Source organism: Calypte anna, chromosome 1, assembly GCF_003957555.1.
Source record: "Calypte anna isolate BGI_N300 chromosome 1, bCalAnn1_v1.p, whole genome shotgun sequence".
Classification (NCBI taxonomy): Eukaryota; Metazoa; Chordata; class Aves; order Apodiformes; family Trochilidae; genus Calypte; species Calypte anna.
Genome location: NC_044244.1, coordinates 103,521,642 through 103,794,343, shown reverse-complemented (window position 1 = coordinate 103,794,343; position 272,702 = coordinate 103,521,642). Strand labels below are relative to the sequence as shown.

Sequence of the window (272,702 nt, the reverse complement as noted above, 5' to 3'; positions counted from 1 at the left end):
ACAATACCACACCATACATGGATTCTTGGAGGGAATACCGGGATGTGCCTGAGCTCTCACAGAGCCTGAGGATCAGCACAGTGAATACACACTGCTCTCATGTCAAGAGCACGGCCAAAGTGGTAACAAGGGTGAGGCTTCTCTGGGAGCAGAGTTCAGCAGTTTGGTGGGGAGAAGAGAGATGAATGAGGTAACATTCCTATGGAGAGGTAGAGTTATACCCACAGCCAGGCAGCCAGGGTCACTTGGCTATGCAGTTTAACACAACTCCCATGGTCTCCTCGTTTCCAAGATGAACAACCTCAGCAAGAAATCTGAAATCTGTGGAAGGCAGGCAGAACCTTCCTTATGTAACCAACAGAAGTCTTAGAAAATATGAATTAATATTTATACAAAAAAAAATGTTTTCATTGTTATACTTGGCCAAAAACCTTGCTCTGACTGTGTTGTTCTCCTTGTTGAGAAAAATGGGTTGCAGTGAGCTTTTCAGATTACAGTTTCCTACATTTGTGTCATTCTTTGGACTTGTAATTAAATATTGACGAGGCAAAGGAGACTTGGCAGGCAGTCATACTCACAGCAGTCTAATGTCGTATGGTTTCTCTGAAAGAAAAATGTTCTGAAACAGATGAGATAATGGACTTAACTTTGGGGAAAAAATGCAAACAACTAAGCGCTCATTGGACAAATACTCTCATGACATTTTATCATCACTACAAGAAAATCAGCACTTCTAAAGCATCTATCAGTGGCAATGGCAGCTGAAGGTCTATATGAATGTTAGACCAGATTTTGCAGTGCAATTTTGAATTTTCAAGGGCCAGTACTTTTCTGTTCCTCTCCAACCAAATTAGGCTCAAAGCAGTGGGAGGCCAGCTTGCAGACGTCACTTGAACAGTTGTGTGTTCCTTTTATGCAGTGAAAAGTAAGAGTTTTTTCAGGTTCTCCTAGCTTTTGGTGAAAGGCCATCTTTTCTTCTCCTTCCTACTATAATTTTCAAAAGAAACTCCAATAAAACTGTATGAACAGAACTACAGTAATTATACCGTTCTTGGTAAAAACAAAGGATTGTTGTCTGTCTTTCCCAGAAGAAAGGATGAACTCAGTGCTTTCCTAGAAGCTTTTGATTGTTGCACATCCATATATCCCTGACTTCCAATTTGCCTTCATCTGACTGTTGTTGAGACTGAAACAATCAATAAATAAACACAAACTTTTAAAATTTTTGCAACTACTTGAAATGCTCCTGCCACAAGCAGTCCCCAGATGAAACACTGTGACAGTAAAGTTCTCTCTTTAATTTGCCTAATTCTTCACACAGCTTAATCAGGGAATGAATAACTCAAAAAGCTTAATCCTAAGTAAAACATGACTTATATTTGCATAAAACCTTCATCCCTGGGATTCAAACCTACTAATTTTATGGTTTTCTGAGAAATGGTTTCTTTCAAAAGAAATAAAATGTGCTTGCTTGTCCTTGCAGTCAGGAACAAGAGTCCAACCTGAGCAACCATGCACAGCTCAGCTGATGCTCGTTCTGCTAAATGCCTTCCCTGTACAGATCTGCCCCATCCCTTCCATGCTAAGGGCTTCCTTCTAGGTAATACCAGGGAGGAAGCCGACTTCTGCCTCCTCTTTTAGATCTTCACTAACCTGGACTTCATTTAATGGATTATTTGTATGTTTGTGAGATGTTGCACGAAAGTTAAACCAGCAAAAGCTCATCTGAACAGGTGTTCATCTCACACTGAAGCTACTTTTAGAACTTTTTTATGACTCTGAGTTTGATTTCTTGTGTTAGCAGCTTTAATATCACTGCTGCCAATGGAAATGGTTGTCTTTAATAATGTTCCCCCCCCATTTTTTTCTGATTATCAAACCTGAAGGTTTTTTATTTTTCTTTACTTTACAGAAAAATAATTTCTGGACTCTGAAATTGCATCAAGCTGGTCCTTGCACTATAACCTGCCAGTCTTTTCATGAAGAGAAGGTTGCTGCTTTGATGAAACAGAGACAGCTGAGGCTTTTGACCTCTCTACAGAAAGGCAGGCAGGCAAAAAGATCCTAGTTCATGCTAAACCAGAGACAAAAGCCAGATTTCAGGTTTATCTCTTTGGATCCAGAAGGTAGCAAACTCCTTAGAACAACTCAGCAACCATAACTCTGACAGTCTTCATTCTCTGTGTGATGCCTCTGGTAGAGCTGATGTGATGTATGAAATTCTTTTCTCATAGCCCAGATCTAAATTTGAGCTATTTACACCCTATCACTTAAACTGTCATCTGAAGAGAAAGAAGGCAGTGCTTGTGTGACTTCTATTCTGTGTCATGAATTAAACTGAGACAAGACTCAGATGCCTTTAGCTGTAATGACCCGCAGTATTTGTAGTACTCAGCAGTAAGGAATACTTTGTTTCCTCATTTTCTCCCATCTTCTCTGATTCAGTAAATTCCATTTCAGAAGCTAATCATATTAAGCAGCTTAACTTATTATAGACATGATGCCAGGCAAGCATACATAAGTCTAATACCCAAATTATTCTCAGGGAGACAATCCATTGTGTCAGCTAATGATGAAAGTGTCCATTTATATTCACAATGCTCTATACAAAATGATTTAATTTCAACATTTAAATTTTTTTAGTGATAAATGATTATATGGTAAATAAATCATTCAGAACCTAAAAGAATGTAAATATCTCTGTGTCTGAACTTACTTTAAAATGGAATTTAAAAATCTGAGAAGTTATGACCCAAAATGTTTCCCTCAGTTGCTCAAGAAAGAAAGAGGATACAGGATAACTTTGCCACATTTTCAAAGGCACATATAGAAAGAGAACACTATTAGGAGTATCCTGCTGTTCACTGTCCTGCCTGAAGTTGTACTCTAAGCACAGTTATTTTTATATTTTTGCTTTATACTGTAAGCTTTAAATAACCAGCCCAAGGAAACCAAAGTATTTGCTTTGCATTGTCTCACTAAAATAAATAACTGGGGCTCTTTTTTTAATAAGATTTGGTGTTTGTAGCAGAAGAAGTCATCCTCTTCATTAGACCTGAACAACTGATTGATGTTTTGGAAGTAGACAAGACAGTTTCTGTGACTTCTGGGATAAAGTGCTGCCAGATAGTACTGTCTCCTTAGTCATTTTCTAGTGAAATAAACCATCTGTGCTAAACACAGTACTTTGTTAGTCAGCATTTTTCTCCAAATCCCAGTCATAATGAGGAAAAGACCAGTCAGTATAGCTCACTTATGACAATCTTCTACAGGTTTTGGTTAGGATCCTGGTGCTCACATATAATAACAGTTGAACATCCTGGGGATTATTAATGTTAAACAGGAGAAGCAGCAATAGGAAGACTCATGGGAAGGCTTAAAATAACCCAAGGTGTTCTTGAGATACGGCACATCTAGAAAGCACTGAAGAAACACATGTGGCTCTTTCTTCAACCCAGTCACAGATTTAATTCAAACCTTTTTTTACTTCATCTCGTTTAAAATCTCTGAGGACAGGCAGCATCTGTGTTCGTTTTTGTTGGCTCACCTGCAGTTGTAGCCAACACCAAATATCTGAATACTGATGCAGATTTCGGGTAGCACCTGTCTCAGGGTGTGAAAAACCTCCTGTTCCCTGTCCCTCTACCATTTGTACAACCGGAGCCTCATCTTCCAGAGGAAAATTTCTGCTCAATTTCCAGATCCTCCCGCAACAGCTCTCTTGCTCCTGCTGCAGATGCCTGGCTGCCATGGGAAGCAGCCCTGCCAGCAGCAGGGCTCAATGCTAGCTGCTTCAAGTCCTCTTCACCTCTGCACCCTTCCCTTCAATGTAGTGGCCAGAGGGGCCCCAAGGTTCACACCAGCCCCAGCCAACAGTGTGTCTGGTCTCAGGTTTTCTCCCTGAGTCTGCTGTTATACATTATACATTTTTTTTAACAGCTTTGGCCCCAGAGAGCTGGTATATTGCCAGATAACTCCTGGGGATGACTATGCCAGTTAGATTGGACCAGGGAGCCCATGGACAGCCTGCCTGGTGCCAGGCTACATGGGGTAGCCAGGGCTCAGGGTACTCCATGGGCTCAGGATGCTCCAAGGCTCCTGGCCTCAGAGCCAGGGAACATTCATGGGTATATTTGATTTACTATAGTGCATACTGGATATTGGATTTGATTTCAGAAATTGCCATAGATTTGGGGCCTGGTATATTTATTTACATGCTCTTATCAAACAGGGATTTTTGTTTCTTTTCTGTGTTTGAAATTCTTCACAAAATTTGAGGCCTACGTATCCAGGGATATGTGAAAACAAAAGTATAATTTGATACTTGGTAGCAGAATAGTTGATTCCTGTCTTTCTTTTTTCAATCCACTGTCAATTTGCCACCTTGGTTTATTTTAAAGGGCAAATGAAATGTCCTTTATGCAAGCAGCAATTCACCCTGATGCTATTAAAGTAAGCAAGAAAGCAAATAAAAGCTACATATGTTGTGTTCCCTAAACTGTAATTGATAGGAGGGGAAACCAGACAATAAAAGTGATTATGTGTATCAGCTATCTGACAGCCTATGCTGTCATTGTACTATGACTTAAATACCTTGCTAGAAATAGGAAAATACTGCCTACAAAAAAAGATGATTATCTCAAAGGGAAGCATGTCCTCCTTTCTAAGGCTTTGGGCTTTTTTTGTGTAGGTCTTTCTTCTTTTTTTCTTGCTACTATATTTAAGGTAGATAAATGTGAACTTTACTGAAATCCATACCAATAGCAAGAATTGGCACATCTCTTCTAAAATATGCCTTGTTTGGGCCAGCTGAATCTCTTAGCTCCTGAAGAAAGAGCTGCCCATTACAGGATAGCTGTTAGATAGCTGTTCAATTAGACTAATTACTTGCTGACTAATTACTTACTTTGTTTTCTTCATTGCCTGCAGATGGATCCTGAGTAAAATGTGAAGTCTAAACACCTGGGGGGTGATTCACTTGTTTAAGTATCAGTTTTCAGGTTGTTTTAGGTTCTTTGGCAGGACAGTGTGGGGCTGGGAGAAATGGCCTAGGACTGGAGGAGCTATTCATTGAATCATAGAATTGGCTGGGTTGGAAGGGACCTCAGAGATCATCAAGTCCAACCCTTGATCCACTACTGCTGCAGTTACCAGGCCATGGCACTGAGTGCCACATCCAGTCTCTTCTTAAATATCTCCAGGGATGGAGAATCCACTACTTCCCTGGGCAGCCCATTCCAATGCCTGATCACCCTCTCCGTAAAGAAATTCTTTCTAATGTCCAACCTAAACCTCCCCCAGCAAAACTTAAGACTGTGCCCTCTTGTCTTGCTGAGCATTGCCTGGGAAAAGAGACCAACCCCCACTTGGCTCCAACCTCCTTTAATCTTCTGAAGCAGCAGGTAGGTTGGTCTGTGGGTACCCAAATGATACTGGGTGTTTATGGCTTTGTTACTGAACCCTACCTAGAATGCCACAGTTCACAGAGAGGAGTGTTACCTTGGTTTCTCCCTGCATGCAGCTGGGGAATATGCCTTGATAAGAGATCTGCAGCTCTTGAAATTTCAAGTTAAAGACAAGAAAAGCAATGTAAATCTCTTTCGGCTCTTTTAATGCTGAGAAAAGGCTTTCGTTAACTATGTGATAAAAAAATAAACCTTAATCCACAAGGAGTTAGGGGAACTTCAAGAATCATTCTTAGCATGTTCTGTACTCTGGGTAATACCTGTTTAGCTCTGTTGTTGCAATAGCAACGAAATAATCTGAGGGGTTGGGGGAGGCATATCTACAAATTAGGGTGGTTGTCTGACACCACTGTAACTACAAGAACTCCAAACTAATATAATTAGTGAATTCCTAGTTCCTATTTCAAGAAAGCAAGAAACCATTTTTAAATCTGACCCTTTGCTAGAAGTATCCTGTTGAGCAGTGCTTTTGTTTCTGGAGTTCCCCAGCCATATACACTTTGGCTGCAGAATCCATTAATATTTTTTATTTACACACTAAAATAGCAAGACATTCATTTAGCTTATAGATCTATAATTTTTGGCAGATTTTGTCTTCAAATATATAAGAGAAATGAGACCTGCTTTGTGTACAACCATGTATTTACACAAGCACCTGTGTGTGTGATAGCATGTAGTTTTCTTTGTGTGTGAGTGTATAGAAAACCCAAAGCTATATGGAGAAGAAGGGGAATAAACAGTTCACTATTCCAGCAGCACAATAACTCAGACAGACATAAAATTCCCTGTAGCTGGGAAGTGAATCACTGACAAGCACTCTCCTCAGACTTCTAAGATGCAGAAGGTAATATGAAATCTATTCCCACCCCAGCACGCATGGAGAAGAAAAAGTTCAAGAAACATGAAAATTAAAGTTCAATTATGTATAACTTCTTTTTTCATGCTTCTGCATTTCTGATATAAACAATGCTACTGATAAAAAGAGAGCAAGCAAAATAAAAGGGTGGATTAACTGGAACAAACGTGGAAGAGGCAGGAAGATGTATGCTGTGAAACGTCTTCCTCCCCTTCCTTCCTTAATTCTTCAGCTGCTTAGTATTGCCCCCAAATACCCTTAATACATTCACAGTTCACTCTTTGTAAGTAAATACCTCCCATGTGGCAAAACCCTGAGCATCAGTGCTGTGCTCTGTTGCAGACAGCCTCATGGGCTGCAGCAGGGAGCTGTGCACCTGAACAGGGATGAGTCCTCAGCCATTGCTTCTGCCTTATGGAGCTCTCAAGTGCTGGGTAATTCTGCTCCCTGCCTGTTAATCACATTTTGTTTGGTATAACTTCTTAATTATACCATGAATATATGAGGAAACTGCTCATCTGTTTAGAGTGTTGAGATAAAATTAAAACTGTCTCAGTTTTCTCTGTTACTGTGTGGGTGCTGGTTCAACAAACAGAGCAGACAACTATCAACTGAGACGTCAAAAAAGGCAGTCACTGCAGTTGCTGGAAAGGCTGCTATTGACATTATTGCTGAAGGAAATGTTAGTCTGTGTCTGCAGGTAACAATGAACCTATTAAAATAAACTCTGAATTCATTTCCTGGCTCTTCACATTTCTTGAATGCCTTAATCTTTCTGTAGTAAATTGAATTGTTGTTTGGGTATCAAGGATGAAACATGAATAGAGCTCCAAAGATACATATATATATATATATATAAAATTTTAAGTATTTTGTTTATTAACAGTAGCAATAGAACAATCATTTTTGGGTATAGTCCTTCAACCTTATCATTCTGGAGGCAATAGCATGTTAATTCAAGTAAAAAAGATGGGGATAATAATTTTATTCACCTGCTCCACGGAGGAACAAACACTCTTCCACAGTTGAGTTTTACCCATGAACAACAAAGAAAAAGGCAATAAAAGAACTGCTGATGTATTTTTGGGCTTCGCCTGGAATGCAAATAGGACACATCCTTGTGTCAACTGGCAGTGCCTTGTGTCAACTGGAGTGATTTCATTTATGTTTCATTGTGTTCTGTATTTTATGCCATGTAAGAGAGGTCTCATTGTAAGATTGATTAGGAAAAATACCAGATATTTCATTAGAGATGCCACGCGTTCTCAATATAAGTTGTCTTAGAATTAGTTAAACTTCTTACTGGTGAAACACCTCAGAAGTACCAGCCTGTGCTTTCTACAGTGTTTTTTTTTTATGACCATCTCTTTTTCTCTCATTCTTGACAAGGAGCTGTTTGTTCAGAGAGTTCTTCCAAATGGCTCCTGGAATATGTGAGTTTGGGATATAACTTGTATTAATAGAAGGTAAATCTTCCAGAGATGTGAAGTTCATACTTACTGAGCTTTATGTACCAGTCAGAAATGAGTGTTTATTCCAGAGAATTGTGTGAGCAGCCCAGAGTACCTGTCTGATCAGGGGAGGTTTAGAGAAAGCATTAGGAAAGATTTCTTTACTGAGAGAGAAGTTAGGCACTGGACTCCACCAAAGAGGTGGAGTCACCATTCCTAGATGTATTCAAACAACATATAGAAGTGGCACTTCAGGATATGCTCTAGAGGAATGATGATTTTTTAATTTTTTATCCTCTCTTCCCCTCTCTCCCCCTCTCTCTCCCCCTCTCTCTCTCCCTCTCTCTCCCTCTCTCCCCCTCTCTCTCCCCTTCTCTCTCCCCTTCTCTCTCCCCTTCTCTCTCCCCCTCTCTCTCCTCCTCTTTCACCTCTCGCCTCCCCTTCTCTCTCGCCTCCCCTCCTGCCTCCCCTCTCCCCTTTTTTCCCTCTCCCCTCTCTCATACCCTCTCTCTGCTTTCTCCACTCTATCCCCTCTCTCTCTACTCTTCCCCCCTTCTTCCCGCTTCTTTTTTTGTTGCTGTTGATGGTTGGATGCAGTGATGTTTTCCAACTCCGATGATTCTGTGATCACTGTAAAAGTGCTACCAGTGCCCTGAAGTGCAGAGGTGCAAGGTCAAGATCCCACAGGCCATGATGGAAGAGGAGGGAACAGCATCAGCAACCTGTACAGACTCATCCCTGCTGCTTGCTGCAGAAGCAGCAAATAGTGTGACTCAGGTCCTGCAGGGCTTTTCCTTTGCCTGCCCCCTCTGCCTCTCTGTCAGGGCTGCTGCTGCCTCTGGCACCAGCCCCAGCCGTCTGCGGCTCCCCAGCTTGGGGGGACTGCAGGAGGCCAGCAAGGTGAATGATCACTCACCTGCCTGACTTGAACTGCTGAGGGATGTCCTCTGAGGTGTTTCTGCTGCTTTTCCAGTCATCATTTTGAGATGCTTTCTTCTTAAAGGTGACCTTTTACCTCAGTTCCTCCCACATTTACCATTTCTCCATGCTTCAGCATTGATAGTGGCTTGCCTGAGCACCCAAATGGATTTCTTTCTTATAAGATATCATCTTGAAGTGAGGGCTGGTGCACAGGCTGTTAACCAATTTTCATCACGTGAAGCCTGGTGCAGCCCTTTACTTGCTGTGGGATATCTCTTGTAGAGAAGAATGAAATCCGTAAGTCAGAGACTTCACTTTTAAGCGTTACAAGTTGCCAGCTGTACATCTAAATATTGTGTGCCTCAAAGAGGCAAAGAAACTACTGCATTGCAAATAACCGTGGAGGACTTCAATAAATTGGAATGAACTCATTAAATATTGCCTATACACAGTGCTGACAGTTGTGGCTATGTTTAAGGGGCTGTGTATTGTGCATTTCAGGTCTGTATTAAGGACAGATAAAAACTAAGGGTTCTTCTATGTAGATGGAAGAAATATCTGCTCTCTATAAACAGATTTCCAACTTTACACCTTTGTGTGAAATAACAGTATGTCATCAAAGGTTGTTTGGTTTGGTTTGGCTTGGTTTTGGTTTGGTTTTTTGGGGGGTTTATTTCTTTGTTTTGTTTGTGTGGGGGTGGTTCCTTTCCCGGGCCCTAAAGTCTTGTTACCTGGCTTTAGTTCCTTAGTTCTCACAGTGCATGCAAAGGGTGGTTTCAAAAAGCCTTTCTAAATGTAAAGCTGGTGTGGTTTATTGATCAAATGTACTTCCTGACTTGTCTTGGAGGAGGAAGAGAAGCATCCAATATGCTGGTTTGAGAAACTTAATTAGGAAATGCTCTGAGACATTATTCATATATAGAGAAACAGGCCTTAATGAGACTTAAGCACCTACTCAACATATATGCATGGATGTTTGTAGAAGGTTTCCCCAATTTTTTTTACCCTCAAACCATCAAGACTTTGAATCTGAATTTGGAGTTCATGCACCCAGTGCAAATGAGGATTTGGAAAAAGAGGAAATACTGGATTAAGCTTAAAAGATCGTTAAATACGGAGGAAAACTTGGAATTTTAAATGCCTGAGGAAAGACCAGCTCTTTAGTGAGGTAGTCATTAAAGAAATTACACATTGCATCCAAGAGAAAAAAAAATTACTCAGAATAATTGTAGTGGCTAGATTTTCTAGAAGCATATCAAAAGCAGGGGTTTGATTTAGACAATCTGAGTCCATCGTGGAGGACAGAGGCATTTCTGGATATAAAAGTTTGGTTTTGAATGCTCCCAAAATCAATCTCTGGCAACATTGCAGTAATATCCCTTAACCTTGTTATAACTCTTCACTAAGGAAGGAATGCTACTGTTTTACTTGCTGACAAGCTTCCAGTTGTTGGAAAGTAGATAGTGAGGTTTGCTACTATAATATTTGGACTCTAAGTTTAAGCTTTCAGCACACGAGGTAGAAGCTGAGCATGGAATACATACCATTTATTTTGATATAATATTGCACACTTACCCCAGGTTCTGACTGACACCAGATGCTCCCTTCAGGAATGATAAAAGACATCTAATTAATTGCTGCTTTGCCTTCTCTTACGTTATGTGAACCACAGTGCTACATTACTTGTACTTCTATTTCATGTTAATCCACTTGAGTTATTCCTATTGTATGCAAAAATGTGTTTCTGTCTCTCTGCCACCATCATCTTTTGTTATTTTATTTTGACTTTTTTTTTTTTCTTTTTGGTGAGAATTTATAGTAGGAGGAGATTCTGTTAATATAATTTTAACTGGAGGCAGATTAAAATTACACTAATATGATGGTATAGCTGTGCTCCACAAATCCCCCTCAATCTTTCCCCTAAGCAAAATCGTAGGTTGGGGCCTGCTGAGGGAACACAGAGGGTTTTTCTCTCCTTGTCCTTATGAACACACAAGACTCTTCTCAGTGATCTACACTGAGGTCTAACACACAAGATGAACATGGGATGCAGATTGGATGCACAGTCAAACCTAGAGCTCAGCAGATGCTCCTGATGCCTCCAGTGCAGACATAAAATCAGCTGGTAGGGCCTGTAGATTGGTGAGTTCAAGGGAGGTCCAGAAAGTGCATTGAATTGTGTTTTGAGACATCTTGGTCTGAGATAGACAATTATCTCCTCCCCATTGTAGGGTCAGTGTTACATGGGGTTCCACATGGACTGTGTGTGGGATGTTAAAATGCACAAAATACAGATAATGCACCCAGTATTCTGAGAAAGTCAGAAACACTGAAAACCATGTTCTGGCTTCAGTCAGGGTAGAAGATGTTTTGTTTTAGTAATTTTACTTTTCAGTTAAGCATCTTCTAAGTAACCGCACTACAGACTCTGTGACACAGACAAACATGATCTGGAAAAAGACTGAATGATAATTTTAAGCTAGGATACCTTGCTCATAGTTGCCAGTTTGACTTTTTAAATGAATTGCTTTTTACTGTCCGTCCTTGCTTTCTACTGTCAGGGTGGTTTTTTGGCTCCCTACAAGCTCAAAGGAATCATCACATCTGTTTATATTATTCAATTTTAAGTGTACTTCATATCATATAGACAAGAAATATAACTTAATATTAAGACATTGTGTACACTAGAGTGATTTCCTTTGTCAAAGGAAAGCAGGTTTGGAGGTAAATTTAAGAAGCATGTTATTTCATGATAACAGAAATAGAACATAGCGTTGTCCAAGACTTGGAAACAGCAGTGTCTTGTCAGAGAATGAAAAATTCATGATAGGTAAAACTCAAGATAAAAGCAGTTATAACTGTTTTGGGGGTTTATTTTACAGGCAGAGGAAGAGGCAGAGCTGCTGGTTTTAATTCATTTCTAAAAGATAAAAGTGTAGTAAATGTAAAATGGAGGTGTCTAGGCAATTCTAAGGAGAATGAGTAAATGTAGAAATTCAGTAAGAACCAGGGGAAACAGACTGAATCTTAGGAATAAATCCAGGACACCAATTTATTGTTATTATCTTCCAGGGAATACTAAGCCAGTCCAGATCCTAGTGATTTTTGCCTCACATCCAAATGAATTCCTCTGTGTGTGTCCAAGTCCTGCCAAGTGGAAATGCAGGATTGCTGGTAGCAGCCTGTAAAGCTCCCCATCGCCTCCCTTTCATGGGCCACTGGAAATGTTGTGCTACATGTTTGCTGCTGTCCCTTTGGCCAATACCCCGAGGATCAGCTCCAGTGAAATGGGCATAAACAACTACAAATTGACTTTCAAGTGGCTGTCAGACACCTGGAGACCCACAGCTTCTGTTTAATGGAAGCACAAAGCCAACTCTGTGAAACCCTAAAGGCAGCTGGAGTTATAAATGTGGCTGCTGTAGCTCTTCCATTGAGATACAAACCCCACTGTACTCAGAGCCGGGCTTCCCATCAAACTCACAGCAGACCTGAGTGTTTCCAAGTTTCAGTTCAGAGGATTTAATACTTCTGAGGGAATATTTGTATGATCGCAGGGAAGGGAACTTCTTCATTATAATATGTTATGAACAGGTCCCCAGAAAGATGAATCCCTGGTACATCCATGAAATGTAAAAAATGTAGTATTTTAGTCTTTTTGACACAGCACAACTTCAGCCCCTTATTAGATCTGTGTCCTGAATATGCATGTGTAGAACACAGTGACAGAGATAGATAGGTATTCTCAGTTGAAATAATAGCAAGTTTTCTTAGCACAATATTTTTTATTTTAAGCATATGTTGCAATCAGACTTGATTTGGTTGATCTTAATTGTTAAAGAAAACATACAATATGTTTGCCAATATCTTGCCTTATTCCTTTTCCAAAAAAAGTCTCTTGGAAGATTATTCTTCCCACTGACCTTGCCTGCAGCTTTCTTCCTGAGCTCAGCAGGACAATTTGATGCTGTCTGAAGGCCTTGTAGGATCCAAAACTTAATGTTTTGAAAATGTCACTTTTACTGAAGGCTTTCTTTCATGAATTCTCATTGCAAAGAAAATGATCCTGGGGAAAGGCATTAAGGGGCTGGAAAATAATTTTTTAAAAAATCCTAATTCAGCATTTCTAGTAGCACTCATAAATTGAAGAGGAGAAAGCCCATAAAAAACCCACCTAAAAGCAGTATTTAATTACTATGTTAGCTCTTCTTACACATTTTTTAAATTAATCTATGGGATCTTTTTCCCAAACATCATAATGCAAAAAACCCTAGAATGCTAAACAGTGTTGCACAAACTGATGTGATTTTATATGCCACTTTGTACCCAATGTGTTGCACAGAAAACCTACTCTATAAATTCAAAGAAATGTTTTGTATTTGGTATTTCTGATTTGTTGATACCTCCTTGCTAAGGAGCAAACACTTTTCAGGCCTTAATGTTCTTAAAAAAAAAGTCCACTTTATTTCAAAATAAGGACAAGTACCTAGTCTTCTCACTGGCCTAGCTGGGCTTGTTTCAAATTCTGGTTTAACTTGATCCATGATAATCAGCTCTCATGGCCACAGATACCAGCTTATTTCTAGAAGTGATCAGGCAAGAAAGTTTTATTTGGAAAGGCATTGTACTTCATGGTCTGAAAATGATTCCTTCAAATATGGACACTCAGCCTCTTAAAAGAGAGATGTTGAAGGATGTAATACAGCCACAGTAGTGTTATGTTTTTTAGTTACTCCTGGCTTAACTATTAACTCTCCATAAGATGTAGCAAAGAAAAATCTGATCTGCATGGAACTAGGGTTTACAAAAGCTGAGTAATGTTGCTGGGTACTTTTGAGGAAGGAAAAGGTCATGGTACCCATATTCACCTCACATAAACTGTGTCATAACACACACATTCCTTCTGTTCCATGACCAGCATGTACCGGAAAATTCAGTGTAGTTTCTCAGTGTGCTTGTGAGGTGGGTGTTTTTGACAACTTGTGTTGAGGAAGGTTGAAGAACCAGGAGAGTCTGTGACTTACTGTTCCTGGAAAAATGTCAGCTATCAAAATGAGGGTCTCCAGAGTTGTAATCCTGTACATTAAGAGAAAACTGGCTGAACTTTTATGAGTGTTACCTCGTTGACATGGTGGCACTTCAGTAAAATATTTTTCTGGCCAATTCTGCAGATGTTTCTATTTGTGTGAGGCTTTCGTAGGACAGCCTTGTATTAATATGAGTACAGAGTTAGGCTGCCTCTGATGTTGTCCTAGTCTATACTTATGGGAGTACAAAGTGGGATGAAGCCCTGGGTGTCCAAAAAAACCTTCTGTTCCATCCCAAATCTTTCACTGATTTTACTGGAGTCAGATGATATATACAAAAACACTCTAGTTCCCCTACAGGTAGATTAATAGTATATTGTGCAAGGGTTGTAAGGCTTCTGAAATACACTGGTGTTCTAAGAAGCAATAATTATTAAATAATCTTGTTTCACAGTATTGTAAATCAATATGGAATCCACAACATTCTATAGTGTATCTGTGACATTTGAATGTATTTTTTCTGTCACCATCATAGTCAAGGAGACATTGCTCACATCTCTCCCCAGTTCTGTAATTTCTCCCATGCCTAAGAAACAGTAATCATTAAGGAACTTAACTACAAAACATGCTATAATTTTGCAAGAAAACTTGATGAAATAGCAGGCCCCAGTCAAATTTTGAGACAGAGCTGTCTCATGCAACAGTGAGCTCTGTGGAACTGTTGGAAGATCTACCTACCATAGAATCATAGAATTGGCTGGGTTGGAAGGGACCTCAGAGATCATCGAGTCCAACCCTTGAACCACCGTTGCGGTTGCTAGACCATGGCACTGAGTGCCACATCCAGTCTCTATATTACATCTGTATCTATATTACATACAAAGTAAAATGGGTTACGAAAGAATGTTACCTTCTGATGATAAGCAAAGCAGCTGTATGTGGTCTGATAGAAGCAAAGAAAGAAATAAGAGAACCATGAAATATTCAGAATCCCACTTTGGACTTTAGGGTGGGGGCTAGGGAGGAGAGCCCATAGCATATCATAGAATTAACTTAGAAGTTTATTATAGCACCATGCAACTTCTCCTCTATTCATATACTATTTTATTTTACATGTAGATCATATCACTCGTCCTGAAAGATAAGGATATGAACAGTGTCCCTCAAGTTTACTCAGGGACACTCAGAAGAAGCTCCAGCCTTTCACTTGCCCCTGCAGAACCTCAGCTGCTTCTTACACCCAGGTGTCTAGAGAATGAAGGGGGTAACTTTGGTCAGTCTCCAGCTCCAACATCAAAATCCCTCACAGCTCTCACATGCTGCTCAGATGGACCTGTGGCACGGCCCATCAGTGTGATCATAAGAGATTTGGTGGCATTTTATGCACCATTTATTTCCTGACTAGATGCACTGGAGTGCAGCCAAATATAGTATGAGGCCAGAAGAATGCTGATAACCTGTCAAAAATGAGGGAAAGTGGACTCTGAACTGCCAGATCGAGAGATCCTGGCTGCTGAGAGGCACCTTGCTGGGGGAAAGTTTGTCACAAGCTTCATCTCTTCTTCCTGGGAAATGCTCAGTGTGCACTTGCCCTGGGAAATGGCTCTGGGATGTTGGATGCTGTTGATGCCCAGTCTGTCCCTGCCCTACAGCAGCCAGGGTTAATCTGTGGCTTAAAGGTGGGGAGGAAAAGTCACTTGGAGCCCAGAAATACCAAGAACCTGCATGGACAGACCCTTCAGGCTGGCTTTTTTATCTTCAACAGATAAAAATCTTCTTATCTTCTACCATCTCAACGATGGTAGCTGATCTGAAAGGGCCCTACTGGGTAATTGAGAGAGGATGTAGAGATTGGGAAGTGCATTATTTACTTCTCATAATATAATAATGGAAAATACCAGCCTACCCACAGCCTATAGTTTTAAAAGGACTGTAAGAACCAACACATTTTTTCCCACATTTTTCCCTTGTGACCCTTTTTTCCCTTTTTCTTCCTTGTTTCCCTTTTTTTCCTTTTTTTTTCATCTTTTTTTTTTTTTTTTTTTTTTTTTTTTTTTCCTTTTTTTCCTTTTTCCCCCTTTTTTTCTCTTTTTTCCCTTTTTTTCCTTTTTTTCCTCTTTTTCCCCTTTTTCCCCTTTTTTTCCCTTTTAGCAGCTTATACTAATCCCAGAGCACAAAACTCAATGCTTATGCAGAAGGAAGGTAATTTATGCTGAACCTTTGATGTTCAGTAACCAGATAATTGATGCTTTATAATGGAATTATGTACCAAGGGTATTTCCAAGTTAGAGCAAGAAAATTTTTAGTGAATTCCCTTTTATTCTTTCAGCTAAAACTTTTGTCATAGAAATTAAACCAAACATCTGACTGCACAAAGGAACTAGAACTGCTCCAGAACTATTTTAGTCAGTTATTCAAACCACAGAAGAAACTTTTAGTTAGATTTTATGGAAATAAACCAAAAAATTGCAAGATTATTATGTTTGTACGTATTCTTGATTTAACACATATAGCTTTGAGGCATTTTTTATAATTTCCCAATTTTTGTTAAAACAAATAATTTTCAAATTAAAGAAAAAAAAGCACTAGAAAAAAATTTGAAATATTAAAGGGATTGTTAATTAAAGATTAAAGGCCTAGCATGATTTTAACTTCCATAAAATAATGAGGGGCAAAAAAAAATTAAAAACCTCTGCAACTCACCTTTAAAAAACTAGTCTGCTAAGGTTCTCAGTGGGATTAATGTCTGTGGGGCTGAACAGTGACCCTGGAGTAAATGAATATTTGACATGAAAGCCCACCTCTGGATGGTACTCTTGGATTCAAGACATGAAAATCACACTTCCATCATAAGTGAATCTCATTAAACTGCATTTCCCTCTTTTTTTTCATGAAACATAAGGATTACGTCTTTTTTTTCATAGAATCATAGAATCATAGAATTGGCTGGGTTGGAAGGGACCTCAGAGATCATCGAGTCCAACCCTTGAACCACCGTTGCGGTTGCCAGACCATGGCACTGAGTGCCACATCCAGTCTCTGTTTAAATATCTCCAGGGACGGAGAATCCACTACTTCCCTGGGCAGCCCATTCCAATGCCTGATCACCCTCTCTGTAAAGAAATTCTTTCTAATATCTAATAATATCTTTTATAAAGAAACTGTTTGCTTAGATGAATCCAAGGTAACTATTTTCCATTTTTTGATTCTATTCAGTGCTTGCAGACCTCAGGCAATTATTCAGCACTTTAAACTCGAGCTGTGGAAGTCAGCTGCAAGTGATCTCAAAACTTCCCTCTTCTTTCCTGGCTGACCAGACAATGTCATCTTGTTTCTTTTGCCAGCTGTGTGAGCAGTAATTCCTGTCATCACTCCGAGGGTGCTGCCCCTGTGTTTCTGTTAGGAAGAGTATCAGAGGATCAGGAATTCCTTTTTAAAATTGAAAATTGCTTCCTTTGAATTCCCCAAGGTCTTGTGTCTGTGCTGGGTAGGCTGCTTTAAGAAGTCCTGTTTGGGGTGCAAGTTTAAAATGTAAGCAGGGATCTCATCCCATGTAGCTAAAGATCTTGGTGTGTGTGTGTGGGCTCCTGGATGTTTCAGGGAGATGCTGCGGAGTTCTGGAAGGGGGCCTGGGCTGAGTGTCCCTTGCAACCATGGTCCTGCCTTACAGAGAAACCCCTGCTGCTTGGGTTTGGCTTTATTTTTTTTAATTTAGCTTTTTTCTTCAAGCATAACAGGTAACATATTCATAACAAAACTGCCCCTTTCGCACTGTTTAGAGGAGGTAAGCCAGGAGGAGAAAAAACCTCAGGTAAGTTCTTCTCAAACCTCAGGTAAGTTCTTCTCAAACTTACCTGATCTCTCAGGAGTTGAGGTCCGCCAGGAAAAGCTGGCAACCCTTTTCTCACGTGCCTCAGCAAAAATATTTTTCACCAGAGGTTCTGATGGAAAGTGCCCACAACCATTCCTGATACTGGGATTATGTTGACTACATCAATACAACCTCAACCAGCTAATCTTACATGATGCAGTGAGGTGAAAACTCTGTCAGGCACCGGGGTTTGTTCATACAGCACAGTCACAGGTCTGTAACTCCAGAAACTCCCAGACACTACTGTGATCCTTCAGCTCTGGGACAGAGGATACCAAAGGACTTAAGTCACAGTAGTGTGCCAAGGACTATGAAAGTGCAACTTTTGGTGCCAGGTTTATACTGTGAAGCTTAGTAGAACCCGTTTCTTTCTTCTAGGAACAGGCTTTTGTCCTTCAAAAAATTTAATATAAATGGTGGAGAATTGATACTGTGCTTTTCTAACAGGTAAAGAACGAAGAACAATATATTTTATCTGGCAGGGAGCTTTGAGTATTTCTGTTTTACCACAGGGAAGAGTTATCTCAACTTGTGCTGATCTTGTTGATCTTTGGTTGTATTTCTGCAAGTTTATATATGTTTCGGAAACCATTTTGTAAGGCCTGATACAGCTTAACACTACCGAGATTTCTGCAAGTATATTTCATGTTGACATTGTTTTTAAGTCTTTATTGTGAAGTTGTTACTTTTTTACTGGTTTGAGCTGCTTTGATAGCCCTGTGTTCTTTTAGAGCGAGCACTCAACAGCATTGAAGAGCAAAATAAAATAAGTAGCACACATCAAGGTTTCTCATAAAACCACCCCAAACTTGCTCTGCCTGCTAATCACACAAACTAAGGAGTGTCTTAATTGCTTCCTCTTAGTGCAGTAGATTTTCTTGTGGGCTTTGCCTAATTCTACTTTCACACAGACATGGATTATTGAGATTTAATGCAAGTTGCATTGATTTGCAAATCGGAGCAGTGGCCCATCCACATTTGAACAGCTACCCCTTGAAGAACTGCTGTATCTGATAGAATGGCATCAGTCCTAGGCAGTGGTGAGAAACTTAAAGAGGAAGGAGACAGCCATGAGAACAAAGCCTTACAAACTTGTTATATATAGTTACAGCTTCCAGTTTTCATTAATATTGCTGACCTCCTTTAGTCCTCAGCTATTCAGCTGAGGAAGCTGAGCATCACAGCTGAGATCAAATGTTAGCCTTACATTTATGCAATCTTACTGACTTAACTAGATATGACCGAAAGCAGCATGTGGCCAGCTATATGGCTCAGAAGATAGGTCAGGCCCATTTTTTTCTATGACTAATTGCAGACCTCTCCCTTCAGAAGCTGCTTGTAGGTACAAATGGAAGGGGGAGAAATGTCTCTGTAGTCATGATTCAGGGATGCCAAATAAAGACTCAGGCACACAAATGTTTTCAGTTCTGATCTTTAGACCTCCTTTGAAGGCTCTGAATTGCAAACAGGGCAAATTATATCGTGTCAGCAGATGATGCATCTGCTCACGCTTCATGGAGGCTGTGCAGGCCTGAAGCAGTTTGTGTGAGGGTTTTGTGCAAATACATTATATAGGCATCTGCAGTAGAGAATGCTCAGAGGCTTCATGAGGATTTTGTCCATTCTTGTAGGAAGAAAAAGTGGATATCTATAGGAGAAGGGTGTTGTGGGCAGTGGCTTTAACTGTGTCACCCACCCCTGCAACATGAGATAGTCCCTATTTGCAGTGCTGGCTGCCTTCTACCCTTGGTAAATTTGGTGCTTAGCTCTTGATGACAATTCTCTCAAATCTGTGTGTATGGACATGGATACTGAGTGTAATCAATGATAGATTTTTTTTTCTTTAAGGCAATATAGCTCAGAAATCTGTTAGAAATTTCTTCTCCTGTTGCTGGGATAGTGGAATGGCTCGTGAAACAACTATGACCTGAGTATTACAGCACAATGAAACTGGTACTGGGTTAGAGTAAAACCTCCAAAAATGTTGAAAAGCAGATATTTAAATATAGAAGTGTACATTTATAGATTCAAATATACAAAGGCTGTATGTGAGAATTTCTTTAAAGAACTGTCTTGCTCATACACCTGCTTGGGTTCTCAGTTTAAGCTTTCAGAGTTAAGGATGCCACAGTGATTGTAAAAGACATACTGTGTTTTATATCATCATTTATGGTTGTGGATTTCCTTCCATCTCTAAACTGCAATTAAATGTTCCTATCATCCTGTAAATTAGCCTTTCTCTTTTAAACATCACATTTGCAACTCTATGTTCATATAATCCTGTAATTATGTAACTATTTTGATTTCAGCACTGATTCAGCAATGTACTTAAGAATATGAATAATCTCTTTGAACCCAATGGGACTCCTCACATGCTTAAAAAATTAAGTATGGTTTAGTTACTTTACTAAACCTGCATCTATACAGGTACACAGAAATGGGAGTAAAGAAGGTGGGTTACATCTACTGTAAGAAGGAGGAAAAGAGGCTTTAGAACAGATCAGACAAGAGGGGATTTGATTTGTTTCATGGATTAAGTTTTGAAAAATAGATCAGTCTGTGGAAAAAAAGGACTGATTATGGGTTTCCAGTTGAAGTTCTGTTTCATGCAGGTTTTAATGGTGGTTGCCTGGTAGTGGTAACACTGCTGCAGGCAAAATGACTAATATCTTGGAAGGCACTACTGGAATAATTTGCCATCTTAAAAAGTTCAGTCCATAATTTTCCCACTTTTTTTTTTTTTTTTAATCAAACCCTTAACTTCTGTCTGAACACATCTTCTAAACATTTAATGTTGCTTTTCAGGTTTGCCTGGATAGAGTGAGATGTGCTTTTTTGCCTGAATTTCTCTACCTTCAGCTATCAGACATCATATGAGTCAGTCATATAGGTCTTTTTATATCTCATTCCACCTAAAAGGTCACTGAGGTACTATATTATATAGAAAAACTGCTTTACCACTTTCTGTTCTAACAGCAGTCACCTCTGACTCCAGAGCTAGGCTACTGTAGTGCAGGGAATCCAATTACAGCCTCTGTATAAGAAAACCATAGTGATGTCTAGCACTTCAGAATGTAATTTAGCTATCTAAAAGCTACTCTATGAGGCCTAAAATTAGGTTTCTAAAGCTCCTGTTCCTATCCACTCATGAAGACTAGGAAAAAAAAATGTTGTTTTGCATCAAAACTTGAATTTTTTAAGTGAGAGGAAGGAACACAGGTTTTCTTTATTATTTAATCTTTGTTCTGTTGTCAAGCACTGAGACTGCAGTGTCTCTTCAGCTTGAATACTACCACAGTGAATTTCCAGGCACTTGGCCTCAGTGGAGTAATGATATATTCAGGCTTCTCGTGCTGCAGTAGGAAGAGTTTGGTGCCATGGGAGGGATCCAAAAACTATATATCTCCTCAGGCAGTATTTTGTCTAAATGTAATCTTACAGAAAATAATAAGAAAATCTGTGAATTCTGTCTCTCCTTGTGTCTCTGGCGTTTACTTTTGGTCTCCATGTCTTCCTCTAGTTAGGACCTCAACTCCCATATCTATGACTAGTCATTTTCTTGAAATAATAGATCAAGGGCTGTTTTCTTTTTAAAAACGTGGCTTGAGAACTGGTTTTGTGTGGTTTGCTCCAAGTGTTAACTGGTGAGTGGGAAAAGTCCCTGGTAATAGATATTGAATGAGCACAGGCCCTCCTCATTTTCTGAGATGACCATTTGGGACATATTCTTATTTGCTTTCTCAGATCCTTCACAGTTCCAGTAAAAAGGTAGGGATTATGGTTCCTTCTTCCTATGTTTCCCTTTTCATGGAATCCCTTGGGTGGGAAGGGCTTTCAGAAAGTCTCTTGCTCATCCTCTAGCCCAAAACAGGACTAGGTCTTGGATCAGGCCACGCTGCTCAGGGCTTTCACCATGGAGGTCTTGAAAATCCCCATGGAAGGAGGCTTTGGGTTTTTTTGCTTTCTTCTCCCATGGATGACAGCCTGGTGATCAGAACAAGCTCTTGAAGTAACATGTCCTAACACATTTGGATGTTTGATGTTTTATATAACAAAGGGTTGTAGCAGCATCACCTTTTCTACCAAGCCTGCAGCCACCACTACACTCTTAACACATCCAAATATGCCAGTGGCTTTCAGATGCCTTCTGAGAGTGTCTACTGGAGTAGGAGTTTCAGGAGGAGCAAGTAAGGATTGACTTCATGGTTGATTTAAGGGCAGTAAATAAAATAACTTGTATTGATATCTAACTGAGTGTTTTCGTTTACGTACATAGGGACAGCTTTGTAATGTATTCTTCCCTTCTTGTCAGTGGTCTTGTTCTGTTTCAGCTTCTTGGCATTCTCAAAAATATCCTTCAAAAGTTATACTCAAGTTACACTGTGGGCAAAACTCTTTCTAGAAATTAAAGGACAAAAGGCTCATTAATAATGATGAATAATGAATCATAGGATATTGCCCTTAGATAAATCAGCTACAAACATTAACACAATGAACCATTTAATGTAAACATAAGTATGATGTTCTAATTTATTTTCTGTTTCTTTCTGTTTGCTAATTCATTGATTTATTAAATTGCTTAGACTGGAAAAAAAGACTGCAAATATCAATTTCATTTGCTACACACGTATAAATGTTTAATATTAATAGTTTAGGAATTAAAGAGTGAAGGTCTATTGGAATGATGCTACCACCTGTGCAATATGATTTTCCCAGCTTGCCCTTACCTTCCCATTGCTCAAGATTTGGATCAGCACAGGGCTCATGATAACCTCTGACTTGTGTGTACTCTGTGCAGGAAAGGGATGAAACAACTCAGAAGAGCCTTGTACTTACTGTGTGTCCTACCATTTATGTAAGTGTACTGAAAGAACTAAAAATATTTCAGGCCCCATCATGCACTAACAGATGTGTAGAAACACAAGAGATTTAAGGACTGTACACATCAGAATCTGTTAGTTCTGGTCACTTGTATAGTGCACAGGGTATAGAAATTTTATCCTTGGTGCAGCTGTTGGATTCTGACTGGCATTGCTCTGGTTTCTCACTGCTTGTTAAGAAATTATTCACACTTGTGATGAACATCATACAATGATGAGTCATGCAACAGCTTTTTTTTATGCTAGATCCTTCCAACCTTCACAAAGCTGCTTGGTTTTGCTTTAAGCAAGGAAAGTGACTCCCAGTAGCTTCTCAGCTTCTGCCTCTTCCACTCGATTTTCTCATGACCTAACTCTTCAGATGCTGGGCATAGAATTATCATGATGTAACTTATGATCAGGAACTCATGATTGCATTGCTGGAATGATTCTTAATGGATTGTGACCTTCAACAATAGGATGGCAGCTTCCAGCTGAGTAGCTGAGTAGTCCAGCTGGACTCCAAGGACTGCCTCTGGTTTGCTTTGCTCTTAGAATACACTGGAATGGAGAAGCTGCCTAATCATAGAATCATAGAATTGGCTGGGTTGGAAGGGACCTCAGAGATCATCAAGTCCAACCCTTGAACCACCGTTGCGGTTGCTAGACTGAGAGCTCATCCCATGGATGCAGGATCAGCAGAGTGTAAGCAAGCAGGCTGTACAATGACCAAATCCGAGAAATCTTTTTTCTTATTCATTCAATAAAAAAAAATTAAAAAATAAAAAAAGGAAACCGCTTTTCCCACTCTTAACTTCTTTATTCTGTTGATTCTTAGAATAGTCTGCTGTCATAATTTTTCCTCATAACTTCTGTTCAATTAACTACTTCATTCAGGATATGACTCAGTTGACCTTAATAAAATTATATCAGCAATACATTTGATCCAGTGAGTTTTAAAGCAGCAGACTTATTTTCTTCTACATGCAATTGTTTCTTTATTTTTTCCCTCACAACAGATAGTAACATTCCTATTTTGTATTATAAATACATGGTTTTGTCTTCATGGGCTTGAGGAGGCTTTGTTTACCACATCCTAACGAACAGCCTGATTACCATGAAGCCCTGAATATAACCCCCAGACAGTACATTATCTTCAGTCTTCTGAGTAAGATTTTTCTTAAATTCCATGATACGACTCAGAAAAAAAGTAAATGTTACTTTCTTTTGTCTTGTTAGCAGTACAGTTTGTACAAACAGCCAAGTCTAGTTTGCCTCTAGGGATTTACATGACATAGCTAACTCTGTTTTAACCAGTAGAGCCTTAAATAGTCTTAACATCTTTTGTGTAAATACATTCCAAGGACCCAAATAAGTGTTTGGATTTGATAGTCCCTGTGTTGATATTCTTAGTGAAACCTGAGAAGTGCTTGCAGCAAGAACACCCATGTGATGGGGTTCCCCAAGTATCTGTAATGAATACTAAAAAAATAATCAGTATTTATCTGGGGGTAATGTGATAAAGATCTAATATTCTCAGTTTTGTTTTTATGAAAAATAGAAAACTATTTTAAAAGGGAAAACAGAGATTTCTAGAAGAAGCTTGCAAGCAAAAGCAAAACAGCCCTGAAACTTTTGTCTGTATATTGCTGTGGACACTTGTTCAGCACCATACATACAAGACATTAAAAGTAAAACTGATGTTCCTGGCCAGTTGTCATAACACAAAGGAGCTGAAAAAAAGATGAATAAAAAGAAGCATGGACAGCAGATGGGGAGCTGATTTGCCCTCCTTAGTCTGCTCTTGTGAGACTTTCCCCTTCAGTACTGCAGCTCTGAGGTCTCCAGCACAAGCATCAGAAGTGTTGGAGAAGGTCCAAAGGAGGGCCATAAGGCTGGCCAGAGGGCTGAAGCACCTCTCCTATGAGGACAGACTGAGAGATTTTGGGTTGTTCACCCTCGAGAGGAGATGGCTCTAAGAGAATATTTTTGTAGTCTGTCATAAAGGAGACTCGTAGGAGATGGAAATAGACTTCCTACAAGGGTCTGTAGTGGCAACAGTTTTAAACTTAAGATAGCTTCAGATTAGATATAAGGAAGAAATTCTTTACTTCGGGGATGGTGAGACACAGGAATGCATTGTCTTGTGTTGTGGGTGTCCCCTCCCTGGAAGTGTTCAAGGCCAAGATGGTGGAAAAATCTATCTGCCCTTTATTCCAGTTGGTTTTAATTACCCCATCCCCTGCTGCTTGGAAAGTGGCAGATGGAGAGAGACTGGTGAGGAACAGGAAGCAGAAGACAAGGAAAACACTGATTTTTATTCATTATTACAGTTGTTTCCCTAGCCCTGTGCATGTGTGTGGATGGTTGGTTTGGAAGGCACACTGGAGGGAAGATGAATCAATAAAAGCTTTTCCCACAAGCACTCATAGAATGCAGGCTTTGTCTTTACATTTTTTCACTAATAAAAATTCAGTGGGAATACTAATGAAACTTTTTAAAACATAACAAAAGTGTTTCTGTTTTTTAGTTTCTTTATGGTTCTAGACATAAATTTTTAAATCGATCAATGATTTTTATTGGGGAAAGATTGTGATGTGCTTTCAGCATAACAGTTAAGGAATGATGAATTCTCATATGGTAAAGATCCAATTTTTTTTGTTGCCACAAGGCAGATAACTTGATGACTGGTCTTTAAACAGAAGAGCAAGAAGCATGCAGTCAATATAGCCTTGGAATGCATTTCCTTTAACATCTGTTGAATGCCAATTAAAATGTTTTAATTAGTGCAGTAATATCTGTTAGTATGTAAACAGTATTAAGCCTACTTCTGATTAACTTAAAGATGTTTCTTAACTAGAAATCTGAGGGGCTGCAGATGAGAAAAAGATAATTTGATGAGCTGGTCTTTGAGTCAATCAGCATTATTCCATTGGCAAAAGATTTTGTAAACCAGCAAAAAACAAATGAATGTCTAAAAGCCAAAGGAATGTATGGTGTTATAATTACAATTAATATATCTGGAGAAAAAGGCAGTTCCACAACTGTCTTAGGCTTCAGTCTCTGCATGACACAAAGGGAGAGGCATGACTTGAGGCATCCCTGCCACATGTCAGAATAACTTCCCTAAACCAGAGCAAATTAAGAAGGCAGGGGTGTGAGGGTAACCCTACCTCTCAGGACATGAGCTCCAAGTAGTATAGGAGAGGATTTGTACCATACACATTTGGCCAGCAAAAGCTTATCTGAAGGGAATGAAAACACAGTGCTGAGCTTTCCTCTATGTGCTGGAGCCCCTGGTATTACTCTGGTGATCTGCACTGATGTGTGAGGTGGAGCTGCTTGACCTGGTCCTGAGCAAGAGAGCTGCAGAAGGGGCAGCATTAGTACCCCAAGCCCCAGAGAGGCACCACGTTGTCCAATTTGGCCTTTCTCTCATTTCTTCAAGTCTGGTGTTTCTGCATTTTGCCATCTGAGTTTTGTTTCTGTTGCTCTTAGCACAGGAGTGTGTTAGTGAAGAACTTGTAGCTCTTACCAGACCATCTGAGTGATGAAGGGTTCTGTAAATGAGCTGGGTGTGAGAGAGGAAGCATGATAATGGGAAGGAAGGAGCAAAGGTGTGCTTCAGGGATGCTGCCTACTGAGTACGCTAGGGAAGCCCCCTAAATCAGACAGGAGGATGTACAGCATAAAGTGCTCTTGTCACCTAATGTACTGCTTACTGCCTCAAGGAGTGGAGTTGCTTTTGTTTTGCTCCTGTTTTACAGAAAGCGTGGTGTTCTCTATGCCCAACTGAATTTGAGAGGTTTTGGACTAACTGTATTCCAATATTATTTACTGCAGTTGAAATATAGATCTGACTTCTCAAGAGAAATATGTGAAGCAGGAGCATCTGAAAAAGGAATATTCTAAGGCTGCCTTATCAAACAAAAACAATGCCCTGGGGAAAGGACTGATACGCTTCTTGTTTCCAGGAAGGGTACTTTAAATGTATGGAACATGGGTAACAGTAAGGGGACTTGGTGTAAGGAGAGCTTGGATGGTTCATCAGCTGATTTAATTCAAAACAATTGCGGTGTTTTTATTTTCTTATGTTTTTTCCAGATGATGACCAGGTCTCTTGACCTTGTTAAGTGGTTATGAATAGAAATTTGCTCAGCTGCAATGCTGTAGATTTTGTTTTGACAACAGAAGTTTTAAGTCAGATCAGGATGAAAAGCACCCTACTCCGACTTGTTGATAAAAAATTTCATTGGACGCTATAGTAAGAGATGAATCCTTGAGGGATCTGGTTACACATAAGAAGAAAGGTCCTGTGACTCAATGTCTTTGACTTTCAAGTGTACACCCTGATAAAAAGCATACCCAAATTTACTTTCATCAGCTCTGCTGCTCTTGATGTTCTGACTGAAACACTCTATATGCCTTCTTTTAAATATTGTATCTTCCCATTTAAAATTCAACCTTGGGTTCACTTACATCCATGCTACAGAAAACAGCTGGATAATGAATCCATTGCAATGTCTGAAGATAAAATATATGGGCAAGTTAGGAAAAGCATAGAAGATGAAGGGTTAAGTGATGATGTGAGCAGAAACTGAGCTTGAAATTGGAGCTGTTATAAATTAAAAACCCAACATAGCTCCAAGGTGTTTTATGACTTGAAAAGCCATTCAATCTTTACATAACATTACCATTAGTTAGCTATGTAGGTTGTATTAAAATAAAGCTGAGAGTTAACTGAACCTTACATTTTATAGGTGAACGTTTAATTAAATTGTATGTTTTATCTGTAGTAATAAAACACAAGACTCATCTGAGTTAACACCCAGTTTTACAGTTTTAGGGGCTGAAACATCGCCAGCATCTCTTCATTCAGGGCTGTTTGGTATATGAGCCATAACATCCACTGAGGGAAAGTGCTAATCTATGAACCTTTTCATTTGCAGCTAAAAAGCTATCCTGCTCATCATGCTGATGTTGTATTAAGCAAGTAAATAAACCAGGTTCCTGTTCTTAAATGAAGTGAACCTATAAATTCAGAAGAAAATCCTCCTAATCATAATAGAGCACTCAGCTTTGCATATGATTTAAATCTAAAAGCACCAACACAGGATAATACTATAAAAATGTGTTGAAGCCATGCTGAAGGACAAGCAACTGTTTCCTGTTGATGCTGGGGGACAAAGGAAGACACTTTTACACAAGGTAATGTTATGTGAGAAGCCCTTATTTAACCATCTGCAGTGTTTTTGCAATATTTTGCTTCTAGCCTTTGTGGACAGTTAATAACCTTTCATATTCCCCATTATTACAACAGGCTTATAAGCACTTTATTTCAGGTATAACCTCAGAAAAGGTCTAAATCAGTACGTTTACCTACTTCAGTTCTGCCTACAGAAGAAATTAACTTCTTGACGTGTACTTGTAGGCTATGATTTTCTGAACTGAATTTCCTTAAATCTGTAAGGAAAGGCAATGACCCAATGAAACTATCTCCCCTCCCTTATCATAGTCACTTGTCCCTTACTCTTTCTGAAATTTAAAAAGGCTTCAATACAGCTTGTGCTCAGAGCTGAGCCCCCCTGCAGGGGCTCGCTGATGAAGTTCTGTATGTTTGGCAAAGCTCTGTATTCAGCTCTGCAAGAAGTCCAGAGACATCATGGTGTGTGAAGGGAGGATGCTGTGTGCCATATCACTGCCACCTTCATCCGGCACATAGGAGGAGTCTGAACAGGGCACATGCCTGCTGGGTCCCATTTACCATTCCTCTGTCTGCAGCTCAGACACAACTCCTACTCCCATCTCCAGGACACATTTAAAACTAGAACATCCACTGGCAGGGAGTTTTATTATGTGGAAGTCAGTGCTCTGCCTCATCTGTCCAGGCTGCATGACAGAGAGCTGGGATGCTCCAAGTATACTGAATGTTTCAGTTTTAAGAATGCACTATTTTTCCTCGTGCATAAATGAGTCAGGATTTATGAATAGCCTCGAATTGCTGTCAGTCCATCCTGGCAGATGATTCTGTGTGATGCATCTCAAGCTCTGGAAAATTTCAAGGGCTGAACCAGATATTGGTTGAAAGTTATTTACCTTTGACTTAGCCATAGGTGAAAAAAGAATGCATTAGACCAAACAGTAAAAGTACCATTTCTGATGAAACTGGGCTTGAAATTTCTTTGCAGTACATTAATATCCATGAAAACTCAAAAAAGATTTTCATGCCATCTCTGTTGTTGAGGTCCAAGATGACTCATAGGGACAAGTCATCTGAAACCAATTTATTTCATTTTCTTTACAGGGTTTGCTGTGTTTTGGATATTCTCTGAGTGAGCTGGAATAGAAAAACATTTCTTTTTTGTTGCTATCATACAATTAATTTTTCATCTATGATAGATTTGCAGTGGATTTTCATGACTCGTATCTGCTGAGTTCCCCAGAAGCCAATGGAGTGAACAAAAAAAAAAACAACCTCTGCAGAACAGAAGCTCTACCTGTACCCTGGAGGTGACCCGTACTTACTAATGGCAATTATTTGTGTACATCAGAGAGCAGAACGTATCTATCATACAGATAAATAATCTGTTCTTCTCTAAAACACGCTAGGTATGAAAGACATTGCTGAAGATGCGTTATTTTGGGAAGCTTAGACAAGTATCTCCATTTGAAGTGTCTTAGTCTCTCAAATACAAGTTTCTGTTTCCTTCTGTTTGCTGCTGAGGTATACAAAATTGTGTAACATTAACACTTTGATTGTAATATACAGTGGAAATGTAGCTTCTGATAATTCTTTCTAAGGTTGTTAGCTTTGTGAATTTTTAGCTAAAATCATAGGCTGACTGTTAAGCAACTACCTTTTATTAGCAAGTGATACTTTGCACAGTCATTCCCAAGAGAAGTAGTATTACACTAGCAACAGGAAATCACGAGTCATTTTTACTAAGGTTTGGTCCTTGACTGTGAATTCTCTTTGAACACAGGTAACATTCTTTCATCAATCTGTAATAGCACCCTGGGTTTGATTTTGAGACTTTGGGTGTTACAGTAATATCTGCCCATAAAAATGGATTACATGCACATTTACTGGGCAAAGTTATATCTGGGATTTGCATGTTTTTCTGCTTAGTTTATATCCCAGAAGAAGAGAGGAAGCAAAGATTATTTGAAGAAGAAATATTTTGTTATCATACCTGACCAGCCTGCCTGCTTTCTATGATGAGATCACTGGCTGTGTGATGAAAGGGAGGGCAGTGTGTGTGTTGTATACCTCGACTTGAGGGAGGCCTTTTGCACCATTTCCTGCAGCCTACTTGCTGCCAAATTGGTGAAATCTGGATTGGATAAGTGCACAATTAGGTGGGTGGGAATTTGGCTGGACCACTGGGCTCAAAGAGTGGTGACCAGCAGTACAAAATCCAGCTGGCAGCTGATGACTTGCGGCGTGCCTGGGGGATCAATACGGCAGCCAAGCCTGTTTAATGGCTTTATTTACAGGGCAGACAATTTGACTGGATGTGGGCTCAACATGTCCATTCCTGTGCAAACAGCTCTGTGGTGTTTTTCTTTTGAGGATTCACATAATAGGTAGGGCTGAACCCAAGCAGGTGTGAGGCATGGTGAATGTGCCAGCTTTCCTTGCTTGTAAGAGGGCCTTGTTTCAGAGCACCACTTGAAAGAGTGTAAATGTGGATTCAATAACCTGCTGACTTCATCTATACCATAAAACCAAATGAAATGGCAGAGGACCAGGCTGGAAAATTCTGTCCCACGTTAGCCATTTTCTTGCTGGCTGAGTTACTACTCTTGGGAGTACTTCTTACCTGTAAAAAAAAATCAGTAAATAATGATATTTTCTCTTTCATCTGAAGTGGTAAGGGCAGACAAGGTGGGCAGCCTTAGTGTCACTTGAGATACTATTTTCCTGTGGAGAAGCATGGAACTCAGAGCTCTGCCTATTCTTTTGCTGATACATTTTCTTTTGCAATTGATTCTTTTGCAATACATTTTTCTTGAGGACCTGCCCCAAAACCTAGATCTGCTCTTCTTTTTCTAAACAAAATTGGTATGAATGCCACTGTTATGGGTATTTGTATGAGAAAAAAATATTGCCCTGTGGTACAAAAAACAGTTCTATATTTGCTGTCAATGCACAGGAGAGAGGTGGCAGGTGGTTTATGTTTTTAGTGGTTTGAGGTTTGGAAGGTTTTATTGGTGTTTTCTGTGGGCCTCTGTACCAAAATACCTGTATTTAATCCAGTAAGCAACACCTGAGTAGAGAGGCAGAAATCCTTTGCCATTTTAACCATTGGCTATTTATTTCTAGACATCATTCCCACCTGCTATTTTATAAACTACAAATTTAAAGCACTTCAAATAGATCACATGACACCCATCTTACAATTTCGCTGCTCCTGTCTTCTGTTTTCAGTGTGCCTGATGTTCAGGATATGAATCATCCCTGTCACTTTTACACTTCCTGAATACCAGAAGTTTGGGTGAAACTTTTTTTTTTCCTCTCAGCTGACATTTTCTCTGGGAGTAAGGGGCAGAGAAATATTGTAAAGTAAATTTAGTGTTTAAAAAAAATTGCAAAAATAGCATGGGAACTTCTCTACTCAGTGAAATTTGAAGTCACAAATTTCATCCATTTCCTGCTAGGGTTCATTTATCCTGACCCGAAAGCCTTAAGGAGTAAGAAGGCTTTTCATTTTCCATACCATCTGGGTTTCTCCTTGTCTTCGCTCATCCATGTTTTATTCCTGCTGTTTGTGGGTTTTTTATTTCACACTCACCTCTTTCTCCCACCTATTCTGCCTCCCCCATATACTTTTCCTCATCTGCATTCCATGCTCCATCTCAATTTCTCAGCATCCTTTTGATTCCAGCCTTCTACCTCCTCTTAATTCTTTTCTCTCTTTCTTGGGTTCCAAGTATCTAAATTATGTGCCAAGAGAAAACAAACAACTGATGCAGAACCATATTGTCCTTGATAGCTACTAGCAAAAACCCCAAATATTTGAGTGCTCTTCTTTTTCAGCTGGAATTATCTTTCTATATATATAGTCTATATTTTTGGTTACATTTTTGGATGGAGGTGAGAAAACACGACCAAATGCAATTTAAAATATAAAAAAATTGTATATTATTACTATTGGAATAACGCTACTGCCCCAAATATACACATCCCCTGGGTCAAAACCTTGACTTCTTGTTTAGTTTTTCAGGCTCACTTTTAAGCACAGCTCTCACTGAGATGAGACTGGTACACAAAACCCACAGCGAAGATCAGGCACAATTAATCTTAATACACTGCAAGGCTGCCATACTTGTAAATCCTTACAACAGACAGAAAAATATACATTTTATTATTCCATACTTAGTCAGACATTTTGTTTCATTCCTGGCCTGTATCAGGAACAGTGTGGCCAGCAGGTTCGGGGAAGTGATTCTGCCCCTGTACTCAGCCCTGGTGAAGCCTCACCTGGAGTCCTGTGTCCAGTTCTGGGCCCCTCAGTTCAGGAAGGAGATTGAGGTCCTGGAGCAGGTCCAGAGAAGAGCAAGGAGGCTGTGAAGGGATCCATCACAAGTCCTGTGAGGAAGGGCTGAGGGAGCTGGGGGTGTTCAGTCTGAAGAAGAGGAGGCTCAGGGGAGACCTCATCACTCTCTATAACTCCCTGAAAGGAGGGGGTAACCAGGGGGGTGTCGGTCTCTTTTCCCAGGCAGCCATCAGTAAGACAAGAGGGCATGGACTCAAGTTGTGCCAGGGGAGGTTTAGGTTGGATATTAGAAAGAATTTCTTTACGGAGAGGGTGATCAAGCATTGGAATGGGCTGCCCAGGGAGGTGTTGGATTCTCCGTCCCTGGAGATATTTAAAAAGAGACTGGATGTGGCACTCAGTGACATGGGCTGGTAACCACAGTGGCAGTGGATCAAGGGTTGGACTTGATGATCTCTGAGGTCCCTTCCAACCCAGACTATTCTATGATTCTATGATTTCCAAAGACACAGTCTACAGCAAGGGTGATCAGCATTTGTATGGTGTAAGAGAGAACACACACATTAAGCACAGACACTTTGCACCCACCTAAAGAAAATTACATTTGTTTTGGTTCAAGCTTTGGTTTGCCACATCTGATAATGTCCAAGTCCCATACAACCTAGTTAAGTAACATATAGCATTATTTCAGAGCAACAATTCTTTCTGTAAGAAGCACTTCCATTATTATTTCCCCCCCCCCATTCCAATTTTAACATAAATAATTTTTTTAAAGAGCAAAATTGAGTTTTGTTTTGTTTCTTTCACCCAAGACATATATTCTTAGGGGGGTTTTGTTTGCTTTTTTTGTTTTTTTGCCCAGTCATTTCTTCTTGCAGAGACAGAAAATCAATAATCAGCTTCAAAAACAATACATGTCAGAACCTGACAGAGCAAAATGTATCCCTATCATGAATACATCTCTGATAGACTCCACTGTCCCTCATAACCTTAAATAATATTAAACAATAAAACAAAATTTTAAAAAGAAAAGGGAAAAAGAAGAGGAAGGTTGAAATGCAGAGATTCTCATTTGGAATATTGGATGTACTTCGAAATCAGCTATTCATTAAGTATGCAGTTCTGGTACTGGAACAACCTATAAAACATTTACATTCTCTGGAAGCATTTATCACGTACTGACAGGAACAATGAAATGTGCCCATTTTTAGAATGTCCTAAAAGATCAGGTTCCACTTCAACATTCAACGACAGCAAAATTTTATGGTACAGACAGTGCTGCCTCAAATAAGGACTTGCCAAAAAGACAAAGATCTATGACCAGACTGGATAAAGGCATTCCAGCCACTGCTTTCATTCACCAGAATAGGAACTTCAGGTTTTCAGCTAGACTTGGCAATTGATCCTAAATACTCTGCAGGATCATTTCAGTCATGCTGTTGTTCCAAATAAATCCAATAAGTAGGCAAGCTATGCAACTTGAAACCTTTGTAGCAGGACAGGGTTCCTTACAAAAATTTCAGAAATGTTACGTTTGTTTTATTAACTGCAGGAGCTCAGGGGCACTCTTCCTAAACTAGCTATACTTTTACCAAGCTCAGGGAGGGGGAGGTGAGATTTAACAGCCTCTCCTCCAATATGCAGACAGTCCTACTGAGCCCAGCAAAGCTCAGAGTTTCATTACACAGAGCTAGGAACCTAGTTGTGAGCAGATGCTGTTCTTTTCAGTGGATTCATTCAATCGTTTGGTGTTGTGTGCTTCATTAAATGCTTTCCTGAGTCAAAACTCTGAGATTGCATTCTTTTGGTTGACTTTGTTATTTCTCATTTGGCTGCGCTGCTCCTTCTCCTCCTCCTCCTCATAAAAATGATTGGATTTGCTCTTCAGTGTTTAAGCAAGAAGTCAGAAGTGTCTCCACAAATCCTTGCATGTTAATACAAATGCCAAAGGTGGCAAAACAAAGGTACTCCACAGCTCTTTAGATTGGTATTTTTTCTTTTACTGACACAACCCTTTTCTTTTTGTCAACTGCATTTTTCTGTTTTATTTTTATATGCGCGGCTTTTAGCATCCCATAAAATACAATTTACAAAGTTATATCCAACTACCTGTTAGTGGGAATATCTAGAAAGCAGGAGCACTGTTCAAAGCACTGATTTTAAAAGATTCATTAATTATGAAATGTATTTATTCTTCTTGCCTTGTTTCTCGTCTTTCCATTCACCTTTGTTATTTAGCTGAATGCAAATGCACTGGCTTTAGTGTGAACTCTGTCTGCCACAGAGAAAAAAACCCAGTCACTCTAAGTCATAATATCTCAGTAACAGTAAGGAATAACATGTTCAGGTTTTTATGCCTGCAAAAATGTTGGGACCAACAGGACTGCCAAGGCTCATAAAACTCTTGCATCATTACCTATTTATTGGCATGGGTATCTCGTATCTTACTTTGATGTTTACTGCTCTACTGCTCATGCCAACATTAACTTCCTCCAATTTTAACTCTGTGTGTTCTTGTTTTTTGGTGGGGTTTTCTTTGTTGTTCTTTTGTTCGTTTTGGGTTTCTTATGTTTATGTCGTTTTTGTTTTTTTTTTTAAAGGAAACTGATGTGCAAGATTGTCTTCAGTTCTGGTGTCCTGAGAAAGGGGTCTGCAGGTCTGCTCAGGTTGGTAAGCTCTTTTCTTTCTGAATATTGAGTCTAAAAAGATATGCTCCAATATTTTCTTCCTTAACAAACATTGTTTAAATGTCATTACTTCAGACAGACTTTTTTTTTTTCTTCAAAGACATTGAATCACCTGTGATGACACCCAGCTCTTTCTAGTACAAAATATAACCAGCCATTTCCATTATTAAATTGCATGACAGTATGACTTCATTCCTAACACAATTTACTTAAATTGAATATTTTGGCAGATGTGTGCATCAGACTAGAGAAGCAGAACTTCTACTAACTCACATCTTGAAACATGAAGAGATTGTGTTGTGGATCCAGCTATGTAAAAGTTTCCAGGTCTGCTCTTAACTTACTGCACATTGTAGGAGAAAGTAGGAAAGAACCCTTGGCAAAAGACTGAAAAACACTCCATGATATAACCAGAAATGATACACATAAACAAACAATTTGATTTCTGACTAAGAGGTTTACATAGCACTTCTATCTAGTCAACAAAAGTCAGAAAACACACCTGCTTGTCACAATTCCAGAGGCACTGAGGAGAGGAAACAAAGAATTCTTTAGTTAAAGATACCTTTTCCCTCTCCTATGCTGTGATAATATGCTTTTTTCCTTAGGGTAAGGGACAAACACAAAACGTGATTATTTCTGCAGGCTGCATGCTGTGCAGCTGGTTTTGGGTCTTTTAGGAATTATTTCTCTGCTTGTGTGTGTGTGACTTTGTTACTGTTTGCTACATAGTAATGAAGACAAGTCAAAGAAGTTCTTCTAGCAGTTCCCATAAAATCTTATGGCTGTCTCAGGAATCTCTGTTAACAAATTCAGAGCATCCCCTGAGACTTTTGTCTCCTGCCTAAACACACAGCAGAGCACTGCTGAGGATAAGGCAGGACTGTCAACCACAGATATCAACTCCAACTCGAAGGAACACTGGGGAAACTTTAAAGATACATTGGGCTGAGGGACAAGTTCTAAAACTTGACAAAATATTGTAGAAACTCAGGGTGACTAAAACTTTTATCAGTATTCCTGTTTCACCCTTGTACTTTCTTCTGCATCTTCTCATTGCAGTTGTCTATTTCAGACTTAACAGCTGTGTTCTCAACTTGAATAAAATCAACTTTAGACTTATTACAAATATTGCAAGTGAAGCATTAGATATGAGGCTTGCTGTACTTTGGTAGTAGAGATCAACTATCACTAACCTGAAAGCATTATTGGTTCTCCAAAGTGTCTGAAAAGCAAAGCAAAGAAAAAAAAGACTCAACAAAACTAATTCTATTCTGCAGACCTCGATTTTTCAATAAGCTTTACTGATTTTCTGAGACCACATATACAATGCCATATGCTCAGAATATGGGATCATCCAGTTCTGAGTGCCATGAGAAAATAAGCTTTTCTCATCTTCAGTACTATTTCCTCTTTTCTTGACTTCCTGATTTCATTTCAAAGGCCTTTTGAAAGAAAAGAAGAAAAAAAAACCCAAAACAAAACATAACACTGGAGGTGCCACCTGGGTTGGCAAATCAATAAATTCTATTGACTTACATCTAAATTGGGTAGTATAACAAAGAACACCAAAGATTTAAACCTCTGACCCCCCCCCAAAAAAAAGGCTCTTAAAACATGACAGACTTTAATGACTTTGAATAATATTATGTTTAAATGCATGTTTGAATACTCATGCAGCCAGATTACACAGGCAACAACCAACCCCATTTAAAATCAGAAAATGTCTTAACAAAATAGGAACAGGAATTTGTATTTCAAATGCAGAGAAAAATACGACTTTTCTAAGCAGGTAACTGTTGACCTGCAACAAGTAACAAAACTTGGCAACATGGCAAAAGCCATGGGCAATACTATCCTACTGTACTACTCTCAACAGAACAGAAGCCCAGTTGGACTTCTTATGCATTCAATGTCACTGAGTAGCTTTGACTTTTTTCTTCTACCATTAAAATCCAATGAAAACTTAAGAATAGACTCTTAGTCTCCGGACTTACTTGGCAAACATAAGCTTCTACAGGCACTTCTTGTTGAAAAAAACAAAGCAAAACAAAAAACCCCAAACCACCACCAACAAAAAAACTAACAAAAAACCCCCACACAAACAAAAAACCCCAAAACTTAAAAACCCCCACAAACACCAGAAACCCAAAAAGCAAAACAACAGCAACAAAAAACCCAAACAAGGCAATATTGAAATGTAAAGTTATGGCTGAAAAAGGTAAAGGATAAAGAAAATACATAGATTTTATTTAGGAAGTTATATTGGGAAGCTATTTAGGAAGATGTAATGGTTGCCTGGTATATTTTCAGCTTAAGTGTCAGAAATTAGGAGACTGTGAGTGTACCTGGCTCTTGCTCTTCAGGTGTTACTGAGATTTGCATCTTGCACTGACTTTGGAGGCTTTGGTTTGGGGCGTAGATTTTGCCTGCTCAGGGTTTGACAGCAAAAGAAACCAGTGCTTGTTGCAGAGCTGAAGCAACCCGTCCTGTTTCCTAGATAAGAGGGAGATAATAAATCCTCCCCTTTAGATACAGCTTCTTCTTGCTACTTTGCAAGAGCAGTGCTGCGTAAGTACTCCCTCCTGCACTGCTTCTCATTACTGAGCCTCCAAGACTTCAAGAGAGGAGTTAGCAGCTAGTAAGTCTTCTATGAATATTTATCAGCTGGGCTTCTAGCCCACTAGGTCCCTTGTACACAGTGGTACAGAACAGAGCAAAAATCCAAGGTGACCTTTCAATCAGTCAAGTCCTCTGAAAGTGCCCTGAGGTCAGAAAAACCTCAGGGGACCAAATCTCAGGGGGCCTGAAATGTCAAAAGGTGGTACTACCACATCTTGCCATGAACTTTACTAGCTTCTGCAGTTGGCAGGCATTGAGCCAACAAAGTATTGCTGCTTAACTCCAAGCGTGCAAGCAGTTACACTGCAGTCAGTGGGATTATGTGTATGTTAAACATTGACTGCAGTAAATTTTTCTGTGGCTTAGAGTGGCATTTGTTTTTCAAGAAGGGTTATTCCTTTAAAGAAAACAACCATATTTAGCAGTAAAAGAAAAGTGATGCTTTGGAAAGTAAAAATCTCCATGAATGTAGAAAAGAGTGGATTTGACTACTTTCTCTGATACCATAATTTCTTTTAGGACGGGTTGACAGCTCAGGAATAACTTATAGATGGCTCTGGTAGAGTCCTCATCTGCCCAACTGGAAACATGAAATGCTGATACAAGAGTCAATGGTGTCTAATGACCTCTGAAATTCAGTGGCTGAATCACCTGGGAAAAATTATGTTGTTTTCCATCCATTCCTGCCATAAATGAGAGCAAAAACTGCTGAAGTTTGGGTATTACTTGTGGCTCATCTTTCTAATTTAGTAACCTATCTTTGACTTAAACTTCTAAAATTAAAAGCCTCATCTTTTCAGTTCCTATTGCTACTAACAGTCATTTAAATAAATATACAGATGGAAAACTATTTTCAGAAGAGCTCAGAATTGGCTTGTATTCTGTGAAAGTCAGAAGTGAAACTCCTACTGATTTTTACTTGGAAGTGGAACTGTGTCAACTCTGAACAGTTTTTCAAAGTACAACTTAAGTGTAATTTTGACTTAATGTTGCCCAGGTATAATCCTGAAGAAACTAAGTCAAAGTTTCTTATTTAATTAAATATGTCACTGTGTTTCCAGTACACTATTTCTCTTTAGCATGGGTGTGTTGTCTGCACAGACAGTAGAAAACCACAGAATGTCAAATACTTCCTACCAATATCACTGCTCAATTCAAGATGTTCTTATGACACATTACATAGCTCACAAAGTTTACCTGACATTTTAAAAATATACCAACTGTTTGCATTGGAAAGAATTCAGGTATTTTATCATTCAGAATTATTGATATCCTACTTACATCTGACTGAAAACAGTGGATAATGCAGTTTTGCAAGAACAGAAAAAAGCATCCTTAATCATAACAATTCCTATTGGCACTTTTATATCTATATTCTTAGATATCTATATGGACATATGCATTTTGGTAATTTCAGCAAACTGATTTTTATTGCCTTTTTCCCACTAGATTCAGGACGTGTCCTGAAGAACGTCACTGCAGTTCCATGATAATTTAAAAATCTTACCAAAATGTATGTTTCCGCCTAATCAGTTCTGAGCAGATTAATTTCAGGTGTTGGAGTAAGACAGGAGGTGTAAAAGGCTGTCTGAAGGCAGAGGCACAGGTCACTCACACAGAGGTTGGTTTAAATGGCTGTGGAGTTAAAGCAGAGCATCTTCAGTATTTCTTGACACCAGCTGGAGACTGTAAGATTGTTCCCTTCAGATTCTCTCTGGTATCTCCTAGTTATTAAAAAGGCTTTTGTTGACTGTGGTGAGGCCTGGCTCAGCCCTCAAGCATGTAATAAGAACAATAAATGTCCTGCTTTCTTAACCATTTTTCATAAGATGAAGTGATCACTGGTGGGTTTGAATGTTACCAATGCTGCTGCAATAGTAGTTTGATGCTTCCATGAGCCCACAAGATTAGTGGGGGTCAGGGCTCTTTTTCTCATTTAGGCTTACATTTACATCAATAGCTACCTTTATGTAGCTATAAAATATGGCATAGTGAGTTTTATCACACTGTTATATATTTATGTATGTGTGTACGATACATATATTTAATATAGTTATGTGTAGAAATAATTTTTGGGTATAGATATAACATTTAAGTGTCAGGAGGAGGGCAAAGGAATAGTTGCTTTTACACTGTGATAGTAACAGCTGTACTACAAGTGGTTTAAAAAAGCATTAGAAGGCAAATGGAAAAACTTGGTTATTGGACCCAGAAATGCTGGATTTATCTGCTTAATTTCCTGCAGGGATTTTTTTTCATTTGAGATTTTAGATGCTGAAAATAAGTATTTATATCTGTTTATTATTTTCAATATATTTAGGCCTATAGCCATGGTTTAGTAGATACACTGCATGGCTATTATGGCAGAAATATTTTTACATTATGTTTTGAGATGATGCTAATTCCACTATAACTTTTCATTAATTTTCTCTGCTGTAAGAATTTCTCCCTCTGTCTCCGAAAACTTAATTTGTATGAGGTTTTCTGAATGTATTATGTTAAAAATTCAGAGCAATTGACAGACATATTTGCTACCTCAGCTGTGCTGTACAAATACCTGCCACCTTTTCAGAGATGTGGGTTTGGTTTTTTTAATTTGAAAAAATAATTGGGGCTCCATTTGGGGCCACGAATGGGTAAACAAAATATGTCAGATGATGTATTTGAAATTATCTGTGATTTTAGAATAATTCCTTACATTTTCAGAAGTTACTTTAAAATAAATTGTCATCTTCAAAGACTTGGCAAGATTTAACTGGATATTAACTTTTAGAACTTGATTTGATTCACTCTATGAGTAGCTCACAACAAACTGAAATGGGTGTTCATTCCCAGGGAGGTCTTTCTTTTGTGTACAAGGACAGGATTTCATATGCAGGTGTCAGAATCTGTTTTCTCTGTGGCACTGTGCTGATGTTTTGAAAAACAGACAGTTCTTCAAATGTCTAACATGGTTCTGATCCCCCTTTGTCTCCATATTTCCATGCTTGTGTAACAGCAGCCAACGCCTTGCTAGTAGCTCATTAAAAAAAAAAAAAAAAAAAAAAAAAAAAAGAAAAAATAATAATGTCAGCATCTCTATTATGACAAATATTTTGATGTTCACACCTCTGCCAATAGGTTCCTGAAGGAACATGGTGTGTGGGCTGCACGGGTGCTGGGTGCCTCAGCCTAAAGGCAGGACAAGGGCAGCCCTGCAGCCACACTGAGCGCTGAGGCAGAAGGCACAGTGTGTACCAGGCCACCACACCCAATGCCATCAGTTTATGATTCTGGTCTGGGTGGGAACAGCTTCTGAGAGAGCCTTGCTTCAGACTGCCAGGATGCAAAGTCTGGTTTTACAGCTTTTTTTTCAATGGAACTAACATTGTGCCAGTGGGTGCCTTTCACAAATCCTGTTATGAGGGAAGAAAATTTCACTCACTCTCCTACTCGCAATATGTTTTTTTTTGTCTCTGCTATAAATCAGGAAAAGATATGTCCATTTTTTGTGCACATGTGAAGGAATAAGGCAGAGGTATACCGAATCGACTTGAACAAATATTTTAAAATCCTTCTGCTGAGAGAAAGTGCAGGGTGATTACAAAACACAGAAGATCTAAGGATGGCATTATTTGTCTGTACAGAACAGTCCGCAGTTCTTCATTACTATCCCCCACCTCCACCCCCTTCCTCAACACAAAACCATCCATTACAAAGCTCCTGCAGTCACTGATTTATGTGCTTGTGATCAAACTTTTCGGCTTCTAATACTGTGAGCATTCTATAAAAGATGGTTGCAATTCCTAGATGGACTGAGAATGGCTGTTCCTGTACTGTTAGGCAGCTGCTTTATTATGCTTCTGGCCTCTCATCTGTGATCTCAGTCTTACTATGAGACTCTACAGAAATTAATCTCTTGGAAGAGTTCATTTATATTTTGATGATCACCTCATCTGTGTAGCTGCACTCTGCTCTATGCTTTGTTGATAACAGTCTGTGATACCAAAATCCTGGCAGCTCCCCTACAGCCAATATTTGAGGCTGTGTGAGATGATATCGGGGTTTGCCCCAGACTGATATCAACAGTTTCAGCGAGCAATCCGATCTGTACCTTCTCCTGCATGCATAATAATTAGATTAGACACATTATTTGGAGCACCAGCGAATATATATGAAATAACGCTTCATGTTCACAGCTGCATGCAAATTCCTGAGGAGGACACTGAGACAGCTCGCCTGTCAAACATGAATTATGCTGAGTTCATAGCAGGACTCAGCAAAGGATGTAGTATTTTGAGGTTTCCTCTTCTTCCAACTTCTTGCATTATATTCTATAGATAAATTTTGTTACAGATGATCACTTTAGGAGATATTAGCAATCTTTGCAGAATGTAAAAATATAGGAAGTGAACAAGAAACATTATTTTAAATTTAAAAAGAATGTTTACTTTGTTTTTAGGTTTCCTATATTTCCTATATTTTCTTTATCACCACTTGGCCTGAACTGTAATCTTGAAGAGAAAGCTATCAGATTTTCCTGAAACCAATGGAGATTTCATTCTTCTTTCCACTTTATTTCCACTTTAATAACAACCTCACAGATGTAGGCACTTCACAGGCTACTCCATGACACTTTCACTGTCTCCTAATATAAATTTACAAACGGCAAGCTAAGTTTGTTACAGATGCACACCTTAGCCTTTGCCTCCCATTCCTCCAACCACAGATGCTGCTGCAGCATGGCACAGGGAATGCAAACCCATCGCACTGTGGAGAGTGGTGGCAGCTGCAAGAGTGAAAGCCCTGGTGGCTTCCAGAGGGAGCATCTGCAGCTACAGCAGTGTCACCATTGTTTACAGCTCCCATTTCTGTCCCTCCAGCTGGAGCCACCATCGTTCAGGTTAATGTTTTGAGTCTTTCTGTAGGCTGTATAAGGAGTGAGGAGATAGAAACCTCTGGCACCTATACACTGAGCTGATTGCTGCTGCAATCACTGCAGCCATGGAACAGTTTCTTGGAATGGGGGCTTTTTGTCCATATTTGAAGTGCAGACTTATGGCTCGAGAGACTTCCTTAAATCCTGCTGAGTATAAGTGGAGTTGTGTTCCAGCCAGATTTTTCATTTTATAGCTTTAAGCCCTCAGACTTCATTTCCTTTGAACAGTCTCTGTTGACTGCTTCAGATTCTCACAGCTTTCAGAAGAAGCCACTATTTTTTCTCCAGGGACAGTTGAGGAAAAGCTTAATTATATCTTGAGTTAAGACTCCAAAAGCAAGCTAAAGAATGGTGATGCTTTTGTTGACGTTTCTTGACAAACAGCTGTGCTATATAAAGTGGGGTTGCTACTGCTCTTAAATCTATTAGTTTTAACATCACTATTGCAACCTAGCTGTGACTTTCAAAACCAAGTCTAGCATTGTATTTCCTGCAACAGGTGGTAAGATGGGTCTCTGAGCATCCTAGCATGCTTTTGCTAGCAATTAAGAAGGTATTTTAGGATCTGAGCCACTATCTTGAAATAATAAAAATAACAATGTATTTTCTCATTCTATACAAATGTCTTCAGTCAACTGAACTTAGAATCAAAGATGTACTTTATGTATGTATATATATATGTACACCATCTGCTAAAATTTTCTGTTTCTATTTTTTAATTTCAGTTTCAAGATAGTGTTGAAACAAAAAAATATGTCTAACTTTGTACAGACAGTTCCTTTTGCCCAGCTAGCATCCTCTTTTTTTTTTTAATCTTGGGGTCCATTCATACATATATGGAGGGTTTGCATGGTCTGGTAAAAGTGGAGGCTGATTCAAAGATACCAAGATTTTTGTTTAATAATCTTACCACCTCCAGGTAATGTTGGGTAATTTATCATAAGCACTGTGTTCTCATATACAGAATTTGTACAGGAAATAAGATGTGTATAAGTATGTTCAGTCACTCACTATGGAAGAGGAGGTAACAAGAGCCTGAATGATGAGAGGAGTGGTTGGGGATAACTGGTCTTTGGGGAGGGCTGGACAGATGGCAGGACAGCTCTGGGCAAAGAAGGGGTTGAAAAAGGAAGTAAATCTTTGGCAGCAAAAAAGTTATTATTTTTGAATAGTGATAAAAAAGGTTACTAGCACACTCAGAGACTGAGAGAAATCAAAGACATTGGTGAGTTGCCTCTATTTTTGTTAAATATTAACGAATTGGTATATTCCCACTGCAAACTGCAATGCTGTTTTATCTAGGAAAACAAATCATAGTAGAACAAGCTGCAGAAAAGAGGCCAAGAGGACCATAACCCTCTCATCTGGTGGCCTTCATAGCATTCCAAAAGCACATCATAACTTTCAATTACAGGTGTACAAATAGCTAAATGTCATTTGCATAGTTGCTAAGGAGTGAAGTTAGATGGCCTCAGGGGTTTGATTTAATCATTTGGAAATGATGATTGCTCTCTGAACACCACCAAACAGGACTTGCCTTAAAAGAAACTGGCCTGTTGTATTGTAAGATGACTTTATTTGTTGTGAGAAGCATGTTGATGTTGAGCTGTTTGCATCCAGGATGGTGAGGAAAACACTAGGAAGGCTGCACCTGAAAAACTTTACAACTAGATTCACCACAAAAGGCCAAAAAATATCTTGGAAGATTTAATGCATTCAGTGGAAAAGAAAGGAACAAATGTCAAATTCAGATTCTGCTAGGAATATTTGCATCATTCAGTAACTGAGCATGATCAGGGGTACAGAATCAAATGAAGAAGCAGCCATCCTGAAGATTTCCCCCTTACTGAGACCATCAGCAAGCAACAACAGCTTCTGTCAACAAAGGGAGAAGCTGTATTAATGCTGTATTTGTTTGGCAGAGAGTGATGTCCATGTATGTTCACAGCCTAATCACTGGAGCAATTACTGGTTTTCGCATTGCCTTTTCATTTCCTTGGCTGAGTGCTCCAGGGATTTTGGACTGTGATTTCATTATTACTTGGCTCTGCCATTTGTATTGTGTACCTGCTCCAGTAGATATCATCAACTCTTAATACTCCTGTGCTATGCAGAACAAATCATTTGCATTTGAGTAGGTCGCTATGGCTACTGGCTACCTAACTGTGTACTGCATCTGTAAGAGCCAAAAACTGAAGGTGCTTTGCAGAATTCAGACAAGGATCAACTGTTCACTATTTGAAATCATATCCGCACCCATTGTTGTCATTAACAGCATGTACTTGTGTAGGGTTGATTAGGCACAATCTCTCTCTTCCTATTTTGGATTAATATATGGAGACTCTTTTTCTCAGGGCTGCAGACTGACTTCAAAGGGAAAAAAAATGTCTCTAGAGGACACTTGCATGACAGTGAGCAGATTAATTATACCTGCAGTGGTTCAAGGTGTAGCATGAAACCTAAAAGTTTTCCATTAAAATTAATTCTGTGGTATTCAAAAATACAAATTCCTGGTGGAGCTGCCTGAAATAAGTCTGATTATTTACACTGTAGTAGTTTTCTGAGTACAGAAAAACTCCTTAGCTGGGACTAACATAGAAAGTGCCAACTAAGTAGGATTCAAATCTTTAACTTGCAGAGGTTCATTCAGCAATACTAACCCTACTGCTTTGTTCTGTTCCCCACGGAATCACAAAGACAGAGAAACAGCATTATCCCCAGTAAAGAAAATTATGAACACTGAAATGAAATGAATCCAGAAGGAGACAGTGAGTCAGCATCAAAGTCTGGACCGAAACTCAGGTTTGCCAACTTGGAGTCCTTTTCTGCAGAGTTGACAACAAAGGGAGAAATCATCTCATAGAATCATAGAATCATAGAATTAGCCGGGTTGGAAGGGACCTCAGAGATCATCTAGTCCAACCCTTGACCCACCGGAGCAGTTGCTAGACCATGGCACTGAGTGCCACATCGAGTCTTTTTTTAAATGTCTCCAGGGACGGAGAATCTACCACCTCACCGGGCAGTCCATTCCATAGCCTAATCACCCTCTCCGTGAAGAAATTCTTTCTAATATCTAACCTAAACCTCCCCTGGCACAACTTAAGACTGTGTCCTCTTGTCTTGTTGAAGGTCGTCTGTGAAAAGAGTCCAGTTCCCACCTCACTACAGCCTCCTTTCAGGTAGTTGTAGACAGCAATGAGGTCTCCCCTGAGCCTCCTCTTCTTCAGGCTGAACAGCCCCAGCTCTCTCAGCCTCTCCTCATAGGGCCTGTGCTCGAGTCCCTTCACCAGCCTGGTTGCCCTCCTTTGGACCTGTTCCAGGACCTCTACATCCTTCTTAAACTGAGGGGCCCAGAACTGGACACAGTACTCGAGGTGTGGCCTAACCAGCGTTGAGTACAGGGGCAGAATCACCTCCCTGGACCTGCTGGTGACGCTGTTTCTGATACAGGCCAGGATGCCATTGGCCTTCTTGGCCACCTGGGCACACTGCTGGCTCATGTTCAGTTTCTTGTCAATGCAGACTCCCAGGTCCCTTTCTGCCTGGCTGCTCTCCAGCCACTCTGTCCCCAGCCTGTAGCGTTGCATGGGGTTGTTGTGGCCAAAGTGCAGGACCCAGCACTTGGCCTTGTTGAACCTCATCCCGTTGGAATCGGCCCAGCTCTCTAGTCTGTCCAGGTCCCTCTGCAGAGCCCTCCTGCCTTCGAGTGGGTCCACACTTCCTCCCAGCTTGGTGTCATCTGCGAATTTGCTGATGATGGACTCAATCCCTTCGTCTAAGTCGTCGATAAAGATATTAAACAGAACTGGGCCCAATACTGATCCCTGGGGGACACCACTAGTGACCGGCCGCCAACTGGATGCAGCCCCGTTCACCACCACTCTCTGGGCCCGGCCCTCCAGCCATCTCTGTGAAAGCACTGGCTGTAGCATTGTACTGAAAGAATCTGTCCAAGGAGTCATCCCTATATGAATAAAATATAGCTAAAAATTGGACTAACGACACTATTTTTGTTGATGTGGATGGAATAAGCCTCCACGATCTGAAATTCAGTGAACGTCAGTAAGTAGCATGTATTCTATAAAGCCACTTGCACATATTCGGAAATATCTGGGAATGTAATAACTGTGCCCATGGACCAGGTTGCCCAGGTCCCCCTTCAGAAACCATGTTTGAGTCCCTCTGTTACAGCTCTGCTGAGAGATGCATGCGAGCATCAAGGGGAAGATTAATTGAAGAATGTTCCAAGAGTTGCAGTGCTGCTTTTGTTTCACCCAGCAAACACCTCCAATTAACTATTAATTTGGGAGAGAGGTTAGAGAATAAAAAAAATTCCTTTCTCCTCTTCACCAAAAGAACAGACTCTTTTCCATGACAAAAATGCACATCTGACCTGACAATATGCTGCTTTGCTAAGTGTGGCAACAAAACATAGGTGGAGTGAAATATCTGTTCACTTATTTACCAATGAAATTCATTAGGCTATGAAGCAGGCTGAGGTGTTTTATTGCCTTTTGTAAAGTAATATCAGCATTTGTAGATAAGGTCCACTTGCTTCATGAGTGTTCAGTGGAAACTGTATGGCTGAACAATGTTTCCACATACACACTATATTAAAATGAAGAGGCTGTTAAATAATATTAGACATCATTTGCACACAAAGATACGCAGGCAGAGCACAGAAGTGGCCAAAAACTGAAACTTGACACGCATGCTTGCTCATCACTTTGAAAGTTCACACATTAATATTAAATAACAAAGCTCAGCAATTAAAGGGAAAATTACATCTTCAAGATCACAGTTTGTGATTATTTGCTGAAAGCATTTTACTAGGTTTGAATGTAAGCTCTGCCATTGTGTGATCCAACCTGTGCTGCTTTCTTCTTCGGGAGGACAATTTCTACTGTTTGCCCTGTTGTCAGGTAGCAGTGAGCTTTGTTCTTTGTTGTGCTCCAGCTATGACAGCTTCCAAGGTCTGCTAAGACTTATTTTCTTTACTAAGATGTTAGGTAGAGAAAGCAAGTATTGCCTAAGTGTATTAGGCCTTCTGTACAGATCCTGAAAGAAGACAGAGACTGAAAAATACGGCACAATCTCTGTTTTGTTCCCTATCAGCAGGTCCTTTCCAAACCCTGTAGACCTTATAAACAGCTTTGAAGAGAGTCTTTAGTTATGACCTTTAATCCATGCTAACATATAGAAATCTTTAAAAATATTGTTACTGCTTATCATGTTTTAGGCCCGGCTGGTACAGAACCAGGCCTCCTCTTATTCGCCCCCCATCCGCCTCACTGTGGGACAAAGAGGAGAAAATCCACCTAAAGGCTCCTTAATCCAGACAAGGACAGGGAGGTTTTCACTCCCCAGTTATGGGAATAGGCAAAACCAAACAGACTATACTTGGGAAGAAAACAAAATAAAATGTCTAATTTATCAGGAGAAAGTGACAACATCTTGACACCTTTTCCACCCCCACCCCTTCTTCTGGGCCCCAAATTGCTTCCCCGCTGCTTTCCCCTCAGGGTACATGGGGCTCAGGGTTAGTTCCCCACACGGAGTTTCTGCCGCTCCTTCCTCCTCAGAGGGAGGACTCCTCACGTTCTTCCCCTGCTCCAACGCGGGGTCCCTCTCCCGGGAGAGTCCTTCAGGAACCCCTGGGACACGAGTCCCTCCCTCAGGCACAGACTGCTCCCGCCTGGGCTGCACGCAGAGTCACGGCTGCTGCGGGAGCAGTCACCTCCCCTGGCACGGAGTCCTACACGGCTGCAGATCCACATCTGACTCTCTCTGTGATCCTGCACAGGCTGCAGCACCATGTCTGCCCACCTGTGACCCTCCCTAGAATCTCCATGTCTGCCCACTCTGCTCCTTCAGGGGCTACAAATCCATATCTGTCCCACTGTGCTCCTTCAGGGACTGATCCACTGTGCTCCTCCCTGGGTTGCAGGAGCACAGCTGCCATCTCACCCCAAGCTGCAGGGAAATCTCTGCTAGGACACCTTTCCCCCTCCTTCCTCACTGACCTTGGTGTCTTCACTCTGGCATTGCTCTCACCGCCTTCCTCTCCTCTGCTTTGCAGGTCTTTTTTAATTATTATTTCGGGGTTTTTTCGCTTTCTTGAATATGTTACTCGCAGAGGCACATCCAGCTTCCCATATTTCCTAGGTCTTGGGTAGAGGTGGGGCCAGAATTTGAACTGGGGGAGCTTCCAACAGGCTTCTCAAGAAAGCCACCCCTGAAGCCCCACTACTATTGCACTAACCCAAGATTCTGCTTTTCTCATAATGTCACTACTTTTTATTGGCTGTAAGTGGAAACACCTGTCTCATGCAGGTCCTCTGATACCTTTGATTTTTGTGGACTTTTCCACTTGAGCCTTCTCTGCTCAATGTACAATCAAGGTGTACAATCCCACAGATCTGCCCAACTCCCAGCCATAGGCAAAAGGGGCCCCCTGCCTGCCTGCCTGCCTGCCCTCCATGAGGAAGGAAGCAGGCTTGGCTCATCCAGAGAAGCAGCAGTTGGAACAATATTTTATTTTAGCACTAGGAAGAAGTGATTACGAAGAACTACCAAGCCAACTTATAATAAAAGGGCTACATAAATCTATTTTAGTCTTATCCGTCCCATCTGGAAGCCTGAATTTTTTAAAATTATTTTTATTTTCAGAACTTGCAAAGAGCTTCCTTCTGATTGCCTCCATTGTTTCTCAAAAGAATTGTTTTTGAATGACCTCCATCAGATTTAGCAGGATGTTGCTTATTTGCAACTACGGTGCTGCCTTTCCAGTGGCTGAGTTTAGAAGAAGCCATGTGGTTAGAAACCCTTACCCAACAAATCCTTCCCTAACCCCTCAAAGCCATGAGATTGTTACCCTAACAAGAAGGTAACAGTAATAAATTATTACCGCTATAAGACTGTCATTGTTGCTGTTTAACTCAATGTACAGGTTGTGTTGTATCATGGCTGTGTGTTTCTTAAAAGCACCTACTGATTGCATTTGTTGGATATACTTCATATCTTGATGTTTAAGGGGCTGAAGAGAGTAGCCTCATCTGCTATCTGCTGGTCAGAGATCTCTCAAATTTAGGAAGTGTGACTCAAGTGATTGATTTATGTGTAGCCAATTCCTTCTTTCATACAAGATTCACATTTTCATGAGAACAGCCTTCTTTCTCACTCTAGGGCTGGGCTGTGGGGCTATAACGCTGTGGCACCAAGGTCTGTCATGGCATGTTACAGCCACAGCAGCCCAGGAAGCATCCCTCTTGCATGCCTGGCCAAGCGGCCTTCAGTTCTGACTTCAGGAGAATTTGAGGCAGAGAGTGGCAGCAAGAACCACAGAGCCTGGGCTTCTGTTATAGCAGCTGTAAAATAGGGAGATGTCCACCTCCTGCCACTGGTGTTTCCCAACACAGGTTGTCTCTGGTGACTGCCTGCTGGGAGCCTGGCGGAGAGCAGAGGTGGTGCCATGGAGTCCCCTCTGCAAAAGGCAGAATGGGCCAGGCTGTGTCATGCTGGATTTCTGCTACAATAGCAGCTGTTTCAACACAAAACTCTACTAATGCTTTTAGCTTTCCTTACAGGTTTACGATACCAAATATTACAATGCTGTTGAGGAGATGAAAAAGTCAGTTTGCTTTGGCCTCCTGTTTGACAAAGCTCTACAATTTAATTTGATTTCTTCTTAGTTCAACAGCTATAAGCTCCAAGATGTTTTCACATGCCTTCCCAATCCATAGCACTCCTACAAATGTTGCACTGATCTAGAAATCAGCAGCAGGCCCAGGAATATGGGAGTGACCACAGCTGTCTCCCCATGCTGATCTGGAGGAGCCTGAGGCTTCAAGAGTGTGTGCTAACATGCCTCCACACAGATATGAACTGAAGATCCCAGGCTGGAGTGCAACCTTGCCCGAAATGGCAGAATTTGTAAAACAACCCCCAAATCACACAATTTTTATTTATTTGTTTATTTTGTGAATGGCCTGACATGAAGTCAGTATTCCTACAGGCAACACTTCAGAGGGGCGACGGTGCATCCAGGCCTCAGGGCTTCTGAGGGCGCAGAGGTGGGCAGGGAGGAGCGGTGTCTTTGGAAACGGCTCCCGATGATGCCCGAGAGGCACATGGAGAGGCAGGTGCTGCAGCACCAAACATCCATACGAGGACAACGCCGTCACCGGTCTAAGGCTGTCCTGGGAGTCCGCCCCGAGCCGCCGAGCCCGGGCCCGAAGGGCGGCTTCGCCGCTCCCTCCTAACCCCGCGGTGGCCAGGCCCAGGTACGAGGAGAAAGGCCCGGTCCGGACCCAACCGCTACCAGAGGGCCGGTGGCCGGTACTGCACCTCCCGGGCGTTGCCGCTAGGGGTCCCCGCGGGGCGGGCCGGGCCGGGCCGCACCGCCCGCTCGGGGGCGGGCCGGGCCATCAGCTGACCGGCCCCGCCGCGGCGCTCAGTGGTGCCGCTGCAGCTCAGTCGCTCTCCCCGGCAGCGACGCGGCTCCGCGGATTTACGGACGGACCCTGCCGCGTCTCGCCGGCTTCCCTCCTTCCCCCCCCTTCCCGGCCGCCGCGATGCTGCCCCACTTAGCCCTCCTCCTGCTGGCCTCCGGAGCGGCTTGGGCTGTCGAGGTAAGCGGGACAGGAGGCGGCCAGGCGGGGGCTTCCCCGCTGTCCTCCTCCGCTTCCCCGAGGCTTTGTCTGCCCGCAGCCGCCCCTGCAGCGTGGGCTCGGGTGGGGCTGGCGGGGGTCGCCGGCGCCCGTCACGCAGCCTGGCGGCGGGAGGCTCCTTCCCCGGCTACCGTCTCCCTCCGGCCGCCGAACAATAGGGCCGCTCCCGAGCGGGGCGGTGAGCCGGGGGGTGACGGCGGCGGCAGGGAGAAAGCGGAGTGGGAGTCCTTGGGGCTGGTGCTCACCGCCCCCGCCACGCGTGTTCGCGGCGGTCGGTTGGGGCTGTCGCTGCCGCTGGGGCCGACTTGCTTCGTTGACCTGGCTGCCGCTGTTGGGGCGCTTCCCCAGTAACTTCAGCCGTCGCCCGCGGAGCCGTCTGGCGCGGCGGGCGGGGGTCCGTGGGGAGGGGCGGCGGCGCCGTCGCCAGCCGGCGGGCAGCGCAGGGCAGGGAACGGCCGAGCGCCTCCCGCGGGGGGCTGCTCCGCCGCGGGGGTTAGTCCGCCAGGAGCTGGGAATGGGAAACTTTCCTTGCGTGTAGGAGTTCTGCGGGAGGGGGAGCGAGGGGCCCAGCGGCATCTCCCCGGCTCGGGGTGCGGAGCCGGGCTGCAGGCACCACCGCCCCCGGCGAGGGTGCTGCCGGGGGAGGGGAGGGCAGGGCAGGACTGGGCAGCGCCTCCCCCGTCGCGGAGCCACACGCAGGTGTGCGGGGCGGCGGTGGGGAGCTCCCCGTGGACTGGCGCAGCAGCTCTGCGGGGGCGGGAAAGTGCCGCCCGCGGTGGTGCGTGGGGAGGGGGCGGTGGCCGTGGCCGGGCCGTGCCCCCCGCGGGCGGTCCAGTGCCAAGCGCCGCGGAGGCAGGAGAAGATGGCGCCTCTGCAGTGCAGCAGCGGCGCCGCCGTGCGCGCTGCGGCCGCCGGCAGCCCGCGCCCCTCCGCGGCCGCCCCTGCCTTCCCCGCGGCGGATCCGCCCGTCCTCGGGGCACCCTCCTCTGAGCCCTCCTCTGGGTGGGGCTCGGGGTGGGAGGGGTCCCCGACGCCCTCCCTCCCTTCCCCCCTTTGCTTTGGGGTGGGGGGGATCAGCGTCCTGGGGTAGGGGGAGCCGGGAGGACCCCGGAGGGGCTGCGCAAGCCCGGACCTCAAAGGAGGAGCCGACGTGGCTTGATGTCGATTTCCACCCACCTGCTCCCCAGTGAAAAAAAAAAGAAAAAAAAAAGGACAAAAAAGAAAAGAAAAGGTGTGGGAAGGGAGAGTGAGTTCCGTCTTCGGTCTCTGTTTGCCAGACCTCGGCCTTCAAGGCTACTGTCGTCCTCTAGTATTTATTTACCTCCCCTCCTGCTAAGGGGGGCTCGGGTGGGTGTGAGGTGAATGCTAACATTCAGTCTGGAAGCTGAACCCGAAGGTTGCGCTTCCCTTTGGGCAGGCAGATGCAGGCCTGCTGCTCCGGTGTCCTTCCCAGGAGGGATCCTGGTACCTGGTGGAGGAGAGGAGAGAGCTCTCCATCCTGGCTTTCCACTGCCAAAGCTGGTAGCCACATAACTCTTGCTTTGAGGCACGATCTTGCCAGCTCTGAGTCGGGTATTTCAAGCTGAGCAGTTGTAAAGATATTCAGAGCTTTAATGCTTCCAGTTACGAAACTTGTTTGGGTTTTATCAGCTTGATGCAACCGTTTTTGCCTCAATGCAATAGAATGAAATCTCTGCTCTGGGTGCACAGATGAAGCAAAAAAATGAGGTTTTGTGATTGAGACCTTGCTATAGGATAGACCACAGAGGGATAGGCATTTCTATTGGGTCCCCATAGCCCTGGCCTTATATATAGGTATGGTAGTTATTGGCATTGTAATGGAGCTCAGATTTTGCACCAGAACTGTTCGGGAGTCTGTGTTCAGAAACCTCTGCAATGGTGTCTGCCTCAGTGATATCCACAATTTTCAGAGAGATCCTATGACTTGAAGCATCTGCTTAAAGCAGGCGCTGATGCCTTCAGTCTTGTGCTGTCATTCCATATGAACATTTGAGGTTTTGCATTTATCCTTTTTTTTTTTTTTTTAATGTTTTATAGCGGGGTACGTTTTAACATCAGTACATCTTGTCATCAGGCATTTGTCAATCTTGATACTCTAAGGTTGATGTTTTGAGCAATACTAAAATATGTGATATGAAAATATTTTATAATAGGGATTACATATCTGCATTTATCTCACTTGAACTGTCTTCATATGCTAAAGTGTGGAATTTCATGTTTGAATTAGGTTCTCTTTAGATCTCTCTTCTGAAATGAAGTGTTTTTTCCTGCCATTTTAACAAATGCTTTCTGGAAAGCAGCAAAGAATGGCATAAGGAAGAGGAAACACATAAGGAAGAGGAACAAAACATTCTTGCTATATTACACATAAGGAATTCCTTTCTAAATTAACAGGTAGACTACTGTTTATTTATGGAGCTGAGGTCAGGAAATCCATTGGCTAAGAGCTCTAATAATTTGCAAAACTGCCATATTTTTCTGTTGCTATCCTGGGAAATTTTGATTTATAAACTGGGATCATTCATGCAAATTCATAAGGATAGTTACTGCCTGATGCATTTAACTACTGAAATCAGACAATCACAGTTTATAAATCAAAAATTCTTCTAGTTAGCACACTGAGGATATGAAGATTTCTGCTATACCTTTTCTGCTTTCTGCTCTAGCTCTGTGTTTGTGAAACCCTTCTACCAGCTGACTGAAATCAAGTTGTTAAGACATTGGTATCATACAAGCTGGCCCTGAGAAGGTTAGTTGGCAAAAATTATGCAGCCTGACAGCTTTTTTTTTTTTTTTTTTTTTTTTTTTTTAAGAAAAACAAACAAAACAAGAGAAAAAAGATCGATAATGTAGTGCTTTATGGGTTCTCTTTATAGGATCTTATTTTTATTTAATTTTTTAAATTTAAGGTGGAAGGCCCCAGATACTTGTTTGTTCAGTTTTCAAGCATACCTTTAGAAATGACTTGTCAGTCTGGGAAGGGGAACACTTCAATTACAGACTTCTGGTTCCTCTTCCTGTGGGTCATGTTCCTGAATTCCCCTGGCAAAGGCTTTGCATTTTTGAAGAGTACTTTTTGCACCTCCTGTGTAAGATGCTATATCAGGGTGGGCAGCTGCATGGGTGAGTGGGGCAGGGCAGGCACTCTGATGTGCTGCCGAGGTCTTTGCCAGGCAGATGTACAAATCAGACATAATTTGTCTTTTGAGCAACAGACAATTTTGAGACTTAAATTCTCTTCAGATGCCTTTTCTGAGGGAAAATAAGTGGCTGCTCTGCTTCCTCACAAAATAAGTATGGAATCATAAGGGAGCTGACAATAATTTGATGTTTTAAATTTTTTTCTCATGAGCTGTTTGAATTGTATGGCAAGCTCAGAAGAAGTATAGATCATCTTTGATGATCTTGGCTTTCTATTTGCATGTATTTTATAAAATGTAAAGGATAATAAACAGTTTGGTTTATAAAACGTCTGGAGAAAAGGTATAGCAACTGCTTTTAATTGGCAATTCTTTTCCAATACGAAGCTTAGCAAAATAGCTTGAGAGCATATTAACCTCATGCAGCTGCAGTTCATCTGACCAGAATAATTTTTTTATAATGATTCAGTGAAATAATTTACACAAGCTGTTGGGTGTGGAGGCTTGGTCAAGAAATTAGTGGATAGAATCACAGGATCCCTGAGAAAGTCACTGTTCCATCTTGGGGATCAGATGAGGCTGCTAAAGGCTTTCTGCAGTTGGGTCTTGAAAATGGAGCTCCAAGGGCAGAGCCTCTGCAACATTGCTGGGCAGTGTGCTCTGTCCAGGGTTTGGTTGGTTCATCTCTGCATTGGAACATGTGTCAAAGGTGTTGTTTGTTTATTTTAAGGCAGTGTCTCTAGGCTTAATTTACATCCTTAATTCTCAGTGCTTTGAATGTGTGTCATTTTGACATCTACCAGATCTTCCAAAAAAATGTATGTAATAACTAGGAGTTGAAAAAACTGAGTATTTTTAAATTAAACTCAGTTAACATGTATGTATACATATGTCCATATGCACAGTGCATTAAAATAATGTGTCATTATAGTATATTCAAATAGATTGAAATCACCCACATATTTGCATATTTAATGTATGACAAAAATCACCATATATGTACATCCATGTATAGACATTATATTAGTGTATAGGCTGCATTAAACCAATAATCACTTACTTACTTCCTTAGATCCAGGCAAGGAAGAGACAAAAGTTCTAGACTGCTCCTGATCAAAACATAATTGGGTTCATAGCAGTTGTTAGGTGAGCTGTCTGGTGTGGTTTTAACACTTAAATCTTGTGCTGTGTGTTATTAGATTTAAATTCTGGGGATTTTGGAAAAAATCCCATGGTGTAAGAAGATTAAAAGTAGAGCAAATTGAAAAAATACCGAATGACTTTCCGTAAGCTTGGGTAACTGTTAGAGAATGCTCTTGACATGAGAGTTTACACCAGTTGCTGTCAAGCTAAGGATTGCCAAGAGTAATGCTAATAATGAGCTTGAGCTTGGAATAATTCAGAGGCTCCTCTTAAGAGAAGTAAAACTTTAACTCTTAATGGTTTTGAGGTTGGTTATCTGAGCTTGGTTATCTGTAGTCAGTCTGACTCACACCTCCAACCCCCCCTTTTCATAACTTAGTCTGGAATCTGCCCTTCTTCCTTGACTCTGCTTCAGAAAAACCTGCAGCTGAGGTTTTGAAAACGTATTTTCCATTCCTTTTGGTGATGCCAGACCAGCTGAGAATATCAACCATTAATGTCTGGTATGTGGTTTTGAGTCACTTTTCTGCCCTTGATTTAATGTAACGTTGATTCTGAAACCTGGGTATTTGTTGTCCTTTTAAAAATTATTACTAATTTTACTTAAAAAACCTTCTTGAGGGCTACATAATTATTAAATCTTGTTGTAGATTATACAGTCTACTGTGAATTCCAAAAGCTCTGGAGATGCCTCAAGTTACCAAAAATAGCTACCTTTTCATGTGACAGTTCAGCCAAATAACAAAATAGAAACAAAATAAATGGGGATAATGGCCTCTGTTCAAGGGAATTGGTTTGAATGACAGCCATTGAGTATGTTTGTATATATACAAGTGTTTATGAAAAGGAGCATCACACCTCAAGCTCCTTGCTCTGTGAAGGATTTCAATACTGTACTTTGTAGTAGAAGTACTTGACAGCAATTCAAGTAATTACAAAACAAAATATCATGTGATGGAATTGCAGGTAAGGAGCAATTCACAGTGTGTAATTTTGCAGTGTCTCATGAAACATGCTTTCTGGATGAGAAGCACATACATCTTGGTGTATGAATGTAAAGATTTTAAATAAGTGAAGCTTTTTAGAAGGTTGGAAAACCTTAAACCAGCTACTAATGGTAAGGGCACAGCTAAATCACTATTGTGTGTTGCAGGTTTCTTGCCTCCTGCATTGATTATTAGAAACAGGAGAGTGTGATAGGTACGGGAATTGCTGGTTTCTTTGTCTCACTCTAACAACTACTGAGACCAATACTCTAGGTGTAACAACACTGTGTAGCTGTCAGTCTAACAACTTTGTAAGTCTTCTGACTTCTTCAGCCTAACAGTAGGACTTGAGGCTCACTTTTTTTCTTTGTGTTCCTCCCCAGCAAGTTCAGGAGAACTTGATCTTCTCTTGAGGACTTCAGTATTAAAGGGTAAGGGGTAGACTGCAGTTACTTACAAGGCTTTCCAAAAGAATCAAACCCTCTGGTCAAGTGATGGCATTCCGTGGACTGTGGAATGCCAAGCTTTAAACAGAGGAGTGTGTGAGCCAGTGTGCTTTGTGGTTGTGTAACCCTGCTGCTGTTTTCAGGTGGTGTTTAAACACTTCTGTTTGGCTGGCAACTGACCTAGCTCACATTCTAGTTGCTGAAAGCTGCTCTTCCTGCTTCCACCAGTGGCCACCCTCTGTAAGCTCAGCCTTTTCAGTGCTCTTTCACCCCTCTCTAGGTGGGTTTTATGGTCCTGTGCCATGGTGAAGGAAACCTTTTTTGGTAGGTGTCATCTTCTGGCAGATGCTTCAGAGGCTTGAGTCAGAAAATGACCACAAGCAGCCAAACTGGCCCAGCTAAAAGAGCAGGCAGCTTCTCTGGGCAAAAGTGGCAGTCTCTGAAACCACATTTGCTCAACTTTGGGTAGCAGCATTTACTTAAGGTGTTAGTTCCTTTGCCTCCCTCTGGTGATTTGCAGAAGGGCACAAACAGTTTTTCCACACCTGACCCCTCCTTAGTTTGTTGTTTTTAGGTTTTTAAAAGCCAGTGTCAAGTCACTGCAAACAAAAATCCCCAAGGAACTGTGTTCACGGATGGATAACTCCATCCAGTTCCCCCTGACCCATTTTGAGCTAATCCAGACAGGAATTCCCGGTTCATCCTTTCTATCTTCCCCTGGAGCAGAGCTTATCTATTCAACCACAGCAGATAACTGTATGACAGGAATGGGGCAAAACTGGTTATACCTGTTGGTAAAAGCATTTAAAAATCGCTTCTTTTCAGAGCCAGGCTACCATTGTGATCCTTTATGTCAGTTTGTATGGTTGACATAATTTCTGTTTGGAATTCCAATTAGTAAAATAAAGTGTATGTCTAATAGAATTTCAAGATGAGGACGCTGGGGAGAGTGAGCGATGCTCTGTATTGTTTGGGCACTGTATTAATTTTTGACCTTGAGTTTTGAGACTGTGAAATGGAAGTTCACACGTAAGTAGTTCAAATTTAGGGGACAACAATTATTTGGTGCTAAAAGACTTCAGATACCGCATTACCTTTTTCTTGTTGTGAAGGTAGAAATGACTGCCACAACCACCTCCAAAATTTAGAAGAAATACCCAATAGACACATAGAAAAAAAGAGTTTGGGCAGGATTTTGGAGTTACTTATATCTTCTCTGTGCTTGCAGTAAGCCTTCTCTTCCTTATCAGCACACTTTTAAATTAGAGATTGCTCATTCTGAAGCACTTATCCTACAAAATTAATTTTTCTTTAAATTATGAACTCTGCAAAGTACTGATATTGGCCCACCCCCCTCTTTCCCTGTCAGATACCATATCCTTTGTCAGATACCATGATACAGTTTTGAGACAAACAGCTAATTTGTTTTTTCCATGCTTAGTTATATGAATTTATTTGTAGCTGAAGTTTTGGATCTGGAATATGGAGTGTTGAGCTAATACAGTAGCTTTATTACATTTTGCTTTCTTGTCACTTGAAAAACTGCTGTTGTTCCCTATGTCTCACCTGAAAAGATGGGGAGTGTCGGATTTTTTTTGATATATTATTGTTTTATTCTCTTGCAGTTTTCAAAGCGCCTCATAGGTTAAGTCATGGCTTCTAGGTTGTTTGGGTTTTTTTGCTTGAAAAAAAGCTCATTTTAAAACACATCCCATATAATGCAGCTATGTTTATGTAAACAGTGAAAAAACACAGTATTATATAGGGGATGGTAAGTTGGGTAAGAGAAGAAACCAGTAATGCAACAAAAGGGAAGATTTTTTTTTCTTTATAGGTGTTGCATATTTAAATTTACTAAATGTTACTTGATCACTGTTTAATTGTTGAGTATCTGCAGTATGGAGATGAGGGAATTTTGTGCATGTATAGCATTGGTAAGCATCTAGACCTGTAATGTGCATTAAACTGTAGGGCTGTTTGAAAGCTTATTTGGTGTTTTTCTGCAGCTCTGCTACATGTGCTCCATCTGCCCTCTGCCCAGTTCTCTTTAACTAGGAAGTGGCATAAAATTGTTTGTGATGGACACATTTTTCAGCATCCTAATTTTGTCCCGGTTTCCTTTTCGCAGCTCTGTCTTCTGTTCCAGTGATAGCATTGATCTGAAGCTGCTTAACAACAAGAAAAATAATTTTGGAACCCAGAACTTGTCCTTCATTTAGTGTTGCTGAGTTCCTAGAACCTCATTGCAAGTAATTTGCAGATGAGAATTTGACCAGCATCTCAAAGAATATTGTTTATCAAGAGAATGTCATCTTTACATCATTAAAAAAGAGGCAAAACAGAGAGCTTCCTCAAACTTAGAATTTATTGTTTATATACATTTTATGCTGGCAAGGTGAAAAGCCTAAAAACCCAGACCAATAAAGGGACCCAGAATATATGTGAATGTTTGAGGGAATTTTGAAGATTTCTGAAGGTCCCCAAGGGGATCCAGATACAGTCAGTCTCTCACTTTTGTTTAGATTCATTTCTACTTTGACATTCTTTCATTTCTCACAGTATTAATATAAGTTGTGGGGATTTTATTTCTTTTTCCTGCTAGCCTTAAACCTGAGCAGCCATTTTCTCATTTTACATGTGCAGAGTGGTCTTCATGATGAAAATCACATCTCTGAGCTGTTGAGGTGAAGTGTTCTGCCTTACGCTGCTGAATCCGGGCTGAGGCATCTGTGATAAAAATCAGCACTCGCTGATGATTGGGTCACCAAATGTTTTATTTTGGCAGGAGAGAGGGGTGGATGCCTGTGATGGGCAGGTCCTGCTGTGCAGTGGGGAAGGGAGGATTGTGGTACTGATTTGTGCTGGCACCATGTGCTGAGCTGCTGGCTGGGCCGTGGTTGACAGGCGTTGTTGTTCCTGCTCTTGTTATGGGGGGCTTTGCTTTGAGCAGAGGAGCTAAGGCCTTTCTGAAGCTGTTTGCAAGAAAATCTTGTGAACAGTGGAGCTTGGAGAGAAAATACTGTCTCTGATCAAGAGCAGGGCAAAATGAAATCAAGGCATTTTGATTGAAATCAGTCTAAACTGTTTCTGAAAATGCATTTAAATGAGACAGGATTTGTCAAGCAACTTTAGATTAATTTACAGCTACAGTACAAATTCTAAAATACTAAGTTCCTGTTTAAATAATAAAGCTTCTGTGGGCAATGGGCAAAGATATAGGATCCAGGCTTTGAAAATTGAGGCTGACATATGCTGCCTGGCTCATTTGAATGTTCTCTTTCATTTGAGTGGGGCAGCTCACACTCGAATATAAATGCCTGCATGAATGTTTATAATGTGTTTTAAGGAAATTGTATCTTTTAACTGATAAGAGGAAGAAAGCTTTAATTAATCTGTCACTTAAAAGAAAAATTCTGAGTAACAAAAGGCTGTTATGTACTCCTTTTATAAGCAGAAAGATGAAACGTGACTTAAGCGGTGCTGTTGACTTGTGAGACTCAGCAGCAGCAGGTAGGAGCCTGAGTTTTCTGTTGTTGCTGTAAAACTGGTGTTTGACATTAAAACTGATAATTAAGTGGCCTCTTCATTTTGAAGAGGGATGTTGAAGCCTGAAACCCATATGGAAAATGGACCATGGGAAATACCAGTGTTGGGCAAAACCAGGGACTCCCCGGGCTTGTTCTCTGCTCAGACCTCCTGCACCCTTTCCAAGGCTTTGCTGCTCAGTTAGTTTAGGTAAACTCAGCATGGTTTTGAGGTTTCCTTGTGATGTGCTAGATATGGTTTTTGGGAGCTGAGCCTACCCTCTTTTTTTCTTCAGGGAAAAGAGTACTGGGACAGGAATTAATGGCTCTGTTGGATAGAGGTAATGAAAAAAAAAAAAAAGAAGTTCTAGCTCTGGATATAAAACCAGATGAGAAAAGCAGTCTAAGTTAGCAGAAGGAGGACTGTGCCTCCACAAAGAGGAAACTCCAGGCAAGGAAAGGCATGCCAAGTACCACTGTCTGGAAGGTATTCCAGTACAGGAAACTTGGGAGAGCATGGGCTTGAGTGAAGCTGAGAAGGGAATAAATGTTTTGCCTCCAGATGTGAAGACTGTGCAACTACTTTTCCAAAGAGGTAAATACAAGAGATTGGGCTTTGTCATGGTAAACAGGAGTAATGTAATAGCCTGTGATGTGCAGGAGGTCAGATGAGATGTTCTCTGTTGAAATAATGGGATTTAAATTCTCTACCCATGGGAAACTCCCAGTGCCTTTTAACACATACCCTGAGGAGAATATAGCAGTATCTGGTCGTGCAAGGTTTTGTAGACAGTAACACTGTTTGCAAATACAGCATAAGTTATTTTCTTGTTGATTTTAAGATACAAGTTTTTGTTTTATCATAATTAAGTTACATAATTTATATGTAATATAATTAAATTACGTAATTTATGTGTAACATAATTAGGCCTTAAACTTGATTTCAAACCTGTTGTGTGATAGCATTTTCTGTGACAGACTGCTTAGTGTGTTTTGGAATTTCACGGATAAAAATACATCAATATTTGCAGAACTATTGAAGGCAACACTTTCAAGGTGTCTGCTTTTATTGTTAAATTGTGATTAAAAAATGAGTGATGAAAAGAAAGCCTTTTCAAAGATTTAGAGAACTTACTTTTTTGATCCTGCTGAAGCAAAAGAGCCTCTGGAGCTGCAATTGAACACATGCAGGCTGTGCTGGTTGGCATTTTCATTTCCCATGCAGCTGGGTAGGACTGAACAAGTTTGGATTGTACCTGTTAGCAGTTGCTTTTGCTCTATGCTTTCAGCCCAGCTTTGTGGATCTCCAAGACAGAAATTTTAAAGAAAGAAAGAAACAAATTTTAAGGACTTGGCTTGAGTTGTAAATGGCCTTTAGAGATAAGGAGTACTTTAGCATTTTCAAGTGTTCTCATTTTTTAAAAGAAAAAAAAAAAAAGAAACCTTGAGAGGATGATCACTTAATAATGTATTTTAGGAGTGATAGCTCCCCAGTATTTCTGTAACAGTGGAGACTGGTGTAAAAGGCCACCTGAGCCTTTGGGGAATTCCTGCATTTAAGCTGGAGTGCAGATTTTATGTCTATTACTTACTGCTTTTTAATTATAGGGAATAGTTTGGGTAAGGAAAATATTTGAAATTTGAGGAATCAGGCATGTCAGACATCTCCAAGTTAAATTTCAGAACGGTACCCTTGCCTTGGCTGCCACCAGATCCTGCTAGCTGTCCCATGGGTCTTGCCAGGCACTGTCCTTCCAATGCCTGAGGGGCTTTTGGATGCCTTCCACACAGAGGAAAATTCCTGTTCTTATTTACTGTACAGTCAATAAAATCTCTTACAATCCCTGTTAGGTCTGTGTTCAGGTCAGTGCTGTCTCTGTCAAGTCTCTCTTGGTATTCAGCTGCTTTCATCCTGCTCTAACAATTTCAGTTCTTGTTTCAGGAGAAACACTGAGGTATAAGGTTCATCTTGAAAAAAAACCCAAAAGCATCACAAAGCAGCCCAAAGAAACACCACCTCTCACCCCCAATTCTCACTGTAGTTATCTTACTTTGAGAAGCATCTGTTATCACTGGCTTCCTAATTCAAAGGTTGATTTTAATCATGTCAGCAGCCAAATTTCTAATTAAAATGTCTGTAGATTTTGGCTAATGCATATGTTGAAGATTTAACTTAATGGTTTGTTTGAACTAAAAGTATGTGTCATCAGATACTAGGTCTTCTTGCTAGTTGGTACAGAAATCCAGAACTGATGTTTTTTAGTAAAGATATTTAGAAAAGGAAGAGTATTCTTATTGAACAGTTCCCATTACTTCAATTACTTGCCATAAAGAAAGCACATAAAATTTCTTACAGAAGTGTTTATGGATTTTTGGTCTTTTGTAGTCAAATCACTTAGGGCATCTAAATTGGTACAATGTCAAGACTGTAGAAGGTTTTGAATTTTATGTGCCACATCCCCCTTGCCATACCACTTGTGCTTCACAAGGAGAAAAGCATACCTGGGGTGAGAACAGCCTGGGAGCCTGCCTGTCCTTGGGATGTAGCTCTTTAAGTCTGTAAGAGATGCTTTGCTATGCATGATTTTTTACCTCTCCCTTTAGGAAACTGGGGAGGGTGCAGCTTTCTGAAACACTTCCTTTAAAATAAAGTTTATAGTTTCTAGAAATCTTACTTTGGAGGCTTTGTTTTAATTGGAGGTGGGAAAAGGGTGGGTGTAATTCCGAATTGGATGTTCAGGCTACACCCCAGTGTCTTTCAGAGAGGGCTTATCTCTGTAGTTGGAAAAGCTGAATATCAAGAACAGGGGACACAAAGAGCATAGAAGTGAATTACAGGGGTTGAGCACCTACACAGAGAGATTGAAACTTCATGTGTCCTTTAAAATGTATCTGTACAAATCTTTGCTAGTGGTTTGGGTTTTTTTTTTTTATAAGTCTGCTTAGAAACTTCCCTCTGTCTTTGCCTTTCAGACCTGAAATGATACTTCAAGAATCTTCATTAAAATGAAACCAACCAAACCATGCATTTTTTGTTTAATAGGATTCTTTTTTGGTGGTCTTTTAAAAGATTTGTTTGATCTTTTTGTGTGATGTTGTGGTTAGTGGTTGTTTTGGTTGTTTACTGGTTAGGTTTTTTTGTTTGGCTTTTCTGCAGTTTGTTTTTTTTAACACAACCCCTGGTATTTGTCCTCCTGCCATAGTTTAAAAATTCGATTCTCCTGTCTTTGCCAGAGCCGATGTATTCTATGAAAAAGCATTTCCTCTGCCCAGAATAATAAATGCTGTTAGTCTTCTTGGGTTTTGTTTTAGCCAGGTTTACCTACATTATGTGTTGTTAGTTATGTGCAGTGCCTAGATTTGATGTAAGCATGCAAATCAGATTCCCTTATAAATAAAAATAATGGGCAAGCAGCTTGTAAACCAAGTTGACAAGTTAATTGCATGAGTTTCAGTATACTTAAAAAAACCCCAAACCAAACAACAAACCAAGAAATGGAAAGGATATAATGGCTTTGTTTGCAAAAGCAGCACTCTTGTTATGAATTTATATTTGCAGAACAGAGTAAATAGTGCAGTTCTACAGCTTGTGTTGTTTTGATTAGGTGTTCAGAAATGCTTATCATAATTGTTGAATCTTTGGCATTTGCAACAGGCAGCTGGGATTTTTTTAAAAAAATGCTCACATAGCACCAGGTGTGTTGGAAAAATGAAATACTTTTTTTTAGACATAGCTAAAAATGCAGTGTTACTGAAGGAAAGCTTGTCTTTTGGAGTAAGAATGCTTTATCTCAGTGAGGCCTCCACTGTCTCCTCAGTCTTCACTAAATTTTTAGGGTTTTAGATGGTTTTCATGATAATGTAAAGGATGTTACAACTTGTGTGAAGAAATAGGCTGATATATTTTTGTAGACCTAAGTATACATATTTCATTTTTCCTACACATGTTTATTTCTTTTTATTAACAACATATGCTTTTATGCAACAGCAGTTGTTACTGTTAAGTTTTTGTTTGATTGTTTGTTTTGTTGTGTTTTCCTTGGGGTGAGATGTTAGATCCATGTACTTAAAAATACTTAACACCTCCCCTCCACTGGCATGTTCAGTAGATGGAGTTATCTGCTGAACTAATTCTGAGCTAGAGAATGGGTTTGATTACCTGAAACTGGAATAGGTAACCCAGATGTGCTTGAAGGTGTATACATACAACAAATATTTTGTTAATGCTGGGTTAGCAGACACACCTGTGTCTCAGGGTGGATTTCTCTCTCATCCCAGTTCTTAATGATGGGAGGAGGTGGGAAAGATGCGTTAGAATTACATGTTTTGCTTGCAATAATTATCAGTAGGAAAGGTGATGCTCAGTACATGCCTGCATTAGCTTTGATGCTGGAAAGTCTTACTAACCTATGTTCTGTCTGCTTGGCATGTCCTTTTGGTCTCCTGTCTTCAGACCTCATCCTTGAAGCTGTGACACAAGCCATGGGTTTCTGCTATGTTCCATGACTATCTTCCAGAAGTACCTCTCTTTAACCCTCTGCAGGGATGGCATTTCTGCTGTCCTGCTTTAGTTTTTGGTTTGTAATAGGGTGTGGGTGTACTTGACTTCGATGGTTGTTTTCCCTTCTTTGCCTATGAGCACATACAATTCCCATAGACAATTTTCCTGAGATGTCAGAAGGAAATGCTTTTCTCTCAGTGAAGCTTAAGCTCTTAAGATTGTGTTCTTCTGAAGTGAACATCTAGGTGAGCATCTACAGATTCCTTTCTCCTGGGGAAGTGATGCTGGACCAAAGATTAGGCTCTGGCAAAGGACTAGAGTTCTCCTACTAGTCACACAGCTTTGTCAGCTTTGCCCCTAACTTTAGGAGGGGAGGCACTCCTTATGGTTAGGTCTGTGGACTATTTTTAATAACTTTGAAGAAAATAGAAAAAACAAACAAAAAAAGATAAAAGATCAGCCTCCATAAGCTTTAGTCTTTTGGACTAGGACATGCATTTCCTGCATCTATTTTTAGAGCCCTTTGGAAGGTGGAAGCAGTTGTACTGAGCCTTGTCTGGTGATGTGGCATGTGCTGCTACCAGTTGATAAACCTCATTGATAAGGTGTGTTAAGCCTCAAAAAGGAAAATGTCATCACAGTGAATGTTAGAGGGTGGAGTAGATCTGTGTTGTGGTATGGAGTGTGTTGGTGCAGGACTTTCCAAGACACTCAATGAGTGTGATGGTCTTGGTATTCTCTTTTGACTAGTTGGTAGATTTATGCCGTACCTGTGTCAGCATTTGTTCAAATCACAAGTATGCATGAGGAGGTGTTGATGGGCATGCAGGGCTGGGCTGCAGGTTTGCCTTGGGATGCATGGACTGTCTTCTTCCACGGTGGCACCCAAATGATTTTCTCCAGGAACATACCTGAAACGTGCTGACCTCTCAAGGATGCCCAGGCCGCATAATAGGATCGGATAGATGTGATCGGAAGTGAAATGCACTAGGAGAACTGCAGGTTCTCTCTATCTAATGTAGTGGTAGCTGCAGAGGTCACAGGAGGGACGACGTCTTCAAGCCATGACAGGTTGTTGCAGCACAGGGTTTGTCTAAGGTAGACAAGCTGAACGGTAGTCACTGAACCGTAGTCAGAATTGTAGCAGTGTGGGCTGAAAAGGAAAATGTGAGTATTGACTTTGGAAATGTCCTTGTGTCTGGTCGGTGTAATGGAGGGAGTTGGTGCCTCTCCTGTCTTCCAGTGTTTCCTGTCTAATAAAGGCACCAGGGCTGCTGTGTCCATGTCAGAAGCTGCAGTTACACAGCACTGTCCTTCTCTTAAGGCTTCAAACAGAGGAGTGGGGGTTATGGTTTTAAATAGTTTGCAAAAAGTTCAGCTTGAAAATAATGGTTTTCTGCACCTCTCCTCTTTTCATGGGGGCCAAAAAATGGTATGTGGCCATTTGAGAAATGGATTGCTTTAATCAGCCTATCTTTTACAAAGCACTTAGTGACTCCTCCGTGTAATCTACATGCACATTCTTCCCAGGGCATGGTCACATCCGCTGTTGCAAATGGATCAGCACTGAGGAAATGTGCTGAGCAGGCATGTGGCTGGGACCCAGGCTCCCCAAGCATCTCTTCCTAAGCCCCAAGGGGTTTGTTGTTTTGTTCATCATTTAAAGGAGCAGAGCAAGAAATAGTTTTTTGCCTCTTGAGGTAGCAGCTTCTTTCTCTTTGGCTGTGAAGTGGATGCTGTAATAATTTTTTTATGTGTATTTTATGTTACGTTTGGATGTAGGCAGAAACTGGCTATGCTTGTTGCCTAACCTGCACACCCCAGGGTGTCTGGTTGTTTTTTCAAAATGTTGCCTGTTTGGAATCTTTAATGAAATTCCAAGAAATTATTGCTACTTTACAACATAAAAACTAGCCTAAGTTTTCTTACTATTGTTGGGCTTTTTTTGTTTGGTTGGTTGGTTTTTTTGGGGATTGGTTGGTTTTCTTTTGGGTTTTTATTTTCTTTTTAAACCCCTTGCCAAGACAGCTCCTATGTTTTTACATATTTGGTGAAGATGTTAAAAGCTTCATCGATATGAAAATAAGAAGACCCTTGCTAAAAGGGGTAATGACTGTAGTGTGGAAATATAAAGCCTATTGTAGGTTAAATGCTAACAGTCTGAAATGGCACTGCAGGCTGTTGTTGACATGTATGCATACTAAAGATAACTAATGCTAATTGTGGCTAGCTGTAGAGTGCCTAACTGAAGAGAGTCAGGTGAACAGGACTCATTAGACTCATTAGTATCTCTGAATTTGTATAGGCTTGCTTGAGCGGAAAACATAAGCTTGGGGTTATCTTACCCATCCCTTCCTCTCCACCCTTTAGTAAATAGTACATAAAATTCAACCTGCTAATATTATCCTGAGGTTCACCTCTGGAGTAATAAAATCAAAGGTGGAGTTCAGTAGTTTAATATGACTGAGATGAGACTTCTTTTTCCTCTGATAATTTATGTCTTCACAAGGCAATGTAATGTCAGCTCCATGGCATCAGACAATCATAGGAGTTCACATGTGTAGAATTCAGTGCTCCAAGTCTCAGTGGGAAATCCCCAAAAAAAAGCATCTTTAGAAAATGAAAATATTACTCAGCTGGCCAGTATAAATAGAACTCACCATGCCCTTTTATAATTAGATCTGTAAATGCTTTTTTCTATATTTTCATTGTCTTTTGCTGAAAAGAGTGATGCTGATAAATGACTTAACTGTCTAATACTATGCTGCTGCATCTTCTTCATTGAGCACCTGAATTATTTTTCAGCTTTTGTCTTTTAATTCTTCCTAAGGACAACATGATTAGATTTAGCAGCACAGCTCAGATGTTATATTTTAGCTGAAGTAGTTCTTAATTATCTTTTATTAAAATTGCTCCTTCATGAATAAATTACTTTATGGTCAGATACTCAAGTGGCTTGCTGACAAGTTGATGGCAATGCTCTACTATCATGTATTTTTCAGAATTTTTAGCAAACTAATTAGAATGCTACTTATCTATTACTGTGTTTTTCTTAAGCTAACAAACCGTTAAGAGTTTGCAGCTGTCTTTTTTTTTTTTAAGATTTGCTTAATACATAAAAATAAGAAGGAATATTGCTATCATAGTTTCTGCAATTTCCAAAACTTTTGATGAGTAACTTGCAACTTGCTCATGCCCCTTTATGGAAGTGTTTTGTAGTGTTGCGTAAAGATTTACAATCAAAGGTCTTGAAAGGAGAGGTTTGGACAGAATTGTGTTTTCCCTCAGCAACTGCTGTAGGTATTTTCCAGCATGATGGTTAGAAGTGCAAAAATGATCAAGGTACCCAGTGCAAGAAGAGTAAACCATCATCAGTTATGGTCATCTAGGTGATAGTCCAAATTGATCTTTCAGTGGTAAATAAATTAATTTTCTCCTAATCACCTAGAGAGCTTTCCTTTTTAGTATGCTGGGAATAAGGTACAAATGTGAATTATGTGAGATCTCTCTCTTCATACTGTTTTTCTGCTAATTATGTATCAGGGGTACCAATGGTGGATACTTGAAACAGTGAAATTAAGTGCGTGCAGTCACATATCTAGTCTTGCAGATGGAATAAATGGCTGAGTGTAATTGAAGGATACACTGTGTTGACTGTGCATTTTCCCTATCTTGAAGCTGAATGCTTAAAGAAGCTGTGAATGTGTATAGCATGAACATGCCTCCAGCCACTGTAGCACTGATTTCCATCATGTCTTGCTCAGTCATTGTTATTGCTGGGAGAAATGTTCTGTCTTACCTGTAATTGCAAATAAATCAGTCTGACAGAGATGCTGCTAGGCTGGACTGCTGCATGTCAGGGCCCTAAGAAATGAAAAAAGATTGGAGCTGTGCGAGTATGAAGAGGAACAGCTGGATATGGCAGTTTGCATCTGAGTGGCAGGCATCTTTCTTGCAGAAAGGAAGCAACGTGTTCAGAAGTGTAATAAACCCTAATGGATGCAGTGGTATTCTTACCAAAGCGTTACTTTTACTCATGGTTTTCAGATGTTTGCTTGCCAACTTGCTGTTCCAGTGTGTTAGGTTGGCAGCAGAGGGGAAATGCATGGAGGTGGCTAACAAAAGGTAAACGTTTTCACATTCTTGAATGAGGATGAGATGAAAAGTCAAATGTCCTGCCTGTGTTGGAGATGTGTAACTCTCAACACTAAAAGCTTGACTACTGGTTTGGGGCTAAAGTTGTTTCTCTTGAGGGTGATCTTTGGTCTCTAAATTCATGGGATCAGGAATTTTGCAAACTTGGGTTCATGTAGTCACTGTTGTATGAATAGTGTGAAGTTATTAAAGTTGAATATTGATAGGTGCTAATGCATTATTGCAGGGATGAAGAGATTGTGCAGTGGTCATGATTGGTTTATATGTAAGTTTGTGCTACTGTCCACCTGCTCCAATTAGATCTGAATAGCCTAATGACACCAATACTGAGGTTGTTTTTGATTCGGGATGCAGAAAAAAATCTGAAATTTGATGTCATAGAGGAAATGTTTGACTTGATAGCTGTACTCCTAAATCTAAATACACTGGAATCTTGGCACACAGCCTGACATCAAAAAACTTCTATTTATAGTTCATTTTAGGTTTTAATGTGTCACATGAGAGTCTGTGCTTGCAGTTTCAGAGCTTGTGGTTTATTGAGGGTATTGCTCTGTGTTTTATGATGATGACATCAGTTGAGTCAAATAGCATCAGTCACATGCTCTGATGGAAAGAGGCCTGGTGGCAGAGCAGAGTGGATGGGTCTGGGGTAGTTCCAGCCTGTCTGGTGTGCAGTTGATGTTTCAGAGATCTCTGCCTTTGAAAGAGAGAAAAGCATCAGATGGAAGCACTCCAGCATGGTAGACACCACAGCTGGCTAGTTCTGGGCATGTGGAATAAGCATGTCAGCTTTGAAAGCAAGGGAGGGTCTTGCCAGCCTGGGAGTTTTTTCTGCACTTCTAATGTGTCAGGTTCATCCTGCAATGGGAGAAAACTGCCCTGAAAATAAACATAATGTTGTTGCATATCAGGTTAAATGCTGTGCATAAACTTGAGAGTTTTGGGGTTCTGTGGAGTGCAGTAGATGCACAACAGGAAGAACTCAAGATGATTTAAGTCTTGCAGTTTGAGTAGTCAACATTTGTAGAGTAGGCATTACAAGTAATTTTATTCTTCTGCCATATCAGAAATTAAATGACTGTAAATGAGAAGTGCTAGCAGTGGTTCGAAGCTTTCTGTGTGAAGCACTCAAAATTATTCTGTTCCTAGAGATGGGTGGTGTTTTATATGGCTGCCTGGTGTTTATGGATCATCTGTCTTGGAAGAACATCTGCTATAGTTCCTGTATCCTTACAATTTCTGTACTGTTGGGTTAAAAGAAAAATGCTGGAATTACAGAATCATGTTTATAGAAGTCAGGAGTAGTAATAAAAAAAGCATCCAAAATCAGAATTTCTTTTGTCACTGACTTTGCTTTCAATGTCGTAGTTATAGAAAAAACTGATGTAGCTGTTTCTAGTTAGTCATTTTTAGGGCAGTAGTCAGTGTTGCATTTGGACAAGAGGGGAAAGAGGTTTCTTGTTTCCTGTACTGTGAATTTTCATACATGCCTACTAATAGTTCCCACAGAAATGCCCGAGAACATTAGCATTATTCATCTTCACTCCCCTGCACTTGGATAATAAAGATTGGGAAAATGTTCAGGTGAGATGTTAACCTAAAGTAAATGTGAGGGACTGGGTGGTTTTAAATGTGTTCCCTTGGTGTTAGAGGATCATTTTCTGTGATTGCCTCAGTCGCCAAGGATAGCAGCTCCCAGACAGTAGTGCCAAGTTCATGCTGGGCATAGCAGACAGGGAAGAGCTACCAGATCAATACCTGGCTTTGATCCTGGTGTCACCAGCAGAATTTTGTTGGTTCTTTTTTGGGGGTTTTTTTTGTGTGTTTTTGATCATGGGTTGGTTTTCACAACACCAGGCCTCCTGACAACAGATGGGATACACCTGTGTTAAAAGAGGAAAAGGATCTTAAGGATCTTTGTACAGGAATTAGCAGGGCACATTTAAAGAGCTTTAAACTAGATTTGAAGGGGGAAAGCCCTACTAGAGAGAATCCTGGGGGTGACACTCCGGTATTTGAAGGATGCTGTGCTAGCGAGGTCCTTTTGTCTGGCATTTCAGTGGAGACAGGGAATGGAGAGCCGCTGTGATAGCACAGACACAAGGGTTATTGGTGGGTTAGAAACCCCAAAAACTCCTGAGAATGGTTAGGTGGGAGTTAGAACTTCAGCCCTCAAAAAGCTGGAGCAGGAGGAGCTGGAAGCCATTGTGCAGCTGGAAAGCTACAATATAGTTACCATCATAGCAACATGGTGGGATGACTCACGCAGCTGGAGTGCTATAATCAGTGACTCAGGTGAAAAAAGGAGATTCTATGGCCTTTGAAAGAAAAGGCAGGCAGCTCAAGACTACGGGGATCTTGTGAGGTTATGCAGGGAGAAAATTAGAAGGGCCAAAGGGCAACTAAATTTTAATTTGGCTGTTGTGGTAAAAGAAAATTACGTTTCTACTAATGTATTAACAGCAAAAGGAGAGCTAAAGACATTCTCCATCCATTACTGGATGCAAGGGGAACACTAGTGACAAAGGATGAAGGCTGGGTGCTTGATGCCTTCTTTGCCTCTGTCCTCAGTAGTAAGACTAGTTGGTCTCTGGGTATAAGCCTACTGAGCTTGAAGACGGGCAGGGATCAGAATAAAGACCCCATAATCCAAGGGGCAATGGTTGGTGACCAGCAGGTCACCACTCAGACATACATATGTCAATGGGGCTGGATAGGACCCACACAGGGTTACTGGGGTAGCTGGTGGAAGTTCTCATCCAGCCACTTTCTATCATCTGTCAGCAGTCCTGGCTAACCAGGGAGGTGCCATTGACTGGAGGTTAGCCAATGTGATGCCCTTAAGGGTCAGATGGAGGATCCAGGGACTACAGACCTGTTAGTCTGACCTTGGTGCTGATGAAGGTTATGGAGCAGATCATCTTGAGTGCTATCACATGCAGGGCAACAACGCAATTGGGTCCAGCATGCATGGGTTTATGAAAGCCTGATGGGTTTATGACTAACCTGATCTCCTTCTGTTACAAGGTCATCCACTTAGTGGATGAGGGGAAAAGCTCTGGATTTTGTCTACTTAGTCTTGAGTAAAACCTTTGACACATTTTCCCACATGCATTCTCCTGGAGAAAGTGGCTGCTCGTGGTAGGGATGGGTGTACTCTCTGTGGCGTAAAAAAACCATCTGGGTTTCTGGGTCCAGAAAGCTGTGGTAAATGGAGTTAAATACCAGCTGATGGCATCACAGGTGGTGTTCCCCAGGGCTTAGTGTTAGGGCCAGTTCTTTAATATGTTTGTCAATCGAGTGCACCCTCATTAAGTTTTCAGATGACACCAAATCAGGTGGGAGTGTTGATCTGCTTGAGAGATCTGGACAGGCTGTATCAGTGGGCTGAGGTCAGGTGTATGAGGTTCAATAAGGCTGAGTGCTGGGTCCTGCACTCTGATCACAACAAATTTATGCAAAACCACAGGCCTGGGGAAGAGTGGATGGAAAACTCCCTGGCAGAAAAGGCCCTGAGGATGCTGGTTGACATCTGTCTGAACATGCGCCAACAGTGTACAGGTGGCCAAGAAAGCTGACTAGTATCAGGAATAATGGATCATTACTGAGGCCTCAAATCCTGTGTCCAGTTTTGGGCCCCTCACTAAAAGAAGGACATTGAGTTGATGGAGAATGTTGAGAGAAGGGCGGTGAAGCTCATGAAGGGTCTGGAGCATAAGTTTTACAAGGAGTGGCTGAGGGATTTGCGATTGTTTAGTTTGGAGAAAAGGAGGTTGGGGTAAGAAGTTGCACTCCCTACAACTACCTGAAAGGAGGGTGTAGTGAGGTGGAGGTTGGTTGCTCAAGTAATAATAGGACAAGAGGAAATGGCTTTAAGTTGTGCCAGGTGTTACTGTTGGGTATGAGGGGAAACTTCTCTGGAAGGTTTGTCAGGTAGTGGAAAAGGCTACCCAGGGAAACTGTGAAGTCACCATCCCTGGAGGTATTTAAAAGACATGGAGATGTGGTGCTTAGGGACATGGTTTACTGGTGGACTTGGCAGTGCTATGTTAGTAGTTGGACTTGTCATCTTTTCCAGCCTGCAGAATTCTGTTATTCTGAGACTATGAGTGCTTAAAATTTATACCAGTGTGTTAAGAGGTGATGCTGCAGCCAGTTAGATTTATTATCACTGTCCTGAAGCCTGTCCTTAGACTAATTTGGTTGATGTAATTGATGCCCACACATTCTCTCTTCCATAGCAATAAACCTAGAGTCCACATATTAATCAGCATTGCATAAAACGTTCCAGTTTTCTGAATACCTTGTGTGTTTTCTGAAACACAATTGAACCTCAGGTGGTAACCCACAGCATTGTTGCCAAAAAAAATTCTGGTGCAAATAGAAATTTTTAGATGGGAAACTCCTGGGACATACACCCAAGCTTCATTTGATTTGGTTGCTGCTGGCCAGGTAAGCCTGAATTTGATGCCAGGGTGGCACCTGTGCTTTTTTAGTTAATGCCACCTGGAGCTCACACAGCACCACACTGCATTGCAGCAGCCCTGGGGAGAGCCCCTGGCTGGATCCTGGAATGGGGACAGGCAGAGTGGTGTGGTTGTTGTAAAGGAGCACAGATATTCATCTGCTTTGTTGCTTGGCTTTAGCTTTCAAATTCCTGATGATTTCAAGGTTATGTTTCCAAGGTGTGAAGCACACTTGCTTTTTTCTTCTGCATATATTTTTTGCTGCAAGTTGGTGTTAATTAGGCCACTGCTGTATCTTGTTTTTGCTGACAGAGTGGTTTTGCACATACTCTGGAAGTGCTGCTGTGCAGTGGCTGCTCTCTTCTCTCCTGTACTGCCAGCCTGGGGGCTTGCAGATGCCTCTTAATCGATTTTGCCTCGGTGCCACCAGCTCAAATGTTGCTCTGCATGATCTTGTTACATTTGCATCCTGTAGCTTACACTGAGTGTTTTGATGCCTGCGTGACCGCAGATGAGTTTATTTTCTGCTTTTGGTAATTTGTTTGTGATAAAATGAATGGAGAATTACAGAAACGCTACCCCACTTTCCAAAAAAAAAAAAAAAACAAAACCAAAAAACAAAACCTAACCTTCAGGTAGGTTTGTGTGGTAGCTCAAAATTGGTTGTCAGCCCTTCACCTTGCTGGTTGGAATGAGAGCAGGCTCCTTGGCTGGGTTGGTGTCCCAGTTCTTCACTGTCCTGAATTTAAGAAACAAGATGTTCCCAGGATTGTATAGTCAACGTCATTCTTTAAAACAAGAAGTCAACAGAAAATCTTCTTGGGGGTGGTCTGTCTTGGGAGGAGCATTTTGGCTGTTTCTGTAGCTTCAGTGGCAGCTGCTTTCATGGGGAAACATCATTCCAGTCTAGGCAAGCAAGGGATGCTCGACACCACTGTGGTACAGTTGGGCATGGAAGCTTTCACATTTCACTTGTGGATTTCTTCAGAAATTACTGTTTGTTTTGTTTGTGAGAAAACAATTCCACCTTTTACTTTTTTAACTCCTGTCCTTGGCAAACTGGCTGGAGGACTGCATTCCCCAGGGGATTTAGCTGATGTGTGAGATGGAGTTGTCATTGCTATACCAGTGTGTATGTTACAGCAGTTTTGTCTGTGCAGGAAAAATAAAAGGTGGTCTTTTTTCTTTGTTTTTGTCTACTTTCTTTCTCCCCTCTTCCCTGCCCAGAGCTCATAGATGGGTATTCTAGACAGCCTATATGCTGATATTTATAAGGACTAGCATTGCCTTTGTTTCTTCAAGCTCATTATTGAAAGTAACTTTTTTAGAGATCATTTAAGGGAGATGTGCAGGGAGACTGCAGATCCAGGAAAAGAAATTAATAGTTTGAATAAAATCCTTCCTGCGGGAGTTTTTCTAGAGCTGTTGTGTGATGGGCTTTTTCTTAAAGCTTTAAAGGAAGTGTTTAATTACTGGCAATTTTAAACTAGGTTTGGTTTCATGGCTTCATGAGTTTCAGAAAATTATATGCTTTGGGAAGGAAATGACTTGGGTTAATTGTATTAATGTCAGCTCTGACAGTCAAATTAATGTAGAAACCTGTTAGTATTGATGAAAATGTTGTGTTTCTTTCTGGTATCTTGATTTTGAAGTTTGATTTGAAAAAAAAATAAATTAATGCAACATAAATGAACCATTTTTACTGTGGAGTCCAATTATACCTCTTGAAGCTGGCTTGTGACAGCCCGTTTCACTCTAAGTCTTTCATTTGTTTTTGTATTTCTTGAAGCCTGAAAGACCTTTAAACTGATACTGTCTTTGTGTTTGCTCTACCTCAATATATTTGTCCTTAATAAATGTTTTCAAATACTGAATGCGGTGTTTCCAATTAACGAGTAGCAAATGCTTTCTATGATGCTTTGATCTTAGTTCCCACCTTTCAAGGGTCAACAGAACTGCCTTGGTAAGGAGGAAAAAGGGGAGAAAATCAGGAGTCCTTTCCACTTCCCTTCCCCTTCTCTGTGTTCCCCTCAGTCTTGTCCCCATCTTACTGCATTTGCTCTCTGAGAGGAGCCTGAATCGGTTTGTTCTGGTGGGACCTGTTGTTATAAGGAGTATTCTTGTAACAGCAGGTCCCATTTTACTAATGTCAAGAGAAGTCATTCTGTTCTGTTCTGTCTTCTGTTGTGGCAGAAGGCCGTGCTTTCCATCCATTGTAAATTGTCCTATGAGAAGAGGGAGGAAGACCTTCTTACCTGTCCTTTGAAGAATTACAGAATGGTTTGGGTTGGAAGGGACCTTAAGGATCATATAATTCCAATCCCCCTGCCATGGGCAAAAACACCTCCCACTAGACCAGGTTGCTTCAAGCCCCATCCCACCTGACCTTGAACACTGGCAGGGATACAGAATCCACAGCTTCCCTGAGCAATCTGTTCCTGTGTCTCACAACTCTCATACTAATGGACTTCTTCCTTATATGTAGTCTAAATATGCCCTCTTTCAATTTAAAGCAATTGCCCCTTGTCCTGTTGCTACAGTCCTTGGAAGCCTCCTTGGTCTACCCAGAACCCATATGCATATATATGTTTTTTATATGATAATGCAGAAAACAAATGACACGTGCAGGTTCAGAATGAAAAAACCAGCTGTGTGACACTGATCACTTCCAGAAGTGAATGCTTGGGTTATTTTATATTGTGTTGGAGACTTGGGATTTGTGAAAGACTTAAGTGGCAAAAGGGACCGTGCAGATTTACTAGCAATTTACTGATTTACTGGTTTCTACAGAATAAAGACTGTGGGAAGGAGTTCTTGAATGGTGGTCTGAAGAAGCTATCTGGTAAACAAAGTTGATTTGGAGGGTTTGCTTTTCTAATAATGTGCTCTTAACTCTCAAGTGTGCTTCACATCAAATTTTAGCAATAGTAAATTGCATTATAACTTTTTTTTCTGACAGACTTTATAAACTGTTTAATATACAGATAAGACAGTAAAAATAGTTCCTATCCCCAAATCTAGATTTACAGAAATAGTTTTTTAAAAGATTTTTCAACCACTCCGGTTGAAGTTTCTGCCTTTCTCAGTGGTGTGTTTTAGGTGAAGAGATGTCAACGTGGGCACTGATTATTTTTAACAAACTTGTTGCCTTAATTGTAGAAAGCTGAGTAATATACTTACTGTACTGTGAAATAACATCTGAGAGTTAATATAATCTGTCTGCCCAGCTACTATCTCAAATTTTAAAAAATGCTACTTCGTTTTTCTGGTAAAACACAATGTTGTTGTGGAGTAGGAAAGGTATCCTTTTGGGAAATGTTTCCATAAGAACATTTCTAGGTCTGTCCACCTGTTACAGCTCTGATTCAGATTTTCAGCATACTTTTGCAACATACAGTCACAGAAGGTATAGTCTAAACTCCTGCAGGTTTTTCAGTCTCCTCTTCAATAGCAGTGGTGACTTTTTTAGTGGTTTTGGAAGTTGTTTGCACATCTTATTAAAGCTGCTTCTGTTTCCCTTGGTGGAGAAGCACTTTGCTAGTACTGGATCTGAAAGGGCCTGAACCTAGAAAAGAGACTTAGTGGTGATTTTATCCCTCCCTCATAGCTTCCTCTGAAAACATCTTCATATTTCTGCTCTTACTGTTTTATTTCATGCAAGCCCTAGTGCAGGATATCAAACAGCTTTTTAGCTCTTTAAATGTTGCTGTATGTTTACACATGCATCTGTTGTGGGATTGTGAAAGTGGATTTATAGTGTCTTATTTATTCAGGTTAATTGCTTTTACCAGGTTTTAATAAAAAGTTTTTTATCTGGAATTGAATGATGCATGTTTAAGCAGCTTGTATCTTCGAATATAAGAAAGTTGCCTGAGCTGGAGAGAGAATGTAGTATCTATGTGAATAAGAGAGTCAATCAAGTCCTGTGAAAACAAACCAAAAAGGTTTGATGACATGACCACCCTGAAACCTTGCAAACATCAGAAACCCCCGACTTGTTTGAAAAGGCTGAGAACTGATAGACACTTTAAAAAAACCCCTGCATTTAATTTATTCTGCTATACAGCGTGGGAAGAAGGGCTAATTACTACACTTGTCAGGTGAACACACTCTGAAGACTGAGATGGTGAAAGACAGAATATGGAATCCAATTCAATTTGAATGCATAAGGACACAGCTGGTAAAAACCATGTCTTTTTTTTCCTCTTAAAGGTTGAGGAATTGTTGTAAAGAAACTAAAATTCTCACAGTAGTTCACATTTGGAATCAAGAAGGTGATAAGATGTTTGCCAAGGTCAAGAGATGACGGTGGGAGGAAAAATCCTTATGTGATAATTTACCAATACTTAATTCTCTTAGGAGCCTGTGATTCACCCATTGCTGTACTTCTGAAATGGAGGAAGTATTTTGGAAGTGTGATTTGACACCACTCTTCAAAAACTTATGTGGTTGTGATTTAAAGCACTTGCATGATGTCTCTGTCATGGTGAATTACTTTCTCTGCTTTTAGCTTCTGAAAATAACAGGATTTTAATGTAAAAATGTATATATATTTTTAAGGGTGGTAAATAATGCTTTTCAGATACCCCCATAAGGTACAGAGCCCTCCCCTTAGACAGTGGGTCTCTTCAGAAGTAAGTAGAGAGACCAAGAGGCCATCTACTTGAGGTCTCTGCTAAAGGCTGTGTGATCTGCACATAGAGTAAATGAAGTGCATCGTGTGATTATTCTTACAGTTTGTCTGAAATATTAGTAGTCCATGACTGCTAAGTTTATTTTCTGCCTTTATGTAATAAAAGAAAACAGAAGTAGATCTGGAAGTGTGCATTCTTCCAGATGATACTCTTTGTTGCCCCACATCAACTCCAGCCCTCCTTACGGTTGTAACAATGCTTGTGTTAATGGTTGGTATTCCATGTTACGCTAGCAGAGAAAAAACTTGGGAGGAGAGGTCATGTAGCAGCTTGGGGCAACTGTTTTGTCAGTGTAGGTCATAAGCAATTTTTAATGCCTGCAAATCAATCTGTGAGGAGAATCCAATGAGAAATAGTATGCTATGCATTGCCACTATTTAGCATTTGTATCATGAATAGCTTGTGTAGAGCTTGTGATCTACAGTACTGTGGTCAAATTCCTGATGAGGGGTCAACGTTTTCTGCTCAGAGTCCTTAGCCATTGCATCAAGTGAAATAAAATAAATACTATTTCTGCTTTCACTGCATGTTTTGAATTAAATAGTCTTAAATACGGGTTGACAGCCATCATGCTTGTTTCTTTGTTAGTGAGTTAGAAATAAGGTTTCCTGTCCTTAGAGGACATCATTTGTGTTCAGTGAGACTTCCTGCAGTAGAGTGCCAGACTCAGTAACCAAATACAGATTTTTCTTCTCCTGTGTGCCTGGGGAGTGTGACATGTTTCACAGTGACATGTTTCCTTATTACATCTCAGTAAAACAAAAAATGGGAGGTGGGAAAACTTATTATTGCTTTCTCGTTTGTGGTGATTATCCAGATGTTACAGCTGATGAGTTTTAAAAAGCAATCTGATTATTAATCTTCCAGATTATGAATTTAAAAGACAAATAAGACATCCCCACAAGTGAGACACTGAAGGATTTATGTATTTAAAATACAATACAGCAATAATACAATGGCAGTACTGAAAACAAGCATTTTTATTCTTGAACTATGTGGTTCCAACATTATTAGAGAAACTAGAGATCTATTTTGCTTTAACCCTTAGGGAAGGGCTAATGCTTTGGGTTTTTTTATACTTATCTGTGGTGATTATTAGTCTACTTACTGGTAAGGAAACAGCACTACATCTTCATCTTTGCATCAGTTATCTTTTTTGATGACAATAGTTAACAATAATGTCATTTATATGCATCATTCAAGGATCTGAAAGTGCCTCAAAGTTAATGTTAAGCTCTTTCATAAAAGTCTTAAATTCAATTAGTGTGAATTTGAAATATTCTTTAAGCATGCTCCTTTTGAGTGCTACGAGCCTTCAAATCAAATGCACATGAGCATCTCTCTTCTGTTTTCACCGTTGTCAAGACTGGGAGGAGCTGCAGTTAGAGGACCCAGCAGAAGACGCTTAGAGCCCTTAGTGTACGTCAAAACCCCAGAAACTTATATTCTGAATTTTGGCTTCTAGTTCACTTCTTCAATCAGTTACTTTCTCTTTGAATGTGAGATGTTTTGCATGCTTCCATTAACTGTATAAACATTGTGTCTTTATGGGAGAGCAAGAGCTGTCTGGCACAGATTTTCTCACGTTTCACAGGTTTGTATAACTAGGTTTGCATGAGATACAGAATTGAGTTTCCCACACCAGACCTAAGCAGCAGTCCTGGTACTGCACAGTGCTCAGTAGGATCAGAAATCCAGAAGCCATGGTGGTGATATGCTTAGTGACCAGGAAAGAGTGAGAGCATCAATAGGTACTGTGCTCTCTTTTCTATGTTAACATTGTTAACTTTGAATTCTGTAATGCTTTTTGTAAAGACAGCCTATGGAAGAATTCAGATGAAGTCTTAAATGTGCAGTCTTAATGTACATTAAATGTCTTAAATATACATTTTTAAGACACACAGAACACTTGCTGTAAGATACAAAAGTTAGGGTTTGAAAATTTAAATGCATGAATCCAAAGCATCGTATGTACATCTGTAGCACTGTCCTTCGTGTACTGGTCAGTGTGGCTTGGTTGTTTTGGTTTTATTTCTTCATCTCATACTGCTTCCTGTCTATTAATTGCTTTTTTTGTCTTCCTGAATTACATAATGGATTTTGAGAAGTCATAGGCTTGTTGTAATAATCTTACTCTCTGGTTCTTGTGTCATTGGAAATACTGTTATTATGGAGTTGAGACAGACAGAATACTCTTTAATTTCAGTTTTAATACTCTAATTTCAATTTTGTGTGCTGTGACCCAGGTTGTATTTCTCTTGCCCAGACTGCCTAGCAAGCCCATTGGGTTGTTTTCTCTGAGGGTTTCCCTCTGTCTTCACTTGCCTTTTATTTTTCTTCCTCTTCTTTCTTACTTGCACATTACCACAATGATGTGATGTTCATTGGTATGTTGTGCATGGTACAGTAGTAGTTAGTAATAGAGGAACATGGAAAGTGCAAGTTGTAGAGGGAAACCTGAAACATGCTCAGTTGAGAGAAGGATGCAATATTTTAATTCTTCCCCAAACTGAATAATCCTCTGCTTTTTTTCTGAAGGTCTGTTTCTTTATTACTTAGGTTTTTATGATTACTATTTTATGTATGCAGTAATGACAAATTAGTTTTGGATGAAATTAAGTAAGTTGTCTCTGCTAGAGCCAGAAAGCAGAGAGAAGGAGAAATGGCTTTATCTTGGAGACCATGAGAGCTGGGCACAGGATCAGAGATTAAAAGCCAGACTTTTTCTAAAGTATGACATGATAATTATGAAAAAATCGTAATACTTAACATTTTTACTAGGCCCCCCCCCCCAGCCTAGCACTGCACGTAGAGTAGCTGTTCAAAAAGCACAGCCACAGCATAGACACAGATTGTGTCTGGTAGGACAGTAAGGTTTGAGGGATTTTTTACTTATTTTTAGAAACAGGTTCCTCAAGTGCCTTATAGACAGGATCTGTTTCATTATGGGATGTCTAGTAGTGCTTTATTAATTCCCTTGTCACAGTATTGTTTTGGGGGAGTGGTAAAATTTCATACATTTTTATTGAGGAAGATCTGGACCTTCAACTTAAAACTAATAAAAATATGTCAATCATTACTTTGTCATATGACAGCTAGTATCAGGCTTCTGTATATGCCTTGAAAGTCATCTGGGTAATTCACTATGTTGTTTTATCCAAGTGTTGACAGATTAGTTCCTTCTGGCTTGCTCCTATTGGTGTTTATTTGTGAGATAAAAAAAGGTTTGTTTAATTAGAAACATGTTGGCATCTTAGGTAGAATAGTTAATATCTCAGGAAGGATCTCAGGGACATGCTTTTCCTTGTAGCAGGCAATGAGCCCACACCTTGCCCAGAAGCCAATGGTTAAAGTCAGTGAATGCCAGAAATACCTTGTTAATTCATCTTCACGTTGTTTGTGGAATGAAATCAGGAAATTGATGTTTTTAATAATAATAATAATAATAATTTTAGTGAGCCAGCCAGTTGGGCAAGGTGCAGAGAAGTTTGTGAGTCAGAGGCTTGCTGCCTGGGCAGAGAATAGTTACATTAAATGAGGATGAGGGAGACTTTTCACATGTGTATGGCATGCCCTAACAGTGCAAAATAGCTTCCTGTTAAAACTAGTGAGTTACATCAGGCTGCTCACATGGCTCTCTTCAGATGTTTGAGGTTCAGCCAAATGGCAGCAGAGCATGATACTGTTCTGCATCATTTGAAGAACAGCATAAGCAAGATGGTCCATGGAGCAGTTACTTTAGCAGTGTAGGTTGTGCCTCTCTTGAGGGCAGACAGTGGACTGTATTTAAAATAAATAATAATGGGAATAAATTATCAGCCTTAGAACCTCTTGAAATTCAGTTGAGGCAGAGTGGAAGCTCTGTTTTACAACCAAAATTGCAGCTCTTCTGGCTGTGGCAAATTTCTGATCAGATATGTAAAGGTTTATTCGGTCAGGCTGCAACACAGGTTGCAGCTTCTGTTCCTTCTTGGAGGACCTTGCAAAGGGCACTGCTTATTTCCTCCACTGCCATACTAATTCTGTAGGTTTCAAGAACTTAATGCCGTTGTTCAATGTTGCCTTTCTTTGATAAGAAAGCTATATTATTATTATTATTATTATTATTATTATTATTATTATTATTATTATTATATTATTTTCCAATTTTTTTTTCAGAGAAGTTTGTTTCAGGAAAACTCAGATGCCTTGAATACTTACTTCAGCCTGGAGAAACGGAGGCTCTGAGATTGCCTTCCAGTATCTGAAGAGGGTCTACAAGAAGGCTGGGATAGGGCATTTTGCACAGGCCTGTAGTGACAGGACAAGGGGAAATGGTTTAAAAGGAGGGGGAGATTAAAAAGAGGGGAAATTTAGGTTAGACATTAGGAAGAAATTCTTTAATTTGAGGGTGCTGAGACAAGACACTGGCACAGGTTGCCCAAGGAAGTTTTGGTTGTCCCCTCCCTGGAAGTGTTCAGGGCCAGGCTGGATGGGACCTTGAGCAACCTGATCTAGTGGAAAGTGTCCCTGCCTATGCAGGGGGATTGGAACTGGATGATCTTTAAGGTCCATTCCAACTCTAGCCATTCTATGATTCTGTGATTTGTCCATCTGAACATCCCATGTAGTATCTAAAAAAGAATTAAAATGGTGCTGAATAGGTAATATAAATAAACTGTTGCTTTCCTTGCTTTCCTTGCTTTCCTTGCTTCCCTTGCTTCCCTTGCTTCCCTTGCTTCCCTTGCTTTCCTTGCTTCCCTTGCTTCCCTTGCTTCCCTTGCTTCCCTTGCTTCCCTTGCTTCCCTTGCTTCCCTTGCTTCCCTTGCTTCCCTTGCTTCCCTTGCTTCCCTTGCTTCCCTTGCTTCCCTTGCTTCCCTTGCTTCCCTTGCTTCCCTTGCTTCCCTTGCTTCCCTTGCTTCCCTTGCTTCCCTTCCTCCCTCCCTTGCTTCCCTTCCTCCCTCCCTTGCTTCCCTTCCTCCCTCCCTTGCTTCCCTTCCTCCCTCCCTTCCTTCCTCCCTCCCTATAAATTTTATGGAAAAGAGGCAAAATCTAAGCATCCCTCAAATAGAATAGCATCTCCTCACAAAATATCCTTTTTGTAGACCAGCTTTACCAGGAAAAGTTGAAAAAAATGAGATAAGAAAGGAGCAAAGATACTATACAGAATGCTCTCAGAAGATGCTTAAGTGAATGAGGTGCTAGAAATGCGATGAATGAGATGTGACACTATCTTAAAGTCACCAGCTACTTCAAATGAATTGCTGAAGACTGCTATTCTGTTTAAAAAGAAGTCAATAAATTACAGAGCACTGATGTTTCAGCTATATGGTTCATTTAAGAAACTGACATTGCTCAGATGTTAACTTGTTTGTCAGATTTGTTGAACTAGGATCGTGCCTCAATTCTTGACCTGACAGATATGATTTAAATTCATGGTGTGGAGTCTGGCTCCGCTTGTAGTAATTTTCCTTTTCACATCATTTCCATATATGCATCTATTGAAATAGGTTTAAAATAGAATTTACACCATTATAAAACACCCTTTTCCAAGAAAAAGGTGACTTAATATAAATGAAAAGTAGATCTTATTTTTGTATACTTGCTCTCACCTTGTAATTTCAGTTTTGCAGGAGTCAGCTTCATGGAACAACGAGCACCCAGAAGTTATTACAGTGCCTGTAATAGTTCTGTAGTCCAATGTCTTGCCTTGAAATGTGCCTTTTTTTTTTTTTTTTTTTTTTTTTTTAAAGTTTCATGTATCTATTTAAGATTAAATAAGTGATGGTGGCTCTGATCATCCAAACAGAAAAACGTTGGAAATAGATGGTTTACAATGAATGTGTTTCAGAGCAAAACTGTAATCCAGTTCTGTAAAACAGATAATTGTTTCTTTTGAGGTAATGACAGGCCCTTGGGTAATGAGTTTTAGATGCAGTATCATATTATTTCTACCCAACTAGATATACCAAAAGAAATTGTAACATTTGTTAAATTTAATGGTATCATTAAACACTTCTGTCCTTAGATTTGTCTGTCTGCTGGATTGTGGTGTGGCTGAGTTCTTTCTCCTGCCCACTTCTTTCTTTCCAGATGAGGTAGAGTAAATTTAATTCTGAAAGGAATGGGTAGTTTTTTTGGTTGTTTTTTTCTTGTTTACCCCACTGCTGTTACAGTGTAGCCGTAGAACTGACCAAAGACTATTTCACATTCTAAATGAGCAGCTTGGAAGTGTGATTGCCTTTTTAAAATTTTTTCTTCCAACATACTAATGCGCTTTTTATTCAGCTTCTAAAATCTGGATTTTTTCCCTTTTAAGTTTTTAAATAGTGATGCACTTGATTTTATGCTTCATGAAAGTCTTTCCAGTCCTGGATAATTTAGGTCAGCCCGGTTGTCACTATGTCTTTTCCTGGCAAACCAGAAGTTTTTATAATAAAATGTGACTAAACCAACAGAGGTCCCTTTGGGCTGGGGAGACCTTGTGTGCATGAGGGTTTTCAGTTGCTGTTAAAATACTTGCTAACTGCAAAATCCATAAATTCAGTGGTGTACTCTTAAGAGTCCATAAGAGACCTGGTCAGGTCTGCATCCTCCTGCAGGTCCTCATGTGTATCAAGTCACTTTCAGTGCTGGTGACCAAAAGTTAGTAGAAGTTAAGGTAGTGTGGGGTTTATTTTTTTTTATTGAAAGTATCAGTGTTGCTGGTAAGGGGGTTCATGGTGAGGTGGGTGAGAAATCCTTGACACTGTACTTAACACTGTACGTAGGCAAAAGGTTTCCCTCATCTTCACAGAATGTAACAAATCTTTTTTTCTATACTCCTGTAGCTGGCCAAAAAATCTACTTTATCTTACTTGCTGGGAATTATTTTAATTTCAGAGTAGACAGATGCCTTGGCCTGATTTCAGATAGCACCCTACTGGTACTTGGAATGTGACCGGAGGGAAGTGTTAAAGCTAACACATATGGAATAAATACAATATATGCCTCAGGATTTGTGAAGGGTGTGGGTGAGGAGAGTGGTTGGCTGCCAGAAGATAGCTTTGAGAAAACTATTGCTTCCTCTGCAGCCTTAGAGACAGACTTGGTTTTAATATATTTGTGGAGGAGCAGATCCTTGAAGTGCTGCGGAGAAGTGGGCAGTGCACTGTTGTGATGCTTTTTTGGCATCGCTATTTCTGAAGCAGGCCAGAGGGACTGCAAATAAATATTTACACTTGGATTAAATAGGTTATAGGCAAGGCAAATAAACATAGCTCATTTTCCAGGAGCTTTTTGATGGAATCTGTTTCTCGGCCAAATTTCCGGTGCCTCTTACTTCACCATGTGCTGGAGCTTCTCCAAAGCTGGTGGCTTTTTGTGAAGGAGATGTGGGTCTTCCCAGGGCTTTCTGTAGTTTAGGGAAGTGACTCTTTTTGGTACTGTGTGCCAGAAACCTTTGTCTTTCAGGAGGGAGCAACTTTATTGAGCAGTTGTACTGAGCTATCTCAGTAAAATGTTTTTGACCTATTTCTCTAGGAAGATGATAACAGTAATTGCTGCTACTCTTTTTGCATTGACATTATACAATAAAACAGTGTTTCTAAATTATTCGTGTTAATTTTGACAACCTCTCATGACAGTGTCTTTGTCTATGGAGAAGCTGGGAGAAGTTGTCCTTGGTTTTGACAGTCATCATTTTTTTCTCCTGATTATGTTTATAAGAACAGAAGAGATTTTTTTTGTTACTTACTTACATGAGCAGGTTTTTAAATGCAAAAAGACTTAAAAGAAGTTGTGCTCTGCATAGATACCTAAAAAACTTGGAGGAGAACTGTGGCTTTTTATGGCCTCAGTAGAAGTTCGGCAGTCTGCATTCTGTTACACTGTGCTGTAGCAAGACGAACCTCTTTTAGGGAACGGCGCTTCAAGGTCCAACCAGGTGTTCCAGCAGAGACTCACGAGCAATGCTCGAAGCCTATGGCCCTCAGAGTTGACTAGCCCAGATCAGTGCTGCTACTCCAAGAGCAACTGGCCTCTCTGCTGGCTAGCTTGGGACTGAGCTGAGCCTATGCTTCAGGCCTCACCTTTTATTGGCCCCCTGGTCCTGCTCATGCGCAGTGGGGGCCCGCCCTAATCAGGCACAGGTGGGCTTGACACAAGCTCATGCCCACTCCCTGGCAATTAGGGGCACCTGGTTGCCTTGTTACACTACACTGTGCTGTAAAGTTGATGGTTGACCAACAGACAAGAAGTCACAAATTTGTGTCAGGTTGCAGAAGCCTCCATTAGCATGGCATTTGCCCACTTTAATTTTGTAGACTTTTGGAACTGAGCAGTGATCCTCAGTAGTAGAGTGCAGCAGGCCAGACATAATTCAGTGGTAACTGACAAGAAGGCTTTCTTATGTTTTGCTCACCAAACATGTAATGCCAAGCAAGGAGTCCTTTTACACTAATTATTTTTACTCCTGTTCTTTAAAGAAAAAAAAAAGCTATGAGCAGCCCCACTTCAAAGAGAATTGCTCTTATTAATAGTCGTAGAGGAAGCGAATTGTTTTGCATGCATATTGGTTCCACTTTAGTCAATGAGAAACCTCAGACTTCAGCCTCAGTGGGTATAAAAGTTTGGAGGAAACACAGACATGGGTTGGAAGGGTAGATAGTGTGTTACTTGAGTTCACTTGATTCTTCACAATATTTGGACACCCTTTCAGTTTTCGTAGTCAGCTGAACTTGTTAAACCTTAAAACTGTAGTCATCGACTTCTTGGTTGAAGGGCTGGAAGTGGTGTTAGGATTAAAAACAGAAAGCAGGGAGAAATTATTTGTCTTCTAAAATAAGGAGAACATTTGTTGTTCTTGAGTAAGCTGTAGATATGGAGGTTGTTATTGAATGTCTTCTCCTTGAAAGTAATGGCAAATGAGGCAATTAATACAAATTAAATACACTTTGAAGGATTATGAAAGTGGCTTCAGGTTAGTGTTTGCCAAATAAAACAACCTAAATCGTAGAAGACATTTTAGGGACCTCTAGGGAATGTTTTCTGATGTTTAATGCGACCACATAAAAAGTATGATGCTTATTTTCATATTATGTTGTAGTTCTTAATTATAAGTTAATAGCAGAGCTATCTGGAGTGAAGTTGTGTTACTTGGGTCTCTTGATGGAATACCTCTTGAGGATAAAACCTTGCAGCCTGTTGTCTTAGTACAACCTTAGCTGTGAACAAAGCCAACACTTGTTGTTGAGACAGGTATTGTGAAGAACTGTTAACAAATACACTAGTTACTTTTGTTACTGCAGAAAGAAATGGCAGAGAAAGTGGCAGAGGAAAGGGCTAGTCTTTCTATCTTAAATAATAATGTTTGGTCAACAAAGGCCTTTTGGTGTTAAGGTGATAGGGTAACGAGATAAAAAACTCCAAGCATTTTTTCTCTTTTAATTTTTTTTTTAATTTATTTTTTACACTAAGGTAAAGAGTTCCCTTTTTCATTTTTTTTAAATTAAATAAACTTGTTTCAGTCCTCTGTATTCTGCTACCAAAATCTTTATTGTACAAATGGCATCCAGCATGCCGTGTGGATGAGGAGTGCGCAGAGGTACTGGAGATCCTGTGCACCTCTCCTCAAATAGATGTGTTAAAGTAGCAGGGCTGGAAGAGGGGAAAGCAGAGGCATCTCTGTACTATGTCTCAACATGGGAAGGAAAAAGTGTCCCTTTGTCTTAGTCTTTTAATGCTTATGTGAGGTCTTTTTTTATATTTTTTTGTATTGACATCAAATAAATACATCGAATGACTGTTTTCCTCTCAAAACAAACAAAAATACCATGAAACACCTATTTTCAAAGACAAGCTCCACTCATTACATGTCATTCATGTGGCTTGCTGGGAATCACCTTGTTTTATACTAATTTGATTAGGTTTGTAAATACTTCTTTTACACAATCTGATGAGAAAACAGCTGGATTATGCCCCTCTTCTTTCCTTATCCAAATTAGTAATGATTTTTAAGCAGTTATATACCCAATGGGCTTCCTCTTACAGTGTTGTTTTCTGATCCCAGTCCTCAGTGTTGATGGGATTTTCTTCTTTTTTTTCCCCCTTTTCTTTTTTTCTTTTAAATATCCTTACTCAAAGAAAGGAGTTCTTACTGTACTTTCTCACTGAGACTAGACAATATACTGAAAACCTAATACTTGAAAGTTTAAATTTCTTTACTGTCAAGTAATATTTTAAGCACCTCAGGATTTAGCTGCTCACGAAAAGGAAGCGTAGGAGGGGGGAGCATTCAGGAAGACACATAAAAGTGGAGTTGAAATGAGTCTGGTCACTGGAAGTCAGGCCTCTGAAAAGCTGAAACTCTTTCAGGGATAACCTGTTGTCATTACCTCTGTCATGCGTCCTTTCTTTCAGAACTGCACCCTTACCACGCTTTTGAAAGTTAGTAATTAAAAATGTATAATAGCTTAATGATTTTTGTTTGCTATATCTAAAATATTAGGCTGGTTATTGAATATCTTGTGACACATGAATGTATTTACAAAGAGGTCTGAATAGTGTAATATTTTTCACATTCCTGTATTTGCCATTTTAAAAATTAGGTGATTCCCATTCTAGAAAGTGATCTCTGATCCCGCTGATGTGATGAGTGGTGTTCTATTAGGTCTTTGAAAACTGAATATACTGTGAAAACCTAGGCATAACTTTTCCACTTAGCTTAAGATGGCATGCTAATTGGTCTAACAGTTATTTAATGATTTGCCAAGAGGCAGGGTAAAAAGCACATGCTATTTCTTCGAGGTTATATGCAAAGTAGACAAAATAATACGTGATTACAGTTTCATTAATATGCTTGGAGTTTTTACTCTTCCAGAATACTAATAAAGTAAATAGTTGCTGTTAATGTAATTTGTGTTGCATGAGTTATTCTTTGGGAGACTAATCTTCCCAAGAGCTTTAGGATTAGTGAAGGAGAGATTTGCCACTACAGGCATTACTATAACAAACTGGACTGTGGCTTTGTTATTCAGCATTACTGTACAGAAGCTGCTTATCTGTGCAGATCTGTGCTCTGGATTATTAACTGCATTATAATGCAGATAATTTTTCCTGGCGGAGAATGAATGCAAATTAATTAAACCATTGGCTGGGCGGAAAGCTTGAATTATAGGTAAAATTCTTCACCAACTCACTTACTCTATCTGGATATACCTTTGACGTGACCACTAATTCATGAATTCATGTGTTTAAAATGTTATGACAGCGTGGCACTGGCACAAATTACTGAACACTGCATCTAGTTCTACTGTCATTTCACTCTCCTGCCTTTTTCTTGGAGTAGCTTTTCATCAAGGTATGTTTTAAAAGTGCTACTTTTGCCCCACTTGAAATACTGCAGTTCAGTCCCCTTTGTGGATAGAACTGCTGTTGGATTTCTCTCTTAAAGTCAATAACAGTTCATTATATAGAGACCTCTCTTGAAATTAGTAATTCTCTTGGCTAAATTTAATCTTAACAGTTTTTGCTTTGGTAGTGAATCATCATCATGATGCAGCTCCCTGGAAAGAAACCAAAACTGTATTTTCTCACAAAGTCTGTTGATGTTTGAGGTCTTCAAGACAAACCTAGTGAGAAGGGAGAGATCTGTAGAGAAAGTTGTTTCTTTATCTCGGTGCAATCTGTAATACCTAAGCGAAATTTTTAGTCTCTTAACCTGTGTATCTCAAGATATACTCACCAGCATACAGCAAATAACACTCACCAGCAGTTTCTGGCACACTTTTCATTCCCTGGAAAGCTTTTCTAGCACTGTCCCAGTGAAAATATAGTTGTGGTATTGAGTAAAGCTTAGTCATCAAATGGCAGCATAGCCTAGGGATACTGGAAGTACATCAGCTGAAAATGTTGTCAATATTTACTCTTCTGAACTGTTAGCTTTGGGGGGGGCAAAAGTCTGTGCATGGCACTGGCTGCCAGAAGAGCTGAAGGTGGAAGATTTGTGTAAACCCATGAGACAGGCACATGAGCATATTGAAGGGGAATATTTCTGGATGTTTGCACAAGAAATTAAATGATACGCAGTAATTTTGTGAGAATCCCCCTTGCTTGCTGATTTTTGTACTTTTTCCTTCCAATAGATGCCATGCTGAACACATGTGATATACACACAGAATTACAATGGAAGGTTGGAAATTGGCATGCAGGCCTTACCATCTTAGGTTTATGTGTCATAATGAAGTATTAAACATATGGAGCTGCTAAAGTTTTTATAAAGCTGGGATTTGTGTAGGTGGAAGAGACCCCAGGTTAGAGAGGGGTGGTGCAGACAGTGGGTGTCGGAGACCTTCATCAGTTCAGAAGAAAGGAGCCTGAGAGGCTTCTTGTGTCCGTGTTTTTCTCTTCTCATATCCATCAGCCTTATAAAACTAAATGGCAACAATTCTTTCTTGAAACAATTCCTTGAATTTACTATTTTTAATTTAGGAATGTGCCCTGGGTTAAAATAGATCTCCAGAAAATCAAGGCTTTTAAAGACTGATATCTTCCAGGCACCATTTTCGGTGGGTGCCTTGGGAATGCTCTTGTATTGAGTGGTGGGGCACTGGCAAGACAAGCAGTGTAAAACATCTGGCTACCAAGTTTTTCTCTCCTACTCACGCTGTTTGGCAAAATTAACATAAGACTCCATGTTATGTAGGCTTACCATGGAGGGCTGCACAGGGAAATGGGGAAGAAACCAGAAAATGTGGCATCAGAATTATTCTTATTAATGCTTTGTTGCTTAGCATAATGTGTTATTTTGGATTCAGAGTGGATTTTTAACTTCATGAATTTCAGTTTTTTCCTGTGAATTTTGTAGTAGTCCATATGATTGCAGAGTTTAACAGTATGTAGAAGAGTATAGTGCAATATATAGTTTAATTCAATAGCTGCAGGTTTAAGGCAAATATTCTGAAAAGTTACAGGTATTTCTTTTTTTCATGTTAGAAATTGCTGTCAGTCACTGTGTGACGTTCACTCTTTGGAAAATGGAAGTAACATTCGTGTGAAACATATGCTTGCAAAATGGAGTGAAGGGAAATATTTTAGTCATGCATTTTTTAATAGGAGTATCTTGCTAAGGTGTTGTCAGAAGACCCAGCAGAAGCTTTAAATCTAGGATAGGTAAGGCCAAGGTCAGATTTGACAACAACTCCTTTGCTCTCACATCAAAAAATTCTCCTAGACTTGTGAATCCATCAGCGTTGGCTGTTCCTGCGGACTGTGCAGCAACAGGGATTTCTTGATAAGCACAGTGCTGCCAATTTTCAATGAGGAAAAGTGTTACAGCAGATCAGCTTCTTATTTTCTTCAGAAATGAAATATTGGATGGCAAAAATCTCGGATTAGAGGCACATTGTATAGAAAGAGCAGGGAGACAGCACAAAGGCTGTGTCAACAATGAGTCAGTTCTCCTGTGAAATCTTTACAGCATCACTGCAAGTTTCACAGGTACCATGCTGAAAATGCAATGTATAAAAATTGCTACTTATTACTAAAGGAAAGAAGCTTTCACTTTCTGTTTAAACACCAGGGCTACGCAGTGGCAAGAGGCACTTGCTTTCTGATATTAAAAATTGTGCCCTTCCTCCCTCCCACCACAATCTAAAATGTTTTAGTGGGTGTTATTTCTACTCTTGATTGTTTACAAAAAGTTAATCTGGAAGCTCAGTGTTGCATCTCTACCCAGAAACGTAACAGACAAATCCATTAACCTGCTATCCTTGCTTTAAGGACACTCTTAACAGAGCTCAGCTTGGGAAGCTGGGTGTTTGAATTATTCATGCTCATGTTGCTTTAGTTCTATTTACATTCTATATTCCTATCTCTGGTATTTCTCTATGATGAGAAACATTCACCTATTCTAATCAACTGCTGTGCTGAGCAGTTTGTTGGTATGGTCCTGTCAGATCAAAAGATAGAAAGCTAAATGTGGACATGAATCGCTCTGGTAATTTCAATAAGCTGGGAGATGTCATGTTGTTTATGAAGGGAATGAGATTTTAAGTAGAAAGCCATAGGTGTTATGTTGTTACAGGTTAAATTGGTAGAACTCCAAATAAAGGGACATGTTTCTTTTTCCCCAGCTTTAGCTACCTTCTTAACTAAGAAAAATTATACCAGAAAGCTCCCTATTATCAAGCCACAAGGCACAGTCTTCACAAATTTGCTACTCACAATTTTGAGTGAAAAAAAAAACCCAAAGTGCCACAATGTGACTGCTGTGTGCTTTATTAATTTAATAGAGATCCCAGCTGGAGAAGTTGACTGCGAATAGAGTTCACGTGTCACCTGTGGAATGGCTCGCTTCTATTTTTATCGGAATTTTGATAAGGTTATGTTGCATCTATGAAGAAAAGAGAAATCATGAATTTGGAAGATTTTTTGCTAATATTTTTTTATAAATGTGTCACATTTGAGATGCTCTTTGGAGCTTCCAAAGATGCTAGAAGGAGTAAGCTTGTGATTGTTTCACTGATCAAGGTGTAAGCCAGACAAGGTGTCATCCCAGTTATTGGAAATTTCTCTAATTACTCAGTCAAAGGACAGTGATGGTTGCCTGTTAAGTCATACAGAGCTTACTCATTCCACAGGAGAAGATAAAATGAAATAGTGAAAGGAATCTAAAGGAATCTGATGATAGAAGGGTTTGCTTTTTTTTGTTGTTTGTTTGGTCGGTTTTTGTTAGGTTTTTTTTAGCTATATTGTTGTAATGTGTTTTCATCTTAAAGAAGGCAGGAAAATAAGTTTTCTGTCCTTTACTTCAAAAAATATAAATAAATTAACTACTTGTATTTGTGGCTTTTTAACTTACAATGCTAAATCTCATGTGTTAAGGTAGTTAGACATTGACTCCTGCAGCATTTCTTGGTGTGAATATATGTATAAAATCCATCAAATCCAATGGTTAACCCAGCACTGCCAAGTCCATGACTGCCCTGGGCAATCTGTTCCAGTGCCCAGCAACCCTTTTAGAGAACAAATTGGTCCTAAAATCTAATCTAAGGATGGTCTCATCAAGTCTAAAGATACTTCTACCCCAGCATGTGCTAACAGCAGCTCTGCATGCAGAGGTGGCAGCCTGGTGAATGTTGCCATGAAACAGGGCAATGAAACCCTTTCAGGTATTTGAGAAGGCTGTCCTGAATAATTGAGAAGTAGATGATGTATCACTAGGCTTGCCATTTCCCAACTCCTTAGCTATTTTAGCATTTAAATGGCTAAAGAGCCACCTGAACCATCAATTCAGCACCTCTGGAATTAATGAAGGTTTTTTGCATTTGTTCAAACAAAGTGTTGCAGAAGTAAGGTGCATACCTCCTGTAAGACAGTAATTCAGCTTCAGTTTTTTGTGAATTTTTAAAATGTTTTTAATTTCCTTCCTGAGAAGCCTTCTAACTAAAATATTGTACATTTAAAATAGATACTAAATTTGTTTATGTAGTCTGCTGTACCTTGACTGTGACAGCGTGCCTTTGGAGCCCAGGAGGCAGTGGTTAGAGCCTTTGGCATCTCTATTGAGGAACCCAACCCAAAGAGGAACCCAACCCAAAAGATCTTTCGTTACATCATTTCTCAGATAACAAAACTGAAGCCAGTACTTGCAGCTTATACCTTCTGAGATTGGCTACACCAGAGGGCTGAAAGAAAGAGCTCTTGATTTCCTTAATGCCATGGTCCCACAGGAGGGATTTAAACCAGTGTTGAGGCTTGTGAGGGGGAGGAGGATGAAGTTAGTTTCTAAATGCAGGTAGAAAACTCCCAGGTGTTCCAGAATTGCAATTAATTGGAAAACTGTTGAGGGCAGCTCTGGTGCTTGGCTCTATATCCAAGCAGCTCCTGGGAGGAAGAGGTTTTGAGGGGGGAGGTTGGGGCATTGTGGGCAGCTTGGCTGCAGGAGGTGGGGGCGAGTGCTTTGGGGGGGTCTGTCTCAGGCTGGGTATTCTGGTGCTTGTTTGGGTAGGTGGTATTTGGTTATACTTTGGTGTTAGAACTTTAGCAGTCCTGTTTGGACACCATGCCAGCCTACTGCATTTTAAGGTTCAGTTGAAACAAAGTTTAGGTGGAAGTCACCGCTTTTATAACCCACTGTCTTTAAAAGGCATGTTAAGGTATAGCCTGTATGCTCAACTTCTAAATTAGCTACTCCTGGAAAAAGATATATTGTGGGATTTTTTTTTTGTAGGAAACTCTTGGGCAAAACTTGGTGGGTTTTTTTGTTAATTGTTATGTTAGTAAACTCCCTCCCCATACACAAAGTATGTTTGGAAAATTAAATTTCTGTATTGGTTCTTCAAGTATCCTCATTTATTCTGTGTTTAGCTCAAGTTGCTAAGAAGGGCCACAAAACAGTTTGGTTACAGCTTTAACTCTGTGTTACACCATTGTGTTCTGGATTTCCATGAAGGTTGTGTTTACATTTTTCAAGTCTGCCTGAATGAAATTATTTTAGCCTCTGCTGCCGTGGGTGGGAAAGCCTTAGATGACTTTCTTGACTTTCTTGACTTTCTTGACTTTCTTGACTTTCTAGACTTTCTAGAGTCTAGAAAGTCTTTCTAGACTTTCTTGAGCTGTTTTTGCTTGGGATGCACTGAAATGTCAGATGTGAAATTAAAACCTTTTTTTTAATTTATTTTTTTTAATTTATTTTTTAGGTGCCTGCTGATGGAAATGCTGGGTTGCTGGCAGAGCCTCAAATTGCCATGTTCTGTGGGAAACTCAACATGCACATGAACGTGCAGAATGGGAAGTGGGAATCAGACCCCTCTGGCTCCAAGACTTGCATCGGGACAAAGGAAGGGATTCTCCAGTACTGCCAGGAAGTAAGTCTTGTACTTGGGGAACCACTGTGGTGGGTGGTTGTCTGAAGAACTGAGGTGCAGGCACATGCTGGACAGTTGTGTCAGTAGGGACCTTCCTTTTCTGTTTTCCCTCTTTTGCCCCATTGCCCTTTTTTTCATTCTTAAAGAGGTTCTCTCCAGAGCCTGTTAAAAAAGTTAAAACAACTTCAAAAATTGGTTGCTGGGAAGGTCAAAGGGGCTGCTGTTGGACCATTTTGTCCATCTGTCATGAGGGATAATTTTTGTGTAATACATGCACAAAGAGTTTCTCACTTATAAAGTATTTTTAATAAAGCTGAGATGACATTATTAAAAATGTCCTTGTTCTTTCTGGACTGATATAGAAAGCATCAGCTGTCACATGTCTTTTGTCCTCCTGCAATGATACTGAAATACAGTGGGGCAGTCCAGCATTGTTCATCTCTGCTGCACACTGATCCATTCAGATTTTTTAAAAAGAAAAAGCTTGTCCTGCAGATGAAATCACAATGTCTGGTTTCATATTTGAATGTAAAAACTTATTACCCCCTCACTTATATCTTAAGAACATATTGTGGATCTAATTTTGTTTTGTCTCCATGCTGTGCTAGTGTGATAACCTTGTACCAGTGTGTGACAATTCAAAAAGAAAATGCTGATTTCATGCCATGAAACAAAAGGGCATGGCTTGAGTTGCTTTAGTCCTTCTGCCTTTCTGTACTATCTCTGGGTTTTTTTGTTTGTTTGTTTGCTTTTTTTAAAGCAAGGACTATTGCTTATTGCCATAGCAGTAGCTGTCTTGCTTCCTAAATGTCAAACCAGTTGCTGTGAAAATGCCTCTTTAGAAAACTAAATAATTCAGTCGTCAGATCTCTGCTCTTTTAGCGTATTCATTCCTGTCCTTTCATCCACTGATTGTTCCTTCTGTTTCTTGGAGTGTTTGTTTTTTTTCTCTGAATTTTGACTTTATGGCATACAATATTTGTTTTAAGGCTTTAAGACTTTATTTGTTTCAATTTTCCTGTAGTGGCTACTCAATTTGATTCTTCACCAGCAGCTTTGTCTTTTTACTAAGAGCATTACTTTGTGAAATTCATATTTTTTGGGTTTTTTTTTTCACTAACCAATATACCAAGCCTAACTTACCAGCAAGGTTTTAGAGGTTTCTTCTGGTTTTCTTTTGTCTCTGCTGATTTATCTAAATATAGCTGATTTATATATAGTGAAATCATTGAGAGTGAGGGAAGGAATAAGAAGATGGAAGAGAGAATCAGTCAGTAAAAGTCCACAACGTAGTAAGTCTTTATCTAAAGTTGTAGAAAGAGTTACATGAATTTACATAAGTATGAGTAAAATGTTTGGGGGAGTTAAAACGTGACTAGCTCAGGAGGTTGAAAATCCAGTTACAAGTAATGCAGGTAAGGATGGACTCCAGAACAGGGACTCAGCTGTATTGGTATTTAGGAAAAAAATCAACAACCAACAAAGAAGAGGTAAGCGAAAGCAGTTAAAAGCCAGTAGACATACACTATTAAATGACAAAGAGAAAATAAAGAGAATTGGGCAGAAAATCAGTAAGCAACTACAAGTGAAGATCTTGCTCTGTGGCTCCTTGGATCTAAAATAATATATGTTAGCAGCTTCTATCAGGAAGCTCCTGTTAGTCCAAAATGATACTTTGTGTAGTTTCTAGCTTTCTTTTCTGTGGAAGGTATCTTTCAGAAAATAAAAAATCTTCTTTTTCAGCAAAACTTACAAATAGATGCATTCCTTTGCCTCCATATAAGCTGTTTTCAAAGAGCTCAGTGGGCTTGGAAGATGCATGAAGTACAAAGGGACTTGTATTTCTCTTGTAGAGAAGATGTACTGGGAGCCTAGTATAATTTCTTTGGGGTTGTCCCTCATTGCCTCTCCTCATCCACTGCCATTGTGGGTGGATTTTGAAGCCTTGATGCAGGAAGCAGCAGCAGAGGAGCATTGCAGGGGCAGAAAGAGAGGCGAGTAAGCAGAACTGCCTACATGTTTTAAAGATGTATGTCACTTGTTGTTGCTTTGCTTCTTTTGAGTGGGAGCTCAGTGCAGCACAGCAACTGTCTGGATTTATATTTGGACAACTCATCACCCAGTTTACAGATGACAAAGCTCAGAGTGTGCATTATGTATTTGAAAGGAAATGGAAGATAACTTAAGTGGGATCTTCTGACTTTTTTGATTTCAGTTAAATGCTGCTACTGAAGTCACAAAAACTGGTTCTGGAAGCAGAGTGCATCCATCTTCTCTACCTTCAAATCTGCATGTTGTTCCATATTCAGCCTAAGCTGGTGTATTTTCTTTTTTTTAATATAGGAAAATCAGGCTTTCTTGGGTGGAATCAGATGCTGTTTAGAGAAGTACAGCTTACTGATGGTTTCTTTTAATCAAGCTAGCTAGCATACTGCTTTCTGAATCTGCAAGCAGCTGTCAAATGCAAGTGCTGCAGGTGCTAGAGCAACGTTGCATTAATGCAAATGGAGTGGTTACACCTATGTGTGTGCCAAAATCAATAATGTGTTGTGAGTGTACAAGCTGACTTTTCAAATCAAGCTATCAGTCAGTCTAGTCCTCCTGCTGATACTGCAGTACCAGCTGTTCTGGAGGGCTGCTGGAAAAACTCTACCATATGCAATTACTGGATAACTAGTCCCTTAGGGAAAGTTTCTTCCTAACAACCCCTGACAGGAGGTTTGCTGATTTGCTAAAACAGGTGGCAGCCACTGCTCTTGGATTTTGCTTTTGGTTGTTTCGTGGAAGAAACCAGGAACCCCCACCCACGTGAATTGAAGCACTGGTGTGGCATCTTCCTGTTGAAGGAAGGTTTATTTCAGAGCAGGTTGTGATTGTGCTGGAGGCCAGTCACCTCCTTGTCTTGCTAAACAAGTTTTAATAGAACTGATCTGAAGCCTGCCCTTTGGCACAGTAGGTGGTTTTGGACCCATGAGTATGTGGAGTAGGAAGTTAATATAGGTGTGCTGGATTTCTTCTTTATAAAGAATGAATGCTCAGATGGAGGTATTGGCATATGTTTTATTATATTAGAAATTTTGAGAAGCTAATGTGTGCTGAATTTTATGTCTAGAAATTAGGATACATCATGTGAGTTCCTTGAAGGACTGAAATCATTTTGCCATCTGCACTGAAGTCAGTATCCAAAAAGAATTGTAAAATCAACACTCACAGCTGGCAAAAAGTGACTTTTGTCTAACACATGCTTTTTCCCCCACTTAGTTTACTTTGGAGGTGCTGATTTCCATTTTAAGAATACATGGAGTTCAGTAGAATGGAAAGAAATTATTCTAAAGATTGGGGCTTTTTTTCCAAGACGAAACCAAAACTATAGTTTATGTCTGGATATTGTGTGCATGGTTGAGGAGATGGGGTGTATGCCTGGTTGCCTGTGTATCTAACTGCACCTTGTAATCATCAGCTGGCTTGCTACAAGATCTTTGGCTAGCTGCTTAGAATAACTTTTAGATTTAGAGTGTATGTTTGCTTTGGCAAGTGTTACACCTGGCAACTCTGAAACCACATTATGACTGCTTGATTTCTTATGTAAAGTCATGACATATGTCCACTTTCTTTCTAGACATTGAGATCCATAAGTGTCTTCCACTGAATGAGTAGTTCTTAAAGAAGTCCATCTCAGAAAAAAAAAAGATTAAAAAAAATCAGGCTACTATGCTTTTAACCGTATCTTTGTGTTATATGTAGCAGAAAATAGTGGGGTAAATTCAGATAACACATAATTCATTATGTTTGCTGACAGAAGAGTGTTGACATTTCTAATCTCTAATCATGCTTCCAGAAGTTATCATCTTATCATTTACTCAAATTTTCTGTGTTTGTCCTATGTTCAGGTAAGTTGCTGGTGAAACCCAAAGCCACTTCTGAGCCAAATACAATACAGGCTGGGATGTGACCATAATGAGGCTTTGACACTAATTTACTGCACAACATCTGGCTTCAAAATAGTCCTCGAGTTCCCTCCAAAACAAGGGATGTAATGGCCATCAAGTGACTACTCCATCTTAATTTTTATTTACTTGCTTGACTCCTTACTGCCACCATCCCAGATATTAATAGGTGCTTGTTGTCCTGGGGACAACCAGGCAGAATCAGGCAAGCAGAACTGATGGCAATGAGTCCCTCCCTCTCGATAGTTTGTCTTTGTTGAGAGTTTCTAAAGATTTGTTAAAGGATTTGTTGAACTGAAGATGATTTTGAAAAGAAAAAAAAACCAAAGCAGTTTGGCCTTTTGTTCTCAAGAGATGCCATGAAAATGGCCTTCCTGCTTTGATAGTGGTTTCTTTCCAAGTTACCTCTTCATTTTCATCCTAATAAAAATCGTTATTTTGATGTAGACTGCGTAATTTGCTTTTGCTGGTTTCTCAAACCAAGTAGTCACAATATGGAAGAAGAAAATTTTAAACCTGTACTACTCTAAATTCAGCACCCTAAAAAGGCATATATTTTACTCTGATGAAAATTATCCATTTAATGAAACACCATGGAAATCATACAGATTTTTGGCAGCACAGACTGTCCTTAAAAACAAATGACATTTTCAAAAGAAATATCTGTTGGTACATTCTGAGACATGCTGAGTCATGCTGAAAAGTTTGGGTGAACAGTATCTTAGTGTGCTTTGCACTGGCTATTGCACTCTTTTTGTGTTTACTTAACTTTTGGTCCACATCAAATGGTTCAATGAAGGCTTAGATTTTGGAAATGCATCATCTACTACTGATGGCATTATTAAACTGTAACATGCTCACCATACAACCTTGAGAAAGAAGACTGGGCTCTTTAGCCCAGACTGTATTCTGCCCATTTAAATATATTTCAAATCCAGTGAACAATGAAATTTGGAGCTTATGTTGCATGGTAAAGCCTTCCTTTCTTTTGTTGATAATACAAAGGTCCCTTTTCATGAGGGGCCTTCTGCTTTGAGGCTGTGGGAGGAAAATGGATTAAAATGGAATTAGATTTATCTGCATGAATATATATTTAGGTACATGTGTACTGCCATGTTTATGAAGCTATGATGCTGTATTCCCCCCTAGATTAATGCTGAATTTCACAGACATGATGAACTAGATGACTGGCTCAACTAAATTGGTGGGTTCCACCTATGTGGAGTTTGTGTTGCAGATAGGATTGTTTCATCTCTCCTCTACAATATGTGAATGCAGTGGCTGTATGCAGGGTAGTCCTGTTGCCTTTTTTAGTTTGTAGTTGCCATAGCAGACAACCATCTACCATGTGATTAAGATGTCAAAAGACAGCTGCAAAAGTGGACATATAAAAAAACAAAAAGAAAATGCTTTACACTGTCATCAGTACTCTGTACTGTCTCTGCTCATGGCTTGATTCTTGAGGTTTACGGCAGAACTGGCTGACCAGTCTTGCAGGAGTCTCTCTGTGGGCCTAAGGAAAGGAGTGAAGCTTGGCTGGCCCAGCTGCTGGACTTACTGAAGTTCTGTGTAGCATTGGATGTAATCTGTGGAGTTGTTAAATCTCCTGCATCTGTGATACTGCACAGAAGCTGTCCTGACACAAGGAGGTATCCGTTGCAGCAGACCTTTAATGCTGTGTTTTACCATTCTTTTTTCCTTCTTAGTTATCATGGATGTTATCTGCAGTTATTGCAGTATGTTGTCTGCAGTTTTATTTAAAGATACATCTCACCAGGCATCTTGCCCTACATAGTTCTGAGATGGATTGTTAACAGCTGTTCCTTTAATAACTAATCTTTTAAGCCTAGGAGATAAAAGGTGTTAAGTGCAATAATTATCTAAAGTAAAAAAAAAAATCTATTATAAACGTAGAGCTGTTACACTTAAACCTTTTTGAGGAGGAGATGTCCATGGTAAATTGACTTTCTTTTCCTTCACTTTTCAGACCATACTTGAACGAACACTTGTGTCTGGCACAGATCTATCTCACTTTTGCAAAAGGTCATCCTGGGTCCTTGTTAACTGCTGGCACTTTCTACTCTGATGCAGTTTTTATTCTTGGGGAGAGATGTTTTCACAAGTAGGTCAGTTTCTTGATCTAACTTCTGTGCTAGCTCTCTCTTGTGAAGATATGTTAGCAGTAAATGGACAAGAGATAAAATAAGGCCCTGGCAACATCAGACCTGTATCCAATTAAAGGCACTGAAACCCCAGCCCCAGCATCTGTGAGTGCACCTCAGCAGATCGATAGGTCCAAGTGTGATTCCTTTTTGGAAATTATACTCCTGAGAGCTGAGAGGCTACCTGCAGGGTGTTGGTATTCGGGTAGTTTAGGGGCTTCAGATCTTTCTGGTCTTCAGTATATCTTGGTATATGAGTAAGGAAGTAGTAAACCTGGTAGTATCCTGCATTATTTTGGGTTATCTGCATCCATTATAGTTGGTTGTGTGATGCAGCTTTTTCTTGTGGTAGTATAATATTTTGTGGGGTGTTTTGGTTTTAGTTTGGGTTTGGTGGTGGTGGTGACTTTTAATTTTTTTTGTGTTGTTGTGGGGTGTTGCGTTTTTTGTTTTTTTTTTTTTTCTTTTCTGTTTCTCTTTATTTATTTATTTTGGTTTTGAGTGCAGTTTTCTTTTTTCCCCTTCGTTTTCCCCCTTCCCTGCTTCACCCATGTCCATCTACTTCGAAATATATAGAAAGCAGAAATACTGACCCACAGATGAAGCTTGTAAGTAGCTGACAGCGAGCTGATCTGTCTAGATTGGTAGCACAGATTAGGTCCATGTTCAGATGAAAGTAAAAGGGCATTATGCATATATTTTCAGTTGTCAGTTCTGCAGGCAAAAATGAAAAAGGGAAAGACATTTTCTCTCACTTCATAGCTTTGAAGCTGTCAGGAAGGTGATGGTTGCTTGAATTTACAGCAGGGCAGTGAATGAAGGAAATAATTATTGATTTCTGGGACATGCCATTTTTTACCAAGTTGCTTAATGCCATTGCATTCTAATTCATATGTCAGCATTATCATCTAGTTATCTTTCATCAAATTAAAATCACTGTGTCATAATGAGTGCCTGCTTTAATCTTCCAAATACAGTATACCTCTGGCTAAATTTAAAAAATCCCACTGATCATCTTTTTTTTTATAGATGTGTGCTCTTTACAAAAAGATTTTTCAGAGTGGTTGTGGATAAAATATAATCATGGAAAAGTTTCTGAATATCTGGCCAATTATTGATAGCTTTATCCACCTTTTTCCTTGTATACATACAGAATGTATTAACAGTTCAAACAGAATTTTAGCTGTTAATTTTCTTTTTAAGGGAATGTTTTTCTCTTCAGCTAAGACAGGAGCTTGTACTGAAAGATACTGTGTAGTGTTTAGAAGATTCATCACAGTATCTGTTAAAAAACCAGCTATGTATTTTATGAGTGCTTGCAGCTGCTGCATATCTTAACAGAGAAAAGGAGAATCACTTGTACAGTAATGACAATACCATGTTTAATTTTTTTCTTCTGCCTGGATATGAATATTGAAACATGAATACTGTTAATCTGGGTAAAAGGAAATGTGATCTGATAATTTATTTTTTTCTTGACAGCATAGTTTCTCTTTGTGTTATTATCATTGTAGGTCAGAAGAGTACTGACCCCATGGAAATTCAATTATATGCAAGGTATCCAGTTGCAGGTGTTTGAAGAAACCACACAATGTTTCCAATAGAATGTAAACAAATTTAATTTGCTTGGTTCTTCTCCAAAGTCCAGTGTCTTCTTGAAGAGCATTGATAATTAAACATTTATAAAACACCTTATTTCCTTAATTCTTTACTCACTTCTTCCCCTTGACCTGGGAAGACAGCTCTGCCAAATAGTTCTGGTCAATAAATTGCTCCTTTTGCAAATTCAGCTTCCTGAGTTGCACATTGAAACCATGGGTTTTTTTTGAGGCAGTATCAAGATCCTTTAGTATCTTTTGCTTTTCCTTTTTCCAGCCAATTATGGACCTTAAAAAAAAAAAAAAAGGTAAATTTGATTTTGCTGAGTATCCCTTTAAACATCTGTGAAATGCTGCAGCTAACATTGCTTATCCAAGTTCCCACACAGCTTGGCAAGTCTGTTCACTCCATCTAAGAGGAAAAACATAAAGATCATCCAAGTAGCAGGAATTACACGCATGCCTCTAAACAAGGAAGCGAAGGGGTTTTATTTAAGAGAAATTTGTAATGCCTTATAATTTTATGTGTGTCTACTATTTAGCATTTTAGAGGAGAGTGTCATAGAAGCTCTTCTTTCAAGCCATTGTTGAGAGCACGTGAGTGAGTGTGCTAATCACAGTTACTTGCTGAAGACTGGATGATGGCTTTTAAGATTTTGGTGACTCCATGGATCAGAGCTGTTCTGTTGAGCAGCAATGTGATGTGTTCCTCTTCCCATTTCATTCCTCTACCCCATATGTTCATGCTAGAGCACTGCTCTCTCTGGTTTGGAATTCGAAGTTACGTGAAGTAATGTGAATACCTCCTGTATTCAGCCAGATTTGAAGTACCTGAATGTCCTCAATTTTATATACTTTCAGTTTCAGCATCTTGAGCTGTTGTTGCTTAAGATCTCTAGCAAGAAAACCAGTTCTTCCTCCAGTCAGATTGTGTGAGCTAGTTTTAGAATTTCTCAGCAAAGTAGCAGGAGTGCATTTACAGAGTGGTTTAGCAGAAGTGTTGAGCTTAAGTTTTACATTCTGTTGCAGAAAGAGTCAGTTTTCTTCCCCTCCTCCTCACTTCTGCTCTGCCAGATTTTAGCATATGTCTGAACTTGTGAAGATGAAATTTAGGGAGCTGAGATAGTACAATGCCAACCCCTGCAAACAAATAGAGAAAAGGATGAGTTTCTGTGCTTGACCCAGCTCACCAAGAGTCAGATGAGCTAGAGTGCTAATGCAGGAGAGGTGGAAGGGAAGGGCAGGACTTTCCCTTCTTATGGCAGCTGACTAGTTGTGTGGCTTTGCTATGGTGTTTAAGCAGTCTGCAAAGGGGAAGCTATTTAGATATTTCTGAAGACACTACATCTTTCTGCCTCTTGGCCCTGTGTGTGTTCAGAAGAATGCATTCAGTAACACCTGAATTTCCCCAGCAAGTCACTGGTGGTAAAGAACTTGAACATTTAAATGGAAAAAGAATGATGCTATTAGGTCTAGAAGACAGATTTCAAATCAAGCCTGTAATGAAGATCAGGCCACATGTTAGTCAGAGATGCAAATGTGGCTCCATTACTTAATCTTGGTCAGTGATAGCAACATTAGTGGAAAGCAGATAGATTCAAAACACCAGTATACAGAAAAGGGGAGAGAAGAAGGAAGGTGAAAATAAAGAAGTATGAACAAGGCTGGTATTTTTAGGCAGGATGATGACAGAAGGAAAGAGAGAGGAGAACTGAGAGATGAATTGAAAGACTGAAATTTTGCAGACTGCAATATCCTTTTAGTGGTTATCCAATTTGAAGTTAAATTTTCTTGGGTAATTTGCTTAAGTCTTCCACCACAGGCCTACTGTTAAGTATTTTGTGAAAAAGGATATGGAACTCCATCTCAAATGTAAGGTTCCTAAACTGCTGTGTTTGCTGTTGTTTGGCTTCTGCTAGGGTGTTGCAGCTGGAGGTGAAGGAGGAGCAGCTGTGCTCTAGAGCATCAGTCTCACAGTCTCACAAGAAGAGGGTTCTTTGTTGCTGTTGCTTACCAGAATAAAGTCCTATCTTGAGAATAGTGCAGACATAGATTTGATATTTGCAGATTAATGGGATGTAATGAGCTACCATATTATGTAGCCATATAATAAAATTTTCTTGCAGGAAAAGTGCTGGGCTGTCTGACAGGGTGTGAGAGGGTCAGCCTGGCGGTTGTCACAGGGCTGCAGTAGAAGATCAATGCAAAACTGCTCACATTAGGAGTTTGATAGAGTTCTTTGAAGTCTCTGCAAATCCTTACGTTGATTTTGCTGTTTAGGTTAGTCTTTGGAAAAGGAATTTCAGTCTAGTTTAATGTCTCACTTTCATGAGCACTAAAGAAATTGAAGCTTATCTCTCAAACAGTTGCCCTGCTAAAACAACAGAAACTTCTAAGCTGCAGAGTGCAGTAATAAAGTAGATTGCATGATAACATAATCCTGAAGATAAGAGCATTTAAAGCTTTGATCTGCTTTTTTCATTTCTAAAAGTTTCAACAGAAGCGTAGGTGTGGCTCTGAGGAAAAAAGTAATCTCTTTCCCAGGCCAGTCCAAAGCAGTGTTAAGGGTTTTTTGTTTGTTCTTTCTTCATCACTTTGAATATCTTTTCCATCAAAAAGTACTTGATTGAAATGGTCAGGCTTGATTTATTTTTACTTCAGTCCTATTCAGTGAATTTAATTTCTGCAGGAGAGATGGTGCCAAAGATCATTTTAAGTTACATATACTGTTTGTCAGTGTCACTGTGAAGCAAAAACAAAAGAAGACATATGGTAAGTTACCATACTTTATTTCAAAATTGAAGTTCTTTCTGGAGATTAAGGAATTGGCAGATTGGAAAAAGCATGCAAGAACAAAAATTATTTGATTGTATTGCTGCTACTGAGTTGCAGTCACCGTAATGACTCCAAGTATACCTGCTTGTACAGCAATTAATTTGGAAAATGTTTTTGTACTATTCATTATGCCAATCTGTTTAATGCTGTTGTAGAGAACCTTTCGATGATGAAGAGCAAGTCAGTTGTATGCCAAAGGTTGAATTTGATAGTACTTGAAGCCCCTTTCTTGTTATTCTTTCCTTTTATCCCTTTGCTAGGGTTTCCCATGCAGTGTGTCCTGTTCTTGAGATGCTCTGAGCTTGTTTAGTTGGATGCAACCATAACAATGACATTTTAATAAGTGGCCTCAAGCAACTGATTAATTGAGGAATTGTTACACAGTGATCAAGGAGAAGTAGTCTCTTGTAAACTCAGTAAACTCCATCAACACCTTTTGTCAGTGGTGTACTCAGCATGTGTTGTCCTCTTCTGCTTTCTTAGCTTCAGAATTGGAAATGTTGATCTGTTTCATGCTGAAACTTTTTTTGTACCTTCAAGCAGTAAAAGTAGCTGGGGGTTTTCATGTGCTGTTGCTCTCTTCTTGCTCATCATTTGTGCAAAGCTCTCTGGTGTCCATCATCAGGCAGATCTGACATACGATAACTGAATCCTCAGGCAGAGGACTGATGCTACACATTAAACCTGCTCTCTCAATTGGCTTTTTAAAGGAATATTCAACCACTGACACACTTTCTTTCCTGATTTTAAACTTTAGCCCAGTGTATCTTTGCTATAGTAATGTCTTTGTATGTCTTTGGACATCGTGCTTCAGTGAGAACAGGGTGCAAGCTTCAGCTGAAATTAAATCCTATTGCAAATGTCCTTGTTATGCTCTTCAAGAGCAAAGGATTCAACAACTGTAGAAGAAGATCACAAATGTCTGTGGAGTGCAGGTGATGCTAAGGTCTTAAGATGACAGAGGTATTTATCTGTTCCTCCCATGTATTTTGGAAATGGTGGAAATACGTTTTGTATCACGTTTGATGACCATCTTGCCAAGCTTGCATGTTTCAGATTTCAAGTAACACAGGAAGCTCACCCAGGATAAGAGTGGCAAGTAGCTTGGCAAGTAGCTGTCACTCCGTCAGCAAACTGTTAACACTGGTACTCATGTTAAGTTGACATAATTTTTTTTGTTTCATGGTGAAAGCCTGATTCATACAGTACTTGGACTGAAAATACACAATGATATTTTGTCCTTTCGACTCTGTGAAAAAGTATCTGGCTTAGATGGGTGCTCTATGCTCTTGGCCAGAGTCTTCGTCCATTTTGTGAGCACTTTGAGAGATCTGCTGGCATGATGCTTGGTGTAGAGGGGCATGTTTCAGCTGCTCAGTATTTTGAATTGGAAAACAAATGCAGGATTACTTGTCCTTCTCTGTGCTTTAAAATTCAGGATTGATACATCTCAGAAGATTCATAATTGACTTGGAATTGCTAAGTTTATTCTAATGTTCCCTTTGCTCAACATGTCTTGGAGCATGTTGAAGTGCACATCCTGTTTCTGCTTGAGTCTTGCATATATTGGTGTGGAAGTTTTATTGGATATGATTTGACTTAATGTTACGGCCACAACTGTTGTTCTTTAAGGATGAACATCACTGTGGTCAGTTGAGTCATTGGGAGAAATTTGAAGTTCTGGATTCTCCATTAGGCAGCCATCCAAATCCATTTGAGATTGTTCTTTTGTAGGAGAAAGGTGGGGGAAAAAAAAAAGGACTTTTCCTTTTTCTGGCTTTCTTTGGGTTGATGGATTCAGTCTTTCTGTTAAGAGAAGCTGGTGTCGGGGTTCCCATTGACTTCAGTGGAGCATGCAGTACAAGGCCTCAAAAATGTTTAGCCATCTGTGTGGGAACAGATTGCATGAGGCAGAAGGCTGGCAAGAAAATGTTTAGCTTCTTTTTTCAGTGGGGGATGGAGCAGTGAGGAAGTCTCTTCTTCAGGTCTCAACCCTCTTAGCAGCTTCTGTTAAATGTACAGATGCCTGTAGTAACTCTAATATCTGGGAACTTCAGGCACATCTAGATCTGTTGCTTCTATAACAATTTACGAGAAACTTCTGTCAGAACGTTTCCCCTCCTTATATCTACAAGTTTCCATATCCAGGCTCTGCAGCAATGTTTATTAGCTGTCAGTGATAAAACTGCTCAAGAGCTTTGGTCCCTAAGCTCTCCTGTGCTGCATGAACAACTCATGAGTAGCCGGGGGTTGAGGTGAATGTGCAGTGGTGGAGCGTGGGTATGGGTCTGAGGGGATGAGAGTTTAACCTTATTTTCTCACTGCCAGAAAAGAAACCAAGCCAGGTGGGTCTGCTTTGGTAACACTGCAAAAGAGGGGAATTTTCTATGTGGGTTAAAATACAGTAATGAGATAATACTATAATACTAAAAAAGAGTGCAAACCGAGTGTTACGCAGCTGAATTTCCCTGGGAGACAGTGTCTCTGACCCACAGCTAACTCAGTCTTGCCACTTCAGGTATTGTGTGTGTGTGTGTGTGTGTGTGTGTGTGCAGTCTGGCAGACTTGGAAGCCTATTGTAGAAAAAAGATGGCAGGACTTCACGTAATGGTAAACCACAGGTAATGATGGCCACTTCATTTCTTGCTTTACTTTCAGACTTGCCGTTGCCTATGGACTGTGGGGCACAGGTTCATCTAAAAGGTTGTTGTCTGAAAGCCTTTATTTTCAAAAGGGGAGATGGCTGGGGAGATGTTAAATACCTTCATGGACATCATTCATAGGCTCTGGGTGATGGCTTCTTTCTTTATCTACTATAGTATTTAGCAGAAAATTTGGATAAGCTGTTTTCAGTCCAATTTAGCAACTGAAAATGAAAGCACCAACCAGTTTACCGAAATAAGCCAAAGTTTTTACATCTTTCTTGGAAAAATTTCCACGCTCTGTTTCAAAGACATTTGTAGGTGGCAAATTGAGTATGTGAAGCAAGTAAAAGTGTTGTGGAAGCTTTTCAGGTCTCCTAAAGTCCAAATTTCTGAAATACTTCAAATAGTTGGTTTCTCGGTGATTTTTTTTTTTTTTTTTAAGGGGATGCATGGGGCATATCTTTATACAAACATTTGTATCCTAAGGAATTTTCTGCATTTGAAAATTATTTCAGATTAAAAGATGGTGCAAGTTTAAAATGAAGTCCCAAATAAGTCCACGTAGGTTTAATCATGCTGAAGTGCATTTGTTCAGTTTATTCATCTTTCACATTTCACTACTGAAATGTATTGTCTCTGCTTTGGAGGACTGTTATTTCATAAAGTCTCCTATTTCCAACTTAAGCACATGTGAACAGTTAAAGGACTAAGTCAAAATCTCTCTTGGTAGCAGCTCCAAACTGCAGTTCCCTTGAGTAGATTTCACTCTGTAAATGCTTAGTGACAGTTTCTACAGGTGAGCCTTGATAGTGAACTTGGTTTGATCTGAGGTATAGATAATACTAGTGATGGAAGTAAGCAATGCCCGATTTATTTTCTGTTGTGTGTTCTTCAGTTTACAGTCCTACAAGAGCATTTTGGATACAAAGTAACTATTTGTGTGAGACAGTGATAAGGCAGTTCTGATTAATCTGGACCAAATGTTAGGAGAAAGACTTAACTTCGAGAAAAATACAAATTTATAAATATTTGTGAAGGAAGATCTGAATTCTTTAGGTAGGAAACTTTTTAACATTTTCTACTGGTACTAAATGGTTTGTGTTTGTATTTTAAAGCTATAGTCTCTGTAATGTATATTTCATGCACAAGAACAAGAATTATATATAAAAGAAACGCTGCTTGATTTAAATGAAAAAAGTAATGACATATTAAAGCCATTTAGGTAATTACTGTGTGTATCCTGTGTCAGAGGATCTGTCCAACACATGGAATGTACATTGCTGTGCTGTTCACAAACAAGAAATGTTACTGATCTGGATGTTTTCTGCAGATGTGCTTCCTGCAGTTTTGTTCCTCACGTTCAACTTTTAACTTCTCTAAAGCTTGGGTTGCATTTTAGAACACTGTGTAGTCTGTTTCCAACTTACATGTTTCCTGAACTTTTTCTGTAATTCATTTCACTACAGAAGTAAACCACGTATGGGTTTTTTTGTATTTTGGATGATGGAGTACAAGCACTGTTTCAGAATATGACCTTACGTTACCACTTCACATTCTTGGTACTAGAGCCTGAAGCTCATTTTATGAAAAGGGAAATCACAGCCTCATTTGTCTTTTGGGGCATGCATACAGCTGAATTTAGGCTCTTAGATTATTAAATTACCCTTTGGCTAGTTCCTCAGTAAACTCAAGAATGCATAAATTAATTAGATTATTAAAAATTAGTTCCCAGGCCTGTTACTTTGTGACAGTTTTTGCACGGCCCTGAGGACAACTTTGACATAAAGTAGGTCATTTCATAAGCAGTGGAACTTGGAAATAGTTGAATAGAGAACGCTTACATTTTTTCAAGCATATTTTTTAGATTATATGCTGCTGCTTAGGTATGTTTTGTACTGTGATTTAACATACCTAAACTCAGTTACAGTCACATATGTTCCCATTTGATGGATGGTACATGTTTCTTGAGGTGAAACTTGCAAAACTAGTTCAGGTAATTTTTGTGATTTGAAATGTCTACTGTAGCCCACTTACATTTAGGACTTCTTTCAAAACGTGGAGAAAAAAAATTTCTAAAATTCCACTTGTAGTAATTCTCACAAATATAATAAATTGCTTAACTGAATGCTTTCAAAACAGTCCTCTGTCTTGGGGCAGAAATTGTTGACGTTAGAACTGCTGCTTTTCCTGATGGCCCTTTGTGAAGCATTTCAGGCTTTAGATGAAACACAGTCTTTCATCTGCATCATGAAAATACAGGAAAAAGACAGGTCTCTTTTTTTTTTTTTTTTTTTTTCCCCTTTTAATGCTAGCTTTTCTAAAAAAATAGTCCTGCAAAGGACCATTCCTGAAGGTCCAGGTCAGATATCTGAGCCTTTATGGCAGTCTCTTGGATGCTGGTGTTGTAGCCAATACAATTTAGTTTGAAAACCCTCTCTATATGTAAGGTATCTTGAGCAGATCACTAGCAATTCATGTATTGGGCCTTTCTCCCACTGACGTGTTACGGAGGGATGGCAGCCTGCAGGAGAATCTGGGAAACCAGACCCAAACTCTCTACCTATTCCACCTTCCTTGATACACTAAGCGTCTCTTAAAGAGGGAATGGGATAGGTGCAGTCTTGCATCATGCCTAGAGGAGGAGGTTTAGTTTGTTTTTAAATTACTATTTTTAACTACTTCTGTGTATGTGGCTTTTTCCCTCTTGGGAGGACATCCTTTATGCATGGTCACACACTTTACTTTTATGAAAAAATATCCTGTTAACCTGAGCTAGGTATTAGTCTGTCTCATGTTCTAATACTTACCCTTATTCCTGTAGCAACTTATTTTTAAAAAAATTTTTAAAAAGCACAATCAAAGAAAGCCAAAAAAACCCCAAAACTAAACCCCAATCAACTAAACTCCCAAAATTCCCAAATCTGTTACTCTTACAGCATCACTAGAGACTACATCTGCCTGTTAATGGTTTCATCTTGTGTCTGTATTTGAGCAGAGTGAAACCTTGATTAGGCTTATGACAAAGTGGACTTTGCTGTCTCTCTGAATAAAAATTCGTGTCTACAGAGAAACAGAAGTTCTTGCTGCATTTAAGCCAAGGAGTGTTTAAGGCAGACAAAAAAGCAGCTTAGAAGAGACCAAAAGTCCAGCCCTGTTTACTCTGAGATTTTACAGTACGAGCAGCTGTATATCCTCTGTAATTATACCAGAGAGACTCTAGAGACCTAATGTGGTAGACAGCATTGGCCTGGCAGGGCTGATTTTTGGTTTGGTTTTCCTATTGCATGCAAACATATTTGCGCTATTAAATCAAAGACTTGAAAGGCAGTGAGGAGGATGTGGTTGACCATGCAGGCTTATTTTTGCATCCATGGACTTCTGCCTCCCTTTTTTGTGCAGAGGAAAGCACTCAGAGAGGAGCCGGTGTGGGACTGTTCAAGTAAATCTGTGTTAATGCATGGAGCCCTGTGCACGAATTAGGGTACAGCAGGCTACCTCCCATCTGGCAGTTTTTCTGAATGCTTTAATTGCAAGGTAGGTGGCAGCCGTCCGTGAAATTCCAGATAAAGGTATGTTAGGAATTTTTCAGAGAAGAAATTGTGTACAGATGGGTGAACCAACCAAATAGCTACAGTACTAAAACCACCTCGTGTTTCTACCACTCTCAATACAAAAAGCACTCGGGATACTGTATGAGGATTTTGTATATGCCCTGCTCACAGAGTTCAGTCCATGTCCTCATGTCCAGGAGTGAAACCACAGCAGCCTCTTGATCTCTCCTCCTTCTCTGCCCCCATCTCCTCTCCCTATCCATGGATAATGCTTAGAAGGTTCATCAGCTCGTCTCACACACACTTGTGAGGTTTTTTCTTGTTTTTTTCTTTTCCATAGGATAGGATCAGTAATGAAGAAAACCAGTTCTAGTGCTGAAATGTATGCTGGCTTTGCACACTTGGAGGAAAAAGATGAGGAGGCTTAAAAGATGCTTAGGATAAGAGGATAGAGCATCTGTCTTTTAGCATGGGACTTGAGAATCACAGGGTGACCAGGCAGATTGGAAACAGGAACTAACATGATGTCAGAATGGGTGGATTAAGAGGCAAGAATGGGTGTGGAAGGAGTTAAAATAGTGGGTGAAGCCCTTGACTAGCAGCTCTGTCTGTAATTGTGAAGCAGCTGAGATGTTGGAAGGGAGGAGGATGATTTGTCAGATGAACTCTTAAGAATAGTTTCAAGAGTAATACATGAAACTCCTCGTGAATACATGAAATCCTGTGAGGATTGACACAGCTAGTGAGGCTGCAGCCATTAAAAACTGAAGGATATAATGGGTGGATAATGGGTGATGTGGCTGAAGATATGAAGTAGTATGGCTTTGGAAACTTGTCCCAGAGTTGAATTAAAAGAAATAATTGTCTAGTTTGGAAGACAGTCAGCTTGGTTTTATTTATTTACTCTAAGTAATCGGGTGTGGTGTTGCTTTTAAGAATTGATTACTTCTATTTTCTTTTAAACTTAAAGTTAAAAGGGTTCTCACTTCCCAAGTGGGAGCTAGAAATTGGTGCAAAAGCCTGCAGTGTTGTGCTGATGAAATTGCAGGAGCAAATATCTGGGGCTTTTCACTCCCTGCTTCTCATTGCCAGTTCTGAGTTTAGATCTTAATCAATGAAGATTCAAAACCCTTCAAAGTAATACAGAAAAGTAGTCCTAAAAGCCAATAATAACTAGAGTATTTTTACACTTGGCATGCATTGTAACTTCAACCTGTGTATAGCTGTCTATCTTCCAGTTACCGACTCGGAGACTGGGAACAGGGCATTTTATTCAGGGTTGGCAGTGTCATTGCTTCTCATGTGATGCCACTACTGCTGCAGCTGATCAGGGACAGCATCACAGCATCAGGGGCTCTGCAGCATCACTGCTTCTGAGGTGCAAGATGGGAAAGCTCACAGAGACAGTGTACATGGACACACAGGAACATCTAGCATATTCTTCCTCTATGTGGACATGCCAGATGCTTGAAAATGATTGCAGTGTGTCTGCTTGTTTCTGGTCTTCAGTAACATACCTATGCAAAATACTGAGAAGCAGCTTTTTGTTTCTTTCTGTGGTTTTAACAGGGAAGTTGCTTTATACTCTCTGACAGGAAAATCCTCAAAAGGATTTTTTTCTGTATTATTTATTTATTTAAAGACATATTCTAGAATGGAATAGAAATAGTTTTGATCCATATATAATTTGTTAATCTGGAACTGAAGGGTTTTTTTCATAGTTGAAGCATTGTTTAGCTGTCCTTCAGACTTGCTGTCAAAGGACATTTCCCCGAGCATTTTAAGACCAGTCTTTCTAAACACTGGTTATTAAATGCAGGTATTCTTTTGTGTTTGCAGTAACTGCTAGCAGACTGCTTCACTGAAATGATGAAAATTTCTTTGTACATTTAAAGCACAGAGCTAAATGGTTACACATACTTATTTCTATTGTTACTTTAATAAGTACTTCAGAAAATGCAGAAATTGAAATAACTCCATCAACCTCCTAATCATTAGCTAACCTTGTAAACCTTTCAAAATTATTTGAAAATACAATAAAAGAAGCAATATTATGAACGATCTAGAAGATGAGGGGCATAATGAATAGTATCAAGAGGTGAAGTACTGTGTTTTTTAATTTGAATGTCTTCCACTATCAGATATGACTTATGTCTTAAATTATTATGCTTAAGTATCACTTTAAGATTGCACCAAGGTGTGCAGAGTTTTTCTTTTGATGAGTGTGTATGACTAGGTTAAGGAACTTATTTTTATAGTCATATATCAAGGATTGATTACTATTTAAAAAAAAAAAGAAAAAAAGAAGTATCTACTGGGGATTTCTTTTGTATTTACTGATGGTATTTGAACCCTGGTGGAGGTTCCCCAGAGAGAGGCTGTGGATTCCTTGAGATACTAAAAAGCTATCTGGGCATAGTCCTGGCAAATAGCTCTGGGTGGCCCTGCTTGGGCAGGAGGGTGAGGTCTCAGGTGAGCTCCAGAGGTCCCTTCCAGTGTCAACCAGTTGGTGGTTCTGTATGAATTGGGACTATCATGGAAGATGGCAGGCATTGTTCATTGGACCTGTTTCCAAGTGTCATAGCAGTGGCAATGGATACAGGTATCCATGTTAGTCAGGCATTTTCCATGTCAACAGAGCAACCTCTAGTAGTGGGTAGGATACTTGCAGGAGCACTCTTGGGGGTGCAGTTGGTCAGTATCACTGAATCCTGTTCAGTGTTATTCAGCAACTTGATCTTGTTAGCTATTTGTGTGATAAATTAAGATGTTACCAAATTTTAAATATCTGAAAGTGGTTGTAAACTGCAGCTAGGCTTGTCCAGATTAAATGGACTATTTCTGGAATCATGCACTTCCTCTGTGCAGGATACATGATCTCACTATTGCTCTTTGATTCTTCTTTGAACTCTTTCCAAGTTATCCATGAGGCCCTGCCCCTGCTGCCGGGCCTGGTGTTCCAGGAGCCATGCCTCCCATGCCTCTTGCCCTCAGTGTATCTCAGGGAGATAATGTTGGCCACTGGTTGTCATCCACTGCCCCAGCTGCCCTTCCTGTCCCACATGAGTGATTGGTGCTCCCAGTGCACCAGGGGCCTGGGGATGCACATGCCTGTGCCAGCCATGCCGAAAGCCCTCTTGGCTGCTCTTTCTTCCACAGGCAGGAGGGGCAGCTGCAGTGGCCTCTGTGCTTCTTTGCTTGAATGTTTTCCTCTGTCTTCTTGTTTTTCCCAGATTTGTTTCAAAGTAATCCCTAATCAACTGTTGTGTAACATATTCAACCAGTTTGTTGTAATGTTTTCACTATTGGATCATCAGCACTTTTGTATATAGACAGATCAGAATGCATTTTCTTTTATTAAGCACATCTGAATTTTTGTCCTAAATCCATGTGTCATCAGACATAGTAATGATAAACACTAGTGTAAACCAGATTACATTATATCCTTAGTAGCCTGAGTCAAGAGGCTTTAAAGATTTTTTGTTTCTGAAGTTAGGGAAATGGTAGTAATGAAAATGGAATCTAGCTGTAACTTTTGATGGCTAGTTAAAATTTTTTTGTTACAGTGGCTTTGTTTCTTCTACCACTTCTTAAATACATTAAAGGAGTTACTCTACATCACGTTATGAAAATACTGGAAGTTTGGATGTCCTGTAGCTTTCTGTAGCTGCTTGCTCTTAGAAGCAGTGGTGTCTCATTAGGGACACTATAAATAAATGTGACACTCATTTTTCTGTGCCACTAAGTAGGTCCCACTTCAATGCAGAGCAAATACCTTATGTTAGTCTAGTGAGGAGAACTTTCTTCAGCACATATGCATTGCTGGCATTAACCTATTGATAATGAAATTCAAAGCTTGTTTTCTCTTGTGAAGGGTGGACAGAGCTTTGTGTGAACTGTCAAATGAAATTAGGAGTTTAGTAAGTGATGCAGAAACAGAAGAGCCTTCTTTGTATTTTTTCATCCTTGTGCCCTTTTGATAAATACTGTTAACTACTTAGAATTTGGTTCACTGTACTAACTGTAAGTTAAATTTATTATTTTGGGAAGTAGTAAAAAAAAAAATTATATATCTCCCTTCAGTCCCCCCAGTCTTACTGTTTTGATAAGGAACTACTGTAATAGCTTACTCTTGCTTGTAAGAAATTCTCTTCAGGAAAGCAACTGTACCGTGTCTTTGTTCTCATGGATCAGAATCCTGTTTTCTATCACTTTAAAGCTGTCTTGATGTTCCTCTGGTTGCATGAAAATAAGCTTTGAGGTTTTTTCTAAATTGCTGTTATACCATTCCAATCGGACCATTGTGACATTTTTTTAAGTTGTCTTTGTTTAAGACATTAATTTCCTCTGTATCTGACAAGGGACAGTTAACCCTGAGGAATGTTAAGGTCCTGATGAGAAAGTGTCCGTGACTCTGATTTATCAAGCGTGTGTCTTGTGACAGCATCTGGTGTTACATAACTGTGGGCTCTAATTATTCAGATGTGATGTCTGCAGATGTAGGAACTTGGAGGAGCACAGCATGACCATGCTAAATGTAATGTCCAAAGAAAATCAAACCTTTCTGTAGCATCTTGCCTGTTAGCTCTGTAGGCAGCTACAGTGCCTGGCAGTGTAGTATTTACACAGCAGCTGAGGTGTGAAATTGCCCATCGCAGTGACATCCTAATCCATTTTGGCAGTGCTGTGATGAGCCAGGAGCACGAACATGTGCAGACCTGTTTGGTGGAACTAGAGGCAGATCTAAGGTGAAAGATAAAGAGATTGAAGAAGAAAGGGAGCTTTCCTTGAATTTGCAACCTTGCTGTTTCAGTTCAGAGTTCAATATTTGAAGCACTGATGGAGCCAGGGGAGAGCAGCAAGTGCCTCTGTATCTGCTTTCTGTGAGTAGTGAAAAAATGGTGGTATATTTGTAATGTGGATGATAACCATGAGTCCTGGTCACCTGCTGACAAAAGGAGCAAAGCACAGCTACAATCTTCTGTGTACAGGAAACTCTTTTTAAGTTTTCAGTTCTACTCTGTGGGCTTTTTTGAAGTCAACGGCATTTCATTTGCTGTGTCAACACAGAAGGCTGCATCTGAAGCCTCTGCACGCACTGCAACCATTATTTTGTAGTGAGCTGAGGGTGCTGATGAAGATGGCAAAAATGTATCAGATGGCTTCTGTGATGTGCTTACATAAATCAAGATGCATCTGATTAAAAAATGCTGCTTGGTAATAGAAAGCAAGGTTGCTGTTCAGTCTCTTTAGCATAAAGTGCATTGCTTAAGTAATGTTTCTGTCTAGTCCTTTTCTTGGCATTGTTACTGTATTTGGTCTTGTTCTGTGCATTAGGCTGTTACAATAGTTAAATTTTACATTTATACAAACTCCTTCCTGTCTGTTAATGAAAGTAAGAGGTTCTTCCCAGGTATTTCCAGTCATGCTTTGTTTACTTTGTGTTATGACAATGGCTGTGGACCAGTGTCATGTCCTGGATCAGGAAACACAGGAATTTGAACTGTGTCCTTGCCTTCCAGTCTCCTTCTCGGAGAGGAGCCTGAGTGCAGCTAGGTCCAAATCCTCATCTCAGTAACACGACCCAGATGACAGTCCAGGGAGATTCGGACTGGACCCCTTTGCTTTCTAGTCTCCTTCTTAGAGAAGAGCCTAGGTTCAGCGGGATCCAATCCTCCTCCCAGGCCTGGGTTTCCCAGAGAGGGTAACCAGACTATAGGGTAAACATGACCATCTAATACCCCTTGATCGAATTAAGGTGAAGTGACATTCAAGGCCTGTATTTGAATATAAGATTTAAGTTAGAAGTATGGAAGGAATAAAAGCTGATGCCTCAAATTATTATATATGTTCAGGCTGTGCAAGCATAAAGGCTGATTATTTAGGTGACAGAAGTCACAATATGTGTGTGTTCAAGCTGGGAAAAAATTGTGGTTACTTAATGATCTTAGGAAAGAGAAAGCAAAAGCAAGAGAGAGCAGAAAATCACTGGTCCTGGATCCAGCACTGGGACAGCCAATGGGGGAGTGTTTGTGTCCATGGAGCTCCCCCAGTGCACCGATGCAACTCCTTGTTTTATAGCCCTGTTGTGCTTAGTAAGCATGGTTGAAACCTAAAAGATTGAACAACTGGAGCAGCTCCCCAGTCCTTCTTTCTGTATGGCCCTAGGCCATATATAGTCCCTTATCACTGTCTGCATCCTCTCCTGCAGTCCTTCTGGAATGCTGTCAGAGGATCTGGGGGCTTGCAGTGGCCTCACTCCCTGCTGAGTGCTAATGAGGCCTGAGGACTCCTCCATCACAACCAGGCCACATTCATTCAGAGACTATTGATCTCAAATCTGGCCAAGGCCATAGTGTTGTTCATTAGTGTCTTTTAAAGTTTGAATCTTGTACTGGAGCTGCAGTTAAGCGTCCTGCTTGCTTCATTTTACCACAGTTACATTTTGAACTTTCAGCCTGGGGAGTGCCAGGAGGCACTGGCTTGCTGGGGTCCTGTATGCTTGAGGGGAATACGTGACTGAGATCAATCCTCTTCCTCAAGGGAGAGATGTGGAGGTTCTTACTGTCATTTTCCAAGCATCTCTTTCAGACACACAGAAATCACTCAATCTCAACTCATCTCTCTCTGGTTGGGATTATATTCCTTTTCTGAACCATTGCCAATTACTTGTTTTTCCTTAGACTTGTTCCTATTTCTGTTTTTCCTTAGGTATCAGTAGACTGTAGTTTTCAGTCCACCAAAATCCTCACATCTGATGTGGAAGTTGGTAAGGATTTGCTTGAGGACAGGCAAAGAAAAACTGGTGCTTTCTGAGTTTGATGTTAGGGCTGATAGATTGCCAATTTGAAAAATCAGAAGTGGGACCCATAGGCTGTGGTAGCAACTGCTGTGACGGTGGTGAAAATTGGGAGTGCAGCAGCAGGGCTGAGCACCCATGCTGAGCGTGCATTGCAGGCTTTGCTTTGGTTAGCTCAAGCCTGGTGGCATAGACCAACCACCTGTTAGGTGAGCTCCAGGAGCACATATTCCCTTCAAGTTTTACCCATAAAGAATGCGGTTTGCCTGCTCTGAAATCCCTCCACAGCTTAAAGTGCAGCATCGTGCAAGGCAGTGTGCTCCCAAGGAACTGAAACACACATGTAGGAGGTGACTGAGAGGGCGGTCTGCAAAAAAGATCAGCAGCTAAGAACCATCCTTGGTGAAAGAGGCCATTGCTGAGTGTAAAATTTAAAATTGGGTGGGATAGTCTGAGGGAGATAAAAAGCCACGTATGCAGCTTGGTTGAAGTTGTAGTTTGCCAGTGAATTAGTCATACAGTTTGCTGGTGGCATGATTGTGGCATGCTGGCTGGGTTGTGGGTATCTAAATCTATTGCAGTATTAAGAACCAGTAGGATTTTCACAGAATTATCACAGTTGAAAAAGACCTCTAAGACCACCGTTTCCATCGTCAACATCCATCAACATCCTCCTCTCCCCAGATAAAATATTTATTTATGAATATCTGTATCACTCACTATAGCATGGCCTTTTAAAGTATTTCCAGGAGTGGTGATTTCACCACTACCCTCTTGGTAAAGAAATTCTTGTTCCAATCTAGTCTAAACTTTCCCTCAATGCAACTTGAGGCCATTCCCTCTTGTCCTATCATTGTTCATTTGCGAGAAGAGGCCAGCACCCACTTCCCTCCTTCCAGGTAACTGTAGAGAGCAATAAGGTCTCCTCTCAGCCCTCTCTTCAAAGCTAAACATTCCCAGTTCCCTCAGCCTCTCCTCACAGGTCTTGTTCTTCAGACCCTTCAGCAGTTTTGTTGCCCTTCTCTGAACTCACTCCAGCACCCCAATGTCTTCCTTGTAGTGAGGGGCCAAGAACTGAATACATTTTTGATCTCAGCAATTTTGGAAAGTTGGAAATAGGTTTATATTGATGATATAACCCTAAATATGAATAACTGATTCAACAGACTGTTAATACTTTGTAGACTTCAGTGGGAAAGAATTGTGATATTAAAATTATTGAGATAAACATGAGGACATGCTATAAATTTTAGATATATGGAAATTAGGCTGAATATATGAAGTTTTGTGAGGATAGATATGGTAGTCAACTATGAAACACCTGTTTAGCTGATCTTTAGCTTAAGCAAGTAGCCAAGTTATATTTTCACAGCCTGCTGTTACCACCATCATATTCTGATCTGGCAGCCACATATTTTTACTGATGAACAAACACACCAGCTTTCCAGGTAAGTGCATAGCCTTATACAATGTATTACACAGCAGAAGAGAGAGAAGATAGGAAAATGAGTGATATCTGTGTTACAAACATGTGTAACCATATTGCATGACCCAGAGTGCATACTTGTGATAACATTTCTCATCTTTTTGTACTTCTAATGCCAGGTCTACCCTGAGTTACAAATCACCAATGTTGTTGAAGCCAACCAGCCAGTTACCATCCAGAACTGGTGCAAGAGGGGGTGGAAGCAGTGCAATGGTCACCCGCATATTGTGGTTCCCTACAGGTGTTTGGGTGAGTGAATTTCAGCCTGTTTTTTTTTCTTGCTCTTCAGTTTTTGAGTCTCTTCATGAAAAAGATACAGAATCTGCATAAATTACTTTTATGTCTCTGTATTGTCCTATTCTCTGAGGTGGGTTTTGTCCAATTGTCCAGTCCTTTGGAACTACATTAATTAGAGAGAGAATACTTCTGCTCTTCCCTGTACTGTTTTCATGAGTGATTGCAAACCAAGCTTCTGTTTACTCCCCTAATTTTTGTCATTCTCTGTCCTTTCTCCTCCTTTCCTCCCGAAAAGACATGCATGTGTGCACCCAGTTTACACCCAGTGCACCCGGGTTTGGTTTTGTGGTTTGTTTTTTTTTTCTTTTGCTTTTGAGTTGTTCATCTTTTCCCAAAATAAATGCATTAATCCCCCCCCTTTTTTTAATATATCTAATGATTGATCTCTTAATGGGAAACACAATAAGAATCTGTTTTTATTGAAAGCAAGCAAAAGCTTATACGTTCTCCTGTTTCTTTCTGCAACTTTTTTTTCTAGCAGTTGCTTTCTATTCTCTCTTTTGTCCTAGGTGCTTTGAAATGATTCACCAATTTAAAAGGGGCTCCTTAATTTTTTTATAACCTTTTTTTCTGTCAGCATTGAGAAAACAGAATCATATCAAATTTGTTGTTTTCATTAATATTATAGGCTAAACATTTTCTTGAGATTATTCCGTGGGCTATTTAAATACATTGTTTTAACATTGCCATTTGAATTGTGATAAATTGGCTGCTGAGTTTAAATGCTGGATTTCAGAGTTGGAACCTGTTGGTTTTTTTTTTTTTCCAGTGAAAATGTATGGAAATCAACTCAAGCCAGTTATTCTGGGAAATAAATAATTAGAGATCCAGAAAAATGTATGGCCTTTCTAGAATTTTTGTTCATTTGTGTAGAATAGGTAAAACTCATGGCACTGTCTGCCACTGTCTGTGTCAACTTAAAAATGGGACTGCAGAGTAACTAACAAGCATGCTACCTCTGTGGGCAAGGGTGCCAAAACAGCAGATGTGCAAAATCTGTACCAAGTAGTATCAGGGAAATTTTATTGTTCAGTAAAGCTTTTATGGCTTGCTTTTATGGATATGAAATAGGCATTTCTAAACCTGCAGTATATTGTTGCTGGTGCTACTGCATGTAAGAATGACAATTTTTTTCTAAGCAAAAGCCTGCAAGGGGAAGAACCTACTTCTAGTAATACAAATCATGAGTGTGGGAAGGAACCTGGTGCTTTGTGTGGTTTTTCAGATTTATATGTATGAATTGAATTGGTCACTAGCACCAAAAGAAAAAAATGCTATTCTACCCATTTGTTGCCATGTTTTCTTAGATTTTCCACAGTCAAGATAAAAGCATCATCTTGTAGTGCTGATATACTTGTAGAGCCAGATAAGTAACTTGTTAGAGGTGGGGCAGAGCCTACCTCTCAGTTTCATCATGATATACTTGATCAAATTCCATGTGAGTGCACTTGCACTAATTAGAGAGGTGATGAAAGAAGAACAGACTATTGGAATTATAAAAACTAATTTTTAATATTTATTATGTTGTCATCACAAACAAAGCTCTGAATTATGATCAGGGAACTATTAAGCTCAGGACTGTCTATACTTATGTAGATTTGGTCAGTGCCCTGAAGAACTTACAGCCTAATTTAAGATAAAAGGCAATGTCATCACAAGAGCAAATGAATATAAATTGGCTATGAATAAATTTGAACTGGAAATTATGAGGAAATTTCTTCAAGAGTGAAGAGCTCTAACAGTTTTCTGGTAAAGGGAATAAGAAGTCTAGTAATTTAAAAGGAAGTTAATAAATTTATTAATAGAATTATATGCAGTTCCCTGCAGGTGTCAGGAACTAGACTTGGACTTGTAAGGTGTCTTTCATGACTTGCCATTTTGAATGAAGAATGATCAGGAGTTGAATGTCTGCTGTCTTAGGTAGCCAGATAGGCTTTGCTTGCTGGAGGCAAAAATTTTACAAGACATTTAAGCACCTTGTGCCCATTAATACTTTGCCCTTAGCTCCTATTTTATATTTTAAAATCCCCCATATGTTGTTTTTCATCTGATTTCCTTGTAAATGAGGCTTATGCAGTTGGGTCTGCCCTCACTTCTGTTTGTCATCCTTCTCCTACGCTGCCATTCATTTTTTGACCCTGACAAAGAATAAAAGTGGCAGAAACTAAAGCCTTAGATACTAGTTTTGCTAGTAGCTTGCTGTGAGTAGAGTAGCCACATAATTACTTTTACTGGAGGAAAAAATTTGAATGTGAAGATCCTCTGTGATTTCCCCATCAACCAGCCTTCTACTTGATGTGTGTGGTTCAAGCTGAAATTCCTTGTATGTTGTATTGAAAGTGCACTAGAGAAGGAGGCTGGAGCAGGGGGTCGTTTTCCCACTTGTGAGGCTGGAAGTCCAGCCCATCATGTGAAGTTGGGCTTTCTTAGTACCCAGCAGCTCTTCTTCCTCTGTTAGTGGTAGCCTGCATTCTCCTCTCCAGGCTCAGTACTGGAGATAAGGAGCCAACAGGTCATAGGACAAACAGACCCTCTGAAATGATACGAAGTCTTAAAGGAACAAAGTGTGGTTTGGGGTCTTTTATCAAAGATTGTTCATTTCCCGTTGGCCAGTTACCAGTTTAATTACTTAATTTGATTTTTGTCTGTAGTCTAAAAGTTGTGTTCAAATATCTTGAGTACTCTTGGTTCCTTGTAAGTCAGAGGGGTAGACTGGAGGCAGATTGAATTCCTTCCAGCAGAGTTTCATAGCTGTGATGACAGATTATTTTATTTAATAATGTTATACAATATAATGTTTGGGTTTGGATTTTTTTTTTTTTTTTAACTAATCCTGTAGCTTGCATAAGCAGCTCAATATGGGGGTAATGATTTGGAATACTTTTTCCTAAATCTTAATTGTTACAGAACTTTTTAATCTCCTACTAGTACTGCTTCGGTGCTAAAAAATAATTTGATTCAAAGGTTATATCTTGCCTGTAAGCTCTGTATGCCTCATCTGTCCCTGTGGTCTCTGCTAGTGGGCAATTTCTAAAATCAGGAACTGGCAGTAATTTTAGTTCAAGTAGAGTCTTGATGTTGACCACTATTAAATCCATTGACTCTGGTAAGAATTGGTTTGCCAAAAGGAAGTTTGGCAGTGAACAGCTGATCCAGCAGGGCTGAGTCTTAGAAATTTTACTTTGCTGTGAGAATCACTTTCAGTACATGGAGTCAGCTTACAGTTTCTTCCATCTTATTTATTTTTCACAGAGGTGAGAAATGGCAAGTGACAGAAATGTTCCTACTTTTAGGCCAGAGCATCTTCACAGTCCATTTGCATCCTGATCTTCAGTCAAGGCTTTTTGAGACCATTAGAGAGCGTATTGCTACAGGACTTGGACGCTCCATTGAGTTTTTTCTCTGAGACACATGCATGATGGTAGTTACTGCAGCTATTTGTAGCAATATACTTGAGTAATATTGAGCGGACTTACTGGATTACACAGCTTTGTATTGTCTTTTCTTAAGTGGCAGCAACTAAAGCATGAAAGTAATACTTGTAAATGTGGCAAAATGAAAGCCCCTTATTTGAGTCAGCCATGTGTGTCTGCAGTGACCACATAAATACGTCCCGTGAAGAAGTTCTAATTGAATCCAAACAGAAAAAAAAAATTTAATTTAATTAAAAAATTTAATTTAATTTTTAGGTATTATTTTGAGCCTTTGTTCAGGGATTCATAGTGTTTTTTAAACCAAGCTTTAAAAAAATCTTCTCATGAAATACGTCTGATTTTAAAATGTATTTGTTGCACACTTCCACTTCCAGGGACATGGGGGGTTACTGCACAGTGTCAGTTCACTGAGGTAGGGAAGCTTCTTGTGGAAAAAAAATTGTTGAGTAAATTTTAGTTACCTTTCTGAACACACTGAAGGCATTTGCCTTAAGAGTACTTTTAGCTTTCTCGTTTTAGTCAATGACAAGGCCCAGAGTGTGCCTATTATGGCTTGAAACTCTGTTATCCACCTTATAACAGAAACAGAAATCTAGGTGAATATTTACGTCTTTTGAATCCTGATGTTTGACTGCTATCATCAAGGGGAAGACAAATCTGGACTTGAGGGCTTTTTTTTATTAATACAAAGATGAAAGGGCTAAATTGCACTATTTGGTGAGGAGTGTGCTCCTTGACATAGAGCCACAGATGTGTTTTGGTGCTTAGGCAAAGATGAGCCATGTGTTGTGCTGGTGAAAGAGCGAAGGTCTGCAGTGCTTGCTTGGCATGGTGCTGGGTGTGTGTGCTCGCATACCTGCAGCACAGAAAAAGCAGATTTCTGTAAGACTGAGCCCTTCAAAATGGTGACAGCAAGCTTGCTGTGAGGCACAGCTCCAGGGTTTCATCAGGCAGTGTTGAGAAGGCCACGATTTTGAGTTTGTTTTATGGGAAACATTCTTGAAAAATATCCTGGCCACAAACCTGGCCTTATTAAGGTTGGAGGGAGATCTGCCAGCGGCTGCAGCAGGAGGGGATGGATTTCTGCCCTTGCTGGGGCAGTGTGGGCAGTAATTGGTTCTCGTTTCCTCTTTGCTCTCTCCACTTCTTGCCTGAGGAAAAAGCAGCTGGTGGATTTGTGAAGTGTGGGCTGTAAAATAAGGTAATTTACTCTGTGTTCTCAACTGGCAGCGGGAGCAGGCATCCTTGTTCCAGCTCTGTGATTCTTTGAATACCTTGGGTAAATGTATGGCTATAGTTTGTTAAGTAGATAACATTTAATTACTGTTGGTGAAATACACTCCAGCCTAGCTGCTCGTTGTGCATCATAGCCCCGGAGAGAGAAGAGAAACTAAATTATGCAGATGTTCATGGATCGACCTGTGGGCAAGGCAGATAAACAACTGCAAGGTGGGGTAATTACCAGGGCATTGATTAATTGTGCTGTGTGAAGTGCTTGCTTGCATACTCACATGTGATTCTGTTTCATTATCCTGTTAATGTATGCTGCTAAAGACTGTATTCAGACAGCATTTGAAGGATCCAAATGTATTGGAATATCATTATGTATGGAGCCTCTGTCAATCAAAACATGATTACTTGCAATTGTTTGTTCATAAATAAGTGGATTAGGTTATATGACAAGTACATTTTGCTGTTTGGTTATGCAGTGAAAAATCTGGCTTCTCTTTCTAGCTGTAACATAAGCGTCTTTGAAAGTATTTATTAACTTGTCATGCTTTATTATTCTAACAGCTTGTAAAGTTACCCACTTGCTGGTATCAGAAGAAGAGGCATACTCAAGTTTTGATACGCATGCCTAGGCAGTTATACCACAGAATTCACCAAGGTTATACTTGGAATGAATCATTTACATAGATATATATATAATTCACGGCTCTTGTGTTTCATTTGCTAGTTAACTTGCAGTTTTTTAGTGTGGGATTTTTCCCACACAAGCATGTGAAGTGCCTATTTACTTTTGCTACATGGCAGCATTTTTTTTTTTTAATTTTTTTCCTCTCCTCTCAGCTCACTTTCCAGTGTATCTGTATCTGACTGACAAAGCTTCTCTTCCAGATACTTTGGAAGCACTTTCCACAGGCTTTTCCATGCAGTACAGAATCAACAGAATGACTTTAAATAATTGTCTTGGAGCTTTCCTGTCCCTACTACTTTAGCAATCCGCCTCCAGTTCACCTCAGTCTCAGCTCAGCCATGTGAGTGTTGCAGACAAGCCTCACACCACACTCTTTTCTTAAAATAAAAAAAATGTACTTAGTTTCAGCCCACATGAGTACATCACATCTAGGTTTTTTAGTGACAGTGCTATCTGACAGGAAGGAGAGGATCTCCAAAAATAGTGACAAGCTGAATTGCTTAGTGAGGAGGCCACTGGTAGAGAAATCCTAGGTGCAATAAAAGGCACAACTGCTCATTGGGAGAGATATTTCCTCTCTTTTCTTTGCCCCCTCACAGACAGTATTCCTGCCTACTAGTGGTATTTTTGGATTAGTGCTGGCAGGAGGACAAGGAAGCCCTGCCTGCACAGGCTAGGCACATTTTTTTTGTGGAACTGCAAGCACTGCAGGGATAACGAGGTGTCCTAACACACTGGCTTTCTTCCACTGCAGCAAAGCCTTGGCAGGTGCTCTCAGCTAGATCCCTGCCCAGGTCCAAAACCTCACTTGGCTGCACACCGGCAGCTCTGTCGTGTTGTGCCGGCGGTCAGTTTTCTCCTCTCCCTGTGCCCTTGTGGCTGAGGTAACTGCAGCGAGGCTCCATGGCCTCAGTTTATCACCCGTGCTCTTAAATGTGCTTCTGTACAGCAGAGAGATCAAGAGCAATCCTTAACATGCTTCAGTGAAGCAAAATGGTTTTGTGTTACACCTGAACTCTGTTGGGTCAAATTTTATGGTCGGCTTCCATAATAGAGGAAAAAAAAAGTGGCTGTTAAGCATCGGTTGGATTACTGATCATTCATCCAAACAATAATGAGCTTATCTTTCTTTCATAATTCTGAGCAGCTGTATTGCCTTGTGGTTTATAACTGTGTTTTTCCAAGTATTTTCTTTGCAGATTAGGATCACATAAATCATTGAATTGACCTTCGACATATTTCAGGAGACAAAATATCATCAGCTGGAGGAAGAGGTGGCAAGTGGGCAGAGTAATACTGAATGAGGTAGCCCACCAGTAGCATGAAAACTCCCTTAGGCAGTCACAGATCTCGTTCTGGAGAATTCCACCTCCTCACTTCAGCCAAACATCAGTTCAGCTGTTTGTTTAGCCAAATCCTAGCTGAAGGTCTGGAAACTTTGAAGAGATAAAGCAAAATTAGCAGTTGGGTGGTGAGCAGAATGTGCCTTTATCTGTGACTGAGAATAAATATAAACCATCTTACTTTCGTATTTTAAGAAGAAATAAATATGAATTGTTATATTTCTGTGCATTTTTAGAGTGTACATACATTTTACTTGCTTGGTGACTGGGCTAATGTTTAAGTAAGAGAAGGATTTGTGTAAGAGGTCACAACACAAAAATTCTTTGAGATCTGGAACATAACAGCTCTGCAGATCTACTCCTAAATCAGTAAAGGAATTCCTTATGTCTAAATGTTGAAAATGTGGGTTTTTTCTTTACAATGGACAAAATAGAAATATTAAAAAAAAAAAAAAAAAAAAGTGCTGTGTATACCCTTCAGGAGCAGCTCACAGGAAGCAGTCACTGATTAGTCTTCTTCTTAGCTATCTGCTAAAGAGAGCATTACAAATTGTAGTAAATACTGTTTCTGATTTTTCTTTTTAATTTTTTTTTTTAATGCTTAGGGACTTGAAAAGATGAATCAGTTTTCTGCTTGAATGACCAGTGCTAGCTGGACTAAATTTTCTTCTCTTGTAATTCTCTCCAGGCTCTCTGAATGTGTCAGGGATTAAAACCAGCACGTTCCTGCTTTTTCTGCAGTGCTTTATATGAAACGAGTTAAACACAAAAAGCGTTGCTGATCAAGTATTAGTAAGGCTAAAAAGTACTCATAAATTAGGAAAGGAGTATGCAAAGGTGGCTTCCTGACCATAGACCTACTTTCCCTGTGGAGGGGAGGCTTCCCTCATAGAGGCTGCTATTGTGGAATGGCTTCCTCTGCCCTCCCTGTGCCCTCTCTGCACCTAATCGAGCTGTTCTGTGAGCTCTTCAGACTTCCTACCTCAGTGTCTTCCACAGCCTTAGTTACTGCGTGTCATTCTAATCCTTCCTACATAAAAATATGTTTCATGGTTTGTCCATTATACACATCCAGCTTTTGAACAGACAAACCTGGAACTTTCCATCTCAGCATCTTCCTAGTGCCACAGATCTGATTCATCCTTTGTTTTGGTGTTTCCTTCAACATATAGTACTTAATTTTGCAATGGGAGAATTCTGCTAATTAAAGTATGTTGTTTGCATAGCCTTTCAGGAAGGAAAAATGGGGAGAGGGGGAGAAAGGAAGTGTACATCTTACCACATGTCATTAAATCCGTTTGCATATGGAATGTCTTCCCACAGATTTCTATCACCTAACTGAAAGCAGTGGTAAGATCTCATGCTTAATGCATTCTGGTCATAGGGGAGGTTTGCCAACAGATTTGATGCAGTTGTTAACTGCAAAGAAAGAGTCATTGATGGGTATTACTGGATATGTCTAAAAGATGCTACAGAAAATCCTTGAAACTTTTCTGTAAATTTGTTTTGGGGGGTGGTGGTGCTTTTTTGAAGCTCTGGACATCTAGAAATATTGGACTTGTCATTGAGCATGATACTGAAGAAGAGGTTCTGCTTTTTTTTAAAGGAGTAGCTTAACAAATGGATAGTATGTCTCCTTTGGTTTGTCAAAAGAAATTTAACAAGGTCCATTACCAGAAGCTATTAAAGAAATTAATTTACCGTGGAATAGAAAAGAAAACTCTTATGTGGCTGAATAAGAAAAGGATAAAAAAGACAGGAATTAATGGTTGATTCTCAAGGTGAAGAAAGGTTACCAATAAAATTTCAAGGGATCAGTTGTTGTGTCTATGACATTGAAAATATTTATGATTTGTAGAAGTGGGTGAATTGTGAGGTGACCCATTTCATGATTACATTGAATTATTCAAGGTAGAATTAATAAAGGCAAACTGTGAAGAATTTGGTATTGATTGACTGGAGTTTAAATGGCAGGAGAAAATTGATGTAGGAAAGGCAGTGTACATGGGGGAAGCACAAAATAAATTAATCTTACCTCAGTGTATACGGTGATATTGTGAGTAGACTCTAACCTACCAGGACTTAGACCTTGGGTATTAATAGCTCTCTGAAAACATTGATTAATTAGTGGCAAAAAGCAGTCTTAAGTGTTACTAGGAAGGAGATGGGGAACAAGATGTAGAACATAATTCTACCACTGTGTCAGTTATGGACTTTGCTGTATTTTATGAACCCTGTGTGCAGTTCTAGCCTTGGTCATAAGAAATATATAGTAGCATAGGAAGGAGATGTTTGAACAGAATGACAATGCTCTGCAAAGTCATGAGTAGCTTGGAGAAGATGGGTGAGGAATGGTCATTCACCCTGTCTTATAGCGTGAGACCTCTGGTTATCAAATGGGACTTGCAGGCTTCAGGCTCCAAGTAAACAAGAAGTCATTGCACAGTTGTATGTTTTGTTGCACAGTGTGTATATGAGCTCATCTTTCTGCCACAGAGCTTGGTATATTCTCAGAGCCTACAAAGCTTCAAAGCCCACTGGACAGTTTACTACAAGATATAATTCATCAGATGTCAGGGACCTTAGTCTTGTATCTGTGGAGGTGGTGTTGGAACACCGTCTTGGAAGTATTGCCTCATGCTTTTCTACACCATGCACCCTTTTTTGATGTGGTGGTGTATGTACCTGCTATTGACCATTTGAGCTAAAAGTTTTTTCTGGGCTGAGATAGGCATTCTCATGATTAGGTGGGTTCCTTTCCTGTATCAAAGTGTGCTTGCTATTAGTCATCCCCATCTCTTCTAACCTGCTGCTTTCCTGTTTTTCTGTATCTCTGAGGAATGATGTCCCCTGTCCTGTTCTTACCTAGTCACTCTCATTCCAGGTTTTCCACCCTTGCTTCTTTCTTTGGCTCACTAGGCACTATTGTCCATCAGCATTCAACTAAAGCCTCCTTGCCCCCAGGCACTGGGTTTTTTCACCTCTCCTTTTCTTCTGAGTAATCCTCTTTCTAGCTTGACATCTGTCTCCTCACCTCAGCAACTCCTCTTCTGCTTCTTCTCAGCATGGGCTAACCAAGCCAATCTTAGTGGTGTCTGCTTCCTTATAAGCTCTGCCATGTGTCTCCTGTCATCTCATTCCACATCTAATTTTTTCTAGTTAGCCAAACAGATAGAGACCCTATAATCCTTCCTGGGAGCAGTGTGATTACTCTGTTGTAGCACAAAGGCAAGGTAGGATTTGAAAGGCAAAAAATAAATACCTTCCTGTCAAAGGAAAACTGCTCTGGGTTCTGGGTGGTAAGGTGTTTGTGCACACCCATCAATACTTCATCAAGGTAAAGAAATGTATAATTAGCTGAACTCAGCTTGTACTTTTGTATTTTATTTTTCAACAAATTGCATTAAGATTTGGTTTATTAAAGCATTTTTTATTATGACTGCTACTGGCAGAGTATGGGGGTTGTTCCTGTTATTGCTTCATTTGTGTTGACTATGCTATCACTGTCAGATGATCTAACTGCTGTGACAACTTCTGCTTAAAGCTCAGCTAAACTGAAGATGACTTAGTGTTGTAGAACAGAGTGGTCATTCATTTCCTCTTTTGGTCGAATTTGCCAAATGTTTTGAATGGTCTTTAATTTCCTCTTTGCAGGGAAAAGTGCAGAACTGTGATGGTATGTTTCATTACAGCTGCATTTAATTCTTGTTTTAAAACAAGCAAAACCCATAGCCTTAAGGATTTAAGATATTTTTTTCCCATCCAGTTCTTCTGTCCTGTGTGTTGCTTGTAACACTGGATGATCTGAAGGTTTCATTAGTCAGTATTTGAAATCCTTTATCTTGTAGGCAGGACTGAAGAGCATTTGTGTCTCATTTTTTAAGTGCTGGCATTGTTCTTCCTATGCATCAAGCCCAACATTGCAACTGAATGAAACAGGGAAACTCAGAATAAACCCACTTCAAGTTCTAAAATCCAAAGGAGAAAAAGCCACACTAGTGGGCAGAACGTTGGGATGCTGTTGAAACTGCATTTCCAAAGTCTTCCGAAAGAGCAGGTTGGGCTTGTGACATGTTTTTTGAATACCTGCTTCTTGAGAGAGGCTGCACAGTCCTTTGTTTCGTGAGTGCAGGAATTGTTAAGCAAGGTAGAGATTCCACTTGACTGTTAACTTTGTGCAGAAACGAATGGGTGAAATCTTTGTAAACATGGGTTGGTGCTGCCTTGGTGTTTGTCCTTGAGTGTGCCTTGTTTGGCTTCTAGAGTCTCCTTGGGTTTGCAAATAGCTGAAGCACCTCTCATTGCATAAAACATAAATTAGCAATGCTTCCAGGGTATAAGCAGCCTCTGTACAAAAGCTGTTATTGTGTACAATGAGTTGTATGTCATGCCCGTGTTGTTTTTTCATTACTTTCAACAGTATTCTTATGCTTATGCAGTTTAGAGGTAGCTTTGTATTTAAGCTGTATTTGAATTTAAGTTTTACATTGATTTCTACATTTGTTTGTATTTAATGGCACAGTACTTCCACTAAGACATCAGAATTCTTCTTAATGAAAAATGTGTTTGTTTTTTAAATAGCACAGTAAAATGGTTCTTAATTTGTTAAACATAGCAACAAGTTGAAAAATGTGTACTGTGACCAACGGTATATGCACTTGTTTTTGTTGTCAGAGTGCTGGGATGAATTAATCTCCATATTTGCCTTTTGTTTCAGACAGGCAAAAATAAAAACCTGTATTTAATGACTTAAACCTTTTCTTTGAAAAGCATTTTGTCCTTCATTAAGAGGGTTGAGACATTTGTTCCTAAATCACTGAATACCAGAATGTTTTAGGTTGGAAGAGACCATCAGGGCCATCCAGTTCAGCCTTTGACCGGCACTGTAAGCTCATCACCAAACCATGTCCCAAAGGACTAGGTCTACACGCTATTTAAATACCTCCAGGGATTGAGACTCCACCACTGCCCTGGGCAGACTATTCCAATGTTTGACAACCCTTTCAGTGAAAACATGTTTCCCAGTATCCAACCTATACCTCCCCTGGTGTAGGTTGCATCCATTTCCTTTGGCCCTGTCACACAGCACCATGGAGAAGAGGCTGTCTCCCTCCTTGCTCCAACCTACTTTGAGGTTGTTGAAGAAGAGCGATAAGGTCTCCTCTCAGGTCTCCTCCTAAATATGCCCTGACATTGTCAGCCTTAGTGAATAGCCTGGCTTTTGGGAAAAGTTTGTGTCAGAGAGCTCATCTGTAACCTTGGAAAAGTGTTTGCAAAATGACCTTCCATAAGAGTAGGGAAGAACTTGGTTAATTTTTAGTGAAGTATTTCTCATTTAGGTCACACTGCCCTACAGGCAGAGGACTGATACTGCAGGTACTTCTGATGTGACAGTACACCCCCTTTATCTGCCCTCAAAGGATAAATTGTCCATAACTGGCAGTGGGAGGCATGGCAGCATTACAGGGCTGTGCTCAAAGTTCTGGAAGTAGCTCAAGTCCAGCACACTTTCATTCATTAGACCTCATTGCTGACAGCCTCAGGGCGAAGCATCAATGTCACCTCATGTCAGCCAGGCTCCTACCCACCAGTGTTCCCATGAAGTGCATACTGGGATTCAGGGGCTGCAGGACTGCATCTGTGGAGCTGTGCTGGTATGACACCAGCCATCCTCCCACTGGATGGATTGCTGTGCTCGGAGTGTGTCCTTAGGGAAAGAGTTACACCGCTTCATGGCTGTGTAAACATCCAAAATCTATGCAAGATGAGCATGCTGACATTTGAAGGTCGAGTATGTTTCAACACTTGCAGTCCCTTACCCAGAAGCACAGGCATCTTTATCATGCAAACAGAAAGTCCCTTTGGGTTCCTTCCTCTTTTACGTGAAAGCATATACTTGTGATTGATGCTAAAATCTACTGTGTAACAGAAGACGTTTTGTGTTCAAATGTGGGGTTTTTGTTTGTTTTTGTTTTGAATTTGCTTCTCCTAAAGCTCTTCAAACTTTGACACATGACAACAACCCTGAAAAATGAGAGCTGGGTAGTTTACAACTAGCGGCCCTCCATCTGACTCCTCTTCCAAAAGAAGTGGAACAGTAGTATATTTTTTTCAAGAATCCCTTTGACTGTCTGTGAGATGTTTGTACTTGCAAAGCTGCATGGAGGCCAGGTGAGGTGAGTGAGTTGTCAGGACGGGACAGGATAGCCTTGAGGACCTTCCTGCTTAGCCCCAAGAAGCTGGGGGGCTGCTGATGGGGAGGTGCTCTGTCCCCTCCAGGGCAAGCTGCTGCTTCCCTCTTACTATATCATCTGTCTGCCTGCCAGTCTTGTCTGGGATATTAGAGTAGGGAATATCACAGGTGTCTGTAGTTTATTCATCCTTGGTATAGCAAGCTTAAGGAAGAACAACTACAGTACCCAGGGGTAGGAATACACTGGCATTCACTTCCCAAAGCAAGCATTTGATGGGATTACCTGGGTGTTTTGGTTGTTGGTTTTTTTTTTTTAATTTATTCTTCATGAGAAGACTTGAATTGTTTTTATTTGAAAGGGGCTGTGCCCTACTCTTCTCCACTTAGGACTTCATTGGGTTAAAAAGGAAGAAAAATGGCAGAGTTAGGGGAGTTATAAACTGATGGAAGTGGAGAATATCTTTCTGCAGAGTGGTTGTGCATCTCCACTTTGGTTTGAAGCTTCCTAGATTTATTCTATTCATGCGTATCATACCAGCAGAATACTTAATATTAGCCACAGCCTGCTTGTTAGCAGAAATAAAGCTAATAGCTTTGATACTTCATTAGCTTGAAGAATTGCTGGTGATTTACTGATTACAGTATATTCTTTCCTCATGAGTGGTCTCATCTGTATTAATGAATGTATGAGCAGTTGTGCATTTTGCTTTTGCTGTGGGTTTAAGCTTTTTTCAGACATTTTGAACTTTCTCAGTGGCTTCCAAGTTGAAAAATAATAGTTGGGTTTTTTAGTATACTCAGGATCACATGGAAACTTTTCCTAATGACCACAAAGGAAACTTAAAGAGTTTTTTTTTTCAAGTTTGTACTTCAGTTTAAGTTGAACATATGAGTATGCTTTAAGAAAAATAATAAAATCTATTGTAATAACCTTTCTTCTTAACCTGCTGAATTTTTGTTGTTGTTTTCCACCAAGGAGTTTTTTGTATGTACCTAAACAATGCAATATTGATAAGCAAGAGTTGTAGCTTAGTTCTTTATTCCAGCTGAAATACTTAACCTGGCCATTAAAAATGTTTCCTAGTTTTTCAGTTTGAAATACTTGAAAGATAACAAAAACCTGTGGTACTTATAAGTGAGGATCATGATTATTGGAAATTATTTACTTTCTGCGTTAATAGATTTGATCTTTAACTCTCAGTTGCTTTGTCAGAAAATTCTTGATGTGTAAAATATTTAAATGACCTTTTTTTCTATTAGATCATTGCAACTAGGTCAACAGAATACTGAATCATAACAACTTGATATCAAAGTTAATTTTGGTAACACAAATTAATTTTAGCTCTGTAGTAATACCAGCTTCTAGTTCTTTTTGGAGTGTCTGCTTCTAAGGAAGTCTGATCCATGCTTTGAAGGAGACTGTTTTATTTTAGTTCTTTCTTTAGCTGTTTTCCATTGAATTGGCCTTGCATATGGTGTATTTTCTTACCTTTTAATACAATTTAACCTAGGACATAATTTCTGAGTATCTGTTACTTCATTAAATAATCATCTTCACCTAGTGACTGTTTCTCATTTGTTAGAATATTATTGATTATTTACTATCTGCTCCCTATGACTACATCTGTTTGGAACCAGGCTACCCAACAGAGATTACAAACACTTCAGGCAAAGGACCATCTTACCTTTTTTATCATGCTTTACACAAGAGCATCCCGCTTTATGACTGAAAACCCATCTGTTTTACCTTACAGTACAAATGAGAAATGATCAGCAGCAAGCACATGAGTCTAGGTCTGAAGCTGTTTCCTTTTGCCTGTTTTCTGAGATTTTCATTCAATCTGTACTAAATATATGGTAGGCAAGCTCCTTCCCTTTGTGCACTGTGCACTTTTTTTTGTGTGTAATTTTCTTTTTGGAAAACAACTTTCAGGAATATTTCCTTCTTACAGTGAAAATCGTGATAAACTCTGTAACTGACCTTGAATGCAGCTACTTGTGTACCAGGCAATTTTTCCTACATATGTTTTACAACTTGGCTAAGCTTGAATTGAGTTACATAATTTTTCTTTAGTCTGGGAAAAAACATAAGTCTTTGGGGCAGGGTTTCCATCTGATGGTTCCTGCAGTGCCACGCAGAGGCCAGTAGCTACTTCTGGAAACTTTGCTGGAGTGAGTTGAGGGATTTGGTTTTGTCTTTCTGCTGCCTGTCCTCCAACCTTCCTCTTGCAGCTTGTCTCAGTTTAGTAGAGATCAGCTGTCAAACTGTTTTGATGAAATGTGAGTCAAGCAAAATAAACAAATAATCCCCAAATTGCCTTTAGGCAAGGGGTGTCTCAAAACCCAGGTCTCTAATTTTCCTGATGTCAAGGTGACAGATGTGGTAATGCTGGCAGGTGGCCAGACTTGGGGAATGCAGCTGAGGAAGAGGAGAACATGAAGCCATCCTTTTTCTGAAAGAAACATTGACCTGGGTTGACCTAGGTCAGTCTAACTCATCTTTTTCAAAAAATTGTGACTACAGTAAACACAAGCTCCTATGCTTATCAATTCTTCATAAAACATTTGCTACCTAGAGTAGTTTCTTGTAAGTTGTCTCCAATTTCATACTCATAAACACTGTGTTGGTCTGGAAAATAGAAAACATTGCATTTGTAAATCACAGTCATCATTGTATTGTTGTTGTAGAGCACTGAAGTTATAAATCCTTCATGGTTCCTTCCCTGTTTCAGATTTGGAGAAAAAAACAAAGTCTAGTTACACTGTGAGCTTCCTCTCCATGTGCCCTTTTACCCTGTTCTTGAAATCAGAAATATCTTATGTCACTTGGTTCTCAGTTAGTAAAGGAAACAAGGTTTTAGATTAAAACGTGATTGAATCTTAATCTATTTTTTTTTCTGTAGCCTACCCAGAATCCATTTAGTACTTCATTTGTTCTCCCTCATTAACTAACAATGATCCTCCAGGTTAATTTGGTGTATCATAAAGGAGTAATACTGAAGTCTCATATACCTCCTTTTTTTTTTTTTATTTTTTTGCTAAACTCTCTAAAATGGAAGGCAGCTGTAAAGTTTTATTTCAGTTTTCAGTTATGTAACTGCCCTTATCATTTATGCAATATCTCCGATGTCAAGGTGCTTCAAGAGTAACTTTTAAATTCTAAAAAAAGTGGAGGGTGTAATTTCAAGTTAAACTCTACTGCTATTTTTATTACATATGGGCAATTGGCTATGTACAATTACTGGTATCTGTTCTGTTACAACAGAATCAATTTACAGCAGGTTTTCCTATATTATCAGAGGGTAAAGCTCTTAAGAAAAATGTGCTCTAAAATAGCATGTGTGCTTCTGAGGCCAGCTCATTTAGTTAAGGGTGTTGGAGAAATGGGAATATGCCTTTCTGAGCCTTCCAAGTGCTTTGAAGTGCCACCTCTTCGTGTTTTTTCCTCCTCCCTCTTTCAGAAATAGAGCTTGCAGTGTGTTTCTGAGGTCACTCACTGCCTAAGAATCCTGTTGTGAACTTCATGTCCACAGGAGACAGTAAGAATTGTTTCTTCACTGTGTTTCAGCCTGTGTGCCACACCAGGAGATGTGAGCTACTTCATGCCAGACACTCCTCTTTGAACTTGGTTATTGGTCTCCCCTCTCCCTCAGAATTTCCCATTGTTCTCTCAAGATGTCTGTGTATCACGTAACAATTTTAGCTGAGGATGAAAGGAGGTAAAGTAGCATCTCGGGGGAAAACCTACTGAAGAACTCATTGATGTTGCCTCTCATTTGGAAAAACTTTTTTTTTTAAGTACTGCTTAAAGCATTTGTTTTGCTGAATTGGGACCTCAGTTTACTTGACCCTTTTCTTTGACATGTTAGGTTCAGATTTCCCAGTGAGAATGGCTGTGCTGCAAGAAGTGTTTGAGCACCTGAGCACCATCCCAGCTCCAGCAGACCCCCCCTTAGAGGGACCCACCTTACACCTCTTTTAGCAGCACCTGAAGCTCAGATTAGCCAACTAGAGAAGTGATTACATGACATAAGTAAAGAACAGAATGACTGCACAGTTTTACAGCCCAGTGAATACATCTGAGCCGTGCAGCAGAGGGAAAACAACTCCAAGTCAGGTGCTTGTATATCTGTGCCTGCAATGTACCCATGACAATGTCCAGACCTCTAAGTTCAAACCAGTTCCAAATCTACAAGTTGATTTTCACATGAGTATGGCACTACACATAACAAGACCAGTGTCTTAAAGCTTGGTACTCATCATCACTCAATTGAGTCCAAGCAGCCTGAGAAAAAGTGATTTTAACCATGCCAAAATTGCTACCTGAATAATTAAATCCTGTTTAGATAAAATCTTCCATATTAGCAATTTGACTTCAAAAGCAAGCAAGCATAGACACTCTTGCTGTTTGGTCAGTCCTGGTCTGAATATGTTGATAGCTGACTGACAAGGTGTCTCCTCTGCTGGGGTTTATGAGGAGCATTGAGAGGTGGGATTTGCTTCCTAGGGAGTTAAGAGCAGAGGCACTTGTGTGGGAGGGGACCAGCAGACATTGTGTTGGTGCACTCTTTTATGTATATTCTCCATTTTCAGTTACCAACACAGCTAATGAGCTGTCTGGAATGCTGCCCTTACTGCCCATGTTGGAGGCACTGCACAGAATAACAAGTTTTCATCTGCTGCTTTGAAAGTTTTCATTGCTGACCAATTACTTACCTGCTTTTTAAAGTTGTTTCTTTCTTAGTGTCATGTGTCTTAGTGGAATTCAGGTTCTGAGTACAGCCCATGAAACAATTTGGCCAGCTTACTTTTCTCTCAGTGTGGGAACTTGTAACATGTATTTCAGCTCATTTATTTATCTATAAAATTTATAAATATATAATGTACTGACTCCCATTTCTTTATTATCACCGTTGTGTTGTCATATGTGCTTGGGACGGATACCTTGCTCCTAATTTTTTTCTCCGGTAATGGTTCAGATAGACCCTTTTGACTAAGGGCAAAGTTCTGCAAAGGTTTTAATTTCTTAAAAATTAAGTTTTTATAGACCTTTTAGATGAATTTCAAGATATTGCCTTACAGTTGTTAGTCTTGATTTATTCAATCTAATTTGGTCATCCTTGCTGTAGGCCTACAATATGAAGTATTACTATTCTTGTTGAGTTTATTGCCTTTCTTACTGTTTCTCATCTTACTTTAAAATACATTTACTCTGGAGTTTTTGATCTGTTGAAGTCATACAAGTTATTTGAAGTTAAAAATCTTAATTTTATATTTTGATTATTTATTTGAAGTTTGAATATTTAGGCATTACTTTTGAGAATAAAGCCTGTGCAAATAGCAAATACTGTTTTCTAATATTATCCTCAGTATTTGTATGTAACATACCAGTTATAGTAATCCTTAAGGGCAGGATTCAGTTCTCTGTAGATCATGATCTTGCATATTAATCCTGACTTGTTTGTTGTCATAAGTTTGTTGTCCACAGCTCATGAAGAAGAAGAGAAAATTATTAATACAGACTTAAGTTTATCACTTGATAAAATATTTCTGTCTTCCACAATGAGGAGTGGAGAGGAGCAGTTTTGTCATGAAGTAGAGGTTTTTGGTAGTTAAAACCTTGTTTCCTGGATATTATGTGCCCTTATGGGGGGGTTAGTGACAAGGCAGAGTTTTTTCCATTATTTAATCTGAGCAACACAGCTCCATCATTAAGTAGCAGTCATTACTTTCACACCCTGTCCTTCAAGTGGAGCTCTTGGAGCGAGTCCAGAGGAGGGCCACAAGGATGATCAGAGGGCTGGAGCACCTCTCCTATGAAGGCAGGCTGAGAGATCTGGGGCTTTTTGGGGAGACCTTATAGTGGCCTTCCAGTAACTGAAGGGGGCTTCCAAGTTACTTTTTACAGCAAGAGGACAAGGGGTAATGGTTTAAAACTGGAAGATGGTAGATTTGGATTAGTCATGAGGAGAAATTTCTTCACTGTGAGGGTGGTAAGATGCTGGAACAGGGCTCCCAGAGAAGCTGTGGACACCCCATCCCTGAAAGTGTTGAAGGCCAGGCTGGATGGGCTTTTAAACAACCTGTTGTAGTGGGAGGTGTCCCTGCCCATGATAGTGGGCTTAGAACTGGGTGGTCTTTGAGATCCCCTCCAACCTTAGCCATTCTATGATTCTGTGAAGTGCCATGTGGAGACTTGGGCTTTGGTGAGCAGGATCCTGTACCCTTTTCCCTGTCAGTCTGCTTCATGTTAGAACTCAGAAGTTGCATTTACATTGGTTTTGTTTGGTTTTTTAATATAAAAATATATAAAAATAAACATATTTTCTAATGTCACATGCTGGTCCCAAAAAATTGTATATCTAGTAGGGCAGGTGGTGCATTTAATCTAATGTACTGTCTTCTTCACTATTTAGCAGAAGAAAACCATGTGCAAGAAACATATTCTGTGAACAGGAGACTTTAATCTGTTTTTGTTTGCTGGTGTATGGGGAGCTGGGGAAAACCTAAGGGTTGGACTGAACTGCAGAGTAATCATTCATGTCTGAAGAGACCTCTGGAATTCTCTAGTCGAATCTGCTGCTTGAAGAAGAGCTGATACTGAATTTTTACCAGCTATTCATTTTCTGGTCTGATCTTGAAAACCTTTTCTCATGCTGTGTTCCCTATGCTTAATTATCCTTGTGACTTAGGTCTTTTTATCAAGCAGGAACCTCTCTGTTTGCAGACCATGGCCTCTGCCTTGCTGCAGTGCAGCAGTGTGGAGCAGCTTGCTCTGCTTGTCTCCATAGCTCTGTGCGGGCAGGTATTGGCTCCCCTGAAGACCACCAAGCCCTCCTCCCTTTGTCTTTCTTCATAGGCCCAGTTCTCCAGCCCCCTCCATCATCACAGTGGCCCTCTGCTGAATTCTTTCTGGCCAAAACCAGACACAGGATTCTAGATGCCATCTAATGAGTGTCAAGTGAAGGGGTCGATCGCTTCCCTCCATCTACTGTGTGTGCTTCTGTTTGCACAGCCCAGGACACTGTTGGCCACCAGGACACACCAAGGGCTTGTTCTCAGCTTACTGTTGGCCTCAGCTGAGCTGCACCCGAGTTTGCTTGTCCGCAGCCCATTATTCCCATTGCCCATCATTCCCAAGGACAGGACTTTGGCATTTCTTGCTGTTGAATTTTGAGGTTCCTGTCAGCTCAGTCCTCTGGCCTATCCAGGGCCCTCTGGATGGCAGCTCTGCCTCCATGCTCATCACCTGCCCTGCCTTGCTTAAGGTTGCCTGCAGACTTTTGGAGGGTACATTCTATGTTCTCCTCCATGTCACTGATAGATACTTAAAACGAGTGCCAAAATGAAGCCCTGAGGTACCCTACTCCTTACTTCGAAGAGGAGCACACATGTGAGCCGCCGCTACGCAGTGTTCTCGACAGCGCAGTCAGTTTCTTGCCCAATAGTGCATCCCTCATCACTGCAACATGCCAGCCTGGGTAAAGAGATGTTGTGAGAGGGAGGTGGTAGTGAATTCCTTGCTAAAATTACGATAGGTGGTATCTGTTGCTTTGTTCTTACTGATCTTGCTTTTTCATTCTAGATAAAAGGCATGATTTGCCTTTATTAAACGTGTTTCAACTATTGCAAATCATCATCATTTCCATGTGTCCAGAAATGGCTTCCACTAGGTTTTGATCCATAATTTTCTCAGAGACTTGAAGGCAAACATTTCTTGCAATGTGATTGCTGCTTGCTTTTTTTAAACACCAGAATCTTCTTCCGGACTCCTGAGATCTGTCAAAGATCTGTAAATCAGTCAGGTTTTGCTTTGAACCTTGTGTCAGAGTGTCAGATTTGTAAATCAAAAGACTCAAAGCTTCTGACTGGGGAGACTCTCTTTGGAGAACCACTATAAAATGTGTGTAAGCAAGTTTCAGGGAGTCCTCTATTGCCCTTTATACTTCAAGACATTTGTTATAGCCATTCAGAACTGTCTTATATGAAGAAATTACAGTGTTTATCAGTTTCTGTTGCATATAATTTAGTGCTTTATTTCTAGAAAGTGATGCTCGCCGAATGCAGAATGTAACATTGCTTTTGGTCTGCTTGACTGCTTTCTTTTTAGCTTCCTTCAATTGCCAAGCCTGACTTGGGTCTTTTCTTTCTCCTAAGTTGTCTCATCCCATTTGCCTTGTAGCTCAGCCACCAGACCACACTGCCATCCTTCCTGCAAGATAAAGGCTTGTCTCTCCATAGAGCAAAACCATATTTTGTTAGGAAGATGTTAATCTAGTTACCAGTAAACTCTGCAAAGCCTGAAAGTGTTTTCTTGTTTTCTCACAGTGCTGGTAATACAGCAAAGTCTTTCACCCACAGGTGGTAACAATTTGAGTGGAGGTTTGTTCTTGGCAAATAGAATAGTCAGGGCTCAACAATGGGAAGTGGTTGCTTAGGTTGTTAGTATCAGCAAGGTGTTTCTGCTAAGCTGATACTCAGCTGCTGCTTAAAAAGTCATTTATTCATTCATAGGAACATTTGCACAAGGTGGCATTGCAGAAGCAATTACTCCCTGAACTTGATTTCATAGGGATTTCTGTTCTTTGCCAGAAAAGATAGGAAACATAACAACAGAATTACTGCTAAAGTTTAAAAAAAAAATTTTTTTTAAATAATATACACACACACACACATATATATATAAACATGCAGTATGAAGGTGTTTAGGAAGGAAAAAAAAACCCACAAAAAATAACTTGAAACAAACATTTCCTTGTTTAAGATACAATATATTCCTTCTTGGAATATATTTGTAGTGGCTCTTGATGGCCAAACCTTAAAGGTATTTGTAGCATTTTCATATCTTCCACCTATATATACACATTACTCCCTCCAGACATCAGTGACTTAGTAAGGCCTTCTCTAGCTTTATTCCTAATTCCAGATGCTTTACCCCCGTTACCAAGAGTTGTCCATGAGAAACTTCTCATTGTACAGCAACATAAAGCACAGTGGGATTACTGGGCTGAGTTGTGCTGAATTTTTCCCAAGCATCCTATCTTTGTGTCATCTTACTGTTTTATTGGTGCCTTCAGCAAGTCACTAGCACAAATACATAGGGTATTAATGAATTAATAATACAACTACTTCTTACTGTATGCTATTTCCATTTCAGAACCCATTTTCCTAGTACATCTTATGTAATGAAGTGCATCAAGTGTCACCTCAGCCAGCAGGGAGGCACAAAATTTTAAAACAGCTTGGAGATTTGCACTTGCAGATCTTGCTGCAAAACATACCTGCTGCCTGCTGTGAGAGAGGAAGCAGAAAAAGTAACGATCCATGTGCAGCTTGTCATGCATCTGGGCAGCAGGACGTGTTGTAAATAGCTGGAGTGTTTAAATTCCTGTATTTGCTAGCATATATGAAATGCATAGAGTCATCAAGGTTGGAAAAGACCTTTAATATAATCAAGTCCAGCTGTCAGCCTTACAAACCTACACCACCATAACCACTAGACCATCTCCCAGAGTGCCACATCTACCCGTTTTTCAAACACCTCCAGGGACGGCGAGTCCACCACCTCCCTGGGCAGCCTGTTCCAATGCTTCACCACTCTTTCAGTGAAGAAATTTTTCCTCATATCCAATCTGAACCTCCCCTGGTGCATCTTGAACCCGTTTCCTCCTGTTCTGTCCCTAGTCACTGGGGAGAAGAGGCCAACACCTGCCTCATTACAACCTCCTTTCGGGTAGCTGTAGAGACCAGTAATAAGGTCTCCCCTCAACCTCCTCTTCTCCAGGCTGAACAGCCCCAGCTCCATCAGCCTCTCTTCATAAGACCTGATCTCCAGACACCCCTAATCATCTTAGTTTCCCTTCTTATCACCCTCTCTTGCACCTCGATGTTCTTCCTATACTGTGGTGCCCAAAACTGCACACACTACTTCAGGCGTGGCCTCACCAAGGTCGAATGCAGGAGTAAGATCACCTCCCTGGTCCTGCTGGTCACATTATTCCTGACACAGGCCAGGATAACTAAACTGTTTTGAAATTCACCTGTGTTATAACTTGTAAAAATCTGAAGGTAGCAAGAGGAAAAATAAGATTCACAAAGATTTAGAATGTATCTGCTTTTAAGAAATATCATTAAGTTGTATTTGGTATTTATATTTACTTAAAATGAAAAATATTAAAATATATCCTGTACTGTCAGTCATCTTTATTTATCAATTCATGTATGCAATTATTTCTGAAATAGAAATGGTTTTATTTTTATAAGCTGCTAGCTTTTGTTCTCTTTTAGCATTTTTTGAAAACCAACTTCATTAAAATCTTAACTGAGTACAGAGAGGAGTGAATGTTCCCTTGAAAAAGCCTGGAAATGATAATGACTTTCCTACTTTAGATAAAGTATTTAACATGCTGAAAAAAACAAGTTAAAACTTAAAAAGGGGAATTTATTTTCATTTGTTGAGTAACAAGAGCTGGCTGGTGTTTGTGGATGGGGAAGCTCCATTAGGGTGTGAGAGAGAGCCCTGAAGAGGTCCAGCACTCGCTCCTGAAGCTAAAAAGCTCCAGTAAACCAAGAAGTACTTTGTCTGGGGAAGGGTATGTGTTGATCCTGTATCATAAAATGAGGAGATCACACTTCTTCAACTGTTCCTTATTGTTCTTCTTTCCATAATGAGACCACAGAATGTGTACCCTGGCGTACATGTCTCCAGCTCTCTTCATTAATTCAGAGCTTGGGAGAGGCAGGCAGTCCTGGCAGAGGCAGGAGATGGAGAACTCATAGATGGGAAATGTCAGCCAGTGGTATCCAGTGCAGCTATGCTGGGTTTTGTCACCTGCCATGGGAATGAAGGACACTTGATGTCAGAGAGACCCGTGCTGGCTTTCCACAAGGAGCTTCTTTTGGTATTTGTTTGGTGCTTGACTCATGCTATGCTGTACTAGAGAGTGATGTGAGGAGAGCTGTAAAGCAGCACCAGTCATGGAAGAGATACATGTTTCACAGAATCACAGAATCACAGAATCCTAGGGGTTGGAAGGGACCTCGAAAGATCATCTAGTCCAACCCCCCCTGCCAGAGCAGGGCCACCTAGAGCACTTCGCATAGGAACGTGTCCAGGCGGGTTTTGAATGTCTCCAGTGAAGGAGACTCCACGACCCCCCTGGGCAGCCTGTTCCAGGGCTCTGTCACCCTTACAGTAAAAAAATTTTTTCGAATATTCAACTTGAACTCCTATGCTCCAATTTACACCCATTACCCCTTGTCCTATCACTGGTCACTACTGAGAAGAGCCTAACTCCATCTCCCTGACACTCACTCCTTACATATTTGAAAACATTGATGAGGTCACCCCTCAGTCTCCTTTTCTCCAAACTGAAGAGACCCAGCTCCCTCAGCCTTTCCTCATAAGGGAGATGTTCCACTCCCTTAATCATCTTAGTAGCTCTGCGCTGGACTCTTTCAAGCACTTCCCTGTCCTTCTTGAACTGAGGGGCCCAGAACTGGACACAATACTCCAGGTGCGGCATCACCAATGCAGAATAGAGGGGGAGGAGAACCTCTCTTGACCTACTAACCACACCCTTTCTAATGCACCCCAGGATGCCATTGGCCTTCTTGGCCACAAGGGCACATTGCTGGCTCATGGTCATCTTCTTGTCAACCAGGACCCCCAGGTCTCTTTCACCTACACTGCTCCCCAGCAGGTCAGCCCCCAACCTATACTGGGACATCTTGTTGTTCTTCCCCAAATGCAAGACTCTACACTTCCCCTTGTTGAATTTCATCATGTTTCTCCCTGCCCAACTCTCCAGCCTGTCTAAGTCTCTCTGAATGGCAGATTCAGAATGTTTGGGAGAGGACTTGCATACATGAGTACAAGGAATAAAGGGAATCTCAGAAAAATCAAGGCAGGAGGCAATTAATATTTTGAGATGCACACACAAAAGAAATCAAAATGTAGTTTATAAAAAAAAAAAAAAAGAACCTGAGAATGATGAAAAGAATGTATTTCAGCAAAATAATGTTCTCCATTGGAGGCTTTTTCCAAATATTCCTGGGTTGTTTTTTTTTTTTTTTTGCATTGACAGCATTGCCACACTGAACCAATGATGCTGGTATAAAGACTGTTTCAGCTGTGTAGCAATTACATTTTTCTGTTCTGAATGAAACAAATCCTTTATTGAGGTCATAGGTAGTCCTTTATCAAGAACATGTGCAGCACTTTATGTATGAAGAAGCCAGGGTCGTGATTCTGTTTTCTTCTGTTAAGCCTTCATGGGTTTATGAGTCCAGATAGCGTTGTTTCTTTCACCTCTGTTGAAAGGGTTCATGGAAAATGTGCCTGCTTGAGAAGAAAATCTTTGCTTCAGGTTGTTTCCCAAATATTCTTTGATGTCTGTGGTGGTGTACTTTATTTTACCTGGTTGACTTGGCAGCTAATGATTTTGAGGTCTTACAACATGCTTGATAATGGTGTTTATTAGCTAAGCACCATGTAAAGAAGTGGATGTAGCTACCAAAAGACTTTTGGTGATTTTAAACATTGGATGATGGAGAATTTCTCTGTGCTACACCACTGTTGGAAAAAAAGGGATGGGACCAGGGCAGTCTTACCTTGTTAAAAAAGCATTCCCAAATACCTGGAGCTTTTTCTGCTGCACCGTTTCAGTAATAGGAAGTCCTCAATATATGAGGTAAGGTTCAGAAATATTTTTATTTTCTTTCCCTTGTGTTTCCTATTCCTTGCATCCCTACACCCCATACATCATTTTAAGTACTCATCAGGGAGGTGTGTGCTTGAGTGTGGTGAAAAATAATTCAGCTGTTCTGAAGAAGAAATATTTATGAAGAAAACATTTCAGATTTTGATTTCCACAACAACTTGTGGGGGCACGGATGGTCAAGATACTATAATCTTTTGTCCCTTGCACATAATTTCCAGACTGAGTTTGTCAGTACTTTGAGGAGCAGAATTTCTGTGTTTCTGTTGCTTCAGCTTGCTGTAAAAAACTACATAGGGGCAGAGGGCTTTTCAAACACAATGACAGCTGATATGTGATGGCAGGCATGTGTAACTGCATCTTCCAGACAGCACTGGATAAACATCATCAGTGCACATACCTCTTTATATAGTAACAGTGCCATTATCTTTGAAGTTACCACCATCCTGTTTACCTCCTGATAGTTTTTTTCCTTACATGATTGTGGTTTGGGATTTTCACTGTCCCAGGATTCTGCTTAGAGCATCTTGACTGAATTTTAATGTCTTCACAAAATGGTCTCATTAAGCCTTTCACATTCCAAATCTGTTCCTTAGAGTATTCAAGTACTGTTTTTTACTTCAGGGTTATTCTTTTCTGCAGATCAAGCAATTTCCAATAAATTCTTGGGTTATACTGTCCTCCCATTTGAGGAACCCCATTGTTCCCTCTGTTAATCTGTATGCAGAATCAAGCAGTCTTTTCTTGCCTTGGCTTCCAGTACCTTCCAGCTTTTCATTCTCTGCTCTTTTTTACCTCTGTGAAAGATCGTTTTAGCTAGCCAGACTACTGCCAGTTTAGGATGGGACCTGGAATCCCCCCTAATAGCCTCTCTGTTCCAAAAACCATAAAAAAATCCATAATCCACCAAATTACCCTGCAGCAAGCACCCACAGGTGGCAGCCTTCACATTAAAATCTTTTCCCACTGGAAGCAGCAAGGCTTCAGTCTCCAATGCACTCACCAGCCCTCCAGAGCTGCTGACCATGTCCTGTTACAAATTTATTGAACAGGACTCCTGCAGTGATGGAGTGAAAAGTAAAAGTGGATCTGAAAAGTCTGGGGCTGCAGGGAAGAAAGGGGAAGGAAGCATAATGTAGGAGCTCTGTGACTGAAGACAGGGTGGAGTCAAGCTATCCAGAGTGACATTTCTAAACTTTATTATTCCTGCTGTTTCCTAACTCACCGTTTCCAAGAAATTATCAGGATGGAGAGGCTGTGCCTGCAACAAATGTTCTCTCATTTGTGGCAGAAGCTTTGCAGATGAAATGAGTGCACTGAGGGATTGAACAAGTGCTACTATCTTGAAATTTCCCAGCTTCCCAAGTGGAATTCACAGCCTTTGGGCCTGGTTCTCAGGATTTATTTTTGACGCTGTGGGCCTTTTACGAAGATGAGGCAGGAGGAGAAATCCTAACATGTGGCATTACCCATAGAGTTTGGTTACTAGGCTTTGTTATCTCAGATCTGCTTATTATTGATTAAGAAGAGGAGCAGGTGAGGCATTTTACTGTACTCCCAGCAAGATTTTTCCTCAAATATGAGGGAAACAAGTAGACAAAAGGAGAAAAGTAGTTTAATGTAATGCCTCAGTGAAACATTGAGGTACTGCAGACATTTAAGGAATATTTGTATGCTTTGTCTATTAAGATGTCAGAGTGTGCAATTATGAGTATTTCAATTTTTTAATATATAAACAAATGCATCCTTTATTACCATAATGCATCAAATGCATCATATCTGAGTGATGCTTGCATTCTGCCTGGAAAGTAAGACAATTTTATCAGAAAATGCAGTCAGGCTGAAAGGTATTGAAGTGAGCAGAAATTCCATTTATGTCTATGATCAAAGAGCTGCAGAAGAAAGAGAAAGAAGGTTTGAGAGTAATACTTTTTTTTATATAGCATCTCATGAAAATGAAGACTTTATAAGCGTTGTGAATTACTTATAGACATAGTTCTTGTTATGTACAGTACATTATTTTATCTGAACAAATGTGCTTTCCTGGATTGTACCTAAAGAATTTTAGCCCATTGACTCCATAGTTTTGTGTGAGGTATTTGGACTTTGCAAAAATAGCAGTAGAATATATCAAGACTGGGATCCTTTGTTGTGGTACATAAACGGATGTTTAGATGTCAGTGACCTCATTATGAACTCATTACAGTGGGTTTTCTTTTACCTTGATCTTCTATCCATGGTATGGTCATGTACTATGTACCGTCACACTGTTTGTGAGAAGTGCATTAATTGGCATGATTTTCCAAAATTGATGTGAGAGCATCAGGATGCTACAGTGTAGAGCAGCTCAAATTACCAGTCAGTTTTAATCTAATAGAAGAAGAGCTTTGCTCATCTGAAATTGTTGCATTTTCTAACCTAATGCATAAATATTGCAAATAGTGATGGCAGTTTACTTGAGAGTTTTTGCATCAGGGGTATTTGTTGCTACGTATGCTGAACAACAGAATGATAAAACACTTTTACTGGGTGTATTCTCTATTGTTTCAAGTTTGGTTGAAAGCCACATTACAAAAGCATTCAAGGACTTCTTTGAAGCGGAATAAATGCTGAAGCAGTAGGCACTTGCTTTGATACCATGAAAATGAAAGTTGGAGAATCAGTGGCTTTATTTTTAGATGCTTGAAAAGTAGTGGATGGTTTTTCTCAAAACCCAATAATAATAGAAAAAAGATACAGTTATGGGAATATATAGTTATGGGAAATAACTTCTTGGAGCTTTATGAAGACAAATGGGCCGATACAGAGATGGGTTACTGGAGTCACTGCGAGTTTTGGCCAAGTCCCTGGAAGGCTGAAGAGTTACAGCTGTTGGCATCTCTCACCCCAGAATTGATATGCAGGTTGTGCTGTCACGCTGCTTCTGCCCTTCAAATTTGGGTCTGCACTGATGTCCATCTGCTGTGCCATCAGGCTTTTTCTGAAATTCATGTTGTAGATTACAGATAAAATGGTGGAATGGGAACTGTTTCCTTACAGAGCTGTTGTTGAGGATGGTTTTATGGGCAGGAGTTAAGCCTGTTACTCATCAAAAAACATAGATGGTCCAAGGTACTGGAAAACAGATAATGTGTATCAGCCCCACCTTGCCTTTCTCTTGGATCATGGATGGTTTTTAGGGAGAGGCCTCTTACTTTTGTGTTTGTGATGGGATCGAGGGAGGTGGTTTCAAGCTTTTAAGGCTATGAGGGTTTTGGTGCAGGGCTTTCCAACAGGTGTCCCTGTATGCAAACTCCTTTGCAGCCTGGCCTTCTATAGTGACTGCCCAGGGTGGTTTCAGCATTGTTCAGTGCTGTTCTCAATGCTTGCAAGTTACTGGGAAATGAGATACTGTAGGGTGTTATTTGATACCAAACTGGGTACTGGTATGAATATTGGTAGTCTTTCGTAGGTAATGGTGTAGGTAGAAATTATCTTTTACATGGGCTTTTATGTCCTAAACACTGCTTCTCTTTAACTTCCATTTTGAATTGAATTTTAAATTGGAGAAATCTACAAATCCCCTGTTTACTAAAGGCTGTTAAAATCCTTTAAACTAGACTGAAGATCTTTAGGAGTACAGCTTAATGCATCTTGTGCTCAAGGCCAGAGGAAAGCCCTGCAGTGGCCCAGGGCAGGTATCCATCCCTAGGGACTGGGCATGGCAGCAAACCTTCCTTCAAGTCAGGTTTGGACAGGCACAGCCTCTCCCTCACATTCTGTAGATACCAGGTCTAAAATAGTGAAGTACAATACAGCATATGCAGTGTGTTGCTAGATAATTGTGCTTACTGAATATTTTTACTGGAAATGAAATGCATTTTTGAAGTAGCTAGATGCTCTGCATCTTCTCTGTTCTTCTGGACTTTTGAAGAAAAGAAGACTGAAACAAAGAAAAAGGTGATGTTTCTTTGCACTCAAGGCCAGTGTATTTGGCTTGCACTACTACTTAGTAGCCAATTTCATAAATAAGAGAAAGCATCACACATACAGACTTAAATAAACATAATCCTTAATAAAAACACCTAAAGAGGTATGACAGCTTAAATGCATGTAATAATGTATGTGTAAAGCAACAGGTAATAAATAAATAAATAAATAAATGTGCCTAGGAATAGGAGCTAGCAGAGATGTTAAAGGGAAAAGAGGTATTGCACCAGGGAGCAGGGCAGAGCAAAGCCACTCAAAAACAGGATGGGGAAAGGCACAGGTCTGATCTGCTCCTTGCTGTGCTGTGCTGTGCTGAGTGTGTGATGGTACAGAAATAATGTATGCGAAGTCACAGGGAAAGGGAAATGTTTCTCTGGATGTTCTGATATACGTGCAGTGCAAGCACTTGAGCTTGTAAACTCATTTTAGCAAGGCCCTTGTTCTCATCAGTGACACAGAAAAGGAAGACTTGAGTTCTAGAGGCTCAGCATGTGTTCTACCTCATGCAAAATTTAGCACAGGGTTTGTTTGAAAGTCTTCCTCTGAACAAAATTTGAACATGCTTATTTTTTGGTTGGACTCTTAACCATCTGCAACTATCTGCTAGCAAATGTTTGGTTTTGTCATGGATTTTGTTTTATTACCTTTATCATATTTTTGTTTTCTTTCTGTGCAATGTTGGATGGCTCCTCACATCCCACCTGGCTTATTCAGTGGATAGAAAATCTGCTGATCAGGACCGTGTCACACACAGGGTATAGAATTTTTATTTTTAATTAGTTTGCCCAGATACTTTATTTGTCATTAAATGGATAGGGCAGTCATCTTCTTCCAAGCGTGCCCACTTGCTGAGCCTTTTTCTTCCTTGAGAAGTTTTAAAGGAGTGTGTGATCAGTTGCCTTCACTATAATCCTAGTTCTTTTCTTACAGGTTAATTTTTAATGCTCCTCTTAGTCTTCGCTGTGTTGAAAAATGAAATTCTGAACCACAACTTCTGATCTTAGAGCACAAGTTCTTCTGCTCCAAGATTATTTTTCAGACAACAGGACATGCTTTACTAAAGTAAAAGTATTTCTTAGTGAAATGTGGGATCATAACCTTAGGCTGAACTGTCCTTGAAAAAATGCGAACTGCTACCTCATTGTAGTACACAAAGAAGGGGCAATATAAACAAGTCTGCTACAAACATAGTGGAGTGTCAAGAAATGGATTACTGACTTTCAGAAAAAACAGAGACATTTGTAAAATGAAGTTAAGCTGTTACTATGTTGATACAATCTTTGTTCCAGTGATGAGCAGTAAAAAGAGGTTTGAATTAGAAACAGGCAATTTATTTTTCAAAAGAGTGAACAGAACATTATCAGTCTATACCTTAATGGATCTAAGCACAGAGTGGTAATTTTTTTTTTTTTTTATGTGGTAATAGGAGGTCTGCCTCATATTTTCTTTCAGGGCTCTTTTCTCCAGAGGGGTCAGAAATTCAACTAAACCAGAGGGATCTGGTTTTATGCAATCCTGAGCACCTACTGGAAAACAAGTTACTGTTGTACATGCATGTTGGATCACTTGAGGGAGTGTAATGATTTATGAGCCCACACAAAGACAAATTGTGCCATTGTGGTTAGAGTACCTCAGCAGAGCACAAATGTACAGCTGTAATCAAAACACAAGAGATGCTGAAGAAGGCAGAAGAGTACAGAAAAAAGTGATAAATATAATCCCCACAGAGGTAGTGCTGGTGGTGGTATTAATACCAACCAGTTGTGGTGTGGATTCGGTACAAATTGGGCAACTCCTTATAGCATGGTCATGGTTTAGCTGTGGCTTAGTGGAAGCAAGGTAGGTGGTGGGAGAGTCTGGGATTAAGGTGCTGGCAAAGACAAGGGGACAGCACAGTACTAGAGAGCATTTTAAGGCAAAGCTGCTACCTGGGGTAACACACATCCAACTTCAGCCTCACAGCTGGGTGTTGAGAACAGCCCAATGTGGGGCAAGTCTGTACATTGCTGTATTGGAAAAAAAATAATGTAAAAAAAATAATGTTTGGAGTTGAATTATGGGTTGTGATCCCAGCACCTGACAGTGAAAATTACAACCAGTGCTGGATGCTCCATCAGTCAAAAAAGTGTACTAATGCACAGTTACCTCAGTCATGGCTTGTTTTGGCAAACAGGAGAAGTATTACAAGGTTTCCTTATTTTTAGAGCTGATCCATGTTGGCACTCTTTTAGGAAGCACAGGTTTGCTCTCCCTTCACACATGCTTGTTTCCCCTGTGTGGTCTTTGGCTTCTTTATTAAAAAATACAAAGAATCTCCAAAGCCTTATGATTCAGCAGCACTGAAAGTTAAATGTGTACTAGGGTGATTACAGATGGAAGCTTGTCTGCAAGTCCGAAGTGTTTGAAGTTCTTTATGCTGGATAGACTAGCCTAGACAAAATAAATGTCAAGTGAACTCAATGTAGTTGGTCAGACTGACATTTGAGCATAAATTTATTTCAAACAACAAAAATAGAACAGAAGTTTAAAGCTTTGCGTTTAAGCTTCAGTAATAATTCATGAAATAAAAAAAAAAAAAACCAAAAACCAAAAAACCAGGGCATGAACTCTGTGTATGTGTAAATAATGGGCAGAATTATATCTTACTTATTTAAAAAAAAAAAAAAAAAAAAAAAAAAAAGGAATGAAGGCAATAGGAATCATGTGCAAAGCTGCAAGTGATTGCTATTGCCTAGATTTTCACAACCCTAATTTATTTTAACTCTATATAATGAAGGAGTGTTACATTAAACAACCACCCTTCTCTCCAACTCTTTTCCTTTTGAAAGCCATAGGGGAACTTGTTCTGATGGATTGTTTCTTTCTGTGAAACTGAGAAACTGGTTACAAAATGGAGCCTCACTTGAAATGTGAATTTGGGTTAATGTGAGGATGCTGCTACCTTTTTTTTTTAAGGAGTCTGATTTTACAAAACCGATGCACATTTTGTGTATGAAAGTCAAATCTGATACTGTACTTTCAGTTATATCAAAATATACTTTCAGTCTATATCAAATGTATTTTTTAACCTACTGATACGAATTAGTTGATACAACCAGACGCTGAAAAAATAACTGTTTTTAAAAAATTAGTTACATACTCGTACTAAGAACACAAAAGCCCAGACTGCGTTGCCCAGAGCTTTGGATATACTGCCTTTTGCCCTGTATTTGGTGAGTGTAACTCAGTTTTGCAGCCAGAATCATTACTTTTGCTCAAATGATGTAGGCTTATTTTATTGAGTAATGAAGTATGCTATTAATTGCTTTCAAACTTTGCACACACAGTATTCTGCTGATACTGCTGGCTCTTAATCTGAATGAAATAGCTTCATGTAGAGGTAATCAGGTGTGGTTTTATTTGGATTCATGGGCTTGTGCACGTCAGAAATCAGGTAGCACAAGCTCACAAACATGCTTGCGTGCATTGCTTCTGAAATATGATCCAGTTTCCCAGGGTACAACGCACTCAAGGATTTCTATTTTTTTTTTCTTAGTTCTGTAAAACTCTGCAATAAAGACTGCTCTGTTTTGCATGCTTGAACAGGCAACAAGGTATAACTGCTGTATGAAGTCAGATGTGCTAGGAGAGCAAAGTCAACATACTCTGCCAGTCTTCAGCAGAACACCTGTGTGCTTGCTTAGTGCTCAGGTATTGGCAAATACCTGAATAAGAATTAGCAAATACTTGTGAGTGACTGAGCATGTGACAAGATGGCCCCCTACAAAGAAAAGTACAGCTTAAAACAGGGTGCGGATTAATCAAATTTTGGTGTGAGATTTGGCTGTGATAACAATGGGAACACAGACTTCATCAGAAGCTGCCCATTTTGTAGTTTGGGTTACCAGTTTTAACTGGTACTTTTGCATTTCTGGATTGGACATTTCTAGAGGGCACTTCTGTTAATAATTGGCAGGCATTAAAGTATGTCGCTGAAGGATGAAGATAACAAAGTTCCGGTTTTCCTAATAAACTATTTGACCAGCTTTTAAAGGCTTTAAATCAAAAGTACTGAAATACAGCACCGAAACTCATGAGAAACACTCATCTTGGTGATTAGAAAAGGTGTATATACACCTGTTTGCTGAATTCTGCTTTCCCCCAATGCACTGAGTGTTGGTTACTTTTAAAACTGACTATAACTATGAAAACAGCAAGCAACTTCATTACCTCCCTGAGACAACCCTCTACTGACAAGTAACTTTTAGTTGTCTCATTTTGATTAATGAAACTGTTACTACATTCACACAGTCGTTGGGGGACCTTGGCTGCTTAAGACACAGACTGTAGTTTTTTGGAAGTTACAGACAAATGTGCCTCAGGGAGCTGACAATTTATGCCAGCTGAGTAATGGGCTTTCTTCCAGGGTCTGTTCAGTACTTCTTGATATTGCTCTGTCATTTCTCCTTTAAAAAAATCTTAGGGATGTTTTGGGGTTATTTAATTGCAGTATTAGAATTGTACAGAATTGCAGGGATATTAGTCTAATAAATCATGTTACTTATCAGCTGAGTTTCTACCTATACATTAATACTAAGGCTGTGAGCATTGCTTTATTTCTTTCCCATGTAAGTTTATGTCTTATTGCTTGAAGACAGCACATTCTCTTTCTCTTTGGTCAGTTATGTTCTGGGTAAAGAGCCTTTTTTCCCCTCTTCAATCTGACCAGGTATTCAGGTGATTCATGAATCATCTTGTTCCCTGGCTGAAGAGCTCTACTTGCTCATCAACCTTCTGAGCCAACCTCAATTTGTCTGGCTGATGAAAGGAGGTTTCAATAAAGAGGCTGCATCAACAAAAGGAACTAATTGCACTGTGTTGGTGTTAGTGCTGCATTTCAGTAGAAATACTTGTGAATTATTGGAAACAATGTGTTTGTGTCAGATTTGTGTGGCAAAACTAAGTATCTCAAAACACTTCAAACCTTTCCCTATTGCTACTTAGTAGTTCTCTGCACTCCCCCTTCCAGGAGCTGGATCAACCAAGGCCTAATCTAGTGTTAGGCCACACATATCTTTGATGCATCCTGCAAGTTTCACACTTGCAGGGATATGGATATAAACATATTACACTAAAATTTTCATAATGTAATATTTCTCCGACGTCAAAGACAGGAGCTACTTTGAAATGGAAAGTTTGAGGATGAAAATGGAAGCTCTGTGTAGAAACTGTTAACTCACTGCAAACAAACCCCGCCACTCATTTAACAATAGATGCCCTATGCCTACCTAAGGGTATAAAATGAGGTGCTGGAAGCAAAATTGACATTTTAATGTTTTGTTGTTTTTCTTTTTTTTCCTTTCAGTGGGCGAGTTTGTGAGTGATGCCCTTCTGGTACCAGACAAGTGCAAGTTTCTTCACCAGGAAAGGATGGATGTGTGTGAAACTCACCTACACTGGCATACTGTTGCTAAAGAGGTATATTCATATGCCTTAAAATTTCTTGCCTTCCTTCTTGAGAGCTGTAAGAGTCTTCTGAGGTTTAAATATAGCAGTGATAGGGAAAACAAAAAGCAGTACATAAGAATGGTCCAGTGAATGGCTTTTTGTTCCTCTTTATAAAGTAGGAAGTGTAAGTCACGCTACTGAGCACATCAGAGTCCACTGTTGGATACTTAATGTTAACCCTGTCTTACAGCACTGCTTTCTAGCTCACGTTTTCTGCCCTCTCTGGCTTCCTGTATTAGTGATGCTCTGGAATTAAAAGGTTGATCACTAATGCCTAAACTTTGACTTTGTCATTGTGCTCAGTATGTATACTAATATGCAAGGTGCTTTACAGAAATGAAACCTGATCTAAAAGAATGCAGCATGTGAAATTCAGCATAAAAGGTTAGGAGAACTGATGAAACACAGGACTAGTGAAAGCCCTTTGCAGTTAAGCAGAGAATTTTTGCAGTTTACCAGTACTTTGCTAAAAACAGAAATAAATGTAATCTTATAATTGCTAATGTGTATATTTGTCCTTACATAGAGAGGCTGTAGAAATAAAAAATGAAACGAGCTTCAGGAAGATTTCTGGCTGCTCTCCTGTATGAAATCTCTTAATTTGTATGTTATCCCACCTTCTGGAGATGAAAATTGCGGTGTCCTTAGCAGCTTTTCAGATATTCAGTTCTTGCTTGAATCCTACTGTTGCTCTTCAGATGAAGTGTTTCAAGTGCCAGCCTTCATGGATGCAAATTGTAGTCCATTCTAAGTACTCACAAATTTGGAATGGCATGGCCTAGGAGAACACTATCTGTGTGCAGTACTGAACTATATTTCTTTTTTCACCTGACCTACATCACTGTATCTTTAAGGTATACTTCTGCACAACTGACTGTTTTTCCAGACAAGGCTAGAGGGTTCTGTACTGGTAGAGGTATCAGACCAGATACAGTGTGTTTCCAGTATACCAGATTTTTTAAATGTTAATCTACCTTGCAATTACTTCTTTAATGGCATTAGTACATCAGGATCAGGATTTTAGGCAAGAGGGTATGGACTTGTCAGGTAAATGGAAGGAGACTACTCTTTCTGTACTGGCAAATACTAAAGGGAAAGGGTAGGGAAGGGAAGGGAGAGTTTATTACTTGAAATGGTCATGCAGACACAGATAGGGAGCTACCTACAGTGCAGGTAGTGAATGCACATGTAACCATTCTGTATCATGTTTCAAAACTCAGAGTTCACCACCTCCGACCACCAAGGCAGTACACAGCCCCTTATATTTTCTCAATGTCTGTGACATTTTTTCCAGCTTCCTCCATGACAATATTGTATCCATTTTCTTTTTACTTTCTGTAGTCCTGTAGTGAGAAGAGTATGAATCTGCATGACTATGGCATGCTGCTGCCCTGTGGAATTGACAAGTTTCGTGGTGTGGAGTTTGTTTGCTGCCCATTAGCAGAGGAAAGTGACAATCTTGATTCAGCTGATGCTGAAGATGATGATTCAGATGTCTGGTGGGGAGGTGCTGATGCAGACTATGCAGATGGAAGGTAAGAGTGACTGTCTGCTCTTCAAATTATTACCAACTTCCTAAAGATACCAAAAGACCTCCATATGAAAGAATCATATGAATGATTTATAAGTGAATTTGCAGCCGCAGTGGTTAAACACCAGTGTTCTACTAGTGTAGTGTAATTTTCTTATTGTTAACATAGTTATTGTGCTTTTTGATGCCTTTATCTTTTCTTCAGTCAGAAGCATTAGCATATTTATGACAAAAATGCTTAAATACGTACTTTTTGACAACTAAATGATAAATTCTATACCCTTAAGGTGCTTCGTGTGCACTCTGGTGTACTGCAGCAGATACTCAGCTAACATAACCATTGCAGATTTTGATATGTCTTAATTCACTGTAGACATGAGCTGCGTGCCATTTTTAGTGTAAGAATATTTTTCTGCTGACAATTATTTTCTAAATGTGAGCAAAAGAAATTCTGTTTCACTATCTGACTTTTGACAGGTTCATTAGTGAGCTACTGTTAAGTTAGGCTACAGAGGTTTCCTTTGCAAGACAGCAGTGGGTGGGAAGGTGTCGTGGTTTGTCTTTATCCTTTATCGTCCCCTCTGCATGTCAGCTAATTTTAAGCCAAATATGGGTTATGACTGTGTTGTAACTCACTGGTCAGGTGCTGTCAAAGTCTTTTCACATCATTCTCTTGACCATATTAGACAGCAACTGTAAGAACAGGGTACAGTATGTCCTTGCAGCTGATTTCAGACAGCTCTCTATGGTGGTTTTCTTCATAAAAATGAAGTCTCTGTTCAAATTCTTCCCAGACTTCCCTCACTTCATGCTATGATAATGAAGTGTGTTTCCTTTTTAGGTGTAATACTGTATCATTTTACAAATAATTTACAAAATCCAAAATTTGGGGCAAATTGCAAGAGGTTTCAAGGAGAACCCTGAAAATAAATGGGGACTGAATGGAGTGAATCAAGTGGAAAGTTAGTATGTCCAACTTGGATTAAGTTTGGGATTTTTAATAATTCAGATGGAAACAAGTTCAGAAACTATGTAGAGATGAAGATTTTTGTGAATGACAGCGTAAGTTAACTTAAAATAAATATTTTCCCATTGTAATTTCCAGTTTTCTCTCATAAACGGGAGCAAATGGTCAGAGCTATTTCCTGCAAGAAACCTATATCAAGCCACATTGCCTCTTCTACCTTGACACCCTCAGGCTTGTTTTCTGGCTTGTACTTCCAACAGTTGTTGAAAGTGTCAAAATTTATAACCTTTCAGTGGGTTTTTTTTTTGTTTTTTTTTTCTCATATATGTGTACATAGGTAGATAAGATAGATAGATAAGATAAATTTGTGTTACATACTTACTACCTGTGTTATCTATACATATAATATTTATTATATATACCTATATATAAAATACATACATATTAAAAACTTTCATGTATTAGATGAAGGATTTGCAAAAAACTTCAAATAAAAGAGCTCATAGGGCTGTATATAAAGTATTTTTGTTTGTAAGACAGATATCCCATTTATTTTTCTTTTTCTTGTCTATCACTGAACATTTAATTTACTATTCTAGTCTGGTTTATTCATCATACAGCAGTTGAGTATGTGAAGAGATGAGTTCAAGAATAAATTCATAAATTTTGTATGCTCTAGGAATAGGAGCTGTAATTGCGTTTGAACCCATTTCTAAAGTTCCAAGCAAATACTGCAATTTTTTTCCTCCCCCCACATACAAGTGCATGCAAAAGGAGAATAAAAAGATCGTCTTAGAGGGCACTTGTGCTTCAACTGCAGATGAGGAGCCAGGCACTTACGAGTTATTTTACACTGACTCACTCGTATTTCTTGCTCCCTCTTCAGCTTCCCAACGGCATTTAAGCTGTATGTACTGAGCCAGAAATACTCTTGAAATTTAGTCATATTAAAAAGCCCACATTACTCATTTCTGTTGCAGTAGTAGGTGGTAGTTCAAATTTTGTATGTCTAGGTATATTCATACATATATGAGCATATGTTTTCTTGCATATAAATATGCAAGTTTATGCTAAACTCTCAATATTCTCTGCTATTAATGCACCTCTGTTTGAAGTGTTTCCTAAGCATTTTTTCTACACCTTAGGTGGGTGATCTCACACTGACAGTGTTTGCTTTGTCTTGAAGCTTTCCAAAGAGTTTTAAATCCCTTTGTGTTTATGTACACCCACAGCGTGACAGACACTGCATGAGGTGAGGGGAGCAGAAGGGACGGGTAACTTGTGCCCTGACTATTGTTGTCCCCATTGCTCAGCAACTCCAAAGCAAAGCCCTCCATCAGAGGAGGTTTGGGTTCTTCATGTAGCCCCTCTCTGGGCAGGGAGGGGCATGCTATTAGGAAATCATTTGGGCAAAGTACCCATAGAAGTATTTTTCTCATTTAGGACTTACTATAGCTTTTACTTGGGTCAGATCTACTCAATACAAGTTGTTGGTGTCTTCCAATCAGTGGCTTTTTATGCACACTGTGCACTCCAAATCATAAAACACGCTCTGCTATTCAGGGGAGGGCACTCAATCTTTCTGGGAAGTTCTTGTGTTTGCTTTGATGCATCCTGAAAATTTCACACTGGGCAGAAGGACAGTAGCAGATTACATGGAAGTTTTCATAGTGATTACAGGTGCTCCAGGAACCCAAGCACCTGTGATATTTCCTAGATGATATAAAAAGTATTAGCAAAGAGACAGTTTGGTATCTCTGTCTCATGCCTCAGAAGTTAAACAATAATGTGAAAGATGGATATGTTTATCTTCTTGGACTAATAATGCTGCCACCCATGGGCCAGTTGCTTCCTTTCAGTTTTGAAAAATATGAATAAAACATTTCTCCTTGTATCTCATCTGCCATTTTTATCAGCTGATGGCTGTCAGGAAGCATGTAGCTAGGGCCAGTGGTCTTAAGTCAAAAGTGGTGTTCCCAGGGTTCAGTGTTAAGGGGCAGTTCTCCTTAGTATCTTTAGCAATGATCTGGTTTGAGGGGATTGAGTGCTTCTTCATTAAGCTTGCAGATGACACCAAATTGGGTAGGAATGTTGATCTTCTTGAGCATAGGAAGGCTCTGCAGAGGGATCTGGGCAGCCTGGATTGCTTGGCCAAGGCCAATAGTGCAAGATTCAACAAGGCCAATTGCTGGGTCCTGCACTTGGGTCACAAAAACCCCAGGTAGTGCTGCAGGCTTGGGGAAGAGTGGCTGGAGAGCTGCCCAGCAGAGACAGACCTGGGGGTGTTGGTCAGCACTCAGATGAACATGAGCCAGCGGTGTGCCCAGGTGGCCAAGAAGGCCAACAGCATCCTGGCTCCTATCACAAATAGTGTGACCAGCAGGAGAGGGGAAGTGATTGTCCCCTTGTGCTTGGCACTGGTGAGGCTGCACCTTCAATATTTTCAGTTTTGTGCTTCTCACTACAAGAAGGATATTGAGGTGCTGGAGCATATCCAGAGAAGGGTAACAGAGCTGGTGAATGTCTAGAGAACAAGTCTGATTACGAGTGGCTGAGGAACTTGGGATTGTTTAGTGTGGAGAAAAGGAGGCTGAGGGGGGATCCTGTGGCTCCCTACAGCTACCTCAAAGGAGATTGTGGTGAGGTGGGTGTTGATGTCTCTCTCTGCTCCCAAGTAACCAGCAATAGGGCAAAAGAAAATGGCCTCATGTTGTGTCAGGAGAGGTTCAGTTTTGATATTAGAAAAATTTTCTTTACTGAAACAGTGGTCAAGCATTGGAACAGGCTTCCCAGGGAAGTGGTCGAGTCAGTATCCTTGGAAGTATTTGAGTACCACGTTTAGACATGGCACTTACGGTCATGGTTTAGTTGGCATGGGGGTGTTGTGTTGATGGTTGGACTTGGTGATCTTAAAGGTCTTTTCCAATGTTCATGATTCTATGATCTTTAAGTCATTTCAGATCTTTTACTATTCAGATCTAAATTTGAATATATTTGTATTTATGAGTCTGAACATTTAGAAGAAACCACATTTCTGTCATTAATTTTGTTAATGCCCTTTTTCAGACTCTCTTGCGTTTTTACCCTGAACAGTTGTCTCTGGAGGACTGCATTTCCTGTTTTGTAGTGGGTATTTCTTTCTGCATAGGAGGAGGCAAAGCTCAGCAGCACATTTTATCCACACCACTGGAGATCATGTGGAGGTGGCATGGGCTGCAGTGCTATCAGAGATGTTCTTCCTACCTGTTTTTTACCACCACCTAGATCTGGGTGTAAAAGTATGTGGCTTTTTACCAGTACTTGGAGAAAGGAGGAAGGAGGGTATATTCTGGTGATGGGTGTGATAGACTCTTTTTTGTTTATGTGGCAAAGACACAGGATCTGACCATGCTTTTGAAATTGCATCATGTCGTGTTCATCCTGAAATAGTGTGTAATTCTGACTTAGAGGTCACAAGCATTTTTCCTTGCTATTATACACACCTTTAATTAACATTTACCTTGAAGACTGCCTGAGGGGACAGCCAGATGCAAGTGCTGGCTTTCAACACAGATGCAGAGTTCTCCCCACATAGCTACAATGCAGTCAAGTGACCTGCAGTCTCTGTCTGCCCTTGAGACTTGACTCAGCCTTGTGGTCCTCCTGCCTGTACCTAGGCATTTGCTGGAAGCTTTGGTGTCCTTGATGTCCAAGGTTGAACATCTCTAGGAGTGGAAACTTTCCAATGAAGCTCTCAGCTTCCAGGTGTTCTCTGTCTAGATCCATCTCATACATGCTTCTTCCCATCACTGTGTGGGACTTCCCAAGCTTTCCTTCCCACCAGGGTATCAGGCTGCTGCTGTCATTTTCCTTCTTTCACCCCAGGAAAACTGATGTTCAATAAGTCTTCCCATTGAGGGTTATAGAAAGTTTTTAAGTCCCGTGGCTTGGGAGCAGGAGATGATGGTGCCTTAACATCACCCAAGACACGTTTTTCTTGACTGAATATATTTTCAAGATCTAAAATAGGAGATTTCATTTCTCATTACTTTTCTCACAGATGGTTAGGCCACATTCATTTTATGTGTTTGTTGTTCAGGCTGATGTAATAGCTGGGTGGCATTGTCAATGTCCCATTGTAAGGAGTAGTGTATTTTATAAGGATTTAATTTGCAGCTCCTCTTAAAGTTCTACCAAGTGGTGTCTTACAGTTTGTAACTGTAAGTTACAACTGGTAAGTTACTTGCCATTAGGATAGTTAATATGGTAGGATTTTTTCTACAATAAGTAATTCAAAAAGGAGCAGTCCATTTTGTGCTGATAATAAGGCATCTGTGAAGTAAACTAAGTTTTTTCTATATAGCATGGTAAACATGTTGTCCTCTGGTTTTGCAGTTCTGTTCCAGACTGATCTTAAGAGTCCTAGACATACATCTGACATCTGCTCATCCTCCAGATGCTGGGGGGAAAAAAAAAAAAAAAGTAGTTTAAGTGCTATATCTGTTTTGGCTCCACAAAGCTTTTTTTTCGGTCAGTAGTATCTGGAAAAAATTACTTTTGTCTGAATTGTCTCCTCCATCTCCAATTCAAGAAATCCTGAAAGGCTTTTAAAACTCATCAGTTTTTTCTAATGGTGAAAACAGCATTGTTTATGTGCTTCTTATGCTGAAAGGGTCTCCAGGTGGAGACCCTTTGCTTTTTAATTAGAAGTGTTCTAGCATTTGGAGAAGAGGAGTCGAAGCCACAGGACAGAATTGGTTTGCTGAATAATTTGTTAGAGACCATCACTTGATGTGGAGGGAAGGTGCATTTCATTCCTTTTGCTTTTTAGCTCTTTTTATATCCTGATGACTTAAGAGGTATGAAGATGTCAAAACATGTTTTACCTAGTGGAAATGTCTGTGAGTTAACCTCAATGTCAAATTAGTTACAATCAAAATTCCCCAGAGTATTGTCATGAAATCAGGCTGTCAGGAGCTGTGTTTAAATTGGTTACAGTCTTGTAGTGCCCTGACCTGATACAGCAGCGCACCAATTCCTCGTGATGTGTTACGCCACTGCCTTGACACGAAGCAGACAGGCAGCTGGGATGTCTGCCTCTGACTCGTCTTTATTGTGGAGCCTAAACAGTGACATGTCAGCAAGTGTCTTCGGTAGTATGCAAGAGTCATTACAACAATTTTAAAAGTCAAACTTGATGGCTTTTAGTAATTTCTGTGCTTGGAAAATTCCTTTTGCGAGTGTAGCTTTGACCAGCTACTGTGCAGTTCCCTTTGTTTGTGTCTCTGTGTGCCAGAACAGCGGGAGATTTAATGCAGGCAAGAGCAGGGAAGCTGTTGACATTTTCACTATAAATGCAGATAGAAGCAGACAGCACCAGCGAGGGTGTTCCCTATGTTCAGTTCGACACGGACGGTGCAAAGCATGAAATCCCCTTGCCCCATTTCTCCCCATTACATCTCCCTGTGTTACTCTCACCCTGCTTTTTCCCTTGCTTCTCTCTTTATCTGCTCCCAGAAAATGTAGTTTGAAATACAGCATGAAAGAAGAGCCCATGGAGGAATGTTTGACACAGGCATATTTCAGTCCATGGTATATTAGGTGGTCAGGGGGATTAATAAAAAGTAATCAGAATACTCTTGTCTGGCTCTGATAGGTATTTTAGTCTCTCTGGCATTTGAACTAGAGCTGGAAAAAACAAATGCAGCTTGGACATGGAGAAAAAAATGCCTAGACAAGGGGGATGCTGGTGGTGATGTTGATGTGTGATGTGTGTTTCTTCCTCCAATCTCAAAGAGAGGGTTCTGTGTTGTTCCCAGCAAGCCTCAATGGACAGGCTTTAAGCCATAGGTGTTGTGTTGGCTGTCAGCAGTGGGGTACCCTTTGTTTCTGTATGTCTGTCAGAAGGGTGGCTTCTGACATCTGGAGCAAACACCTCCTGGCAGTTCTGTGAACTCTGGGGTGTCTGCATAACTGAGGAAGACTCAGAGCCTGAATGGTGTCTGGATATAGAGCATTGTTGATGAAATCATGTTGGGAGGCAGATGTTTCCAAGATTCTTACAACTTCCTAAATCTTTCAGTTTCTGCCTGTGACCTCATACTTGTATCTAGTGTGTAATGACATTCTTTTTCTTCATCATCATTCCCTCCTCCTTGTTCTCTCTTGTTGTTTTTGCAGCTAAATTGTCCTGCAGCATTAAGTAAAAAATCAGGCTTAATTGAAAGTCCATCTCTGAGCACAGAAGATTGAAGAATATAGACATAGGCTATCTGGAGTCCTTTTGAAGTTTTTGCTACTCTAATGCTAAAGAAGTGTTCTTGATCAAGAAACAGGGAGGTGCTAAGGCTAGATTCTTCATTGGAAACATGCTCACTGGAGGAAAAAGAAAACTAACATTTTGTCTCTGACTGTTCATCTGGTTTCAAGCCATCTTGTCAGTCATGTAAAACAAATGTATTCTCATTAATGTAAGCTTTTTCGTCAAGCTGGAAAGTCAGTTTTTAAAATTTTATTGAGAAATGCTGCAGTGAGAATCGCTTAAATGATTCTTTAAAAAAAAAACACAATTTTTTTTTTTTTAAAAAAGCCACCCCCTATTTCCCAGACACTTGAAACTAGTAAAGCTGAGCCAAACCTGTATCTGGATGATGGATCTTTACTACAGGTTCTGACTGAGAAGCAGGAAATTATATACATTTGTATGGATAAAAATATTTCCATTTTTCCACTTGAAAATGAAACTTATTTCTCCTTTTTGCAGACTGAGCTGTAAGCTGGTCATACCCATGAAAACTGAAGGAAAACTGAACCTTGTGCCCACAGTGGTAGGAGTATGGCAGTGGTTGAGGGCTCACTTGGTAGGAGCTCTATCATCCATGACACAGGATCAGGGAAGGGCACAGCCAGAGGCACTGTTCTCATCAGCTGTCATAATACAAATTGTTCTTAATTGGGAGTCAGTAGACTAAAATGAATACTAGGAATTACAAGCTTCCTTAATTTGTCTTGCTTTTTTTCCCTCCTCTGAAGTTCGCAAATTGTTAAAATAGGTGAATTTTGCACTACAGGTTGTCCATCACTAAAGTGGTGTTTTAGAGAAATGGAATTCATTTGGGGAGATAGTGTGGAAGGTGTGCTGGTTTTTACAATATCACGGTTCAGCTACTTGGTCTAAAGTCTATTTTGGTCTAAATCTTCTTGGTTTTTGTAGTAGAACTGTTAAAACCTGAAATAAGTGCTTCATACCTGTTCTAAAGCATTATTAATGACACAGCTTATCGGAGAACTTTTGTGTTGTTTTAAGTATTTTAATGGTACAACCTAATAGCTTTTCTTTAGAAAATTGTAGTCATAATGGTACTGCTTACATTGAATAACTTGAGATGTTTTGTCCCATTTATGTATTTTATATGCTATTAGCATATTCTGTCTTGCATTCTTACATTAATTTGGTTTGTCTCTCATATTGGCTGTTACTGAATATTTGGGTAATTCATGAAATATTTTTAATAACAGGGGTTTTTTTTCTTTTTTAATGTGGATGTTGCTAAGATAAAATTCAGAAAGCATAGAAATACCAGGCCATTAATGATGCCAGAAAGTCTGGTAAGTGTTGGACTTTTTTCCTAAGACAAATAAAGTCAGAATGGAATTGATGAAACAGCACATTGCCCTGAGAGGTAATTACAGCAATGCTGAGCTGGCAAATCCAATCACCATTTGAGTAGAAAGCATTAACTGAAGTGATGGATGAGGCTCTGGGTGAAGAGAATTAATCTAACAGAGAAAGTGATGAGTAGAAGACAGCCAGGCTTTCATGATCCTTGATGAAAACAGTTTGGTAGCTGTGCATGCTACTTACATGACTTCAGTGAATTCTAAGCTTGTTTCAGGAGGTTAATGTCAACAAACTTGTACATTTAGTAGAAGGTTGACTTGTAGAGAAGGGTTATGGTTTTTTGACCTCACATAACAGAGCTATCTGCTGCCATGTTTTCCTAAGTAACAGGCAAAAAAATTGTCACTTTTGATAGTTGAAATGTGGGAGAGAAGTGTTCCCTGTATATATCTGTATAGTAATCAACTCAAGAAACCCTTTCGATATGTCTGTGAGATGTTCTGAGAAGTTCTTGTGATGTTGTGATATATACCACCCCATTTCAAGCACTCTACTATTAATGGATGAAATAAAATGGGAAGTGAGAAATTCACATCTTGAGTTTTGCTACATGTACTGTCACACCAGCATGACTGTGTGATGGTGGATGCATAGCTGTATATTCCTCCATAAAGTTATCCAGCAGTTCCTGCTCTGTTATACCATCCAGTGATACTTGTGGTCTGTGCTAGAAATAAGAGCTCAGCATTGTGAGGCTTAGTGAAAATTCAAGAATTCCACCTCTGGAGAGGCTATGCTGTTAACAGCACAGTGTAGTAAAGCATTTTCTGTAGGAAATACTTCTTTTCCTTTGCCTTCTTGCAAAGGAAAATCAAATACATGGATGAAAAAGCAAAAACATACAGGTTTTTGTTTTGTTTGTGTTTTTTTTTTTTTTTGAGCAAAAAAAGTTTTTAAATTTTGAATGCAAATGTTTTGTCTTTGGTTATGTGATGGGAAGCCATTTTTTCATGTGGGATCTCAATTTTGATGACTGCTGAAGAAAAAAATAGCACCCAAATTGTGAACTTTGTGAAGAAGAACAGGGTAAAACAGTAAAATACTGACCTGGAGAACTGGATCTATGTTTGCATCTGCTGTGAAAGTCTCTGCTAGGCTTGGCATGTTGTTGTGGCTGCTATAAAAAGCTGGGTACAAAAAGGAGCCTCTTTTCTTCTGGCTATATGAGTGGACATGATCTGTTCTGCAGAAGTCCTGGCCTCTTGCAGCTGCTGCTGGAAAGATTTAAGATGGCACATTCTCTGAAAAGTGTTATTCAGTATCTTAAGGTGAACATCCAGAGTTATGATGTGCTTCTGGTTGTAAAACAAAGTTATTCTCCCAGTTTTAGCCTTTTGTTGTGTGGAGGTACTAAGACAACGATTTCCATAAGCAGGGCAAATGCTTGCTTTGGTACAGAGTTCAGGTGGTCTGCCTCAGATAAGCCGTAGGATAGCAGGTTGGACAAAGAGGTGTTGAATAGTCAATACTGATTACAGAAGAATTTTGTGGAAACAAACATGTTGTAGCAGATCCATATTTTTCTGCTGATTCTCAGGCTGGATGAAATAGGGCTGTACAGGTGACCTATACTCTGCCCTCTTCCATCACATTCAATCTTAATGAATTTTTCATGCCAGGATTTCTAATTTAATATTTATTTAATGTCATCAGGCTCACAGAGCCTGATTTTGTCTGTTTGCATGTATGTTTACTTAGGTAATTTTTTAAGTTTCCCTTTAGCGAAAATAATCAAAGTGAGAAAGAATATGGGTTAAATATATTACTACTCAGTCCTTGTCTAAAAATGACAATTCCTTCCTGAATTCTCCACTTTCCAAAGAAAACTGTCAGAACAGTAACACCATCAAAGGCTTTTTTTTAAAGTGAAAACTAGTTCAGTTTTGAAAAAGTATTCTTCTATATGAGCCAACAAGTACCTTCTGCAAATGCATAAGATCTAATGTTATTGTGCTACATCACACACCTGTTGTTTTAAAGCAGGTCAGCTTTGGGAAGAAATTCCTAAAGTTATAAAGTATACTTTCTTGTTAAATTATAACAATAAATGTATCTGTAAGAGGCAGTAGGGCAAGAAACATGTTTGTTTTTTACAAATACTTTATTTAAAAATTAAAGATTTTTAGTGTAACTTTTCTTGTTCTCCATCAAAGTTAATGAAACTAAGCATATTTTTTGGCATTGTTTTTCTATAAAATTTTTTTTAAAGGTACAGTAAAAGGAGACAGTCTTGAATCACATAATTATTTGATAATGCAGTTGTTTGGTAAGCTCTAAGAACTCTAAAGCAGCCTATGTGACACTTCTGTAATAGCTTATTTCCATTTTTTTAATTAGAAAATGTGAAAACAAACATAACTGCAACCTCTTCACCAAAGGATAACAAAAAGGAAAATAATTACAAGTGACAAAATGAATGTCTGAAAAAGTGCTTGATGGTATGAATTGCATGTCCTAACCTCCTATGCAATGCCAAGTGCCCACCTGAGTTCTAAAAATTTTAACTCTTAGTAGCTGTTTACATATGTCTGAATATCAGATTTTTTCTTGTTAATGTGAGATACCTAATTTACTTACCTAGTAGAATCCAACCCTAATGAAAATAACCTAAGTAGTTTTTAGGCAGTTTGTGCTTTTCTGGTCACATAACAGACAGACAAGAAAAGTTATTGCTGAGATACCTTGTGGGTCAGACTTCCAATTCTGTAAATCACTACTTTTCTGGACTTCGATGCCAATAAGCCATTTAAAAGATTAGTTACATAGGCTGGAGGTCAAGCATAACCTTTTCTTTCCTGGTTCTGTGTCTAATCTCATCACTGTAGTGCAGTTTAATTCTTGCTCTGTTTTCCATTCATACCAGCCGAAATTCTTCAGGAAAATAGAACTTTTTGGTGTAACTCTCTGCTCCTAGGCTTTCAAGTTGAACACTAAAATCTTCATTTCAAACTTGGTGTTTACTTCCTTTCCTCTCTTCTACCCCAAGTGAAATTATTTTTGTAGTTCTTGTTTAAATTGATGACACCTGGATACTCATTTTCACATAGTCACTATTCTCAGCTTGGCTGAATTTGGGTCGTGTACCAAAGCCAAAGTTAAAAAACAAGAAAGTACAGTGAGGTGGGTGCTCATGTGCCAAAGGCACTGTTGGCTTAGTTTTTAGCTTTAAGTAGCTCCTGCTGCGACTCATGTTTAATAAGCAACCTCATTCAGAGAGGAGTGTGGTGGTGGGATTACACTTGGTTCCTGAGAAATCTCATCCTTGTCATCGTGCAAGATTTGGAAAAACATGATGTGCAAAATACTGAGGCCTCTCATGTGAAGGTTTGTTGAGAGAGAATTGGTTCCTTGGCTGTTTTAACCAAAAGGCAGATAATTAGACCATCTCAAGTGCAATCATCATCTTGTCTGGATCCCAAGGATGTGTCATAGAGTCATAGAATTCTGTAATGGTTTGGGTTGGAAGGGACCTTAAAAATCACCTGCATGGGCAGGGACACCTCCCACTAGGCCAGGTTGCTCGAAGCCCCATCCATCCTGGCCTTGAACACTGCCAGGAAGGGGGCAGCCACAACCTCCCTGGGCAGTCTTTTTGACTGCCTACCCTTGCAGTAAAGAATTTATTCTTAATGCCTAACCTAAATCTACCCTCTTCCAGATTGAAACTATTACCCCTTGTCCTACCACCGCATGTCCATGTAAAAGTCCCTTCCGGTGTTTCTTGTAGGCTCCCTTCAGGTACTGAGAGGCTGCTAGAACATCTCTTCAGAGCCTTCCCTTCACCAAGCTCACAACTCTCTCAGCCTCTCTTCACAGGAGAGGTGCTCCAGCCCTCTGATCATCTTTGTGGCCCACCTCTGGACTTGCTCCAAGATCTCCATGTCCTTCCTGTGCTGAGAACTGGACACAGTACTCCAGGTTGGGTCTCACAAGAGGAGAGTAGAGCTTATACTGCAGCCCCATGAGATCTGAAATACTATTAGAAGAAAACTCCTCGTTCTTGTCATTGGTGTTCTGAATACAGAAAGGACACTTTCATTTACTAATATTTTCTTACTTCTTGAACAGCAAGAAGTTTCACCACACACAGGAGTGTAGATGAGTAGCATTAATTAGTGTGCTACCTGAATGCTCAAGGGAAGCATAATTTCTATGATGGGGGGGAATGGATTTTATGATGTGAGGAGGTTGATGTGGAAGGTTCAAAGCCATGATGACCTCTGTGTCCAGCATGAAAGAGAAGAGCCTCCAATGAAAGGAGATGGAGATGGGCTAATGTTGAAGTGGGGGTTGCAAATATTTTCATGGCTGCGTTCAAGCCTAACAATTTAGCTCTGTTGTTTACTGTTGAAAAGTTAAATTCAGATTATGATAATACGGCTTTACAAGTCTCTGAACTTTTCAGTGTATCAAGTAATTTTAATTTTAGAAGCCTTTGAAAAATCCTGTCTCCAGCACCACTAAGCTAAGGTGAAATAGCAACAATTTCTTGTAAATGAGACACTGCACTGGTAATAATAAAACCCTGACTGGGACAGTATCAAGGGAATATACAGAAAAAGCTGTCAAGATAATCTGTTCCCAGGAGAAACAAGACTGTGTAATGCTTGTTTACCAAAGAAGGTAAAATGTGATAATAATACCAGGAAGTGAGCACACCTGGTATTTTTATTAAATAAAACTCCAAGACTTCTGAGAAATATGTCAAAATCTGCATTGATTTGTTTTAAAATCTTTGTTTGAAAATATTGCATTTAAGCTGATTGTTGAGGTGAAAGGTGTGCAAAAGTTAGATAATGCTTTCTGGGAAGCAGCACCGTGGCCAGGATGATAACAGTGATTAAATCCAAAGAAAAAAAAAAAAGCATAATGTTTCGTGTTTCTTGCAAAAAGGTAGTACCTTTTGCAATACTAAAAATAAATGGAGTTCAGCCACTGTATTTTTTTTTTTCTGAAAGAGAAGCACACCGAGCACACGATGCTGCATACAGCCTGAAATGATTCTATGAAGATATAGGTAGTGATGTTTATATTAAACCCATGTCTTCAAGCATGAGGTTCTAGGTTCTCTGAGTACTGACAAATACTGGGGATCTCCTTCTTCCTCCTGGCTTCTGAGGACTGTTGGTAAGGGGCTATGTGATATTGTTGCTTTTCTCACATCTTTCATAACTGTGGCCTCTGAGAAGGTGTGGTCATCTTCTGTTCACACTGCTGAGTGCTGATTGACTCTTTGGAGTGCATGGCTCAGTGGTTAGCCTTGGTATCCAACGTGGAGCTGCTGTTGTTACGGCTTGCTAGAGAATTATCCCTTCCTGACGTGTATCCGTGCCATTTAATCTGTGATACTCTGTGGTATAACTGAGCATGGTTAAAGCACCAGAATAGTGCCAGTCTAGTTAGTTTCTGGTATTTGGCTTCATTCAAGATAAATCTTGTTAAGAGAGCAGATAGCATTTCATCTCCCTATCCTCTTCTTTTTGGAAGACAGCACTAAAAGGAGAAAACACAAATTCGTCTTTGTATAAAATAAAGCAGGTAGCTTGGAAAATAGCTGCTTTTAGAGAAAGTCTGTAGTGCTTCTTATGGAACTGAGTGTCGTTTCACACTTCTGTAAAGTGAGAGGTTTTAAAACCTGTTAGAGAAATTGCCTTCTAAAGCCCAATTTCAGGCGTCATGAATTGCAGGGCTTATAGAATAGTAAGAATCATAACAGAATTCTAAGAAATAGAATCATAGAATGGTTTAGGTTGGAAGATCATCTAGTTTCACCCCCCCTGCCAGGTAGGTAACACCTACCACTGGAGCAGGTTGCTTGGAGCCCCATCCAATTTGCCAATAAATACTAGCAGGAATGGGGCCTCCACTACTTCACTGGGCAGCCTGTTCCCACATTGGTCTCACCACCCTCATAGTAAAGAATTTCCTCCTAATATCTAGTCTGAATCTCCCTTCGAGTTTTAAATCATTGCCCCTTGTCCTCTCCTTAGACACCCGTGCAAAAAGTCTTACCCCAGCTTTCTTGTAGGCCCTCTTCACTTACTGGAAAGCCCCTATAAGGTCACCTCTGAGACTCCTCTTCAGCCTGAACAACCCCAACTTTCCCAGCCTGTCTTCACAGGGGTTGTCAATTTGTGGCTCTCATCTGGACACACTCAAGAAGCTCTGTGTCCTTCTTATGTTAGGGGCTCCAGAACTCGACACAGTACTCCAGGTAAAGTCTCACGAGAGCAGTATATATGGGGGGGGAATCAATTCCCTACCATCTGACCACATTTTTTTTGATGCAGCCCAGGACATGGTTGGCTTTCTGGGCTGCAAGCACATGTTAACAGCTCATGTTAAGCTTCTGGTCCACCATCACCTCCAAGTCATTCTCCTTAGGTCTACCCTCAGTTCTTTCTCCTCCCAACCTGTATTCATGTATGGGGTTGCCTCAACCCAGGTGCAGAACTGTGCACTTGGCCTTGTTGAAGTTGATGCAGTTTGCATGAGCCCCCTTCTCAAGCCTGTCAGGCTCCCTCTGGATGCCATCCCTTCCCTCCAGTGTGTTGACTTCACCACAGTTTGGTGTCTAAATTCTGTAAGTGTATAACAAGATTCTCACTTCTATTTAAATAGCTGAATCTAAGTCAAAACCATTTCTGTTTTCTTTGTTCCTGTTTCTTGAAACTTGCAATAAAATATAATCGTGTTAAATACTACCCTTCTAATAGAGTCTCAGAGAATATGTTGCTAGCAGATGCATGATTTTTTCTAGGAGTGATCAAAATAATAGATTGAATATTTAGGTACTTCTTTGTGCAAGCTTATTAAAATGTCTTCAGGAGTCTGATCCCATAAACTGCTGTAATCTTCATCACTTCTGGCTTTTTTTTCTCAGATGTCTTGTTATTCAGCAAGCAGCAAGTGGTAAAGGGGGTGCAGCTGTGGGCTACCCTTAAGCATTTACTTTGGTAATTTATTATAGAGGTAACCAGGGCCTGATATACTGGTGGATGTAGCCAACCAGTACACATAGAAAATTGTCTTCTTTCATCCAGTATCCTTTACTGTCACACCTCCTAGACAAACCAAAATAAAGCAGAGCAAAGCAAAACAAAACAAAAAGTGGGCCCTACTGCTGAGAATTTCCCAGCAAAATGTTGTGTGGACTGACATATCTGAGTTGATTGCTTTTGTGCAGCTACAAATAGATGGGTACTGGATGCGTGCATACAAATTATTTTTGAAGTGGCTTTCCATGTGACTAATTGATTTTCCTTTGTTTATTTCATGAGTTTATTTTTGTTGCCCTTTTTTAACTTTATAAGCTTGCCAATACCTGAGAGTGGTTATTCATGTGAAAGGAAGATAAAAAATAATTGGGTTTTTTTAAGCATTATGTGTTTTTATCTTAGGTGAGAGGGAGACAGAGAGCAACTTTTGTTAATGTTGAAAGGCACATGGTGTCTCATGCTCCTGATCAAAATTTACATGTCTTATACTCAACAGGCCTAGTTTATATGTCTGTAGCTAACCAGTGCTAGAAGCACCTTAACCTTAAGATTAGAAACAGATACTGGACTAACAAATTGATCTCAGTCTTGCAGCTGAAAGGTGATAGTGTACATGTAGCTTTTTCCATGCTCATAAAAAGGTGAAATATTCAGTAAGAAAAATAAAAGGAAGAAACCTACTGTTTAAAAAGGACTTACTTAAAACATAGCAGAAAATTTTGGACAAACTGGAATCAGAATGGTAGGGAAAAGTCACACTGTGGAGGCTGTGACTTTTCTAAGCCAGTCCTTTTAATTCAAGAAAATAAAAGAAGAACCCAGTGGTTTTCTGCCCCTGAATGCCCATTCATTCATTCATTCATTCATTCTCACATGTAAATGGAAACAGGTCATCCCTTATTCACACTGCTCTGCAAGTTAGCTATTCACATCCATTGTATAACCTACCTGGGCTTGAAAGCATCATTATTACTTTAAGTCTCTCTTGTGTTTCAAGACACCAAATATTTTGGGGAGAAGGGAACAGGGCATTCATTCTTGTTTGGACAGAGACTTACTACTTACCCCTGCTAGAGTCAGGCTTGTGGCATACCAGATTTTTTTTTTTTTTTTTTTTTTTTTTTAATACTTGATTAAGAAGGATCAAAATTGTACTAGACAACCTTTTATAAAATGAAATATTATAGGCTCAGTCTCCGGAAAAAAGTGAAGGAGAGAAGTTGCTAACTTGACATAAAAGGCTGTTCAGGTGAATGCGATGCCATGAAAAAGATGCAAAACCACTTGCGTATGAAAGTGACAAAGTCAATGGATGTTTCAATGTTTAAATATTATTTATTCATTGCTAGTGAATTTCAAGTAGAAGAGCAGATTAATAAACCTGAGACCTTATCTCAGCTGGGCACTGAGTCAGGAAGCATTTAAAAAATTACAGTCGCAGCAGCTGATTGTACTTTTTTTGCTTGTATATCATTCAAAATTAAGGGTGATCCCAGAAAGCTCTTGACATGTTAAGCAACCAAATGCATCTGATAGTCAGCTACAGTATTCCATTCAAGGCTGATTAAAGTCCTGAGGATTTTCAGTAGCTGTATGAATTTAAAGCACTATGATTGATGACAATATTTAGTCCAATAACTTGAGGTTTCTTGAAACACATTGTTGCCATGTTTGGGGTATTTTTTAATGGAAGCCTGACACATCAACTGTACAGCAGTGTTTGGGATGCAGAGCATCTGAGCTGAGCTTGCCATGCTGAATAGCTGCATGTGTTGGCTGAGATGGCAGCCTCATAAGGAAAACTATGTGGCCTTCTCCTTTCCATCAGTGCTGCTGTCACACAGAACACCAGAACTAGGTCCTCTCCTTCTCTGGATGTTAGATCCTGGAAGATGATGATGTGGCCACCATCTGTTTTGAGATACCAGAAGATGAAAGCTCAAAGATGCTTCAGCTCAAAGCAGCTGAGGCATAAGATACAGCATCATATGTGCTGACTGTCTCTGTCCTGCCCTTTTTCAAAACAGCTCTGTGTGCTGTTTGTCTTAGAAGTGGGTTTTTTTGTTCACACAACACTGCATTTAACAACAGAATAAGAAAACTCAGCAGTCAGTGTTGACAGTTGTAGGTTAGTTCAGTAGTCCTCTGTGAATGGCATGCAAAGCAGTACACGGTGAGACTCTGGGTAAGGCATCTTCTGGATGAGAAAGTCCCAAGGAACTCTCTTGTCTCCATGTCCATATGAACTGCATACAGTTTGAGCTAATTTGAACTGCTTTCAAAGTAAAAATCGTTTCATTGACCACCTTATGGAGCAACCATGTTTGGACTGTTATTCAGCTGTCAAAATGGAAGTATTTCTGATGGATTTTTTTTCCATCCCTGTGCAAATGGAGGAGCTCCAGTCTGGCATCTTGCTAGTTTTCTCACTGCATTGCACCTGTGGACTTTTGGGTTTTTTAGCATTTCTGATTTCTTACTTGTTGGGACATCCCAGAGTCCCTGCTTCTTTGCTTTTATTGAAAGGGAAGGTGATGGTGAAAGAGGTAAAATCTTGTCCTTAAAGAGTTTCTGAATAAAAAGTTCTCTCTGGTTATCTAGAAATACTTTTTTTTACTGACAGATCATAATTTTCTTCCTTTAGTGATGATAAGGTAGAAGAACAAGCAGAGGAAGACGAGGAGCTAACTGTTGTGGAAGATGAAGATGCTGATGACGATGATGATGATGGTGATGAAATTGAAGAAGAAACAGAGGAAGAATATGAGGAGGCAACTGAAAGAACTACCAGCATTGCAACCACTACCACCACAACTACAGAATCTGTGGAAGAGGTTGTCAGAGGTAAATTCATAGACATGTAGCTTAGCATAGCTGGAAAAATGATCCTGTTACTTTGCATGTGTTTGCCCTTTACAACAAAAAATGTTCCAAACAGCAAAATATCCTAAGTAGCAGCATTGTTATGCTTTGGCTTCTGTGATTTGCATGTTGAATCCCCTCCCCTTTTCCATTTTACTGTTCTTTGGAAGTGTCTGTGAAATAATGTCATTGCATTTGACACGGATGGAAGCAGATGGTTTGGTTTTACATTAAGTAAAATTTGACTGTCATATGTAGCAAATAACAGGGAAAAAGTATGTGTGTAGATTATCACCTGCATGTGTTGCAGAAGGATACGGAGTGACAACTCAAAGCAGGAGGTAGCACTTACTTGGTTGGATGTCTTGTATTAACAGCAGTGATCAGCCATTTTGAGTGATTTCTGTTAGATACCTGTTTCAAATAGTTCTCCATGAACTGGTAGTTAAGTAAAATTAGAAGAATTTGGAAATAACTATGCAGAAAAGGCAGTCTAACTAATGAGTTGTTTTGGAGGCATAAGAGGTAATAGGAATGCCAAACCAAGAAAGGAAACACAGATTGAGAAACAACTCTTCATTTTCAAAGCTTGTTTTTCATTATATTTTGTAGTTATTAACAGAAGTGCATTTTAAACTTGGAATTTTACCTTAGTGAATTTTGAATTTTACCTTAGTCCATGGAAAACAATATTTTTAAATTTCACATTTCACCTATGATACATATTTAAATGAATAATCCTTATATTTCTATTTAAATAAGTACAATTCCATTTGGTGTAAATTTCAGTAAGATAGATGCCATTTTTTCTGCATTGCTTACTCCCATCTTTACAAAAAAGTGCTGGAGGCAATGGCAGAAAATGAGATTAAAGGCTACAGTTGGAAAGAAAGGGGTTGGGAGATGCAGGAGGCAGAGGAAAAGTGTGGCAGCAATTGAGACAGTTGTGAATCAAGCACAAAACATCTGGCCTGGCTTTTTCCCTCTCCCTTTGCTTTCCCAGCCCCTACCTCTGGGGACACATGGGACTGAAATGCTGTCAGAGTGCCCCATTTTGCATGAAGTAGTTTCCTTTTCTCTTGAAACATGGTGCCAATGTCTGGCAGAGCAGGTATGGAGCAGGGGACTTCTGACCATGATACATCACACACACTGAGGACAGAAGGGTGTCCAGAGGATGCTTTGGGAATAGCAGAGTTACTTCATTTATGTTTTTTGCATGCAGATAAGCTCACTAGTGAAAAGTTCCATAGCGTTGCTAAAATATCTTGCAAATGTTTCTTTGTAAGGCTGGTAATGCAGTCTTGTGCATTTCTGTCTTACATAACTGTGTTGAGTGTTTTGCTCAGTTATTGGAGAGTCATTCGAGTGAGGAGTGGGTGGGAGGAGATTGTGTTTAAATCTTAAAAACCAATTAAATACATTTCCATATGTGAGCTTTCACCACCTGGGGATAAACCACCCTGTTCTCCCTGGTAAATTGAGGGGGGGATGGGGGAAAAGTACACTTGACTTTAATGGGATTTTGGATGAGTGGAAATGAGGACAAATTAGGTACAACATGTTTCTTTACTGAGACTGACATTTCAAAGAGGTTAAGATGTTTAGCCTTCAGGAAAGTAGTGTGTAATAATATGAATGTAAAATACAAAAGACATGAGGCGAACTATTGAAGTCACCTTTTAAAAATCCTTTGTAAGTGTACACATTTGCTCCCTGATAATGAAATGCTATTGTCCTGTTTTTCCCAACTCTAAAATTTCACACCTTGGGTGACTGTGAAGGCAATATATTGTGCTGCAAACGAGGTGAGGGCAACCTGTTACCAATCCAAGTTTTCAGCCCAATTCTGCCACAGCCCTTGCTGCTTTCTATTCTCCAACCACCCTGGGCCAATGGAGGCTGCTGAGACAGACCCTGAGTGTGAGTAGCTGGTGTCTAAGCTGCACTATGCAAAATGCTTACTTATTTGTGAAAGTAGACATGTCCAAATAACTTGAGAGAAAGCTGTGCTCCTGGTGTGGCCAGCAGACCCAGCACTGGAGTGTCTGCGGTGAGCATCTGCTGTTGTCTTGCTGTTGCAAAGGGGAAAGTTTGTTGCTGTCAGTGCAAATGAAAGAAGCAGAGGTACCATGTATACAATGTACGTACTAAGAAGTCCATCGTGTGGAGGAAGCTTACAAGCCTTTTCAGATGGAATTAAATGTCAGAGCTTTGTTCTCATGATTGTGACCTCTGTTCAGGCTACTTCTTCAAAGTATTCAGGAGTGCAGTTCATAAAATATATCCTGAGATGCTCTTCACAGACACTTTGCAGCGAGTTTTATATATGCTTTATGAAGCTGTAACTAATATTATGTCATTAGCACTAAAGAGCACAGTGAGTGGGTTTGTTCTATGTGAGAGGAGTTGATTTTCATACATGAATCAACAAAGAGCAACTATTCTAAAGCCATAAATTAGGATCTAATTGTGAGCTGGTAGCAAGCCCTTTCTCCCCCAAATCAATAGAATGATTGCTTTCAACCATAAATAATTGAAGAGCATAAATGTAATGTTATACTTCGAAGACAGTTGAGCTATTGTAGAATCAATTTGTTAGGCAAGCTTATTTCTGTGCACATTTTAATGAATTGTGATCAAAATAGCAGTAGCAGGACTACTTGGAAACTCATTTTCAGTGAAAAGGAAGTTAGCCTTGCCTAAGGGGTGGGTGAGGTCATTGGCAGGAGGACAGGCTTTTCATTCGTTTTCCACAGCAACCATATTTCTATAAGCAATAGTGTTTATTAGAAAATGTGAATAAGTTTTTCCTAGCACAGTGCTTGCCAGTATTAATTTTCCTGCCTTTTGTGAAGGACCATCTCTACTCTTAGTTCATACAGAGTAGGGCAGCAAACCCAGTTTAAACTTTTGGGTATACTTTTGCTGGTTTTCAGGTGTAAAATCCAGATGATTGTGGATCTGAGGTTACAGGGATCCAAAGTGTGAAATGAATGTCAGGTCGATGTTTTTCACTTTTGGTCACTGGGAGATGTTATCACTGAATTTGTGCTGAAGAAAATATGGCTTGTTTATGAATCCCTGCAGCAAAACTGTGACTCTGGAAACACTCTGCTGGCCAGGGTTAAGATGGTTGATAGTTTTCTGCTGTCCTCATTGCTGCATCTCAGGTGTTGCAGAGCTGCTCCTGAGGCTTCCAGGCTCCAGGTGACCGAAGCAAGGTGGAGCCCTGTCCCCCCCCATCATGTGCAACTGTTTGTGGTTTTTGTTTCTACTCTCCTTCAGCACAGTGGGTGACAAGAAAACGCAGTCTCTCTTGGCTTGCAACAAAGAATAAGCAATTTCAGCTTAGCACATGGACACGGCAGTCATTCTGGCCTCATTTAAAAGAGTGCAGCAGGGTCAGTGCAGTAGCTGGCAGGAAGCTCTTGGCAGCTTCTGTGGATACCTAGCAGCTGATGGAGGAGACTGAGCAGCAGAAACTTCATCTGCTTTGTCTAGTCTATAATGTTGCCCTGTAGCTATTGGTTTTGCTTTAGCTAATTCTGCTGGATTTGTCTAAACAGTAGGGAAAGAACTTAAATAGAGCTGTTTGATGTGACATTTTAACTATGTTTACAATCTTGAGTTGCAAGCAAGAGGCTGGTTTCCTAATGTGAGAGAAGTAGCCTCATGCTCATATGGTAGCTCTTCGCTATATTGGTCTAGTATGGGGGGGGGGGGGGGGGGTTGCTGAAGATTTTTATGTGTGGAAGACTTTAAATCTATTCAGTGATAGCTATCGTCTGTCTACGGCAATGAAGGTTGACCCTGATTGCTAGTGGTAAATTTTAGGTAATATTAGTAGCATTAGCTCGATTAATTGAGCTTTTTTGTTGTTGTTGTTAAAAAAGAAGAACAGTTTTGCTCCACTTTTTTCTTTGAAAGATTATCTTTCTTTTAAAGCAGTAGTTCCTGGGTCTTCATTTGCTTCAAAACTATGCAATATGCTTTAGTTAGAAACTAATAGTATGTGATTTCATATTAAGAAAACATTGATACATTGCTGTTGAATAGCACACATTATGAAAACTTACCTCTTTTTTTAGAGATCTTAAATAAGAATGGTAATCTACTCTTAATATATGAATAAGAGCTAATAAAATTAACCTAATAGATTTGCATTAGAATAACTGATAGCTTCTAAGTAGACATTATAATTTAAAGAACTTCTGTTCCACCATAATATAATACTTCAAGATACGTTGCAATTGGAAGAAATCTTTTTTATAACATAGAAATTAATCTTGTTGTCTGAAAACCAATATATTTTGGGTCAAGAGCAAAAGTAGTTTAATACTAAGTTCAATAACTGGTTGGTTTTTTACGTAAGGCTAGAAGGTGTAGAGTGGTTTCATTTGAAATTTCCAGATTTTTCCAGTGCTTTCCAGAAGAAATCACTCAAAAATCTGTTTCCATAGAGAAAATACTATTTTAAATACTATTATTTTAAAGCAATAATTAATTGTATATTTTGTTTTGCTGTGTAAAAAGACTGGAATGTACTGTTGAGCTAATCCTCATATTCACTGTCTTGTCACGTTAGCATAATCATGGTGTTATGTGAAAGTTTTGCTTTTTCTAAAATACATAGAAATTCATTTTATTTTCCTGATCTACATTTAAAATCGTGCTGAACTTTTTGTGTTGGTTCTGTCCATTGGAAGTACTATATGGCACTTAGATTCAAACTGTAGGGTTGTGCACAAGTAAAAAGAAAATGTATTTTCACATATTTGTTCCACTTCAGAATTATAAGTGTTTGTGTTCTAGCTAAGTATACAATTAAGGTTTTTTTTCATAATTTAAATATTCCCCTCTAGTAGCTTAAAAAGAAACATTAGAGAGAGAAATTAAATCTTAATTGCACAGGATGAAAATTAAAATTCTAGTATATTTAAGTTTTAGAAGTGCTTTTATTCCCTGTTGTATTTGGAAGTCATAATTTTGCTTTTTTTCTTTTAAGCAATTGTATAGCTTTTGCACCAAGTTTATTCCTGGAGGATGTGCCAGCTTCACAGCTGTCTTCTCCTAATTCCAAAAATCTCTTTTGAAATTAGCTTTTGTTTTTGGATACTCAATGTCAAAATTGGCTGGCTCTTCTAACTATAAATTCAGAATAAGAAAGTTTTTTTCTGTGAAATAATTTCTAAGTATTCCCTTTTGATTAATTCATTGTGCAAAACAATACTGTGACTTTTGGAACATGAACAGTCAAACTAAATGAAAACTCAACAAAAAAGAGAGTGCACTTACTCTTGTCTAATTATTGTCATCTAGTTAAGAAATGGAGACTAATATAGATAAAAGTGTATTAATATCCTGAAACTATAGGTTTCAGTTCCTGAAGACACACAAGCCAAAATTATTCAATCTATTCAATATCCTAGCTTATGATAAAGGGAATCATATGCCTGCCATGATACATATTTGAGAGCTTTGTTCCTTTGGCCTCTCCTGCATTAATCATCTACTCTATTAGTGAAATATAAATCATAAAATATAAGATTGTGGTCCCATATACTTCAGCAGCTAAGTGGTTTAGGTCCCTGTTTAAGACTTGTTTGGGCCCCACATTATACTCTGCTTGAAGTAACAGCCACCTACCAGTCCTAGTGAGTTGGTTCACACCATCAGTATTGTTTATTTGTATGTACTTGACAATATCAACTTCACACTTGAAGGGCTGGTAGTATAGAAAGAGTCATCAATGCAGTATATCTTTCATTACTGTGGCTAAATTAAAGAACTTGCAATATTTATAGCCAGTATGATGTTATCTATCTGCTGAAGCATTAAAGTGGGCAGGTTTTTCAGAGGTGTAAACTAAGTGTAGGACCCAACTTGCAAGACAGTTAGGTAGTCTTAACTCCTCCTGTTTGTCCTTTTTTTTCTTAAATTTCTTCACATCTAATTTCTTGTTTAAAACTGCCTGTGCCAGCACTTTAATGAGCTTAGCTCTCATGATCATGTAAATATATCCAAATCCTGAAGTTACTTTCATGTTTACAGCAATAGAAGTATGTAAATGTACTTTTAAACACACACCCCACCCCATCCCCCATTACAAGTTTAAATTTTATTTCAGATCCCTCAATTGAAAATATTGGTGTTCACAGAGTAAGCATTAGTTCCATATGGGAAAAAAGAGCATGGAGTTGAGATTTTGAAATAAAGCAATTATAATTTCACTTTGATTTAAAATCAGTTTTCTTCAAGAAACAGAAAGAAACACTTTATATGGTAATGATATAACTAACTGATCATCAAAAATATCCGAAATGTTTGCACATGAATTGTAATTAGCTCTGCTTATAGCACTTTGGTAGATGAGTGTTTATGGAGATACTTTGTGTAAAGCCACTATCAATCAGTGTCCACATACTTGAAGACTACATGTTTCCTAGATTGCTGAAGTCTGTGCTTTGCAAAGAATAAGTAACACAGTCAGCCCTGATGTTTAATGTAACTGGTTAGCTTTCAGTAGATCACTTACTAATTTTGAAGCAAGTTAAAAAAGGTTTGCTACAGCACTGTTCTTCAGGGGATGATCAACCAGCTTGGTTAAGACCTTGGCTCTTTGTGCACCAAGATGGTTTGGAAGCTGTAGGCATCTGAAACCAGAATTTAGACCACTTATGAGCTTGGGTTGAGATAGAGGCTTGTCCTCTTTAATTTTATCCAGTTTCATGTACCAAAATATAAAAATGCATCATCAGAGGAGGGAGGGTGAGAAAGTTCCTTAGAAGAAAGTCACCATTAATGCTATACTGGATACAACTTAATGTGTGTATGTATTTGCCCAGTAAAATCGAATTGCACAGTGGTGAAAAGTAATTAATCTTTTAATCAGTTTTCAGCAACAAGATTAATATATGAAGGAAAGATAGCTTTTAATTTTTTGATTAATCACATAGGAGTGTATGCTGCCTGCTTGCTGCTAATATCTTTAAAAGACCTGCAGCTTATCCATCATGGGCATTAATTGCTGCTCTAGGTAGCAGCAGAAGGGGAAAAGTTATTTCGATTAACAGCCCAAGAAAACTTGCTGAATTTTCTGTCTGTGCACTTCATTTTCCCATCTTCTCAGATGAGGTGATAAAGCTGAGGTTCAAATGTGGTGGCTTTCTTTTGGTAAGGACAAGTGATGGGGATATGGAGAGCCATGGAAAGAGCTACTGGTTCATCATCAGGAGCAGTGTCACCATTTCCCAGGCATTGAAGCTGATTTGAAAAGGTACCTTTGTCTCAAAACAGGGGTGAAGAAACCTTACTCTTGAGTCCTCCACAGAGAATGGGCAGTAGTGGATGGTGGTGGTGGCACTGGGGAAGGGATGGCAGCAGCAAGAAGTTTCCTAGACTGAACCAGCAACAACCTTCCTCAAACAACAGTTGCAAAACGTTAACCCAGAGCATTTTTCCCCTCTCTTGTTTAATCTTCATTTAGGTCATAAAGTTTTTGCACAATGGACCCTTTCACTCTGCAATTAAGTAATTACTGTTAAGGTCTCATGAACAGCAGTATGGTTGGCTATGCAGGCCAGAGGGAAAGATGTCCTTGCATTGCCCTGAACTGTCACCAGCAGCCTGGTGGGAGATGTCACTTTGGGCAGGAGGCAGGTCCCTGGCAACACTGGGTTACAGTGTTTCAGTCTTACTGGGTTTGATATGCTACCCTTTAGTTTCCTGAGCTCCTTTTCAATTGCATCTCCATGTGTATAAATAACTTTGGTTTCCAAACAGCCAATTCCCTGTTAACACTGCCTTCAACTATTTGATGGGCAGCTATCATTGCTTTTGCACATGGGAAAAAAAAAGGAATCTCTGCTGCACTTTCTGTTAGAGCTACCTACAGGAAATATCAGGTAAAACTGTTCCCATCCTGGTAACACCAACAGCATGTAAAGGAATCAATCCAGCTTTATAGCAAAACTAGTATTTTGAGGGAATCCTAGAAGTCACTAACTGTGCAAGCAGAGGTCAGCCCATAGTCAGCATCAGCTAAGAAAGACTGAGTTGTTGAGGCTTCTGTGGTTTTTGAAATGACATTTCCCATCAGCAAAAGAATTCTTTTGATTATATCTGTCTCTTTACTGTCAGGAGTCACTATTCATTTTTAATTCACATATGACAGCTCTTCCAAGGCTGTGCAAAGTTAGCTTTGTGTGAAGATTTGACTGTATAATTGTATAGAGGGGCTGGATTTCATTTTTAAATAAATGAGAAGAAATACTTTTGTATTAGATGTGGTCTATAATTAATCATATGGTAGTATACAATTAATTGTAATTAACGTGTTTGACAATTAAATATATTTATTTTTCCAGAAGTAAAAAAGGCACTATTCTTTCACCTGCTACTATTCCTTTCCTCCTAATTGCTCAGTATGGAATTGTGACATCTGTAGCACATACTCCATGACTGCACATACTTTGATCTGTTTCTTTTAGACCTGCTCCCTGAAATTGATTCTTGACATCATTTATATATACCATACATGAATATGTTAAAACATGTAATTATACCTAAAGTATAATTTAGGTATAAATTTAATACTTTAGGTAATAAAATTAATAAATTTAGGTATAGTTTAAGGAAAATTTAGGTATACACTTACTGGTGGTGATAATTGTACACAAAATCTATTCATAAATAGTGGGGTACCTGGGGAGAGTGAAGTGATGGATCAGAACAGACTCTGAAAAGCAGGATTCTTTGTAGCCAACATCAGAGAGGTGGTGGGCATGCAGGGGATTTTCAGTGCTAATGCACTAATATTTCTTCATACCTTTCAACCCTTAGAGATCTGCCTTCCACAGAATTCAAATATATGCAGAGAAAGTAGAAGCTTCTAATTTAATGTGCCAATTTTTCTGCTGATGCAGTGCGTGGGATAAAAGCAAATGAGGGGCGTATTGGTGTTTAACGTTATATGGATCTGAAATGCCTTACACAGTGTATTGAAAGATAAAACTGTTTTTGTCTGTTTGGAACATTATTGGTAAAGGGCTATGCATTTACATGTGTAATTGGCTGAATTCCAAATTGCAATCAGAATTTTGCTTTGTCTTTCTTTGTGTGGTTTGGTTCTTCCCTCAGGTTTTTGTATTTTGCAGAATTTAGGCAGAGACTGTAGCAGTTCACAGTGAACACGGAGTTTAATTTTTTTTTTTAAAGCAATGGCAGTATTTTTATACATGTGAGTCCTTGGACTATGAATTAAAACCTTGCACCAGGCAGCTTTCAAGAGGGAGTTTCTTTGACAATGACTATATGTAAATAGGTGTCTGAAGAGATTATTTTTTCTTCTGGAAGTCATAAGTATGTTTGATTTTGTGTTTGCATTTGTATAAGCCAGGAAGCCTTTTTAATTTGGGCAGGGGAGGAGTTATATAGCTAAGTAACAAGGAAATATGTGACAACTGCTTTCAGATGTTCCCATTCCAGAGAGGTACCAAGTGGGGCTTGGGGGGCAGGAATCTGCCTGGGGCCACTGGCAGACCTATGGACAGCCAGTGGTTTGTACCCTCTGGTCTGGAAGCAAGACAAAACTTAACATGTGTACCCTTGCCACTAGCCTGGGGCTTGTTTCAGGGGCAACACCTCCTTCAGTGTGTGTGTGGGTAAAGTAGCTACAAACACAGAAGTAGAGGCAGAGTAAAGAGGCTTAGTGGCACAAATCTGAGTCAGTTCAAAGTTTACCTTTGTTGTCTCTGGGGTGGTTTTGTGCAGGAGGGTTCCCCACTCCCCAGAACACCTCCTTGGGTGCACCTCCTTCCTCGCACAGGCGTTGTCATTGAAAGACACCTAATTAAAAAAGACCAAGACAATCCCATTTCCATGCTAAATGTGGTTCCTCCGGGTCTCCTGTGACTAGAGGTGTGCTCTGAGCAAGCCGAGACTGGTCCCTGCCGCGCGATGATCTCCCGCTGGTACTTTGACGTGGCCGAAGGAAAGTGCGCGCCCTTCTTTTACGGCGGCTGCGGCGGGAACCGGAACAACTTTGACTCGGAGGAGTACTGCATGGCGGTCTGTGGCAGCCTCAGTAAGTGCCACAGCGGGCCTGGGCTCTCACTAACCCAAAACCTTGGCCTGGGCTCTCACTAACCCAAAACCTTGGCCTGGGCTCTCTCTAACCCCTGGCCGTGGTCTGTCCAACACCTCTAGATCTTCCTTGGCCTCTCGCTAACCCGGCGTTGGTAGTGGGCTGCTTCTTGGTGCTGTAGGTGGGGGTCTTCAAGTAGACCTAACACTTCCTTGGGTGAGGGCCTTTGCACTTTCTTGATTTTCTGTGAAAGCTTATTGACTTTTTGTGTGTCTCTGTGTGTGGGCATACAGTGCGTGTGCAAGAAACGCCACAAACTTTAGGGGAGCTGCAGGTAAGTTGAAAAATAGCACGTAGTTTTTACAGTGTGTTTTTATGTATTATTTCTGGCCTTTTTTGTTCAAAGCAGTATAACAAAATAACAACAGAATGCTTATATCCAGATTCCCTTCTTTGTGTTTAGTTTGATCAAATACTTTGTATCTAAAAGAGGAGAAATTACTTTTTTTTTTAGGTTTCCCTGAGGACTGCCATACACATGGATGTGAATCACCTGTGACTCACTTTTTTTAACACACCATGTATTTTAATTATAATTTTCCCTCAAGAAAAAGTATTTGCACAGTGATTTTCAGTTCGAGAAGATGGCTTTCTTCATCACTGGGTATTGAATCTGGTGAATCAGATGCTGGACTTCATATCTGGGATTTGGTTCTGGAGCCTTTGATATGCTCCCCTTCCATCTTCCTTGACAGCACACGGGAATCTCTCTGCCCTGCCTGCCCACCAGGCATGGAGAAGCACAGCAGAAGCAGTATGTTATAGCAGCTTTTAGTGAAATACTTTCCAAATTGCACCTAGGAAAGTTTGCAGTGTGTAGAAGGCTTTGAAATGCACACAAACATAAGCAGAGCCCTAGCAAGGTGTGCAATGTGTGTCAGTGGAGCAGAGGAACTTATCTGTATTTTAGCAGAGCAGGAGCAAAAGCAGTTGTGGAGGCAAAACTGCTGCTCTGGTGTTGCAGCTGCATTTCATCTCTGCATCCCTGAGCTGCTCAGGGCAAAGCTCCATGAATGGATGTGGAGAAAGTCAACCATAAGTTGAGTAAGGAGGATACCTTGTGGACAGTGATCAGCTTCTGCAGTGCGACAGAACATGTAGTGAAGAGAAAAAACATGCAGCAGATTGGAGTGAGGTCTATAGTATATTTGCTAAACAAAGGAAATGTTGATGCTTTAAGTTACTGTGTTAGACACTCCTAGAGATACAAAATGGGGCTCATCTCAGAGTTACCTATGACAAGCAAGAAAAACTGGAATTTTATGACAAGTTGAATTAGAAAAGTAGTACGAAAAGAAAGATATTACTAAAGAAGAAAAGAATATGTAATGGAAAATGTAGGGTATGTGATATTGATGAGCAATTCATATTGTAGACATGAAAGGAGAAAAGGAAACTGAAGATAAAGGACTCGGGCAGATTAGGAGCATAGCAAAAACACTACAACAAGAGATATGTTGACCAATAAGCATAGAAAAGCCACTCGTACATTTAGTTCCAGGTAGTGTTTATTGTTGTGACAAACAGAGAATTTGTAAAGAATTATCTAAATAGCTAGTCACATGTGGGTGAGTGTCATATATAAGTGGTGATTGAATCCCAGACAAGATGATGGCTATTAAAACTAACAATAGGAAACTGAACCTTCTGCTACTTCATATCTGGAAGTAGTCTCAGTTAGCAAGGGGAGAATGACAGGACAGAATATGATTTCCTGCACAGAGCTTTACTTTTCACATATCTGGTAGGAATTAAGAATTATTACTGTCTTTTGTCAGTGTTATTAAAAAAAATCTGTAATACTTTTGGGAAGGCTGGACAACAGCATAAGTAAGGGCTTGACTCTTGCAAGACTGCAGCTTTGTTGAACATCCAGTTTTACAGCTTGCTTTTGGCTTCTGCCCTTCAAACTGACCCATATGGATGCATTCCTTGCATTCCTTTGTCCAAATTCTGCAGTGGGACTGTATGCAGACTCAAAGATACCTGAAGATTATGCATCTTGCATACAGATCTCTATTTACTCAACTAGCACTTCAAATGTGAGAGTTTCATTTCTGGCTTTCACAGTTCTGCAAAATTAGGGAAGACTGACAAAAAGGGTAGTTGCATCACAAAACAGACTTAATAAGAATTATTTTTACGCTATAAAATTTGGATTCTGGTTTGGATTTGGATTCTGGTCTTTGATAATTCAGTGTCATTGCCTTTCATGTACAGGTTATAGGTGAAATCATGTCACTGACTGCTTGTATTAGCAAGCTAGCAGGGTTTACTGTATTACAGTTCCAAACAACCTAGTGATCTTTTTGCAGGAAATCTGACAAGGGGGGACCTCAGCCATGATCTTAAAAGGAATATTACAGATTGAATTAAGCTTGGAAATTAAATTTTCTTCCATCTTCAAACTTGCCTCTTGGCAGCAGAAGTTGTTAAAGCTTGTACTGTTTGGGAAAATAAATTATCTTCTTTTCAAAAACTGACAATTCCCTCACAGCATGTAGAAGCAGAAAAGAAATGAGAAACAACTACTAGATTTGCTATATATGACATTCATTAGGATATTCAGATAAACCCAGGATAGTCCTTTCTATTGTTGATTTGTTTGGTTTTGGTTTCATGGTTTTTTTGGTTTGTTTTTTTTTTTAGGTTCAGTTCAACAAAGCAATGCTAAGAACACAACTATTTGTGTTCTTTCCACAATTACTTTGGTCTGAGTCTTTTTAAGGAAAATGGAGTTAGGTTGAATACTTGGTTAGGTTGAGCTGCTTGGCTTCATTTGCACAGCTTGTGATGGAGAAAAAAGCTAGTCATTTATCTTATAAAATAGATCTCCTCGAGGGCTTTTTCCTGGTTTTGGGATTTTTTTAATCTTTTTTTCTTCAGTAGTTTTTAAAAATATATCTGAATCTACAGTCTGTACTTCCCAAGCCACTTTAGCTGTACTTTTGTTCCTGTGTTTTCATGTTATTTCATGATGTTCTATACCCTGATCTAAACACCTGTTATTTCTGTGCCTAAAATTACTTTTCCTCTGGTTTCATCTACTGTTGGAATATCACCATGCTATTTCTCCTTATTTTTCATCCTTTTGCTAAACAGAAATGGTAATGAAAATAACTACAAGTTTCAGTGCTTAATCTTTTCTTTGGTACTGATCTAATGTTGTTGGAAGAGATTTGTTCTACCCCCTCCCCAATCCCATAGGAGAGAAGAGGGAAAACACTGGAGAACAGTTTGCATTGAGGCCACCCCTCTTCTGTCTTTCTTTTTTTTTCCCTGTCATCTTTAAGTTAATCTTTCTAGTTGACCTTTATGCCTTCCCCAACCCTCCACTTCCCCATCCCTGCTTATTTATTTGCTCCATTCTTCATTCCTTTTCTCTCTGATGTTCATATTATTGGTGCTCCCTTGTGCCCTGTGAAACACCAGTGGGTCTCTCTTAGGCAGGAGACAAGGTTAATGCTAATAGCACATCTTTCCTTTTTCTAGCTGCAGTTTGCTTTTCAGGATAAATTAGTTAGATTTTACTAAGAATGCTAAGAAATAGTGGTTAGCAGTTGGGTTTCCCTTTATTATAGTGGGCAAAGGATGAAAGGGTGGGATGGGAGTTTATTTTTTTCATTGAAATTGAACTGAACCAAAAACCCGAGGATGTTCTGTTGTCAGAAATACTCATATACTATGAATACTGAAATTTTGAGTAGTGAATACTAATGCTATGAATGCATTATCTACAGGGGAAAAAATGTTTTATTACGAAATCTCTTGCCTTGATCTGAAAAGATGGGCCTGTCCTGTCATGCAAAGCCTGAAGACCCTCTCTACTATCAATAAATTTGCAAATGCTCTGAGATTTTACAAAAATTATTTGTCTTTCAGGTAGGAGATACTACTGTCAAATTTTTTTTCATTCATCACCCAGCTTCATGGGAATTGATGTATAATTTCCTTAGGAGTAGAAGAACTTAAGAATCTTGTTACCAGTTTCTTCAGCCTTCCAGGCCACATGCTTTCTCTCTATTGATTTTTAATAAGGATGTTTGATATTCTCTGCAGTTGCTCAAGCTTCTACTGTGTGGTCTTGAAGTCATTAGGATATATCAGGCAGTTAATTCAGATTTAATGCCCTCAGAATGGGTAGGTATTGGCAGGAATAAGCAAAAGTTGATAAATTCTTGTTATTGAAGGAATGATTTCTGTCTTACTGTCATACTAAGAAGTAATTTATTGCACTTTTTTTTTTTTTTTACTAAAAACTGATCAAATTTTTCACTTGTCTCTTAGTTGCTGCTTGTTAAACATTCTTAAAGCTATAGGAAATATATTTTTTAAATGAGTATTATTTTGAAATTACCTTAATGCTCAAGTCTTAATTTTATGGGCCTGAATAGCTTCAAAGCTGAAAAAAATTTTTCTCACAAATGTGTTTCATTTGTCAGATGTCCATAGGAGACTGCTCTCCTGGCAGCTCTGCAGCTGCAGCATTGCACTTCCAGAGCAAAGTGGAGTTTGTGCTGTTATATCTTCATTTGTTTTTCATCTAGAGTGGGACTGAACTGAACTCTGGTCGCACAGTCAGGTTTTTTTAATTTTGACATATCATTAAAATTACCTTCTTTGTACAGTAGGGATTTTTATCTTTGTACTGAATTCCTATGGCTGTGAAGGGGAAATTCATGACCCTCTTGCATTTTGTAGTGTACAGTTTAATTTTTCTTCAGAGGTACTGTGAATAACACACTGTAACTTTTCACAGCAAAGGCTTGTAAGATGTTACTCCTTTTGTCAGGAGTTTCGTTTATCCGTTTGCTGCTTGTTTGGGATCTTGCCATCTCCCCGGTTAGCAGAAAGTAAAATGTTTTAACAGCTACGCTCACATGCCGACTTCCAGAGCATGTCTAAGGCATTAAGGACCTGCAGTGCATTCCTGTAAGCAGAATGGTAAAGTATGCCAAATTCTTAGTTAGATATCATATTTTAATCCCTTGTTTTATTTACTGAGAGATTGCTTATTTTATCTGTACAGCAGCAGAGGCTGCAAGAGCTTGAGGTCAGAGACACAAAGCAGGCCATGTCTGGAGCATGTTCATCTGGAGTGGGTGATACTGCCCTTGGAGTGCTCACGAGTTTTTGGGGGGAGTTGTCAGCCCTCTGTCTTTAAAAGCAGTAGAGCTGGCAAGTTGCTTCATGTCAGGAATGCTTTTTTGACAATGCACTTAGTGCTGGAAAAAATTCATCACAGCAACTAGCTACAATACTAATTTGTCACAGCACTACAGGAGATAGAATTTAAAGTACCGAAGTCCAATGATAACATTTTGAATCCTAAAAATCTTCTTTTATAAGTAGTGCTATTTCAAAGAAGCATGTCACATAGTAATTACAGTCTTTTATTTGAATGAATAAAAATCCCCAAGTCATTACAAATTCACTAAACCAGTCACAGTAGGACAGCCTGTTGCTTCATCACAAAGGCTCTTTGTATTCAATTGTCTTTCTGCTTCCCGAATTAGCAGTAGAGAGGACATTACCTCTCAAGACTTCACTTAAGTGTGTACCTTTCCCACTGTCTCCAGCACGAATTTCCTGTATCTGCTGGGTGTTATCTCCTCTGCTGTGAAAACTCAGCTGAATCACACATCTTGGTTGAGTGCAATTTCAAATAGTGTAGATGAAATCTTAAGAAAAATTTATTTTTGCAGTTCTCCGTTCATTGTGGATGCTTGACATTTAGCATCAGTGCCTAGGAGCTGTAATAAGATTAATTCTTATATAATCATTTTAGATTGTTAATACTGACTACCACCTTTAGTGGATACATGTGACTAATTTCTGTTTCTATGGTTTCTTCATCTGTATAAATTTCACCCCTGAACCACACATGGAGCCAGTGTTGGAGTCGGCCTTTTTAAAAAACAGTTCAGTAAAGATTAGGATTCAAGAGGAAAATTATCCAAATATTTTCATGTACAAGAGGCAAGAGTTCAAGTGTTAATGATTTCAAGCATTAGGAATTGTATTAATCCCAAGTATTATTATAGACACTTTTTGCTGTAACTTGTTTTGTTTTTGTGTTTACTCCACGGAGTTTTATGACTTGTTTACAACCTTGGCAGAAGATGTGTTCAGGATAGTACTTCTATCTTGTATTTATTCACAGCAATCTCATTTGGTGCAACAGGTGAAGAATTTAATGTTGTTGCTTTTTTCCCCTCATAAATATTTTAATTTTGTGATGGCAAATAAAAAGAGAATGACCTTGAAGCAGAGTGTTGCAAAGATGATGGAGGAAAGTTTGCTTTGGGACCTTCTCCCAAGCATAAAATGAATCAAAGAACTCAGAGGGGGATGACCTGAGCAATTAATGGCCAAGACGAGTGTTGAATGGATATGAGGAAGCCAAAATTGCATTTGTTAGGACTGACAGAAAGGAAGTTGCACTCATGCAGATGCAATAAGAGCATGATTGCCAAGTTCTAACTGTGCAAGCATAGGAAATGTATCCTGAAGTTCTTACACAGAAGGATTCTTAGATTAAAAAAAAAATTATGTTTCAAGTATTGACTTTAGTTAAGGCAAAGATGAGGAATAATATGAATAGGATATAACTTTTCTTTTCCTCTCCAAGAATTATCTGTGAGAGATTTCACTAAACTTCTTCCAAGCTGCCTATTGTTTTGATGCCATGCCAACTATTGAAGCTATAACACCTCAAAGGGAGATAGGATCAGTCTTTGCAAAGTAAAGTTCAAAAGGAAATGTAACTTTTAAACACGTGATTTTTCCATCTCAATACACTTAATTATTTTTTCAGTCTGAGGTTGCTACGTTGACCTGTAATTGATCTTAGAATATTAATGCAAGTTATGAAATACTGCAGAAACTGTATGCAGTTGTTTACAACAAAGTAGCTTAGCTGTGAAGGGTAATAAAAACAATGAGATGAACCAGCTATTAGGAAAGGAAAGAGCATACCTCTGGAACACTGCGTTCTCTTTCATGTGTTAACTTTCTTCATGTTACCTATTCCTGGAATCTCTTTAAAGTAGCAGACATTTTTAAACAATGTGCTTTCTAATGTGCTTTAGCAACATTTATCTAACTTAATGAAATTTTGAAATCTAAGAGGCAGCTTGAAATTGAAGGTGGAAAAGTCAAGTCTCAGACTGGTAATTCTTTTTAGATATGAACCCTGAGCATATAACCATGGCTGCTGCAGGGGAATATTTTTTTTTTTAATCAGTACCAACGTGCACAAATTTTTTCCTGACAGAAGAACATACCTATTTCTATGTAGTCTGTTTGTCCATGTTTTGTGTTTTGTGTGTCCACACCATAATGTCATGATTTCTCAGTTTTTATGAAGCACACTTGCAGAAAAATTTCTTTGTCTTAAACATAATTGTCAAAACATGAGGATGAAGCATATGTGTAAGGTAAATTAAACCCAGCTGAATGATTGTGATCAGGGTAGTGATAAATACGTAATTAAAATGGATGGCCCTTAACAGCAATGCATAATGTAATAAGGGATCACATTATTGAACATCTTTGCTGAAAATTAAAACATGGACAGCTGGAGTTGAGTGGCCTGAAGGACAGGAGTAGCAGTCACATTTCATGGCTCTGCAGTTAGCTCCCAGGCAGGGAGATGAGCTCATGAGCCACAAGGTGAAAGATCACAGAACTCCCTGAGAATCCAGGGGCAGTGCCAAACCTTGGAGCACAGCAGTGCTGTCTGTTTGCCCCTCAAGCCCCTAAAAAGAAAGTAGGAGTGACAACAGCTCTGCTTACAGGTAAAATACTGAATCTGGAGATGTCTGGTTTTCATTCCTACAAGGTCTTCCTTGTGCTGTTGACTCTGAATTCTGCCCTCCCTTTTAGTCTTAGGCAAGATTCAGAAAGTGGTCTTGGTGAATGTATGAAGAGAAGGTAATTAAAAGTGGAAAGGAATGACACTTTGCTTGTCCTCCAGCTTACAGTGCTGTGAATGAATATGGTTCTCTCTATAATGCAGTAGATTATAAATTATATATATTATGTAAATACACTTAGTGTTCTGTGCCCCAGTGTTGATTTCTGCTGGAACATACACCAGTTTAGCACACTTTTTTCTTCACATAATTAAATTATATTAAACTTTACAACTTTTCATGTAAAAACTCACCCTGATACATCCTTTTCCCCATTTTTAAAATAACAGTAATTTACTACCATCTTAGATAAACCTTCTTGCTAGAGATACTCCATGTACACTTGTGATTGTCAGAAGTGCTGTAACTGTGATCTTAGTCTACAACTGAAAGCTTTGTTCTTAATTCTTCATTAATGAGGCAGTTACCATACCTGGAATTCCGAGGCAACGAATGCTTCCACTGAATACTACATTGTAGTTGGGTAATGCTTCCATTTCAGATGTTTTCCCATTTTATATGAAGTAGCCAATATAGTTCAGAAAAGAGGCCATCCACTTGCCTTTTCACTTCATGTGAGGTTGGTGATGACTGTTCTCTCTTTCACTGCAGAGGCTGATACAGATTATTTATTTTTATTTGAAATAGTAACACAGGATTTGGGGGCATATTGTTGCATTTTTCTTTGTGGGGTTTGGGTGTTTCCCCCCCCCTTTTTTTTTTTTTTTTTCCCCTGGTCATCTGGTATGTAAAGGATTTTTGTTAACTAGCAAAATGTGTAGAGCATAATTTGTCTGTATTATTTAATCTGCATCTCCAGGAAGGTTAGGATTTTAAAGCCTAATTTTTATTTTTTTTTTAAATCCAGGTGGTAATTGGCAGGTAAAATGAATGCAAGTGTGAAGAAAATGTTCTCTGGTACAGGCTTTCTTTCACAACTGTCACACACGCTTTTGATCAGTCTTCATGCACTAGTAGAATGAATTGGCTTATAAAACAAGTAATGCACAGAAGAAGAAACCACCTTCTAAGAGCAGGTGTGGACACAAAATGACATCAGGATGCAGACGTTTAGGGAATCCTCAAATGTAACTGATATCTGACCAGATGTTTTAAATTTATTCTGAGAAGACATGCAATACATCTCTAGAAACAAAGTTCTCACATGTACTGGAGTGCAAAGGATAGGAGAGGTTTTGTTTTCAGCAGTGAAAAAGTTTTGAAACGCTTCTGCTTTATGCAGAAGGGAGGCCCAGAACTTTCCTAACTCTTTGAAGAGAGGTTAAGATATCAGTTATCACTGTGTTGGAATCACAGGGGGGTTTAGCATACTGTTGGTCATCATGATTTTTTGAATACTGGATGGAGAAGTCATGTAATTATTTGTAGGCTTTATAAATACAGGGAGTGGAGATTATTTGGTTTTAAGAAGACTTACTGTTTATCAGAGAAACATTTTTTATTTCAAATGACAAGAGTAGCTAACCTGTCATAAAGAGTGTTTCTGAATCGCAGTTACAACAGAAAATAAAACCATATATGACAATTTTGTGTCACTTTTTAGTATTTTTCTAAGTCTATGTGTTGAAATTTTTTAATGAAAATCATCCCTGTTTTTCAAGAGTTGAAACAGTGTTTCTGTTTGCCGGATGAGCTGTGGTCAGTGTTGGTAGGTTGGTTGGTCTCTCTTGAGGCCACTGGTGGCCAAGTTAACATTCCAGGGAGGCAAGCTGGGTTCCGTGATGTGTGCTAGGCATGGACCAGTGCCAGCAGCAAGCAGAGAGGGAGAAAACACCTCTTGTTCCCCTTGTTTTCAGACTTCTTCGTGGGCTGGGTTTTGGAAGGAGTTGCAGAAGCAGGATGTTTTCAAGCATGCTTTTGGATAAATCGGTGTATGCATTGTGCACTTACTGCTGAAAAGTAGGTGGATTATTTCTGGTCTGGATTTATGGCCTTATCTCTGTGTAGCTTTGGTTTCCAGCCATCAGAGCTCAGTTGCTTCTTTCTGATGAGGCTGTTATTCAGAAATCTTTTCTCAGTAGAAGTTTTCTAAATCAAATTAGTAGTCTGCTCCCTCGTGGATGAATGTAACTGATTGAGCTGCTTGCCATGAGACACAGGTCCCTTCAGCCCACTTGTTTCTGAGCCCTCTTTCTTTTTGTGAGCACTGGTGGAGAGCCACGTGTGGTGCTACAGCAGCCTTTTGAACAAGGTCAGGGGTAGTAGCTTTCTCCTCCTACACAGTACTGCTCTTCAGAAGTGTTGCTTTTCATTAGCATTGCCCTCTTTAGCATTAGCTTGAGCGAGCAAATTGCGTTGGGTGTCAGTGTACTGCCCACATCCTTTCCCTTGGTCCTGGGCACAGCCATGTCTGGTGTTTAGTGCCTACTCTTTGTTTGAGTTGGCTTTCCACAGCTTTTGGAGGGGGATTGGGTGCTCTGACAGACTCCACACCAGGCACTCAAGTCAGGTTTTCCAGTTCTCAACACCTGCCACTCTCACCAGTTCAGAAACACCAGTAGGCAGCCCAGTGGGACGTGAGGATATCATACAAAAATCTGGCCTGTAAAGGCCAGGCTTGTGAGACAGGAGTTTTTAAAATCAGACCTTGAATGTACAAGTGTCTTAAGTGATCTCAGTGCAAATGCTGATGACCTTTTTTCCTGCTCAATAAATTAAAGGTTAAATTTGCATAATTCATTGGGCGATTATTTATATCATCACTTCTTTCCACTCACATTTGTACAGACTTTAGTTTAAAAAAAAAATATTAATAAAAATTCTGTAAAAGATGGAGAAGGACCACAAATGTGCTGGAGATCTCCCCATGTTAAACTCTGTTGTGTCCTGCAGAGGCAGCAATAGAGAGTTTAGGCAGGGGGGAATCTTCTTCACACAGTGCCTGACTAAACCATGGTTTAATCAGTTAATCAAAGTTAGTTGAACACTGCAAAAAAATACTTATTGCTCTCGTCTCGTGGTGTTTGCTGGAGATCCAGTCAGGAGACATGGGACGTGTGGCCTTTCCTCCATCTGACATTCTTAAATTTCTTCCTGCTTTGAAAGAAAATTTTTGTTTTCTAAATGGAATTAAAATGTACTATGCTTAATGGCAGCTTCAGGAAGGATAAAAATAAAATTTATTTGGTGCTTGGGAGATTAAAAAGCAAAGATATTAAGAAATACTTCTGAGCATTACAGAAATGTTTTCACTAGGTCTGAGCTTTTGGGTGGTTTGTTTTTGAAATTTGTTTACATTGGCTGTAACCAATGTAAACAGCCATTTTTACATTTTTACAGCTTTCTGGCAGGCAGCACTGCACTCCAGCACAAACCACATTATCATTGAAGATGTGTTATCATTAAGAGTTTGAAATGAAAGAAAAATTTTATGCTTTTTTGACAGTATAAAAGAATTAAAGTTGTCTGAAGTTGTGAGAGTAACCACTGGTAATACTAAGAGTTACTTTTTTTTTTTTTTTTTGGTAATTTAGATGGCCGTTTAGGAAGCTTATTTGTTACTGTTTGTTTCTTACTGTACTCCAGTAACAAAGTTTACAATTTTAAAAAAGCTAAACTTACAATTAAATGTTTATGAAACAAATCTAAAAGTGGTGGGGGGAGTGATAATATGCACTATATATGTGGGGTTTTTTTGGTTGCTTGTAGATTTTTGTTTCTTTTGAGACAAGTGAGGCCTTTCCTTTGATCCAGTGAGTAACTTTAAAAAGAAACAAAAACATCAGTCAATTTATACCACCAGCAGCCAAAACTGTTCATGTCTGTTTGAGAGAACATGTAGAGATCTCTCAAATGCAGCCAAATCCAAATGCTTTCTGTTCTTGCTTGGGGTTTTGTTTGTTTTGCTTTTGGGGTTATACATCTAAAGTTTGAGAAGAAGTTTGGATTAAATTATTTCTTAAAATTTGGAGATGTATTTCATTGTGAATAACATGTTCCACATATAACTGATGATTTTTTTATTTTTTTTTTTATTGTAGATCTGTTTATATTTCAGCAGTGTCCACAATATTGTTTTGGGGAAAGTAGTCATAAATAAATATTGGTTGTTCTATACTTAGTCTGATCTTCAGTTTACAGTTTGCCTTTGTTGAAGGCACTGATAAATGTTTGGGGTATGGGAGGATCTTCGGTTTTTCCTTACCTGTATTAGTCTTTTTACTAAAATGTATTGCCTCTGTAAGGGATGTTAACTACAGGACATGTAGTGAAATGCATTTTAAAAAAAAATAATGCTGCACAAAGTGCAGCAAAGTGCATGTGTATGCATTTTGTCAGAATTTTTAAACTAACTTTGCAATTGTTGACCTAAGTGTGACCAGGGAAATTAAACTAATTACATAATAAAATGTTAAGGGACAAGAATATGAATATGAAACAGTTGATCATTGTTGGGGAGGTTTTTAATTGCTGGTTCAGCCCTAGCACAGAAATGTTACTCCAGTTAATGTAGGAGGTTGTTGGATGTCACTGGGTAGTGAAGGAACTGTTGTTACTTTGCTCACATCACCTCAAATGCAAATCTTCCTGCTTACCACTGTAATAGGTATTGCTTGGTTATCTTCCAGGAGTGGCTAGCAATTAGTGCAGGCTTGCTGATTATTTCCAGCATCCATGAAGGCTTTTTTTAATCAAAGCTGTTACAAATAAAGTAAATATCTGTAATGCCAAACTATTACTAAGGGAAGGATTTGAGGTCTTTTATTAGGGTACTGTGGAGTCCATAGGTGCTTTAAAACATATTTGCATTGGCATTCATGTGTTGCAGTTTACCATTTAAAAATAAACTAATAAACAAAGCATGTACCTTTGCAAAGGGCTCTCTGCTAGCATATATATTTAACCATTGCCAGGCTTTTTTTTTTTTTTTCCCCATGGAATTTTTCCTTTGATGGCCATTTCTAGCCTGTTTAATTAACATTGCTTTGTTCACACTGACGAGTTTCTGCTAGTTTATAAAATGGGATGGTGGGGAAATACATATGTATATATATATATATCTTCTGCATCTAACATATCCTCATAAACTATATTTTTTATCTGCCTCTGCAGTGAGATGAATGTCTTTATTCCCATGAAAATAGAACAGATTTTTCTTGCTTCATCCAACTAAATTTTACCTATACTAAAGTAGAAACTCTACTTTTCTTCCCCCTCCCTTGCCTCTCCCTGCTTTAAAATTTTGCCTCAGTCCCTACCACAGCTGCTAGCACTCCTGATGCTGTTGACAAATACTTGGAGACACCTGGAGATGAGAATGAACATGCCCACTTCCAGAAAGCCAAGGAGAGACTTGAAGCTAAGCATCGTGAAAGGATGTCTCAGGTAAGGGGAGATTTCCTTCTTCCTAAATGTTTTTTAATTCCAAGTCATAAGATGCTTAAATCCCTTAACTTCTTCTTTACCAAGGCTTCAGCCATCTACCCTGGCTATTTGCAATGCTGTAAATAGATCGTTTGCTGCCTTTCTGACTCCATCTAAGAATTTGGGTTTCATGGACATAAATTTGTGGTGGAGTTGTAGCTGCTACCAGAAGTCACTATAGTTACTTGTACCAGTAGGAAAAAAAAAAAAATCTGTAAAAAATTGCTCTCATCTTTGTGGAAAAATGTTTGGTTTGTGAAATTATTCTTCTTTCTAAGTAAAGAACTTGACCACTGAATTAGTCATTCTTCCTCTGCGGCAGCTGAGGGAGATTGCTTGTGATTAGCTTCATTCTCTGTGGGTAGCATATATGGATGGCTATGCCCTGAGGTAACAAAAGATGGCATATGTTCATCAAATGGTCTTGAGGTAACATGAAATGCATCTAAAGCTGAAGAAAAGAGAAAAAAATAGTGCTTTTTAACCAAACCAAAATCCAACCGAATCGACCCTTTTCTTTTGTTTAACTAAAAAGATTTGTGTAGCCTGAAACCGTACAGTTTTTAATCCTATTGAACACTAAGAGATGAGCTATCCACTCTCACAGAAATAGGGTTTATAATAGCAATGCCAATAGAAAATTGTCACGGTTCTGCTCTAATAACAACAAAGGAAAAATATAAGAGGATTAGGGAAAAGCCTATGGTATGTATTTTTTAGGATAGAATAACCACAAAAATTAATGTAGAATAATTCAGATGCACTGCATATATCTGTATAGCTGGTTCACTATACTTTTCTGTTGCATTTTCAGTTTCTGTGTATGACTGACACATTAACCTTTAGCTCTGTGCTATAACAGTTGAGTAATCCTGAAGTTAAGCTCTTAGGATAAACCTCTGTATACTAGCACTTTTCTAACAAACAGGGCAGGGCCTCTTATCTGAAGCAGTAATCTGAGCAAGGAAACCATGTGCCAAGAACCTGACACTAAACAGACAGAAAGATATGTGCTCCTTGTCTGCCACTGTTTAGGAAGCATTGCAGCACAAACAAGCTGTCTCCTCCCTAAATAGAAGAACAGTGCCACTTTAATGCTTTTTAAAGTGTTACCACTGCCTTTCCTCTGGAAGATAACAGGTTCATTAAAGTGACCAGTGGCTGAGGTGAGAGCATTTCCTGAGTGAGTGAATGGAGCATCCAGCTCAGAGCCAGCCTGTGACCATGGGATGAGTTGAGAGGTGATGGTGAGCAGCAGCTAATGAGGCACATGCATGCTGTGATTCCACCAAGGGATGACCCCATCCTCTTCCAAACAAACTTACTTCAGTGTGCCTGTAGTACTCAGTTTGGGAAGGATAGTCTGGGAACTGGGAGAATAAGGCTACGCACACAGCTTTCCTGGTGGAGGAGAGAGATCCTGCTCCCAGCTTGGCCTGCAGAGGGTTGGCAGGTAATGCAGTTGCCACCCTGTTATTACCTCCCCTTGAAAACAACCTTTTTTAAAAATACACTGGTAGGGACAGATGGTCTGAAAGCAGAGGACAGTCAGTGTGTGAAAGTCAGGTTTCCCTGGAACAGTCCTCAGATTCTCACTTCAGTTTCAGGTTTGTCTCCCAAATCCCAGCATGTAAAGGTTAAAATTAGTAATAAAAGGTACTATTTGGGTGAACTGTGTATTTTGTGTTTTCTACAAAGCTTGTGGAAGTACCAAGTTTGTGGAAAAGAGGTAATCCAATGCACAGGCACCCAGAAAGCGTCATACAGAGACACAGTACAACGTCAGTGCTTGACGCCAACAAAATTAGCTGGGAAAAGCACTGAACCGTAGCATCAGAAAACTTCTGGGTAAATCTACTGCACATTTTACCATAGACATTTGGGGCAACTCATAAATGAAGGCTGTGGTTGAAGGATTTGACTGAAAGTCATGCTGGTGCTGTGTGTGCTCTGCCCTCATTAGCACATTCCCAGCCATCCTTTCTGTCAGCACTAATGAGCCTACATCTGCAGGGTGAGGCAGGTCAGCTCCTGCATCTCACTGCTATGTCACTCCTCCAAAAAAAAGTAAAGTAGCCAACTCTGGGCAGCTCAGCAAGCTAAATCAGACCTGGGAAACAGCAGCACAATAGTACATCAAGAAAGACAGATCTTTGATCTTTGAATTGCTTAAAGCTGCTTATGAAATCACGGCTTAGACTATGCTTGTCTTGAAGCACACAGAATCCCTGCAGAGCTTTCAGGAAGACAGTTGATTTAAGTTTTTTTAAATCAGTTTTCCCTTCTATGACTAATGTTTTGTACAACATTGAGAGAGTCTCTCCCAGTTAACGTTTCAAATGTTAAAAGAATGCAAGATCTTACGGAGAAGTAGAAAAGCCAGTGAGTTCACTGTTCTGTGTCTCCTCACATGAACTGTGATTATCTCTGTGTCCTATACTTCTGGTCTACTTTTTTGGCAGTTTATTTTAAAAATAAAGTTGCTTGCTACATTCTCTTTAAAATTGGGAATGTTCTTAATATGTATTAACTAAAAAAAACTAACTCAAAGCTTGTTATTTTAGAAACAATGCTAAATAAATCAACCTAGTATGCTTTTGCATTGTTTTTCTTTAAAAAAAAATAAAAATGTGAGAATCCAGCAGCACCAAACATATCTGTTCATTTTTATGTACCCAAACAGTAGCTCCAAGTACAGTTCTGTCTTTTCCTATGTAATCCCCTGTTTCTCAGCTCTGAATTTTCCATCTATTAAAAAGAGGATATTATCGATGTTTTTGGAACATTATCCAGTCATTCTTTAATTTTGATAAATGTCAATATGAAAAATGTCACCTTGTTCACTAAGTATGGACGGTTCTTTAATAAAGTAGCTAGTTGCAAACTAGTACTTGATTGGATGCATGCCCAGTCATATGGATGCATATTTTGCAGCAGCCAATTAATTAATTAAAAAGTCATGCATTCCATCTGACATGTAAACCATAATCATCTAAGCAATAGAGAAGTTTATAATTAAAAAATCAAATTTTATCATTTTTAATTAAAACATATCATTGGGGCAAATGCAGATATTCTGTATAACATCTTTCTGAAATTTCCCCTTGTTTACAATGAAATACTGACAACTCTTGTTTCTTCTTCTCTTGCATGAAGATATTCATGCTGGCAGATACCCAGTTTCTGTCAGTGGTTGTGTCATTTCATAGCTTACAGCTCCTGAAAGACTTTCTTCCTAGGGGAGTCTGTGCTCTTTTTGTACAATAAACTTATGCACTTCTGGATCAGACTGTTTTAATCTCTTCTGCTCTTAAGTGTCCATCCCTTTAGACTACAGATCATGAAAGTTTTTCTGCCTTCACATTTCCATGGCACTTGAAGTACAAGGCTCATAAATTTTCCAGGGCAATTCTGTGAAGAGTTCTATATTAGCCTGTGATTTTAAGTGTTTCCCAAGAATTATTAATGCAACTCCAAGTAACAGCAAGGCTATATTCCCTTAAAACAGAATAGCCATTCAGCAATGAGTGTATAACCTTCACATTTTCTGACATATAACAGGGAGGGATTATGCTAGTAACAGGATGCTGGGGTTCTTGTTTCCTATTTTGGTAACATTCATCATTTCCTCTTTTTCTTTCCAGTTTGAGATCTCCTGTTAAGTGAGGGCACTTAAATAGTTGCTGCTAAGTACCTTGGTGCAACCAGATACTGAACCTTACTCCAGGGAGCAGCGAATTTATATGTTTCTGTCCTCAAACATCTTGTGACATACTTGTGTCTTAAATTTACTCTTCCACTAACTGTTTACAGTATTTTAGGAATTGTAGTGTGTACTGTATTTATGATAGGAACATAATGATATGTTATCTCCTGAAATAGTCTTACTTTTTGGAGATTCGTTTCCAAAGCAAGCATCTGAAAATATGGCAGTCCTCAACCAACCTGAACAGGGCTGGTGTTACGTTCATGATTTTTGGTTTTTACCTTTGCATGTCACTACTTCCAACATCCTGGAGTGGTCTTCTGCTGATTTTCAGTGCCAGTGGCACCATAATATTGTTTGGGTTGGAAGGGACCTTAAAGTTCCACCTAGTTCCATCCGTTCTGTCATGGGCAGGGACACCTTCCCTTAGACCAGTTTGCTTAAATCCCCAATCCAACCAGCCCTCTGATCATCTGTGTGATGATCAGGAAGTCCTCTGGACTTGCTCCAACAGCTTCTTTTGTCACGAACTCCAGACCTGGGTGCAGTACTCCAGGTGGGGGTCTTCATGAGAGACAGGTAGAGGGTAAGAATCAACTCCATCGACCAGTGTGCTGGCCACACTTCTTTTGATGCAGCCCAGGATACAGTTGGTTTTCTGGGCTTCAAGGTCACATTGCTGGCTCATGTGGAGTTTCTCATCAACCAAGCCCTTTTGCTCAGGGTTGTTCTCGATCCATTATTCTCCCCTTAGATTGTGTTTGTGCTTGGTATTGCTCAGACCCAGGTGCAGGACCTTTCACTAGGCCATGTTGAACTTCATGAGGTTAGCACATGCTAACCACTTCTCAAGCCTTTGGATGGCATCCATTTCCTCTGTAGTCAACCACATCACTCAGCTTGGTGTCATCCATAAGCTTGCTAGGGGTACACTCAATCCTACCATCTGTGTCCCCAACGAAGATGTTAAATATTACTGATCCTTATATTCCCTTGATCCCACCATCTCTGGTATTGTGTGTGAGGGAGATCTTGCCTTCCTTAAAATTGACTATCAGCATAGTATGAGTACTGCCTTCAGTTACAGTCAAAACTCTTTGGAGTGGTTTAATGATGTTATTGCCAGAAAAAGGGTGAAGACTTAAGTGTGGAGCAAAAGCCTTTGACAAAGGTAGGCATCTCGTTGGCATGACTTTGACCTTTTAACTAAGCAAACCTTCAGGCAAGCAGCTCTGCTGGCCTAATTGCTGTAACCCAAATGTCTGTCATAAGTTCTTCTCTGCCCGAGTGTTATAAGGAGTAATTTCTGCTCTTTTCAGTATAATGAGATTTTTGTCTCTTAATAATGAACGACATTTTCTGTGCTTCCTTTTTCCGTCGTACTGTACCCTACAGCCCAATTTCAAAAGGAGTCTGCCAGGCAGGAAGTCCTGAGTTCTGAAAGGTTTGACTTTGAAATGGGTTTCTGCTTAACTCTCAACCAGAAATTGTCATTTTCCCTGCACAAAGCTGCCAACCCTTGAAGAGTCATAAATCTGTGTGGCTTTGATAGGTCTGTGCTTTCAATGAAGAAGAATAGGTTTGTAAGTGCATAGAGGCCAAGTTCAGCCTTTTTCTGCACATGCATATCTGGGGATTATTTTTTTTCCCCGTTCATGCTCTTTGGTCTCTTACAGAGTGCTACAGCATATTTCTTAGTCACTCATAATTCTTGGAAGTGATGACCTTTGCTGAGAGGTTTTCTCTGGATAGCAGCATCACTGCCCAGAGATAGCTGTGGGGCAGCTGTATCTTCAGTTAGTTATCATATGCATTGAGATGCTTTCAGCTATTGAAGTCTTCTCAATTGTGAAAATTGGCACTCAAAGCAGAGCTTCAGCTATCTTTACATTGAATATTCTTTCTGTAAAGATCCGTGTCATTTTGTTTTCTTCAAAACCTCTTCACTCTTTTTGTACCAGAGCTGAACTCTGAAGCCTCTGGTTTACATCCTTTCCAGCTAGCTCTGTAGGCTGTTATTTCATCATCCTGCCTTCCATGCCTTAAAGGGTTTAGGGAAGTAAAACAGGCAGAGAAACCTGATCTAGCCAAAGGTTTCCTTATCATGTCACCCACAATGCTTGTTTTCATCACATGATTTAGCAAGAGGTTATTTTGGGGGGTAAAGGAAAACTGTAAGGAAGCTGTTATGAAAATCCCATCAACTGCACATTCAGAGTGAAAAAGTATTAAGCAGATGTCAGGTGTGATTTGAAGACATAAAAATAAATGAGGAGGGAGGGGAAAATCATAAAATTACTAATACAGGCCAGTGCTCAAGCTTGAGCACATCATTGTAATTTATGACTATAATTAATACCATCATTCCTGAGTCTTCTGTAGCATTCAAATCCTGGCACTAGTGACAGTCTCTGGAAAGGTTCTACCTGTATACATGAGTTAATTTTTCTCAGCCACCATGGTCATATAACATACAGTTGAGTGATCAATAACTAATGTGCACTTAATACACAGTAGCACTCTGAGCATTAGTGAGTTTTTTCCAGAAGACATCATGAGGCTCTAAATTGTTGTGTCAATCATGTCCTCTAGTCCTGCTTTGTCAGAGGAGCTGTAAAATCTCCTGTGCCTCCATTACCAGGAAAGTAACTGGTAATGGGGCAACCTGTAACTACAGTGCACCGTGTACCGTCTTCTCTGTCATCAGCTACTTGCTAGAACCACTTGCAAATGACTTTTCATGACTCCTTGTAAATTTTAGTTTCCTACCTCCCTAGAACTTGGCTGCAATTTGCATATCAGTGCATATTTGATGAGAGGATAATGTAAAATGAAGAGGTACTTTTAGGCTGCCAGCTTATGTAGGTTTTAATACAAATCTTGGGACTTAAGTGTCAGTTTACAGTTCCCAGTGAAAGAATGGAGTGAGGTTAAGACTGTGATTTGTAAGTACTTGACTTCACTTGTAAAAGTCTCCCTTGAGCCCAGGTTTGTTTGTTTTAGTGGCATGGACTCAGATACCTTGAGGAATCACCAAGTGCTTTTCAGTCTGTCCATCAAGGAGTTGCATTAGCAATGTCCATCATGTGGGAAAAATGGGGAGCCTGAGACAAGAGCTGAGTGATGGAAGCTTGACTTGCAGCCATGAGACACAGGGGGTCCAATTTTGTCCTGCCTTTGGTATTGGTCTTGGTAAAATTTCAGTCATGCATGGGGACTAAGCTTTTCTAAATTGCGCTTTAGAAAGGGTGTGTTTAAGTATTTCTGTTAAATGGTATGAAAGTGTGAAGTGTGGTTTTTGGTGAGAAAAAGAGGAAAGAAAATGTACATACTGAATAAGTGCTTCCAGGTTTCTTCTGTCTACTGGCATTGTGCTCATTATGAAAATAAACAGGCCACTTGTCTGCATTCTGTGAGAGCTGTTGTTCCTAAATGAGTTGTGGTATTTGAGGAGATTGATGTCTGAGTGTGAAATGAGTCAAGTCCCTAATTAAGGCCATGATAAGTTTTCAGATGTCATGGGCAGCAAGTTAAGAGTAACTGGTTCTCTGACTATTGAAATACTGCCTGTGTTACAGGCAGAGGTGGCCTCTCATGTTGCTAAAAGGAATCGTACTGAAAGGTCTCCTACAAAATTTTTCTTTCAGTGGTGTGCTTGGGTTATAAATATATTCAGCTCTTAAAATGCTGGACACCTGTTTTTGGAGAGACTAGCACAAATTGCCTGTAATTCTTGATCTGTCCTACTCAAAGGCCAGTGATGTAGTTCAAAGAAATCTGAGATATTTTGTGGTACCAAAAACATGTCAGTTAGAACGAGTTGAAATTCACTGATGTTGACCATGGACGTATAATAGATGGAAGTGGTTTCCTTTCTGTCTGAGATGAAAAGGGGTTGGCGTGTTCATCCATAGAGACCTCCCCTCCCTCACTTGAGGGCTGGTTAACGTCTGCCTTGCTTCACAGCAGAGCTGTGAGAGCTTGGCATGATGTTCAGACACAGAAGGACTGTTTCTGTTTAATTCAATAACAGGATCCTACCTTTGTTAAATGTAACTGCTTGTTTAGTGGAGATAAAAGGAGGAGAGAAATAGAAAAAGATCACGGTCAGAGCTGCAGTGCTTGGCTGTTGCTAAGACCTCAGACAAGAGAGGAAGGCACAAAAGTCACCCTCCTTGTTTTTTTCCATAGGTCATGAGAGAGTGGGAAGAGGCAGAACGCCAAGCAAAGAACTTGCCAAAGGCTGACAAGAAAGCTGTTATCCAGGTAAAGGAAAAAGCAACCACAGCCTTACCCACAGGAGCCACAGTTAAAATACCAGGGGTGCTGGTCTGATACAATTTTAAAATACACTTTAGTGAGGAATTAACACTGTTCTCTGCTCTCGCCATTGCTGTATTTGTTTCCAGCTGTTAGTGGCTGCTGAGTGTGTCAGTACTTCACAGCTGTTCTCTGGAACAGCAGTGCAGGACATGGCTTGTGACTGTGTGGAAGGGTAGAAATCTGCTTGAATTGATTTGTCTTCAGTGAGAGCTAAAAGCTTAGTTCCCAGAGGCCTCTTTCAAAATTTAGGCCATGATAAACTAATGCAAACTGCAGGACCTAAGCTCAAAGCAGAGATGGAAAATGTGATTTCAGGAAGAAACTACCATCAGTTTTATCTGAAAGAAATTCTGAGCCAAAAACTATTTATCCAAAATTATACTGTAATTTAAAAATTCTGACAAGCCAGACACTCCTTGAGCCCCACTGTGGCTATGCCAGGTGTTATGGAGTACTGCTAAGATTATTCCACTATAAAATTATAAAAAGTTAACACTCAGAATGAGATTGCATTATACATTAGATCCCACAGCTTTACTCTCTGTGCATTTTACCCAGTCAATCTTTTCCTTTATTGGAATAAGTCTGGGCTCAATTTTTCTTTGTGGTGGCCATTTTATAAGAAATTATAGTGTCTCTGTTCAGGTTGGAATTTATTAATTTTTTCCATGTGCATTTTTACTTGTGAAGTCACGTTTATGACTCATGATGGCAGGGAATTTATGCTTGTCAAGTCCCACCCTCCTCTAGCACAGTTCTCCAGTGCTGAGTCACTGTCTCAGTGCATGTGAGGTTTTTACATGGTATGCTGGTGGGTGTGCTGAACATGTCAAGAATAGCTGATTAGACTAATAAAATATGACCAGGTGTTCAGGAATACACAACATCAGCAGTTCCCCCTGAAATAAATAAAATTTGTGCTCGGTGCAGATTTTCTGACAGCCAAGCTAGACTGACATGCAGAAGGATTTTGGTGATTTGCCAGTGGAGGTAATCACATCCACTGGTCTCTGCTGATGTCTTTGCTTTTTCTGTTGTAATGAATGTCTTTTTCAGCATTTCCAGGAGAAAGTGGAGTCACTGGAACAAGAAGCAGCAAATGAAAGACAGCAGCTGGTGGAGACTCATATGGCACGAGTTGAAGCTATGCTGAATGACCGTCGCCGCATTGCTCTGGAGAACTACATCACAGCCCTGCAGACTGTCCCACCCAGAGTGAGTACAATACCACAAGCCCTGTCAGCTGTGTTAAAAGTCATTGTAGTCTTCCTGGGAAAAAGGAAGGTGTGCTCAGATACAGCCCAGCTCTAGAGCAGTGAGTGTGTGTCTCATCCAAGAGCTATTACAATTGTCAGGTAGTTGCAAAGTTAAAAATTTGGACTATGTGTACATGAATGTAGGCAGAAGCACACGCACCCTTGTACATAGCTATGAATGGATACATACATACCTACATAAAGATAGTTAAACAAATAGTGTGTAAGTGGTTTGGCTGTCAGAAATTGTAACTCAATTGTAATTGCACAGATCCCGCAGAGGCTGATGGAGACATCCTTCCAAGTCATGCACAGTAGGGTACTTTATCATGTCAAGATGGAGCTTAGGGATAAGTTTGGTTGTGATTTTTCTCTTTTGTTTGTTGAAATGTTGAAACATTTTTCTGAAGGGTCTTGGGAGGATTGTTAGATGATGTGAAAATAGAACACTAGCAATTCAATGTCTGTGTTGGCTGTGATGGATACTGGTGAGTGCAGACACTAAGTTCAGAATGGGGACTGAATGGAAGTTTTAATTACTTCTTGTCTGTGATGTTTGTATTCAATACAAAAATAACCAGTGTGTGGCCTCCAGAAGATTCTCTAATCTTCATGAACACTGGGAAATAGTCAAATGCTTTGTATATCTCTTGCACACTTCCTGGATGGAGAAGACATTATGTTGTTAAAAGACTTCTCTGTCAGCAGAATAAAATGTAGCTGTTAGATCCTGAATTTGGCCGTAAAGGAATGACGTCAGTGCTAGTAACCTGGTAAAATGAAACTCTAAGTTGATTTCCTTCTGCAGAGAAACCTGTGTATTCAGTGAGAACGGAAAAGTGACCATTTTAGTTCTTTGTCATAATCAATTTTTTTCTCCACTCTGTGGTGCAAAAATCTTGTTTTTACTGCGCCAAATAAACCAAAAATTTTACTTTGGTAAAAGTGTCAGGGGGAGGCTTCAGAGTAGTTGTATGAAGAGCTAATCTGTATTGTACAACCATTAATTTCTGGAAAATTAAGCTAGTCTGTGTCAAATTGGTAGAGGATTTTGTTTTGTCTGAATGTGAGATGGATACTGTGACCTGTGACTGTTGTGAGGGTAGGGAAGGATTTGGATTTGAGTGTCTCATTAGTGGACAGATTAGTGAGTGGCAGGCTGGGATTCATCTTCCTTTCACAAACTGGAGTCTGCTGCTTAGGACTGAGAGTGAGGTGAGTGTGTAGACTGGCTGCAGGTCATTTTTGCTCATTTGTGGTGTGCTTTTGGGTAGTTCACCTACCTAAAATACAATTTCACATTTGGCTTTAGCCAGTCAGCTATTGCTGTAAAGTCTAGCCTTGTGCAAATGTAATCCTGTATAAAAAGTATCCTAAGAAAAGTATTTTATTTCAAGTTGTTTGTGGATCAGGCTGACAGCTTGGTTCTATAGGTATGTGGGGCTGTGGAAAGTGAAGATGGGCGTCACATGTAATTGCAGAACAGTCTCTAGAGCTGCCAAAGTGTGCAACTTCATTCCTGGCACAAGGGAACTTGACGTTTCATGTTTGTGGAAGGCAGGTGACATCTCCACTGCAAAAAGAAAAAGTGAATATCTGCTGCAAGACTCTTTAGGGGCAAAAATGTTAACATCAACTTTGAGATCAGAAAAATCAAGTTGTAGTCAGCTCCCAGGATGTTTAAATTAATAATAAGTTTGCTGTGTCAGTGAGAGAGCATCAGGCCTGAAAGACTGCATCAAAAACCACTTTTTAATACATGACTCCAGTAGAAGTTTTGAAGTTACTGTTAAAACATTGAGGTCCATCTTGTTATTTGTCCCACAAAAGCTAATTATATGAAAGGAGTAGGCAGCAAGCATGCTCAATAATATCAGGTAAAGGTGCTTTGAAAAAGGGCCTCATCTCAAAACTAATCAGGGTGAATAGTTTAAAGAATAATGTCTTTAAGCAGTTTCTTTGCCAGTCTTGTTGATGGTACTGTCCTTGCCTCAGCATTTTTTGGTTGTGTAATCCCTAGTTACTGACAGTTCAGGCATGTGCCTTTAAAGTGCTGGTCAGATGTGTGCCAAAGCACATGAAAAACTGACCTCAAATTCAGCAGGAGGAGTTGTGTAGTTTTATTGTGGGTCAGAGGGTGAAACCTAAGGAGTGACTGACGGTAGCGGAATGGCCTAATGAATTAATCCAGTCCTCTTAACTGCTTTGCAGCATATGGAACCAGGAATCTGAAGGCATTGTACATCCAAACTTTAACTTTGTAGCCAGAGAAAACAAGGTTATTCACAGAATCATTAAGGTTGGAAAAGACCTCTAAGATCATCAAGTCCAACCATCAGCCCAACACCACCATGCCCAATAAACCATGTCCTGAAGTGCCACGCCTAGAAGTTTTCTGAGCAACTCCAGGGACAGTGACAGTGACTGTATCACATCCCTGGGCAGTCTGTTCCAGTGCCTGATTCCTCTTTCAGTAAATAAGTATTTCCTAATATCCAATCTGAACCTCCCCTGATGCAACTTGAGGCCATTTCCTTTCTTCCTGTCACTGGTTACTTGGGGAATGGAATGGAATGGAATGGAAAATTCAGCTCTGATACTCTAGCTATATTTTTCTCCAGAGGTTCCCTAGTAAACTTAAAAGTACATTTGGCACAATTGTATTGTCTATGGGAGAGTAAATCATAGCCTTACTGGGGACTTGTTAAGCAACCTTACAAAAGGGAGGTTTTTCTTGAGTTCTCCAAATATAATTCAGACAACCCTCTTCCAAATCCTTCAAATTACTTGGTTCACCTTTGGTATGTTTACTACAAAAGTAGTTCTGAATATTCAAAGTGATGGAGTGTCTTTTTCTAGAGTTACAAGGCCAGAATTTGGGTTTAAATCAAAAAATAAGTTAGGCTTTTTTATGGAGGTGCATGTCTTCTGCACATAAGTAGAAGGGTTATTCTAAGTCTGTTGTGTGTCTCTATGCATACAGATGTGTATGTGGGCACAAAGTTTTTCATGTGCTGTTTAATCTCTGGGACATATTGCCTTGTATTTGAATTTTGAACATTTTCCAACATTTTTTAGGCTTCTGGTAGACCGCTTGAAGCAGCAGGATTTTACTCTTGGATGTCTAGAAATCCATGACCAGTCTTTGCCTGCAGATCAGTTATCATTGGAGTACAGTGAGTCTGGCTGTCCTGGTGTCATCAAACTGATCATGGATGTGATGCACAGTTCTCCATAAATGGCAAAAATCCTGACCCACTGGGAAATCCTGTTTTCTCTATGTATTCAGATTATGTGGTGCTTGTGTTCAAGGGGTAGGCTTTTCAGGGGAGCCAAGGGAAAACTTCCTCTGGCTTGGAAAGTTCTTGAGCTATGGATAAGGGGAAGCTGGAAGGCTGTATGAGAAGTATCATAGATTATAGAGTCCCAGGTTGGAAGGGACCTCAAGGATCATCTACTCTAACCTAAGTAAGAACATGATTTAGATTAGATGGCCTGGTGCCCTATCTAGCTGTGTCTGAAAAGTGTCCAGTATTAGGGAATCCACCCTTTCACTGGGGAGGTTATTTCAATGTCTGCTTGTTTTCATAATGAAAAATTTTCTTCTGATGTCCAATCAGAATCTCCCAGGAGTAAAATGCACACGTTACCCATCATCTTTTCCATGTGAGTCCTTGTAAAAAGGGAGTCTCCCATCTATTTGTTGGCCACCCTTTAAGTACTGGAACATTGCAATAAGATCACCCCCAAGCCCACTTTTCTCCAGGCTCAACAAAACCAGTTCTCTCAACCTTTCCTCATATGACAGACTTCCCAGTACTTTGATCATCTCTGTGGCCCTTCTCTGGACCCTCTTCAGCCTGTCCACATCTTTTTTGTATAACCAGAACTGAACAGAAGTTCCAGGTGTGGCCTGAGAAGTGTTGAGCAGTCATTACCTCTGCTGGTGATGCCTTTGTTGATGCAGCTCAGCATCCTGTTAGTTTTCTGTGTTGCTGCAGCACACTGTTCACTCATTGAGTTTGATGTCCACTCTGACTACTACGTCTCTTTCCACAGAGCCACTCTCCAGACAGGTGGAATCCAGGCTGTGCTGCATTCCTGGGTTTTGTTTTTCCAGGTGCAGGACCTTGCACTTGTCCCCATTGAGCTCCTTTGGAAGAGGCTCTGCTGTTCAGTAGTGTCCTAAAACCACAAAAGTCTGGCAATCCTTTATGAATAGCTTCTGTACCAGACCAAAAGCTTTAACTGCAGGTTATTTTCAGGCATTATGCAGATGACTGCCCAGTGCCAGTGTCAGAGGTGTGCTTCAGGGTGCTACTTTGGGCAGCGAGGGAGGCAAGGAGCATATAGTGAGGAAATTACATAACTTCAAGGTCTGCTAGAAAATAAATTCCAACAAAACCAAATATTTGTACTGTTCTGTTCTCAGAAGCACTGTTATACAGGCTGCCCAGACACTTAAAATTTGACCCTCGGTTCTGGTGCAGCTTAGCTGTGCTGCTATACTTTGTTGACTTTGAAAATGGAATACAGCTGTTCAGTTTCCAGTGTCAAAATACTGTATTGTTTCATCCTGCTTGATGGCCTTGCTACAGAAAAGAAGGATTAGTGGCAGCTGGAAGCAATATGCCTTTACTTTTTAAAACAGTTGGAAATTTTCCCCTTCATTTTGCAAGTTAAATAGAGGCATTCAAATCCATCATTCTCTGTGAGCAGATTGATTCTGTAATTTGCTTATATTCCCTCTTTCACGTGCATGTCAAATTTTGCTGGATTTATGTCTCCCTGTTTAATCCCACATTCTCTGTGGGAAGCCAGCGGTGGTGGACAAAGATAAGCAGAAAAGAACAGCTCCTAGTGGTGAAATAAAAGGTTTCAGTGCATGGAAATACACAGGAAAACTTTGAAAGGTAATTAATTAACCTCTTTACTTTGCACAGAGATTAAAGTGAGCATATAATCATTAAAATCAGTTTAAAGTGCTTCTCTTCTAATTCAGCACTATTTTGCTGAAATGTAAATTATTGTTTAACAGAGCAGGATCATTAAGATCAACCCTAGCATGTAAGTTAATCCATTTGGATTTTTTTCCACGTGGGTTTTTTTGTTTTGTTTTTTGGTTTTTTTTGTTCTTGCCTTCAGAATTCGCTCTGGTACCTTTTGTGCTACAGGAGCAATGTCTGCTCATGTGGGGGAGCACAGCAGGGGCTGAAACCAGTCAACTATTTGGACATGGAAGAGGGATCTGCAAAGGGGCCCTTACTCAGAGCCTCTGCTTTCAGGAAGTTAGAAGCCTTACCCAAGTCCAGCTAGGTTGCTGTGGAAATAAGCATTTGGAGACAGGCCAAGCATTGCTGCTGATCTAATGATAAAAATCCTCCTGTGCAGTAGGACAGAACAGTCTAGTTCTGATACTCCACTCTTTAGCTCTGCCCCTCCAAACCTATAAACTTAGAGCTGTGGACCTTCTCACATACACTTAATATTGCAGGATTATGTGCAGTAGTGTGGATTTCAGCTCTCTTTTTAAGCTAAAAGAATTTGAGAAGTCAAATTTCAAAAAATCTGGTTATACAACTATTTTCCAGCAGCTTCTGCAGCTTTTATGTAGATAAAACCAGACAGATAAAACTGTCTTGTTTTTTCCCTAGTCTGTGGGCATAAGTATATAGTATAGTCATGCACTTAGTTTTGCCAGTAGGTTTTTTTGTACAAGTGAATTAAAGACAGAAGAGGAAATTCAATATGACTATTAAGTTCTGCAAAACCATGGTAGGCTCATTATATCTAAAATGCTAAGTTTTTGAAGAGTAAGCAGAAACAAAATTTGTCTTAATTTGTCAAAGCTGATTAAATTAAAATCCTGAAAAGCGAATATCGAGTCAAGTACTGTTTTAATTTTATTCTGTCCCAGGAAGAGTCCTTCAGACAGTAGGCAAAGGGAAGTTTATGAATACTGTCACAGCCATGTGTTTGTGAGTTCTGGAGTAACATGTTTTCTTACAAATGAGCAGAAATGATGAGAAGACATCCTTAAGGCCACATGAAAGGTTGTGTCTCATACATGAGTGAAATTCTTGCATTCATCCTAGCCAGCCTTTCTTGAATGTTCCTAAAATGAACTGCTACTGTTGTGTCAAATATGACCCACAAGATAATAACATAGCAGGTAAAATATATGTGCCTAATGTGGTATACAAGATATTCCTAATAAGTGAATGAAAAGAAGCAATTGTTGCACATTTCAGGAACAGTAATCAGAAAGGACTGGCAATTGATTTTTCTCTGAAAGCGAGATTAAATAGCACAATCCAGAGTTTTGAAACTTTCTCATTTAGAGAGAATTTTGATCAAAATGACAAAGCGGCTCAGAATTTCCCATGAAAGTTCTGTGGCAGAGAGCTGTAAAGTTGTACTTTCAATACAAAGTAGTGCTTTAATATGATTTTTGTGTTACTTCCCTGTAGTGTGTATTTTGGATTTCCATGAGGAGAGTGTGAGGTGTATTTGTAGCAAGCCAAACTACATTTGGTATTTCCATTTTCCAAGCTCAATGAAATTGCAGTTTCATCACTTCCTTAAAATCTGAAATTGTAGACTAGGATCAATGTAAAATTCATGTGGGGAATCTACATGCATATATATTCCTATTTGTGTATATATATATATATATATATATATGTATGTATTTCTTGCTAGAAACAGACTTTTGGGCATTTTAGATCTTGTACATTATTCTCTTATGGGGGTGACCTTATCTTGGTGCTGCTGCCACCTGGAATAAAGGCAATGGATTATGGAGTCATTGAGGATGGAACTTGTTACCAGATTGCCAAGGAGCCACCAGTGTTTGCTTTGATTGGGCTTGTACCTTGTACCACTTGAAAACAAAAACTATGCCCTTCTGGTGTTAGACATAACACTTACATGGAAATATCTCTTGATGAAATGGAAGTTAATCCCTTCCTCTCTACCCTGCCCTGACTTGCTCTCTTGATGTGTCTTTTGGGCAAGCAAAGCTGAATTTTCAGGAAAGGCAATAACATTTTCTGTCTTCATAATGTTCTTGTTATTATGCTTCCTCATCTTCTAGCCTTTGTTCCTAAGAACCTTTACAGTTGGCTTTTCAGTTTGTTTGGCCATTACCACAACATTGTGAGGATTACTTACTTTCCAGCATTTGTCCACAGGTTACTGCAACTTCATCCCAGGGCACTTGGCTTTGGGTGCTTGGGGTTATTTTCCTCATTAATGAATTTTCAGTCATGAAACCACTAAGTTTAATCCTCTGGCAGGAAACGGCTTCACATCTCTCTCTTTCTGTCCAACAAATCTTCTTCAAATAACCTTTGGTTTTCTTTTCTCGGATGTTTTAAAATCTGTTGCTTCTCAAAAGCTGAAGAGACTCTTAAATCTTTGAGCTCCATGGCTTAGTATTCATCTCTTGTGTAAATGCTAAATCAGTTTAGGCTCTGTATTTGACCATGAATCTAAGTCTTCTTAAAATTTCAGCTTTGCCCATGGTTCCTCCTGGTTCAGAAAGCTGTGCACGGAGCCTTTACCCTTATTTTGTCAATCTCCAACTTCTTTTCTATATCCCTGCCAATGCCCAGACCAGCCTTTCACCATTTCAACTCATTCTTTAATTTACTGCGTAGCCTTCATGAAGGGTGACCTTTCCCTTTCCTCATTTTCATGCTTTTCGTTGCTCAGCAGCTTCAGGCAGGAGGCACAAGCACAACAGCACAAGTAGAGCTGCAGAGGTCTAGGGCAAATTTCGAGAATCCATCATGAACACTGAGTTAAAAATTAATGTCTTAGGTGAATGCTAAAGAACACTTCCCTGTTTGGGCACTGTATTGTTGTACAAAGTAGGAAAGTACATAGAAATACAAATTTCTTAGTCTTTATTGTTTTATTATCAGTCATCATCATCTATCATCTACCATCAGACATCTTTTCATGTTCCCTTGAGCAACAGACTTTTCCTTTGTTTGTATTTGATTATATGCCTTAGGGTATATATATAATCTGTTTCACTAATTGAATTTACTTGAAATACATAGATGGACTAAGATTTTTACAAAATCTGGCACTCAACCTGAATACCTTCAGGCAAACCACGTACATTATCTTTTTTTCTTACAGCTTTTCAGTTGTGTGTTCTGGATATGTACTTTCTGTACCTCAGCTCAGTTTCTTTCTTTTCCCCCTGCTTGCATAGCAGTACTGATAGGACAGGAATGTCTTGAGTTTGGTTTTTTTGTTTGGTTGGTTGGGCTTTTTTTAAGTGTTGCAGTCAAGTCTGATGATTATTCCTTGGCTTAGATGGAGCAGTGCTTTCTCACAGTCTTCTGTGCAGCTGTTGGGCAGGTTGCTTTCTTATTTGAATCTGAATGTGTACATTCAGTTTACTGTTGATAAAAATTACCAGTTGTGATCTTTTTGGTTGCTGAAGTTTAGCTGTAGTTGACAGGTATTGATACTGGTTGAATATTCAGCATAGTAGAAAATAGAAGAGGAATCTTTGAAATGCTTCCATAGGAATCCAAGTTTCAGGGGATCTTCTAGAAGGGATTTGCCTAGTGGTGGTGAAGGTTGCAAAACTGGAAGCTTGGATGATGAAGGCTTCCTGAGCTGGGGGAAAAGTGGAGTCTGATGGAGAGAATGGAAGCAAAGCCCAGAAGAAATTGATGTTCATTGTCCATTAACTGGCATACCAAAATGGTACTTGCTGCCTTGTTGGGCCAACAGTATAGCACTTAGACAAGGAATTGCAACAGCCAAACTTCCCCTTGTGGTTGGGAAGCAAATCTGAACACCCTCTCTAGGGATTTGATCTACCACCGACAAATACTATTTTAAGTGGGTTTTGTGAGTGGATGCTCCTTGTGGTAGTTGGACTTCCCTTCAAAAGATAGCTACAGACACTGGCTGGCAAAGTGCTTTTGGTTTGGGATACATCTGCAGCGTAAGGAATCAAAATTTGGGTTGTTCTAAACTGATTTTTTCCTCTGTTTCTTCCCTGAAGCCTCGTCATGTGTTCAACATGCTGAAGAAGTACGTGCGTGCTGAGCAGAAGGACAGACAGCATACTCTGAAACACTTTGAACATGTCCGCATGGTAGACCCAAAGAAAGCTGCCCAGATCAGATCTCAGGTAATCCTCACTGAAGGTTAATGGGGTCGTGTGTGTTGATAATCATTGTGAAGTTTCAGTCAACTTATTTTTTAAAATATGCCTGACTCCTTTCTGTGGACAGCTTTAGATGCAGTAAAAAATAATCAGCTTTCCTGCACAAGATTAAAGCAAAGCAATGTAGGAGTAGAGTGGGTATAATTTGTCTTCTGAGAATCACTGAATAACAGATTTTCTGTCTATCCAGATGGTGAGTCAGTTCTGGGCATTTCCTGAGGAGCCCTCCAAAGCATTAATACTCAGAGCTTTTATTATTAGTGCTTTGGTAAATAATACCTCTGGGAAAATAACAGTAACAGATTTAGTGACCACACCCCTCAGCTGAAGCGGCAGAACCTGAAGGGATGTAGCCCTCTGACTGCAGCCAGCCTTTCTGTAGTCATTGCAGGGGTACTTGTAGTGTCTATAAATGTGATTACTGCAATGCACTTGAGTTTAACATGTTCTTTTAAAGCAGGCACTTTAGTTCGTGGCATTTTAACTGCTGAATGTTACTGCAGTCCTCAACGTGTATGTTTTAGAACAGCTCTTATGTTGCCTTTGTAAATCATGGAGGGTGAGAAAGCAAAAAAAAACAAAAAAAAAAAAGATTGAAGATATAGCTGGCTTTCCAAACAGCAATTAAAATTTTAGGGAACATAGTTAAGCTGTAAAACAAGTGTGCTGTAATCTTCAGAATCTGATCCTGTTCTCTCTGCTGAATGCTATAGGAAGCAGTGTTCCAGCCAGTTCTTGAACTGACTGGCATTGCTAGAGGCCACATCAAAACCATACACCTCCCTGAATGGCACAATTTGCCTATTTCACTTCTCAGACATCTGTTCCAGCCAGACTTGTCTGTTGAGATCATGCTGTCTTGAAATTGCCTAAGTTAGAAATACACACTCTCTCATCTGCAGAGACAGTTGTCTTTCCCTTGTCTTAAACATTAAAACATGTCCTTTTGCATCTAACATGACTTCTCAGTTTTCAATGTTTTGAAAACTGATTGGATTAATTAATAAGAAAAAACATGTTTTGCAGACTACAGATTGTGTGGCAGCACAGGTGAAGAATGGAAACTGACATTTAAGCTGAGGGAGTGAGGGGTGTTGCTTAGTAAACTGTCATAGTTAATGGTTATTTCCATCCTATCTTAGCTTCTTGAATTGGTCAGAAGGTTAGGGGAATATAGGCTGGAGGATCTGTTTGAAATTTTTTTTCAGTGGAAAATGGAAAACAAAATATTTTGTTCAAAAGTATAAATGCTGTGTTTAGATGTGAAGAAATGTCATTGTTTCATTAAAGTTGTCATCTGCAACCTATTTTCCCTTGTAGGCCTAATTGCCCTGTCACACTAGTAAGTCTAAGATACACCTCAGTTTCCCTTTCTCCTGAAAAAAGGTGATACTTGTGGAGGAGCATACGTCATAGGATGTCGTGACTCAACCCACAGCATTGTGTGGCAGCCTGAGGCAGTGGAGTTGTAATCACATGGGACAATGCAGTAATGCATCTGAGCAGAAATATTGTTGTTTTCAGATGAAAATGCTTTCAAATGATTTTACCAGGAAAATTGAAACTTTTTTTTTTTTCTGTGAGAGCTGTTTCTTTTTACAGTATTAGGTTGAAGGTAAAATAAACTAAACAGCTGAAACATTCTGCTGCGGCAGTCACTGTGCTTCACTTGGTTTGCGTGTTATGGGGAAACTTAAAGGTATGGGCAAGTAAATGTTGTTGAAGGATAAACCAGGCTGTGGATTTCTGCAACATTAGCTGGTTGTGTACATGCTCTGCTTCACAGAAAAAGTAAACCCCTACTTTAAATTACTGCATTCCCATGGGATTTCAGGTGGTTGCTGTGGAAGAGCATCTACAACACTATTTTTGTAGCAACCGTAGGAGAGAGGTGAATTTTGCAATGGATTTGACAGTTTCTGTATATAGAGCATACTGAAATCTTACACCTAGCACAAGTGAAAACTATCCTGCTCTCTAGAGCCTATAAAAGTTGTGATAATGTCGAATTAACAGTATTACTCCTGTCCTTAAAATATTTTTATTTCCATAGGTTATGACACATCTACGTGTGATATATGAACGCATGAACCAGTCTCTCTCCTTCCTCTACAATGTGCCTGCTGTGGCAGAGGAGATCCAGGATGAAGTTGGTATGCAAATTATTAATGTATAGAAGGGAAAATATTTCTGTAATGAGAAATTACCACCAAAAGCTAAAATACAGCATCTTACTTCTCCTATTGATGTGCTGTCTCAGCTGAAAAATAGGAGGAGCAACCTTGCCATAGCTGGTAAATTATAATGTTACAATTAATACTTGGAAAACACATCCCATATAACCCATGCTGTGGCATCATACAAGACATTGTAAATGTCTTTACTGAAATAGGTTAATCTCCATTTGGAGCCTCAGTGCTATAGGGACACAGCTACTGACAATCAGATTTAGCAAGTCTTGCCTGGATTTGGTTATTCAATTTACATAGTAAGTATTTACACTATCTGACATAGACATTTTGGAAATCCCTCAGCTAAAAAATTATTTGCGGGCCCAAGCATCTGCAAAAAGTGTAAGTATCAGCTGGAAATTGCCAAGTGCAACTTGGCAGTATCTGTCATGCATTTAGTTCTGTGTCAGATGGGTATCTCTGCTCTTGCCATTTTTCCAGGGCACAGGCCGGGCTGTGGGCCAGTCAGGTAGCAGCAGTCCCGTGTTTGCATCTTCCCTGAGTGCTGTCACAGCAGATAGCTGTGAGGGAGAATGTTCTTTCCTGCCATTCAGGTGTCTGCTCTTGCCTGTGGCATTTCTGCAACAGAGAGATCTCCGTCACAGCACTTCAACTCTGGTGTGTGCTGCTGTTGCAGCAAGGCAACTTCACTTAGCCTATCTTAATTTCAGATAGCTCTGGACATCATGTTGCTAATGTGCTTCTTTAAGACAAATAATACATGGTGGAATGCAAAGGTCAGAGATGGGACAACCATTGTCTTTGGAACAGCTTTTTTCTCAAGATGTAACACTGCCAAATGGCAGTTAATGGATTCATTTCACAAGTAACCAAGTTCAGCTGACTAATAAATTAATGATGTTTTTTAAAACACAAGGGAGGGGGGGGTGCCATTGGGGTAAAGATTAGGATGCATTTAGGACACAGGGAGTGGTGGTGGATTTGTTTACCAAAAGCACAGGTTACAGAGATGTGCTTCTACTTGTGAGGCAACTTGAGAGGGCTGGAGGTGAGATCAGGAAGTTGGAGAAGGGATTGGGAGGAAACAAAAAGATAGCTAAATCATCCTTCACATGTGTTTTTATGATCCACAATTGGAAGACAATCAACAGTCTCAGCTGTAGAGTGCTGTTGGGAGGGCAGAAAAAACACCTTAGTGATCATTTGAAAGCCCATCATTGCCAAAGCAAAGGAGATGCTGATACTCTTTGGATTTCAAGATGCTCCGTTTGTTTTCATAGAATCATAGAATCATAGAATTGGCTGGGTTGGAAGGGATCTCAGAGATCATCGAGTCCAACCCTTGATCCACCGTTGCGGTTCCCAGCCCATGGCACTGAGTGCCACATCCAGTCTCTTTTTAAATATCTCCAGGGACGGAGAATCCACTACTTCCCTGAGCAGCCCATTCCAATGCCTGATCACTCTCTCCGTAAAGAAATTCTTTCTAATATCATAGAATCATAGAATTGTCTGGGTTGGAAGGGACCTCAGAGATCATTGAGTCCAGCCCTTGAACCACCTAGTCTAGTGGTTGCTAGACTATGGCACTGAGTGCCACATCCAGTCTCTCCATTTCCTTCTGTACCGCTATCATTCCCTTAGGTTTTTTGGTCAAAGTTTAAATTTCTTCTGTTCTTGGTAATGTTAACTCTTGTTGGTGAGGATGTTCCAAATTTTTTTCTCCCTCCTAAATGCTTAAGTGCAATAACTGTATCAGAACCTTTGAAGTGGTATGGGAGGAAAAGCCTATTAACTAAGTTAACACAAAAATTACAAAAATCTGACTTCTCATCTCAAATATAATACTAATTTTTAGGCAAAAAGAGAGCCTAAAATTAGTAGGATATTATTGCCTCATAAGATGAGAGAAACTGAGATATCTCAGAGAAAAGTCCATCACAGTCTTTTGAGTACTTTTTCTCTACCTTGAATATGGGTTCTTTTGTGGATTTGGGTATAGTGGAAACTCTTCAAAACATTGTAAATTAAAAGCAATTAAAAGTAAGCTCTCAAACTGGAAGTTAATAGGCAGGAAATATTAAAGAAAGCACTGTCAAATCTTGACTGTACTAGGTACAATAGTTTCCAGTAGTGAGAAGAAAGTCTATTCTGTTTCAATTTCAGCATTCTTCTTGTTGGTAGCATTGGCTGTAGGTTTTACATATCTGTTTTAATTAAATTTTCTTAAGGTCATTTCCATCTGCTAAAGGAGATGCTATCCATCTAGCTTGGATCACTGACTAGTCTGTTTCAGATTCAGTTCTGAAATTGCTGAGTTTCCTAGTCTCTATGTTTCCTAAACTCACAGAAAAGGAAATATATTGCAGCTGCAGAATCTGTGGAAAAATAAAATACTGATAAAATTGCACTTCATAACATTCCCAAGAAATATTACAACTCATTAAAATAACAAATGTTTTATTCAATACTCTTTTGTTACAGCCATTGACTTAGAAAGTGTTAAGTCGGTGGAAGAGTTGAAAAATAATCTAGGTGAGAGCATCTCACACACACAGTGTCTGAATAATAAATTGCATGTAAGGAAGCATAGTTGAAAATAGCTCTTCTCTTAGGCTAGGGTATAAGTTAGATTGCTAATGTTTTAGTTCAGGGTTGGGTTTTTTTGTTGTACTTCCAGTTTCTAGTTCCACCCTTGACTACGGAGTTCTTAAGGAACAGTTTTCACCTTGAGGAATGAATAATCTTTGCTTTAGAAAACAGAGCTCTGAAAAAAGGTACATTTTTCCCTCAATTGAACAAGTAGTTCTGTGAGCAGCAAACTAATGAGATCTAGTGTCCTGTGAATTTCTACCATGGGTTTAATTCCTCTTATATTTAATAAGGTGCTGGTTTTATACTAGATTTTCACACTGCTAGAAATATTATGCCCTATTTTGAAGAGTTTTTTCCATTTTTAGCTGATGACAGCTGTTGGGATTTTTTTTTATTAAGAAACTAGACTACAAATAGATTAAAATGTCCATTATGTGTCTTTGTTATGCAGTCCACTGCCAGAGGTTCATCCATGAGAAGTGGCTGGTGTTCTGTCACTGAAAGTATATGTGCCTGAAGAAAAGGTGCACACTTGTAATTTCTTTGTTATTTTGAAGTCTTTATACTGAACAATAAAAATAACCTATAGGAAGTAGAATCTAGAGTTATACTTGGGGCATAGCAGCTGCGTAGAGAATGTCTTCTTCACCAATCTGAAGATTTTTTTTTAATTAATGCTTAGTGATGAGATGAATCACAATTCAGCAGTTGGACATTGGGAGTTCCTTTAATATACAGGATGTGTTTGAAGTTCCTACCTCAACAGAAACGTTTACAGTCATAATTTTAAGGTGGGGAATCCAAAATACAAAATGGAGCCTTTATACTAACAGCAGCCAGTTAAAACTTGCAGCTGTTCTTGGAACTCCGGCAGAGATGGCAGCAAGAAGTTAGGGTAAAATTAGAGATGTTGTCCCTATCTGCAGGTGTTCATCATCAGTTGCTGTCTGTTGGCTTAAACAGAAGATGTCTTTGTTTGAGTACATAGGTATGTAGGAGGATCCACAGAACTCCCAAGGGTAGCACTCCTGAGCACTTACATGAAGTGAGGATGTTTTTACCAAGCATTGACCTATGTGTAATGTGCAAGCACCCCATTAGGATGGCAGGCACATACTGTAGCAGCAAGTTCCTGATGTGTAAGGAAGAATTGTGCTGGCTGTCTTTTGTTCATGTTGGGGCAAGGGAAAAAAGATCAGTGTATGAGCTGCAGCAAGATGTCTGTCTGACCACGACTGTTTCATCAAAGCTTGGAAGTCATAAGCAGGTCATTTGTGTTGGAGACCATTTGGCATTCAGGCTGCAAAGGATTTCTCAAGGGGCAGTGACACGAATGTGCTACAAACCAGGTCAGTCTCAGTAGCTGATGTGTTCCTTAGTCTTAAGTTGAGTATTTCACAGGCAGATGTATGCCCCATGAATAAGAGAGCGGCAAAAAAGAAAAAAAAAATCTGGTAAGATTTATTTGCACACTGTAGTTGAGAAGATTATTTGGTTACCTGTGTATTTGTACTCACCTTTTCTCTCTGATAAATCTCATATACTATTTAATATGTATAAAGCTCAGAGAGAGCAATGGCAGGCTTTAAGAGAAATCAGCAGTTCCTTCAAGCATGCCCTGCTTTAAATTCTTATTTGATTAGGCTGCTTATCCATGTATGTAAAAGGCAATTTATTGCTGGGAGTGGCACAGCAGGCACAGCTTCTGAATCAGAAGATATATCAGAGCTTTGTGCATCAGTCAAATAGCCAGGCAGTGAGCTGAATTTTTAGTTCTCTTTTTGCTGCTGTTTCCAAACTGGTGTCCAAGCTCCATATTTTCTAGCCCATCACTGGTTCTGCACTGTGTACTGCAGCAGTATCACTACTATGCTCTGAAAATTCAGTTAGGAGCATTAGGTAAGAGAATTATGATTTCATCTCTCTCGTAACAAATGAAATCAAGCTGTTGTTATTTCATTATTCTGTTCCACTGTGCCTATCCCATTCTTCTGCAACATGTTCACATTATGCATCTGGGAGACAGGATAAAACCAAGCAGATCCCAGATCACTGCTTGTGTTCAGATGCATACTGTGTGCTATGGCTCATGTACTATTTCAAGTATTTGTGTGCTCCAGCTTAGCATCACAAAATTGGAGGAAGAGAGATTTGTTTCTTGATATTTGGTTTACAAGTTCTTGAGAATATCTTTTTTTGAGTTTTTTTAGAAAAATCTGTAAATGTAGGACAAGCTAGAGACTGAAGAATTCTGAAGTCTTACTGCCTTTTAACCCTTCCTCTTTAACCACTAGGTCCCTATACTTGTCAGTGTGTACCCATGGAGGGCAAGTTTATTACTACCTCCCTACACCATTTCTGCTCTTTCAGTATTTTTAAGACTAATTGTTGATTTCTTTTTCTGAGCTGCTAATTTCAACCTGTAGTCAATCCTCAGCCTTGCTGTGTATTTCTTGCCATGAGCTGAAGTAGGATGTTGTTCTCCTTTCATTCTGTGGTATCCCTTTGAGGGCATTAGCTACTTGCCACAGGCTGACAGTCCAAAATTACAACCATTGTGCTTTGAGGATTTATATTGCAAAACCAAAACATACCCTTGTGGGGCTTTTCAAAACTAAATTCTATGTCTGTCATGTTCAGTGCCATTTCTTTTGTGATTGTTTTCTGCATCCTCTTCCTCAAAATGCTGTCTTTTGAATATGTAATAAGTAATGTCTCTCAGGCTGCAATGGGGCTTCTCAAGTGTCTTGTTTGTCTGTAACTCTCCCTTGTACTTTCTGTCTTAAGATTTAGCTGAAGGAAGAAATTTACCTTCAGAAAATACCTAAGATAATGAAGTGATGTTTAAGATTTCTTCACTTTTATTTGAAGTTGGTTTGCCATGTTGAGGTTTCGGAATAACAAAAGGAAGTTAGCATCCATGAAATGTGTCAATAGCTTGTTAAAAGGATGTTGTAACCAAGGTTATTTGAATGGGATCGTACAGAATAGTGTAGTTCATATCAATTAAGAATACTAATTATCTTATGACTCAATTTCAGTACATTCCACTAGAAAATTCTTCAAACTGCTTGTTGGTCATCAAGGTAGCAGTTCTAGTCTGCTTCATGGGAAGCTATTCTAGTCTTCCTGTTAGACTAGAAGCAAAAGTCCTGGTAGCAGGTGCTTGATGCAATAATATCATGTATCAGAGTGGTTGGAATGCCTAAATTTTTTTAATTTTTTCTTTTGGCAAAGGGGAACAGTAATGCTGAAGCATGGATAAATGAACATACATTCAAGGGTTTATCTGTACTGGGACAGACCAAACTCAGTGAGCTGGCATAAAGAAAGATAAGGAATTGCCATCAGTGGTTCTTATCCTCAGAACAGCTGGGTCTTGCACCAGCTGACAAATCTACTTATTCCAGTCAATGCATATCCTCCTGGGTCTGTCTACAGTAGCACTTCAGGTCACATAGAAGGTCATTTTGGTAATAGATGTCTCAGTCATTCTATATACTGTGTTGTTCCACTTCACAACTTTCTAGTATAAGCACTGTCTCTGTTCTTCAGAACAGACACTGGAGAGGTCAACTTGGTTGCTAAATACTGAGACTTTCTAGCTGTAGATGGAGGTGCAGAGAAGCACACTGAGGACTAAGAAACTAGAAATGTTCTTTCTGAAGAAAAACAGTTCTTCTCTGTTTTAGTTATCCGGGGCGCGGATAACCCAACACCACAAACCCATCCCAACAAACAAACAAACAAACAAACAGCCACCCCAGACTGTCCATGTAGCTTAGCCAAAGCATAGCACTGAAGATGCTAAGACGACACTAATAAAATGTCCATGGACAAAAGACTCAGTCCTAACCTTACCGTTGATTGTTACCAAACATATACATGCAAGTATCCGCGCTCTGGTTTTAGTTATCTATACTTTCCAGCTAGTATTTCTTTTTCTCTTTTTAATGGAGTGAAATGGAGTTGAGCTTTTTAAAATTTAAAATTTAAAATTTAAGACACCACAAACCCATCCCAACAAACAAACAAACAAACAAACAGCCACCCCAGACTGTCCATGTAGCTTAGCCAAAGCATAGCACTGAAGATGCTAAGACGACACTAATAAAATGTCCATGGACAAAAGACTCAGTCCTAACCTTACCGTTGATTGTTACCAAACATATACATGCAAGTATCCGCGCCCCGTTTTAGTTATCTATACTTTCCAGCTAGTATTTCTTTTTCTCTTTTTAATGGAGTGAAATGGAGTTGAGCTTTTTAACCTAGGGTAAATAAACATCCACAACTGCAATATGTAGCTGCAGTAGTTACAAAAATCTTTATCCAAGAAAGGTTGGACAATTTCAGTAAAGTTTTATACTTTCTGCTATTCTGGACGTCAGTGGAACTGTTGTTTCTTAATTGCTTCAGGCACTTGCTGGTAATTAGGAGGGAGTGTCTTCATTTTTTGACACAAGGAAGTGTCGTCTTCGCTAAACTGAATGTGTTGAATAGACCAGCTGGCAACAAAGAGCCACATGGCCTTTTGCTCATTCCTCCCCCCATGGTGGGGAGTGGAAAATATAACAAATGCTTATGGGTCAAGACAAAGACAAGGAAGGTTCACTCACCAGTTATGATCACTGGCAAAACAGACTTGACTTGGGGAAAAAAAATCAGTTTAATTTGTCACCAATTAAATCAGAGTAGGATGATGAGAACAAAACCATATCTTAAAAACACATTCCCCTACATTTTTCCTTCTTCCCAGCCCAAATCACTTTGCTCCCGATTTCTTTATTTCTTCCCCACGAGCAACACAGAGGGGTGGGGGTTACAGCCAGTTCATCATACATCATCACTGCTGTTCCTTCCTCCTCAGGAGGACTCCTCACACTCTTCCCCTGTTCTAACGTGGGATCTCTCCCATGAGAGTCCTTCACAAACTGCTCTGACTTGAGTCCCTGCCATGAGGTGCAGTTCTGCTCCAGTTCAGGCTTCCCACAGTGTCACAGCCTGCTTCAGGCACTGCCACCTCCCCTGGCACAGAGTCTCCCAAGGCTGCAGGTCCACATCTGCTCCACTGTGGTCCTTCCCAGGCTGTTGAACCGTATCTGCTCTTCAAGGGCTGCAGGGGACAGCTGCCATCTCACCACAGGCACCTGCTCAGGCACCTCCTCCCCATCCTTTCTTACTGACCTTGGTGTCTCTGCTCAGCTGTTACCCTCATAACCCTCTCATCTCCTCTGCAGGTGTTCTAGCAGGTGTTCTTTTCCCCTTTTTAAATATGTTAATTGCAGAGGTATTCTTGCCATCACTGGTGGGCTTGTTCTCAGCCAGAGGCTGGTCCAGTTTTGGAGCTGGGGGAGGTTTCCAGCAGCCCTTCCCCTGTGGCTCCTGCCCTGCTACAACAGGCCCACCACACCACCACATTTTTCCACAGCACCAATTTTTCCATTCAGATTTGGTAGGTATATCTACACCATACAGACATTTCTTAGTAAACTTTAATCAGCTTTTCTGTAAGTATGTGCAGGTCTTCCCAAAGGTACTATAAAACCTGCTTCCTGTTTTTCAAGAGACTGTATGGTCTGTCTGTATCCTTCTATTCCGCTCTACCCTCTTTGCCCATAAGGACAGTGCTACTGGAACAAGCAGTGGAAAGCAGCCTTCAGAGAATGCAGTCTGGATTGACTTTCAGCCCTATGCCTGTGCTTTTCTTCCTGTAACTGATTTGATGGATTTGTTCAAAACCAGTAAACTTAGCTTTCAAAATAAAAGAATTTAATTTTCTGTGGCTCACAGAACTGTTTGGGTCAGAAAGGACCTTAAAGATAATCGGGTTCCAACCCCCTGCCATGGGCAGGGACACCTCCCACAAGACCAGGTTGCTCAAAGGCCCATCCAGTCTGACCTTGAAATGATTATTTACTTTTAATCTTCTCCCTTGAAGCCCTGTAGCATTCAATTGAATAGTTGATTTGTTAGAACTCTAGCAAAAAATATATTGCTGGGTCAGTGGTTAAAAATAGCAGAGAGCTCTCCTACAAAAGCAATTGGATTCTGTGTTAAGCTTTACACAACAGCACTTAGATGTTTTTTGTATGCTTAAGGACTGACATGATGTGGCCCAGGTCGAGTGCCTGATAAGCAATTAAAACCTCTTTCACCCAAGGACACTGGGTTTTAAAGCATTTAGCTGGTTTTATTTATATAAGTGTGTGTGAATATATATACACACACACTTCAGCTTTTTTTCAGGTGTTTCTTTTTTTAATCATCACAAGCTTATAGTCTTTACTAAGCCACCAGTTTTGCCACTTTATTACCTCCATAAAATATTTATGGCATTTAAATTATAAAGAGTTCATTGAGCAATTTGTTGGAGCAAGGTGGTGTATTCTGTTTATGTGGAGAACCAACTCTTGTCACAGAATGACTGAGATCGGAAGGGACCTCTAGAGGTCATCAAGTCCAAACCTCCTACTCAAGCATGGTCACCCAGAGCATTTTGCCAGCACTCAGTCACCCTCAAAGTAGAACAGTGTTTGAACCAGGGCAGAACCAATTTTCTTTCTAGTAATTATACTTTTTGGTATAGCTACTCTTCTAAGTAGGTACACTTGCACTTGCTGAAATTAACAGCATGTTTTTCAGTCAGTGTCTGCTTCTAGGACTGATAACGCATTTATAGTTACTGCAGGAGAATGGTGTGCAGAACCAAGGCCACTGCTTGATAGTGAAAAACTCTCTTATTCTCCAAATCAAAAATGAAGTAAAGGATTCACACCTGCAATCCTCCTTTAAGGAGGTGCAGAACAGACAGGTGACCAAAATCGCCAAAACAAAGTATTCAATCCCATGCATGTCATATGCAGTATAAGTTTGAGGAATCCCAAGGGTGAAGCTCTCTTTGGCCAGGGCTGAACAGATTCCATCTGTTTATCTGCCTCAGATCCTGATCTGTGTGTTCCTGAATCTGTGTGCTCCTCCATCCAGCTCCCATCATCTGCTGACTTCAGGAGCCCAGCCTGGGACTTTCCAGGCTTCCCTGCAGCCTCGGTGGTGATGCGACTGTCGTTGGGGAGGAATGTGATACTGTTTTTGCATGTATTTGTGTATATTCATTACTTTCCTTTCATCATCACTGTTTTGTTAAAGTGGTGTAGTTTAGTTTCCAACCTGTAAGTCTCCCTTATTCTCTGTCCTCTCCCTAGAGGGGAAGGGAGAGGAGTTAATAGAAAACATGTCATTCATTTAATTGGTGGCCCTGCATTAAACAGTGACATTGATGCTCAGAGTGAAACCTCCTGTGCTTCAGTTTGTGCATATTGTCTCCTGTCCTGTCACTTGGCACTACTAACAAGATCTGGGCTTGAACCTCTTTGCACCTTCCCTTCAGGTATTTATATGCATTAATGAGATCCCCTCAAGCCTTCTCCAGGCTGAATAGTCTCAGCTTTCTCAGCCTTTCCTCAGAGGAGAGATGGCATCAGTTCCTTTGTCATCGATCTGACTCTTTGTTTGTTTCTCTCGTACTGGGCAGCCCAGAACTGGACACAGCACTCCAGGTGTGGCCTCAGCACTGCTGAGGAGAGGGAAGGCTTTGTAAATTCTGCATGCCAGTCAGGAGCTTGAAAGAGCTCAAGAACCTCAGGCTGTTCCCTGGGTTGGAGACAGCTCTGTGCACTTGTAAAAATATGCCTTTGGAGAGAAGGAAAAAATAAACTGGAAATAGATCCACTTCTAGGCATCTCTTACTTTCTGTCCAGATTATTTAACTTTCAAAGAAAATTAGGCAGAGAATAGTAGATGTTTAAAATAGATATAAATGCACTTCACTGACACTGATGTTCTCAGATACTTTCATTAGTAGCATACGATATCTTCCCCATCTTTTGTAGCTAAATGGTCTATTGTGTCTTGTCAATTGGGCACTCATTTTCTTCAGGAAAGATATGAATTCTGATTTTTGTGTGCCCTCTTTTAATCTCAGAAATATTGTGAGTATGACTTAAATTAGTAAAAAAGCCGAATTCCTCCAGATTGTACAGATATTGTGTAATGGCTTCAGGTTACTTTGAACTGGGAGGGCTTTTACATCAGGAAAAGAAATGAGACATCTTGTTTTCCATCTGCTTTTCAGAAGTTTTATCGGAATAAAAAGGATTTATGAAGTTCAGTAACAGAATATATCTCCTCTAGTTTGAAAAAGTTGTTTCACTTGCACCTATTAGGAAATCTGGTCTCACGATCCAAGTGTTATAACTGAAAATAAGGAACTTCTGATTATAATTATACACTCCTAGATTATAAACAAAGGAAATTTTAAAATTTTAGTCCGCTCTTTTAATGAGTAGTTAAATCTTTCATTCTAAATAAATCATCCTTTAGAAGGGGAGGTTTAAATGCGTTGCCTTGATTTTCTTCAGGAGCTGATGGCTGGAACACTTTGTCCCGCACTGGCAGATCCTTATTAAAGTCTCTCTTCTGTATCCTTTCCATTTCTTTAACCTGAAGTATTTTTTTCATAGGCACTTCTCTTTAAATAGCAAGCTACCATTTCCACCACAGTTTCCACAGGAAGTTTATGATCAAAAGACCACTCTGGGCTCACAGTGGCATTCTTTCATTGGATATGGATAGTAAGAGTCTGGAAACATCTTGCAGTTGTAGAGCTTGCAAATATGATGTGAGAGCAGGTTAGCTTCCTTTTCAGATGGGGAGGCACTGGCTTGGTGAAACATTGCCCCCTTACAGAAATGTCATTACATTTAGTTATTGAAACTTTTCTTGATGCACTGAATAGCGGTGTAATTTTATTCATAAATAAATCATCTTCCTGTCATCTTAAATCAAGTTAATGATATCAGTGTCCACAAGTACTGAAGCAGCCCCTAATCATGGGAGCACAGTTGCTATCCAACAACAGCTTACACATCATACTTGCTGTTGAATGATGGATTTTATTTTCCCAGTTACTTGGTGTGGAAACACAGTTGTATCATTCAGTATGATTCACTTTAAGACCAGATTCCTAACTGGGAGTACTAGACTGTAAAAGAAGGAAATTAATCATCTTAATTCTTACAAGCTAGCAAATTGCAAGTGCCCAGTGAGAATCAATTACAACCTGTCTGCACAAGCTTATGTATGATAGCTTCATTTATTATATGTTAGAGAGCTAGTTTGTAAGTCATCATTCCCAGAGCAGTCTCTTGAATTCTTATCCAGGCCAATTCTAACACTGAAGTTGGAAATTCATCACTATGGCAGGTATCCTGAGGGGGGGGTGGCTAACTATGCCTCTTATGCCAATGATGTGCTAAGTTTTGCTTTACTCAAACATAACTTTCTCTTTGGATGTAAAGAGTGGAAATTCACAGGTGCTTATTATGGCCAGGAGTATCTGACGTGTTCTTGCTAGGAAAGCTTTTGCTGTTGGGATAAAAAGGGAAAAGAATTACTTGTGATATGTGATCTTGCAGAACAGCTGGATTGATCGAAATGTAGCATTAATCTCCTACCAGTCTGTTCCCATGCATGTGGGATTACAAACGAAGCAATCTTTCATCAGCACAACTTTCTCCTGCTGTGTGATTCTCATACGATTTTCCTCAATAATGCTGCCAGGTGGGGTTCCAGTCCTTTCACTGTTCTGCTTGCTTCTATTAGAGTATGCACGTGAAAAACAGTCTAAAAATCATCAGAATAGGTCATGCCCCGCTTAATGGATATATCTGTTAAATGCAATAAGTGCATCTCTTTAGCATGTTCAGACAACCCAGGATACATTTGTCCTACCAAGTGCTAAAACTGCAGTTAATAGGCAAAGTGTATTTATCTGGTGCAGATGCTGCACCGTCCAGTTTTGGTGAGTTCCGATTTAAATCGTTTTAAGTGAGTCAAATAGAAATGCTTTCTTTTGACCAAGAGAATCAGGTGCAACAAATTAATGTTCAGATTTATATACATATTTTATGGATTGTTTAGTGATTCCCAGGCTACCTCCAAGTTCGGTACACATCAAAAATCGTTGTGGGATTCATACTCTGACATTTAGAGATGTTTATAGAAAATAATGGGAAAATTACTTTTTTCAAGTGATAAAAGAGTCTTAGGTTCTACTGCAGTTTGGAGTCTTACTCTATGTGTTAAAAGGTTGACAAATAAATGTGATCCCTTTTATCAGTAAATAAGATGGATATATACTTAATAAATAATTTTCAGAAAGTCAAGCAGTAGACTTCTATAGGTATTTTTAATATAAAAGTTTTTTGCAGAGTGCTTTAACTTTTAAACCTTAACTTATTTAGGATGGAAATGTACTTGGCTTTTTCTTCTTCATACAAGATTGAGGGGATATAATGAATGTTGATTCATCTGGCAGAAATACTGGTGATGGCTGGTGGGCTGGGTTCTTTTTTTTGTTTTAATGTAAACTCTTAAGCCTGTTTTGAAGCACTTAATGAAATGTTAATTTGGAATTCAATGTAGAGTTAAATTTAAAGCTGAGGAATTGTTCATAGTGCCTTATGTAGATCAGGATGGTGGCATATGGTGTATGTTCTTGATTATGGTATGGGCTTTCACTTCCATTTTTTCCGAAGCATTTCATTTTTTATTTAAACTTGCATACCTTGGTGTTAGGTTGCAATCATCATACCTGGAGAGGAACTTTCCAGATGCTAGAACTGAGAGATCCCAGTGTTGAAAATGTTGGGTGGTTTTGGTTTTAAAAAAGCTATGTTACGTTCAGAATTTTTACCAAAAAGTGTGCCATTACACTGTAGTAGGAGTTTTCTGCATTTTAATCCAGAGCGTTTTTGGGCTGTGAATGGTGAACTATTTTTCTGAGACAATATTATAAATTTAACCAAACTGAATGAGGAGAGGGGTGAGAGAGAGGAAAGGAGACTACAAAGAACTAATTTTCACTATTTCTGGTAACACTATTTCTGGTTTTCGACTTGCTTTATCCCACAAACTTTCTGTAATACTCCCTGAGTGTTTGAACTGAGGATAAAATCCAGTCATTAATGACATGACTGGCCCTTAAGTATAAAAAAAAATGCACACATCTATAGCCATATATTGATATTTAATTTTAGTTAATAACACACAAATTATTGTACCTGTCAGGTAGCTACAAATCTGTACTTATAGCAGTATTATTTCACTAAAGTTAAAGGCTGTCAATAGCAGTCTTCTTAGAAAATTGGACAGAATTTCAAGACTTTGAGTTTCATAGAAGGCTGTGAAAATGGGGGATGTTGATTTTGGTCCTTCCTTGATAAAGCAGAGAGGGAAATCTGATGAATGTTTGTTCAAAGCTCTCTGCAATTGCACAGCCACTTACAAAAGTAAATTTGTGTTGAAGTCTATCCCTAACGAAAAAGACACCTCGGTCATACTGAAATTAATCACTGTGTGCTAATAAATACTTTCCTGAATTGGATCTTCCAAGCTTTCTCACGCTTTGAATGATTTTCACTACCAGGAAACTTGCTATAATGTGGTCTACCTGCAAAAGGACAATTGCTCTGTACATAAGTTAAAAATCACCAAATTACAGTATCATCACAATTGGAAAAGACTTCTAACATCACCGAGTCCTACAATCAATCCAGAAAAAACCACCCTGTCCATTAGAGTATTCCCTGAAGTGCCACATCTCCAAGGATGGTTAATGGATTTTTTAAAAATTTAAAACAAATAGTCTACCAGGCAAATCTAACTGAAACATTATTACCTGTGCCTCTTTACAGGAGGACACTCACTTGGGTTGTTTTCATTATAAGATTTGGGTAACACTGAAATCTACTTATGCTGAAAGAAGAGAAGCAACAAGAAATGAGAGAAAAAATTGAAGTAATAAGTTGTGATTTAAAAAAAAAATCATTAGAAGCATGTTCTGTTTAGTATGGTTCTAAATATTGCAGTTATTCTTCAGTTCATTTTTCAGGCATATTTCTTCTAAAGTGTGATTCTTAGGCAACCTTCTCTAAGATTGTATTGTCTAAGGCTGTGGGGTGGTTACTCTCTTATTAATTTCTAGGAAAAATTTCTTAGGTCATTTTCTGAGAACCTGAAAAAGGAAAAATCTTTTCAACTTACTGAACAAGATTTTCATTCATGTAAGAAATTCCTGATATCTGAAAAACTACTGCTGCTACTTCTCCTTGCCCTAGTGGTGACGGCTCTAAGGAATAGAAAATAAGAATTATGAAATACTGTGTTCCATGGTTCTTACTCTTTGAGTCTCAGTTTAACCTTGAGAGAGGGACATTTTGCACTGTTGGAATTTCTGGATAAGACCACTAGTGACATAATTTCCCAGGCTAACCAGAAGAGAAGCAAGCTTAGACCTGGTGGGGTGGTCACGTTTCTCTGTTAATATGGAGCTGAGCATTTCAGGTTGGGCTCAGTTCCAGTATCTCACAATAATGATCTAGCATACTGCTTTTTAATCATCATCTTCAAAGCATGCAGGAAACAAAGCCTCTGCCACACTTTCCAGTAGGCAGGTCCCTTTTCATAAGGTTCTCATCAGAGTTGCTCTCTCAATTGTATTTGACTTGGACTATACAAATTAATTAGTTCAACACTGAATACCTCATAAATGAGTTTTGCAGATTGATAATGGTGTAATTATGACACCTCGTAGCATGTAACATCATCATCTTATGATGCTTGATTCAGCAAAATACCTTAGAATCAGAATATGCTTGACATTCAGTGGAACTTAACTCCTGTGGTAAGGCACAGATTTCCATGTGTTTCTATGAGCGTGTGCTTGAAATTTCCTCTGACTTGGGAAGAATCTGGAGGAATACCTGTGGTATGTTCTGATATATCCTCTCCTTTCACCTCAGAAGAGGAACGCCTACTTGATACAGTAAGTTATGTATATGAAGCCCACAGAAGTGACATAACTCCCTTCCTGACCATAGAATTTGCATTCATCCCAGCTACAGAAAGCCCCATGAACCATAAGTGTTAGCTCTCTAGAATCCTTACTTGTATTAATAGTACTTAATATTTTGGAGTTTCCTACATAAATCCTTATTTATAATGTGTCAGAATTAACCTTTGGGGAATATAAGTACATTCTGAATGTGAAACAATTTTTTCCTATGCATCAAGCTTGTGAAACAACTACTGTGGGTTACAAATATGCTGTCAATTTATGTAAGAGCTCTGTTATAAATGCAGATGCATGGATAATTTATGTTTGATTTGATTTTGTTTTGTGTTAGAGTATTCACCTAGGCAAAGCCTTTAAGGAGGTCTTGTTTTCATATTTACCAGTTTGGAGGAGTTTTGATTTATACAGCTGACAAAATGCAGGCAAAATTTAGTTAAAACCTGACTGCATTACATTAGTGCAGCTCCTCTGGGCACATGCTCTTGTTGAAGATTATGAACTATGACAGATTGAATTAGCCCATAAAGTAGACAGACAACTGAAAGCTGCATCTAAACAGGTTACCTCTTATCACATGCATTGTAATAAATGACTGTAAATGTCCTTAGTGAATCCTAATTGTGGCATACAGCATTTGTATTATTTAAGATGTCTTTAAACTGGTATAAAATAATGTGTGCACATGCAAATGAAGCCACACTATGACTCAAGCACTCTGTAATTTCTGCCATTAAGAGGAATAGGGAGGTTGCTGATTCTTTTTAATTCTGTCGTTTTGAAAGCAAATGCTCAAAAGCAACTGGAACTTTTTTAAACACATGTTCAGTTCAGACTGAATGGTCAGTGGTAAGATGATGACTGTGAAGTAGTAAGACTCTGCATTTGTACAAATATAGTAGAGCTGGTTCCCAAACCTGTATTTGTTGAACCAATATATATATTCTTTCATATAGATGTTGTTTTATGAAAGAAGTCTGATCTTGGGTCAGAACAATGGTATGTAATTTGATGGTGTCTTAATTAGTATTTAGAATAGCTGGTTTGGGTGTCCTTTATTTCTTATCTGGTTTAGGACCTTACATTGCTTTATGGAAAATTATAATTGCTAATTTTAAGGCTGTTTTTCAAGTAAATTCTAAAGTTTTGCACACAACAGTGATTCCAGAGCTTTTCATCTAGTAGATAGGCTACTTGAAAACAAAACAAACAAATATTCTGACTACTTTTGGAAGCTTTATATAATGAGCTAAATAAAAAATGATGGTTTGAAAGAGAACTAATGAATTGCTAGAGTTCCAGGGCAGCAAGTTGAGCTCTTGTTCCACATGAAATTTCTGTCAGTGTTGTATGCCAGTAAAAAATAGATAAACTTTCAAAGTAACACGAGTTTTGCCACTCTTAAGACTACATCACCACTGTTGGTTTGTTGTAGTATTTTTCCTAGTACAGTGTTCTTTGCAAAGCTTTACAAGTAGAAGTGTGGTCTAGAGCCATTGTGGACAAATCCAGCATCCACCAATAAATTTTATTTCTGTTCTTCTGCTCCTGCTTAGCTTTTGACTCTGAATCTCTCTGTGGGATAAGAGAATAGTCTTGAAAGGAGGTTGCTGTAGTATTGACCTTCAATCTAGTTCCCCAAACATATTTCACTTCAGTTTTTCTAGATGCTGTTGTTTAATTTCAATGACCCACGGGAAAATACCTTCAGTGAGCCCAAGAATGAGTGGAAATCCCTTAGAGATGATAGTAAGTCTGAAAGGCATTTTATTGAAGCACCAGAAGTGGGGTGTTCAGCCTGAGACAGAAAGGGTTTGGGTAATTGAAAGAGAACTTTGGGTGCCTGAAGGAGAAGCAGGAATTGTGTAGCCTCATGCCAAATCCAGACCTGCTGGGAGGTTTGAAGTCCAAACAGAATGTGGGCATTTCACAAGGTCATGGTTTCTTTGGAACACATGCTCTCAGAAGGACAAAAAGGTTTTATGTTCTCCATATTCTTCTTGATGGCAGGACTTAGAACACTGCAAGGAGATAATGAGCTAAGCAACGAAAAGTTCATAATTGGATGATATTATTGGAGTTTTTGTCCAGTTGGTTTGACAGGAGATTAAATTTTGAAGAGCAGCCGAGACTATCTCTATTTTCAGCACCTAATAATGAAGATATTCATCACACAAAGAAAACCCCTGAAACAGTCTTGAGTGCACATCCTAGCTCCCAGCTGTGTCTGTACTCCCTGCTTATTTAGGGAATTGTCTTTTGCAGGGTGGGGGAATTGAGTTGGCAACCGTGAAAAACGGAGGGAATACTGTACTGATGGGTAACAGTGAGGCTGTGTGGCTTTCCATTAGCATAACTAATGATTCAAGTAGCCATCAATACTCAGAAAAAAATCAACACTGAAAAGTTGATCTTGTACTTTGCCAGCTAGTGTCAATAACTGGAAATCTTAGGGCAAACTTTTTTAGCAGTTCAGAGATTGAAGTAATTGTTTGCAAATCATTTGCTCAATGCCAACACAGCTGTGTCAGTCTGATGGACTCCAGCAGAGTTTCTAAGCCAGGCACTTCCAATTTCTCACTGTCATTCAGTGTCTGATTCATCATGTCAGATGGGCTTCATTCATTTTGGCCATTGTTTCCCCCCTTGTAAAATGGATGTGATCATAGTCTGCTGGTTGTGATATCTCTCTGCCTCACTTGAGCAATTGTGCAGGTCAGTCCCTGACCGTGCTGTGCACTGCAGCTGAATGGGAGACAAGGGAGCCTGCAAGCACCAGCAGCGACGTGCTCCCAGTGGGGTAGTGTGGAGAGAGAGACAGAGACTTTGTGTCTGCATTCCTCCCAGCCTCTAGGGATTTGGATATAATCACAATATCATGATGGGGGTCGGGTGCCTCTCTTTGTCAGCCCGGCAGGCCAGCCATGCCTGCACTGTAGCCTTCCCCCAAGCACCATGCCAGCCCTGGTGCCCCTTCTCCACTGCCAGGAGTTCCTCTTTCTCTGCTGCTTCCCCTCTGTGCATCTTTGTCCCTTTCTGAGGTCAGGAGGTGTCCCCAGGTAAAACTGAGTGCATTGGTGGCAGGGAGCAGAGGGGAGTTGTGGGGGATTGGTACCATGCAGAGAAAGGGGACAGTCAGGGCATGGCACACCCATCACTGCTGCCAGCTGACACTGCATGGGTTGCAGCTTTCCACAGCTGCCTCCAATCCTCTGGGAGCAGGTAGGACAGCAGGAATGAGGGGAGCTTCACCTCAAAACCCTTCTGGTGCCCAGATATGAAAGGCTGGCAGGCACCGAGATGCTCAGTGGTAGTTTAATGCTCACTTTCCTGCGATCTATTGGGACTTGATATTATAATGTGCTTAACTGGTTCTCTACTAGGCACTTGGACTCCAGACTTCTTTCTCAGGCTGGTAACATTCAGCTTCTTTTTTTGTGAAGTCTCTTTGTCCCTAGCTAATAGAAATTATTATCAGTTGTGTGACATAATGTCTGCTCAGATTATTAAGGTGCTTCGCTTGTCTCATTTCTGATACAAGGAGATGCTTTAATTTGATAAAGGATTAGTGTAAGTGCGGCAGGGAGATAAAAATTTGACTTGTTTTCAATGCTGAAGATTTATTAGGTATCTTATAAAATAATATTGTTCAATAAAAGGAGCATGAAGGAAAAAGCAATTCAGTGTTACATACGCTTTCTATACTGTCCTAGTGAGTCATTCTAATGAAAATATTAAATCACAGAATTAAATTTTGTATACACATTAGGCTTACTGCCTAATAAGCAATTGCTGCTTATGAAAATTTGTTTTAAAACATCATTTTACATGATTCAGCACCCATGTTTGCTGCAGGGCTGAGGTTATAACTTATTAATTTTGGTATTCTGAATTTGATGTAATAATAGGGTGGCAGAGAGTTGTCAACTATCAGTACTATCAGCACTACTAAAGGTGGTCTCTAAGAGACATATTGCAGGGCAGAGCCCTACTCCATCATCGTCGATAAAGGCACTGAAGCAGTGCCAGGTTTAATGCTTGTGTCTCAGTGTTGATCCTTACTGGGAGCTGCTGCATGAGTGCAATGTACTTCTGTGGTGGGTGGGAGGGAGATAACATTCAAAAGATTTTATTGAGGGGCCTAAAGTTCTGTTGGGAATAGAAATTGAGATCTCTTTTCTCACTGCTGATACTAGGAAATAAGTGAGACCCACAGACTGATGTAAAGGGTCTAGCAGTAGAGTGGTGATTCCTGTCCCTAATTTGCTGCAGGATTTAGTTGTGGGTGTGAAGCAGTGATGGTCAAGACATCCTCAGTGAAGTGGAAAGAAGGCAGTTCTAATAAAAGCTTTTGTATCATCAGCTGTCATTTGTGCAAAGTAATTTCACTGTAGTAATGTAGCCTTTACTGTCTTTTATTCTGAGCCATTTAGTTCTGTAATGCCTGCTTACTACCTACACTGTATTATTAGCACTTACATATCTCCCCCATTGTGTGGCTTGCTTACTTCTATGTATTCTTGTGCACACTTGTACCCTCAAAGTACTTGCAAATAGTGTTTCTTCTCTATAAAAGAAAATGGCAGAGAAGGGGGAGATCAAGAGTAGATGGATTTTGATGTGAGAAGGGAATTGGAATAACAAAGCACACACGACCTCCAGGCTTATTTTTAATATTGAGTTGGGCAAGCTGGCCCATACACCTGATGGAGCTGGAAAGTGCTTTGATGGTTCTCACCTTCTTGCAAGTGAAAAAACCAAAAACTAATCTACATAAGACTGCACAGCTTTAGGTCCTATTACTTGTAAAAAAAGTGACTGCAGATGTCTGTTGCTACTTAAGATTTTTAGCAAAGAACTACGTTAGTCTTTAAGCAAAGTTTTGTATGTTAAAAGAATGAATGTTTCTTAAAATTCAGTGTCTTATAGTAAGCCTAATTTAATACAATCAGTGTTGTGGTGGTTTAGGATAGAAGAGTTGTGATGAGCTTTGATAGTGAGTATTTAAGAAGAAGGGCAAATAGCAAAGATGTTCCTTCTTGTAGACCTCTCGCATGTTGACTTGCGGCAACCTGTTGACTTGAAGGGAATGGATTTTTGGTCCTTTAAAAAGTGGTGAGAAAGAGTCCAGGGACATGTAAAGGACAGTCATTTGATCAGTTATGTGATGGAAATGTGGATAGGAATCAGTATTGAACTTATACTGGTATTTTTAAAAATTGCCTTATTTGTTATCATCAGTATTTATCAGTTTTTCGTATCCTAAGTCTTTATGTTTTTCTTTATCATATGAAAACAGAATCTCACAATGGTAATTTATTATTCAATAACACTGGAAATGTATCCTCAGAAACGCTGGCTCTTTCAGGTAATTCCTGTGTTGAAATTTCCTTGCAGATGAATTACTTCAGAAGGAGCAAAACTATTCTGATGATGTTTTGGCCAATATGATCAGCGAACCCAGAATCAGCTATGGAAATGATGCTCTCATGCCTTCATTGACGGAAACTAAGACCACAGTTGAACTTCTTCCAGTGGATGGAGAGTTCAGCCTAGATGACCTTCAGCCATGGCATCCTTTTGGTGTTGATTCTGTTCCAGCCAATACTGAAAATGAAGGTATGTACAATAGGGTGAGAGACTTCAGAATATTTTGAGTTGAACTTTGTAATTTTGTTCCCTGGAAGTGAACATCTTTCTAATGCAAGCATGGCAGAGGTTCTCAAATATAAGTTTACAACTGGTCTGCAGTGTCAGCTTGTCTCTTTAACAGAAAATCCTGACTAAAATTTGGAATGTAGACACACAATAAATTTTGGTGTTAACGATGAGCTAAGGGAGATAGATAAAGTTGTTACATTTGTGCCATGATGAAATGAATGTTTTAATTAAGGAAGAGCTTTTTATTTGCTGGTGTGAAAATGGTTACAGATTCAGCACAACACTTGCATGAGACTTAATTTTATTTCCTCCTAACTACTGGCTGTCTGGAAGAAATGCTCCTGTGTACTCAGCAAAGCGATTTACTGATAAAAATTTTTCCTAAGTATTTTATATTTTTCATAGACTAATTTGCTGAATTGACTGCATAATAATTTGATAATTTATGTGTAATCTGGAACAGGTGGTTTACTTAGTTGCCAGAGCCAATTAGTCGGAAACCTAGGGGACTTTGGTCTTGTAATTCACGTTCCTCCTTCTGTGTTTGTTTGCCTTTATCTCCGCCCTTATTAGTGATAAGTTACAATCATGAAAGTTGGTTACTTCAAAGCTGTTGTAGATTCACAGAGGCTGGAGCTACAGAAGTCTTTTTTCAGGCAAACTTGTGAATTTGTAGCTGAATTGCACAGACACTAACATCCTCCAGAAGTCTTTTGAAACCAGGGACTTAGGCTATGCCTGCTCTCAGAATGGGAGTTGAGACCAACCTTAAGTAGTTAGTCTGCAGCACGATGTGTGAGTGATTGTGGGCAGCTGGGTGCTTGGGAGATGAAACACAGGGCATGGGCATGGATTTGCCAGATCTGGTGTTAGTGTCAGGTGAAGTCAGTGGAGTCAAAACCAGTTTTGTGATCAAAGTGTCATGTCTCCAGGAGTCAGAGAAGCTAAGGTCAAGCAAAAGAAAACATGTGGCTGTGGCCTGAGGAAAGGTCAACAAATCAGTGAGGAAGAAGTACACGAAACTTGAGTGGTAAAGGAGAGGCTGGTCAGGAGTGGGGCTAAAGTCAGAGTTAGCCCCACAGGCTGTGGCTAAGTAAAAGAGCAGAGGGAGGTGGAGCAAACTCGACAGACTGCAGCACCAAGAACCGGAAGACAGGAGGTGGTGACAAGGACTCCAGACATGTCTGGAGGGCACTTGCAGCCAAGTGATGTTCTGAGAGGCTAAGAGCAGCTGGCTGGGTTGCGTCAGGTGCTTGTGAGTGGGACAAATGGCTGACCAGGCTGCAGGAATAAATCTCAGTTTCCTGAGGAATCAGCTGCAGCTTGCCATAGCACATGTACCCAGGCTGTCTGCCAGGAGCAGGCCACAGTCCAGCTGGTGGTGTCTGTCCTGCAGGAATTTTCCAGTGCGGCTCTTGCTGCAGTTTTTCCCATAACTGGGGCATACAGGGCATCAATTTCTGTGCCTGCTGCTGGCTTTCGTGAAAATTGTGGGAGGAAAATTAATTACTTTTGAAGCCCTCCCAGCTTTTCAGACATACTCATTTCAATCACCAAGTTCATAATTTACCAGGTAGACAGGTGCATCAGACATACCCACAATTTAATCACACAAGCCTTTTTTTTCCTTCAGAAACCTGGCTAAGCTCAGAATTTAATACTGAAGGTACATATTGTGTGCCACTGAATTTCCATAGGTGTGTATGTTGACCATGGTCCTCCATTTAAAAAATGTGACAGAAGCAAAATGTTCCCTTCCTTGAACAACATACTGTTTCATGATAAATCCTGTGTATTTTAATGCACTACATCATTTGCTGCAACACTTCTTAATATTTGCTATGTGAACATCTTATAACTTTCATGCCTTTAAGTTGTTGGAGTTTAGGGGGTTTTTTGATACCAGTTTTCTATTTTTCATGAAGTTCCTGCTGCAAATTCTTCTTTTAGGCCAACAATTATTAACATTTATGTCTCCGAAGTCAGAAAAAGAAATTATTTGATGACTTAAACCACTTCAAATCCTTCTTGTTTCCATTATACTTCTGTCATGTACCCAAAACACAATTTTGTTAATGTGATCATTTGTACAATACCTTCTTTCTCTCTGTAGGGACCCATCTTTTTCCTTTGTCTTTGTCTCAAACCTCTTTGTTCCGTAAACTCAGGACTAGCTGTGCTGCTTTTCCTCAATTCCCATTCTTGTTTTCTTCCATGGCCAAGGTCCAATCCCAGGCTCTGTCTAAATTGCTTCCAAAAATGTGTGTTTGTCTTTGACACAATTTTCTCCTCTGTTTTCTGTTCTCTGTCCACCGAAGGTCTTTTTGCATAGTCTTGGTTTTTACACGGTTAGTTCCCCATATACAGAGAGGTTTTTCTATTTTACGGAGTATTTAGGAATTCAGGAGAATTTAGGAAGTCATTGCTGTTTCTTAACAAATAACCTTTGATCAAAACAGCTTAAATTCAAAAATGACATGCTAGAGAAACCTGAAGTACTGCAGAGTGACTGACCATTGTAGTATTAGTGACAGCATCTCTTGCTGCTGGGAGGTGCTGAGCATGACAGTGAAGGTCAGAGAACTGAGCATCTCAGCTCCCATTTACTTGGGTGAGAGTAACCATCAGGAAAATCACAGCACATTCCATCTGAACAGCCTGGAATCTGGGAAGTCTGCTGGGTGGTTGGCCCAGCAAATGTAACAGACTACCAGAGGAGTTTCAGATGGCATGCAGGTTACAGGTTCAGTTGTTTATACAGTTTTGGTCTGGTTTGAAAGCTGAAGTCAACTTTTTGAAAACTCTGCTGAACACAAACCCAGAGTGCTATCAGCTCAGAATATGTTGGTGGGTTTATAGGTAGAATGGGAGTCTTCCTCACTGCAAAGAGGTGTCGCAATGTATAAGCAATAGTATTCTTCAGTTCTGAGCCAGTACACCAGGTAAATAATTTACCTCACTGCAATTTGCATTACTGTCAGAACAAATTTCTACTGGTAGGACTGTCATCCAAGAGACACTTGAATAAATTCTGGAACTGACTGGGTTAGGACCTGAGATGACACCCCCTCCAGCCCAGTCACAGGACTTGTTTTTAAGGAGCCGTTCAAGGCTTAGACCAAAACATTACTGTGGGAAAAGCAGAAGAAAGTTCCAGCCATTATGTGTTTCGAAGTACAAACTATGAAGTTAAAATTCAACAAAATACGTTTTGTTAGTTCCCATGCCTGTTTTCTTCTGTGGCCATGATTTAATCTCCTGTTTCATCCAGAGGTATTTAATATGTTGTGGATTGTTATGCTGCAGTGAACAAAAGTTCTTGTAACTCCATTTGAAATTTTCTCAATGCAAATTGCATGTTTAGGTGAAGGGTAAGTTTTATACAAACAGTGTGGTTTACTAAATTTGATTTTTCTGAAGAATGAGTGAAAAATAGCTTAAAAATAAAAAGACCTTGAAAGTCCAGCAGAGCTCACTATTATTTTTTTACTGTCGTTTCCCTGAGGTAGTTTCCCAGGAAATGTCCACAGAAATTAATCCAAAGCACCAGGTGATAGACTACATAGCTTGCATGACTGAATGTAAGTCTAGTGTATTGATGTACAAATTAGCTTAACAAAAAATACCCTCTGAGGACACTGCAGAAGGCACCACTGAAATGTGAGAAAATTGTATTTTAACAACAGAAGCTGCAACTTCAGAGATTGGGGGCAAAACACCAACAGCTGTGAAGCTCTGACACTGCCAAGGTCCCTGGGCATTTTGCCAATGACTGACTGGGTTTAGTATTTACCGTTTGTGTCCTACCATGCAGTTACAGTCAGTCTTAGAGACAAAGTATTTCTCTAAAGTGAGATTTTTGTGAATGTACTGTTAGCATTGTGATTTAGCCAGTTACTCCCTTCAGTGCTGTTTTTGGTAGGTGGTCATCACATAGCTCTCCATGCCTGCTGGTTTCTCCCAGCTTTTGAGGGTTTCGATTCACCTTTCTTTTATTTTTCAAAAGAGAAGGAGCCACATTCTCTCTTGCTCTTCTGAGATGTATTAGCATTAGATATGAGGTGGAATACATGCCCTATATGAAGCTTGTGTAGTCAGCTTAAACAGGTAAATACCAGTTTAGTTTTGTGAGGATAATTAGAAAATAAATTTTAGTCTTATATGTATAGGAAAACACATTCAAGACAAATATGAATCTGAAGCATCAAAATTAATGCAAATTTTATAATAATACATAGTACATTGTAGAGTTTTGATAAAAGCTGTAATAGGCTGAAAATTCTCACCTCTATATCAACTGTTGTGAGGTGGTAGTGTCCAGAGGGGCAGGCAGTGATTTTTCAGAGTAAACTGCTGCCCATGTGTCCATCAATACTGGGGCAAGAGCAAGCAGATTTTTAAATCCAACTTGCATTCAAAAGGTGGCAGCTCAGGGCACTCCAGAAAACAGCTTTTCTTTATACTGTGCTGCCCAGGACAGACTGCATTTAGGTGCCTGGAATCATGGTCTGCTTTGGAAGACTCTTGGTTCTGAACTTTTGCCTTCAGTTTTTGTCCTACAACTGGTTTGTGACCTTGAGCAAGTTATTTCACTTTTGTGTCAGTTACAGAAGGTGTTGGTGGTGTTTGCCTTTTCCCATGTAAAATGCTTCCAGAACTGTAGATGACAAGAAAATTTGCTAATTAATAATATTTTCACATGACTCCACAAATACTGCATTGCCCTGAGATCACATTTGTGCTACTGTACAATTGAACTTTCCTCCATCTTTTTCTTCCTTCATCTACTCCCATTTTTTACTGCTACCTACAACCTGCTCTCTCAGTCTGCTGTAGTTATGGGCATGTAGGGTTACAGGGTGCTAAGCAGGAGGGAAATAAAACCCCTCAGTTTTCTAGGAAGGACACAAGGGGACAGAGCAACGGAGGAGAGTTCTGCAGGAGCATTTTGAGTGGTGATGGTCCTTGGTTTTTTCCTTCCTTCAACCCTTTCCACCGAAAATTGCTGCTGACCTACCTGAGGGTTGGTGCCAAGAATATTGGAAAACCTGGCAGAAGACTTAAATACAAAAATACTCAAAATTGTAGTTTTTAGTTAAGGATGGAAATTGGTTATTGTATAGCGCTATGTAAGGAAAGCAATTACATGGTCTGCTAGTGCCACTCTGAACTGCTGTGAAGGAAAGTGATTTGATGGCTTGTCTCTGCAGCACCATCCCTGCAAGCTCTGTGAAAATTTTGCCCTTCTGGAAAGACAAGCAGGTCAGATGTGCAGATGTGCTGTTTCATCTGCAGCTACTATAAAGTGGAGTTGCTGCTTTTTTTCTCAAGGTAGTAGCTATTGCAGTCATCTCCTGTGTGCAAAGGACATGGGTGCCACACAGGCTATCACACAAGCATGGTGTAGTTTGTTTGTCAAACCCATAAGAGCACTAAGCAAGTGACACAGACTTCCTATGAAGATGAGCGATCCCCCTTGGCTTAAGTCAGCAGTATCATCAGGTTAGCATGATTTTCTGATGCCAGATAGCGAGGAGTTCATAATTGAAACATGGATTTTTGTCAGGTTCCATACATTATTATGGCTCCCTTACTGCTGATTAGAAGGTTCACACCTGAATCTGGAAATGCAAATAAATCAGAATACCTTATAAATAAAGTTCTAAATTCCAAGCTACAATGTAAATATTTTTTCTGAATTTAATTTCTTTCAGATACTGGCATTTGGTTAGATAAGGAAGGCAGCAGTATTGGGGAAAAAAAGAAGTGTGGGGGAGAAATCTGAATGTTCTAATGAACTTTTCCAGTATGTTCAGTTTGGGCTTAACTGAGGCAGTAGATAATGACTCAAACAACTCTAAAACTTTTGCACATCATGTTTTCTGTTAATGCCAGTGAACTCCATCAGTCTTAGGTTTCATCTGGTAAAACCTTAGTACAGCAATGCAGAGTTTAAAAACCGTGTATGATGCACAATTGGCTACCAAGTGATGCTTCTCCTTTGCTTCCCTTTCAAAAATCAGAAGGCAAATTTACTGCCTACAAATCAGCGCTTATCAGAATGGAGTACTGGTTGTATTGTCAGAATGTGCTGTCCTTTTTTTGAATTTTATAGCTAGTGCTGTAAAGAATCCCTACTGGAAGGAAAAAGGAATCAGAATTCGGTGAGTTTGTAAGTGAGCATTGATAAAGACTGGCTGCAAGAACTCACAACTCGTTCTTCCTGCCAGTTTCTGATCAGACAACTGGAAAAAGCATGTAATTAAATATAGTTTAACTCTATAGACATAAAATCTTTGATCTTGGTGGTTTCTCATTTTAAGCAGTAACCAGAATATGATGTAAAATTGACACATCATCTGTGAAGCTTTCCTCTTGAAGCCATGACCATCTCTTTTATTTCCAGGATTAACTGAAGGCAGATCTTTTCTAGCTGTTGCTTTGGTAACTTTTGGTTTATGCAGTATGTCTCTCCCCCCCTATCCCAATAGAAGAATAGTTGATTTTATAATTTTGGAGGATTTAACTTTTTTTTTTTTGCTCTTTTGTTTCTTCTCTGCCCATGCCCAGTTGAGCCAGTTGATGCCCGTCCAGCTGCAGACAGAGGACTCACCACACGGCCAGGTACATAACTTGCATGGCTTTTATCTACCCTGTACTTTTCCAGCATGCTTGAGTTCAATGGTCTCCCTTTCCTTGGTAGAACCCTCTCTTAAAATGTAATGTTATTCCATGAAGGAGGGAAGTGTTCCCACACAAACCCCTGCCAGCCTGTGTGAGTGCTGTCTGTGTCAAGAAGTGTTTGGAACAGGTGCTTGCACAGGGAGTGGGACCCAGTGACCCAGAACTGGTATTCGTATCAAGTTTTCATCCCATCTAGGGGATGTTCGCAGTTAAAAATTTTGAGGAAACATTGCACATAAAGCAGCATCTTGTGTCTCTGGCCCTGTCACTGATAAATTGTGACATATCTATCTTTATTACACTATAAATAAAGCCGAGGGATTTTTTTTACATATTGTTTCAGAGGCTCTGTAAGCTACTCTGCAGAATCATTAGCACATGTGCTGCGATCTCTGTGAGGTGAGGGCATAGAGGAGCTTAGTGAATGAGTTGGGATTTTCATGCCAGAAATTGCCAGGGGATTTTTTTTCCTGTTTTAAAGATGTTAGTTCAATACAGTTGTCTTAAACCAGCTGTCAGCATCTATGAAATAAAAATCATTAATGGATTTTTCCATCAACTTGTGTTGTTTTAAAAATCAAATAGGTAAGTGTGAATGCAGTTATACACACGTATGCACAGCACCTAAGTTGACAGGCCAGAAAGATTTCCAAATTTTAGTTTATTTGATTATTAATTTTTACACACATGTAAAACAATCTGAGAAGGAACTATTTCATACAAGGTACCAGTTACATTCTTTACTAAAAAAGATAACATTGTTTTTTGCACTTATTTTCTGCTTTCTCTTTTGAGAGCCCTCTAATCATCTACGAAGTACAAGTGAACAACCATTTTACTAACTTCCAAGGACAGACCGGAAAGTTTTAGTTCAGTGCAGTCTTAACAGTACTTCTATGTCAAAGATATTCGAGTTGTCAAAACTCAGTTCCAAAGCTGAGTGTATAATCTTCATTTTGTTTGTAAATCACTATGCCAACTTCATTTTTCTTTAATTTTAAAATTAAATGACCTGAACAAAGTCACAGTCATATGAAGTAGCAGTTGACCTTCTAGTAAGAACATGCAACTCCCTACCCAGGTTCAAACACTGCATTTTTTTCCATCCACCCTTATATTTTAGATGAACCTTTACAAAATCTTACTTGTTCATAACAAGTACTCAACTACAGTTCACAGACATGAAGTTAATGTGAAGCCATTACATCATTTGTTTAAACATTCTACTTTCAGCTTTCTCTATTGAGAGTCTACCCAGGTCTGGTAGTTTAAACTGTCCCTTCTCTTGGATGTTCAATTTTTAGCTCTAAAAGTAACTCTAAGACCACACAAACATCTAATACTGTTTCAGATGCTTGCAAAACAAAATCACAAAATCTTTTTGGGCTCTTATTTAACCAGTAGATGAAGCAATTACAAGTAGTGTAGTAGATAATGTGCACCTAATTCCATCCTCAGTGGAATTCATTGTATCCTCTTTTCCTTATCCTTCTTAAAGCCCCTAAATGATATATTTACACAAATGGAAAAGCTCATCTGTGTGAGAACAAAGTGTTCCCAAAGCAGCTACTTGTTGGTTGGTGTTTTTTTTCATATGAGTAATTTTAAAATCCATATGATTTTTTATCCATGTTATTATTTTTTTTCCTTTAGGGGCAAGGAGTGGCAAGGTTTGCATATCTTGCTATTTTTGATATTTGGATATGTGTGTGTGCACATGCATGTATACTTCTAAAGGAGATAGGAGGAAGAGAAAAATTGCAATGAGTTTTTTTAGGGCAACAGAAAATTTTTCTGTTTCTGATCTTTTTCCTGTGCTAGCTGCCAAAGACAAGTTGTAGTAAGTATAACATTTTAAACTCTTTAATACCAGGTCCTACTTTGCATCCAGATCTCATTATTTTTTTATGGACTGGATAGTAAGGCCAGGCTGACCACCAGAGTGGTCGTATGGCCCTAAGCAAAATCCTTTTGCCCAGTCTTCAGGCCCAAGACTGTTTAACCTGCTGCATGGTGGAAGCACAGCTCCTGTGTTATTGTTTGATGGGAATGGGAGGAAGGAAGGTAACCTCAAAGAATGTTTCCATAGGGAAACTTGAGCCTGAGTTTTTCCAGCAGCTGAGACTACTGATGAACTTATCACCCTCTACTGCTTATTGATGTGAAGGCTTTTGACCTGTTCTGCCCCTGAAATACTGCTGTACCTCCCACCTGTGGCCTTTGGCTCTTTTTAACTGCAGCTATCAGAGACCCATGGTCTGAGCTATCATAGCTTGCTTGCATTGGAAGTGCTCAGATGCCAAGAGCAGAAGTACCCAAGCCCATTACCTTGCCTCTATCAGTGGTGCATACAGGATACTGACAGACTTCATCTCTGCCTTACGCTCCTGGCACCATCCACTGAGCTTTTGGCATCCAGGATTCAGTAGACTTCCAGGACTGGAAATTGTATTTTCACCATTGTCTTCAGTAATCCTGGATGAACCTTGCTTCTTTGCATTTCTTCATTTGCATTTTGAACACCATCATGATTTGTGCCAATGAGTTCCACAGTATAGTTCTGATTGTGCCAAATTAAATACATACACACTTTCTTTTGTTAGTTTTCTATCTGCTGTGTCATAACCATGTTGGTTTCCTGTGCTTCCTTAGAAGAAATAATGAATAATTATTTCCTGTAGGCTTCCTCCTTCTCTTCACAGTCACACTCTGTAGCGTTCCCCTTTGGTTTTCTGATCCAATCTAAAGACCAGCAATTTTTCCAGCCCTTGTACAGAAACTACTCCATACAAGTGATCACCTGCTTCTCCCTGCTTTGTATCTTTCCTAGTTCTCCTGCCTTCATGTGAGGTGGGGTGACCAGATTGGATAGCCAGATTTGAAAAGAGACTGCATCATTTATACAGTGGTGTAACAACGTTTTCTGTTTTCTCTCTTCTTTCATAATTACTCCTATCATTCTCTTTGCCTTCTTGACTGCTACTGAGCCAGCTACCCACAGAGAGTTGTCTGCAGTGACTGCAAGATCTCTGTCCTGGGTGGAAAAGAACTATGTTAGAGCCTATTGTTGTGTATTCCTGTGAGCAACACTTTACATTAAATCAGCATTTAATATAATTTCCCTTTTGTTGTGCACTTAGAATCTGTAATTTCCTTCTGAAGTTCTTTGCAGCTGGTTTTACTTCAGCTATCCTCTTTTTTTCTTTTTTTTGCCAGTAAATTTTATCACATCACTATCCACTCCCTTATCTGGATGGCTTTGCAAACACAGATCCTTTTGATACCCTGCTGGACACCTCCCACTAGACCAGGTTGCTCAAAGCCCCATCCAACCTGGCCTCAAACACTTCCAGGGAGTGGGGCCACCCACAACTTCCCTGGGCAACCTGATCCAGTGTCTCACCACCCTCAAATTAAAGAATTTCTTCCTAATGTCTAATCTATATCAGCATTTAATGAAAAAAGAAAAATAAATAAAATTGCACATCCAAAGGGAATAAAAGGGCAACAATTCTTGCATTTAGTGCTAGTTTAGACTTAAGATGGATGTCCTTAAGAATTTATTGAGAGTCCAGGAAGGTGGCAGAACACAAGCACAGTCAGCGATACTGGAAATTTTAGGAAGGGTTCTTCCTCTGCATTAGAGCTTACAGTCAACCCAAGTTACAAAAAATCAGAATGAAGGCTAAGAGAGAGGAATTGGAGTGATAAAATGCTAAAATAAATACAGACAAGGAATATCAACCAGTTCATTCTTATCACATTACTAGGGTGAGGAAATTAACGTCTGATAAACACCATGCTTCTGCAGTGTTTGTACCTCCAAGAAATATAAATGTCAGTCATTTGTTACTGAGTAGAAAAATAACAAGCTACATGAATATCCATATGTTCTCTATAAGCCAGAGCCAGCTTTTCAGGGCAAAGCATTCATAGATGCACATATACGATGCACTGCTTTGCTGTTTTAAGTCTGGCTCATTCTCCTAAGGCTGTTTTCTAGGAGGAAACCCTGGCCTTCTTTCCAGTTAGATAAGTGAAGCATCTCCTTTTTGCACCCATAAAGGGAGAACAGGACTGCAAACCATCTACAGTTAAGAGCACTGCAAGCTTTCCTTACTTCCTTTACCTTATGTTTTTAATTGAGAGACAGTTATCTCTCAGGTGGAAGTCAAGACTTGAATCATACTAATTCTGAGTAGTCTGAAATCTGGAAACAAATAGCAATTGTATAAACTTCACAAATATTTTAATTATTCTTTTTTGTGTATTTTTGTGCAGAAGGTACAGACTCACAGGAAGCAAGAAAATGTAATATCAGGGGTTTCACACCTCACACCCTGTGTGTTTTTCCCTCACAGTCTGAGCTTAGGAAGGAGGAAGATCTTGCCCCAGACACCAGATTTTCTTGACATCATTAAACAAGATGTCAGAACAGTTCTGTCTGATTCCTGTGATCCAATTCAAGAGTCTGCTCTTTGGTCCCTTGCAGATAAATTTCAGCAGTGTTTCATGCTGAAAGCCTTTTGATGCTTGTACCAGTGCTGCAATGGATTGAGGTGCATCTAATAGAGGAGAAATTTCACCAGCTCATTCTGTGTCACCTCAGTGGGGCTGAAACATCAGATGTACCTCACTTTCCTCCCAGTTCCCTTTCACATTGCATCACTCCTCCTCCACGTGAATGATACCGTTGCCTTCTGCTCAGTGGTGGAGGTAAGCAGAGTGTGGTTGAGTCAACAATTTTAACAAAATGTCATTGCTATGCAATGCAGGTTCTGGGTTGACCAATGTTAAAACAGAAGAGATATCTGAAGTGAAGATGGATGCGGAGTTCCGGCACGACTCAGGATATGAAGTTCATCATCAAAAGCTGGTGAGTGAACTCACAGTGCTTTCCCACGGATGTTTTGAGTAGCTGATTCAGTCTTGAACTAGTTGTTCAGTTATGGCCAACAAAAAGTTTTCACGAGAACAGATTGTGATTTTTCTGGTAATCTCTTAAATGAGAGTAAACCTAATTTCAGCAGACGGTATAGGCAGCCGTCGAGTGTCACATGAGACAAAAGTCTGAAAGTTCCTGCCCTTTAAATGCCATGGGACTGGGTGCAGTCAGATGGGCATTACTTGTCCCAAAGTCCATCTGTCATGGTCATGTAACTAAACAGAAGGAATGGAATGGAACTGAAATGCTAAGTAAGTTTAAAAATAAAAAAGTTTGATGAAGACCTGCATCATGGTGCGGTAAGAAATAGCGTGACACTGTTTCAGGAATAGATACCTTCTCTGTTGAAACAGATGGGGTGGGACATGAAGGAGGCTGAGCTCCATGAAGCATAGCCTTTCACAAGACTGCCTCCTGGGGATTAGATGAGATTCTCCACTGACCTTAATTTTACTTTGCACCTGGCTGTATCTGTGTGTTTTGTTCCTTGTATTAAATTATTAACAGGTGAAGGGCAGGTAGGAGCAAAATATTGTTTCCCATTTGAACTGTGCTCATTATGAACACAAAAATAACTACTAAAAGCAATGTAAGGAAGTACCTTAACAAGTGATGGAGAATGCATACAGCAGTGTTGGCTATAAACCTTTTCTTCTTCCTCTTTTGTAAAGGTACATTACAAGATGAGATTTCAGTTCTGTGACTTTCAATATCCTGGTATTAAACTTGAAAGCTTTTTTCCTTAATATATTCTTAAAGCTAAGTAGTGCTGAAAATTAAAATTAACATGGGACTCAAATTTGCATTTGAACTAGGCAATCACTGTGTGAAAAGATGTTCTGCCATCTCTTTGATGCCAAGAACTGAAAATTCCCAGTTTGACGAGCTAATCCAAAATGCATTAGCACTAATTTGGGAAATTCTGACATCCTTAGCTCAGATGGGTTAAACATCCTGACGGAGTAAACCCATACAGTTTACTGAAGGACCTTGAAAGAATGTGCTTTAGACACAGTAGTTATTGATGCAGTGTCACAGGCACCTCCCAGCAGCAGCCTCTAATATTAGTGTGAGTGGTTTGATAGCACTTCGAGCACTTTTGGGAACTACCCATACTGTGGTGACTGATAGGGAGTGTATGGCACTCCCTCCTCTTCAGTTACTTGGGCAATGTTCAAAATGAGACCTTTCTAGCTTTTTGAAGCATTTTATACCATATTACTTTACTGTTAAATACAACCATTATAATTTATAATTATAATAATATAATTTATAATTAGTAAGCTGTCCTCTCGATTATATTTTCAGTTGAGACTGAGCAAGCAGTCCAGCATTGCTAAGAAAATACTAGATTGATGCCTTACAGGGCATTACTTGTTTACCACATGCCATATCCTTGCTGATGCCTTTCTCCATTAGCTTTAATTCAAAAGCTGTAAACAGAAGATTCTTCCATCTGTGTTACCCTTTTCCTATGCCCTGGTAGGGTTTACTGAAACGATCTTCTTAGGATATTGCTTTGTATTCAGCTGCACATTGTATTTTACACACAAACTTCTGAACTTAGCTGAAATTGAAGGGGTTTTCTCTTTTATGAGTGTTCACATTTTAACAGTACATTAAGTTAATTTTTATGGCTCAGAGTGCTCTGTTGCTCATGGGTATTAGCTGGGGTGCTTTACAGTGACCCAAAATATTACAGTAACAGAATTTTAGTCCTGGGCAGGTAAAATTGATGGAAGAGATTATTACTTCACATCAGCTTATGCCAACACTGTCCATTGTTTTTTACCTTCCATTGAATTCTTAACTTTATGTTCATTTCTTGCTTATGACTAGGAACAAGATAAATATTTATATAGCATGCTTTAGTACCTCTCTGAGGAAGATTGTGTCTCTTAAAGAGTGCAAATGTTATACAGCTCATTAAAATTCTCAGCTGGTTCCCTTCTTCTGTCTGCATTTTTGTTAAATACTTGTCAAAATATTTAGTCTTCCAGAGTGAGGTAGTCTCACAATTCTGTGCATGTAATTTATTCTCTAATCCTTTTTGCCCATTTTGATTAAAAATAATAATAATAATAATAATAATAATAATAATAATAATAATAATAATAGCACGCTATTGTGCAGACAGAAAGTTTTTAAAGTATGCACGGATGTAAATTAATCCAGCAGATTCCTTGAATACAAAGCAGGAGAGTGAAAACAATCACCCACTTTTCATACCTTCTTCTGTTGCTAAAAGCCAGTCTTATGAAATGCATAGTAAAACATCTTGCTGTCCACTGATTTGCCTTATCAGTGCACAAAATTCAAGTGGATCTTCTCTGGTTTCCACACAAATGTCATCTCATCTAGGGTCTCACATGAGTATGGCCGTCATCCAGGTGTAACTCATTCTCCCTTTATCTTACAAAATCTTGATGCATCCCATAGTGGTCATTTAATCAGCATGCTTTTGTGTTTTGGACTCCTGTTTTTTTGTTAAAACAATTTTCTCACAAATGGTCATGTGCATGCTTCACTGCTGTCCTGCAGATCTGCTCCTTTATCAAATAAATGTGTGAGACATAGTCCAAACAAGTTGCACAAATGTAGATTAATGAACACTTTTATGAACAGCATTATAAAAATAAATCTATATGCTCCTTGGTTACTCCTCTATGAACTAATCAGTCATTATGCAATTAGCCTGACTCACCCAGGAGAAACAAAAAAAAAAAAAAAAAAAAAAAAAAAAAAAAAAAAAGAAAACCTAACAGCTACTATTTAAGACCCACATGAAGCAGAGGCACTAAGGTGAGTCTTCCCCTTAGCCATAGCACTGCCATGTCACAGGCAATAGAGGGTTCCCAAATTGCTCTCCTCCAACTATAAGAGCTTTGTGGATCAGTGATTCAGCTTTTAATAATTAGGGTGTTATGCAGAGCTGCTTAATGGCTGATACTCCAATAGGCTTTATATTGCAGGGGCAGCAGGACAGGTTAGCCAAATACTCATAAACTTCTTAATAGCCACCTCCCTTTATTTCTCTTTTGCAGGTGTTCTTTGCTGAAGATGTGGGTTCAAATAAAGGTGCCATCATTGGACTAATGGTGGGAGGTGTTGTCATAGCAACAGTGATAGTCATTACTTTGGTGATGCTGAAGAAGAAGCAATACACATCTATTCATCATGGGGTTGTGGAGGTAAGAAAAAATTACCAAGCACAACTGGTGTCACATGTACAACAGTGACGAGGCACTGCTTTATAAACATATGTGCAAATTAAAATCCATGGTTTTGGCTAGCAGAGTATTCAGAGTTGGAGTGGTTGTATCTGGCAGAGTAGAATCAAATTGCCTTCTTTTGTAACTACAGATAAAATACAAACCATGTTAACTTGCATGTAAAACCACAAGAATATCTTCTGGAACTATCTCAGACCCATCACCTCATAATGTGGAAGTTCATTTTAGAGGAAATTTAACAGTAGACAATGAGCAGATGCTGCACAAGAGGGCAGAAATGGTTTTACTGTTGTTGGAATACACATGCAGGGATTTTTTTTATTTAGCTTGCAATTAAACATTTGAGGCAGGTCTTCTGTGGATAGTGCTGTGCACTACAAGGATTTTCCCTATGCAGATATTTATTGCTTTTTTTTTTCCTCTAAACAAGATTTTCTTTAGACACCAACAGATTTGATTTATAGTTAATCTGAAACTCACAGATTTGAGAAAAAAATAATATATAAGGCTCTTACATGGGATTTTCAAGATGAAAACCTAATCTAACCAAGTAAATTTTTTGATAGTTTACAGTAATTTAAAATGCCTCATCTGTTGCTTGGAAATAAGAAAGGATCTCTGAAGATAAAATTTAATTATGAGAACTGAAAGGGATTTCACCTAAGATATTTTTCCCTTGTGTACTGATACCTAGTTTTCTGTACAAGTTTGTCTAATTTGCAAATAGTATTTGTATTTGCCAAGACTTGAAATATTTATGGTTTTGCCCTCTGAAACTGTTCTTTAAAATTTTTTCTTGAAACTAAGTCTAATTCAAGTCCACAGTTATGTTGGTTTCACCTTGAGTCAAATTAAGCTTGCTTTGGTCTTGCTGGAGACATGCATGCTTCCTGATGCACATATTCCACCATCCGAGGCAGTGGAGATTCTTAAAAATATTTGAGTAAGCCTTGTAGATAGTGTTGCCTTGGAGATTTACTGCATTGTGTCTGGCATTGGCAGGCAGGATTCCTTATTCTGCCAGACTGGCTCTGTGGTCTTGGCAGCCTGCACAGCCTCACTCTCTGAGCTCCTTGCCTGCAAGAAAAGCATAACATCTATTTGTGTCCCAGGTTGGTGAAAATTTTGTAGCACTTACTTTGAAAAAACAAACAAACAAACAAAACCACCTAAAGATCCATGTACAACTGATGCTTAATTTTAAAATGTCTTCAACATTAAGCTGTTCTAAAGAGGATTCATTTATTTATCAGCAGTGCACCTTCTAACAAAATAACTTTGTTTAAAAATAACTGTCTCAACTCTAGGTTGGTTGAATATCTTATAATAAAGTTTGCAGCTGGTTTGCTGCATGTCAGAAGTTACTGTGAAAATTTAAATCCCTGATAATGGAGGCCAGATTACAAAATAGGTCCTGTTCCACCTGTACTCTACTCTTCAAAAAAATGAATTCTAACTGTAGTACTTTTTCATATTTCACTATTCCTTAACTAAAGACATTATTTAAAATCTTGCTAGCCTTTTTTTTAAGCTCTAGGGAGGAATTACTTGTCCTGCTTAGAAAAAGTTTCATCATAATTTTATTCCAGGGAAGCATGTGGGGAGAGGTGATAGTGGGAGGGCTCACAGCAGTAGCAAAGAAGCCATTAAAATTGCTGTGGTACTCTCCAAAGTCCATCTCTCAAGCTCCCATCTGCTGGTGTATATTAGAATCATAGAATCATAGAATTGGCTGGGTTGGAAGGGACCTCAGAGATCATCAAGTCCAACCCTTGATCCACTGTTGCGGTTGCTAGACCATGGCACTGAGTGCCACATCCAGTCTCTTTTTAAATATCTCCAGGGACGGAGAATCCGCTATTTCACTGGGCAGCCCATTCCAATGCCTGATCACTCTCTCCATAAAGAAATTCTTTCTCTTTCTAATGTCCAACCTAAACTTCCCCTGGCACAACTTAAGACCATGCCCTCTTGTCTTGTTGAAAGTCGTCTGGCAAAAGAGACCAACCCCCCCCTGGCCACCCCCTCCTTTCAGGTAGTTGTAGGGAGCGATGAGGTCTCCCCTGAGCCGCCTCTTCTTTAGGCCAAACACCCCCAGCTCCCTCAGCCTCTCCTCATAGGGTCTGTGCTGGAGTCCCTTCACCAGCCTGGCTGCCAGCAGTGTTGTGTCCAGTGCATGCCTGAGGGCTGCCAGCACCTCCTGCCTGGGCTTTTGATCTGCCCTATGTGTGCAGGGGTGAATTTGTCTGCAGTGTTACCCTCTCCCTGGCTCCATGTAAGGATTTTCTCTATGAAAGATCCATATGCTGGACTAGAAGAGGATAGCTGGGCAAACAGTCTCAAAAGGGATTGTCTATATGCCCAAGCTGTTTTCTCAAGAGACAATATTGTAGAAAAGAAAAGCATCTAGGGTGCTTCTCTGCAGCACCAGAGTACCCACACCTCTTACATGCTGTGTTAACTTCTGCAGTCTTCATAATGGGTGCTAAAAGCTTCTTAAAATGGTAAAGGGCTTTAGGGATTTACTGACAAGGAGATAATAGGGTTCAAGGCATGTCGTTAGGCAGAAAAATAGCTAGGACAGAGACTGTAAGGAACTAGAGGAAGAGTTAGGCAGAGTTGAAAGAGATAAAAGTGAGTAGAAGATACGACATTCAGGATGAGTGATAGTGCACATAGGTTGGCCGTGAGATGGATTACCTTGCAGCAGACAGCCACGGGAAGGAAAGTACCAGCACTAGTCATTTTAAAGGCTAAAGGGGAAATTTAAAAAATAAAATTGGCTAAGACTGCAAGTAGGAGCGTCAGTAAATCCCTTTCATCTATAAATGCCATACTTCAGAGGTTATTGGACTTTCACTATAAACTAGTTTTATCAAGGTGAGACTTTTTAATACGGAATATTGTGCGGAGGCGTTAACGATTCAGTCTGATTTTACTGTCCTTCCTCCTGTTTTTTGCTTAATCTCTTTCTTCTCCCTGATTTTTCTTCCAAGTTTCTCTAGCTTCTGAACAATTCTTTTAGTCTCTTCTGCCTTGCATTTGTATATATATTGTTGTCTTACCCTGTTTCTTTCCCACAAACAGGTTATGCTGTGAGCTTATCGCATCTTGTAGTCAGTCCCATATAACAAGTGTCAAATGAGAGGCTTAAGCGCAAACAGGCGACAGAGTTCAATACAGTGTTGTCTGGAGCTTAAATATGAACAATCACAGCACAGGTTCTGGCATACACCTCCTTTGCATCCCAGCCTAATGGGAAGAGCCTCCTATAGAAGGAAGATGCTCTCTGGAATGTATTGATGTGCAGAGTGCCCTGATGCTGCTACCCCAGAGCTTCATTTTGAGTTTCAGTTTCATGCTAGATAGAAGAGAATCTGTCAGTGGGTTTGTTTGTGAATAGTGAGGCTCTCACTTCTTGATTTAGAGAAGCATTGGAAGCTCTGTACAGGATATTGTACAGGAATGCCTTGGGGATTTGGGTGCAGAGGTTGAAAAGGAGACAGGCCTGGAAATTCCCAGGGCTTCTCATCTCCCTGATGGATCAAAGTGATTACTGACAGCCAAGCTGAGCACTCATCACTTGCATGGGCTGGCCAGGGGAAGCTTGCATCCTTCAAAAGAAGTTTCTTTTGTCACTTTGGAGAAGGAGGAGGCCAGGGAAAGAAAAACACTATATCTACACGCACACACCTACCTAATTCCTAAAACAAGGAAAATCTGGAAAGAGCAGCTTAATCCAAGAGTTTTTAAGATGCCCCTAACCAGTATCTTGCTGCCTAAGAGCATGTCACAGGAGGTGAAAAAAACAGATGGGTTTTGGATGTGTTGCACAGGACACTTATTCCATTCAAATGCAACAGGAAAAAAAAATATTTAAAAAAAAAAATGGGGACAGGAGGAAATAGCCTTTGAATGGCAGTATTTTAACAGCAAAAAAGGCCAAGTGGTATTGCAGTACCAGAAACCAGCTCAGCCCAGTGGTCCTTTCTGCCTGGCATCCTGTTCCCTGCCAGCAGGAATTAAGGGTTTGCGAGAAGGCTCAGGACTCTCACCAACAGTTTCACAATAGCTTGCGACCAAAAGCAGAATGTGACCCTTAAAATTGGGTATTTCACAAAAATGTGTGACTATTGTGTCAGAGAAAGATTTGCTGGAAGATAGTGTTGACTTAAAATGCAATTTGAGAGGTGAAACATGGACAAGGAGATTTAGAAGGGGCACAGTTATGAAAATGGGTCAGATTTGGGGTTAGCAGTTCATCTGAGGAGTCCAATACATGTGCCACGCACAGAACCATTTCTTCTCTTAACTAACAAATAAAACAACATCAGGAGAGAACTGTGGTTATAATCTACTGAAACAGGAGTAGACAACAATAAATAAATAAGCTGAGCAACCTGCATTTGTCTCAAGCATGGAAGAACATGTCTTTAATCTTTCTTCAGGTTATCAGGTAACAACTTATTGAAGGTCACAGTCTGTCTTCACTAAGCTGTTGTTTCCAGTATTGCAGAATAGATTTGGTATGAGTATCCTTTGGTTTTAAATTAAAAGGCAGAATAAGTTAGCCTGCTATATAAGGCTTCTTGAGAGAATACACTTTCCAGTGTCCAAAAGGCTCTTTTTATGCTTAGAAGTAAATCAATGTTTTTTAAAGGTCACTATTTACAAAAATCCACAGGAAAATTATCATGCCTGTTGCTTTAGTGTAGAGTCGCAGGCACCTTCCTGGTTTTACAATTTTGACAATGTAAAATTCAGGTTTTACTTTCTCTTTCAAGACCTATCAAATACTAGAGGTACCAGATAAATTAAAGAGCTGTCAAGAAGACTGGTTAGTGAGGTAGCTGGGATACACAGTCGGTTTTGAACACACAACAGCTATTGAGCTCACACAGCAGAAGTAGAATACCTAATTAACATTTAGAGACTGTTCTCACCCACTCTAATTTGATGGAGTTATATTAGTGTAATGTTCTGTGAAGGAAGAAAATAATTTGTGGAGCCAGAGGTATTCAGTAGTGTTAACTGGGCTGTCTTTATGCTTGTCTTCCAAGTAATCAGGAAGGGTGAATTTTTGTTCAGTAGAAACACTTAAACCAGTGCAGACACATCAAACTTCTTGTCACTAAACTGAATCAGACTCGACCTCGGAGCCAGATATGTTCTGTTTCTATGAGTGCAGTGGGGTTGTCTGCTCACCTTGTGCTCTGCTACTCTGTCATTTCCTTGAGACCACAGCACCTGCAACAGATCTGAGAGTACAATATAGAAGATGCCTTCAAGCTAATTCCATCAGCTTTTTAGTGGACTTCTTCTTTCTTTCAAGAGCCATTTAATCCCAAGTATAGCTATTGATATGTATCCTAGGGGAAGAAGAAAAAAAAATTAAAAAACAAAACAAAACAAACAAACAAATAAAAAAAAGCTGAGCACTGGCAGGAAAATGCAAAATATATCTTTTGACAGAAAACCAAAGCTGGCACTGCTGAGTTTTGTCAGCTGGTTTTGAAGTCCTGCAGAAAAAAAAAAAAAAAAAAAAAGTTGCAGAAATATTTCTGTTGCCTTATCTTCTCATGTGTATGACTTTGTCCAAAAAGTGAACTGTGACTGTCCATACTGGAAGGGCCATCTCTTGCAAGTTGCTCTTTAAGCTTCTAATTTATTGTTGGGTGCAGTGCTGGTGATGGTAATGATTTCGTTGATGAGCCCATTCACAGTCCTGCATAACTTGGAGAGAAGATTTTTCAGAGCCAGCTGTCTCTTCAAACAGAGTGAGAGCCTTCAGGTCCTCAGTTTAATATTCTGTGTAGTGAAGAAGTATCCCTATTGCTTCCCCACCCACCTTTGGTTTAGACTTACAAGATTTGAACTGAGCTTGGGACCTAACTTACTTTCTTCTTTTTCTTAAAAAAATGAAGGTGGGGGCCAGGCGTGGGGCAGGGAAGGACCTGTCAAACAAACTGGTTTGTATTGCAGCAGTTACTTTCTCCTTGAGTGCCCAGGGGAAGGTCCAAAATTTGTTGGGTGGGGTGTAAAGTGGGGAAGTGGGGGACGTGCTGTGAATGAAGCCAGGGGCCTGACTGATGGTGGTTTCTTTTTTTCTGAGAACAGGTGGATGCTGCGGTGACACCAGAGGAGCGCCACCTTTCCAAGATGCAGCAAAATGGCTACGAAAATCCCACCTACAAGTTCTTTGAACAAATGCAGAACTAGGACACCACAGCAGCCTCGTGAGTTGGACAGCAGAATGATTGCTTCACTGCCCATCGGTGTTCAGTTATAGAGTAATGCAGAAAGAAAGAAAAACACTCTGTTTTATTATTTACTCATTCTCGCCTTTTGACAGCTGTGCTGTAACACAAGTAGATGCCTGAACTTGAATTAATAAAATCAGTAATGTATTTTCTCTCTCTTTCTCTTTACATTTCAGTCTTTACACTACATTATTAATGAATGTTTTTTGTGTACTGTAAAGAGGTTAACTGTATTTAACTAGTGCATGGGTAGATTCTCTTTCCTAATTATTTATCATGTAGCTCCTTAGCCAGTTGTATATTATTATTGTGATTTGTGACAAAAATTAAGTCCTAATTGAAATATGCTTTAAGAATTGATGGGGGATGCTTTCTGTGTCTGTGGGGTTTAGCTGCTTCTCTTTGCTGAGCATTTTTTTTCTGATCACTATGCATTTTAAAGTAAAACGACATTTTTTAAAAAGTATTCCAGATGAGTTATTGAAATTCTTTTCCTCTGCAGCTGCATTTTATTGTACAGATTGTTGCTCCTGCTGTATTAGTGACGTAGAAATCATGGGAATACACATTCGTTTCTTTGTGCCTGTTTTATGTGCACACTTTAGGCATTGAAAGGTAAACTTTATTTTCTTTTCCATGTATCTTTTTGATCTTAAAAAAAATATTAAAAAGGATCCCTGTTAATTGTGAGCACTTCTGGGGGGGAGAAGTGCCTGCTGGTCGAAAATTAACAGGGATTCTCTGCAGGATGATTGTACAGAACCATTGCTTAGGAATTGATAGCTTTCTACACTGTGTTACATAAATAAATTAAGAAAAAAAAAGTTTGGGCAAGAGTTTTCTTTGGAGGCAGAAAATAGTGATTTCTGAAAGGCACTTAAGCATAAAACGTGGATGTTCACATTGAGAGGGTTGCAAATGGGTTTTCCTGCAAGGATCTTGGCATTCACAGTCAGACCAGGGTAGAAGCGTGGCAGCAGGAAGATGGGGTGGGGAGTGAAGGGGCTGACTTTGCCACACCTGCCCCTCTTAAGATGTTGTCTCTTTTTTTTTTTCCTTTTCCTTTCTTTCAGTTTGTACAATAGTGTTTTAATGTAAATAAATACATTCCTGGAGGAGCCCTGTTGTAGTGGTGTGTTTCTGTGCCAAGCAGCCGCCCTCGCTTTTGCAGGGGAGAGGGGCACAAGTGACTCCCCTCCCACTTCCCCATCTGTCCCCGGGAGGGACTTTTCAGCAATTCTCTCACCACCACTGCCCTGCTGCTGGCTGCTCCCTGGTGAGATCAATGCCCTGCAGTGTGCATCAGCTCTGAATGCAAGGAGGAGCCTCCCAGGCTGCAAGGCAATCCAGCCTGGTACTGCAGTACCCAAGAAGGGTAAAACAGCACCACCAGGGCTTTTTTTTTTCCCCAAAAGCTGCAAGGAACCTGCACCTTCTGCCCTTTGCCAGCTGGAAGCAAGCCTGAGAGCTTCCTTCAGCCTCTGGGTTCACACCTGCAGTACAGGGAGGGCAGAGGGATCCACACCACAGGGCTCACCTGCTGAGAGAGGCAAGATCACAGTGGGGGAGTGGACCTGGTGATCTTCAAGGCAGCCCCTGTCTGTACCCAGCTCACAGCAGGGACCCCTCAGGTTTGAGCTTAAAGATCAGATGATAGAGCTACAAGCTGGGTGTTGGAGTAAAACTAGAGGTGCATGTTGCATGAAAAAGGAAGCTGATTTCTGTTTCTCTACTGCAAAGACCTTGGAAAAAGTACGACTGAGGAAAGAGAGCTAGGAGCAGAATAAAGACTGCAATATCTACCCAGGGAAAGCCTGTTGTGGCAGCCTTTTCTCCAGCATTATCCTCAGCTTTTGTCTCCACAGCAAGATGAAGCAGGGCTATGCAGCTAAGGCAAGTGGATAAGGTGGTCCAGACCTCAACTAAAAGAAAACTGTTCCCAGCCCTGTTGCACTGACTTATCCTTCCCCATCCATAAAAACTCCTCACCTCTTCAGCCAATTCACTTCCTGAACCAGGGACACATCCCTGAGCAGGAGGAGTGTTTGTTCAGGGGGGGGGGACAGCCAGGGCAGGCAGTTTCACAAGCTGACAGCAAGGATGGAGGATGGTGAATGGACACCTCCTGCTTTGAACCAGTCGCAGGAGAAACTCCAGTGTTCCATGCCCTGTCACTAGCCTGGTGTTTATGCCCTTTGCTCTCCCATCCCTGATATATCAGGAGAATTCAGGGCAAGGGATCAGAGCCCTGATAACAGTCAGTGTTATATTCAGGCTCTGGACCACCTGTTTTATAAAGAATTTGCAGAATGTTCCCAGGGGATTTATCATCTGTTTTTAAAGCTGGACTGTTTGGACCAGAATGAGTGGTAGTGAGCAGAGGCCTTTGAGCCCCAAATTGCTTCAAAGGAAAGAATTTGACTTCTTTTTTTTCTTTTCCAAATATTTAGGGTTAGGCTCATGTTTGGTTTTGTAGGTCTTGTTATATAGGTCATGCATAACCCCTAGAAAGGTATACATGACTCTTCTGTGCTCATGTCCAGCATCATAGAAAAAGATCTCACATGAGGGGGAAGGAAGAACATAATTCAATTTAGTGTAGTCTCATCGAAGGAGCATTATCAAATTTCCTTTGAGGAGAAGCTGGAGTAATCCAGAGAATACAGAGAGCCACTGGCCTTCAGAGCAAATCCCATTTATAATACCATAATCCCACGCAATCCCAGTTCTAGAAAAATGCAATTTATTTGAACAGCAATTGCCAGACTTCCTAGCGTGGGGCTGTTTGCATGGTGAGACACTCATGCTGCTCTTGCTACTTGTGGACCAACTGTTAATTAATCACTCAGTTTTATGCACAGATTAAGAGATAGATTTTTGTGATGTCCTCCACACAGGCACACTCCTGAAAAAAAAAAAGAAAAAAAAAAAGGTAATTAACTCACACTGTGACATGCACGTAAAGCAGGGGGGGAGAGCAAAGTTCTGAAACCATAAGAAACTCCCATGGCTGCTACAGCCCCAAAAAACTGCCTAGCAGTTTATCACAGTTCCCAGGTAATAGCAACAGCCTCCTACCCATCTCTAGCCATGCAGGCTTCTTATTGTGGAAAGATCATACTAAGAGTGAATAAAAACAGTTTGACAGGTTCATAAAATAGAAAAGCTGACGGAGGACTGTAGCTGAGCACCTTGCTTCCAAGTGCAGGATTGGTTTGATATCACCCACCTCAGCAATAAACTGAGCAGGGTGTTTGCATGCAGCTGTGAGCTGGAAAGAAAATTCCACTCCCCGGCCCCAAAGAAATTATTCCCAGGGGAGGGTGTAAATAAAATTTAAAAATCCCTGGCTATTGAGTTGTTACATTTAATGGGAAAAGTTTTCTAGCTTGAGTCATTTTGTCAGAGCGAGGTCTGTCAGTAAAACTGGTGAGGGTGGTCTAACCCCCACCCAGCAAGGAAGAGTGGTGCCAGGCAGGGGTGACAGCCCACCCCAACCCCCTTGGGTGCTCACACACCTCCTGGCCTTTGAAGATGCTGCTGGGCCAGCACTCTGCTGCTTTCCACAGATCTACTCAGATTAACGAGCACCAGATGCAAGGTGAAGTTTCAGACATTGCCAGGAACATACCAGAGCACCCTAAAAAACATGCAGAGGTGTAGCTGTGCCATGCTCTGCGTTCAATACCTGCTTCTTTCTAAATTTGGTCCTCCAGCTACAGGGTGGTCTAGGAAAAGCAAGCCCAGGCCTGGCGTTGCCCTTACAAAGAGCAGCTCCCAGCAGCTGTATTTTCCATTAGGTCCTTCATGATCCTTGCACAGCCCCAGAGTCTCCATCCTCATATCTGCACTTACCAAAGCAATTTTAAAGCCATCACTGTGTGGCCAAATGGCTCATTTTTATTGTTTAAACTAATGGATTTTGTGGGTGGTGGGTAAGCTGCTGTTAAAATGCCTCCAGGCAGCAAGGCTGAAAATACCCTAATGACATATGAGAGCACATTACAAATAATGCTGTGTGCAGCATCTCGGTTGCGTTCCTCTGCAATTTTTCCACCACTTGAAAAGCAGGGTCTCAATTCAGTCAGACCAGGATGGTTCTTCTCTCTCACTGCTTCCCAGTAATTCTCTCTACCATCATCTGCTTATGAAAAGAAAGCACTGGATCATCCCTGCAACTTTCCTGGGAAATTTATACAGACTATACAAGAAAATCTCTGAAGGTTCCAAATATAAGTGTTGGGATTTATATAGAGGTAATATAATATTCTGGCTTTAATGGCATTCTGAGTGAAAGCTGAATTTGGACACTGAATTAGAGAATGGAGTCTTCCAACTATTGCCTCCCATCTTTGTAACCCAGTTTCTCTAAGCTCAGTGGAGAAAAGCATCCACACCGGTTTTAGATAGGATATCACCTAGATCAAAATGTAGATATTACTCTTTTTAAATGCTCCTAGTAAACATATATAAAATAAAATAAAATAAATAAATAAAATAAAGGACAAAGCTAGCTGGCACAGGGCAGACACCCCTCAGCAAGGGCTCACCAACACCTGCAGGAAGGAGGTCCTTGAAATAGCTGCAAAGCTGCTTCTGGTCCAAAACAGGATGTGGTAACTAGTGGCTATTTTGAGTCCCTGACCACCACACCAACTCCATCTCACAACTCACAGTGCCCTAGTGCTACATCAGGGGTAGCTCTGGAGAGCATTTCAAGCACAGGATTTTACCATTTAATTAAGATGAGAGCTGGGAAGAAACAGACAAAAATCCCATTTCCCCCATAGGCTGCTTCCCTAAAAAGAGTTTATGGGAAAAGTTCTGCATCCCTCCAGCCCATCAATGCACACTGATGGGACTGAACTCAAGCTGTGGCCAGCAGTGGTCCCTGACATGCTGTCAGGAGGGATCTAAACTCCAGTAATCTAATTTAATTTCTAGAAAAAAACCAAATATAGAAAAATAAAAATTTGTTAAGCAACTTTTAGACACCCTTGTCCTTCAACCTACTATATATACATAAAAAATAAAAAGTGTTAGGGAGGGATAGTTCTACTTTTGTGAATTATTTTTTGCAAAGAATCTGTCTGGCCCTTGGAGGGAGAGCAGGGGGAAGGCTGTACCCCTGAGGGCCACGCTGGCTGGCCCAGGGTGGGGGGCACTGAAGACCCCCAGCCTGGTGGGTCTGGCAGGTGGCAGCTGCTGTTGCCCCTGTACCAAGCATTAGTGGCCCAGGAGCAGAGCTGTGGGTGTCTGTGATGTCCAGGCAATATGGGAATGCACCAGAAGTTTATGCTAACCAGCATCCAGCCCAAAAATGATAATTCTGGTATTACAAAATCTTCCCAGCCATAGTGAGGGCTGGAATCTGACTGTGTGCCTTACACACACATCACCACCTGGAGAAACTCTGCTTGCTAGCACTGTGAGGACCAGATCTGGGAAGCTGAACCATGGCCAAAGGGTCTTTAGCACCCGAGGAGGTACCATGGAGCCCATGGGCTGCTGCCAGGGACACAGCACTACAAAAGATGATCACCACCTGCCTTGCAGGTATGATAGTTAGAAACCTTTATTTGCCACAAAATAAAGTCTTCCTAGACCTAGAGCTGGTGTAAACAGCAATGAAAGACTGAGCTGCAATTAGCTCAGTTTTTTTTAAAGATATCAATTATACCCATTAGCTATCCAGAGTGTTGTAATACAGTTTGTCTTTCGTTTTTGTGGCATAAAAAACCTGCATTGCCAGGCACTTGGCTGATTTTGGCAATAGGGTTGCTAGAAAATCTGTAATGAAAGTCTGTGGGCTGTCAAAATTCAGTAGCCAAAAGAGTTTAGCAGTCAACAGCCTGTGTTTTGTAAATCCTAAATTTTACATGGTTGGTATAAAAAAGATGTATAAAAACTAGGTAGAGAGAATGGAACTCTATTCAATGCCCCAGCATAGATGTTATCCCTGAAAGTTCCCATAAATGAAAGGGACTGGCACTGCTTGCCAAGGACAGCCTTAAAGCTGTAGTTCTGTCCTGGTCCATGAAGGGTCTCAGGATGTCCTCCATCAAATGTGCTGATATTGGTGCACACTAAAGTTTCATGTGCCCACAGAGACCTCAGCCTCTCCCAAGAGAAGAAAATACACAGAGACAGAAAAAGATTTAATCCATGATGCTAATCCCACTTAGAATCTGTAGTTTATCCAGAAAACAACCAATGCCCTCACTCTGACCTTCTTGAATGCTTGATCATCAGAGACCAGAGGACACACCAATGGAGGCTCAAAGTAAAGAGAGAAAAGTCTGATTTGCATTGCTTAGTACTGACATGACCAAGACTCCTCTTAACCCAGACGAGTACAGAAAGAATAAGGAACACCTGAAGCATGCAAATGGATATACAGCATCAGAGCAAAGATCCACCTAAGCCCAGCAGCTTCTCGTGGTGACCACAAATGGAAGGCTGGGGATCTGCATAAGAGATTCCGAGAGACAGCCTCTGTGTTTTCCCTCCAATGTGTCAGTCTGTCAGGACTCCCTGAAAGGTGCTGGTGTCTGGGTGTACCCTACCTGGCCCAAGCCTTGGAGAACATTTACCATCCATAATACCTGATACAGGTAGGCATGTCTGGAGCACAGGAGTCCAAGGTGTGGCTTTGATGGAATGCAGGCATATACGCCCTTCCTGTAAGAGAAATACCACAACGGAGTGTGCCTAGCCAAGGTAACTGCTCCTGTCTTTGGTCTGTATTGATATCTTAATGCATAATCACATCTGTGACTCAGAATCATTAAAATAAAACTCAGTGCTGTAAGGCAAGTGACCCATTAAGAGAATAAACTCTCTTTAATTTGACTGAACATATACCAGTCCCATCAAAGGACTGAATCATCATTCTGAGCATGACTTTGATCAAATAATGTAACATTTAAACATAATGATTAAGCAACATAATGCAAATCAGAATGGTAATTTTGTGGATGCCTCAGAACTCCAGCCTTCCCTAGCCTTCTGCCAATATTAAGGAGCTGGGATTCATTGCAATTCCAGCTGAAGCTGCTACTGAGTTCATGTTTAAGCTGAACAACACAAATGCAAATTGAAGGTGGCTTCAGCTTTCAAATCTGAACTTCAGACAGAAAAGTGGTCTTGGTACCATGGCACATGGGTAAATGGCATTTTGGACTTCTGTCTGTAATGCCATGTTAAAAAAAGTATGTGCAATTAGAAAATCTATTGGGCAGGTGAGTGTCCCAACAACAGACCAGTCTATGTACACTGAGGCTCAGGTAGCAGTGGGGGGAATGGGCTCAAGGTCAGGCAGCTTCTACATCTCAATCACCCAAATTACCACCATCTGCTGGCCTTTAAGTCCCTCCTACCCTTGCAGCAAAGCTACATGAACCCCTTCATGGTAAGATGCCTGCTCACACCCCTGCTCCTGGGACAGAAGACATAGAAGGAGGCAATAAGACAGGCAGTGCCCACCCCTCCCTGCCATGCTGCAGGTAGATATCCCAAAAGAGCTGTTTTCATCCTGGTCTTTCCTAAAGTGGCAAGGCTTAGCCCCATACTCACCAGCCAAACTGAGCTCATTCATTCAGTGTACCACAATGAAGAGAGAGACAGCTTTTTTGGGGTTAGGCAGCAGGGTTTTGGTAGCGGGATGGAACACAGGGGTGGCTCCTGTGAGAAGCTGCTTGAAGCTCAACCAACTCCATTCCTGGCCCTGCCTCTGCCCAGGGCCAAACAGATACGAGACGCTGGATGCACCTCTGCGAGTTAACATATTCAAGAAAGGGAAAATAACAATGTAAAAATAATTTTTAAAAAACAGACTTGCAGAGCAGAAGAGAGGAGGTGAGAGTAATGTCAGAGTGAAGACACCAAGGTCAGTGAGGAAGGAGGGGGAGGAGATGCCCGAGCAGAGGTTTCCCTGCAGCCTGGGGTGAGATGCAGCTGTGCCCCTGCAGCCCATGGAGGAGCACAGTGGAGCAGTCCCTGAAGAAGCATGGTGGAGCAGTCCTTGAAGGAGCACGGTGGGGCAGATGTGGAGCTGCAGCCGTGGGGGACTATGGTGGAGCAGACGTGGATCTGCAGGCAGAGGAGGTGACTGCTCTCGCAGCAGCCGTGACTCTGTGTGCAGCCCAGGCGGGAGCAGTCTGTGCCTGAGGGACTGCACCTGTGGGAGGGACTCGTGTCCCAGGGGTTCCTGAAGGACTCTCCCGGGGGAGGGACCCCGCGTTGGAGCAGGGGAAGAACGTGAGGAGTCCTCCCCCTGAGGAGGAAGGAGCGGCAGAAACTCTGTGTGGAGAGCTGATCCTGAACCCCCCCTGCCCCTCCCTGTGCCCTGAGGGGGAGGCAGCCACGCAAGCCCATGAAGAAGGGAGGGGTTTGGGGAAGGTGTTTAAGATCTGGTTATGTTTTTCTCCTTCTCCTGTTCTGATAGATTAATTTTTTTCTCTCCAAGTTGAGTCTGTCTCTTTTTTTGCCCGTTAATGTAACTGGAGAGTGAAAACCTCTCTGTCCTTGTCTGGATTAAGGAGCCTTTAGTTGGATTTCCTCCTACCTGTCTGTTCCAATCCTGCCTACTACGCCAAACATTGCGGTCCGAGGTAACATTAAAATTTTTGTTTTGCATACGTGAAACAAAGTCCAACCACAGAAAAGGTCAGGTGCAAGAAGATTTTATTTAACAATTGACACAGGCAAAAATGTAGAGCCAGGCAAAAGAGGTAGAGAGGAAAAGAAGATTTAAGAAAGAGAGAGGAAAAGTGGTAAGAAAGTGGTAAGAAAGAATGAGAGAGAGAAAAGTGGAGAAATAAAGGGTAAGAAAGTGGGAAGAATGAGAGAGAGAGAGAGAGAGTCACCACCAGGGGTCCAGCTGTCCAGCGAGGTTCTTCAGGATGGTGCTGATCCTGGGCAGGGTCTGGTGCAGAAATAGCGGTGGGTCAAAAGATGATGCCCATCAGAGCATGGACAGCAATATATACATACCCCTGAGTGCCTTTAGTTCCTAAGGGGCAGCTGTCAGTCAGCCAAGGTCGTTAGAAGGCCGGCTGCCTGGAGGAGAGCAGAAGGGTGTAGTCCTCCACCCACTCATCAATTTTTATCTTCTTCCAGATGCCATTCCTACTCTCTTCCAACCACTTTAGCCAGGTACATAATCGTGCCTCCAGGGGTGTCCCAGCATTGAAGGTTGGCCCTCAGGAAAGAGGAGTAGTCTCCACCCATTCAAGAGTTCTTTTCTTCCTGATGCTATCCTTGCTCTGCTCCAGCCCCCTTAGCCAGGCACTTACCAAGTACAACCAAGGTGGCTCAGTCGTTCCTGGAGGGATGTCCCAGCATTGCAGGCTGGTGCTCAGAGAAGAACAGTTTCCATCCAGTAGGTTTTATCACATTCCGAGGTGTCACCCCCTGCTCAGCTCTGGCCAGCCAGGTCCTCCACCCTAGCCAGGGATATTCATATTAAAATTGCTCCTTTGAGACAATTGCAAATCAGTGAGGTCAGACTCACACACTGTCCCACAGTGGGGATGGGGCGAGAGCGAGGGGAGGCCTGGTTGTTACCAGCCTGTTTTAAACCATGACACAGCTCTTCGTGACTTAAGAATATGAAGAGTTAGATGATTTCATCATAGTCTCTATTTTCAAGTGATAAGCCTAGGGACAGGAGCTTTCCTCAGCGGACACAAGAGAGCTCAAGTCCTCAGCTGCAGAAGTTGCAAACAAACTTCTCCCATTTGTCCCCCAGAGCATCCTGCCTGCAGTGAGGTGACTGCTCAGCACCTGGAGGGATCTCTTCTGCTCAGCCTGTGTCATCTTAGAGAATGAATTTAACGAAGCCTGGGATAAAAAAGAGCCCAAGAAAGTTCCTGTAAGTCAGGGTTTGGGATTTTTTCCCACCCAAATCGGGAAGTTTAGGAGTTCTTTGTTAAAAGTCAGGTCAATATAAAATAAAAAAGGGGCAAAAACCTCAGCTGCATTTTATGAGCAGAATATTAAACCTTGAATGGATTCTGGAAGACTGAGATGTACAAACCTATATTCTATGGACAATTTATGGCCCTACTTTAAGAAGCAGAGACAGCTCTGAAGCCCTAAGGATGTGGAATAAACACCCACATCCTCAGTTTTTCCTGCTGGTTTCACTCTAGAAGGTTTTCCAGTCATTATCCTGACTGTAAGATCTCATCAGAGGCTTGGGAACCAAAGACATTAAAAAGAACCTCCAAAACACATCTTTTTATGTACCTCAGTCTTCTACTGCTCTGCCTAAAATTATGAGCCCTGGCATATGGTTTTGATAGCCATATGTGAATACTGTAACAATTTAGTTGAAAAAAGGAGCATTCTGCAGCATTAGCAGCCCTGTGCATTCAAAACATGTGCTTGAGCAATTCAAGATCCTGAGACTTCAATATATTATGCACTCTCACCTGCCTCCCAGTTTCAGGACCTTGAAGGCAAACTCACTTGCAAGCACTCGGCTGCAGTCTCATGGGCTGCAGACTGCCTGGGAGATAGTAGTGGTATCAGTCCAGTCCATCATCAGCCCAAATGAAATACCTGATGCTGCTGAGACTGACACAGAGCAGAGGATGATACTGCCTTTTTGTGATTACAAAATTGCCCTTAAAAAGCAAAACAAAGCAAACAAAAAGAATTCCTAACAAACAAAAGAACCACCACTTTCATGGCATGCTTGTGAAAGCAAGCAATTTTGTGTCAGGAATCCTACCAAATTAGCATGCATAAAGTACATATTTGTTCAAAGTGCATTGACTATATGCAAGCGAGATACCAAGGGTCAGAGTTTTAGACTTAGAAATGAAAATGAAGATTCATTTTTTTCCCCAGCACACTCTCTTAGCCAAGTAGTATGCAAAAACGCAAACACAGCTAACACCAAATCAGGCAATTTATTTCACTGGATGGAAAGGAAGAAAGAAAATGCTACTATTCTATTTTTAAATAATTGGGAGCTCTTTGAAGTCCACAGCTCTGTAGCTTAATAAATTTCACAAGATTCTCATTATCATAGACTTTTGTATTTAAAAGTTCAAATTTAAATACACAGGTACCAAAGGCCATAATAAAAATAGGGTTCTATCACACAGTCAACTACATTAAGAATA

General features: G+C 39.9%; 1 protein-coding gene across 2 annotated transcripts; it reads left to right on the top strand.

The window, feature by feature from the left end:
• Positions 1–50,572: 50,572 nt before the first annotated feature.
• APP (amyloid beta precursor protein) lies at positions 50,573–262,685 on the top strand. Of its 2 annotated transcripts, XM_030447476.1 has the most exons (17): positions 50,604–50,810; positions 94,584–94,751; positions 119,894–120,023; positions 154,992–155,104; positions 156,476–156,669; positions 174,935–175,134; positions 185,072–185,239; positions 198,428–198,561; positions 206,498–206,572; positions 207,686–207,844; positions 216,920–217,048; positions 219,138–219,237; positions 240,182–240,403; positions 247,016–247,069; positions 251,905–252,005; positions 255,119–255,265; positions 261,425–262,685. In XM_030447476.1, the coding sequence occupies exons 1-17, from the start codon at positions 50,754–50,756 to the stop codon at positions 261,524–261,526; spliced, it is 2,253 nt and encodes a 750-aa protein (XP_030303336.1). In that variant the 5' UTR covers positions 50,604–50,753; the 3' UTR covers positions 261,527–262,685. The 2 variants fall into 2 exon arrangements, with proteins under 2 accessions (XP_030303405.1, XP_030303336.1); XM_030447545.1 differs by lacking the exon at positions 185,072–185,239 and having other exon boundaries at positions 50,573–50,810.
• Positions 262,686–272,702: the final 10,017 nt, after the last annotated feature.

Coding starts and splice junctions, on each gene's coding strand:
- APP (XM_030447476.1), top strand. CDS start 50,754: ATGCTGCCCCACTTAGCCCTCCTCCTGCTGGCCTCCGGAGCGGCTTGG. Junction 50,811..94,583: donor GAGCGGCTTGGGCTGTCGAG/GTAAGCGGGACA, acceptor TTTATTTTTTAG/GTGCCTGCTGATGGAAATGC. Junction 94,752..119,893: donor TTCTCCAGTACTGCCAGGAA/GTAAGTCTTGTA, acceptor TTCTAATGCCAG/GTCTACCCTGAGTTACAAAT.